The sequence below is a fragment of the Melanotaenia boesemani genome, chromosome 19 (assembly GCF_017639745.1).
Source record: "Melanotaenia boesemani isolate fMelBoe1 chromosome 19, fMelBoe1.pri, whole genome shotgun sequence".
Lineage (NCBI taxonomy): Eukaryota > Metazoa > Chordata > Actinopteri > Atheriniformes > Melanotaeniidae > Melanotaenia > Melanotaenia boesemani.
In genome coordinates, this window is record NC_055700.1 from 21,306,422 (window position 1) to 21,594,779 (window position 288,358).

Here is a 288,358-nt window from a genome sequence, read left to right on the forward strand (position 1 = left end):
ATTGGGGAATTATGGGGGAGAACAGACCTCTGATAAATTAAAAACCCTCTAAATAAACATTCTGTCACCACTACTGTGAAACACAAAGAGCAGTTCCATGAATAGAATATAAATCAAAAGTCACAGTGAGTGCCCTAAAGAAAGTTTCTCTCCTCCAGCTCCGCTGTGCCACGTTTACGGGGCAATTCATCTATTCTTGGGACAAAAAAAGTGCAGACAGCCTGACAGGAGCCAGGGAGAGACCAAATACCCTTGGGTAATTGCTGACATTAACTCATGAACAATGCAGAAGTAAAAGGAATATGGGTGGGTAATGTTATTTTATGTTGCTTTATAGTGCCTTGTTAATGCACTGGGTTAATACCCAGCATGTTCTTGTTTTTGTTACCTCATTAGGACTTATTTTGGTATATTTACTAATCTTGTTGGGACCAGTAGTCTGTATTGTGGTCAATTTATACCTAAGGTTTATTGTTGAGCTGCACAGAATCCATATATGTTAGCTCAATGCCCTGATTGTTTTTAGGTAATAAGGAGAACAAAAACCTGACTCCAATTTATGGGGGCCCGATTGTGGTAATGTTGAGTTTAAAGATATATCTCATGGTTAAGTATTACTGTAACAGTAAGGGAGATAAATACATCTCACTCCAAAATGCAAAGCAGACTGACTGTTGGAAACATTTTTCAATTTTAAAAATAGAAGGAAAAAAGAAGAAGAAAGAACTTCATGTGTAATTTTATAGTTCCAGTTTGCAACCATTGTGACTAATGTATTTTTGGAGATTTTCATGATGTATAGTGGGACATTTTTAAGCACCCATTGAAAGTTTTGTCTTAATCTGACACCTAGTGGATGTTGATAGGATCTAACATTTCTTAAACAGAATTCTGAACACTGTCCATATATTTCCCTGAAGAAGACTGTTCAACCTGGAGATTACACGGGAAGAAAAACAGGGAGAAAAACAAATTAAGGAAAAAGTGTAAATGATTTGCAGTAGCACATTTCTATAATGAAGGTTTCTTTTTATTGCCTGGATATAAAAAGTTTAATAAGTACAAAAACAGCTACGCAACAATGTGAAAACATCATGTATATCAGTCCATGTCTTCAGCTTTCTTCTATGATCAGTAACATAAAAACATGACATAGTAAATATAATTGTCTTCCATCAATATAAAACATTTCTTTATGGCACATTTACATGTTTGTCAGTCTGACTCTGAAAGCTGAACTTTTACTTCTTTGTGGAAAACAGTGAAAAAGTTTCTGCTTTTAAATACATTAAATCACAGTCATCATTCATCAATATAAAGCATTAGTACAACATCATGTATATCAGTCCATGTCTTCAGCTTCCTTCTATGATCTGTTGTGTGTCTCCTCTCTGGTCTCTTCTGCCTGTGAACACACACTCTGCTGTGTTTCCTCCTCTGAGCTCCTCTTGATAGTCAGCTCTCTCTCAGCCTCCTCAACACGTGGAGCTTTGGCTGCCTGGATGTGGAGCTTTCCGTCTGGAAACAGGCAGCAGGAGACGTCTTCAGGGTTGGTCCCTTCAGGCAGATCAAACTCCTGTCTGAACTCCTGGAGTCTGTAAGAGTAGGAGCCTTTCTCGTCCTCCTGCTTCTTCTCCGTCTTCCCACTGACTCTCAGCTTCCTGCCCACCTGCCTGACAGACAGCTCCTCTGGGGAAAAGCCTCTCGTGTCCAGGGTCAGGCCAAAGTGCTCTCCCTCTTTCTCCAGCTGGAAGGAGACTGGTTGCAGGACCACGCTGCTCTGCAAAGGCTCCGTCTTCTTCAGGATGTTGCGTTGAAATTTGTCCATCATCTCCAGACGGCTGTGCAGATCCTGCAGGTTTCTCTGCAGGAGATCCTGCTGGTAGAGCAGAGGTCTGACCTCTGGCCACAGACTGCGTACAGGCCAGTAGAAGTCCATGAATGGACTGAGGGCAGACTGGAATCCAGGAGAGCACAGCATCTTCAGTGTGTTTAGTGGTGAGTCCTCTTGTTTTGAGATGAAACTCTGTTCAGGTGTCTGTTCTGTTCTGTGTTGCTTTCTGTCTCAGCAGTGGGACTGTCCCAGCTTTATATTCTAACTGGAGGAGGTCCAGAGTCTTCAGGAAGGTTCTGGTTATTACCACACATCTCCACTGGGTGGCGCTGTTTCACTGGAGTCATGATGTCACTGTTATTCCTGTTCAGGACGTTGCTCTACATGTTCTTATCTTAATGTAATATTTAAAAAGAAGAAAGAAAAGACAAACTGACTAAGAAGTAATGATTGAATGAATGCAAACAAAATTAGATAAATAAATAAATAAATAATGAGAGTTTTGTTAGAATGAATAAACACTTTATGCTCAATAGATCCATTAAATAAAATATTATCACATTTTTATTTTGGTTCAGGCTTCTTTGAAAACTGCAGAAATTATGTCTCCAACAAACATTTAAAATTTAAAAAACAATCGCCTTTATGCCAATAAAGTTGTAAAGTTGTTTGATATTTTTTCTCTAATTTGACAACCACTGTTTTTTTATTCTTTAACCAATAAGGAAAAATAAATATTAAAACACAAAAAGGTGTGATATCCTTTAAACACAGTACAAAACGACATTTACAAGTAATATTTCTGCTAAAACTGGTTTTTGATGTAATGTTTTGCAGTAATTAGTCTATTTTGCATCACATACTTTGTATACATATTGAGTTAATTAAAGTTTAAATTAAGAATAATCCTTATTCACAAAAATAAAACATTTGATTTTCACAAGTTTGACAATTGTTTGACTTACTTTACTTGCAATAATGCAAACATTACTTTTCCAGTTTTTATTTATTTAAATACATTTTTATACATTTTATTAAAACCGCTGTGTTAATATTCATCTAGTTTTTATCTTTTTATATTTTACTGACCTGGCAAGTTGAAAATCACATTAAATGTATTCTAAAAAAAAAAACAAAGACACAAATGATTCAAATTTGAGGAATTTATTCAAATCAGCAACATAAAAACATGACATAGTAAATATAATTGTCTTCCATCAATATAAAACATTTCTTTATGGCACATTTACATGTTTGTCAGTCTGACTCTGAAAGCTGAACTTTTACTTCTTTGTGGAAAACAGTGAAAAAGTTTCTGCGTTTAAATACATTAAATCACAGTCATCATTCATCAATATAAAGCATTAGTACAACATCATGTATATCAGTCCATGTCTTCAGCTTCCTTCTATGATCTGTTGTGTGTCTCCTCTCTGGTCTCTTCTGCCTGTGAACACACACTCTGCTGTGTTTCCTCCTCTGAGCTCCTCTTGATAGTCAGCTCTCTCTCAGCCTCCTCAACACGTGGAGCTTTGGCTGCCTGGATGTGGAGCTTTCCGTCTGGAGACAGGCAGCAGGAGACGTCTTCAGGGTTGGTCCCTTCAGGCAGATCAAACTCCTGTCTGAACTCCTGGAGTCTGTAAGAGTAGGAGCCTTTCTCGTCCTCCTGCTTCTTCTCCGTCTTCCCACTGACTCTCAGCTTCCTGCCCACCTGCCTGACAGACAGCTCCTCTGGGGAAAAGCCTCTCGTGTCCAGGGTCAGGCCAAAGTGCTCTCCCTCTTTCTCCAGCTGGAAGGAGACTGGTTGCAGGACCACGCTGCTCTGCAAAGGCTCCGTCTTCTTCAGGATGTTGCGTTGAAATTTGTCCATCATCTCCAGACGGCTGTGCAGATCCTGCAGGTTTCTCTGCAGGAGATCCTGCTGGTAGAGCAGAGGTCTGACCTCTGGCCACAGACTGCGTACAGGCCAGTAGAAGTCCATGAATGGACTGAGGGCAGACTGGAATCCAGGAGAGCACAGCATCTTCAGTGTGTTTAGTGGTGAGTCCTCTTGTTTTGAGATGAAACTCTGTTCAGGTGTCTGTTCTGTTCTGTGTTGCTTTCTGTCTCAGCAGTGGGACTGTCCCAGCTTTATATTCTAACTGGAGGAGGTCCAGAGTCTTCAGGAAGGTTCTGGTTATTACCACACATCTCCACTGGGTGGAGCTGTTGCACAAGGGGCATAATGTTGCAACGTCATTCCTGTTGTTTGATGCGGTTTGGAATAGCGGTATTGCTTTTTACCAATAAAGGTAAACAAAACAAATGTGCAAATTCTACTGTCTACTGTCTAAAACTGTCTTTCTACTGATTTTTTAAATGACAATAATGTTTACTCTAAGGGTACTTTCACAAGGAAATGAGATTGAAGAAAAAAATGAATTAGCAGCACATGTCACCTTACATGCAGTCCGTTTTAAGTTGCTCTTTTGCACCTGAAACTTTCCCTTTCTGGTGAGTAGCAGAAACTTCCGTCCTTCCAAATGGTGCACTGAAACTTTAATAAGCCAGTCAGTCATAGACTTAATGAGCCACTTTGTTACTTCATCTTTACAGCTTAGTTTGACATCAGGCTATGCTCCAATGATACCCGAGTATGGGTTTTGTAGTAGAGGTAATTCATAAATATTCTATGCTCATTCTCTCAACTTCCCCTTATAAGGCTCTGAGTTAGACAGGTTCATTACAGAGCTAACAGAGAGAGACACACACATGCATTCTCACTCATACCTGCAGTTACTTAAAATACCCAATATGCATGTCTTTGGACAGTGGCAGGAAACTGCAGCATGTGTGGAAATGATCAAACAGTAATGACTACTGCACCACCATAAGGACATAATGTGGGAAAATGCCCTTTGAGTTCATATTAGGAGTGAATGGACTAAGAAAAGGCAGTTCTGTCTTCAAAGTCATCATTTAGTTTGTGTTAAGAGTCTTTGTAACTTGGAGGATCATACCAGTGATTGAGGTTGCAAAAACTCTTTGGAATTTTCTAGATTTTAGCACAAAGATTACCTCATATTTTGTCATGACATCCTAAATATAAATAAAAAAGAAGCTGATTAAAAATGTAAATTTTTCCAATTTTATATTAAAAAAACATTAACAGATTTACAATATACTTGTAGTGTGTATCCAGACATGACTGTATACATTTCTCCTGTGTCTGTGAGATCCTGGGGTTATGTTACTTCTCTTGTATCCAAATGCAAGATGGGATGAGTATTAAATTAACTCCAGCCCAGCAGGAGTTGTTGAAATCATCTGCCAGTCTTTCTCCATTTGCTGTCTCTTTGTAAAATTGGTTTTGTGATGTTGTGAAACAAACAATAAAAATCAGTTCTTAACCCTACCTCTTTTCCTGCATTTCCCTCTCATTTGGTATGTCCACAATAGGGCTGGGCGATATGGCCTAAAAATAAAATCTCCGATTTTTTATAACCAAATCCGATTTCCGATTTTAATCGATTTTTTTTCCTTTTCTTTTACAAAACATAAAAAATTTATTAAAAAAATTCATTTGTTTATATAGATGAATGCTAGAAAAAATAAAGCAGATAATGTCATAGCTCTTCCACCATATAAACGACTTCATATCTTACATTGAAATATGCGACACAATGCATCCGTGATCTCTTTCCATCTGGATCCTTATCATACAGGATCCACTGCAGGAATAATTCCCCTGATGAAGGTTTTCTCTTAACTAGGGTTTGTGGGTTAAGTTGATTTCTGCATCTCATAGAGAGCAGCATTTCTCACTGCAGTTATACGCACAGCTAAATCCCAGGCGTGAGTGAAGGGTCACTTTACTGAAAATCTGTCAGACAAACACCGTTCTGGTGTGGAGGGAGGGCTAAGTCTGCTGCTAACTAACTATGGAAAAAAATCCCGATTTTAAAAAAAAATGAATCTCCAGAAATGGAAAATTCGATTTATCGATTTTATCGATTAATCTCCCAGCCCTAGTTTTTCCTTTGAAAAAAAGGAACTGATGTGACAGAAAATGAAGGACAAGCGAGTACTGATAATGTTAATCTGCTGGCAGATAAACTTTATCAGTACTTGTCATAGGGAAAAGAAATGGCAAACTGTTTCACAGCATATGTAGCAATGACATGGTATTGTCTGAGGGAGCATAAAGACGAGCGATAAACACCGAGTTATCTTATCAAAACTTCAAGGGTGGAAAACTGAGCGTGGTAAAAATAAATACTTTTTTGAGTTTTACTTTGACAAAGAAAGTTGCTTCAGCCTCTTAGTGAAGATCATCATAAGTGGACTTAATTTCATTAATTTAATTTGGTAAGACAAGCAATTTCAAGACCAAATCTATATCAAAGGTTTGCTTCTTCAGTTCAGTGAAACTGTATATGAAGGTGAGAAACTAGTAATGACAGCAAACTGTTTTAATTAAAAAAATGTATTGGAGTCATTTGCCTTATTTATAGCTACATTAAGGAACATCTATACTTCAACACTGCCCACTTTTACATATGAATAAACATTTTTGGGGGGTTTATAATTAGTACTGACAGTGATGCAAGGCATCTTTGGCATCATTAATATGTTATACATTGTTAATTCAGAGTTTGCCAATCCATCTAACCATCCACTCTTCACTGCTTATATAGGGTCGGGTCGCCTAAGCAGCAAGCTCCTAGATGACTGAGTGTCTCACCCTTTCTCTAAGAGAGAAACAAGAGGAGGAAACTAATTTTTGCTACTTGTATCTGTGCTCTTGTATCTGTGCTCTTGTTTGTCTAGCTGCTATGTTGTCGGGGACTCATGCCCCAGGCAGGGTCACCCATAGCAACAGGTGTCTAGGGGAGGGACCAGACGAAGTGCGGCTCAAATCACCCCTATGATGATGAGAAAGCAAGGACCCTTGCCCGGACATGGGTCACTGGGACCCCGCTCTGGAGCCTAGCCTGGAGGTGGGGCATGGAGGCGAGCGCCTGGTGGCCGGGCCTTTGCCCATGGGGCCCGCCCGGTCGGGCTCAGCCCGAAAGGGTGACATGGGCCTCCCCTCCCGTGGGCTCACCACCTGCAGGAGGGGCCAAAGGGGTCGGGTGCAGTGTGAGCTGGGTGGCTGCCAGAGGCGGGACTACATCTCTCAGCTGGCCTGGGAACGCTTCGGGATCCTTCCGGATGAGCTGGTGAATGTGGCCGGGGAGAGGGAAGTCTGGGTTTCCCTTCTTATGCAGCTGCCCCCGCAACCCGACTCCGGATAAGCAGCAGAAAATGGATGGATAAATGAATCTCGTTTTTTCAGTCACTACCCACAGCTCATGACCATAAGAAAGGGTAGGAATGTACTCTGTCATGTCAAAACACTTGGATTCATCCAAAGATTAATACATGTTCTTGATAACACCTTGCCAAGTTCACTGTCACTTTCCCAGTATGGCTCCTCTGCCCTACACTCACTATTTCTGTTGCTCAAACTACAACTAATGGCTTCTAGCTTATCCATACTAGTTTTGACCACCAAACCTTTTTTTCCAACCACATTCCTCACCAAAGTGGCGAGGCCTCTACTGAACAAAGGATGCTTATTCCCTGTGAATGATTAAACAAGAATCCATACCTCCCCAATTTTCTCGTCTCATGTTTTACACTCTGTAAACTGTTAATAAGAATGTGTGAAGTAACTGTTTTTCAGATGCATTGATCTCTAGCTTTGCTGTGATGGTTTGAGTAAATATGAAAATACCTCCTGGTTTACATTATAAGGAAATGTTGCAGTCCAGGAAATTTACTAAGGGGATTTTTTTAATAACATAGTCACATCAAGCAAAGAGATATTATTGATAGTTTTGGCCTTATTTCAATTTTTGATGATAGCTACACTGCTTTGCATTGAAATGTGTTATGTTTAGTTTTGTTATTTTTCAAGTTTGGCTAAATGTTTCCCTCTTTCATTGTTTAGTAGGATGTTTCAGTTTTACCAATTTAAAGACAACTATTGTTGCAAGAAAATAGTGAGGTTTCAAATGAAAAGCACACACACACACACACACACATTCACATCAAGAATAATCAATTTAGTAAGTGGTTTATGTTGAGGTCCCCTGGACACACAGTGTTCCCTTGTGTTCAAGCTAATATATGACATTTACTTAGTTTAAAGCGGCTGGATCTGCACATTGACAATTATGTCACAAGATTAAGTTTAAATGCAAACAAAAACAAAAAAGTTAGAGTTAGAAAATATGATAAGATAACTTTAGTATAAGCATGCACACTGATCAAAGAGTGAGCTATGCACCTGACCCTGATCACAACCATCATCTTGGCTCCTATTGGCTGCAGCCATTCACCTTTGTTGTTGTTTTACTACCCATCCCCTCTTACACTAGCACACCATCCAGGTCCAAAGATCACTGGATTGTTTGTATAAGCCCTGAGTTGCAAGCTACAGGGAGATCCTAGCTCTTCCTTTGTGAACCTGAAACCTTATCTAAAAGGTGCTTCTTTTACCCTTATAGTATTTCACCCATCAACCACGCTGTCTTTCATCCAGCCGGAGCCAGACCCCAATTAAACCCCGTTCTCCATACTGGACTAGACTGGGTGCCTGTTCATCGGTTCAGAGCACAGACGAGGACCTGGATTTATGTCATTTGAGATGAAGGCAAAGAGAAAGCAGGAAGCTGCAGAACTCCCCCTATATTATATTTAACACTGTACATGGGTGTTCATGACCTAAAAGGAAATCTCATTTTGTTTGAGGTATGTGGCTGATCTTCATTTGCTTTAATACACTTGAAAAAGTTAGTTGTCCAGTCTTGTGATGGATCGACAGGCTCAAACCAAACCAAACGTAGCCATGATTGGCTAAGTTTGGTCTTCTCTACCCTGATATATAGATGGAGAAGAGTAAAATCTGGATATTTCCATTTTTTTGCTTCCCTTTAAAACTTTTTCCTAACTATTAAGCATTAAAATGTAAAAATAATGCATGTGGGAATTTCTTAATCTTCTATAGAGCTATGTTGATACATGAGAAACTTGTGTCTTTATCATAATGTGATTATAGATTAGCTACCCAGACATAACTCTGGTGCAAAGGGTTGAGAAAGGAGTGGTGATATGTTTTTACAGTTTTAGAGCACAGATAAGATCTGAAGGATTTTGTAAATGTCACCTGATACTGTGTTGGTTTTACACAAACTTACACAGTAAGTGGCATGTTGTGTTCGAAATGCTCAGAAACATTTTGTTTTTCTTTTTAGCTGAAAAACCAAACTTTTTCTTTAAATATTCCCTAATGGTGGTTAGAAATCAGGCTATTATCGCTAACTAGTGGACTGGAGTGTACTAAGGGATATGGATTACTTTAAAATGCCTCATGCATATCAGAGCGATTAAATTTAATTGCAGTCTAATTTTGAGACTGTTTTATCACCCAGCCCTCAAATTATAATAGAAATTCTTACAATGAGTCACAATCATAGACAATCCTTAAAGAAATTAGCTGGTTCCCATTGGCATTTGTCACAGTTGCATATTGATCAATTAATAAGAAATCTTTCTCTCAGCATCACTAACTCAGCCTCATCCCTCATGCAAATATATTCACTTGCATTTTATTCAGGTGTAAAATATGGAGAATTTCAGCTAAAATGGGATCAGCTGTGTCATATTTTGACAACCTCTTTGGAGGACGCAATAAGCAAGGTGAGCGCTCACGCACGCAGGCATTACAATACATGTTTCATACATTTTTTGGTAGTTTCTATTGTTTTGTTTTTGATTTTTTATATGTCAAGTTTAAAATAACATAATCAGCAGCACAAATACTTTTCCTTACAGCATTTATTTCTGACATTTATTTTCCCAAGTGCCTGCTGTCACAAACCATAATACCTCTGTTAATGTCAAAATTGCATTTACTTTTTCTTTCAGAGTCAGAGAGACACGTGCGAGCCAATGACAGACCTTTTAACCTGTCTTACCACTATGCTGTAAGTGCACACTGCACAATGCTGCATTTCCATTATTACTCTAAACTGTGTGGTGAGTTATAATTGGAGTGTGAGGTGCTGCTGTGAGCTGAATTAAATGACATCTGTCTGTCTCTTCTTCTGCAGAACAATGCCATCAAGACCTCCAAATACAATATTTTCACCTTCCTGCCTCTTAACCTGTTTGAACAGTTCCGGAGACTTGCTAATGCTTACTTCCTTTTTCTTCTTCTCCTTCAGGTAGACATATAAAGCTACCATACATTTTGTTTTTTGCAGTCAAATCTTAAATTTTATATTTCAATGAAAGATTTTCATTTTTAAAACAAATCCAATCTGAATGTAGCATAAACTGATCTGTTTGCAAATGTCATCTTTAAAACATTTGGTGTCTAAATGTCTGAAAGCTAAAAAATTCAACAGATGCAGAGTGATAAGTTGTGCATGCTTGTGTGTGTGTGTTACAGCTAATCCCACAAGTGTCCTCCCTCTCCTGGTTCACCACGGCTGTGCCTTTGATCATAGTTTTGTCTATAACAGCAGCCAAAGATGCCAACGATGACATAGTAAGATTCAGTTATTGAAATGTAAAGCAGGATTTGTCTGCTACATAACTAGAGGCAGTAAGATGCGAGCAAACCATGTTTTCTCTTCTGTGAACCGAACAGAACAGACACAAATGTGACAAGCAGGTGAATAACCGCACAGTGGACGTCCTCATTGATGGAGAGTGAGTCATTTCATGTATAAACATCACATCAAATATTTGTAAAGTACTCTAAACACAACTTCGTATACAACAACAAAGATTTACTTCTCTAATCTACGTCTAATGTTGTCCAATGATAATATTTCATGCTGTTTCCCTGCAGGCTGAGAAGTGAAAAATGGATGAAGGTTCAGGTTGGGGACATAATTAAACTGGAGAATAACGAGTTTGTCACAGTAAGTATGAACTAGTTAAAGTAAAGATTATATAACTGAGAGTTAAATTTTAAAATGCAAAGAAATTATAACTTAACTCAAGTAATGTTTTTATTTTCTCTGTTTTCATCTGTCAGGCAGACCTTCTGTTGCTCTCCAGCAGTGAGCCTCTCAATCTGGTCTATGTAGAAACAGCTGAGTTAGATGGGTGAGTGTGCAGCACTGTGCATATGTGTGTGTGTGTGTGTGTGTGTGTACCTGTGCTAACAGCTTAAGTCTCACACTGTCTTGGATTTCCCTTCTGTCGCATCTTTCTCATGTCCTCTTTGTCTCCCCCAGTGAAACCAATCTGAAAGTGAAGCAGGCCCTGACAGTAACTGGAGAACTGGGAGACTCCATCGAAGCACTTGCTAGCTTCAAGGGTGAGAAGCTGAATACAAAATTAAAAAAACAGAGAGGTAGATTTTTAGATGCACAATTTGACTCTTTCACCAAGTATCATAAAGAAAATTCTGCATTTTCAAGATATTTGGATTTTTTGATGAGCTTAATATACACAATAAACCCAATAACACAGGCCTCAAAGACAAAGATAACAAGCCAACACTTACAATGGACTTTTTTGGACTTGTTGGTATCTGGAATTAACCATCACACCATGTAAACATATATTGTGGTCAGATCAATCAAACATTCAAGATCTTTTTATTAAAGAAAAAAGTTCTAAACTCTTAAGTTTATTGACACTACTGTGAGGAAACAATTAAGCCTTTTTTCCTGAAATGTTGATGCATTTTTAAACATGGCTTAGCAAAATCACATTCTGTATATTACAAAAGCGTCACTGCAAAAATAGAGGATACAGATTCATCGAACGGCCTGTTATGAACTTTCAGACTTGTTTACAAGAAAAATTGAGAGAAAGCTAATTTAAAAAGCCACCTTTTGGGATCCACAACGACACTGACTGGTTTTATTTTCATATCTGTGTTGAAAACATTTTATGTAATTTCCAAAACCTATTCTCTGTTAACTTGGACATGCTCCTGTCACCTACCTGCGTCTCTCAGGTGAAGTGCGATGTGAGCCTCCCAACAACCGTCTCGACAAATTCAAAGGAAATCTGACTGTGAACGGACAAACGTACAGCCTGGACAACGACAAAGTGCTGCTCAGAGGATGTACTCTGAGGAACACAGAGTGGTGCTTCGGCATGGTCATCTTTGGAGGTAAATACCTTGCTTCCAGTTCAGTTATTGGATGGTATGCATCAGTGATATTAGATGTTGTGCAGGTACTGATGGGGTTTACCAGTCATGTATGCACAGGCCCTGTAAAGGGCGCTAGTGCAACACTCGATGAAGCAATAATTATTTAAAATTCTAAGCGCAAATTACAAGGACTTTGCTGCTGTAAAATGACTACCAGTTATGATATTTAAAGAGATAATGGCAGCTAGATTTATTCGTTTGAGCAGCAACTTTGTGACTGTTGTGGTTATTGTTTATAACTTCAATTAACTGCAGCTTCACTCAGGCACAGGTGTAAAGTTTATTTAACTGTAAGCTAAAGTACGTAAAGTATCTACCGACTATTCTGTGTAAACACAAATACTGAAAACTATCTGCATAACTATCAGTGTATCTGGATTTATTCATCTTTTCAGGTCCTGACACCAAACTGATGCAGAACAGTGGAAAGACAACATTCAAACGCACCAGCATTGATCACCTGATGAATGTTCTGGTTTTGTGTGTGAGTTGATGCACATACAAAAACATAAAGACATTACATTATATCAGGGGAATCCATGTCTACAAATGCATCACTTATAAGTTAATAACGAACCCTTAAAACTCTGGAGAATTAACGAGAATTCTGCGAAAGAAAGACAATAAAAATATTTGTTTCAGAAACTTTATTCCTTGTAATTAAAGAGTTTCTGTCATGCTTTCTACCTTGATAAATGAAAAATCTGCAAAGCATCATTTGTAGCATGAGGAGATTCATATTGACACAATTTAAAGGGCAGAAAGGGAGAACCACTTTGACAAATGAATCATATCTTCCACATAATATCAAGATACTCTTGGTGATGGAGCACAAACACAATGTACAGTTTCCAGGACAGTGTACAGATGAATTACATACTCTCATCAAAGGAAGATATCAAGTAGCATGTGTTATTATCAAGTCTGAAAAAGACATTACATATAAGCTGTGTTTTAGAAAAAATGAAAAATACTGACACTGAGCAAATTTTTTAGACATCTGCTTAATTTTTGTTGTTGAAAATCATTTTTATTTACTAAGTGGCCTTTCAGATCTTTGCAATCATATGAGCAATTTTATTTAGATGCATATTTGTTTTTCAAATGATTGATCTCTTAAATCTTTTTGTTTTTCATTTAAAGAGAATTTTTGTGCTGTGTCTATTTTACCAGATCTTTGGTTTTCTGGCGACTTTGTGCTCCATTCTGGCCATCGGCAATGCAATCTGGGAGGTCAGGGAGGGCTCTGTGTTCACAGTGTTTCTTCCTCGTGAACCAGGTATTAACACTGCTCTCTCATCCTTCCTCACCTTCTGGTCCTACGTCATCGTCCTCAACACGGTGGTGCCCATTTCTCTTTATGTCAGGTATGTTTCAGCAAAGAAAACTAAAGCTAAATCAGAGCAGCAATAAAAATGTGAGCTTTGACTCTTTCTGTTTGTGCTTAAATGTCAGTGTGGAGCTCATTCGCCTCGTGAATAGCTTCTTCATAGACTGGGACAGGAAGATGTATTACCCTAAGAAGGACACTCCTGCACAGGCTAGGACCACCACTCTCAATGAGGAGCTAGGTCAGATTAAATACATCTTCAGTGACAAGACCGGCACCCTGACGCAGAACATCATGAATTTCAACAAGTGCTCCATTAATGGAAAAGCCTACGGTGAGCAGCTTTGCTTTCAAATGAAATATAACAGGTTGAATACACACTTACACATCAGTAGGATGAGGATTCTGAGGTGTATTTTTCTTTAATTCAGGAGAGCTGTATGACTTTTCTGGACAGAGAGTGGAAATAACAGAGGTGAGAGGCCAATTCAGACATATGATTATGTTACTTTAGGCATCCTCCATGTAACTGCCATATGTTTTTATCACCTTTGTAGAAAACAGAGAAGGTGGACTTCTCCTGGAATCAGCTGGCAGATCCAAAGTTTGTCTTTCATGATCACAATCTGTTGAAGACAGTGAGAGAGGGAAACCCAGAGGTTCAGGCTTTCTTCCGTTTGCTGGCTCTGTGCCACACCGTCATGCCTGAGGAAAAGAAAGAGGGTGAGGGTCCTCTGATGATTATCTTTATTGTTTCTTATTAGTGGCTTAAACCAGAAGTATTATACTGCAGTTCGTGTCCTCATTTTGATTAGATTGTTCACGATTTAGTGAAATCCAAATGCACCTTACTCCTGAATAACAGCAGTCCCCATTCTTACATAGTTGACATTGTTATTGTAGTTAGAGCATTCATTATGTTTAGCTTCTCTCTGACTTTTCTCCTCTATTAAACCACTTTTTCTGTCCTTTTTTCTCACCTGATAGGGGAGCTTAACTATCAGGCTCAGTCTCCCGATGAGGGTGCTCTGGTGACAGCAGCGAGGAACTTTGGTTTTGTGTTCCGCTCTCGGACACCAGAAACCATCACTGTCATGGAGATGGGCAAGAAAGTTGTATATGAACTTCTCGCTGTTCTGGACTTCAACAATGTGCGGAAGAGAATGTCAGTAATAGGTGAGAGGAGAAACTGCCCTCCCAAATATCCTGCAAGCAAGCGGAAGTGTTTTAAGGGAATATTTGTCATGTAACTGATTAAACATAATCACAAACTTTAAGGAAAAAAAAAAAAAAAAAAAAACTTATACCCCAGTGTTGAGAGGACTGTGTGTAATCACATCATCAACCCCTACTCCTTTCTGCATTCGATTGCTTGTGACGGTCAACAGTTGAGAATGATGTTTGCTCTGCTGAAGAAATATGTTCAAGTCATATTTCCTTCCTACCACCTGTTGGAGGCAACAGTTTAATAGATTTCCTTATTGTTTGTAGCTTCTCACGAACTTGTCAAACTTTGTGATTTTCTTTGTTCCAGTACGGAGCCCCGAGGGCAAGTTGACCCTATTCTGCAAAGGAGCAGACACCATCATCTATGAAAGACTACACCCCTCTAGTAATGAACTAATGGAAGTTACCAATAACCACCTTAATGTAAGAGAAACATTTGGGTATACATATAAAATCTGTGTTTTCAAATGCTGTAAAGCTGGTATCCCCAACTCCTGTCCTCAAGACCCACTGTCCTGCAGACTTTCCATGTTTCTTGGCTGCAACACACCTGACTCAAATTAATAGCTCAATAAGAGACATGTGCAGAGCAAATCAGAGATCCATTTAAATCAGGTGTGTTGCAGCAGGGAAACATTTAATTCCTGTAGGATAGTGGACCTTGGGGACCAGGGTTGGGGATCACTGCTATAAACTATCCAAACACATTAGGAGTATGCAGGTGATGGCCTCCGTACGCTGGTTCTGGCCTACAAGGACTTGGATGAGCGCTACATGAAGACATGGAGCCAGCGCCACCAAGATGCCAGCACTGCCATGGACGATCGAGAAGAGAGACTTGATGAACTTTATGAAGATATTGAGAAAGATCTGATCGTAAGTCCTACTGAAATGTGTAACCAGATAGGCTGCATTTGACTGCTTGGCCAAAGAAAATGTCACCACCTGGATATAACTAAGCAAATAGGTATGATCCTCCTATTAGACAATTACTGCATGGACTATTATCTTTCATCTGGCAACAAGTTATTTAATGCAATGAGTAGCTTCTTTCTTAAACAAGTATGTGGAAAGACACATCATGTCATGGAAAAGATAAAAAAGGGTCAAATTATTGTCATCAGGCAGATCATTGTCCTGGAAGAAATGTGATCTAAATAAATGTCTGAATGATCATGATCAGTATTCACTTAAACATTTAGTGAATTAAACTGAAGAAAAACATGTTTAACAGGCTATGTTTAATAGTGAAAGTAAGAACATTTCTACACAAACAATGTGAAAAGAACTCAAAAAAGACAGAAAAAAATGCTTCGATTTGCTAGGCAGCATAAAGATTGGACTCTGGAGCAATGAAAGAAAGTCATGTGGTCTGATAAGTCCAGATTTCAAGGTTCAAGGATCATGTTTACTTTATTAATAGATTTGTTTTGCAGAAACAATAATAGCATTTGGCATTCCATAACAAAACACACAATGAACCTGGCAGACAGGTATTTGATTGAGTGACAAAACAAGTAAAAAGATAAAATAAATAAGATCAAGATATATAAAAATATATAAGAATGAAAACACAATATAAAACCTTAGGGAAATAAAAACAATCTCTGGGATAAAACTCAGCATAAGAACATAGAATTTAAAAGTCACAATGATAAACAAAGCTAAAGAATAAAATAAATGGAATAAAATAAAAATTATTAAGAATTTATTAAAGCCATCCTCTGTACCTGTTTAGTGTACAGGGAGGCTGGATATGACTGTGACTCACAACACAATCTCACTATTTGGTTATGTCTGACCAAACCATTGCACCAAGCAAAAAGACTAAACAGACTTAATAAAATAACAATAAAACAGAGTTAAGACTGTTTGGTCAATGTGGAAATGAATGAGTTTTCTGAGGCAGTAAAGGAGCCAATGACAGATTAGCGGTTTTCATCAAAAGATTTTCCTCAATTGTGGTCCCAAGGTTTTTATATGATTGCATGTGCTCTATTTTCTGACCCTTATGGGTGGGAGCATCAGTGTTAAGAGGAGATGCAGATGAAGTGATGCAGCCATCAGGCCTAGTTCCTACTGTACAAGCCTGTGGGACCAGTCTGTGATCTGGGGTTGCTGCAGTTGGTCTAGATTCAGCAACATTATGGGCACAAAGAATGAGGTCAGCTGACTACCTGGATATACTGAATGAGCAGGTTGTTCCATCAGTGGATTTTTTCCCCTGATGACACGGTCATATTCCAAGATGACGATGCCAGGATTCATCATGCTCAAATTGTAAAAGAGTGGTTCAGGGAGCATGAGTCAACATTTTTACACATGGATTGGCCACCACAGAGTCCAGACCTGGACCCCATTAAGAATCAATGGGATGTGCTGGGGAAAATTTTGTGCAGTGGTAAGACTATCCCATCATTAACATAAGATCTTTGTGAAAAGCTTATTAAAAACAATGCTACAACAAATGTTGTAATCTAAGCTAAAGGCAGCCCAACGAAATATTAGTGTGTTTTTTAGGATTTTTTTGTTTTTTGATGGCGACTTTTTTCAGGCAGTGTAGTATTCTTGTTTAATAGTATGATTGTAAAATAGGCTGCACAGTGGTGTGGTGGTAAGCACCGCAGCCTCACAGCAAGAAGGTTGCTGGTTTGAGTTTCAGCAGGAGGTAGGCGTGGAGTTTGCATGTTCTCTGTGTATGCATGGGTTCTCCGGCTTCCTCCCACCGTCCAAAGACATGCATGTTAGGTTAATTGGTCACACTAAATTCTCTCTAGGAGTGAGTGTGTGTGTGAATGATTGTTTGTCCATATCTGTGTTGGCCCTGCGATAGACTGGTGACCTGTCCAGGTTGTACCCTGCCTCTCACCTGTTAAATGCTGGGATAGGCTCCAGCTCACCCCCGACCTGTAATGGACTAAGCGGTAAAGATAACGAATGATTGTAAAATAGATACATTGCACCAATGTTTTAGGTAAACTATAGTTTTCTTTGCCATGTGTGATTAAAGAGTCCTCTGGCTTTACATTGCATTACTTTAAACCCCCACTGTCACTTTTGCTTTCCAGCTGTTGGGAGCAACAGCTGTGGAGGACAAACTGCAAGACGGTGTGCCACAGACCATTGAGCAACTGGCTAAAGCTGACATCAAAATCTGGGTGTTGACTGGAGATAAACAAGGTTGGTTTTACTGTATGTTGATATTCACATCAAATATTTAAAAACTGGCGAAAAAACACTCTAATATGACTCTGAATGTTGTTCCACTGTGTGAGGACGCTGTGCTGACCGAGTCAGATATTATCAAACTGATTGATAATTTTGACTACATTTATTGCCATTATTGTTTTGAAACAGAGACGGCAGAAAATATTGGATATTCTTGCAACATGCTGAGAGAAGAGATGACGGATGTTTTTATTGTGGCAGCCAATACAGCTGAAGGCGTCAGGGAGGAGCTACAGTAAGCCAATCACAAACTGGTTTCTGCTGGGAAGCAGATTAGTGAGCTTTTTATTACTATTATTATTATTTTTATTATATATTATCATTTTGCTTCCAGAAACTGCTCCCTTAAATGTTGTTGTTTTGTATTTCAAATACAGTCTGGCTGTTGTCAGTGTTGAGCTAACAGGTTCTTAATGACACACTGATTTAAGGTGTTTTTTTGTTTGTTGTTTTTTTTTCATCATACTGAAATATAAAATCCTTCAGATTACTTTGAATAATTTACAGCAATCAAATTAATATCAAATCATTTTCTGTCTGAACAAATAACATTTAAGCCCTTTCTTTTAATAAACACTAATTAATGGTAGGTTTTAAATAGTTTTGTAGGTCATTTTTGTTCAACAATAAATCTTGGCCCAATATGGTGTTATGGAAACAACTTGCTTCATAAATTAAATTTAGGTGTTATTTATGAATCTCCTGTCCTCGTGTTTTCAGGAGAGCAAGAAGGAAAATGTGTCCAGAAGCAGCCGAGGAGCCAACTGTGATTGAAGCTCGTGCAGGCCTGTTTTGGCTCCAGAAAACAAAAACTGTGCAGGATGAGAAAGTAAACGGAGAATATGGTCTGATAATAAATGGACACAGCTTGGTAAGAATACTTTTCAGATATGCACTTTTGTGATGTAGCTGCTGAATCAGGAAATTCTGTCTCAATTATGCCATTTGGTGAAGTTTTTCTATTGCTATTTTTTTACAAATAAATTATCAATATATATAATAAATAATATAATAATAATATAAATAATATATATAATAAATAAAAGCGGGTTATTTTCAATCCTTTTAGGGTGGTGGGCTTGCATTAGAGGGGCCTGAATGCTAACCTCAGTACAACTCTGTTTACTGCTGTTTCATCTTCAGGCCTTTGCGCTGGAGAAAGATTTGGAGCTAGATCTGCTGAGAACAGCGTGTATGTGTCAGGCGGTGATTTGCTGCAGGGTCACCCCTCTACAGAAAGCCCAGGTGGTGCAGCTGGTCAAGAAATACAAGCAGGCAGTTACTCTGGCCATTGGTGATGGAGCTAATGATGTCAGCATGATCAAAGGTAAGCTCACACATCAGGAACTGATACGCACACCTGTATATTCAGTACATTGGGAACTGAATACACATGTTGTCTGTCTTGCAGCTGCTCATATCGGTGTGGGGATTAGTGGTCAGGAGGGGATGCAGGCGGTTCTTTCTAGCGACTTCTCATTTGCTCAGTTCCGTTACCTCCAGCGCCTCCTGCTGGTGCACGGTCGCTGGTCCTACATACGCATGTGCAAGTTCCTCCGCTACTTTTTTTTCAAGAACTTCACCTTCACCCTCGTGCATTTCTGGTATGCATTCTTCTGCGGCTTCTCTGCACAGGTAATGACACGCACTGGGATTACATTATTAGCCCATGCTTGGATATAGTCATTCATCTATTTTGAATGCACACACCACAACCTAGGTACAAACTAGGCAGGTATTTAATGTCTGTAGGTTTCATTGCACAAGTTTTTCCATGTAATAACCCAGCATACATTTTAGACATTGATGGAATCACAAACATTTAGTTTTACACATTTTCCTCCATATTTTCTAAGTATCGCCAGAGCTCTGTTTATAAACTGCACTTCAGGTCAAATTTCACTAGTAGGTTAGCAGGCGAGGCTCATTGCAACAGTTCCATTATATGATGGTCATCCAGAATTTCTGAGACCATTATGATCTAATCATATCACAAACAAATAAATTTATTCATTTCCCCACTATCATATTTTTTAATAAAAATTATAAAAATAATATATATGATCTTAAGTAATTTAAGATCACCAAATGTATTTGTTTACTGGATTGGCCACCACAGAGTCTAGACCTTAACTCCTTGGAGAATTTTTGGGATGTGCTGAAGAAGGCTTTGTACAGTGTCAGACATCTCATCATCATCAATACAAAATCTTGGTGGATGGAAATAAATCTTGTGATACTGCAGAGGTTTATCAAAACAATGCCACAGAGAATGCTGCTGGAATCCAACAATATGTTAGTGTGTGTGACCTTTTTATTTTTTTGACCAGGCAGTGCATTATGCAACTTTGTACAGGCTATAATCAGCATTCTGTCTTTTTAGAATTAGGAGAATAGTCCGAATACGTGTATTACACAGTGCATGTGCACATATTTGTCTTTCAGATCATCATGTTTATGCCTCCTGGTCTCCTTTCTAAACTGTCTTACTGCTTGTGACCTGGAAATTATTAACTGTCTAATATTTGGAGGGATCTGTCAATTCCTAAAATAAACCTTGACTAGGACATCAAGCTTTCCAGCCTTTTTTATCCATATTTAACAGTCTTGTATGATCTCTGTTCCTTATTTTCTGTTTCCCCTTCTCCCTGTCAGCCAAATTTGTCTCAGTGGTCCCTATCCCATTATCCATCAGATATAAGACATGTAAGATGTGCTGCATCTCCATCCAGAAAATATGCTATAGAAATGTTTTCTGAAAAGCAATGGCTTTAAACTTTTCTATCCTAAGCATGAATATAACATTTAACAGTTACCTCAATGTTGTCTTGTTAGACTATGTATGACGAGTGGTTCGTCACTTGTTACAACATGATGTACACAGCACTTCCCATCATCAGCTTGAGCATCTTTGACCAGGTATGTACTGGTTGTTTTTCTACACCCTGGGGTCTGTATCTGCCAGATTCTAATCCATTTCTATCATCCTCTGTTTATGCAGGATGTAAATGGCCGTTGGAGTTTCCAGTATCCTCAGCTCTATGCTCCAGGCCAGCTGAACATGTATTTCAGTAAGAAAGCCTTTGTGACCTGCATGATGCAGAGCTGCTACTGTTCCCTAATCCTCTTCTTCATACCATGGGCTGCAACACACGACACCGTCCGAGATGACGGAAAAGACATCGCAGACTATCAGTCCTTTGCTTTACTGGCTCAGACCTGTCTGCTTTTTGTTATGACTGCACAGGTGAGGACCCACCACAGACATTACAGCATCAATAACGAAACGACAGCTGTAAAAACGAAGTAATGATGTTAAAATTCTCCTTGTTGTAATGCAGTCTAAATGTGCCATAGATGAACTGTTGCATGATAATAAAAAGAAAAAGAACAATTAAGAAAGAAAGAAAAGAAAAGCTTCTGTTTTTCAGATCTCTCTGGACACCTATTACTGGACAGGAGTCAACCATTTTTTTGTGTGGGGCAGCCTGGCTGCCTACTTTGCTATAACATTCACCATGTACAGCAATGGCATGTTTATCATCTTTACCTCTATGTTTCCTTTTATTGGTAAGTAGATTCAGCTCTTTAATGGAAGAGTATAGGTCCCTTTAGTTCTGTCCTTGTTCAAGAAAATGTACAATTTGTCTTCTGGTTAATATTATGTAATGATTTCCTCTTCTAAAATCTGTCTTTTTAGAGGAAAGACAGACATAAGGAGCCAACATCAAAGCTACTGTATTTAACATTTGGAATTATAATTAGGCAGAATTCCAGTATAATAATATAGCCCTTATATTTTATCATCTTAGATATTTATACTCAAGCTTGCACTTATGCATGCCACACTACCAGATTATTACAAAAGGTCAAATCTAAAACTGGCTCACTTCAATTCCAGCTTAAAACAGAAGTCCTCTCTGGACACAAAAAGAAAGCCAATTAATTAAAGATTATATTTAATTCAGTTGATTTGTTTTTCTATCATTTAAGATATTACAAAAGATAAGACTTTCAAAGCTTTATTTTTGAAAAGTTATGGAGTATTAAGCTGGTTGCAATTTGTAATTTTAATCACTAGATGGCACTATAACTTATACAACATACCTTTAGCTGAAATACATGAGATTTGGGTTACCATCAAAAAAGCTGTCCTCTAGGTTTGCTCATTAAATTATGATCCCTTTTTTCTATGGGCTTTAATGTTAAGCTGAGTTTTATTTCAGTGTTAACATATATGTTGTTTTTTTGTTTGTTTGTTTTATTTTAGGCACTGCAAGAAACTCATTGAATCAACCAAGCATGTGGCTAACAGTCTTGCTGACCTCTTTCCTCTGCATTACACCTGTAGTGGCATACCGCTTCATTGTCATACAAATCCGGCCAACAATCAATGACAAGGTGAGGAGGCACATGAGAGTTAGTGGACCCTGACAAAGGATCAGAATAAATAGTGAATTGACTTGTAATCAAAAGTTTGCAAATAAGTCTTTTCTGTCCATGTTTTCTAGGTGAGATATAAAATGAGAAAGGAGGTACTGCCAGCACCTGCTCCTGACCGCCCACGTCCCAGGCGTGTCAGCACCCGTCGGTCAGGCTATGCCTTCTCCCACTCCCAGGGTTATGGTGATCTGGTTACTTCTAAAAGGTTCCTGCTTAAACGACCCCTGAGAAGTCGACCATCCCTGTTTACCCAAACAGGCTCTCCCCTGGCTGAAAATCGGCCACAGCACTACCGGACCATAACCGAGGAATCAGAGCCACAGAGCCCTTAATTATGAATGACTAAAACACTGCAGAGGATATATTTGTTGTTTCTTCCTTTTTTTTTTTTTTTTTTTTTTTTTCAAATCAGACTTGACAAAGGATCCCTGCCTGGACGCTTTTCAGATTAACGAATAATACTCAAAACTGAGTCATCATTAAATCTGTTGTGTTTTACATTGAATGAATGTTAACATCACTGTGAAAGTGTTGAGTTTCCACATTAAAAGGATCATTCTGGTGGCTTTGCACGGTGTCTTCAACAACTGCAACATTTATATCCTGTAGCTTTTCATTACTGCTGACACTGTTTTAAAGTTAAATGTTTGAAGCAGAGATTTTTTTTTAATACTTTATTTTTCAATATCAAATAGGGGTTGTTATAGTGTAAACCATTTAAAACATGAGTATAAAGTACCACTTATATAACTATACACAAATTACTGTTAATGTTATTTAAAATATTTATACACAGTCAAACACAAAGTTGATTTTTAAGATAATTACTGATGCAGGCACCCATGGAAGACAAGTAAATTAATTTGTTATGCAGTTTCATATATTGTTATATGAATTGTTTCACATGTTAATTCTCATTAAATACTATTTTTATTTTCTAGTAGAAGTTTTGAATTATTAATCTTAGTTTCTGCTTGGGATTAGCTGTGAATAAACTAAACTAAAATTTGTGTATTTTTCCTTCTTCAGAATGAATAATATAACCTTCATAGCTGCAGACTGATTGAAACAGACATACAGAACATTACCACGCCCATCAATTTAATATGAAATACAGAACCTGCATCAAAACCTGTTTGAAGGGCAAAAATGTCTAATCATTTTAAATATTTCAGAACCAGACCTCATTTGGAAACCTTCAACACAGATGTCTGCTTTTTGCATTATGTATGCTCCCGAGCACTTTCACTAGATTACTCATCCTGCCCACCTTTCTTATTCACTCTTACTTCCCAAACGTACAATCATATCCATGGATATTTGGATACTGACACAAATTTAGTTATTTTTAGTTGTTAACCAAAATATATTTAAGACAAACATGGTTTGAAGTGCAGACTTTTGGCTTTATTTTGATGGCATTCACATCCAAATTGGAGGAAGGGTTTGGGAATTACAGCTCTTTAATATGTAGCCAACAACAACCCAAAACATATGGAGAAGCATCACAAAGGAGGAAACCTGGTATCTGTACATGTCCATGGGTTCCAGACTCCAAGCAGTCATCGTCTGTGAAACCAACAAAATATTTAAAATTACCATTTTTTTCTGCCAATGTTCATTTTTCCAATGTCAAATGAGGAGACTCTGAAATTGTTTTATAGAATATTTTTATTCAATTCCTTAAATTAAACCTGAAAGGCTGCCCTTCAAATCTGCCTCAGTCATTTAATTTCAAATCCAGTGTGGTAGCATGCAGAACCCTTATCATAAAAACAGTGTTGCTGTCCAAAAATTTCTGGGTCTAACTGTACAAACCACACTGCACATTTGCAGATCCACTCATGACTACATTCTGCCCAGAACTGCAGTGTCCTCTATGACAGCCAGCAATGACCTCACAAGTAGAGGCTGTCCCAGTATGGCACAGATCCAGAAGAGCTTTCATTTTGCTCCCGACTCCACAAGAACAGGTGGCGTATATCACACTTTATAGCATCGTGAAGACATGCATAATGCAAAATTGAGAAACAGTGAGAATTCACTTAGCAGATAAAAGATGCTGCTGATAAGAAAATTCCAGATTTATAATTTGTCTGATTGTAAAAACAGGCAAATAACAGAAGAATATTCCTCATACAGAAATTAGGCAAAATCTGGCTGATCAAATAGAATTTTAATGCAAACACACTGGCTCATTCAGCTCTTACCCTCCAATTTAAACCTCACTTAGTGCACCTTCCCTCATGGCTATGCCGCACAGTCAGCAGGCTTCACTGTAGTGAAGGTCACTGCGTGATCCTACAGTATGGAATAGGAATGAGAACAGGCATGTTGCATAAATAGCCACCATGTGTGGCACATGCTAACTATGACAGAGCATATTGATAATAATCCTGCCCTTTTTCATTATGAAAAAAGCTTCAAATACACCTAACAGATAGTTTCTACAACCTGAAAGATGAAGCCAGAGTGCAGTTAGTTTAATCCTCAATTACATAAATACACACACTGACATTTATTGAGACAAGAGCAAGCAGCAGTTTGATTTAAAATAGCTCTTTGTGCAACACAGAGAGCAAGAGAATGGGAAAAATTGGGGGACAAAACTGCCAGTTTATAAATAAACATGTTCAAAGATAGTTACAAAGATACAGTCCAAATGAAACGGCATTATTTTCTGAAAGTATCACACAATCCCTGTTGGTCAAAGTCCAAATGAAAAGCAGCACACTGGCCTTAGTGGCTGACCTCTGTAAGAAGAGACAGCAGTGTCAACTTCAAGAGAAAGAGAATTTCGCACATGGTAGTTCAAGTTGGACCGTGACTGTGTTGTTGCCTACCAGGCAACAGCGTTCTGCACTGAGGACACATTAATACCGTCTCCAGTGATATACAATGATTGAACAGAGGAGGGCTTTTCTGAGAATCGCCCCTGAGAGAATTTCCAGACTGAAATTAGTGTAAAAAGTATTCATTTTCAGCCACAAAACTTACATTTGTTCATTCTGCTTGTAGTTTAAATAATGACCCCTGACCTACACTTTAACCAGTGATGGGTTTTTTTCAAATCTAACAGACCTAGCCAATCATTACATTCTTATCTGTTACTTGAGTCAATAAACTAAGAATTTTTAACAAGACCACCAAAAACACGACTATCAACACACAAGAATAGTTAAATCATTTGAAGGTGTCGATTTGAGAGCTCTGTTTCATCCACACAGCCTAAATCTGGATGTGAAGAGCCTGACAGCAGCTGATGACTGTTTTTAAGACTTTTTGTCTTATCGGAGATCAAACAAAGCTTTGATGGCGACTTAAAGAGTTTAGATGTTTGACTAATGGTCTCTGTGTGTGAATGTATGTAGAAACAGAGACATACAAAGACAAGCAGAACGGAGGAGAGCAGTGGTGTCAGCTGTAATCCTTGTGTCTAAATTAAGGATTACCCCCAACCTTAGAAAGTGCACGCTCCCAGATGCCACATTAGCAGCAGTGGGGGGTGTGTACTGCATTTTGACTGCATGAAACTAACGCATATGACTACAGGTGATAACAGGCTGATTATCTCCATCTCTTTCTCTCTGGTTCTTGGCAGTATTCTTATAAAAGTACTCCATCCATCCATGAGAAAACTTAGCTTTATGACACACATTAGTTATGGTATTGTTTTGATAAGTTTCTACAAGTATAACAATATTAATTTCCATCCAAAGTTACATGAACATTTTGCCAGAAGCAGTTCAGTATCCAGAAACATACTTAAACACAGTGTGTATATTCTATTCTTTATGTAGGTATTTTAAACTCAGATGTTCTGATAAAATAAGGTATGTAGACGGGGTTTTCAAAAGTGGGTCATGGCCTGAGCAGTGATTTATTTTTAATGTTGCCCTCTATCCAGCATCCAAGATGCTGCTTTTTCTTTAGTAAAGATATTTACTGAAGGGAGCAGTTGTCTTCTCTCTCAGGTTATTTAGTCCCAAGTAAGCTCTTCACAGTCTAGTCTCCAAACCAACTAATACTAGTTAAGCTTTTCATCATTATGGACGTGTACTGTGTTAATTTTAATTACTTGAGGTTGTTATCACTGGCAAGCATCTTGTTCACAACATTTTGTGTAACCTTGTTTTGCTGTATTTGACTCAGAAAACAGAAAAGTTCCCTGAACTTAAATGTTTTAAGCAAAAAGCTGAAATCTAAAGTCAGGTGACTGTCAGTTGAATTTTGTCCTATTGACCTGGTTTAAAATTTGCAAACGAGGTCAAACGATTCCCTGAATCATTGTTTGGTCAAGAGGTGAATGATATTGATCCTGCCTTGGTTTAATACCAAGGCAGCACCTCTCGTCAGTGCTAGTTACCGCTGATCAAGGATCCTTCTAACCACAGATTAAGGTCAAGAGGTAGTTAGAAATGCTAGTAACTACATCCTCCTTTGCCACATCCTACTGATAATTTCTCTAAAGCCTTTACTCACATTAAAGTCTCCAAATAGTTAGATCAGGGGCTTTGAGAGTGATCATTATGCATGATTTACTCTGAATTATGTTTTGAACTGCTAATGATCCCATTGTTTTGTTTTTTTAAATCACTGCTTATGGTTTAAATCGACTGAAATGACCTCATAAAACCTTCCCGCTCTCTGGAGGTGCAGATTAATCATTTACAAAAACTAGCAAAAATAAAGTATATTTGCTAGTGTATGCAAAAGGTCATTTAAACTGGACTGGAAGAAGAGCAGAAGCACTTTTCAGATGCTAGTGTCACCTTCAGCAGGAGCTGAGTGGAGCTGACAAGCTGGCATGAAAATATGCCTGCTAATGATGCTTTCCCTGCAGGAACCAACTCCAAGCCAGCTGGACTGAAAACAAGGCCGCAGTGTTGTCTTTTGGTCCCAACAGCATTTAGAAAAAGGAGGGGGAAGGAAAAAAAAAAAAAAAACCCTCAGTGCATCACCTTGCTAGACTTTCAGTCTGTTGCAACACTTGTTAAATATTTGCAGAAATGTAGTCACTAAAATACATTAGTTGCATACTAGTGGCTGATAATTTAGCCCTACAAGATTGTAGTTTTAAAAGCAGCATTTTAAAATGAAGTATTACATTGGTGTACTGATTTAAGCCGCTTTTAGTTGAATATCCAAAATGTGATTTACTTAAAAAAAAAAATAAAAAGCACAAACTCCATGTTACAGATTTAGTTAGTTTATTCAGTAACCATCTACATTACATTCACAAGTAGCATTATCACAAATGACTAAAAGGCCACACAAATATTACACCAATTCATTAAAGTTGTGACAAGACAATGGCCAACAAACTATGCATTACATAACACATAGAAAATCAGTTAAAAAGGCACATTTATAGAACAGAGGGACAGTCTTGCATGCAAAGTCCCATACAACAGAAGCAGCATCAGTAACATCACAGTTTAGTGGTAAACACAAAAGTACCTGATGTAACATACATTATACAGAACGATTATTGCTTTAATTATTGCTGTAGTAAAAGTGAACCATGTGCAATTAATACTCAGACTGGGGTATTCAAGCAGCATATGGACAGTATAATGAAGTCAAACACTTGCATCAAATTGTTTATGAAGGTGTAGTTTGCATAATTGTAGATATAAGAGGAAAAAAAAAAAAAATGCAAATGTCTTTTTAGTTCTATCAGCTCCACCAAGTCACTGGCTATCAAGTCATCTCTGCAGGGCTGTTTTTTTTTTTTTTTTTCTTTTTTTTTTTTTTTAAGTTTAATCCAGGCTAGATCTGGTTAAATGTGATAGTGACCCCAAAAAGTGATTTTACTATGAAATATTAAAGACTCAAAATGATTTCAGTGACATTAGAAAAGTTTAAAAATCTATTTAAATTATTTTTTTAAGCTTATTCTACAACCCATCTTTTACACACACCCCCAAACAAAACAAAAAAACAAAAAAAAAAAAAAAAAAATTACCCTTTCCTGAAGAATTGGGACCATTTTGACAAAATTGATTTGGTAAGAAAAGTTGATTTGTTAAAATGACAGGTTATGGTCACATGCAGAACATTTCTCAACCAGATTCATCCCAAACACACTAAACCTTGTGTTTTTTAACCCACAAAAAAAAAAACAAAAAAAAACTGAAAACAGAAGCAAATGAACGTGACTATCTGGTCCGATAAAGTCCCAGAACTTATTGCACCTACCATTCAATCTTCTTACAAGAACCCCCACCATTTGTGCACAAGCAAATCATCTCCATAGCCTGTATCCAGGAGGCGGTTGCCACACTCCTCCCAGCGGCACACCTCCCCCTTGTCTAACACGACAAACTTCCACTCCACATGGCTCTCTGCAGGCAGGCTGACCATGGTGGCCCAGTGCCCGTCCTTGTCTTTTTCCAGAGGTATGAATTCCTTCCAGTTCCCCAGCTCCTGCTGGTTCCCAGTGATAGCCACTTTCTGGTATGGCGACTGTGTGAGGTAATGAGTGCAGAAGGTCACGTTGACATTTTGGGGCATTGGCTGGACAGCCACGACCTTTTTGTCATTTTCTGCGTTTTCGTCGATGAGGGGAAGAAGAGTTTGTTTGATCAGAGTGGAACGTGGGTTGTCTGCATTTTGACTCTCAGCTACAGGAGGAAGGTTGTGGTGTTCTTTAGAAGACAGTGGGTCAGTTTGTGCGTTTTGAGCAAGAGATGGAACAGACAGGTTCATCCAGGGAAGAATTTGATAGTTACCATCTGTGATCCACTCATTATTGTCCATAGTTGCTGCCATGATACTGATTTCCGTCTTTTCATTGTCCTTGCTTTCTACAACTTCTACTTTGATATCCGTCTCCTTTTTTAGCTCAGAAACCTGAACTGCGGACTGGCTCGTGGCTCCATGGTAAACATCCTCATGACCAAACATGTCTTTATTACCTGTCGAAAACTTGTCCATTTCCTCACCGTCATGTTTCTGTGAAAGAAACATTGATTCAGGTGTAACTGCTACAATTTTATTAACAGACATGGCTTCATCATGGACAAAGAATTGGATCTGATCCTCAGTTTGTTCTTCAGACTCCGGACACTGAGCCATTATCAACTGCGTCACATTCTCAGGGGTTATGTCACACTCAATTTCAGCATCTTGCAAAGCAGGGCTGACTGTCATACTTGAGATCCCGCTCTCCTCACCGGCACCAGAGGAAGACCAAGCAAGCTCAATCTGGTCAAAAGATAGCAATGGAATTTGAGAAATGGGTGGTTTCATGCTCTCAGTCATGTCAGGGGTTGGAGCAGCAGTAACCTCAGGAAGAACAGGATTGTGTGTTTGGTCACTTTTTTGGTCTTGAAATGAAAACACCTTAGGATGAGGCATTTCTGCAGATGTTACAGCTGCAGTAAGACTAGCCTTTGCACAGACAGCAGCATCAGGGTCTCTGATGGAGGAGAACACATGCTGCTCCACACTTTCTTCATTAGGCATCATAGATGTGGTTGCTTCATTATTCTCACCCTGAATGTTTCTATGTTCTGGACAATTGGACAGCATCTCCTGATCACAAGTAGGATCATTTTCAGGTTCCAGTTGTTGCCTGTTGCCAACCTGGATCGACGGCATCTCATCCATCACATTCTCACTGTTGTCCTGCTGAGATGGCAGAGATGTTTGTTGAAATGACAACCCAATCTCCTGTTGTGAAGCAGCCAGTTGGTCATCTAATCGCTCCTCTTGTGCCTCAATTTTCATTTCTTTCTCCAGAAGCAGAAAGTTGGTGCCATCTTTAGAGACATCAGTATGATCTGGGTGGTGATTCTCCTCTCCAATGTCTGCATCTGTGTGACCAATAGGCTCTTCCATGTAGGACTCCGTTGTTTCCGATGTGACAACTTTACCCTCTAGTCCATCTTGGGTTTCAGTCATTGTAGCATTTTCTTCAGAACAAGCTGGGCTATCTAAAGATGGAAAAGTTTTCCCCTCATGACTTATTTGACCCAAGACAACCTCCTCTGTAGTCACCTTCTCAACATCCTCTGGCATTAGCACCTGGAAACAGAAAAAGGTAACGTTCATATCCATTTTTATAGCCTTTTTTTTTTACTAAGCCAACCATTTCTTTTAAGTTGTATCTTAAGTCACATGAGACCAGCATCAAATAAGCACAGCTACATTTCAACCAAGTTTACTAATCTTCAGTTTTGACAACCAGGAGACAGAACATGAGCTTGTACATTGGGAAACTCATTTTTCAAAACTGTTCTTAAAGAAGTGGACGAAGATATAACTCCTTGGTTTTGCATTGCAAGGGCTGTAAGAGTCTATTGGACTTCCACAATCTAGATGACTGAGAAACTACACCAACACTTGGTTTGTGACATGTACAGGCTTCGCGTTAAATAGTCACCACATTGTTCAGTTTGGAGCCATTTGAGTAAAGCTGGAGTGATTCATAAAATTTAATCTGAAACCGCATTCCTTTCAGGCTTAATTACATATTCACAAAAACTAGGTGAAAAAGGAGCAACAAGAAGGTGTGAATTAAGTATTTCTCCTCTTTGCCTCATTTCCAAGCCTTTACAGTTACTACTTGGTTTCTAGTCAGTTTAGTTCCTTTCAGTATGAGGAACTTTTCCATGCAAGACTCGAGTCGTCCCTCAGATTGGTCATTGCATTTCCAAAGAATAAAAGAGCTGCACAGATTATTTAACTCCAGTCTGTTGGTTGACTTTATTGTATTGCCACAACCCTGTTGTAAAAATAGGGAAGTTAAATAGCAAATTGCTAATGGAAGCCATTGAGTACACAGGAAGTAGATTTAAAACTCCTAAAAAAATACAAGACTAAAAAGATATTTTTTACACGGTATGATCATTACTGAAATGAAATCCTGCAAGTACATACCCAGAAGTGTCCAGCAATGAAGCAAAAGTCTAAATTAACCATTTAGGAGCATATGTTAATTTTCAAAATATTATGGTAGTCGTAACCAACATTTGTCTATTTTTTAACACTGAAGAGAACTACAGCAATATGAGCATCAAAAGTTGTTGAAATGACTGCTCACCTTTTCTTTATGGCTCTCACAAATCACTGCAGGTTTCAAGCAGTCATCATGGTCCTCCTTTGCAGCCTTCACAGAGTCTTCTGTTACATCCTGGCAAACGTCACCCTCTACATCCACATTCTCTGCTGTACAAGTATTATTTTGCATAATGTAAGAGTCCTGCATAAGTGACCTGAGCTGTCCATCATCTGGTTCAGAATCCTTTTTAAGAGGACTATAAGGTTTCCTTTCTGCAGCAGCACGGCGATTTCTGAGTTTAAGACTTAGAGTTACATCAGCATCCTCCTTGATTGACAGGTCTTCGTCACTCACATCTGTAAACAAAAAAGTTAATTTATGATTGTGTTTAAACTCACTTTGTAATTTAAAAAAAAGACACTATATGGTGGAGTTTAATGGTAAACCTTAAAATGTCAGCTTACAACATTGCAACATAAGAATGTATAGAGATCTGTGTGAAGGGACAATGCTAAAAAACATGGTACTCAGTTGTGATCTTTTGACCAACAGGCAGTATTGAATAAAAATAGGTGAAGCTGTGAACTGATCATGTAGGCATTTAGGCTCCTAAAAACATTAATGCTTTGTCCTCTGGACTAAAGAGGGGAGGGACCGACTTGTTTGTCCATGCACACTATAAACCGGCTAGTGCACAGACGTTTCATATTTGATAACACCATAAATACCCAACATCTGCTGCCATCTGGACATCTTTTTTCCCCAATGGAAGCCCTTTTATTATAAATTTCAGCAAGGCAAAGAAACCAGAATTTCAACATGACTCCATATAGAGCCTGGCTGCAGAAGAAAGTTCACAAAAACTCAAGCATGTAACAGAGGCCCTGAATCACTGAGCAGGAGAATGTAGCAATCCTGAAACACTGACATGATGCAACACAATGGTCAACATGTCCCCGTCTCAACTTTTGAAACATGTTGCTGGCATCAAAATCAAAAAAAATTTTTTTCCCTATAAAAAGAACAGTTAAGGTTAAAGTTGCTCCACGGGGAGGAATGAACTCATGCCCTTCAGGACTGATCTACAATTACCAAAAATGTTTAGTTTCCATAAGCATATCAAAGATAAGTTTTTGTTCACCCGAATATGTAAATCAGCACAGGTCTCATTTGTAACAGACATCCCAGTCTGCAGTTCTTCCAAAAATCTTTCCATCCTGAAGTGTACCACCATTTAACAGTCAACCTTATACTATTTTAGGTAATCTTTCATTTTGAACATATATCTGCCGGTCAGGAAACATGGAAAGCATGAGTAATAGAAACCAAATTATTTAAAAATTGCTCAAATGTTCATAAAACTAGATAAAAGCTAAATATTAGCCTGAAATCAGCAAGTTATTAACTATTGATATGCAATGTGGTAAGGCAAGTAGTTTAAAAAAAATTAAACTTCCAAGAGTGATTAATGAAACATCTTAAAATTGGGTGTGTAGTTTTATTCCCTCTGTGGTTTTCCAAAATAACCTGACTTAAAACCCTCCCAGAAGAGTAAAATGTAAAAACTTTAGGATTCATGCACACAATCAATTCCATAAAACTTCATTAATAGGTCAGCTGAGTTATACTATTGATCAGTGTGTTTTTAGAGCCTACTGGAGGACTGAAATCAGATTCCAGTCCCATTAATTTCCAACACTTCCATTAACACTTGGGTAATATGTGAACTTAGTGAATCCACTTTCCCTACTTGGTCCTGGAGGTTTTCTATTTCCCAACATGGCGATCACGTTTCTACAACATGATCTAAAACTGAGCGCCTGGCGTTTTAAACCGAACCCATCACGACGTGTCCGATTACAAAGTGTGAATTCCTGCGTCTGTGGCGCAGCTGTCACCCTCTGATTATTGCGTGAATCTTACCTGTTGACTCCACGCGGCTCCGTGATTCCTCCGACTGCAGCAACGTCGCGTCTGTCAGCGTTCCAGGGCTCCTGCTGTCACCGTCAGCGGCTCCAGTCGCGGCCTTCCTCCGCTTCCCCTTCACGTTCCGGTAAATGATGAAACCCGCCAGCACCGACACCATCGCGAACACAGCCACGGCCACGGCAGGACCATGTCGACCGATCACGCAGAAGAGCGAGGCCAGGTCCATGCGTTTCTCCGTAGCCACGGGGCTGCTGTTTTTCAGCTGCATTACAACCTGATGAAGGTGATGAGGAGCCCTGGGATGAGTCTGCGTGTGTGAGAGCCCAGCGGCTATGAACTCCTGTCCACCCCAGACGCGTGTGTGTGTGTGGTGATTCCTAATTGCTGCTAAAGAGCTGTGAGTGGCTGCAGGTGCGATCCTCTCATTGGCTGACTGAATCACGAGGACGCTGATTTCATTGAGAAAAAATGGGACAGATCTGCTTTGAAGCTCAACGACTGACTGTGATGAACGTTATTTCCCGCTATGGAAAGAAAAGTTGGGAAAGCAACTCAAAATTTTACTCAAAATTTGTCTCATCACATCATGAATGATTTTTCCTATTTTTAACCATTGGCACATATTCCAACATTATAGATTACAGCGGAGGATTGCTGGAAAATGCTGATAATTAAATTTAATAAATCACAAAAAAATAAAAAATAAAATAAAAAACAACAACAAAAAAACATAACTGGTCAAACAAAGAAACTAAAAAAATATTTCTGTTACTCCAGTTCCCACATTTATGAAGTAGATAAAAAGCTATTCACTATGTGGAAAGAAAAAAAATGGTTAAAATACAAAAGAATAGAAAGTGTCCATGATATTTTGTGAAATGGGTCTATTGAACTCATAGCTGATATAAATTCTGACAATACTGTAAAGAGTATTTATTTATTTATTCATTTATTTATTTATGTTTTTTTATTTATTTATTTATTGCTTGGTCGTTAGATTTTTATTCTTTGTCTTTTATTAATTATAACCTTAAGTTGAGAACATGTAGAGCAACTTCATGAACAGGATTAACTGTGACATCATGACTGCAGTGAAACAGCTCCACCGAGTGGAGATGTGTGGTAATAACCAGAACCTTCCTGAAGACTCTGGACGTCCTCCAGTTAGAATATAAAGCTGGGACAGTCCCACTGCTGAGACAGAAAGCAACACAGAACAGAACAGACACCTGAACAGAGTTTCATCTCACAACAAGAGGACTCACCACTAAACACACTGAAGATGCTGTGCTCTCGTGGATTCCAGTCTGCCCTCAGTCCATTCATGGACTTCTACTGGCCTGTACGCAGTCTGTGGCCAGAGGTCAGACCTCTGCTCTACCAGCAGGATCTCCTGCAGAGAAACCTGCAGGATCTGCACAGCCGTCTGGAGATGATGGACAAATTTCAACGCAACATCCTGGAGAAGACGGAGCCTTTCCAGAGCAGCGTGGCCCTGCAACCAGTCTCCTTCCAGCTGGAGAAAGAGGGAGAGCACTTTGGCCTGACCCTGGACACGAGAGGCTTTTCCCCAGAGGAGCTGTCTGTCAGGCAGGTGGGCAGGAAGCTGAGAGTCAGTGGGAAGACGGAGAAGAAGCAGGAGGACGAGAAAGGCTCCTACTCTTACAGACTCCAGGAGTTCAGACAGGAGTTTGATCTGCCTGAAGGGACCAACCCTGAAGACGTCTCCTGCTGCCTGTCTCCAGACGGAAAGCTCCACATCCAGGCAGCCAAAGCTCCACGTGTTGAGGAGGCTGAGAGAGAGCTGACTATCAAGAGGAGCTCAGAGGAGGAAACACAGCAGAGTGTGTGTTCACAGGCAGAAGAGACCAGAGAGGAGACACACAACAGATCATAGAAGGAAGCTGAAGACATGGACTGATATACATGATGTTGTACTAATGCTTTATATTGATGAATGATGACTGTGATTTAATGTATTTAAACGCAGAAACTTTTTCACTGTTTTCCACAAAGAAGTAAAAGTTCAGCTTTCAGAGTCAGACTGACAAACATGTAAATGTGCCATAAAGAAATGTTTTATATTGATGGAAGACAATTATATTTACTATGTCATGTTTTTATGTTACTGATTTGAATAAATGCCTCAAATTTTAATAATTTTGTGTCTTTGGTATTTTTACTAAGTTTTTAATTTGTATGATTTTTACTGTCCACAAAATGAGGCCAAAAAAATGAAACTGCATAAAACAAGAAAATAAACATGTAAAGGATATTGACTTATATAAATGTATGAAAGACAAAAATGTGATTAAAGAAATGAAAAAAACTAAAAGAGATGTTTTTACATTAATACAAATAAAGAAAGTCAAATCAATGTCATCTTATTAAAGTCAAACATTTTTCTGAGATAAAGGTTGTTTTTAAATTTCAACTTTAAAACAATTATCAGAATAAATCCACAAAGTCTGCGAAGCAGAGTAGACAAATTATTCAGGAATATTTTATCATAAAGCAGTTTTTGCCCAGAAATATTAATTGTAAATGTTGTCTTGAATCGTGCATGAAGGATTTTAGATGTTGTGTCATTTTCTTTCTTTTGTCCATCTGTTGAGTAAAGAAAAAACGGTGGTTGTCCAACTGCAGGAAAGATCCAACAGCTTCTCTGGTATTTAGAAGATTTGTGGCAAATTCAAAATACATGTTGTAAACAAAACTTTGTTCAACTGTAAGCAAAAACCAAAACACACATATGATGAAGCTTTTTAAAATGTGTCTACTGAGCATACAGTGTTCACAAATTGTGATATACTTTATTAAAAATTTATTTATTTATTTATTTATTTATTTATTTATTCATTCATTCATGATTTTATGTATTTATGGGTTTGTAATTTTAAGAATAATGACGTTATCATGATAACATGTAGAGTGACTTCATGAACAGGAATAACAGTGACATCATGACTGCAGTGAAACAGCTCCACCCAGTGGAGATGTGTGGTAATAACCAGAACCTTCCTGAAGACTCTGGACGTCCTCCAGTTAGAATATAAAGCTGGGACAGTCCCACTGCTGAGACAGAAAGCAACACAGAACAAAACAGACACCTGAACAGAGTTTCATCCCACAACAAGAGGACTCACCACTAAACACACTGAAGATGCTGTGCTCTCGTGGATTCCACTCTGCCCTCAGTCCATTCATGGACTTCTACTGGCCTGTACGCAGTCTGTGGCCAGAGGTCAGACCTCTGCTCTACCAGCAGGATCTCCTGCAGAGAAACCTGCAGGATCTGCACAGTCGTCTGGAGATGATGGACAAATTTCAACACAACATCCTGGAGAAGACAGAGCCTTTCCAGAGCAGCGTGGCCCTGCAACCAGTCTCCTTCCAGCTGGAGAAAGAGGGAGAGCACTTTGGCCTGATCCTGGACACGAGAGGCTTTTCCCCAGAGGAGCTGTCTGTCAGGCAGGTGGGCAGGAAGCTGAGAGTTAGTGGGAAGACGGAGAAGAAGTAGGAGGACGAGAAAGGCTCCTACTCTTACAGACTCCAGGAGTTCAGACAGGAGTTTGATCTGCCTGAAGGGACCAACCCTGAAGACGTCTCCTGCTGCCTGTTTCCAGACGGAAAGCTCCACATCTAGGCAGCCAAAGCTCCACGTGTTGAGGAGGCTGAGAGAGAGCTGACTATCAAGAGGAGCTCAGAGGAGGAAACACAGCAGAGTGTGTGTTCACAGGCAGAAGAGACCAGAGAGGAGACACACAACAGATCATAGAAGGAAGCTGAAGACATGGACTGATATACATGATGTTGTACTAATGCTTTATATTGATGAATGATGACTGTGATTTAATGTATTTAAAAGCAGAAACTTTTTCACTGTTTTCCACAAAGAAGTAAAAGTTCAGCTTTCAGAGTCAGACTGACAAACATGTAAATGTGCCATAAAGAAATGTTTTATATGGATGGAAGACAATTATATTTACTATGTCATGTTTTTTATATCACTGATGTTAATAAATTCCTCAGATTTTAATAATTTGTGTCTTTGCTTTTATTTAGGATATATTTGATGTGATTTTCAATACTACATGTTAGTAAAATTTAAAAAGATAAAAACTAGATGAATATAAAAGACACCGATTTAATGATTTAATAAAATGCATAAAAGACACAAATATGTTTTTGACTAAATAAATAAAAATGGGAAAAGTAATGTTTGCATTAATGCACGTAAAGTAAATCTAAACAACTGTTAAACTTGTGAAAATATTTTTTGTGAAAAGGATCATTCTTAATTTGACATTTAAAATAATTAACTCAACATAACTACAAAGTATGTGAAGCCAAATAAACAAATTATTGCAACAAGAATTACAGTATAAATCAGTTTTAGCCCAGAAATATTACTTGTAAATATTGTCTTGTATTGTCCATAAAGGATTCCACATCTTTTTATGTTTTATTCTTTATTTTTTCTTATTGGTTTAAGAATAAAAAAATAGTGGTTGTCAAATTGCAGAAAAATATCAAACAACTTAACAACTTTATTGGCATAAAGGTGATGTAAATGTTGTATAAACACATTACAACTAAATTAACAGTATAAAGATAAACAGTTGATTTTTATGCAGTTTATGCTTTGTTTGTTTGTTTTGCTTTTTATTTATTTTATTTTTATTTATTAAAAATGTTAGGAGCCAATGATCGTTTTTGTTTTAAGGAAGTGCTTTAAAAACCTGATGATTAAACAAGTTTGTCAAAATTCCAGCTTTAAACTATTTTACCACAAAAAAACACATCTAAGCCACCAAAAATGTTTTCTTTGATCAGTTGTTTGTCTGAAGCAAACTCACAAAGTGATCAGTGTATCAGTCAGACTTCATTTGTATCATAGTACTCATACAAAACTGAAAGGAACACAAACGTGTAACTGGAAAAAAAAAACCCTGCAAAATAAAACAAGCATTAAGAACATCCCATTCCACCTCGTCCCAACTCACGATGAGACACTACAAGCAGCTCAAATTGCTCAATTATAAAACGACTAAAATAAAGAAGTGTAATATAGGACCACAATAAAACAAAAATAAACAAATATCTAGTGACTGAGAGAATAAAATGATACTGAAAGTACAATAATAAATTCATTATTTTTCATTGTTCATGGGATACTTTTGTCCTTACTGGGCAAATGACAAACACTTGAATCGTGAATTATTTTATGCTGCACATGCAGCTTTCTGACCTGACGTTCCTGATGCTGTAGGTGGCGCCCTGCAGATTGAAAGCAGAAATCCCCACCTGTAGAATTAATGTGACACAACACCACTGTCACGATGACAGGATGAAAAACTTTTATCAGAGAAGAAAATGAAAAGAATTAAGTGGACTGGATTAAAAGTACAAAGATACGCCATATGTCCGTTACTGTCGGCCAATATACGGGAAAATCCGCACCGCATATCTGACAGATCCTATTTTTTTTTTTTGTCTCCCTGGATACGGATCCCTAATAAATCCGAAAAAAATCCATAATTACGGATTTCCACCCGCAAGGCAACGTATCCAGAAGATGTGTATTTATTTGATCCCCCACAGAACCGACTTTAGATCTCTGCATATTGACGCATCTTTGGTAAAGCATGCTCACAGATCACGGGAAACATCGATGGATGCCCGCCTGATTTTCGTGGAATTTTCATTTGTGCAATGGAACCCGATACCTCATTTACTATTAGAATTAGGTTTGGTGTGTAGCATTTCATGTAAAAGTACTAACCTAGTTATTATCTTTTAAGATCTTACCAGGCATGTTAAAATCCCAATCAGTTTCAAACAGTTAAAATGTGTCTTTAATTTTGGTTTGTGTACCAACATGTTGTACAAATCACACGTTGGCCCAAATTACATGTTACTATTTCAATAAGCATTTAGAAAATTTTGTTTTCATTTATGATTGTCAGAGCCATTCCTTATCTTTACCGTTTAGTCCATTAAGTGTCGCGGGTAAGCTAGAGCCTATCCCAGCATTTAACAGGCGAGAGGCAGGGTACACCTTTGGGGTCACCAGTCCATGGCAGGGCCAACACAGATGGAGCACACACACTCACACACATTCCCTCCTAGGGAGAACTGAGTGACCAATTAACCTAACATGCATGTCTTTGGACAGTGTGAGGAAGCCGGGTAAAACCCACGCATACACAGAGAACATGCAAACTCAACACAGAAAGGCCACCACAGCGCCGGTTCGAATGTCCCCCGAGCAGAGGCTCGAACCAGCGAGGCTGCGGTGCTAACCACCATACCACCGTGCAGCCCATGCGGTCCGATTAAACTGTATAAAACATATCAGCATTATTAACTGAAAAGTAGTCTAATAAATCAAGTGCATCTAAAACTGCACTGCTGAAGGAAAAGATATCAGACATGAAAAAGAGACCAATGTTTTTTCCTTTTTTTAATTAAAGGACATTTTTATTCCAAATAAATGGCGGCTGCTTCTGGCTATATATGCCGGATACACTTTCCACATGTCTTTGTGACCATCTTCTTGTCGCTCATCAGGCATGCAGGCACCTCTTCCAGGTATCTACTCCTCATCAGTTAAGATGGAGCAATCAGCAGATCGGCGCGAATTCAGAAGCTTAAACAGAAAACATTAGATATTACTCGATGGTGAATTACCTTTATAGGTCAATGAGAACACTTTGAAATGTATAAATTAAAGAATGAACATATTAAAACATTTTTTACTGCCTCTGCACTGCCAGAAACTTCATCTTTATCCAGGTCATACAACACATTTCAGTTATTGTATCCAGAGATAAAACTGCTGACTACAACACGGTAATGTGATAAAAAAGCAAATCAGAAATCTGATGCATTCTAAAGGATCTTAAAATAAATAAAAAAATCTATAAGTGATTCAACTCACTCTATGCCTTCGGTTGTTGAGATCTGAAAATCTGTTGGTGACTATGTAAAATCAAAGTGCCATTATTTTTGTATCTGAGTTAATTTAAGATGGACTAAAGCATCATTCGTCTATGACCTGATGAATAAATAACCACTGAAGGTGATGCTGCATAAAAAAATAAATATCTTGTAATCAGTTTACAGACTATTAAATGGTTAGAGATGTCTTACCTCTCATTTCCCCTGTATTTGTGCCCGTCCTCCAGACTTCTGTGGATCCTTTCTACCTCACGCTAAAACAGCAAATATCAAACAGATAAAATTTAGATCATGTGAGAAAAATATTTTGACAAACTTTTGAAACACCTCATTACAGCAGCTTTTAATTTGTCTGTATCAGTTGTTTTTTTCTTTATGTCTGTGTTTGCAGACATATTTTATCCAAGGAAGTGGTTCCATAAAGCTAACATGTAGCCTTACATTTTTTTCCCTAAAATAAGGACAATGTGTGGATATCACAGTGGCTCTGACTGTTCAAAGCCTCAGGGGGCCCCCTCTTTAGGGACCTTGTAACAGTAGTAACAGTGTATGAAGATGCATGTTAGATCTGTTTTACTAAAATCTATTAGTACAACAAAAAAAGGCTTAGTGAACAACTTACAGATAGGGCTGTAGGAATCTGCTGCTGAGTCTGTGGTTCCGCAGGTCCTGCTAGGCAGTTTTCCACAGTTTCTGTCAGTTTAACCAGTTTCTCCATCACCATGTCAATTTTCAGGTTTAAACTGCACAGTGACCTGAAACATTTCAGATATTGATCACTTCAGAAAACATTTTCTTTACATGAACAATAATTTCACTAGTGTCAACAGAAGACAAAAGGACATGATGGTGTTGAACAATTAATAGAACTTGGCCACGTGCATTGTGGGACGGGGCCGCCATACTTTCATTCTGTGCTGTTTTGATCCTGTACTACCTGTAAGCTCGATTTATACACATACACTGAGATACACTCCATTGCACAACATACAGAACAAATTTTATTAGGTAACAGTTACCTTCTTCACAAGGATCTACCAAGCATAGTTGTACTGAGCTGCTCAAAATAGTGTATTTGGTGCGTACATATCCAACCACCCTCTCAGGGTGTACAAGCATTCTGGTCTCCTCAGGTTCCTCATCAAGCTGACAGCATCCTCCAGTAAAAGACTTCAGCGCGCACATTAATCCAACACTGTCTATAATGTCAAACCTGCGGTCTGCCAACAACAATAATTTTGATATTACATATTTTACATGTACTATGCAATACACAAACGTCTAAAGACGACGTACATCACACAATGGAACTACGGGAAAACATAGCTAACAGTAAAGTTGTAGGGAAAAAATAAACTAAAGTACACCTCAAACCAGCTGTAACTACTGTTCATGCTTCGTTTGCTGGCGTAGCTGCAAATTCCACGAAGTTCGCGGTATAACGGGACATCCACCACCAGCTCTATATTTTTCCAGATGATACAATCTTAACTTCCCGACAGAAGCACTGGTAACGCTGCAGTTCAAACTTACTCGTGTCGATGGCCAATATGTTTTATCGGTATTAAGATTCCGCTCACCTTCGTTTTTAACATGTATCTGCCCGCATAAACAACATGGCCGCTCATGCATCCTCAGGCGTGAACTAGCGGTTAGCCTCTCAGCTTCAAGTAACTTCAGTTTCATGAATATAAGAATATACCACAATTTGTCTGTGAACAACTTAAATGTCTAGAAAACATGTTTCAACTTACTTCCACATATCCGTGGTCTCAGGACTACAGGCTCTACCACTGGCTCCAGTGAAGCGCCGCCGTCTTACTTCGTTCCCCCGTGAAGACCCGCATAGTAGAGTTTCAGTTATACGTCCGCTGACATGAACACTTGCGTCCTCGGTGTCCTCCGAGTCTGAGGAAACGGAGAGGTGTCGTTTTCTTGAGCTAGGCATCACTTACGAGCTGACCAACCTGAACTCTACCGGATAACACACAAATCGGGACAGCAGCTTAACCGCAATCAGAACACCTTATATATACTCTGGCCCCCAACAATACCCACAGATTTGATATGATTGGCTTGTGGAAGTAGCCAATGAAGTCAAGCTCCTCAAACAATCTAGCATCGCGAGATTTTACGAGACAAGACCGAATAACCAATCAAATTAACTCCAGTACATTACCTTTTATTATCTTCAGCGCTGATTAAATCTTTGGAAGGACATGACTATGCCAGTGAAACATGGAGTTAAGAGAAAACCTAGATACCTCTACTGTGGAGAGATTGTGTGTAAAACCACATACTGTGAATATTTACGTAAATATGGACAAAAAGAATGCTCTGGACAGATGGATACAAAAGATGAATACATAGAGTATTTTATAACATTACACCACTAAGGTCTTTTCATTAGCAAAAGCATTACAGTTGAAGTTTATTTTATAAAGTATGCAATAGCATAAGTATAAGCAGTATAAGAATAGGAAGTACTTTTACAGACTATGTACTTGTAGTGTAGACTAATGTAATAACTCTTTGGACTAAATTGTAAAATTTAAATTAATAAAAGTATTCTCAACAAATATTACATGGACTGTCTAGTACACTGGAACTGGAGTGTCAACTTAAAATGAGCTTATAAAGGAAAGTATACTGCTAAAAACCTAAAACTAAAAAAATATATTTTAGTCTGAAGTAGTATTACGCTATAATAGTTTCTAGTTCACTACAAGTACATGGTCTATGGTAAACTTCCTAGTATGAATGTGTTTGCTGTGTGCTCTCTCCATATTGATTAGTGGTCATTTTGAGCTAAACTAACAACCCTGTCAATACCCTTATTTTCCTATAGTTGCAAGTATCATTTACTCATAAAATGCACTGACTATGGTTTTTAAATATTCATCTCGCAGGGTTGCCCCAAAGAAAATTGTGAAATAAAACACAGAAATGGAAGTGGAAACAAGGAAACCACAGCTGATCTTCAAAGTGATGAAAAAGAGGTATGGTATGCAAAATGAGCTTAAGTCCCTGATTGTTTCAGTTGTCATATGAATGGGCTATTTAATTTTCATTCATGTGGTAAGTATTTCCAGTCTTGAAGGCTGTTTTTTTGGACATTAACATTAGAGTCGTTGAACTCCTGTGTTGTTATTAAAATTAGGTCAAAGTCTAGGAAACAATTTGAGTTTCATCTACCTATGGTTTTTATAGTTTAGATTTTGTTGATGTGGAACCTGCATTTTAAGAGCCTGAAAACACCAGCTGTTTTATACCAGGTCAAACTGTGAATAAATGGGGGCTGTGAGAAGCTGCTATTTTAAAACAAACCCTTTGTTAAAAAATAAATAAATAAAATAAAATAAAATTAATAGTTGGCCACATTTGCATGCAATCAGTTCTGGTCTATGTACTTTGTTATTTGGTGAGGTCAATGAACTGGTGGAGCTACAGTAGCAGAGAGCCAGCAGTGGCTATTGTGGTAAAGCAGGTCATGCAGTGATCAAAAGGTCTGCAGTCAGATTTCTGCCCCCCAGTCATTCTGTGGTAACTTGTGCCTTTGAAACACTTCAGCCCTCTTGTCTCCAGCATCCACATTGCTTGTGTATGAATGTTTCGTGGGGATTGAAGACAACACTAGCACCAGTTAGCTGCCATTTTTTCATGAAAAGCACCATAGAAATCCAATCTATTATTTTTTTATTAGTAGTGCATGTGTATCCTGGTAACCTTAGTTTTTACTGCACCATTTTTATTGATGAAACATGTCTGAGAGACACCACAGTTCAGATAATCCCTATTAAAAAGGAAAAGTATTAATGTAAAAGGCTGCATGCTAGCTTTGGGATTATCAAAGGACAAAAGTGAACTCAGCCAAAATGTGAAAGCATATAGTCAAGTATGGTTTTAGTATTGGGTGGGTGTTGGGCTCCACAGCTTTTGGGTAGCTGTATGAAGGTGTCCTCAAGGAAAAAAGCTTGAGAATCACTGGAATATTCATTACAATACCTCTACTCAAGTAGGGCTTTTTCAGCTTGAATAACAGTTCCATACTTGCCCACAGCTTTTGGGTAGCTGTATGAAGGTGTCCTCAAGGTAAAAAGCTTGAGAATCACTGGAATATTCATTACAATACCTCTACTCAAGTAGGGCCGTTTCAGCTTGAATAACGGTTGCATACTTGCCCACTGTTGAGGCAGGTAAACAGCTCAGAGGTGACAATGCTCCAGATGACTCAGGCAAGGCATGGCAAATTTATTTGTATAGCAAGTACTTTACATAAAACATTTCAACAGGGAGCAGAAATCAATATAAGTGCATAAAAAAACAAGCAAAGATTAAAAGAAATGCAATTAATGAAATAAAAACAGAATGAATGAATAAATAAATAAATAAATAAATAAATAAATAAATAAATAAAGAAAGAAAGAAAGAAAGAAAGAAAGAAAGAAAGAAAGAAAGAAAGAAAGAAAGAAAGAAAGAAAGAAAAAAAGGAAGAAAGAAATATTTTTTTATAAATAAAGAAATAAAGTGAATGACCATATTAAAACATGAATAATAAATAAAGTGTTTCAGCTGATTTGAGGCTTTCTGGGAGTTTGTACCAGACATGTGAAGCATAGAAGCTGAATGCAGCTTCTCCATGTCTGGTTCTGACTCTGGGAACTGATAAGAAACCAGAACCAGATGACCTGAGGGTCCTGGCAGGTTCATACTGGGTCAAGAGGTCACTGATGTATTTTGGTCCTAAACCATTTAAAGCTTTATAGACCAGCATTAGAACTTTAAAGTCTATTCTCTGACGAACAGGCAGCCAGTGTAAAGACCTCAGACCTGGACTAATGTGGTCCACTTTCTTGGTCTTAGTGAGGACTCGAGCAGCAGAGTTCTGAATACGCTGCAGGTGTCTAATTGATTTTTTAGGTAGACCTGTAAAAACTGTTACAGTAATCAAGCTGACTAAAGATGAAAGCATGGACTAGTTTTTCCAGGTCCTGCTGAGACATCAGATCTTTTACCTGTGATATATTCTTAACACTAGAAGTCCCAGGAATTTTGATATCTCCCTAAAGTCCCAGAGAAGGGTCGAAAGACCTTTAGTCCAAACTGACGACTCTGCTGGCAAAAATTAGCATCTCTTCATTTGTAAATGCAGCCATTACCTGAGGAATGCACCCATTGCATCCAGCCCCTCCTTGTTACCTTGAAACGTCTGGTAAATTCTGTGGCAGTGGGGGATGGTGGGCTGAGGGGGATAAATAGTAGCTAGCTTCACCTCCAACAAATAGAAGGAAGCAAAATGCAGAGGCGGCTTACAACTCAGCAGGCATTGGACCTGATCCTCAACGATACAAACCCTTGTGACTCAGATGGAGAAGAGATACAAATTCAGCTGGATTCGGACTCTGACTCTGAGCAGTCTTCAGGTAAGATTTGAAACTATTATTGAACTTTTTGGTATGACAAATTTCTTTCTTTCTGCTTTGTCCTGTACTGTGAGTTGCAACACTGGAATTTCTCCATTTTTGTACAAATAAAGGATTTTTTTAATCTTATTTCCAAAACATCCTATTTTCGTCCTCTGAAATTGTGAAATTGTTTACCTTGCAGATGATGAGACTGCTCCACTGCCAGAAAAGAGGGCTCGGTTGGGAAGTGAGAGGACAGAGATGGCTAAAGATGGCACAGTGTGGCATGAAGAACAGCTGGGGACATGTCTCAATTTCACCCCAATAGAACCATACGGCACAGATGGAGAGCCAACTGCTAAGGCCAGAAGAAGTATCCGGACTCGTCTTCAAAGCTTCTTCTGTTTTATAACACTTGAAATGCTTCGTAGCATTCAAGAATGGACCATTCAGCATGCACGGCAAAAGGAGCAGGCAGAATGGTTCATGAACCTCCCAGAACTAATGGCATTTATTGCAATTATTATCTTGCGGGGGGTGAAGAAAGTTCCATCACTACGTGACAATTGGTCAGCAGAGCTGGGAAACCCACGAATCATTGCTACTATGGCCCGAAACCGCTTCCAAAACATCATGCAACACCTACGCTTTGATAACATGTTCACACGCAGTGAGCGAGTGGAGACAAATAAGTTTGCTGCAATTTCTAATCTGTGGGAATCTTTTGTCAATAACTGCATCAGATCTTATAACCCTGGTCGACACATCACTATTGATGAACAGCTTTTCCCGACAAAGACTCGCTGCAGTTTTCTGCAGTACATTGCAACAAAACCGGACAAATTTGGCATAAAACCGGACAAATTTGGCATTAAGTTTTGGCTGGCTTGTGACTTGAAATCAAAGTACATTTGCAATATCCTGCCATATCTTGGCAAGGACCCCAGTAGTCCCAGTGGAGAGAGACTCTCTGAGAGTGTAGTGATGAGGCTGATGGAGCCGTTCATGGATAAGGGCAGAACTGTAACAACAGACAATTTTTTTACATCGCTGTCCCTTGCGCAACGACTGCTTAGCCGGAAAACCACCATCCTTGGCACAGTCAACAAGATTCGCCGGGAAATTCCTCAGTCAACTAGACAGAAGGACCACACTAAATTCACCACTCGAGTGTTTTCCACCACTGGTGCAACACTCACAGTATATGCGCCGAAACGGAAAAAGACTGTCTATCTTCTCAGCAGCATGCACAATGTGGTTGAGACTGAGAATACCACCAAAAGGAAGCCAAACACTGTCACACAATACAACACCACAAAGTGTGGTGTGGATGTGATGGACCAGATGGTGCGGGAGTACAGCGTGCGTGCAGGAACACGGAGATGGCCAGTCGCCGTGTTCTACAACATGATCGACATGGCGGCACTGAACGCTCATGTTCTTCATAAGGAATGCACCGGAGTGCAGGAGAGAAGAGTGGACTTCCTGGTTGAGCTCGCGAAAGAGTTGGCCAACTCTCATGTGAGTCAGAAGAAGGCACATAAGGAGCAACTGCTTCAGCAGCAACCTCCCACACCTAGCCCTGGGAAAAGGGCAAAATGTCAGGTCAACCATCGATGCAAGAACAATTGCGCAACTGTAAGATGTGTTGACTGCTACAAATACACATGTGGCAAATGCAGGATGGAGATACCATGGAAGTGCCAAGCATGTTTGGACTTAGCACAGACGGACTGCTGAAAGAGCAGAAAAGCCATTCACACAAGGGCATGCCACTGTAGCCTTGTGTAAATATTTGTGAAATTGTTTCATTACTTGCATTATTTTAACTGTTTTGTTGTTTTTTTTATGACAAAAATAAAAAGCATTGGAAAAAATTCACAGTTGTTCTTTTATATCTTTGTCATGTTGACATTTATGCCCTCTTGACTTAGACACTAATGCTTCTGGACATTTTACTCACAGACCCTGCCTGTACCACCACAATCAAAAAATGTTCATTTTAAATATTCAAAATTGTTCATTGCTTGGGCTTTTTGGACATAAGGTACATGAACATTGGGTTAGAAAGTTTGAAAAATTGGTCAAAAATTCTGAAAAATTTGTATTTTTTCATTTGTATGAAAAGAGGAGAGCTGGACCTTTTAAAGTGATTTTTAAAAAAAATATGAATTCATCATTTTGTCATATCATTCTAAATTGTTTGCTTTTTTATTGAAGGCCCACAATGATTATCTTTTTTTTTTCTTCTAAAAGCACACAAATGTGTCGAGGAGGTATATATCATATATCATATCAAATATATTTTTAATTATTTGAAATATACTAGAATGCAGGAAAACCTTTCTGAATCTGTTTGAGGTCTACTCCAATCTCATACTCAGGGGACCAAGCAGTGTCTCAAGCCAAGCTCTGGGCAAAAGTTGACAGTCCGGTTTCAAGAGTCTACAGTGTCTCCCCTAAGTATGCGCCCTCCTGGGGTGTGCCAGTAATTGACTCGTCTACAAACAAAAGAAGCTGTTCGCAGCTTAAGACAGGATTTTAGCTAAAATCCTACTGGTCAATCGACCCATCTCTGGGTTGTAAAGGTAGAAAGGTCCATTGACCCCTCTCTGGGACTTCTAGTGGTGATAGTAGGCTGACATTGTAATTCCCTTAATGTGTTTCTCAAAGTTAAGGTCTGAGTCCATCAATACACACAGATTTCTGGCCTGGTTGGTGGTTTTTAGGTGTATAGACTGAAGCTCTGTGGTGACCTTTAATCTTTTCTCTTTGGCTCCAAATACAATCACCTCAGTTTTGTTTTTGTTTAACTGAAGAAAGTTCAGACACATCCAATCATTAATCTCCTCAGAGCATTTACCAAGAGCCGGTACGGGGCCTCGATCTCCTGGTGACATTGTAATATACATCTGTGGGTAACTAATGTTGTTTTTCTTTATGACCTGTGCCAGTGGGAGCATGTAGATGTTAAACAGAAGAGGCCTCAGGATGGAACCTTGGGGAACTCTACATGTAATTCTTGTCTGCTCAGATGTAAAATTACCTATTGACACAAAGTACTTTCTATTCTCTAAATAAGATTTAAACCAGTGTAAACCAGTGTTATGTCTTATGATGGCAAGCCATTCCTCTCTGAAGCATGTAATCTAAGTCTCATGCTTAATGTTGACTGGTTTCAGCCCTATGCTAGAGTAAAAGATGCTGTGGCTGTTATGTATCATCAGGAGAGTACAGAGCTGATGCAAAGTCACGTGTATTTGCAAGGTGGCTTAAAAATGATGAGAAGACTGGAGAACCTGTTATTGATCTGAAAGCTGACTCACTCAGCATATCTGACAAAAAATCAATTTCAAAATCAGAACAGGTCTTTATTGCCAAATAAGTTTGCACATACAATGAATTTGCTAGCAAAAACAATAAAAGTGATAAAAAGAACACACACACACACAGGCAGGCACACACGCACACACGCACACACACACACACCAACAAACAAACAAACAAACAAACAAAAAAATCAGAAGACAAACAGTATTTACAGAGCATAACCCCCCCACTGCTACCCGGGTGCTGGAATATGGCTCCAAGTATAACTAGGCTCTTAAAGATTTTGTTTAACTCTCTCCAGGACAGAGAGAGGTGTTGGTGGGGGTCGGAGGACCTTTAGAGGTGAGCAGCTTCAATGAGGCCACATCTCCTTTACTGCTGGAGGAGGGTGAGCGGCTGGTTTGCTTGGACTGGTGTGGAATCTTGGGTCCAGCACACTGTCCTTCAAAGCAGTAGTAAACTTAGGGCTGATAGCAGACCTGAACACGTCTGTGCCGTCCATGGCTCCACTGGTCCACTTATTAGATGTCCTTATAAGAGGCTTTGAGTTTCTGCCCGTATGTAGAAATCACATGGACCATAGCTAGGTCTGAGTGTTCCGGTGCAGCGTGGGTGGTAGGCGTTTCTTTAATTATTTCAATGATTTATTATGTATTCTAAAAACTTACACAAAAAATTAAATAATTTCTAAAAATAAATTTTAAATATTATGGGGATGGGGCTTTGGTGGTGGTTAAGGTTTTGGGTAACCAAAGATTAGCAAAAAAAAAAAAAAAAAAAAAGAATTGATGTCATTAGTATTTTTTATGAAGTAATAGATGCTTCTTCTCGTGACCTTGTCAGGGAGAGTTATATTATGGAGCTTTGGGACCACAAAAATGTTTTTTTTTTTTTTGTTTGTTTGTTTTTCTGTGTATGTGTGAAATAAGTTCCTAAATCAACATGTTGATAATCAGAAATAATTTCAAACACAAGCAAAGAAATCACAATTAGCAACCTCTAGTGGGTCTATGATGCCATACTATAACTGTCGAAAATACCAGGATTTCCGGCATCTGCCTACAATGTGAAAACAGCTGAATCTGGGGAAAAGTGAAACTGTTAAATATCACAACCTTTTTTCCAAATGAAATGTTGACATTAAATATGAAAAAGTTTTAAACTGCAATTACAATTAGATTAAAATATAGTTCTAGTCAAAGTCAGTGGAACAGTTTTGCCCATGGAAGGTCTCAAGATGAAGTATTTGATACTACTTTAAAAATACAATGACAAATTATTATTTTTTTTTTATTTTACAGAAAAAAATGAATAATTAGTAAATGAGTAATCCAAACAAACTGCCATTAAACTGTCACAGATATGAATGCGGAGAATATGACGAAGGATCTGCGACAGATGTGTATACGAAGCATATCCTACACTAGGATTTCTGTGTAGCTGCTAAATAAAAGAACTTGTGATGTTTAATGAGGAATCACTTTTGATATGACTGTGTAAAGGAGTCACAAAAAGACCTAAGATCCGGAGAGAGCCAAGCGTATACAAGTCTCCGTATCTGCGGCATAGCCTGTTTCTGGGCATACAGGAAGATCTGATCTGTAACAGATCCTAATATAGAATACCCTCCTTATACACATCTATAGCAAATCCTAGTATAGGATACCCTCTGTATACACACCTTTAAGTGTTAAAATTTTTACCTAGAACACATCCAGACAGGAAGCCAGAAAGCAGCACCCTGAGTTTTAAAAAATAAAAGAAAAAATCTCAAGTGTTTGAGTCCCTGATGCCTCCTAATGAAGACCTCGACTCCTCCGGCTCTTCGTCTATGGTGCGGTAATGCTGCGGCTGATTTTCAGCCAGGGGGCCATCTGTTTGGGCAGCTAGAGCCAGTCGACTTCTCAGGTGGCTTTTAAGCAGGAACTTGTGAGAAGTTACCAGATAACCATAACCCTGGGAGTGTGAGAAGGCATAGCCTGACCGACGGGTGCTGATACGTCTGGGACGTGTCCGACGAGGAGCAGGAGCCGGCAGTGTCTCCTCTGTCACCTTATATCTCACCTAGAGAAGAGAACAACAAGACAAGAGATTTATTACATCAGATGCATTTGATAGGTGTTTTCAACAACAGATATAAAGATGATGGTTTCAACCAAAGCTCATGGACCATCCGCCTTCTTCAAGTCATTCTCAGTTCAGCCTAGATGGTATTTGGTCCACTTCAATTGTTTTTTTTTTTTTTTCTTGCTTTCTTTTTTATCCTAAATAGCATCCAACTGCAGGGCAGGCTGGAGGGTGCTAATACTTAGATGGTGTCACCTGCACTTAATCTATAATATAAAGACCATTGAGAACCACTAAATGAGCTGTGAATTGTTTTAATGTGTTATATATATGATGTTGGAAACATCAAACCTTATGTTGTTTTGCGATAGTCACACTCAGAAAGTGTTGTAAAGAATGGATATTTTCCAGCATATTCATACTACTAGATAGTGCTGTGAAAGATGATGAGCGTTTACAGACTGTTTCCTTTGTTTTCTCACCTTGTCATTGATAGTTGGACGAATCTGTATGAGAATGAAGCGCAGAGCCACCACTGGCAGTGCACAGAGGAGGCAAGTCAGGAGTATGGTTAGCCAGATGTTTGGCTGGTTCAAAGAGTTTCTCTCTGTACCTGAAAATCAATTAACAATGGATTATTACTGAGAAGGGCTTATTATTGAACAGAATAATGATACAGACAGTCCACATAAGCATAATCTTAACAAATTATAGCTTGTTTTAAAGATGACTAAAGAAGAAAATGCTGAACTATATTACTTTCTGTCCATACTGATTACACATTGATATGATTGCTTGATGTCTCTCATGCTTACATCAGGCTGATAAAAAAACAGGTCACTGTGTACTTAATAAGATTCCTGTGTGCTTTTCATGCTATATTTACATGTCATGAAAAGGCACTCTGTATATTTGTTCCCTGGCTGGTTTTAATAAAGCACAGAAGAACAGTTTGTTTAAGACTCATTCAATGAGGTTTTATTTGATAATGAGTAATTTAGTCCACACAGCTCACCGACGAAGGGAAAAGCAGAGGTAAAGATGAGAAAGATGCCATTGCTGTACAAGGTGAACGTTGCAGCAAAGTAAGTAGCCAGGCTGCCCCACATGAACAGTTGGTTCACTGATGTCCAGTGATAGGTGTCCAGAAAGAGCTGAAAACACAAGTTGGAGTTGTTCATTATGATAATTGTTTTTACATTGTACCCATCCTTGTAAGAGCAATATCATCCAAACTGTGAAAAATGAAACAGAAAAAAGTATCTTGACAAAATGTCTGAGTAATTATTTATCTTGGTTTTGAAATATCTGTGGTCACAAGAGCGGTTCTCACCTGTGCGCTCACCACAATCAGAAGACAGGTCTGAGCCACTAAAGCAAAGGACTGATAGTCTGCAATGTCTTTCCCATCATCTCTGACCATGTCACGCATAGCAGCCCATGGTATGAAGAAGAGGATGAGGGAACAGTAGCAGCTGTTCATTATGCAGCGCACGAAGGCTTTTTTACTGAAATACATGTTCAGCTGGCCTGGTTTATACAGCTGAGGGTACTGGAAACTCCAGCGGTCATTTACATCCTGCACAAACAGACGATGGGGAGAAAGCTTTGAGAAAACAGGATGCAGGAACTAAGGATGTGTTATAAAATACTAAACCCAGATTTTTCTTCTTTGACTTTAATTATGCCTAATTTTACTCTTGTTGCATACCTGGTCAAAGAGGCTGATGCCAAGGACAGGAAGAGCAGTGTACACTGTATTATATGCAGTGATGAACAGCTCATCATACACAGTCTGTGGACAACAACACAATAACTATGAAACACACACAAACACTGGAGTATAACACCTTGATTGTAATTAAAAAACCAAGAGATCTGACTGAACATTTAACTCATAAATATTATCCTGGTGCGTGTCATTACCTGTGCAGAGAAGCCACAGAAGAATGCATACCAGAAATGCATGAGGGTGAAGGTGAAGTTCTTGAAAAAAAAGTAGCGGAGGAACTTGCACATGCGTATGTAGGACCAGCGACCGTGCACCAGCAGGAGGCGCTGGAGGTAACGAAACTGAGCAAATGAGAAGTCGCTAGAAAGAACGGCCTGCATCCCCTCCTGACCACTAATCCCCACACCGATATGAGCAGCTGCAAGACAGACAAGAAACATGTGTATTCAATTCCCAATGTACTGAATATACAGGTTTGCGTATCAGTTCCTGATGTGTGAGCTTACCTTTGATCATGCTGACATCATTAGCTCCATCACCAATGGCCAGAGTAACTGCCTGCTTGTATTTCTTGACCAGCTGCACCACCTGGGCTTTCTGTAGAGGGGTGACCCTGCAGCAAATCACCGTCTGACACATACATGCTGTTCTCAGCAGCTCTAGCTCCAAGTCCTTCTCCAGCGCAAAGGCCTGAAGATGAAACAGCAGATGTAATGAGGTTAGCATTCAAGCTTTCCCACGACAAAAAGGATTTAAAATGACACCTGCTTTTATTTATCATAATATATTCATCTATGTATATTTATAAAAGAGATTATGCAACAACTTCAGCAAATAAAGCAAAAAGGACCAAATTAATTGATTCAGTAGATATGAATGAATGAATGAATGAATGAATGAATGAATGAATGAATGAATGAATGAATGAATGAATGAAAATGAAAACAAATATTAAAAAGTATTCTTACCAAGCTGTGTCCATTTATTATCAGACCATATTCTCCATCCACTTTCTCATCCTGCACAGTTTTTGTTTTCTGGAGCCAAAACAGGCCTGCACGAGCTTCAATCACAGTTGGCTCCTCGGCTGCTTCTGGACACATTTTCCTTCTTGCTCTCCTGAAAACACGAGGACAGGAGATTCATAAATAACACCTAAATTTAATTTATGAAGCAAGTTGTTTCCATAACACCATATTGGGCCATGATTTATTGTTGAACAAAAATGACCTACAAAACTATCTAAAACCTACCGTTAATTAGTGTTTATTAAAGACAGACAGACAGAAAATGATTTGATATTAATCTGATTGCTGTAAATTATTCAAAGTAATCTGAAGGATTTTATATTTCAGTATGATGAAAAAAAAACAACAAACAAAAAAACACCTTAAATCAGTGTGTCATTAAGAACCTGTTAGCTCAAAACTGACAACAGCCAGACTGTATTTGAAATACAAAACAACAACATTTAAGGGCGCAGTTTCTGGAAGCAAAAATAATAATATATAATTAAAATAATAATAATAGTAATAAAAAGCTCACTAATCCGCTTCCCAGCAGAAACCAGTTTGTGATTGGCTTACTGTAGCTCCTCCCTGACGCCTTCAGCTGTATTGGCTGCCACAATAAAAACATCCGTCATCTCTTCTCTCAGCATGTTGCAAGAATATCCAATATTTTCTGCCGTCTCTGTTTCAAAACAATAAAGTTAGTTTCATGATATCTGACTCATCGGTCACCACAGCTTCCTCACACATATTATTTTTCACCAGTTTTAAATATTTGATGTGAATATCAACATACAGTAAAACCAACCTTGTTTATCTCCAGTCAACACCCAGATTTTAATGTCAGCTTTAGCCAGTTGCTCAATGGTCTGTGGCACACCGTCTTGCAGTTTGTCCTCCACAGCTGTTGCTCCCAACAGCTGGAAAGCAAAAGTGACAGTGGGGGTTTAAAGTGATGCAATGTAAAGCCAGATGACTCTTTAATCACACATGGCAAAGAAAACTACAGTTTACCTAAAACATTGGTGTTATAAATCTATTTTACATCAAACTATTAAATAAGAATATTGCTATGGAATTGATCAGTCAACTGCAGCCTTCATCTGGTTACACATTTCAGCGGGACTTACAATCAGGTCTTTCTCAATATCTTCATAAAGTTCATGAAGTCTTTCATCTCGATCGTCCATGGCGGTGCTGGCATCTTGGTGGCGCAGATTCCACTTCTTCATGTAGCTTTCATCCAAGTCCTTGTAGGCCAGAACCAGCGTACGGAGACCATCGCCTGCATACTCCTAATACGTTTGGGTAGTTTATAATATTTCATTATATCTTTTTATGGCACAACACTATAAAAATTAAACTTTGACATACAGAATATCGAAGTTTAGTTTTAACACTTTGGTGTCCTGTATATCAAAGTTTCATATATATATATATATATATATATATATATATATATATGCCTTACGTTGAGGTGTGCAGTGGTAACTTCCATCAGTTTATTACAGGAGGGGTGCAGTCTTTCATAGATGATGGTGTCTGCTCCTTTGCACAATAAGGTCAGCTTGCCTTCGGGGCTCCGTACTGGAACATATCATGGAAGCCATAAAATAAACCTGGTCAAGTTCTAAAATTCAAAGGTAACATCTTTGTGTCTAACACTGATATTTTAGCGTCACCCAAATCCAGTGAACAACGGCCCCAACAGTGTTTTTGATTTTTGACTGTTTATTGTATAGCTAAATGCACCTCAAAGGAAGAACAGCTATTTTGGAGATTCAGTCACACAGTAAATGAATGGAAACACATAAAACAATACATCAGTACTTTCTCTCACCTATTACTGACATCCTCTTCCGCACATTGTTGAAGTCCAGAACAGCGAGAAGTTCATATACAACTTTCTTGCCCATCTCCATGATAGTGATGGTTTCTGGTGTCCGAGAGCGGAATACAAAACCAAAGTTCCTCGCTGCTGTCACCAGAGCACCCTCATCAGGAGACTGAGCCTGATAGTTAAGCTGCCCTATCAGGTAAAACATATGACAACAGGGGGGTTTATTGTAGGAGAAAACTGGAAAAAATGTTCTCTAAATTGTATCAAAGACAAAAATGTCAATGTAAAAAGGGGTTTGTGTTATTAGGAGTAAGGTGCATTTGGATTTCATGCAGTCATGCACAGTCTAATCTAAATGAGGACACAAACTGCAGTATTATTCTTCTGCTTAATGCCATTAATAAGAAAAAATAAAGAAAATGGAGGGACCCTCACCCTCTTTCTTTTCCTCAGGCATGACGGTGTGGCACAGAGCCAGCAAACGGAAGAAAGCCTGAACCTCTGGGTTTCCCTCTCTCACTGTCTCCAACAGATTGTGATCATGAAAGACAAACTTTGGATCTGCCAGCTGATTCCAGGAGAAGTCCACCTTCTCTGTTTTCTACAAAGGTGATAAAAACATATGGTAGTTACATGGAGGATGCCTAAAGAAACATAATCATATGTCTGAATTGGCCTCTCACCTCTGTTATTTCCACTCTCTGGCCAGAAAAGTCATACAGCTCTCCTGAATTAAAGAAAAATACACCTCAGAATCATCATCCTTTCGATGTGTAAGTGTGTATTCAACCCGTTATATTTCATATGGAAGCAAAGTTGCTCACCGTAGGCTTTTCCATTAATGGAGCACTTGTTGAAATTCATGATGTTCTGCGTCAGGGTGCCAGTCTTGTCACTGAAGATGTATTTAATCTGACCTAGCTCCTCATTGAGAGTGGTGGTCCTAGCCTGTGCAGGAGTGTCCTTCTTAGGGTAATACATCTTCCTGTCCCAGTCTATGAAGAAGCTGTTCCCGAGGCGAATGATCTCCACGCTTACATTTAAACAAATAGAAATGTTTACAAAAACTGTTGCTGCTATCTGATTTAGTTTCTTTGCTGAAACATACCTGACATAAAGAGAAATGGGCACCACTGCGTTGAGGATGATGACGTAGGACCAGAAGGTGAGGAAGGATGAGAGAGCAGCGTTAATACCTGGTTCACGAGGAAGAAACGCTGTGAACACAGAGCCCTCCCTGACCTCCCAGATTGCATTGCCGATGGCCAGAATGGAGCACATAGTCGCCAGAAAACCAAAGATCTGGTAAAATAGAAATAAAAACATGCACCTTTCTCATGTTAAAAACAGAATCTTTAGAGGTTATCAATCTTGAAAATACTGACATGCACAAGATGGGCATTTTAAAAGGCAAAATACTTCCTATAAGTGAACTCAGACAGTATAAATGACACTAAAATGATTTCAACTAAGAATAGTTTGAAACTAGTTTTAAAGTAGTTCACAAAAAAATGATGCAACAATAATTTTTTTTTGCATTGTACATTTTTAGTGATTAAGCTGTATATGTAACTCACAGATAACACCAGGATATTCATCAGGTGATCAACACTGGTCCGTTTAAAAACAGCCTTTCCACTGTTCTGCATTAGTTTAGTGTCAGGACCTGAAAAGAGTCAGTGACATGTAAAATATTCCATCAGTTCTCCAATAGCTACTTTTCTTTGTGTTAAGTGAGCTAGGCAATAAAATGTTATAATCACTTACATTCAAATTCTAATATTAGGTTTAAGCAGAGTGAATGAATCCAATTAGCATTTATTCCTTTTACATGTCAAAATAATTTTCCTAAATAATGTTTGAAATCAGGTTTCTTTACATGCTGCACTCGGGGACGGCCAGACAAGTCAAAATATTACACACGTGCCGAACCGAACCCATAGTTTGTTTGTTTGTTTTTTTTTTATCAAAGCACATTACCACTGTATTATAGCATAATAGGTAAACTATTTTAATAAAGCAGTCCAAATCGACATATATGACAATGAACACACTACAATAACACTTCCGGTATCCTAGGTGGTGACCCGCTGAACTGAGCTCGTAGCACCAGCGCCCTCTGCCGACCGTACAGGACTGCTGATGCTCAAATTTAGTGGCACAAGCTGTTCTCGGTAGTAACTAACAGTAAGCTACACAGTAGATGAACTGGCAGCAACATATTTACCTCCAAAGATGACCAAGCCGAAGCACCACTCCGTGTTCCTCAGAGTACATCCTCTGAGCAGCACTTTGTCGTTGTCCAGGCTGTACGTTTGTCCGTTCACAGTCAGATTTCCTTTGAATTTGTCGAGACGATTGTTCGGAGGCTCACATCGCACTTCACCTGAGAAACGCAGGCAAGTTAACAGAAAGCAGGTTTAGGGCTCCAAGACAAAATATTTAAATACTATAATAATAATAATAATAATAATAATAATAATAATAATAAGAAGAAGAAGAAGAAGAAGAATGAGGAAGAGAATAATAATAATAATGATAATAATTTTGTGAAATGCAGAATTTTCTTTATGATACTTGGTGAAAGAGCCAGATTGTGCATCTAAAAATCTACCTCTCTGTTTTTTTATTTTGTATTGAGCTTCTCACCCTTGAAGCTAGCAAGTGCTTCGATGGAGTCTCCCAGTTCTCCAGTTACTGTCAGGGCCTGCTTCACTTTCAGATTGGTTTCACTGGGGGAGACAAAGAGGACATGAGAAAGATGTGACAGAAGGGAAATCCAAGACAGTGTGAGACTTAAGCTGTTAGCACAGGTACACACACACACACACACACATATGCACAGTGCTGCACACTCACCCATCTAACTCAGCTGTTTCTACATAGACCAGATTGAGAGGCTCACTGCTGGAGAGCAACAGAAGGTCTGCCTGACAGATGAAAACAGAGAAAATAAAAACATTACTTGAGTTAAGTTATAATTTCTTTGCATTTTAAAATATAACTCTCAATTATATAATCTTTACTTTAACTAGTTCATACTTACTGTGACAAACTCGTTATTCTCCAGTTTAATTATGTCCCCAACCTGAACCTTCATCCATTTTTCACTTCTCAGCCTGCAGGGAAACAGCGTGAAATATTATCATTGGACAACATTAGACGTAGATTAGAGAAGTAAATCTTTGTTGTTGTATACGAAGTTGTGTTTAGAGTACTTTACAAATATTTGATGTGATGCTTATACATGAAATGACTCACTCTCCATCAATGAGGACGTCCACTGTGCGGTTATTCACCTGCTTGTCACATTTGTGTCTGTTCTGTTCGGTTCACAGAAGAGAAAACATGGTTTGCTCGCATCTTACTGCCTCTAGTTATGTAGCAGACAAATCCTGCTTTACATTTCAATAACTGAATCTTACTATGTCATCGTTGGCATCTTTGGCTGCTGTTATAGACAAAACTATGATCAAAGGCACAGCCGTGGTGAACCAGGAGAGGGAGGACACTTGTGGGATTAGCTGTAACACACACACAAGCATGCACAACTTATCACTCTGCATCTGTTGAATTTTTTTAGCTTTCAGACATTTAGACACCAAATGTTTTAAAGATGACATTTGCAAACAGATCAGTTTATGCTACATTCAGATTGGATTTGTTTTAAAAATGAAAATCTTTCATTGAAATATAAAATTTAAGATGTGACTGCAAAAAAAATGCATGGTAGCTTTATATGTCTACCTGAAGGAGAAGAAGAAAAAGGAAGTAAGCATTAGCAAGTCTCCGGAACTGTTCAAACAGGTTAAGAGGCAGGAAGGTGAAAATATTGTATTTGGAGGTCTTGATGGCATTGTTCTGCAGAAAAAGAGACAGATGTCATTTAATTCAGCTCACAGCAGCACCTCACACTCCAATTATAACTCACCACACAGTTTAGAGTAATAATGGAAATGCAGCATTGTGCAGTGTGCACTTACAGCATAGTGGTAAGACAGGTTAAAAGGTCTGTCATTGGCTCGCACGTGTCTCTCTGTCTCTGTGGTAAGTTAAATAAAAAAAAACAAAACAATCACTAATTTGCTACAGCAACAAAGGAAAAGAAATGTCAGAAATAAATGCTGTAAGAGTTGTATTAGTGCTGCTGATAAAGTAAAAAGTTATTACAAACATAATGGAAAAACAATTAAAGAAAACTTAATAAAACTAACTGAACATGTGGTTTTATGTTTGCACAACAAAGCTCACCAAGCTTCTTCTCTCCTCCACACAAATGTGATGATGTAACTGATCCCATCTTTAGCTCGGGTTCTCCATGTTTCTGTGCCAACCAAAATGCATGTAAGTAAATTTAATGAGAAGGTAAAGACATTTCTTATTAGTTGGTATGAATATTGGGATAATTACAGGCAAAGTGAAGAGGAACCAGTTTATTTCTTGATTTTCAATTAGTTTAAAAACTATCTTTATATATTTATCCTTTCAGTCCACTTATTTTTGTTTTATTAGATAATTAGTGAATAAAATTAAATGATTGAAGTACAAGCTTTAACACTGTGACTGTATAGTGTGTACCAAGTGCTTTTGTATAATTGTGTTGCTCATGTACTACATTTCTGCTACCACGTGACTGCGGTAATGATAAAATAGACTATATTTGAGCCTTGGTTTCCACTTGTCATCATCATACAGTATATTGTATAATGAGCATGTTGTCTATCAAGGAAGGTTAACAAAATTCTCCAGACTTGATTTGTGGTTTAAAGCTATGAAAATTGTTTTGCCACTCCCTTCTCAAACATTCGTACCTTTAGGCAAATAAGCTGTAACAATTCCTGTCCGAAACAGTGGTGTCTCTTTGCTAACCATTGGCCTTTAGAGCTGTGGAATATAGTTCTAAAAGTCAAATTTAACTAGATTATATCAAGGAAATTCCCTTGATTTGTATTCACATTTTTCAGATTTCATAGACAAGTTTCTGAAATGTAATGAAGAAAACAGGAAATGTTGAAATCCAGGAAATCCATCACACCTTATTTGTATACTGTTCAGGAACCAAAAAGGAGCCAAAGACCTCGATTCATCACTGTTCACTCACTGAATCATTCTTCTAACCAAATAAAAAGTTAGTTTGGGATAGATGCTGATTTAAAGTGATAAGGCCCGCCATTTCTGTATAGAATTTTCTAACTAGTTTTACTGTTTTTCCACTAACATACCAGTCATCAAAGATTTTTCTAGCTGCTTAAAGCAAGTGAAAATCAGCCACATACCTCAAACAGAAATGAGATTTCCTTTAAGTCCTGCACAAACAGGCACAGGGTCAAATGAAGAAAGGGAAAATGCTACTGGTTTTCGCCCTCCCTCTGCTTCCGGCTTTGTTCAAGTTAATCCAGGACCTCGTCTTTGCACTGTATGGAAGGCCAGGCACAAGTCTAATCCTAGACGGAGAAAATGGTTTCGACTTGGGCCTTCAGCTGGATGAAAGGCAACGTGGTCAACAGGTGAAACGCTGTAGGGTAAGAGTGAAAGAAGGAACTTTATACGAGGTCTTTGGTTCATGCAGGAAGGGCTGCATCTAACCGTTCAGGGCTTAAACAAACAATTCAGTGATCTTTGGATCTGGTTGGTGAGTCAGTGTAGGAGTGGACGGGCAATAAAACGGTAATAAATTTGGAGGGTGGTAACTAATCAGAGCCCACAGTTGTGATCTGGGCGGTCAGGAATGGTCTGCTACTCACCTTGGGTTAAATAGTTGAACAATCTATATTTCCCGAACACCAGTTAATTAGGCTCAGCTCATATTTAGCTTCTTTTACTTTTATTTACTGCATTGTTAAAAGGGCAAATGGGTTGAATATACACTGTATGCATGAAATACATTTTTTTTATACTTTTTCACCATTTTTCCTAGTTTGTGCAGGTTGATCAAATATAATCGAATCATCTTCAATAAACAAAGTAAAACCATGGAGAGTGGTAATTCTTATGCAGGCCACTGTAGCAGTCAGATGCAAACGCTGCTAAATTCTAGCTCAATTATCTTTTTTTGAGAGTTAATACATGCTTATTTATCATTTATAATACATTTATATGAGCCTGGCAAAAATAAACGGACTGTGTTTGTGTTCTTAGATCAATAATTATGAGAAGAAATGTTGGGAAACACACCCTTTGCAGTCACTGCATATCAATGCATGAGCAATGGATATTATAATGAATCTAAATTATTGGATCACAATAAAGAATATTAATATATATATATAATATAAATATAAAAATGACTATTTCACAGCTTTGTTGAAAGCTGAGGCCCAGAACAAAATCCTAAAATCTGATTTATCTTATATTTGTCAGACAACAAACCTCCGCTTGTTTTAATTATTCTGACAAAACTTGCCGCAGTATTGATGTGCAAGCCTACTTAATCATACATTAGACATTAACATGCTCATTATTTTTTAAGAATGGTCCACTTATGCATGTGTGCTCAAGTGTTAAAATGATTGGTGTTATATAAATACATAAAAAAATCGGGCAAACATATTTATGTACTTGTTAAATACTTTATACAAAATTGGAATGTTTACATGGTGACACATTCATAGTAACAGTAAAAAGAAAACACAAATCAGTTACTGTAACTGATGCAGTGTATTACTGCTGTGATTCAGTGGTGAACAAGTTAAAAAAAAAAGTAGTAATAATACTTAAAAAAGATCAAAAGTGAAAACTTCCAACTTGGCACAAGGAACATGTATCTTACAGGATGGCTATAAAAACATTTGCTCATATAAATCAATAATCACTCACAGGGGGAAATTTGTGATGAGCTAAAACACACACATTTTGCCCTTCATATCATCACAACATCAACTGTATCCATCATTAAAACTGGTGTTTCCATCAGGAGAACGCAGAAGTATCTTCCCCAAATAAACAGGATCAACGGAAACATGTACAAAACATCAGAAAAAAAGGAGAATTACATATAACAAACTGAGATGAATACTCAGCCAAGATGTAATTACTATATTGCAAAATCACTTAAGAACTTCACTTGGAAACTCATGACATCATTATGGGCAAAGACATGGCAAGACATCATTTTGGTGACCAAAGGAAATAAAAATTGCAAATTATTATTATTATTTTGACACCTAAATAAGGCCACTTATACTAAAAGTAGAAGAAAACAGCAGGAAGAAATATTTTAAGTAATATTGTTTAATTTCAGAAGCTGAGAGGCTCCAATGTTCAGATCTTTATTTAGGAATACAGAGATATTCCTGTATTTAGGACTTTAGGAATAGAGGTTTTATTAAATAGTGGTGTGTATGTTATCTTATTACAAAAGTGCAGTTCACAGCTAGCAACATGGCAGCTGCTCCTTAGCACTAGGTGAATTCTCAAACACACTTTTGTGGAAAAGCCATCAGTTTCCAGCAGCAAACAAGGTTTTCAATCCCAGACTTTCAAACACACAAACAAAAAATAAATATGTTTAAAAATAAATAAATAAAATGGCTCCAACATTAAGCTGGCCACATTAGGCTGAGAGTTGCTAAAAGAACTAATAAATAAAAATGAAAATTAGGTCTCTGAACACACAGAGTAGATTTTTCAGGAGGTTTTAAGTTATTGTCTATTTTATGACCAAAACCAAACATCCACTGTTTCTGCTGGGAAATCAAAAATTAAGCCTGACTAAAAGCAAGGCACACACTGAGCTGATCGGTTCTTAAAGAGGAAAACTGGGTCATTATGTGTAGTACCATATCTCATAAAGCAAGAGCTTCACTTTCCATTAGTAACTCTATATGTGTGAAATCATTAAAATATCTTATCAGCTTTGCTTTAAAATTGGCTTGTCCTTCAGCTACCAGTCATTCACTTATCAAGCAAACGATTCCTTTTAAATTATTTTCACATTTGCTCAAACCATCACAATGGAGCTACACAGAAGGGCAACAAAAACACTAAATTCACACTTTCACAGTTTACAGAGTGTAAGGCTTAAAGCACTTGGCCACACTTTGAGGGAGAAGATGGGGGTTATTGCACAAGAACACTCGAGAGGTGTGGGAACTTATGTGGCCCTCTGGCAGGAAGTGGGGTCCTCTAGTCTATTACAGTGAGGGCCCATTGAGCACACTGTGCTACTACAACAGAGGATGAGGGTTGGAAAAGGCTAAATCGGAGAATAAGTGGTCAGAACCTGGTAAAATAAAGTGTTTAAAATGAGTGAGGCGGTGAATATGTGCTCTACAGTAGCTTGGTAAATAAAGTGAATTTGAAGAACAGAGAAACTAAGTGATGGGCAGAGTACCCAGACTGAGAACATGATTGTGAGCCAGTGAGCTTAGCAAGATGCCACCGAAGACTCAGCAGCTAGACATGCCAAAAGTCTAAGAAAGAGTGCACATGGACATCCAAAGAAAAAAAATCCCTGCTTTGTGACAAGAACCTCACATGCACACCATCAGTCTTATTCAGACATTAGATTTTCTTTCTCTTTCCAGGTTAACCTCATCTGCCCTCCTCAGCTGATCGAGTCTCTGACTTCAGCCTCACAAACTCCTTTGCCACGTCATCGTTGGAGCGCTGGGAGAGGATCCGCATGGCGGTGAGGCCTGTGTCGTCCATGAATATGCGTTGTCCCAGCGGGCACCAGCAGGCGCAGTTGCCCTTCTCCATAATGTCTCTTAACTGTATCACGGTCAAGCCCACCACTCGATCAGCACGGCCAAAACAGTAGTCTTTGACGCAGGCTTGCACCTCATAGCACTCAAAGCCATCCTGGTTACTCAGAACACTGTAGAAAAAGTGTGTTTGGAGCTTTCAGTTATTTAACAACAAGACCCGGGATAATCAGCTTAGAGGTGCATTAGGTGAGAAATAACTTTTTTTTAAATACACCTACTTAGCAGTGAGTTAGGGAGAGCAATAAGCATAGAAGCTCTACACTTAAATATGTGCAATCTAATAGTTCATAATTAAATAACATACACTCAGCAGCTGCTTTGTTAGGTACACCTGTTCGGTTGCTTGTTAAAATAAAGAGATAATCAGCCAATCACTTAGCAGCAACTCAATGCATTTAGGCACGTAGACATGGTCACCACAACTTGCTGAGGTCCAAACAGAGCCTCAGAATGAGGAAGAAAAGGGATTTAAGGGACTTTGAATGTGATGTAGTTGTTGGTACCAGATAAGCTTATCTACATATTCCCAAAACAGCTGGTCTTCTTGGGTTTACTTAGATCTCTAATACAGAATAATTTGAAAGAGAGAAAATACAACAACTGTCTGGACCAAAATGCCTTGTTGATGTCAGAGGTCAGAGGATATTAGGCAGACAGACTGGAGATGATAAACAGTAACTCAAATAACCCACGTTACAACCTAGGTACCAAAAATACCATCTCTGAAGAAATGACATGTCTAACCTTCAAACAGATGGGCTACAGTAGCAGAACACCACTCTGGGTGCCACTCCTGTCAGCAAATAAGAAACTGAGGCTACAATTAAAGCAGGTTTGTCCATTGGATTGGAAAAATGTTGCTCCATGTCTACATTTCAGCTGCAGAATTCAGATGGTTGGGTCAGAATCTGGAATAAATCCTGCCTTGTTTCAACAGTTCAGGCTGTTGGTGGTGTAATCGTGTGTGTGTGGGGGGGGCAGTTTGTTGGCACTTATTTGGGCCCTTAGAACCAACTGAGTGTTGTTTTAATGCCACAGCCTACCTGAGTATTATCATTGACCATACCCATCCCTTCATGACCACAGTGTACCATCATCTGGAGGCAAATCTGCAGCTGAAACATTTATATCTACTTGCCAAGTGGCCACATTTTTGCCACCATTTTTATTATGGTGTCTCTGAATGGACAAACAATAAGTAACCTCCTTGTATGTGCCTTAAAAAGGCACATCAAAGAAAACAGTACACATATACACTATTTTTTTTTTACCTGTAGTGCAGTTATTGCTGCACCTGAGGCCACTGGATCCATTTGCAGATGAAATCATGTTTATGTCCAGAAGAATTTTGGCCATTGACAGCCACCATCCATTTACAACAGTACTTGGCATTTGAAATAATTTCTGCAACCAACTTTACCACTAAATGTCAGTAGTGTTGACACACTGTACCTTTAATTTAATTTAATTAATTTAATTCTAAATGGAAAAGAGGGTCCAACCCAGTACTAACAAGGTGTACCTAATAAAGGGGCCAGTGATTGTATATGAAAAGCTGTACATGCTTTTGATAACTATATAGAATCTGCAGCCATAAAAAGCTGATTAATTAGCAATGTTGTTTGTAAAAAAAACGCCATTGTTAAACTTACAAATGGAAGGTTTCGTTGAACTTGGGGGACCAGCTGTTGTTCTTTGATTTGGTTTGGAATTTGCGCTTCTTGTCACTGAGGTGAGGCCCGATCATGGTGATTTCCACAAAGGGCCTGAACATGCCAGATGTCTGCCATTTTAAGTCACTGGCTCCTATGACTGAAGTAACAAATGTGAAAATGGAAAGATGCAATCAGATAAGTCAAAACTGTGCTTAAAATATAATATTAATGAACAAAACAAAAACCAAAACAGACCTTTGACAGTTACTTTCCGCTCCCCACTCTTTGGATGAGTGTACAGTTCAGTCTGGAGAGACACCTCGCCGATGGGCTTGTCCACACCTGAACCTGGTTTAACACACACACCCACATAAATTCAATGAGCTTTCATCTTGTCACATACAGGCACAAAAAAATTCCTCTCTCATGTAATAGACTCAGGATGAGATGAAAACACAGGTGGAGAGGTGGGGTTTGGACTGACCTACTCACAAAGTTTCACAAAATGACAAGACTTGAAAAAAGGGAGGTGGTTGGGAAGGATAGGAAGGGTGGCAGAGGATTCCAATAAAACCTACCCCTGCTGGGCTGTATTTTTTCATTAGGAGTTAACCTAATACCCTTTCCATTGTGCACTGGCACAAAGGCAGCACAGGAGATAAAAAGAAGACAGCAATAACATGTCAACAAATTTCAGTGGTGCAAACACTAAATACACAAACAAAAAGAAGGAATTTTCAGGAACTAGTTGAATTTAAACAGAAATGGCCATTTCCGGGTCTAATCTGGGAAAGGCTTTGCTCTTACACAGTACCAGGAAGTAGTATAAACTACCTTGTGCATTTTGGGTGGTCACAAACGTCTTGATGAGGGTGTCTGTTGTTTGTGTGTAAAGGGACAGAGCATGGCGTAGTGAGGAAAGCTCAGGACTCTTCTCCAAGAATGCCTTCTTTAAGCCGTTGCCTCCTGCGTGGAAGTATTGCTGCAAAGAAAATGATTGAAGGCTCAACCGTATACTTCCATGTTATAGTTTTTTTTGCTATATATGTTAGATTATTTTATTAAAGGTATGTATTTGGTTAGTTAATTATATCAAAATCTGGGCATTGAACTCTAAACATAAAAAGCTAACTGTATTTCTTGATGAAGTTTGCTTTAAATTGGTCCATCCATTGAATGGGCCCCAACATTCAATGGATGAAGCCAGCTTGACTGCAGTATGCCTACAGTATGAACTCACCTTAATAGTGTCTAGAGCCACATCCATGATGGCACACTGCCTGGGAGACAGGCTTTTAGCCTCCCCTGCCATGTGATCCTGCACAACCAAGAGGTGGAGTTTCAGATGCACTTGCTCTAAATTTGCACTCTTTAGAGATGGTAAAACTAAAACCTGTTTGGAGACATTCTGATACCTTGAGTTTGGAGAGCTGTCCCAGTTCCTTTGCTGCTGACAGGATCTGTGCTCCCTGAAAAAATAGAGAAGGTGAGTTTCTACTCTTCCTGTTTTTAATTTTATAAAGTCATTGTCAATTCAGTCTAAAATGAAAGCAAATGAACAGTAGTCTTACGAAGGTGTCGTTGCCCTGAGGCAGAACAATAGTTTTCTCCAGGCTGCTCATAACAATCCTCCACAGCTCCTTAAGCACACGCTTCAGTACCGTCTTCTCACAGACGGTGGCAAACAGAGTCAGCCTGCAAAAACAAGCATTCACACGAAAACACAGTTACTGAAACACATGGACAAACAAAAAGGGGACAAAGTGAAGAGCCTGAAGAGAAATAAAAAGTTAAATAAGACAGCTCCCAGCTGAAGAAAACCCCCTTTTTAAATCTTTATATAGACACTCACTTTCCATCCAGGAAATCCATGAGTGGCCGCAGCATGTTGTCAGAGTCGGCCTCCACCTGGTTTCTGGTGTTGTCATTGAGTGGCCCTTTGATCTGGTACAGCAAGGATGCCATCTGTCGCATACAGTCATTAATACGGCTCCGGAAACTGGAATGAAAGAAAGAAAAAGAAGAAAAAAAAGGCAATCAGAACAAACATCTACACTGTAACAAAAAACTACAAGTAGAAGTGTTATGTACATGTACCTGTTTCCAAATGTACTGCTGAGGTCATCCAGTACGTTGTTTAGCCTCACCTGTAGGTCATTCAGTAAATCACTGGCTTCTGTGTCCATCTGTAGGAAACCAGTCAGATTCCAGCAGTTTCTTTTAGTTTACTGCATATATTACAGCAAAGCCCATGAGGGGAAAAAAAGGAACTTTTGCAAACTCCTAAAAGTTTTTAAAAAATGTAAAAATGCAGAGACAGGTATGTGCCAGTAATTTGACAACAGAACATGAAAGGTTTCATTCCATATTTGCAGCTTTTGGCCAAATTACCCCAAATTACTTTGCAACTTCTAAAAGTACTCCATTGTAAGCTGGAAGCTGTCAGTGATAGCAGAGTTTCACATCAGGCTATTATGAAATAAGAGCACACCAGCCTTCAAGTCAGGTTGTATTGTTAAGTCTGCATTAATGCATATCTAATTTACCTTAATATTATATGGGAAAAAAACCCAGAACATATACACCCTCTTTTAATACTAAGGTTTCATGTATCAGGATATATATATATAAATATCTAACCCAAGTGTGTAGTGTTTAGTTTGTTGAACCACCTTTTACAGTGCTAACCTGGAAAAAAGTCTTTCACATTATTGTGGAGGAATTTCTGTATTGACTTGGGCCATAATTGGCTTTCTCCTGCAACCCCCCTAAACTAACTATACTTCTTAAGATGAAAGCTGATCCCTGTTTGTTATGTGGTATATTATCAACTTGTGGTTGTGCTGCCATCTCGGCCAGGTCACTCTTGAAAAAGAGATTTATAATCTCCATTAGGTTTTTATCTGGTTAAATAATGGAAATACAAAGTATTTCTCCAACTGTACTGTAATAAACTAACATAATAACTGATGCCTGTAGAGTGACTTTCTCACTGTAGAATGATGGACTCCAAATAATTTGGAAATGGCCTTATAACCTTTTCCAGATTAATGGGCAGCAATAGTTGCTTCTCTATGACCTTTGCTGATATCCTCCCTCCTTGGTGTTGTATTACCACACACCTGAATGCTGCTGATCAGCAGCATCTGGCTGCGACTTAGCTTTAGTTATATAAATGACAAATTGTTCTATATTGTTTACTATGTTCATATGATGTTACATTTACCTCATTAAAACACGGTAAGAACCAGGTTTTTAGATTTGAGTTTTTTTTTGTCTTCATTGTGTCTTGATACATTAAATCTTGGAACTGAAAGAGTATCTTAGAAGAATTATTATTAAGCAGAAGTTGAGGGAACAAATAGGAAAAGATTCAGGAATTACCTCCACTACCTAACCTGTATAATACACTGGCATCATCTAAACAAGCACTGCCTGTAGGGGAACAAAGTCACATGGATAAAGCAGCAATGTAGCACATTAAGTCAATGATCTAATGGGCTTTCATACTGCATTTGTAGCCTACAGAGGGGCTACAGAGCACCATTAGTGAGGAGAAACCAAGAAGTTTCTGCTACACAGCACAAGGGAAGGCTTCAGGGGAGGAAAGGCAGCCAGAATTGGATTGCGTTAGGTTTGTAATGTGTGTGTTTTTCTACTATTTGTTAGGCATAATTATTTTTATACACATGTGCACCTACGCTCACCTTTTTGACTTCAAATGCATTTTCACTCTATAGCAGCACAAGCAGGTGGAGGGTAACAGAGGACAGACTTTGATTCATTTTAAATGTTGGAATTTGACTCTTTTTGTACATCTCCATTGGGAAGCTTAATATAAATAGGAGGTGATTTAACAAAGGGTTGTGGCAGCGAATAGAACTGGTGCCTACCTTTTTTACCGGTGCATCCATCTTTGTGTGATGCAAATAATTTTTTTGGGGATTAAAAAAAAAGAAAAACTGTGAAATTAATCTGTTGTGATGCTACAAACAGAAGGAACCAGAGCTCATTTAATTAGGGAAAAGAAAGTGTATTACTTGCACCCACCTTGTTTTCATCAGCCTTTTGCAAATAAAGAAAAATTACAAGAAAAAAAAAGAAATAAAAACAGTTATATTTAAAAGAAAAATTTAGAAATTGCCATTGAAGGGAATATGTGAGAGTAGTCTGGGAGAAGATCTGGGAAAATGCTACAAAAATCAGATGAAAATCCCCACAGATGACAATAAAAACTAAACACAATGAAATCCACCATGAAGGGTGTCTTGTTGCAGCATGACGGATTATGAGTGTGATGCTGCTGGGAGTAGGCAGAACAAGGAATCCGCACGCAGGAATGGCTTGGACTTTGAGAAGAAAAGAGTTAAAAACTACTTGCAACAAACCTCAGCCTCTATTTTCTCCCCTTCCTCCCCTACTTCTTCCTCTTCCTCACTTTCTTCAAACTAGAGTTTTAAAATAAGTAAAAACATCAAGTTTTCACGTCTCATCCTCTGAATAATTTCAATGCCGTTATATCTTTAAGAGATTAGAGTCAGTGGGAAAATGAACATGTGAGCATATGCAGTCATGAAAAACATGTTTGCATATACAGCAGTGAACTTGCCTCGCATGCTAGCATACTGTTGAGCTAGAAAGGAGAAAAACAAGACCATCTTCACGCCTCAAATAAATGCATTTTGTTGATTATAACCCCCCCCCCCCCCCCCCAAAAAAAAAACAAGAACCAGTAAGACCTCAGACAAAGCAAGCCAGAAATTTAATTCTACATTACTAACATAATCTATCAATAATATCATCTTATCATCAACCACAATCACTTTTTTCTCATGGTAAGCTGTTCAGTGCTGTCGATCTCAGATCCGACAGCCTTTCACCTCCTCCATCATCACTAGAAGCCTTGAAGATAAATATTCAAATCAAGCTGAAAATGATCATATTAATAGTTTACAAAATACAAATTTCTTCTCAGTTTACATCTATAATTAGCCAAAGGAGTAAAATTGTTTTCCACTTGACAGTTTTCCCCAGCTTAATCACATTAAGCTGTGAGTTACCATTGCAAATAAACAAATAAACATTTTTTTTCAGGTTTTTTACACCACAAAATTAGAGCCATGCCATCTCCTGAATTTGAATTTAAATCTGCGAGAAACCAGTGTAGCAAAACTGAGAGGCAAACACTTTGTCTTTAAATCTACATGACAGAAAGTGTATACCTGCTGTTAACAAATGGTGGCGTAACTGGAAAATTATTCCCAGCATCAGGACAATAACAGAGACACTTTAATGAAAGGCACATGTTTCTACCAGATTTCAAGTCCCTAGAAATGTTAAGCTACTGTGTATGCTACAAAAAAAAAAAACAAAAAAAAAACAACTAACTAACAAGTAACTTCTAGTACTGCTAATTTAAACTAAATGCTAATTACTATTAAACTGCAACCGTTCACAGAACCCACCAGAGGCTTTGCTTCCTCATCCTCTGTCCCAACCTGCTTTCCAAGTCAGAGGCAGAAGGAAATATGCAAAACAGTGATCCATTGCACACAATTACACTGGTAAAACTTTAGAGGGATGTACTTTAATGTGGGCAAATAACTGCCTAGAAAAGACCAGGATGGAAACCTACCTCGTCTCCTTCCTCCTCCTCCTCCTCCTCTACGATTTCATTTAGCTTTAATTGTAAAGTGAACACACTGGTTGAAACATAATTTACTGCATCCAGCTACTGCAGACCTATAATCAAACACTGCAGCTACGCTATAGCACTACGTGTAAAGGTCTTGTTAGGATTAAGAGAAGCAGGTAACAGCTAACAGAGAAGCTACTGTCCTTAGTGTAGCTATGGTACAGATACAGAGCACATAATTAAGTTATGTCGCAGCTTCAGTACTCTCTAGTCTATCTCTATTAACTAAATACTAACCTAATACTAAATAAACCTAAAGGTAGCACAGAGCACATACACATTTCCCTATGGCTGAGTCAAGACAGTCCAGCAATAACAACTATCTATTTCAAATCTTCTAAATCAGCACTGCTGTACATACCAGTGCTTCCTTATTTGCAGTCTGATACATAAGATACAAACACAGCGTTTGTATACAGAACCACCTTATAATGGTAATCAATAATGAATACCATCTTGTGTTAAGGATTCCCAATTTTTTTTCCTCACATAGACATTTTATCTTCCTACTCACCTGCTTTGCACCCATTGACTCAAACATCTTCTCCAGCTGGATTCTTAACTGCTGCACGTTATTCATCAGGACACAGGGCTACAGGAGGACACAGAAAAGTAGGAAAACCAAGCACTAACACTCTCCACAATTTCAGTAACAGCGTAGACTTTTAAATGACCTTCTGTTGTATAAATAATATACATTAAATCATAAAGTTTACAACTTACAATATTGTCTTTGTCAATATAAGAAGGGAAATTCTTGGTCAGAATGGCACTGTACTGCAGAAGAACTTTGGCAATTGTCTGCAAAAATAAAGAGAAACAAAGATTAAAATCTAATCTCTTAATGAAATCTGGGTATGCAGAGGAGATTACATTTCACAAACAATTATTTGACACAGTTTTTACAAATATTCTATGATGAAAACCCAAAACATCAAACTGTGCTGAACATTTTTCATAGAGAGGGAAAATATGGTAAATTGGTAAAATTACTGAGACTTTACACTAAAATGACAATGATACGAGTTTCAAATCTGAGCTAGCGGTGTGGTCCTATTCTAGCTTGCTTTCACAATCTGGTGCAGAAGGTTACCTTGGAGAAGCGGCGGCTGTACTGAGCCATGACGTTAGGATCGGGACATTCCAGTTTCTTGATGATCTCAAAGCTCTGGTTGAGCTGGGTGAAGATATCCACCACAGAGCAGGAAAACAGAGCATGCTCAGAGGTCTGCTGGAACTGAGAGTACATAAACAGTTACTATCACTAGCATGCTACACATGTCATCATGCTACGAAGCACCTCTAATGCTGAGACTGTGTGGATGTGTGTGTGATGTGTGTCTCTCTTACTCCATCTTTTTTGTCTCTCTCCAAGGCTCCTTGCATAAATTCCATTGATACATCCTCATTTTCATCCAACCACTGTAGAACAAACTGCACAAACCATCTAAAAAGGAAAGTAAAAATTAGCAGAATTTATTTTCCTCCTCAAAAAAACTTTTTGACTTTTTATACTTACGACGGGTAATCAGGAACAACACCCTTGAAGTTTGGCAGCTCTTTGACATATTCATTGTAGAGCCACTTGACTTTAAAATGCAGGTTCATGTAGTCTGTACTCTTACACAGCCGGTGCTTCTCATGATCTGTAGGAACAAAGACAGAGCTGAACTGAACAGATCTCTCTGGATGTGTTAGGAAAACAGCGGAACAAGAAGCATCCTTTTTTGTGATTTGCTAAAAACTACATCATCCAAATTTACATCGTCTGGAGCAAAATCTCATTCTGTCATATAATCTCCTTCTGTATTACATCAAGCAAACTTTGTTTATTCATCCATTCATTCCTTCCTTCATTCTTTACAGTGGTAGTCTCTGTAGTGGACTCATATTGGGGACAGGGGCTAGAATAAAAGCCACATTCGTCTGGGGACCGATGGTACTTGTACAATATAGCAGCGGAAAAGGATGAAGAGGCTCCAGAGAAAGATAAGCAGCTTTCAAATTAGGCACATTCAGTGTTTTGTATTTAACTCTCATTTCCCAGAAGCTTCATTACAGCTTTTTTTTCCCCAACCATTTGTTCTGTGACCCCCCAGCTCTTTGGTTCATATCAAGCAGATACAAACAGATCTCTGCAATTCAACTCTGCAACGCAATTCTACAAAGACTCAAAGACAGAGCTATAAATATACGGCTAACGGCACAGCAGACATGACACCAAGACCTACCTTCCATAGCGTACTTCATGTCCTGAGCGAACAACGTCCACATGACTTCTGCTGACACCTTTCCTACATTCAGCTCTTGAGGGAATCTGAGTGGGAAATTACGGTTTTCTAATATCAAACTAAGAAAGTATCACAGTTTAAATACGTATCAAATGTCAAGAACAACTGAAAATAAGGGTAGTAAAACAAAACAACAGGTAAGCATTGGAATTACTAACTGATTAAGCACAGGTGTGTAGGAGTTCCTGTCTTCTTCAATGATGGAGACAATAAGCATGATGAGTTTAGGCCAGAAATCTAAGTTCTTGATGCTTGGACCCTGTTCCTCCAAAGGCAGCTCCTCCTTGTTCTGTTGTAAAAAACAAACAAAAAAAAACAGCCTTAGATAAAAAAAGAAATGCAAATGATAAATAAACTGTAGTGGTTTATGACTCACTGTGTCAGCAGGTTGGTACTGTCTGCTGTACAGCTCATGGCAGTTGTTAAAGATGTAGTCATATGTAGAGTTGAGACAAGCCTTGACGCAGTCCCTCACCACCTGGCTGGCTCTGGGTGGAGACTGTAACTCCTGAACCTGCACACCATTTGCAGACAGCAACACTGTAAGTGATTTAACTGCAAACAATTCCAATCAACCAAATTTTATGCAGTGCCAATAAAAAAAACAAACACAAATCAGTGACACTTGATCATGCACGTTTCAAAGTGCATGAAACGATTAGCTACCTTCATCCTAAAAAAGGTGATGCTGGTAAGAAGGTCCACAGTGGACTTTAAATCTTGCAGGCGATCCTTGCTACTGGCAGGGAAATGGTTCTACAGAGAAAACAAGTTTAATTTAAAACTAAACTTGATAGAGTTAATGATCAGAACTTAATGTGCAAGTAAGCACAACATTGAGCATGTATACTTTCCAGCTTTTATAGAATTACTGTTTATGTTCTTAAATGCAGATAAGCTTTAATATATATGAAAACATAGAAAAACCAAATTATGTGACGTAGTAAAAATGTAGAAAAATATATTTTGATTTATTTTATAATAACTGTGACTGGCATTTTCTATTGTGGCAACATGTAATTGTAACCCCACATTGCTGATATTATCAGTCATTCCTGGCAGGGTTATTTCTAAGAACCTTACCCTATAGGTTGACAGGTCAATGCGCAAGGAGTTGTGCAGCTGGTCCAAGAGCTTGACAAAGCGTTCTTTCTGTATGAGGATCAAGGGAAAAATGTAAGATTGTGCTTATTTCAGTACTAAGATGAGACTGATAAAAAAAGTATGTAAATGAGAGACTTTCAGTGGAGAAGGATGAAACAACATTTGTGTTGTGTTTTTTGTGTTAACGGTGGTTACAAACCCCAAAATTGGAAGCAGCAAAACGGTCGGAGGCGGACACATTTGTGGATGCGGTGGTGTGGGCGTAGAAAGCATTGATATTAGCAAGCAGGCTGCTCATCACCGCAGGAACCCCAGGACACATGTATTTGGTCGACAGGCAGGCAAAGTGTCTGTAAAGAGAAGCAGAAGCAAAGCTTCGTACAAAGCCAAGGTGCAGGCTTCCTCTCTTCTTAGCTTGTTCCTGCTCATGTTTATGAAGAATGTTTATTGTCAGGGTGAAGAGGATTTAGTGAGTTGTCAGTGTGTGGCTAATGGACATCTTGCTTCTTCTCAGGGTCTTGTCTTAATCTAAGGATCCCTGTTAGGATTGGTCATTTCACCTGTCCTTCAGGTTAGTATGAAGGATGAACCTTTGCATTTTGATGATGGGTCCAGTTAACACATTTGTAAAGATCATGACATTACATGGAGGCAAATCCAAGTTTGGTCCTAAATTTGAAGGTCAATGGGGAATTTCAAAGGCTCTACAAGGTACTTTACTACAACTGCATAAAAAAATGAGGGCAAGAGGAGAAGTTGTCAAAATTAATATGTCAACTCAGAAATTAGTCTGTGGAATAATATGTTATTTTTTTTAATGCATGCAAACAACAAAGTTGTTTCTTATATCAAAATCTGAATCTGGCATTATCTTTGAAGCTGAATTTGTATGTAGGTGCCTTGTCACTATCGTGAACCGAATCAACTAAGAAACACTTTGGCCTCCTTTTTTATGAAGATTCTGGTAGTTTTAAGCTTTACATTTAAAAGGATGACCCATTTGATTTTTCACACAATTAATCAGTCAGTCGTCCCATCTGACATTCTAGTCCACCCTCCTTACCAGTTGGTGGTGTTAATGCACCAAATGACCACCAAGAGAAAAAAAAAAAAAAAAAAAAAAGAGGTAGAAGTTGTTGCTTCTACATAATAACTGATTGTGACCAGGGCGGGACTGAAAAACCTCTTAGAGGGAAGTTTGACAATAAAAAAAAAAAAAAAAAAAAAAAAAAAAAAAAAAAGAAAGGCAGGAACAATGAATAAAACAGAGTAATTTGCAGACAGAGCACAGCAGGAAGGGGTTTTTGTGTCACCAAAGCTCCTCTATCTCAACCACAAGCATGTATTTGTTGAGGCTGCAATCTCAGGTTTAACACCTAGTTTTTGGCAGACCACAAGCTAGGTGTTTACATTTTGAAATGCGAGTAATTGTGATTAATCCACAGCTATCCTGGGAATTAATTGGATAAAAAAAAATATATCGTTTGATAGCCATATTATAAACACACTGACAAGTGGGGTGAGTTGGAAAGACAATCCTTTTATCCAGTATAACATCTCAGACTTACGTCATGGCCTGGTAGATTGACTCAATCCCATAACGCATGGCAAACTCATCAACTATGTCCTGTGCCACATCGTCAAAGTACACTTTCCATGAATCGTCTCCACGAGCCTCGGGGATTCTCACCACACCTTGGCCGAGCACATCAGTTGAATGATGGAACAGATTCTGCAATGGACAGAGAGGAAAGAAAAAATAATATATATATATATATATATTGTGGCTTGTAGAAATTTGGGACAAATATGTGGAAGATGTGGGAATTTAAACTCAGTAGCATTTATCCTGGAAGTGTTCTGAAGCCACTGAGGGATTAAAAGCTTTTCTGATTCAGTTTTATAACAGTTATAAAATATAAACTAGGAGCTGGGATTATAAAAATAAAAGTATATCTGTGATTTTAATCCGTTCTAAATCAGTCACATCCGCAGACAATCTGCTGCATATCACAAACATATTACAAACAGGGAAAGTTGTTTTTTTTCTTTAGTTTTTATTTTCTAAGACTCCTGAAAACATGCTGAACATGTTAAACATCCTACATGCTTCCGGTTATAATCTACCTCATGCAAACAGGTGTACTGCACATGATACGCAGCCACTTTCTCCTCTCCTTTAATCTCCACGTTGATTTGGAGGCGAATGGCACCCGACACGGCCGACTTGTCCGTCCTCTTCTCTGTAATTAAAAACAAATACAGTCATTCTGATACACAGATACTCTAACACACATGCACCTGCACCTTCTTGATTCATAACACTGATCCAAATTGGGGCCATAGAGGCCCATGAAACCCGGTCTGTTAACCCAACACTAATTACAGGCTGTCAGCATGGCAGCTCTACTGCAGGGAGAGGTGGGGGTTGTACAGTTTGATGGCAGCGCAGAGCTGGCTGCGATAATAGAAGTTCTCCAGCTGATAGTGAGCGAGACAACGGCAGTGGGCTGGGTGGATCTGCGCCTGATCGCCAAAGACATTTGAGCCGGAGCTTATCTGGAGGTGGAGCACTTGGCGGCTCGCCCCTGCTATTTGCCCTGACAGGGACATCATTAAGGGTAATTTGTACATGTCGGCAGAGCGGTTGATTTCCGACTGGAGCACTGCCACTTGATAACCTCGTGTCAGGAGGAGGAGAAAAGGGTTAGAAAAAGAATAGAGAAAATACTTGAAATGAACTGAACGCATTCCATGACATCATCAATTTTAGTACAAATTAATACGTTTTTTCAAGTGGTTCTAAGTTTAATATAAATAGAAGTAGATTTATGGGTATTTTCAGATTCTGTGACAAGCTTTCTTTACTCAGAAGGCAATGGCTTATGTTTACATACGATATGGAAATAAGAAGTATGGAGATAAAGGGAAAAAAATCTAATTAGTCCACTGTCTTGTGAGGCATTTAAATTGTATTTATTTATGTATGTGGACAGACACATTGTCACAACTGTCAGCTAACATGATGAGACTCATAACAATTTAATAAAATAGGTGTGTAAGGTAAGCCAGTATTGTCATACAGACCAATGCAGTAGGAGAAGCTCCATATGTGTTACAAAAAAAACAAACAAAAAAACAAGAATATACATATATATATATATATAGACTTCTATATATGTATATATAGAAGTCAATATTTTTTTCTCTGATGCTACAATGTTGTATGCAAGTCAATTCAACAGATCTCACAGTGATAAAACAACAAAAGTGTGTGTTCTTAGTGCAGTTCCAATAACTGCTCAGCATCTAAGATTAAAATGGGAAAAGTAGTTTGACCTCATTTCATCTCTTTTCACATACAGTATATCACGAACGCAAAGCATTATACTGACCCAGGTTGTACCAGACATCCATTTCGCCGCTCAGTGTTCGAACTTCAATGATACTCTGACCCAGAAAATCATCAGACTCTCTCTTCAGACGCTGCTTCACCCTGGACTTGATGTCATCATCTTCATCCCACACACGCACTTTGATTCGGTCTGAAGAATTGTGGCACTCACTTAAAAAAAAAAAAAAAAAAAAAAAAAAAAAAAAGAATTGAAGAAAACTGGCCCAAAATAATTTTATGATTTGCAAAACAAAACCCACCTTTTGTTGGAAACAACTTCTAAAATTTTAGAGCACATTCTGCATTTATTAAAACATTGTCTCTAAAAATGTAAATTTCCCCTCTGAAGGAAAAATATAGGATTATTCTATTCTTAAAGATAAGATGAGATTTATAGTCTCAAGTTTTTTTTAAATAAAATAATGTGTTCATAGCTATTAAGACACAAGTCTGCATTGCTATAAACTCTATGTAATGCTATTGTAACTTTGCTCAAGTTGTTGTTTTTATATATTTATTTATATAAGGAACCTTCTACAACAATTTTCTAACAAAGAAAAAGATTAGCAACTTACAAGTGGAATTTTTCCTCCCAGACTGGATTTAGGTTGCCATAAATGGTCTTGGTTCTCTTCTTGGTCTTTCCCACCTGAACAGTGACATATGGGTCACTGGATCCTGTCTTGTCTTTTGCCTGAAGTCCTTGGGCACAAACAACTACAACAGAGACAGATAAACGATTATAACCATGAGGTTAGTTGTATAATTAAGACGAAGCACAAGATTTGAAATCAGAACTAAAATGATATACCTGTGATGGTGATCTTGGCTGACCACTTTGAGGTGCCATCCAACACACTCTGTTTGATGGCCTTCATCTGCTGTGCGTGAATGGCTTTGCTGATGACAAACACTTCTCTGATCAGCTCAAAGATCTCTGGTTTGTTCCTTTCCCTAATCTTCATCCTGTCCTTCATGGCCATGATGATATTTTGAGTGCGATCTTCAGCTCCATGCTTAGAGCTTTTTTCCGCAGCACCTTAAAGTAGATGAAAGAAACTCTAATAATATTTAACTGAAAAAGAGAGGCAGCTGATTACATGAAAACATTACCCAAATCATTATTTTTATTTAAATAAGGAGCATTTCTTTAAACAGTTTCCTGGACAATACTTACGTTGAAGACAGTCAGCATTCAAGAGCTCTTGGCACTTTTCATGGCATTTGACGCCACATTCGGAGCAACGCATCCCTTGGCGAGCAATTCCCCACAGCAGGCCCTCACACTCATAGCAGTATGTGGGTGTGGTTGCTGTCCACACCTCAAAGTTATGCGGTGTAGTGCAGGATATGGGATAGATGAGAGCCTGAAGAGTCTTCTTGTACACATGGTTCTTCTACAAAAGGAAGATTCTGTTTGTTTTTGGCTCTTGCTCATTCATTTACAATGAGAGATCCATGAATGACAGGCCATTTCAATGGCATATATTTACAACAAAGAACATTTAAATGACCTCTTTTTTGTAACTAATAATGCCATTTTTATTATTATTATTCAGAAGTATTGTACTCACCAGCTCTTCGTCCTTGAATGAAGACCGAGCAGCCATAGCGGAGGTGATCCCTGCCTTCCTGGCTTGGACAAGAGACTGAACAAGATGTGATAAATAAAAAATTTGCTTACATTTGCATTCAGTAAACAAATATATGTCCAACCCACAACCAAGAGCACTGCCATAATGTTGCTATCAGAGGAGATGGGAAGGAAGACTATAGGGGTGGTCAGTAGGGTTAGCATAGTTTGTTTTTCCCCTCTGTGAACTTGTAACAGAAAACCCATGTGAGTATTGTTAGTTTGAAGGGTGATGAGCAGTTTTCTTTAAAAAGAACAAAAAAAAGTTAGATTAAGTAGACTAACAGAACGTTTCTAGTTGCATTGCTTTATGCATGATTTAATAAATGGCTCATCAAGGGAGGAAACACATAAACTAAAAGGGTGGAGCAATGATTATATACTTAAATTTTAATATCAAGTAGGAAGAAGGGCTACCCATGACCAAGAGGAAGCATGCATGTTTTAATTTAATTTTAAACATGACGTGTGAAGTCAAGAGGATCAACATGCTGTACACAAATATGTTTGAGGCAACCAGTGTTATATTTGTCCTACTTGATATTTTGTGCTTCAGAAGGAAAAGGGGAGTGGCAGCTGCGATCAATAACTTACCATAGCCTGACCGAGAAGAGTGAGTGCATTCAAGAGAGTTGTGGGGAATAGTTTCAGGTTTAAGAGAGGAGGGAGAAAGAAATTAGCAGTCTGATTTCATATCTGTATCCATGTGTGGATGATGATCTCATTCCAAGTTTAGCTTAAAGACAACAGCACAACTTAGACTTCTATGGTGGTTTCACAAGTAGAAAGACATGACTTGCATAGAAAGAGCAAAACAGGCAGGGTGACAAATAACATGGACTGTGTAGCTAAAGAATGAGCCATTAATACTGACCACATCGCTGACCAAGGGGATGGGCTTCTTTTTACGCAGATCAGGCATGCTGTCAATTCCATACAGACCAGATCCGCCACTGTGAACAGTCAAAAATAGTGTAGCCACGAGTTTAAAGAAGTGTGCAAATAAAATGCTCTTTATTCAGTGATTAATAATTCACCACTATATTATTAAAAGCAATCCAAATATGTAGGTGTCAACAGTGTATAACTTACCCTGGTTTAACCCAAGCCTGTCTCGCGCTGGGTTCCACATCTCGGACCTGTAAGATTTAAAATATAAAATAGCTTAAAACGGTACACTGTAAGAAGAAAATAGGGGGCGATGAAAATAAATTTGGTTGAGTTTTACCTCTTGGATGTCACAGAACATGCAAAGTTTAAACACACACAAAAAGATGATAACTTTAAAAGACACATCTAAATAAACATTGCTGAATTTTATTTTTTGTACAACACGAAATGGTGACCACAAGAGTGAAGTATGGAAGTATAATTAGACAATTTTAAAATAAATTTAAATCAGAAAGCTGCTTTGGGAGGAGCAGATCAAATCAAATCATTGAAGGGATTTGGCAATAACACCAAAGCTTTGGTATACTTTGCATGTACACTGATTTCTTTCTCAGTATCTTTGCATTCATCTAAAAATCAAGAGTGAAGATCTTTTTTGGCTTCAGTCTCTATATATGACTTTTTTGGGGAACTGTTAAAAAGCTGCGCAAGAAATAAAAAATTGACAGGAGAATTGTACTGTAAAGCCAAAGATAAACTTGCTGTTAAATCATGTGTATGCTTATTTATCATGGCTGCCTTGAGTATTTTGTGTTTGTAAAGAGTCATTTGTACACATCTGCTGCAGTTCGACCTATTCGCTCGCAAGCTGCAATACATGCAAGTAACCAGTAGGGATAGTTTAGGTTACCAATATGACGAGATGTAAGATCTGATGAAAAGCAGTAAAAATGCTGACAGAAAGTTTAGAAGACTAGACACGTTGTTTTAGGGACCTTATATACCATCCATGATACAGCTGCTGTCGCTTGTTTCTGCTGTGATCTAAAAAAATTAACCAAATACTAACCTCTTCTATTGTCACCATACTCATCCTTCTGTTTACAAAACAGGACTTTTCTAATGTGCCCCCAAGTTGAACCCTCTGGGAACAAGGGTAGTACACAAACAAGTACAGTTGCTTATGCGAACACATGGTTTAAAAGCAAGTACATTTTTAGCCTAAAGCTACAACAAACCAGTGATGTTTGTTATCTGTATGTAGTGCATTATGCCTTTGGTCCACACAAGCATTCTCTTTGACAAAGAAAAACAAAATAGGCAGTATGAATGAAAAATGTTTACAATTGTCCCACAACAATCAAATATGAATCAACAGAATTCAAAAGCAAAAAAAAAAAAAAAAAAAAAAAAACTTATACAGAAAACTAATTTATTAGTAACCTGATTATCCTCTCTCCCATACTCTGTAAAAAAAACCAACAAAAATCAAATAAATTAAGTGAGTTAATACATTCAGCATTTTGAAGAAATAATAGATTCACTGTAATACTTCTTATTATACTAGAAAATTGCAGAAGGCTTAATTTCTTTTTGTTTTACATTTTACTACAGTATTGAGGAAGATAGGGGAAAAAAAGGCAATTTTTTACTACCTGGAATAAATTCGTCCAGAGATTGGGATCCCTGAGACCCTTGAGAACCATGAGACCCCTGGGAAGATTTTGATAGTCTATGACGAGTTCGCCTCTTTTCCCTTAGAATACGCTGGAAATTAGCTATACGCTCTCTGTGACCAGCATCTGTTGGCTCTTTGTTATTTACTTCAGCAAGATCAAAGTTTTCCCTAATTGGACTTAGCCTCACCTCCTCTGTGCTGAGCACTGAACCTGGAGGACATTCGTCCTGCATTGCAGGGCTGTGGTCTGGTGTCAAGTCAAGGTTGGACAAATCCCCATCTGTTGGACATTCATCTTTTCCCTGTGAAATCTCTGCTGAGTAATACTCTGTTGGGGTGCCGGGAGAGTGGCTTGTTTTGTTGGGGGATGCTTGTAGGGAGAACAACATATTTTCATGTATCTCACCACAATCCAAGTATACTGAAGTCTCACTATCCTTTGGAGAAGCAAACTGAATGTGATTGTCTATTAGACTAACCTCCTGCTCCATATGTTCAGCACTGCTTTGCCTCCTACTTTCATAGGATTGTCTGTTTGGGGATGGAGACACCTCCGCTTTACTATCATCGCTCACTCCGTCTGGATTAGATCCTTCAAACTTTTTCAAAGCCCCTTTCAATGCAGATCTGAAAGTGACTACAGCTTTGCTGAAAGTTGTAACATCTAAGGCTGTGTTTGGGCCTGTGGGTACACTCTTGAAATCCATTTCTGAAGACTCTACTGAAAAAGATTCCCCTGCATCCTCCCTGGAAAGGCTGTGATCTGTCCACTCCCTGTCCAAACTGTCAGCCGACCCCAGATCAAGAGTGTCCCCAGATGATGGGCAATCGTCACATAGTGAATGAGACTCCAGGTAACCATCGTCATAGTCTGTTAACAACACAGTAGAGCAACTCAGGCTCCGGGAGGGCTCGCTGCCGAGCTCATTTGCACAGGCATCCATGGTGTGGTAACCAGAGCTACGAGAAAAGGGGCAGTTTGCAGCACAGTCACACTCCAAGTTTTCTTCCTCAGTTTGGCATCGGAGGGGTCTCTGGTCCACCATACTGGAAGAACTTGAGGGAGAATTGTAATGGTGTCCAAACAACAGAGAGATGTGTTCAGAACTGGTGTGTGAGGAAAGACCCGGCGTGCTACTTTGTGTCTCCTCAGTGGCACAATTGTTCCAAACATCTCGACAATTCTCCAGTTCTTCTCCACTGTTTGTACAAGAGGAGATGTCTTCCTCGCTCCAACCTCCTCCTCTGCTCATACTGTGTTGCATCTCATTTGAAGGCCACTGATCACATTCTGTGTCACCAGAAAGAAAGCCTGCTTCAGGACAGTTGGAACTATGACATGATGATAAAGAGCTGGTGCTTTGGTAGTTCTGCTCACAATGAAGCTCCAGGTAGCAGAGGTCAGGTTTTGCATGACTTAACACATGCATGTTTGAGTTCTCTTGGTCTGATCTGAGGGGGGCGTCATCACCAAGCCAGTTTTGTGGGGATCTGTGAAATGCTAAACATCCTGAATCTTTTCCATACTCTCTGTGATCTAACAGTGGACTAAGATCTTTCTCTTGCAGCGATGTGATGGCGTTTTGTCTACCCAGGCTTCCTCGTCTGATGCCTGACATTTGGGGAACTGGACTTGGGTGAGGTGTAGCTGAACTTCCAGAGTACAGCTCACCTATCTCACTGAGCACTGCATCGACACAACAAGACACTTCGTCCACTGACCCACGTACAGACGTCAGGTACTGCCTCAGGTCAGAAATTTCTTCCTGGATCTTGTTAATGCCTTTCAGCTCTTTCAGGATATGCTGCACTATGTTACTAGACCCTTGCTCAGTTTCATCATCTCCCATCTTTTCCTTCTCTGCATCACTTCTAAGCTTTTCAAGAGGCTTGGCCATAGCATTCTCCACAGCCCCACTGTCATCCTGGCAGTGAGAACTTGTGTCTTCCCTAGCTGGGGCAAGGTCAGCTTTGTTCCCAGTAACATCGACTTTTGAAGAGCCATGAGAGGGATTATCTTCTGGCCTCTGCAGGTGATTTTGCAGCTTTTTGTGCAGGCTTCGCCCCATGTTTGGGCTCTGGGAATTCTTCTGCAGATCTTGCCTCTTTGGAAAGAGTGGATGCAGATCTGTAGTGTAAGGTTCATCCTGTCCACTGAGGTGTCCTCTGGGGAACATCCCTGAGAAATGGCACTCTTGATCAGCTATTCCCACTCATGGACAAACCACACGCTCTGTGACTCAGAGTGGTTTAAGCATAAGCCAACATCTGAAACTGCATGTGTGTAAATACCTGCAGCAAATCACAAGTCATTTGTTGAAAAAGAAGAGAAAACACACGTTTAGAACTTCTGCTTTATCCCCATCATGAAATAATAGCCAAGCATAAACATCAAAGCTGACTAATGCCAAAGCAAAATTAAGACATTAGAGCAAAAAATAACTCTTTTGTTGAAAATGTTCAATTTATTATAAGAAAAGTATAAACTTGACGGGACTAATAAATTTGATTAGAATTATAATCATCCTGAATTATGGATTTAGTAAAATTAATTTTAAACTAATAAGGGAAATAGTACAATAAGTAATCTTTGTTTATAGTTTTTATTTAATTTGAACATTGCTACTTGATGAACAGTATATGTACCGGATGTATGCATGCTGTATTATAGCAAACTGCTCATTTTAATCAATTTCTGAGGAAAAATGGACCAAAATGGTGTTTTGCTTGCAGAATAAACAGTTGAAAATATAAATGTAGTACTTATTTGATGATACTTTCAGGCTACAATAATCCAAAAGTCAGATAGACAATGTCTTTTTTAACTGATCTCTGCCAGATAGACAACTTCAATAATTAACACCATGCAGCTGCTCAGATCTATGTAATTAAGACGCTTTGGAAAGACAGCATAGTAATTACACGACAGGTCAGCCTCTGAAGCCATGTCATTCTTTCATAGCCAGACCAGCTGCAAGGCTGGAAAGCTCTCACCCCCTGCCAAATTATATATACACTGCAGGGATAACTAACTTGTGTTTTTTGTAAAAACCAGTGCAGTTTGGCAGAATTTGGATCTACAAATTAACTGATAGGAAAATCCATAGAAACATTCATAATAAACACATGAGAAAGGATTCCAGCTAAAACAGACAACTCGAATCTCAAATTTAACTCAGCAGGAAAATATGTGATATCTCAATGTTAAATGAGATTTTAATTATTTCAGAATTCCTTGTAAAACAATACATTTGTGTCTTTTCTTGACTGTTTGATTTATTTTAACTGCTAAGAGTTTTTAAGAGAAATATTGACTACATCCGACCCACAACTACAACTACATCTACAAATCTATATAAATATGCACCTTAAATACTCCTGGTGTTGAGCACAGTCTTTAACAAAAAATCATAATATGATCTGGATGTCATTTGCCTGAAGATGTGTATGCACAATATGAAGTTCTGGGGATTTTCTTTACCATTTCTTATTTTCTAAATTTCCCGTATGTCATTATTTAATAACTGCAGTGAGCTTTAACTTTTATTTTTGGGGAAAAACATTTCCAATTTAATGAGGTAAACTATTCCATAGAGTATATAATTGCTAACAACATTAACCCACCCACTGCACTTAGGTCTCCAATAAGCACTTCAACGCTGCAGGTGTGTGTCAGTCTGATAAGAGATTGGTGGGCAGAAAAGTATAATCAAGCTTGTAAGAATAGCTTACTGCAATCACGAATCTGAATATGAAAATAAACTGATGAACATGTTGGCTGAATTAACTGGGAGCATTAGGATATTTTTGTATTCTCTGAAAATACAGGGTAACATGGATTTCTGACACATTACATAGCAAGTGGGTTATATTACATTCTCTTGGTCAAACAACCTGAAGACTTTTTAAGAGTCTTCTGTGGTCTTCCATCTACTTTTTTTTTTTTTTTTTTTTTTACTTTTTTTTAATTTCAACTTCTTTATCTGACTTTTACGACCACATGAGCCTGCATAAAAACTGAGACCCTCTGGCACAGAACATTTTCTACTGCCAAAGACACATTCGAAGACCAAATGAGACATTTTCGGTCAAAGCCCTAAACTCTGGATGGAGCTGCCTGAGGAGATTAGGTCAACAGAGTCGGTGTCTTTTATTTCTCTTTCTATAATACTTATGAGAAAGTTTTTCCTAATTTTTTACAAATTTTATTGATAAATTGCTAATTTCTATTGTTGCATTGTTTTAGTAACTTTTTACTTTATTTTTACTTTTATATGCTGCTGGATGAAGCACTTTATAACACTTGTAAAGAAACTATACACTATATACAGTTTATTTACATTGTATGCATAATCAGACATTACAACATACCTCTAATTTAAATTTTTAATCATTGTCTAAACAAGTTAAATAAAAATAATATTTTTAAAAAAGGTAAAAAGTCAACCTTACCTTACTGGAAAAAAAGAGGAACCTGTGTTAATCATTTTGCAAGACTGATTAAATCCACATAAAGAGTATCTTGGAAGCTCAGTGATTGTAATTTCTCTTTCTTTCATCAGCTCTATCCTCTTGCTATGAGTCTTGCTATGAGTCAATCAACCCAACACTGCTCCCCTGACAAGGCTCAGAAGTGCTGTATCCTTCATTTCTACCACTAGAATAACAAGCATGACAAGAGAAGAACACCGATCACAACAGTTCACACTTGGTTAAGTACTGTAGCCATCCCGACTTCCCTCCCACCCTCTTTCTCAGCTCTCTCTCTCTTCACTGCTGTCCTCTGGTGATGTATTCCAGTGCAAAGCTAATCTGAGGCTGTAACACTGCCAGCTCTCAGACTAATTCACTATTTTCTGTGTTTCTGCATCTGCCAGTTTGAGCCACTTGTGATATTTTATTTAATTTTTTAATGTGTTATTTTTATTTATATCAAGATATTAGCAACAATGATTACTGTTCACTCAGCAATTATTCTGACTCACTTTTACCTTTACCACTGGCAAAAAGCATAAAAATGTGCTATGTACCAGTGGTACATACATTTGAGTAAAGTACAATAATGCTTATGTCATTCTTATCTTTAAATGTAAGCAAGCATGTAAGGATCCTTTTCAATATTGATTCTAGATCCTTAACACGTCTGACATAGAAAGTCTAATTCATTAATGCTTCCAGCATTTAGTTTATGTCTTAAAGTGTCTTTCCATGTCTTTGAATAAATGGCACTTAGAAAGCTTCTACCTTCCATTTATAGTCATGTTTTCAGTCAGCCACTTACAGTTCAATCCTTGCAAGCCAATCGTTATAGGAGTTATGAGTTACTCCTTTCGTGCTATCCTGTAAAAAGCTTTAGCAAAGGAAAGAACCCCAGTTATAGGTAGGAGATTTCAGTGCATTTACTGCAAGCAACTTGAGAAGTCTAGTTTTTATGATTAGACTTGAATGAAAGAGAAAATTCAACAACTGTCTACTTGTCTTTTATATATATATAAAAAAAAAAACTCCCCACAAATGGCACAGGAGATTGGATCAATATAAAGTAACATGGGGTTTGACTGTGAATAGAAATGCCAGAGATGACACTGCACTGTTGTAACACATATATTTGCTTCTGTGTACTTTTTTCAGAAAAAAACAAAACAAACAAACAAACAAAAAAAACTAATTTCATTGTCTGTTATTCAGACAATCATGATTGCATTTATTGTCTAAAAACTACACGTTATTCTCTTACATTTGTAATTAAAAAAAGTAAAATAAATAAACTTGATAATTTTGTATTGCCTGACATTTTGGATATTGAATAAGCCAAAAGAAACTTTGAGTACCGAAATCATGAGCAGTACAACATGAGAGGAAATGAGTGGCCATGAGTGAATAACACATTAATGAAAATTATAGTATTTCAGTCACAATGACTGGGCCTTAGTCAACTGATAGGGCGGGATACTTAAGCTTCACAGAAGACTGAGAAGAAGGAGACAAGGCGGAGGGTGACTGTATACCAGTTTCCCAATGCAGTATTACATCAAAATTTGATAGTTTCTATCTTACCACTTTGTGTAGGAATGTTTTATTATACTGCACAGGAGAGCAAGGTTCTGAAACTTTGGTGGCAGGTAACCATGCCAATACAAAATGTACTCCTGGTCAGTTTCATAAGAAGAGGAATTTGGTATGTAAGGAACACTGAAAACTGATAAACTGATATACACATCAAAAGAGGTAAAACTCAACCAGTGTCAAAGGACCACAATTATATATTTATTTATTTACTTTTTTTTTTTACAAGAGTGTTGTCTTTGTGTATTGATTGGGTGAACAGGAAGAATTATAAGAAGAAAAAGTAAACCACTGCTCACCTCCCGCAGCTGAACCCTGACTTTATTAATGGCCTTCAACCAGCGAACTCTGGACGGGGAAAATGGTAACGGTGGTCCTCCATCGTGGAACCTAGATATTTAACAAAAAAGAGACCTCAGTTTTCTTGTACTCTCTTTATAAGTGACCACTGGGGTAAAAGAATTGTACCTTTGGAGTTTAGATGATCTCCTTTCTGCAGAAGTGTCATTTTTTAAACCTGGTTGTACCTCAGAGGACAAATGATCTCTTTCCTGCTCACTGACACTTGAGTGTCCGTTGGTGGAAAGGTGTCCATTTGTACATGGCTGTCCATTGGTGGAGGGGCGTAAGCCAGTACTATGGAAGGAGTGAAAGGACTCCTCTAGTTCTGACCCTCCAGTGCTCTCATGGCCAGTCTCACTCAACTGGGAGCTGGTCTGGCTCAGGTTCCCAGATGATCCAAAGCGACTACTTTCCACTGGACTACAATGTCAAAAAAAAAAGTGAGGAAAATTTCAGAGTTAGAGTTGGTAAAAATCTACTACTAAATATATTTGTAGTTTACATAGTCTCACTAAAAACAGGCCAGGCAGGTGGGAATTGATAAATAATAGTAGAGTGAAGTACTTCTTAAATTAAAATAAAACTGAAATTAGACTGGAATAACCCACCAGTCTGCAAAGAATTATTTATATACACTATTTTAAGATCTATATCCACCATTCTTTAAATTATTCACTAATTTGGTGTGTACACAGCATAAAATTCTCTAAAATAGATACTCAACCTTGCAATGAGGCTGCTGCATGTTGGAAGTAATAAAAATGATAATGGCATCAATGCATGTGCATTATACACTGCACTGACTTTCCTACATTAGAGCTGAGAATCTGGACAGAACTGGCACATTTAAGAACATGTGTATGTAATCTGTTTAAAATGCTTATTAAAATGACAACATTCCTACATACAGTTACATCTGCATATTTTATTTTCAATTTTATTGTTTCCTTTTCCATTTTTCACAAATTTCAAAGCACCTGTCTCAAACAGAAGGGTTAGGAAACTTCACAAGGCTGAAGCACAGTTGGAGTTGGAAAATAGAACATGCAGAATTGAACTGTATGTTTAAAATTTTACAAATTTTTTATTTGTATGGGTAGCATCTAGATGAAACACATTTGTGACATTGGAACATAACTTACTGAGTTAAATGTTACATAATATGATGACTATTCATCTACTAAAATATTGTCCAAATCATATCAGACAACTCCATCATGATGAAACAATTAACATTATTTATAAATGTTTACAGGGGATTGCTTATTTTGAATCAGTCTTCAAACTTTGTCAATTAGAATGATAAAGATTTCAGTTTAACTTCAGCAAAATGCACTTTCACCTGAACTATCAATCATGTTAAAATTGCTGGAGGAGTTGGAAAAAATAACCTTTGGAAAGGGAAAATGTAGATTTACCTTACAGGTGAATCTGTGATGATTAAATAAATATACATTTTCTGTTGGAGTTCTGTTCTGATATTGGACATGACACACACACACACACACACATTCACAAACACCCAGACAGATGTACATGTGCTAAACTAGAGAAAATGGACTGCAGAACTGGACAGGAAAAACATTTTTTTCAAACTGTCAATGAAGCATAAATGGTGAAGGGGGATACCATTTATTATGCTTTTTACTAGCCTTTTATCATTCAACAGATCCATCTTGGACTGGTTGTCCAGCTGCACTCCAGAAGCAGAATCTGCAGAGGGGTATGTTTCTACAAGTCTTTCCTTCTCCTTTGGGATCAGGGATGCTGAAGGATCTACTTCAGGAGCAGAGATGCAAATCTGGGGGGTGTCTATATCATCTGAAGAACCTACCAGATCACTTTTTTGGGCATCAGATGTTGCAACTTTTTGTACAGTTTGTGTTTGACCACTTGGCTTGTTAGGTTGGGGTTGAGATGTTGTAACTGGGACAGCTTGTGGCTTGGGTGGCTCTGCCTGCCAGGGAAAACTTATCTTTGCCCCAAATAAAGATGTGGTTTGCTCCTGTTTTCCAGAAGCAGTGCTTTCCTCTTGAAACAGGCCTCCAGAGAGGGTTTTTAATCCTGATAACAGACCACCACCTCCTTCTGTTTGAGGCAGTGAAGGAGCAACTGATGGCATTGCAGGTGAAAAAAGTGATCCAAGAGATTTTCCTGCATCACTCTGTGTCGACATAAAACCAAACAGCGACTTAGATGGAGGTTGCTCAGCACTGCCGGACAACTGATCAGCTGGAGAAGGTTTATTGACATCTGCCTCGTGAGCAGTAGGTGGCACTATTTTGTCACCTTCTTTACTCTCAGGGTCTCCTCTTATGACCATGGGCTTTTCATGTAAGACCTCTCCGTCAGTAGCTCTCTTTTCTTTCTCAGAGTTATTTACCTGATCGGTAAAATCATTTGTCGTAGTCAATGGCCCACTTGCAACACCAGAGGCTTTGTGACAAGCTGTCTCTGATGTGAGTGCACTGTCGGTAGTTGGTCTGTCAGATGTTACCTGCTCGTTATCTATTTTATTTGTGCTACTCTCTCCACCAGATGCAAGTATTTTTGCTGATACATTTTCATTTTTATTCTGTGACTGAGGAGCAGCTCCAGGTGTTGCTTTTGGTGCAGCTGGCACTGGTTCAGAAGACTTTGGTGGTTGTGCCATTCCCCCAAACAGAGATCCGCCTATGCCTCCAAGTATTGATGCTCCAGCATGTGATCCTGCAGCCTGACCTGTGGCTCCGCCAAACATTCCTCCAAGGAGTGAACCACCTGTCTGCGATGCTACTCCAGCTCCTCCAAACATCCCACCCAGTAACGATCCACCACTCTGGGGAGCTGCAGGCTTGGCAGTGGATCCTCCTCCAAACATCCCACCTAATATTGATCCTCCAGTGGGAGGTGCTGTGGGTTGAGCTCCAGACTGTGGAGCAGATCCTTTGAATAAGCCTCCTAGTAATGATGCACCCATCTGGGGAGATGCTGACTGGCTGTTAGATCCACCAAATATCCCCCCTAATAAGGATGGTCCAGTTTGACCAGTAGGAGCCTGGGGTGCTGCTCCACCCAGCCCAAACAGTAAGTTCTTCTGCTGTTCCTGGGGACCTTCAGTTGGAGCAGCTGCTGGTTTAAACAGAGAGGACACAAAGCCTGTAACTGCATCTGCTGCTGAGTCACTAACAGATTTGTCTGGCTCTGGTGGCTTCTGCTCTGCCTGGACTGCAGGACTCACTGACCGAGGGGCTTGTCTTTCTCCTTCAACTTTAAGTGGCCCTACGTCTTGACTCTGGCCACTTGACTCAGGTGGTGCTGGTGCACAGACTTCAGGTTCTTTAGACTGATTATTTTCAGCTGAAGCAGTTGGCTTATCAGTAGGTTTACCACTAACTTCCTCAGTGAGACTGCTTTCAGTTTTGGGCAAGCTTGTGTCAGACTGCTGTAAGGCTTCCACCTGCTCTTTGCTTGTGGTAGCACTATTAGTTAAACCTATTTCTACACTGTCTGGAGCAGTTTTGCTGTCATCTGTGGGCTTTAGCAAAACACTTGCACCTGATATATTGTCAGTAGGAGCTGTGGGTAATGTTTTTTTGTCATCATTAGATGGGGCAACTGTTGCAGAGGGTGTTGTAGATGGTGCAGATCCTCCAAGCATTGAAAGCAAACTTTTACCAGGGGTCTCATTTGGAACAGCACCTGGTAAAATGCTGCCCAGAAAGGATGCACCAGTTTGAACAGTTGTAGTCTGAGTAGAGGATCCCCCCAAAATTCCTCCCAGTATAGAGCTATTACTTTGGGAAGTTGAGGTTTGGGTGGCAGTGGGCTCACTTGTCTGAGGCACTGTTGACACAGCTGCTGAGCCTCCAAAAATCCCACCCAAGATAGATCCAGCAGTTTGAGATCCAGCAGCCTGGGGAACAGATCCACCAAACAGACCTCCAAGTAATGATGGCCCTGTCTGAGGTCCTGCCGTTTGAGGGACAGCTCCAGCAGCCTTAGTGGGACCAGGTTGAGGAACATTTTGAGGTGCGGACCCTCCAAATAAACCACCAAGTAATGATCCTCCTGTTTGAGTGGCTGGTGTCTGAGGTGAAGACCCTCCAAACATTGCCCCTAACAAAGAACTTCCAGACTGTGAGGAGGGCTGAGGACTAGAACCTCCGAAAACAGAGAATAAACCTTTGGTTAATGGATCCTTGGGGCCTGATTCTGCTGAGGCAGAGGCTGATGGCATAGGGCCAGTCTGGCAAGTGGCAGGCTCAGTGCTGGGACTGGAAAACAAAGACAGCAAACCTTTTCCTGGGCCATCTGAAATTAAACTGGATGATGGAGGTTGAGAGCCTAACCCACTGATCATAGATAACAGACCAGAAGCTGGTGTCTCTTTAGGAGGGGCAGAATCCTGGGGTGCACTTGCTGTGCTGGTTTCTTTTTGCACAATAACAGATCTGGATTTTGGTTCATCCGGTATTACATCTGCACCTTTAATTGTGGCTTCCTCTTTATTAGAACTTGCCACTGTTGCAGTATCGTCACTGGATGGGCTTCCATGCACTTCACTTGCGACAATAGCTTTGCTTTCTGGGGTTTCACTTGATATTGCACTGGCATTTGCTGGCTCTGGGAGATTGCTACTAGAAACAGGTGGCATTTGTGATGAACTTTGTTGTTGTGGTTCTTTGCTAGTAAATGAGTTGGGAGATTGTTGTGGTATTGAAACATCATTTAAAACAGAGACTATATTTTTAGGGGATACTTTGGGTGTTGCAGTCCCTGGTGCAGAGGACATGTTTGTGCTTCCACTGGTTCCTTGTGTTTGAGGAGTACTGGGGCCACTAAACATGGAGAACAGATTTTTTCTTGGACTTTCAGTAGAGGCAGATAAGCCACCCAATAAACCTCCAATAACTGAAGCTGCAGTTTGTCCTTGTGGTTGAGGGGGTTCTTGTGGTTTAGGTTGTGTCTGAGGTTGCTGAGTTTGAGACTGAGGTCCTCTTTGTTGAGATGGCATAGTTGACGGCTGAGCTTGTGGAGGGGTGGGATCACTAAACACGGAGAAGAGCCCCTTCATTGGACTTTCAGATGAACTTGATGGCCCAGGTAGAATTCCCCCTAGAAAAGATCCTGTCTGAGCTGGAGACTGTTGTGTGCTGGGACCTCCAAACATAGAAAGAAATCCTGTGGATGGAGGATCTTTTGGAGGAACAGCTCCCTGTTGTGGTGCCTCAGCAGCAGGCTTTGTTTGATTAGGGGGTTGGGGAGGACTTGGCCCCCCAAACATTGATAATATACTTTTACCAAATGTTTCCTGTTGAGGAGGTTGTGAAGTTGCACTTGGTGGATTTGTTTGAGGTACGGGACTGGTTTTAGGTGCAGCCTGTTGAGGACTTGGCCCTGTAAACATTGAAAATATAGTTTTGCCAAGTGATTCTTCCTGCGGAGCCGTAGCTGCTGTGGATGTCTGAGGTACGGGGCTACACTGAGCAACTGATGTTGATCCTGCCAGCATATCTCCAATTGAAAATCCAAACAGTCCACCTGATGGTTTATTTCCTGTCTCCTGCTTTGTCTGCCCTGTAGGTGGCATTGTTTCAGACTTACTAAGAGCAGGACTTGGGATTTGGCTCTGTGCTGGCCGAGATGTGCCACTTTGGTCCATAGTTGATCTAGATGTTGATGAAAGTGAACCTTCTGTAACACTAGGTTTCATTTGCTGTTTTTGTGGTGGAGGTGGCTCATTACCAAATAAGCTACTAATTGATCCAAAAAGATTTGAGACTCCTGCAGTTTCTTTATTGGCAGTGGCACTGCCTGGTAAGGAAGCAGAAATACCCATTTTGCTTTGCTGACTGGGAGATGTCTGAGAATTTGTCTGGGTACCTGGCTTGGTCTCTTCCATTCCAACTGTGGATTTAAGAAAGTTTATGAAGCCTGCCTGTGGTTGTTCAGATGCTTTCTCTGATGCCGTAGCCACTGGTTTTTCAGCTGAAAATGTGGGTTGTGCAGGTTTATTAACAGATTCATTTGATCCTAAAGGCACTGTGACACTAGGCTTTGTCGGTGGAGCTGCTTGTTGTACCATGGTAGTTTGACGTGAAAGTTTCGGTTTCTGTGAGGTTGTATGTGGTAGTGCTGAGGGCAGGGTCACTTGAGTGGTTGTTGGTACTGTCGGTAAAATTCTTCCCTGTGTGGCAGCTGGCCTCTGCATTTGTTGTTTCGCGCTTTCTGGCTGAGTCACAACAGCAGGAGACTCTTCTTTGACAATCTTTGACTTCAGACTTTGGAAACCCGATGACAGAATGTTCTTAGGTTTGTCAGAGGCTTGATCACGATTGGGTGTACCACCTTTATTCAATTCTGCCTGCTGTGGTTTGCTCACAAAAGAAGAAATTAGGGAAGAAATCTTTTTGACTTGACGATTAGGCAATCCTTCAACTGAATACACTCTTTTCCTCCATTCTTCTTCTGAAACATCATCTACATGTTTTATTGTCACAGCTGTAGATGAACGGCGCCGCTGGCTGGGTTGATAACAATTGTAAAGTAGCTGCTGATTTGAATTAGCTGTAGGAGTAGAGTTCAAGGAAACAGAAACCTTTTGAGCAAGAAATGACTTAACGTCCTGGTTGTTCCAATTAGGACCAATGTAATATCTATTGTGGCATGAAAGATCAATGACATCTTGACAGTGATCTCCATAGATGTCACTAGGGTATCTTGAGTCCATCCTGATTTTGTTTAGTCTATAAGATCCAAAATCCAAAACTTGCTGCCCTTGTGAAACAAATGAATTTTCAAACATTTCAGAGAACTGCTCAAGATTTAAATTCATGAGTTGGTTTCCTTTTCTATAGGCGGCAGACAAATCTAAGGGGGCATTGAGAAGCTGGGAATCACCATGATCTTGACCAGGAAGCCAAAGAAGCTCATCTTCATTGTAAAGTGGAATTTTAAATCCACAGACCAAAACCATTTCATTGTTCAGACAAGCACTGGGGAAACTACCCATTTGGTGTGCATTTCCACATGATTCATCTTCAGGTGCACATGCATACACATATTCACCTGCTGCATCTGTTAGCAAAGCATAAATGTACTCATGGTCTGTATAAACAAAGTAGCCACAGTCACCATCTTCTGCTGGCCACCACATTCCTTGCTCCAAAAGAGCAAGCCACTGCTGATACCATTCAGTGTCTTCAAGGTATAGAGTGTCTTCTGTTTCAATATTGGCACCTGGTGGATGACCTGGTGTATGAAATGGACCATAAAATGGACTGTTAGTGGGAACATTTTGTTGGTTTGCATTATCCATTTCAAACTCCCAGTTTGCAGAGTAAGAGAGGCTTGGTGCAGTCTCTTCATAATAGCCCTCATGATATGAAACACCATTCAAGCTGTAAGAACTGCCATCATTAAATGAATGGCATTTCCCAAATTTGGCATTACTCTGTTTTGTGGTTAAGTTCAACACACCTTCCTCATTGGGTGAACATGCAAGGTTTTCCAAATCATCATAGCTGTTCCATAATTTCCTTTTGGAATATGGATCTTCATTTGTGTGTCCTTCAAACACATAGGATCCCATTTGTTCTTGGTTAGATGAAACACCTTGCCAAGGCGCATTGGTAACTGGCTGACTGATATTCAAGGAGCTACAGTAATGAGTAGATGCTTGTAATGGTGTATCTTCACAGCTATGTCTGTAACATTGGTCTTCTACCTGGTAATTATAATTCAGTGACTCATTCTGAAACTGTTGCCATAGAGCACTTTCACGAATCCATTGGTTTTCATCATAGGATGGACTTATTCCATATGCAGACAACGGACTTTGATAAAAGTTTTGACTTGTTGCTCCAAACAAAGTGGGGCTGCTTCCACCAATATATGGCTTAAGGTTTATGACTGGAGAAGTAGTGTGGCTTTGCAAAAGAGAATGAATATTTCCTGTACTATAAGCCACTGGGTTAGTTGGTGCAAGTGAGTCAGAGTAGTACAGCTGAGATAAATTACCTGTGCTAAATGAGGAGTACGTTCCCTGACTCTGAAGAGATCTTGCAAATGTAGCGGGGGTTCGCAAATCTAAACTCTCAGCATCAATTGACACAGGTGCAGTGATTAAAGCATGTCTGTTCTGTCCTGGATTAAGGGAATCTGTAACAGATCTTTGCAGTCTTTCCCTTCTAAAGTCTGATGTAGTGTGTTTTAATACATTTGACTGTAACCCTGTGGCATTAGAGGGTATATTTTCTGTATTCTGACTTGGCATTGTTACTTGTTTTGTACTAGGGTCTTCTGTTATATTTTTGCTGAACAATCCAGATAAAAAGCCTTGCTGACCAGTTTGTGGATGCCTCTTGTCTCTGTCTGCTTGTTCTTGTAAGGATTGTTGTCCAGCATTAGGAACTGACTGTTTTTGCTGTGGAGTTTGTATTGTGGCCATGGACATTGTGTTTTTTTGTTGTAGGGGTTGTCTTATAGATGTTTGACAAGTTGTGTCAGTGCTTTCAGATGATTTTGTTAACCTGTTGAACAACCCAGAGAGCACTCCTGACTGACTTGATGTCTCCACTGATGCTGGACCCGGCTGGCTACATGGCACTTTATTTAGTTGATTTTCTTGAGTATCATACACATTTTGCTGCTGTTGAGTCATATTTTCTGAGGATTTGAATAGCCCGGAAAATAGTCCACTTGTTGGAGTTGTTTTTTGTGTTGTGCTGTTTTGTGGTTGATTCTGGCTGGGAGATGGAATATTCTTTGGTCTTGTTTGCTCATGACTAGATTTACTTGGGGGAATTCCATGCTGTTGAACTGGTGGTTGATTTTGCATGTTTATATTGTCAGCTGAAGAAAATTTAAAAAGACCAGATGATATGTCTCTTTTTTGGGACGGTGTTTGCTGAAGTGGCACAGTTTTTTGTCGAGTAAAGCCTATTTTATTTATCTCCTTTTGGACATTTTGCTGTCCCAAAGTTCTGTTACTTAGATTAGGACTTGCATTTGGAGATTTTGTAATTTGCTGGGCAAAAGCTTGTTGATTATGTTGAACATTTCTAGGCTGATGAATTGTTTGACTGCTTGAGATATTTTCAGAGGATGCAAATTTAAGGAAGCCAGACAACAGCCCCTTTTGTTGCGGTTGCTGTGTTTCACCTGGGTTCTGATGCTGAGCAGGAAAATTTGCAGGGATGTTTCTTTGCCTTTCAACTTCAGCAGGCTGTACATTTTGCTGAATGTTTTCGGTTGATGAAAATTTCAGTAGTCCCGAGAGAAGGCCACCTGTCTGTGGAGCTGAAGAACTTTGTTGTGGGGCAGGGTGATGGTGAAGCTGAGGGGGAGTATTGGTTGTGGTTGGCTGATTTCTGCCTTGCTGAGGCACACTGCCAGATAGGTCACCAGTAGAGCCAAATTTAAGCAGCCCAGATAGCAGCCCTCCTTGTTTGGGTTGATTAGAGCCTGTCTGAGACACATCTTCAGCTGAGTTCCCTTTAAAAAGGCCGCCGAGGAAACCTTGTGGCTCAGGCTGACTGGAAATTTGATGCTGCATTCCTTGCGGGGCTCCTGTTGGTTTCTGATTTGAGGTAAGCTGTGGACCAGGTGGCATTCTGCTGTTTTGAGGTAGCTGATGATGTGTTAAAGTCTGGTTTGAACCAGAGGGAGCAGCAGGGGGGTTGAATATGCTGGAGAACCATCCTTTGTCAGTGTTTTCCTGGGGCACAGCAGAACTTTGGATGGCAGAGGTTGCTGAAGGTGTGTCATGGCGTGCTTGTGGATGATTCTGTATGTTCGTGGAGGCACTAATGTCTTCAGTTGATGAAAACTTCAAAAAACCTGAAAGAACACCTCCTTCTGTTTTGGGATGTTGCTGAGTGGAAACATTTTCAGAGGAGAGGAAAGGTAGTTTCAGCTTACTACTCAGTGATGAGTCCTCTGCTGGTTTCTGTGGTTGGGGATCCTCTGTGGTTCGAAACACGGGATAAACTGCCACAGGAGGAGGTCCCTGAGGTGGAACTGGAACAGTAGGTGTGATCAGTGAACTTAATGACTTCCTAAATGGGCTAAAGAATCCAGTGTGTGCAGATTGCGTCTGATCAGCAGACCTTTCTGGCCCTGGAACCGGCCCACTTTCTTGTTTGTAAATCTGTGGATTTTGACTTCCATATAAATTTTCATTTTGATTTTGGCCAAAATATTTATCTTGTGATAAACTTCTTGACTTCTCTGATTTCTTACTTCCTTCATTGGTTGCTACCTGTCTAGCTTGATGAACACTTTTATCAACCCATTTCTCACATTGTGTATGTGAGTTAGAAAATTTGGATTCCGGTGCCTGTTTGTTTTTAGCAAAGCTCTCACTGTCCCCTGCTGAAAACAGCTTTAAAGGATTCAATTTTCCCATGACAGAATTCCCGGGAACACTTGGAGGCTTGGTAACATACTCAGGTATATGTTCTTTTGCACTTGTTTGAGTTTCCTGATAATGACCTTTGGCATCACAACGTGGCTGAGAAGGCAAAGAACTGATTGTTTTTTCAGGGGATGTTTCCACTGGAGATACAATCGCTACAGGAGCTGTGCTATTTGATTTGGGAATAAAGGACAATAGTTTTGTTATTCCAGATTGTGAGGGTTGTACAGATGGGGCTTGTCCAGATGGGGAAGGCTGTTTGGGGCCTCCTCCAACTTTGTCAGTTAGAGAACTAAACAATGAGCTCATGGCATTTTTCACACCTGAAATACCCTGATCAGGAGGAGCTTGTGATTGGGATTCTCCTCTACAATCCTTTGGACCATTCTGGTCCTCTCCAAAGGAATCCGTTCTATTGCTCCCTTGAGAAGATAGCCTTGATTTGCTTGATTTAGGAAGGGAACCATACTTGCTAATTTCTTCCTCTTTTTCAGCAAGGTATTCAGAAACAGTTTCAACTAGACACTGAAGCTCATCCATGGGATCTACATATTCATCACTTGGTTCCTCTACAGGAGAGAGCATAACCTCTGAAGCCCATCCTCTAGTTTTAGATTTGCCACACTTCTTTTCCCGAAGGCCCTGAGAATTTTCTATGTGGCCCTCATAGGAGAAAGGATGCCTATTTCTGTAATGTCTTGCATTCTCAGAGTACAAGTCTTCAGGCACAAAGGAAATATCATCAATATCATCCTCTGTTCCTGGAGGGTAGTGTACATCTTGAGGGCTCTCTAATTCAAAATCAAACCGCGCTCTCCTTCTAGCATCTTGCTCTTTTTTGTATGCCACATAATTCTCCAAAGTGTGGTCCAGCTCGTTTTTAGCCCACATTCTTGTTTTATAGAGCAAACCATTCTTGTATGGCCAGAGGCATGATGTCATACGCTCCTCTTCTTCCTGCATCTCTGCTACCTGCCTCATAAACAGTTCCCCTCTTTTCTCATGGAGGAGCGCAAGGTCAGAAGTCTCTTCCCTCAGCTTGTCAGCCTCTGTACTGAGCAACCCTCCTGGGTCTGTTATCCTTTTCTTTCGCCGTCGGTCAATAGTGTCATAGCCTTCAGGGTAGGTGGCAGGCAGAAAACCACTATGTTTTGTAATTTGAGTAACTGGTGTGTTTGATGGCTCGGGGTAAGGTCTTCCCATTTGAAAGATAACGCTGTCTTCCTCATCATCTAAGAAGTCACTCAGCTGAGGCTTTGTCCGCCCTTTGTATTTGTTTTCCCATTCTTCAACCCCCATGCCAGAATCTACAGGTATAATTCTGACCCTTCCTTTCTGGTTTAAAGATCTTATTAAGGTTAAAGGACAGATGTAACAGGGTATGGGAGTAGATATTGGGACAGGGAGAAAGTAAACACAAAGACAAAAAAAATGCAAACAAAAGCACAAGTTAAGTAGCATGAAAAAAATCAAGTAGAAAGAAAACAGACAGGAACAATTTCATGCAGAAAAAAAGCATAGAAATAACTGCTGTAGTGTTAAGTGAGATTATCAGCATAGATATGAATGAAGCTTTGTCAGTGAAAACCTAAAACTTAATTTGTTATACATGTCAGTGGCTCTGTGATTTAAAAAAAATCCCATACTAACACACAAACTCTCATACAGTGAGCTTGTGTGTTAGTGTGACTGTGTTTGGTTGGCATGTGCTTCGGTGAAAATACATCTTTGTTAATCCCTGTAGCAATAGTCACATTTATCAGCACTTCAACACTCGGCCTACACTAGAGTTCAGGGTGGTGATTACACCAAATCATCATCACATGGCATTTGATGAAGAGGTTTTTAAGCACCAAAAAGAGAAGCATGTGTCTGTCACTGGACTACTCCCTCAGGAGGCCAAACAGAGGGGTTCCCTTTGAGATATGACTAAATCAAGTTTAGGGCTGTTCAAACTACAAGGGAGTTTAAATAACACAAGTCCTCAAGACTAAATGAAACATATACAGTGATCTTTCCCTAGCTGTGTAATCCTGCTTTTTTTTTTATCTGTTTTCTTTTTTCCCCTCTTGTTGTAGAATTATCCGGATCAGCTTGCTATCAGTCAATGCAGGCAGATGTGTTGCAGTCTCAGCGTTGCGCATGCATTCTGTGCAAAAGATTAATTTCCCTGCACCAAGACCATTTGTTTCATGGATCAAATATGGCCTCCAAACGACAACACAGTGGCAATTACAATACTGAAATACTGTTATTTTTGTTGCAGGAGCATTAAGGATTCCTCCTAATATTCCAATTATTTTAATAACAATCACCATACACAAGTTTTTGTCCCATCCCAACAACATACTGATGTCAGTTACTCTTAAGTTAAATGTACAAAGGACAATGCAATAATATGACTGCATGGAAAGGACAACAAAGCTTTAATGTTTTAAAAAATATGGAAATGAATATGCTTGCTTTTGTTGCTGTAAAACAGACCATTGTAGTAGGAGTGCTGTACTCTTAAGCTACAGGGTATAAACCTGTGTAACTGTTAGAAAATCTGAGTGGCTGAAGGTTTGTTTGGGTACCGTCTATACTAGGTCTACCTGCTTCCCCGCTGATCCCTGTAGTCCAGATCAAAACTGTGGATGGAGTCTGTGCAGCAGTCTGTGTGGTGCTGTGGCCGAGGCCCCATGGGGTACTGGTGCATGGACGAATTGGGTTGAGCTGTTGTGTGGTAACGAGGAGGCAAGCTGTTACTGGTTTCACTCCGGTAGTCACTGTCCCGGTCATCTACAGCACTGTCCTGGTCATCCAGAGCTGTAACAGAAGTCAAAACATGTCAAATAAATCACTCCTACAAACATGGTATTTCACAGTAAGTGCCTCTTATGAAAGCCAGTATTTAAAATGTTTATTAGCCATGTTAAAAAAGAAGGAGGATTATTTGATCTGGGGTGAGGGTTATGACATAACTGATTTATCTGCTCCTGTAATAAAACAGCTCCTGAATAACAAAGCCAAATAAATGACCAGATGGATCTCCGTAGAATTGTAAAGGGTTACTAGGTAGCATGCCAGTAATTTGAAAATGATTCAATCAAGGTAAACACAGTGAGAGCCTTACATAAATGCACGTCACAGCAGTATAGCTCCTTACTAATCACAGGCTGCAGATGTATGAACAAATCTCTCCCACTGTCCTTGGATGACTGCAGAAATTTAATGATATGTAGCAAAGACTGCAGCTGTGAACAACGTATTTTCAGAACCACTTAGGGGTGTTGTGACATACAAGTATTGATTACATCTATGATATTAAAGAATGAAATGTTGACATCTTGAGAACAAATATCAGTAATATAGTCTAAACATTGACTTCAGATTGGATCTTTTGGAATGCTATTTAAATAATAATTACAAAAGTGGCATATTTTTCCTTCAAAATACCAGCAAGTCATATCACGCTAACAACAGTCACTGTTTGCAGTGGCCATTGCACCACTAAGAAAATAGGACCCTCTAGTCTAGACTCTGATAAATAAAGGGCAATAAGCTGTTCTCCACCTTAACTTCTGTACTGATCTGCAGCCATATGCAATAGTTGTGGTTAATGCATAAAACTCTTCTAAACATGCACCAGTCTGAGCTAACAGAGTAGTCATGAAGGATCATTTCTGCTGGAGGAGAGAACAAAGTGACATTGCAAGAGGGTGAAGAATAAACTGTATTCTTACAGATATTGATTGAAATGAGGCAGGATAAATGTATAAGTATAATGTCTGCTAGATTAGCAAAGACTGCCACCTGTCATTTTAATTAGAGAACTGCAATTTACAATCTGTCTAAATTTAACTGGAGCTTCTTTTGTTTGAGACTTTTAGGGATATTTGTGTACACTTGAAAAAAAATATTTTTCCTTTTTGTAAAAATACTGAATTTTATAATTTCTTCCTGAGAAGGGACAGTCCCATTTCTGAGAGAAAGCAAAAGAAATAGCATGTCTGCGTTTCTGATCATCTTTCTCATCTTTCTAGGATGCATCCTAAACACTGATATCATATTATTGTATAATTTCTATAACAAGACAAAAGGACAGGCATGATAGGAAATAAAAAGGCTAAAGGGAATCAAGGAAAACGGTGATGAAAAGAACTTGTTAGATTAAAATTATGCATCTAGGATGCATGGGAACTTTATAGATTGCATGTTACTGGGGAATATCATGACATGCAGAAAGGACTGAGGGTTTGCCAGGGGGTGAGATCCATTAAAGTGTGTTACATACTCTGTGGGTCAGCCCATCCGAAATAGTTGCCTGGTGAAAGTGCAAATGTTACAAGTGAGATGTAAGTCAGGAGGAGGCAGGATTTGTCCGAAATTTTTTTAAAAAAAAGAGAGAAACAAAGCAAGATGGAAGGAGAAAGAAAATGTCCTCGTGTTGGAAAAGAAAGTCCTTCTTTGTCAACGCTAATATCACAATACTACAACACTCTACAACATCAGCTGGACAAAAGGGCAAAGGAAGTAAGACTACGAGCTTAAAAAAAGGTGAGGAACTGGCTCCATCTAGAGGCTGAGATGTGTACTGATTGGGAGTAAAACTCACAGCACTGGGAGGCTGCAAATGGCAGTGGGCCACGCTGATCATCATCCTGGAGAGGGTACTAAAAAGGAGAGGTGAACAGAAAAACAGCAACTTTGCATCAGAATTATTTTTAATATAATAGCAGTAATTTACTGATGGCTTCATAAGCGAAAGTAATGATAACAGTCATTTTCATGTAAAAAGAATAATAGATTGAAAACAAAATAAAGGACCTCCTTATTACCTCATCATGGATTCCCATGGTGTTGATGAGCTCAAGCTTGCCTGTCCAATACAGTGCCTCATCATCTGGGATGTCTGGTGACAAACGTGCATGAAACGAAGTTGCATTTCAAACATCCTGTTTGAGTAAGCTAACATGATATATTCATGCCTGTTTAATTTCTCATAAGCTGCTTGGGAATAAAGAAATTAAAATAGCCTGGAAATACCAGTAGACCTGCCATACATGCATGCAAACAGTGAAAATATGCAGAAACTGACAAAAGCCAGTGCATTTTCTTCACTTTTTTTCATGCTTTAATCAAGCCTCTCCAACAATGTTAGTGGCTTGAATCAAAATTAAGATTATAGTCCTGTCTGGGATCAGGTACTCCATCATTTCCATTTTTAAAAGTGGATCTATGCTGCTTGGCAGACAGATGCGCTTTAAAGGCCCCCAATACAAAGGCCAGAGCTTCAAAGACACACGACCTACAGCTTTAATGAACAGCTTTGGTGGCACAGAATACACATGAGCACGATAGGCAGTGGCAACCTTAAAAGGCCTCCAAAAAAAAATAAAAAGAAAGAGGCTGCCTCCCACTCAGTGGGCAGACATCCTCTTTAACTTTGATGTCTTAGATCACAAGGTTTGAGTCAGTGATGCAGCGCCAGCAAGGCAAATTGTGTTTGTAAAGAGTGGTCAAGTGAATGAACGGCAGGGGGAAGACAGGCAACAGGTCACCCTCAAATCTTAAAGAGCATTTAATTAAATGTGATTCTTTACTTTTGAGTGGACATTTTATCTTAAAAACTGTACAATGTTTCACTCTGGTAAATTGGGTGTTTGCACCAAATGCTAAAGATAATAATATTTTTCATTTTTGATGACTGATAAAGTTAATGTGGCAAGGCTGGTATAAAAAAGTCAATATACAGCTTTAGCTAGGTATGTATTCAGATAAATGGATGATTAAAAGAAAAAGTAAGAAGATAATGGACCTGACCTCACTGCTGCAATTTTTCCTTTCTCCATAATAACAATATACTAAATATAAAACCGCTCTCAAGGCTTCCTTAATCACATTGGCTGCAATAGGAAATACCTGGAAAAGCTAAAATTAGATTTACAAACGTAAAGTGATGAAGGATATTCTGTAAATCAGGTGTCCCCAGAGAACATCCTCAGAGGAGCCAACCATTACTATATGACAAAAGTATCCTTTTTTTCCCCACAGCATTTGAAAGAAATGCAGTCTCACACAGTACAGAATGTGCTGTCAAGAACTTCCTTCTACCTTTCAATCAAGCAAAATCAATGCAAGCAACAGTGTGCTTACATAAAACAACGGTAGACCAGGTTACACCACTTTCACAATGCTCCAGCTTGGACAGTTCTTCCTCTGCAGTCTCAGAAATCGACTGCTGACATTTAAGCAGGAGGCCTTTTGGGCATTTGTGGAACTCAAGGGCTAACGGTTTGATTTGCCCTCAGGTAACCAGAATAACTAATGTACTCCCTGATGCTCTTTCTGCTGTCAGAACTGAAACTTGAACCTCCTACAGTAAAAAAAAAAAAAAAAAAAGCATTTGCCATTTGAATTTTTCTTCAGAAGGCAACGAGGCAACTTGGTTGAATATCTCACCAAAAGGCAGCTCAAAGCGAGTATCCAGCTGGACTCGATGAGGTGTTGGGTTCTTGGTGCCGTATATCTCATCTGCTTTCATCAGGACCTCTGCATCCAGGAAAATCCATTCCCCTGAGCCCTCCTGCAGTTAGATATCTGCATGTTTATCTACACAATTGCTTTGAGTACATTTATCCACCTTTTCTGTAGAAGGGGTTTAACAATACATCAATCTATATCAATACATTCATTCAGTGATCAACAATTAAATAGTCAGAGGGTTTTTTCATGTGTTTATGTGCATTCTAACCTCCTCAGACTGTCGGATACTTCCAAGAGGAATCCAGGAAGTCCCCACCATGGTGTCCCAAATGAGGCCTTTGTTCCATACCTCAACAATGAGGCCGAGGTCCAGCCGGTTGATCTCGCTAAGAAAAAGCAAAAAAACGTATCTAGGTATTAAGCAATGGCAATACTAAAAACTACTTCCTGATAAAACATGGTGGAAAATGCCAGGAAATAAAAGAGGAGCACATTAATGCTGTTCCATAGTTTTCTGCTTTTTTAACAAAAGAGAAAAATACACTTTACACTGTGACATTCAAGTAAGAGGGCAGAAATTTCTGCATAATTAATGCAAAACTCGACCACTACATGATAACAGAAGCTACTTTTTGTTGTATTTTAGTTGTCATAATCCACCCCTGCCTTGTTTCTCATTCAACAAGCTATTCAAAGGGCTCAAAAACAGCTTGATGACAGCAGTAAAATGGCATATCCATTTTCAAAAGAGCTGTGTGACAAGAGCATTTGCATATTCTCATCTGTGGCAGTTTACAACGATCGAGAGAGCAAACAAAAGGAAGATGCGAGAAAAGATAATCAAAGAGAGCAGATAATTGAGAGAAGTGCAGGGGAGGGTAATGAATGTCCAGGGCATCCAGGTGCACAAATAAAGCCTTCCTACATCATTTGCTCATACAGAATGGCACAGAATAATTAAATGTAACAAGCTATTACAATTAAGCAGTGGCTTAATTTAACTGGGAGACTTCTGTTGTACATTTTTCTATTTAGATTCTGTTACTCATGACTGTACATTTTAATCCATGAGTGTGGAGCTTCTTATGCCTTTTTAAACAAAAAATGTTATATTACAACATAACACATGTCAATGATAAAATAAATGCCCAACTGATAGTAGGTTTACTTTGACAACATGCTATTAAGAAGTCTTCTCTTGATTACTTAATTTCTGCATAATTTTTAGATCATTTTATGCTATTTAGAAACCCAAGAAGCTTAAAACACAATGCATGCTTCCAAATATAACAAATTGGATAAATGGAAGAAACAAATATGAACGGATGTTTGATCAGATGTTTGGATGTTTGATCAGATCAGATTTTAAAAGTCACGATTTCATTAAAGCAACATTACAGTCTGGAAATGCTTCAAGTGCAACTTCTGACAAGTCAACTGAATAAAGCAACAGTAAAAAAAATCTGGTTTTATGCAGTTATGGTTGGATCAACATTTTTATATCCATTTCAAAAGTTTGTTTTTTCTACTGCTGTGTGGACATGCTGCAACCTTAGCAACTAAGTTGTTAGCTTAGCATCTTGTTTTTTATTTTAAAAAGTAACTAACTTTAAATGTAGTCAAGATAAAGTACATGTAAGGAGAAAAAGTAGATTAGAAGTTCAGTAGATTAACATTTCTGTACAAATGCTCTTGTCTGAAAATGCAGAGGATTTAAGATTTCCAACTTGCCCACCTGAGTCATGTATTCAAGTACATTGTTAATAATAGTAATGTTAACAGTCAACTGTTTTAGCTTTTAGCAAATCTACATTTTCCTTACTTCATGAAATATCCGGACAAAATAACAAACTTTAAAATTTACTGGCTATATTTACAATAAATAAAGTTTGCTTAGCTCAAAGGTTGAAATCAAAGAGCTGACTGTATCCAAACAAACAAAACATGAAAATCCACCAGCCAACACATCTAAAGCCGACTTATCAAAGCTCCTGTTTTGATATAAAGCCATTAAAGGATAACAAGAAGCTGCGGTTTATAGTTTTGCAGGCTGTAGTTATGCAAATCCCACAAACATTTGTTGTACAGAAAAGCAAATAAAATCTGACATCTTTCTAAAGGAGGAGTTACAGTATGTAGGTTTACATAGCATGACTGAGAACTGAAGCATTACCATCCAACTTCTTCCAACTCCATTTTAATCAAAAATACTAAAGCATTTAATATTAAAACTCTGCAGTACTTAAAGTATGAAGATATACAGAGTTTGACAGTTACCTGCCATAACTTACTCCATGCATTAATTACATTTATGTTTAAAAAAATAATTGTTGTGCTCAAGTGAATGGTGGTGAAAATATGGAATTTTAGATTTTACTTGAACTGCTGTAACAGGAGCTGCTGTTTTAGCTGGAAACTGATAACACCTGTGTTACATGCTGAATCACATGAAGCCAACACATTATTAATGGATAGAAGGAAAGATGAAGGTCTGGAAAAACAAACATTGTTACAATGACACAGTTCACAAAAGACAAACAATGGCACACATGCAACATGTCGGCTCTGTTCATCACCATAGATACCTTTCACTGGGAAAGTAAAATGGAAAATTGAAACCAGTAAATTACAAGAAAGAAATGGGCGAAGGCTGGTATTCAAGCTACAAATTAATTACTGAATTTAGACCCAAACTTTCTTCATTTCAAGAGGAATTGGGCCATGATCCACCACCAACAAAAGTAAAGTCTCCTGTAAATCCAGTCATACCTTTTTAAGTAATTTTGATAACAAAAGCCAATGAGATGACAACAACCAGTAATCTCCTTGGTAGGGGTCATAACCATCATTAAGCCAATAAAACACAGCACATAGTTTCACTGTGCTGACTGTAACTGATGAATAGGAGAATACATCTTTTAAGATAAACAGTGCAGTGCCTTTATTTAACAACTTACAACATGAAATCTTGTTCCCAGCATGGCTGGTCCCCACGCACAGTGATGGTTGTGCTTTTAACATTCTGAACCTTCAGTGTCACGTAGGTGTTGAACTTATCTGAAACAAAAAGGAAAATTACTGATCAAAATACATTAAGGCACAGAGAAACAGTGTCAGGGAAAAATAGTGTCATCTAATATGACATATAACTTTTGGGTTTGGTGGATAAATATGAGGTCAGTGGTAAAACTCATCTGAAATTAAAGCATCATTTTGAAACGGAGAATTAAAGCAATATTACACAAGTTTCCAACCTTACAACTGTGCTTTTTACAACTTTTTATGACATCCAGATATTCATGACACACATTCCTGGAGCCATTATTGTCCTGCAGCTTCCTGGTGCTGAGAAACAGCACTTCACACCTTTTTTTTTAGCAAAGAAACACAAAAGGAGGCGGGGAAAAAGTGAAAGGCCAAGAGATAAGAGTCAACATCGGAGTGACTTACTCGCTGAAGAGAGCCCAGAAAAGAGACAGGATGCAAAACAGATGTTAACCTGTCTTATGCTCCTCTCAATCTTTATGGGTTAAATAATCATTCATAAGTGGGTACTAAAGTGTGATCTGCCAAAGTTCAGTTATACCGCTTATTCAGCAAAGAAAGGTAAGGGGACATTTTTGGAGAATGTGAGGGAAAGAAAGAGAAAGTCACAGCAGGAGTCAATATGCGACAGACTTTTACTGAATAGAGACAGCTCAGAGAAGACACAGGATACAAGGCAGATGCTAAATTAGAATTCATTAGGGGGCACTTAAGTGCAAAAATCTCTCTCAAAGTTCAGTAGTGTGGCATAATGTACCCACCATACATGTTGTGAGATCGTTACCATCATATTTGCAATGGTCATCAGTTTTTGGAAAGTTAAAGTGCAACCTTGTTAAGCTTGTTATGTACTTTGTGAGAAGCGAGAACTTTGTGTGTGTTATCAGGGTGGCAAGAACAAGAAAAAAAAAATAGTTTTAGCCTAGTTATTTCATACTCTGTTAGAAGCTTCGTCCAAGACGGGGCAGGGATTAATGTGGGAGAAGGTTTTGGTAACTTAATGTGCAATGTATGGACCCGGTGATTTCATACTTAAGTAACTTAGTCCATGGTGAGGTAGTGCAAGCTGCAGTGTTGATGTTTATACATGTTGCATGCATTTTCATTCTTTCTCACTACTTTGATCAGTTGTTCATTAAAACTATATTCTCAACCTTGTTGAAAAAAATGTGGAAGTGACAACTTTACGCTTCACACTTTTCCATGTTAACCTCACCTACTTCAAATGTGCGACTAATCACACAACTGTTCTCAGACGCTCCACTAAAACAAAGCTCTGCTTAGTGTGTTTGTCGAGAAAAAGCCGCAAGAACTTCCAGATCAGGGCCACGAGATGTCATTTTATTCTATCCGCTTTGAGAACAGGAATGAAATTCTTGCAGAGGGTGCAACAAGCTTTTATTCAGTTTGCATTACAGTTTAATTTCCAGTTTACATCAAATATCATGTATTTTAAACTGTGTCTTAAATCTAATGCTAGAAATGTCTGTGCATTTCAACTTAATTTTAATGATGAAATGCTGGATGGAAAAACATTTTTAGCTCAAACCTTATACAGTAAGGTGTGTGATACTGTATAAAGGTGTCCTAATGAAGTGAAAAAGATCTGCAAAGGCATTTGAAAGAATGGGGCAGCAGATCGGCGAAGCTCATGTCATTGCTGGGTTTCTCTCGATGTAAAGTGCCCTCAGATAAGTATTTCTTGAGAAATAATCATCATGGACAAGTAGTATTACTTAAGTTTGTAATTCTGCTTTGGCTCTGTGTGTAAAAGATCAGGAGTACCAGTGAGAGTGAAGGCAGATAAGTCCCCTCCCCCTGACAATGTCAAGCCAAGCTGGGCCAGGCCAGCACACTGACCCTGTTAATCTCCAGTGAAAGCCACGTCCTTACGTCATACAACACAAAAGACTCTGGCAGCCTGACGCAGCTTTGCCACACAGTAAATTCCAGTTCAAATTTTACATACTCTTAATGTTTGTCTTCCAAACATAAGGTGGGTTAAAAGGAAGCTTGTCTAAGACTTAATAAAGCAGGTCACCCACGACCTGTTACTGCAGCAGAAAAGGTCGCTGTCAACCCTGATACCATCAATACTGGAATTCATAAAATTCCCTGGAGTCAAGGGTGATAATATTAGCTGAGTTGAATGTTCCTGCTCGAAACAAACACTGCAAAGAGAGGGTGATCCATAAGCAAAGCCTAAATATGACATGTTGTCATTTTTTGTAGCGCAGCACTGACTGGGACTGTTGGAAATCTATTGGCTGGTGCAACTGGCAGTTCAGAAATGAACTTAAGTACCTATCGGTCAGTCGGTGTACTCTCACACTCGGTGATCTCTGACAGCCTACTCTCTGTCAGCAGTGATGGACAACCGAGCAGCAAAAACTGTGTGCTCCAGCTGTCAGCACTGAATTGGGTGAGGGTGGGGGTTTAGAGGAGGGGGGGGGGGGATTATATGACCCATGTCACAACCGCTTGTTTTTAATTTCCTGCAGCAGAGAGAAGCATCAACACGTGTGCGCGGTTTCATTCAAATCCTGCACGGCCAATGGCTAAAAATTAAGAATAAGCTAAACATTGGAGAACTTCATCAGTAAAATATCTATTATTTTCCTACATACAAGTGAAAGTACATATTCAAAAACAAGACATAAAAAAAACAAATACAAAGATATTGTCTTCTCTAATGAAAAATATATTGATATAAATAGTCATTTTTAAAAGTCAAAAACCTTATTTTAGTTTAGATTTTCAAGATGAAGCCTGGACACACAGTGCAGTAACTACACATACAATTCACTTTTTGTTCTTTGGGAAACAAAAGCAAGCAATCAGCTGTTCCTTTGTGGACTGATCACCTGACTGCACTAAACAAAGATTTTCCTGGTTACCTGGGCAACATGCTAAAACATTTACCCTGCACCAGCCTTTTCACACAGGAGCCAGATAAGCAAACTCAACTCTTGACAGAAACAGATTCACACAGCACTATCCCCCTCGACAGACAACGGACAGATACTTTGAGACTTCAAAAAAACAAAAACAAACCAAAAAAAAAAACATTGATATGATACAGAAACCACCATCCATCCCACAACCATAAGTGACAGAACATAAATGTTATTAGTGTACAGAGGACAGTAGCAACAAAGTGCAGGCATTATTACAAGAGAGCCTGAGGGATGCTCAAGCCTTTCCCTAATTAGATAGCCGATGCCTTGTGCCACACTTGGGTCGGCTCCCGTGAGGAGCAGATAAGGGAAGAGGATGTATGGATTAGATAAGAGCCACTTAGTGGCTATGGACCTTTTGCAGCAGGTGCTGTCCTCGAAAAAAAAAAAAAAAAAAAAAAAAAAAAAAGATACAATCTGCACTGTTAAGGAGGAAGCAGCAACAACTGCCTAGTAAACTGATCACATGGATGGGTGAGGTCAATACCAAAATCATTGTTCGAGAAAAATCAATGTGTCAGTTAATATTTTCACATTATGTATTTAATATTAAAGCTACAGTAAGAGAAATGAAGGCTTTAATATTAGCCAGAGAGTTTATTTGTTTTGTACAGATATACTTAGTGGATTGTACTGCTCTTTACTAGCAAATACAGAAATGTCCGAATAGTTTTTCACCTTGAAAATATCTTCATGAGCAAGTACGTAAATCACAAATAAACAGATCTAAAGGATTAATGTCAGTATTGTTTATTTATAAGGAAAAATATGTTATGATCAGATTAGGTGAGACTTTAATTTTGCGTAATGATATCATCCTGTCTGTCCCCATTTGTGTTCAAATGTTACGCCATGTTTACTGCTTTCATGTGGTGACATAATTTACTGACATAGTATGAAAGTTGTCCTCTAGATTATTGGTATTCTGTCTGAATGTTACTAACAAAAATGTGTAATGCAATATCAAGCAGTTAAATCCAAAAAAAAAAGAAAGACGTTTGACAATATAAGACATAAAAGGAGGCAGTTTTGTTGGTCCCTCTCCATCCAAATGTAGGGCTAGATAACCAAAGCTCCTTGATACAGAAAAAGAACAAAGGGTATGTTATTTTTACAGAAGCAGAGGGGAAGAGCAAATTTGTATGGCACAAAGGGTTAACTGAGTATGGATCTTTGGCTTCTGACTCACATAAAACAATACGTCAAGCTGAGTTTGCTTTATGTGTTTATGTGAGTCTGATTATGGTGATAGATTTGAGTAGTTTTTAAGAGTTCTGCTTGGTTAACTGTATTTGCAGAGCTCTTTGCTTGTAATGGCTGAGGTTCCTTGTTTTCACAAAAGCAGAATGCAGCCTGCAGTAATACACATGTTCTTGTCTTACATCAAGTCTAAATGTCCTTGCTTCATGGACATTATTATTAATAAACTGTTGGTATTTTAAACAACAATACTGGGAAATAACAAATATAAACATGAGTTAGCTATAAAGCACAGACACTGTATGTTTGTGTGCTCAGTGTCTCACACTGGCAAAGTGAAACCACATCAGTCAGTGTGTTGTTGGGAAGATGAATCAGATTAGGTGAATTGTAAGATGATGTTTTCTGGCAGTACTCGCCACTCCTGTCTGTAAACCACCCACTCACCCCTGATCTCTCAGTCAAATGTCTTCATTTATTATTGATTGATGAGTGTTTTTTTTCTCCCCAATAAATTAGTCAGGAAAATGCAGGCAGTTGGAAGACTGACATTTACAGTCCAGTATCCCCATAAATGCTGCATGCAATGGAAGGCATAAACTTGTTGGACAAGTTTTCTGTCACTGCAGGGACCACCTTGCGAGAAATGCATCCTTTTACTCTGACCTGAGTATGTTTTGGAAAATATAATGTACAATACTATTCTGCAGCATTTTGGAAACACAAGGCATAACTACATTTACAGACATGCACGCATGCAATCATAATTCCACCAACAGAAGGTCTTTATCAAGTCTCAGTTTCCTGTGGCAGTCAGTGGAAAGTAGGCAGCTGGCCACCAGCCTGTACAAGGCCACACTCAGTTCTACTAACTAAGCAGTCTCCAGAAACACTCTAATCTTCCAAAATAAGCCATCAGACTGCGGGTGTGGTGGAAGCACAATGCAAACACCTATCAGGAACAACCTTATGTAAACTTCAAGGCCTCTTCCCGTAAGTCTTTTGTGTCTAAGCAAAGTGACAAAGGATTATCATGAGAAAAGAGAAAGGACAAATATAATATGAAGTGCTTGATTTCTTAAAACAAAATCCCGTTCATAAAGGTATGCTAACATAATATAGCCATCATCTAAATCTAAACTTAAAATTCAATGTGGTGGAATTGTATGTAGAATATAAAGCCATGATGCACAATCAATATTGCCCTTCAAGTATTTCAGGGTAAATACAGTCATCGCCAGTTCATTGGTTTACCCAGTGGAACCCAGACCTGTCTGCTCCAGCCTCCCTTTACAGCAACTCTATTCCTCTGCTCTTCTCCAACCTGTTTCCTCCCAATGGATTATAATAAACATCTTCATTTGTACTCAGCTCTGTGTCTGCGCTTGGATCCTGGTATCACCCTTAATTAATTAATTAAAAACTTATAAACAAAAAAATCCCAGCAACAGCAAAAAGACTCATATTTTCTGTCATTTAAACTTGAGGCTGTAGACATATTTATGTTCCACCTTAGGGAGACAATTGACTTAACTAAATAATCCCTGATGTTTGCTCTGGGATAAGTGTCACATGCTGCACAACCCAAAGCAGGAAAGTGGTCACAACCGGGAACAGCAATAATTCAGAAACCCTACAAAATGCATTTCTGTAAAACATGTGAAGGAGCGGCTGATTACATGAAGCTGGATAATTAGCCCTACAGTTAATGAGTTAAATATTTCGGGCAAGCTGAGGTAACTCTCAGCATTCCTGTCTGCTCTTGACAGACATGTCACGGAGCTTAAAGGGAGGCGTGACCATGCACACTGGAGGGATTTGCTGAGGTGGAGTGCGCAGGGATTTGGACTTAGAAGCAACCCATCTAAGCTCACCTGTGCACAACCTGCTGTGGAAGGACACAGGATTGCATAATGTAAAATCAACCGAGCTTTTAGTGACTTGCCAGAATTTAAGTGATTAACCTACATGAGGAAATGATATGAGGAAACATAAAGCACTCAGCTGTTTACTCTTTCAGCCATTCTAATTTCTGCTGGTTCAGAAATGTTTTGTGTGTGTGCGTGTGTGTTTTATTTAAAAAGAAGCAACTGTGGAGTAACTACTCTGCAGATATCATTTATGTATGTTGGTGTGGTGTACGTGTGTGTGTGTGCAAAATGAATTAACCTTTCATGGTTTTAAAAATTATTTGTACAGAAGATGATATATAATTAAAAACTGTGTATGTTCTGTCATACCTGAATATTTAGATTCTGATACATGTAGTTTTGCCCTAAATTTAGTTTTTTATGATCTGACCTGTCAATCTTGAGTTCATGACTTTATCCTGAGCATGTCACTGCAATGCATTTTCTTTCCCAGACACAAGGATCCCTTAAAGGTTATTTGTTCGTGCAAAACTTCATTATTTAGGATCTGGGTCTTGATATAAAAATATTTCTGTATATATCCTTATGCTTTCCTACCTAGAAATACTTAGAATAGAAATACTTTATTAATGTCTTTGGAGAGTCCTCAGGGAAATTTGGTGTGGTGATTTCAGCTTTGTCACCCAGACAACTGTACTGAAGTGTGTATCATCAATGTATATGTGCAACATAACACTGCAGTTTGAATATCTGAATGTGAGATGTGCAATAAATGGTTCTTTTTTCTCACCAAAGATTCATATGGCTTGATCCCTGGATCACTACATGACCAACAGCTCAAAATTTGCAGCACCCTTGTGAATAATGAACACTGAAAGGTTCACTTAAAAAATGAAAGAAAATATAAAAAATCCAAAAAGGTCCATATGAAACCCTCTACAGCTGAAGAATGTCCTCCAAATTCAACACTGTTCTAAAAATATGACACATCTCAACACAGGAAGCGTTCATTAAAATTACATAAAGACAATTTCTTACCTGCAGGCCCCTTGAGCTTGGCTTTCTTCACTGCAAAACACACAAACACACACACACACACAAAAACAAAACAGTGATCAGGCCGGTAAACAAGGTTCAGTTCAACTTACTTGAAATACAAATTAAAAAGGTCATGATTTTGATGCTTCTCAAATGCATTAAAATCCAGAGTCATGAGTTGGTGTGATTCACGACACCTGAGTCAGACAAACGTGTCACGTTGTCAATTGCAACCAACTAAATAAGGTGTTTGTTTTGGTACACTGCTGTGGGTCAAATCTGTATCAAAACACAAAAACAGCCGAAGGTTTATAGATGATTTCATGCATCATGCTACTTAGTTAAAAACCTACCTGATGGGGGGAAAAAAATGTAGTACATTATTTAAACATACAAAGTATCTCATTGTCATATTCCTATTACCCTTTTGGTGAGTATTAATTTTTTTTTACCAAATACTGATGAATTGTTCTTATAAACACAATAGCATAATTCAAACACATCTCAGAGACAAAACTCTCCAAATACATTACCATAAACAACATCACATGTTTCATGTTTTACATCTAATTATTCTCTAACTTTGGAAAGTTTCTATTTTGACAAAAGTATGTCAAAGTTTTCCTATAATGACATGCAAAAATCAAACTGCTGTGAATAGTTAAAGGTGACATAATATAAAGGGGTAGCCACTTCTTTTATTTGGCGGCATTTATTTTGGTGCCTTAAGTGACTTCCAACTCAAAGGATCATGTTATCCTGTAAATCTCTCATTCAGTCAGTTATTCAGATCAGCAGTGGGTTTCTACATCTAATTCACAGGGTTTTTTTGGTCAAAAAAATAAAGAAACTATGAAAGAAAGTTAGTCTAGTTTCTTTCGTAAGGTAACAATAATACCAGTACTTTGTCTAGTGTTATAAAACATTGAAATGCTACTTCTAATTGTTATTCTGTTACAGAGCATGCTGATATACAATTTGCCAAAACTGAATAACAGAGTTAACAGAGTTGTTAACGTATGATAAAAACTAGCCCATATGAACAGTAAGCTTCACTTGGTTTGCTTTGCTTTCACTGCGCTTTACTCAAGCAGATCAAAACCGCCCGGAACCTGTTACGCGGTTGCAACAGCGCGCCCAATGTGAACCAAACTATTGATTAAAATGGCTGTGAATAGTTGCGGAGCCGTAACACGGCGCACACGCACCCGGTGGAAATTGGGGGTGACTGTGAACCTTCAGGTTAGACACAGTAATAAACAGCAATATCTTGTTTCCAGCATTCAGTGTAATTTGTGTTCAAATTTAAATTTGCATGGCCTTTTGAAGCTGTAGGACAGATCTCAACCTAGACACCCCAAAGTGAAGTTGATCAGAGTTGCTTACTCCACCCATCACAATCAGATCCAATGAAAAAGAGGTGTAAGTTTACATTTTAAAAGAAAAAGGTTTCACTGTATTTGGGGTATTTTGACCAAAGTATGTCACTGACTTTTTATTTAGACCCCAGTTAAGTGTGTCAACTTGTAAAAAAGAGGCATTATGTCTTCTTTAAATATAATCATGAAACATAAGCCCAGACAGCTGCGCCCAAAACATAACAGCTGGTAAACAAACACATAAAAAAGAAACAATAAAAAAGTGAGGCATACAAAAGAAAAAAATATTTATCTTAAAAAATAATTAAGAGCAAAGGCAAATGCTGCTATATTTTGGTTTATTTTTAGACCAAAGATGTTTAGCCCCCTGATGTATCCATACAATACCATTTATGAGATTGTAACAGGCTTTGGAGGGGGATTAGTTGTGATTGCTGTGGCAGGGTTATGTGTTCAAGCATAGGATCTACTAAACCTCTAGAGCCTGTCATGCCAGATGGGCAGGACAGGATCACAGAAGCACAAATGATGCTTTCATTTTTCATGCAACATCTCCTTTCTTTTTACATTTCACATTAAATCAACTTTGAGGGAGAAAATTTGCACTTGTGTCCTCCCTGTCTCCTTAAATATAATATATGATTACATATATGTAAAAGAGGAAACAACAAATGAACAAATGGTGGTAACTGAACTAAAGGAAAATCTTAATAGTTTCCACTGCCATCTTTTAGGATAAAAGAACAATGACTCCCGACTTCGAATGTTTCCTGTCTCGTACATACCACAGTGTGAAGCGGAAAAAGGAGCAGTGGAAATGTTGAGAGAAACCAGCAGTACTTTTTTTCCCCTTCTTTCCACTAAACTAAATGAGCTGGAACAGTGGCTTTATGTCTCAATTTGCATGATGTTGTTTCAGACAAGGGGGGCATTATTATGGAAATTGATGCTTATCTTTTTCTGTCTCTGGCTTTAATGGCTATTTAACTTACTGTCTGAAAGGAATTGCTGCACAATTACCAAACATTTTCCTTTTCTATGTTCCTGTGTTTTTTTTTTTTTTTTTTCTTATTTCTTCTGTGAACTTGCTTTACTTTGAACTCTTCTATTAGTTCTTGTAATTTAGCAGGGGCATATTTTAGTCACAGCGGATTCCAGCAAGGACTCCATAGACTGATCTTAAATATTTAGAGAATACCTGTTGTATATTATTTCAGCTAAATTTTCCGAGTTGCTTTTTCTTCTCTTTTATTAACAATTGTAGCTGAATTGTAGGACTGCACAATTCTTTGCAAGTATTGGAATTGCATGTGCATATTTCCATTATTCACACTGCAGGTTCACTAAGTTAACTTAGGTTAGCATTCACACCAGTCCTACTGCTTCCAGTCCTGGTTCATTTGCTTATAATCAACAGCACAAACTATGATTCTGCAGTGTTCCTCAGACTGCTGTGAGTAACCTGGTTTTTGTAGAGTTGTGCTGCTTTGTCTCTTTCAGAGCAGACAAGCCAAACTACTGTTATGCTGATCTGTCCCTAAAATAAATTTATAATAAATTATTTCTCAATATCAACCCTCAAAATTGGTTGAGCCAATCAAATCATTGTGGCTACCATTCACCTGAAGCAGACCGAGACCTGCATTTGTAATCGGACCAGAGTCTGCTTCTTTAATCTACATCAGAGTTTGTTTGTGCATTCACACCTCACCAAACAAACCAGACGTTCCGAACAACGAACTGGGATTAGAACAAGAATGGCTGGTGTGAATGTGCGCAATATTACTTAAGGACTTTCTGAAGGTCTATAAGTTTTTCTTTCTGCCTAATAATTTTCAGATGGGCGCTTTTATTTCCCTATTTTACTTGATAAGCCACTTAACACTGAATAAATTAAACTATCAAAAATGTGCCTAAGTTGAAGAATGAACTAGTGTACAGCAAATAAATGTCTTTCTTGGTAATATATGAACAAATATAGACTAATTCAAGACTTGTACAGTATTACAGAAAAACATAATGTAACATTTTCAGTTTCAGGCCAGCTGTAGTGATAGGCATTGTTCACATCTAAATGCTATAGGATTAAACAAAATGTAGTCATGATGTAACATTATTCAACAAAAGGACAAAATACCATGACACTTTATTAAAATGAGCATGTAAAGAGTAACATTTAATATGTAGTCCTACTGAAATTCTGTCCATGTTAACTCCATGTTATTGAAGGTCAAATGACAAGAGGATTTGGAAGTTTAATGCCTGAAAATATGGTTAAAGTCGAACATTTAGTTAATCTGCTCTATCATGCAGCATGTCCTGAGGTATTTAAATGCACATGTTTTTAACTGAGCTGTGCACATTTCAAACCAGAGAGATAAAGTTAGACTGGAAACATTTTGAGAAAAGTATTGTGTGAATTAAGCAATGCTGCTCTAATTCTGATCAAAAACTTAGCAGGAGCAATTTGATAGTAAGACATCATCTGTGGAAGATGGGGCAGGAAGTGATAGCAGAATCCGTGCTACTGCTACAGTGTTGTACTTCCACTTTGTGCTGGCTGTTGGATCTGATCTTGGTAAAAAAGAGAGAGAGCAACAGATGGCCAGGGGATTACTCCCTCAATCTCTAAGCACTCTCTGCCTCACTCTACCTCTTTCATAATTCCACTACTGTGCTGCTGGCTACACTCAACCACCCTGCCACCAGCTCCACCACTTTTACTCCTGCAGACCCCCATCTTTCATCCTTCACAAAATTATATCCTTCTAAAAACTCCAGATACTGATTCTGCTACAGAGCTGGGCAGACTCTAAGCAGCCAGGATGCCTGGTGCATGGCAGTTTTAGTAGAGGCAAAAAGAAATTGACACACCACAAAATTATATAATGATGCATCAGACAAGCTGCATCCTGTGTGGATGAACACAGTTTAACTGGAAGTAAAACAAAGGCACCACGGTAGGAGAAATGAATCTACTTCAAGCAGTGACAAATGAGAAACTTTCCAGCAAAAGATTATCAATGGAGCCACTGCAAACTGCTTAGTTGAATCAATATCTGATTCATTTTTTCTTTCTCAAAAATATAAAACTACAGTTACATAAAGCAACTACAGGCAAACTGCATCCCCACTGCAAATCATTTCAGCCCTAATTCTTTTACATTAGTACTGATGTCTAAGGGCACACCAAGCTAACAACTGATTGTCTGGAACATTGTAAGTATTGACAAATTATTTTTCAGCACGGTATGCATTGAATAACTGTGTTTAAGTACATTTTTACCCAAAGGCCAATGAGTATCTACTGATAATCAGCTGTTTCCTGTCACCTGCAGAGTAATTGGTGTATCTACATCAAAGCTGGTGGTTGATTAATCCACAATCTTTTTTAACCCTTTATGTATTGGGGTTTATTTTGTAGTCTGTAAGCACATAGCTATGTTTTCTTTTCTTTATGTCATTGTCATTGAGAACTCGAAAGACACCCAACTCCCACCTAAGTTTCCTTTCATATCTTTATATATTTCCTGCACTGTTTATTAAATGCTCTAGTCATCCTACTCTCAGCTTTCTGAGGTCCCAGAAGTTTCAAAGATACTCTGCAGCTAAACCAAACATTTGTCTCCAATCCTAAAGAATGATGGGGTCCATGTGATGTGACCCATGTGTCCACTCAGGCCTCCCGATATCCCCAGCAAGACTCTTTCTCACATGTCCTCATGTAAGGGCCACCATTTAGCTGTTGTGTAAAGACGTCACCATGGAGATGAAACATCTCAGCTAGCAATAAATACGCAACAGTATGAAGCCAAGCTGGTATGAGTCACAACATTAGCTAATCGCACAACCCCTGCCCAAGCCCTCTTTATTCTGTTATCTATTGGCTGCATAACTCCTACCAGCTTTAATTTAACTGATCAATAAAATTGACAGTCTGAAAGCTCCACAGAGAAAAGACCCAGTTAAGTACAGTAAGTAGGGTCTGCTGGGGCCATTTAACTGAACCATTCAACTAAGTGGCACCAAACTGGCTTGCTTCTCTGGGACATTTTATTTGATAGGAATACTTCTGTTTCTGATGCCAAAAATACTCTGGAAGCTCATTGTTTTTTAAGAAAGATCCTTTTTTTTTGTTGTTGTTTGTTTTTTTGAGTTGGACCAAAAAGGTTTTACCTGCCTTTTTTTTCCCCACACTAATGCCAAAGCTATGCAAAATGTGTATATATAAAGTAAATGCATTGGTTTATAAATCTTATAAACACATATTCTATAATAAATAAAATACAATTTTTTATTTTATTGTTTCTACTCTTTTATTTTCTATACCCGCTTTGTCCTACTTAAGGTTGCATGGGGGCAAGAGTCTATGCCATCTGGCAAGATCCAGTCCATGGCAGGGCCAGTACACAAATAAAACAAGACAACTTTGCATTTGGAAACACTGACCGGCATTACAGTGAACAAATGTGGACCGCCTTTAAAATCTTCATTGGAGAGATTAAGACATCAGTTAGCTGGGAAAACAGGACAAACACTGTGATCTTTTGTGCTATAGATGTTTGAAATTACATAATGATCTGGCTCTGTGGCAGTTCTTTGGCTGCTATTAGGTTGAACCAACCTACGAATGACTAAGCCAGGGGTCTCCAACTCCAGTCCTTGTGAGCTACTGTCCTGCAGGTTTTAGATATCTCCTACTACAACACACCTCTGCACAAGCCTGTTAATGACCCAGCGATTTGAGTCAGGTGTGTAGCATCAGAGTAGAATCCAAAACCTGCAGGACAGTAGCTCAAGAGGACCAGAGTTGAAGATCCCTGGATCTCCACCCTGTAGTGAAATGTTTTCAGTTTGTGAAAGGGTTGTATGTGCAGCAGGCCAGTCCAGCTCTTGTACTATGAAGTCATGCTATTATAGATGTGTTTTTCATCTGCATCTTCTTTGTGTGCATCTGATTATCTTTACGCCTCTCGATGTGGTTTAGCACTGTCTTGCTGAAATATGCAAATATGAAAAAGATATTGTCCGAATTGGAGATTTTTTGTTTTGCTTTTGCTCTAAAATCTGTATATACTTTTCAGCACAGAGTTCCTTTCCAGATGCACAAGTTGCCAGTTTCATAAAAAATAATGGACCCTATAACAATCAGTGAAGCAGTTTTTTTTTTTTTTTTTTGTTTTTTTAAACTGAGAGCTGATAGCATACCCAAGATTCACAAAATCTGGTCATTTGCTTTTATTTACCTTTAAAGAGCATATAAACTCTTTTGGAACAAAAAAGTATCAGAAAGGTGATCTTGAATCGATGAAAACTATTTTTGCACAATGGATGAAAGACATCAGTCTTAACATTAACAAGGTTTCCTATTTGTTGCGGAGGCAAAACATCCTACTGGGAATAAATGAACACTTTTCTGTTTTAAAGAAAAAGAAAACAAAAATATGTATATTACTGCCAATCTGTTACTGATTTATGAGAAATAACTACCAGCAGCACTTAGGATACTCAGAGTATAACAGAATTATACAAAAATTACCTCCTGGGTCGTTTCCTAAAATATCAGTTTTTAATTATACTAGAAAACGTCATGAGGTTTAGTAAAGGGGGAATCTTAAAGTTTCAGGACTGGACTTGTCAATTGCAATCTTGATTGTAAACCCTCTATTTAACCAGCAATGCCAAGTGGGTCATGACTGAGTAGGATTATTTAATAATAAGTTCAAGGGTTAAGAGTGGAGAAGGCCTTCTTTGCCCAACAGTAAAGTGTTAAATGAGGATTTCTACTGTCGTCACTCAGCAATGACCTAAATGCAAAGGCATTAAACAAACCTAAGACTGTCACAGAGGTGTGTTAGATGATTGGAAAGAATATTTGAGAAGTATTAAATGAAGAGTGAGATATGAAGACTTAAATCTTGAAAGTTGTCTCTTTTAAATTGAAAAAACGAGGGTGATCAGATACATGTCAGGACAAAAAAAAAAAAAAAAAGAAAGAAAGAAAAAAGAAAAAAGAAAAAAAAGCATGATGAGGATTTCCAGCAGATAATATTTGGAGCTTTAGACATTAAGTTTTGTAATGCATTATTCCATAACAGGATCTGTCAGTATGAGACTATGACTGCAAATCTTTCCAAAAACTGTCCATTTTCAGACGTGCTCAGCATGTCTAAAGAGGATATAATTTAATCTGGTCTCTTTCACCCACAGGATGCTGGTGTCCAGTTCAGAAAGGCAAATACTCTACATTCATTCTTGGGCTGTGTCCAAATGCCCACCCTACTCCCTAGCCCATCGTTCACTACATAGGGCTGCACTATATAGCACACTACATAGTGACTCATTCTCTTGGCGATTCGGACACGAAGCTGCTTATTTTTTCTTTGCCAAAAACCATGTGATTACCGCCGTCACCACCAATCCAATCCAAAGTTGTGCGTAAATATTTTTATTTTTTTTCCTTATGTTGTATTTTATTCAATGTTTGTTTGCTTATAGGTAATTTCGCGCAGCTTAATTTTTTCAACTCATTGCGCCATGTTGAGCTTCTGCCCGCAATGCATTGTGGTCTATATTGACCCGTCTAGTGACCATCGATGCTCACTACTTTTCAAGATGCATTGTGGGTAATTTTGAGTGCCCTACTTTTTTCTCTCTGGACATTCGGACACCCCTACAAAATGGCATGACCCCTATATAGGGCACTATGTAGGGAGTAGGATGCACATTCGGACACAGCCTTGGTTTCTAGTCCTAAAGTCCATAATGTTCACTCTCTGACCAAATGCTCAATGATAAGCCATAAAATTCACACAGTGAGCAAAATAAATCAGTTATGCTGGAAATAAAGGTTGTCAAAATTTTTAAATTAATTGTTCAACATGTTTTTTTTCTCTATTAATTTATGTAACTACTAAAGTATAGGCCTCAAAACATTGACATAATTATCTGGGAACATGGCATATCTGTTATTTTTACAAAGCCATTTTCACACAAGTCAGTGACGATAATTACACAGGCGTGTACAATGACAATGGTCGTCTCTAGCTCTAATTTTTTAACCTTCCTCTTGTGTTAGTTTTCTGTTACCATCTCTTATGTTAATGTGCCGGTTTTGACCCATGTCTTAAATCTGCTGTAAAATACCCAAAATACAATTATTTATCATCTAATTTCCTTTTTCTCTCTTGGTTACCTTGATAGGGGTCCTTATTCATGAAAATATTGATTTTAATGTTTTTGGTGTGTATCAGTATGCCACTCGGCTGCAATAAGAAAAGATGATAAAATGATCCTCATAAGAATCACATAAGGATGTTGTGTTACCTGACTTTTACTTAGGGGGGTTACATTTGCTTAATTTATTTGGTCTGTTTATTATTATAAACTATACTAATATCATTGATGTTATAGGTCAGTTTTGATCCTTTATACATTTGCTTAAATAAAAAGGCCAAAAAGTGGATGGGGTTTCAGCACTTTCTTTTCATAAAACAATGATGCCTCTTTGTACTGACATTAGCATAAACAGCTAAACACATGCCTTGAAGTCACTGACTCTTGTAACGGCAAACTTTGTGACTCCAGGGGTCATTTTGATGATATTTACAGTAGCTGGCCTTACGTGCATCATGAGGTACTGACCTCCAACAGATTTTACCATCTTTGGATTTGAATCTTTCAGGGATAGCAACTTCACTAACAGTAACTTTCTCATCAGACTCATCAAATGTGTTGTGTTCCTCAGAAAGCCACTCAGCCGCATAGCTTTTTGACTTATTTTACCCAAAAATATTATCCAGAACTTGGCTCACTGAAAATGTTCTGCTCATTTTTGCATACTGCAAATTGGAGATGTGCACTCTGCAAGCCACCAAATCTGTACTGAATGCTGGACATGCTTTGTTTGTTTTGTTTTTGTGCAGCTTTACAAGAAAACAACCTAAAAAGAGAATCCTCTTAAGCTCAAATGACTGGCAGAGGAGCAGGCTGTCAGTGTTGGATGACATTTATGGTTTCAGTTTTGGCTTTAATTATTGCCTTGTAATCTTATTTTTACAACTGGGTCAAAACTGACCATATATATATATATATATATATATATATATATGAAATAGAAGTTCCTGACAAAGTCAAAAAGTTAATGTATAGCCTAAAAATGGGTCAGTGCCAACTCGAACACAAGAGTGAGGTTGAACCATATCATAATAGGTTTGGTGATGAAAGCTTTGTCCAAAAAATAAATAAATAAAAAGCCTAAGGCTCTTGTTTTGACATGTTTGCTTTGGGCTTCAAGCAGGTTTATTCTTCCTCCTTTTCACCTGTCTTTCAGCAGCAATGGACTGAAAAGCATGGCATTGGTTTGCATCAGAAAGGATGCTGGAGCAAGATTTTCCCGACTTTATTTCCTGTAACACCCCCTTCTCATTAGTCTGGTATAGAGAACCATGAGGCTTTTAACCTTTTTTTATTTTTTAAACTTTGTTATACTATTTTACTAGTGAGCTTCACAAAAACTTCCATATAGTTTGTCTTTCAATGTGTGGCCCTCCTTTTTATATATCTAATTCTAGAAAATGGATCATCTTATTTTCGTTTCAGTTACGCTATAGGGTTTGTGTTTTTCCATGTATTCCTTTATATCTCAAAGTAAACATACTGTAAACCTGTTAGGTCAAAACAGCTGCTGTGGTGTGTGTGAGTGTGTGTTCATGGGTGGAAAATCTAATATGGAGAGCAGCTTCTGCAGACTGCAGCGGTTTTGATTTTGACTTTGGCTGTTTAATAATGTAAAGTCGTAGCAGGACGAACCAAATAAGTTTTATTTTAATTACTTTTTTTTATTAAATTACTCCACTGATGCCTCATGCTAGAAAGTCTGTTCTGTATAGTGTCATAAGCAAAGGGACCCCAGGAAACTCAACTATTAATTTGTTAAAATAAATCAATAAAAATAGGAAAAGAAACGAAAGCTTATGTTGTTTGTAAACTTATGAAGTACAAATAAAAGGAAAACTTACCTCGGACACACAGTAACGACATGACAAAGCGCTTCCAGCGACAAGCCAGTAGTTTTACAGTTTGTGGCCAAAGAAAGCTCTCGGCAGAGATTTACTTAGTGGGGTAACATTATAATATCCATAAAAATTTTCTTCAAAGCTTTGATAAAATCCTTTTCGTTGTTCACAAGTCGTTAACTGATGCCGGACATGGGCAGAGAGCAGCAGCCCCCCGCCACGTCCACGCCATTATTAAAACTCTCATCACAGGTTTTCAGAGACAGCCCGAGAGCACCAAAACAGAGGTGGGAAGAGGCGGGGCAGTAACACCTGTTACTGGCGTCTAAACCGACCAATGAAAGAGCAGTACTACGGATTAAAAGGGCAGGACCACTTTAAGAAATTTAACCAATCACTGAAGTTGGCGTTCGGAACAGGTGACTCGAAGGGATCATAACCACGCCCCTATGAGTTAAATGTGAGTTAAATTGAGAGTTTGGGAATTTTTAATGTGCTAAAACCAGCTCTTTGGTTTAGACTTTTATCAGGTTCTTATTTTTTTTTTTCTTAATGTAATTGATTAGATATTGAAAGAGGCTTGCATTAACTTTAATTCTCAATTCAAATAGTTTACATCTAATATTAGTTTAATATTTTAAAGGATGAGTTTTGATTTATCCAAAAAACTATGCCAATGCAACAAGTATCTTTGAAATATGTGAAGCATGATCAGGTTTCGAACTTAACCGGAAATTTTTATACAAAAGGGGGCCCACCTAAAGGTTGTACTGTAAAATAATACAATTTGCACAGTGAAATCTTGGGGGGAAAAAACATGGTAAACAGCGCCACCCCGTGAATCTAATAATTTGTTACATAGGGCTAAGACATACAGTAGAGTTATTTGATAAAATGTTTTAAATTGACATAACACAGAGATGTAGTTGTTCTGTTTGATAAATTTCACTTGGCTTATCGTTCTATACAGATATTAGGTTTTTTTAGAAAGTAGTTGGAAGGAAAAAAAAAGACAAATGCATCTTTTATACTAGTATATTTTATTACGCATTATAACGAAAAAAAAGAAAAAAGAGTGAACTAGAGTAGAAAATACCCATAAGTCCCAAATATTCATACACCCTGTGAAAGGCCATATTTCTACCATGGGATTTCACTCTGCATCAATTTCAGTGAAATGGAACCATAGTCGTCTGGTTTATGTTTCTCGCTCCAGCGGAGTTTTTCTAGCATTGCACCAGTGATGTAACTTTCGTTTCCTTGTCGGCAAGGGTCACTCATATGAGTGTAGGGTTTGGGTTGAGTCTAGTTTACTTAACTGCATTTTCGCGCTAAATTAACGCTATTGTTTTTCAGAGATGTTACGCACCTTGTGTCGGGCCGGCGGGGCTATTTTACAGGTAATCTGAAGCGATTTCAATGGCTTGTTAGCTCGTGCCATCGTACGATTGGAGTGGACGTCATTAAGCGTGGAGTTAATAATACGCAAAATATTGACAGAAGTATCATTGAGTCTCTACCACTTAAACGAGAAAGAAGCTCTATTAATTTTCTTTTTATTTATTATATTTTAGTTTTTCATTTTTGTTACTTCTATGCTGGCTATTGATTTTGACTGTTAAATGTCACGGTAGTGCTCTCTACGTGCACGTTTGTGCTTGAATACACATGCTACTCGAAACATAAAAGAATAGAGCAATTATGCAAGTAACTAAATCAAAATGAAGATTTCGGTACAAGATTTACAAGAAGTGTTGTTTATTATTCATGTATAAATTAGCTTTTTTTATTTTAATGTTTTAAATGATTCAATAAGGTTACGCAAAACCAGCACATATTTGCGGAAACCTGCTACTTCTAGATGTTGCTCTTGGCTCTTTTTCCTCTTTATCACCTTAACTATTTTGTTACACATTATAATAGTGAACATACTTCTTTGTAATTTGTAGAATTGCCAGTCACTTATATATATATATATATATATATATATATATATATATATATATATATATATATATATATATATATTATTTATATAACTCTTATACATCTCACAAATGTTCACAACTATCCGAACGTATATTATACTGAGAGTCAATTGATTGAACTTCAGTTCATTTAACTTATTTTTATATCTTTATAGCAAACCCAGCGGACTGCCCCAAGGCTGTGGGTTACACCGGCCCAGCAGCGATGGGCCTCCAGCCTGCCCGTGAACACTGTGGTCCTGTTTGTGCCCCAACAGGAAGCCTGGGTGGTGGAGAGGATGGGTCGCTTCCACCGCATCCTGGAGCCGGTAATTTCTAATAAAAGAGAAACTTGTTTGATTTAATTTCTTTTAACTCTTATGTAATAGACATAAGTAAAAAGGAAATTATTTTTAGTAATAGAAAATGTGAAGAAATGTAGAATTACATTTAGAAAATGTCGGGAGAGAGGCAAAGAAAGAAAGAAAAGTTTTGACAATTTACAAGCAATACTTTTCTGGATGCTTTGTCACAGAATCGATGATCAGTTTAAAAAGATAATTCCTTAATAGAAATTTACAAAGAATCTTTGCAAGACCTACTGTGTTGATATGTGTGACCTTTAATCCCTCTGGCAGTACTGCATTAGAAGCCTCTGTGCTATCATAGTAACTAAAGCCACATGGGTTTGGGAGCATCTTGGAAAATCATTTTACTCATTACATTCTGTCTCCGCATACAGAAACACAACTTTAGGCTGCGAAAGACACAAAATATAAACAATCTGTGTAAAAAGGTTTGAGTTCTCTGAGCATGAGCTCATTTCAGATAAACAGAAAGATAATTGATGTGTGTTCTGTGGTCAGATGAGTCTACTCTTTGGGTTGTTTTAGGAAGAATGAATTTGGAAGGTGCCTATGTAGTGATGAATACATATGCTACCATCACCACACCATCTTTTTCTCAAATATTGGTGATTATTTCATTCCCAGACACCATTCTGCACACCTTCCTGTGGCTTCATAGACAGCAAGTGTGACTAACAGACCTAGCAGCAGTCAAGATTTGCTTCTGTATATACACTATGAAGAGGAGGAGAATCAGGCTGTCATAACCACTGACTGTTGAGCAGCTGAAATCTTCTTTTGAATAAGAATAGATGGATTCCTTTTTACAAAACAACAAGTTGGTTTCCTCAATTTTCCCAAAAATTTATAGATTTGAGGTTTTGTTATATATTAAATAAGTGCCAGGTTCTTCCAGAAGCTGAATGTGTTGGTAAAATCATAACCTAAACCATTTCAAGAATCTATTTCTACAGAAATCCAAGGGACAATCATTTTTTGTTCTGGAGCATTAACATTTTAAAACTATCTGGTGCTGGAACTTACTAAATATTTCCCTTTTTTGGCTGTTAGGGTTTAAACTTCCTCATCCCCATACTCGACAGAATTCGCTATGTGCAAAGTCTCAAAGAAATTGTGATTGATGTCCCGGAGCAGTCTGCTGTCTCTCTGGGTGAGTAAACCATAACTAATATTTTCACACAGACAGATGTGCAGCTCATCTTGAAAGGTGCAATTTGATTAAAAAGTTCTGATCCAATTCCTCCTGGTTCTTCTTTACTTTGCTCAATTTCATAGATAATGTAACACTGCAGATTGACGGAGTGCTTTACTTAAGGATCCTGGACCCTTTTAAGGTATGCTGGCAAGACTGCTTTATTATATCATAACGGCTCTCAAAAAAGGATCATATAGGTGCTATTAAAATTCCCTCTGTCCTTACTGTCAGGCCAGCTATGGTGTTGAGGATCCAGAGTATGCAGTGACACAGTTAGCGCAGACCACCATGCGTTCGGAGCTGGGAAAACTAACACTGGACAAAGTGTTCCGGGTACAGACAAACTTCTGTGACTTCTCACGTTTTCTATTCATGACATGAAACATTGTATTTACATAATATGCATTTATTTCCAAGGAAAGGGAGTCCCTTAATTCCAACATTGTCCACTCCATCAACCAAGCTTCCGACGAGTGGGGAATCCGCTGCCTCCGTTACGAAATCAAAGACATACATGTCCCCCCTCGTGTCAAAGAATCAATGCAGATGCAGGTGAGTTAAGTAAGATGAATGTCTCTGACTTAGGTTTGAGCTTCAGTATAGCATTTTACTTGCAAGAACACTAAGATTTATCTCTTGACTATGAGCAAAGTAGAGCTGTATAAAGCACAGAAAAAAGCCTTAAGATGTCTGTTTTATTTACTCTGCGTAGGTGGAGGCTGAGCGTAAAAAAAGAGCCACAGTGCTGGAGTCCGAAGGGACGAGGGAGTCAGCCATTAATGTGGCTGAGGGTCGTAAACAAGCCCAGATCCTGGCCTCAGAGGGTGAAAAAGCAGAGCAGATCAATAAAGCTGCTGGTAGGTGCATTGAGAGACCCAGTTTTCTCTGCTTATAAAGACTAATCCTGCTGTTATGCTAGATTTTTTTTTTTTTTTTTCCAATAATGGGACTGTTTTTCTTCCAGGTGAGGCCCAAGCAGTCTTAGCCAAAGCTGAGGCAAAATCCAAAGCCATCCGTCTGCTGTCTGCAGCGCTTACTGAACAAGTAAACATTATTTTCTTCTTTTCAATTTTAAAAGATCACAGTGCATGTCATTTTAAATTTTTGGGGGGTTTATTTTGATACTTATTTTTTCTGATTTCTGTACAGAATGGAAATGCTGCTGCTTCACTTAGCGTGGCTGAACAGTACGTGTCTGCGTTCTCCAACCTCGCCAAACAGTCCAACACCATCCTTCTGCCTTCCAACACCGGTGACATTAGTGGGATGGTCTCACAGGTTTGTAAATGTGCATTTTTTTATTTTGTTATTTTCAGCCTGTTAATTGAGTACATCTCAAAGTGACATTCATTGTTCTCAACTTGTTTCCTTGCCACTCAGGCTATGGCCATTTATGGTACGCTGGCAAAGACTAGCCCGAAATTATCAGCTGAAGAGATGGAAGAGAAAAGAGAGGAGTTCGAGACCCAGTCCGAATCACCTGTAGAGCAGAGGACTCAGTGAACAAACAGGATATTGATCGACATGGCACCAGATGAAGCAGTTTAAGTTATCAGGATAACGAGGCACCGCTGTCTGAGCAGCTTTCAGAAACCACCTCCTGATAGGACGAAGAAGAAAAGTGGCTAACTTCATGAAGTCGTCTGATGTCCTTGACACAAAGCCCTGGGGATGTCCCATCTTTTGTTGAAGGATCTTCACCGACTGTTGTTTACATTCAGTTTTTGTATGATTGGGAGTTTGACACCAGCCAGCGACTCTGACAGGAGTGCCGACCCAGACATGGATGCAAAAACAATCCTGTCTTGAGCAACTTCTGTCATTTAATATTGTTATTGTGGTATGTGTAACAGCATAAACCCTTCTACCAATCAGCCTAAAGTTTAATTGAAACATAAATTGTGTTTTTCTCTTCTTTTCTCAACCTGTTTTTCAAGGTTGGTCCAAATAACTCTATTCAGGTTTTGTGGGATCATCAGTTTTTTCATGTTGACAGGTCTTTGAGCAGCTGGATGCCTCATGATGGTGGAAAGTTTGTAAAATTGCAGTTAATTCTTTTCCTTATTATTTAAGAACATAATCTCCTGGAAAAGTTAAACTAAGTGTCTGCTTTAAAGAATATTTACCATGTTTCAGAGAAATTCCTCTCAAAAAGTAGTTTATTAAGTTTGGTCAAATTTCTTTGATGTGTAGTTGGTCACTGTGTACAAATTACATGACAGTTTGTCATATTAGTCTGTTGCAATACTTCCAACAAGGATAGCTACTTTGGGTAACTAGAAAAATATTCAACCTTTCTCTGGTAAATGACAGCCCTGAAATTTAGAGTTTTGTAAATACACTTTCCTCCTAAACATGTTTTCTTTCATTCATGATCTGCAGTTGGTTGGATTAAATTACCATCATGAAAACAATACTGGCGCAATTTATATGAGTAGGTGTTCTTCAAGATGCAGTATGCTTTCATTAAAGTTTTTTTTTGGGGGGGCTATACACATTTTAAAGTTTGCAGTCATTTCTCAATTATTATTTGTAACCTGGTGACTTTATCCTAGTAAATATAATCCAATACGACTCAAATAACCCAAATTTCCCTGAGGACTATCCAAAGGGATTAATAAAGTATTTGTATTCTATAAGTTATTTTCTCAAATGTTCCCATATTTTCAGTCTTTGTTTTCACCTCTTTTGTCTTATGGAGTTTATTTATTGAACTGAATGACTGCAAAGACAACAATGCCAGAAGGTTTATGGTAAAATATTGTAACAGGGAACTGGCACGTGTTGTCACTGGACACTCAGGAAGTAAACAGACATTAAAGTGTTATGATGTGGCAGAATGGGATGTTGTGAATAAAGCGTATGGTAGCCTTTCCTTAAAAATGTTAAATAATAGTTGGAAACTGTTAGTCATAAAAAAGAATGTATGTTCCCTAAAAACTTTATAATCTGAAGTCACAGTTTAAAAATGAAAGTAAATAATAAAAAAAAATAAAAATGGGAAATTGAGTCTGAGTCATTCAGTTACTATAATCTTGCATCATCGTGAATGTGGTATGTTGTTTATGAAAATAATTCTGATATATATATATATATATGTGTGTGTGTGTGTGTGTGTGTGTGTGTGTTCAAAATACGGCACGTCAGGGCTATTATACATAAATTAAGAGCAAGTAGTTTGTTCCAAAATGCCTCAGAAGTAGTTAAAAGTAGAAGCAAGAGACAATAAAAATGTGGAAGGTTTAATATAAATTTAATTTTAATATAAACTGATCTGGCTGATAATAACCAATGAGTTCAATTAATTGAAAATAGGGGGACCCATCACTACTTCCTTCTCTATTTCTATTATACCCGGTATGTGGTCTTACAGGCAAAAACAATCGTGACTTTTAAAAAAGATTTCTAATTCAAGACCAAACAGTTAAATAATTTTATTTATAACGGTATCCTTTACATATATCCGATCGTTTTAGAGATATGCATATCCTAAAACGCTATTTTATTAAATTACTCGAAGCAATGTGTATCTGAAAGTATAAACTCCGGATAAATTGGAAGTATCGTTGTGGTGTTACAAAAAAAGAAGTCCGCTGTGAATTTCCGCTGGGTTCCTTGCCCGCTGAAGTTCCTGCCTGTGACAGCCGCCTAATCTCATTGTACCAGTCCCAATGAAGGTGAGCGTACCGCCCTGTTCTCTGTTTACCTGAGAAACCTGCAACCCTGTGTTGATACAGATTCACGTCCGCCCTCCGGAGAGGACGAAAAACCAGCTGCTACAAGGTCAGTGGCAAAAGCGACGCGAGCTAGCATCTGCTAACAGCTTTAACTTACTAAGATTGACCGTCTTTTTTTTAGTGTAAGCTAGTTTCACCTGTTCACATCTCTTTTGCGCCGCGAGTTTACTGGGTTACGTGGGCAGGAGAGTTTTTTATATTAAGTTTCATGTTGCTGGTAATAGTATCTTGTATAGCACGTGTCACTGACATACACCTGTTTTTTTTTTAATCGTTAACGTGAAGCAGTGTTTCAGAGTTTTACCTCAACTGGTATAACCTATGTGTTTAGGATGAAAGGGCTACCGGTGCTGTCCCTGCTCCTCTGGACGTGCGCGGTGTACTTTGTGGGCATCTACCTGTTCGTGGGTGGGTTCCTGCTGGTGAGGCTGGAGGTGAACAGGACCAGTACATGCGGAGACGTGCTGAATCCCGGAGAGGAGCCCACGGATTTCTGCCGCTCTCAACCGCGATTTCGAAGAGCTGTCATCCTCATAATCGATGCCTTGAAGATTGACTTCGCTCGGTTTGACCCCACCAAAACGGCTCCTAAACCTTACGAGAACAAGCTACCTGTGCTGGAGGATACAGTCTCATCAAGGCCTTCTCAAAGCCGCTTGTACCCTTTCCGAGCTGACCCACCTACGACCACCATGCAGAGGATCAAAGGCTTCACGACTGGGTCTTTGCCCACCTTTGTGGATGTAGGCAATAACTTTGCATCTAGTGCCATCTTGGAAGATAACCTTATCCACCAGCTTGGACAAATGGGTGAGTTGCAGCACATTTCTATCTATTATTTTACTACATATTGCTCAATATAATTACTAAATTGCAGCTTTTGTTGTCCAAACAAAAAAACTTTCACCCTCATAGGTAAAAGGGTGGTGTTCATGGGAGATGACACTTGGGAGAGCCTTTTCCCCAAGAAGTTTCACAGATCTTTGCCCTTTCCTTCTTTCAATGTAAAGGATCTGCACACTGTGGATAATGGAATCCTGCAGCATCTCTACACAACTAGTATGTATTAACCATCAGAAATGAATTTAAATAGATTTATTGCTTTGCTTTCATGCTTCTTTTTACTTTAGTTTCATCTCTCTCTGTGTGTGTCTGATGGTTTAAACAGTGGTGGATGATGATTGGGACATTCTGGTTGCTCACTTTCTTGGTGTGGATCACTGTGGTCACAGGTTTGGCCCTGACCACCCAGCCATGGCTGACAAACTCACGCAGATGGACGAAGTCATCAGGTCAGGCAAGAATTCAGCTGCAACACACTTGTTTCACTGCATGTTTCCACAATGTCAGGTCACGTTAAATCCAATGTGAGAATCGTGAGTTTTACAGGGAAGTAATGTTAGGAACTCAAATAACTGCTCTGTTTAAATCTCTCATCTTATATTTGTTCTTTTATTTCAGGTCTGTTATTGACCGTCTTCAGAATGACACCCTCTTGGTGGTGATGGGTGATCATGGGATGACAGATACTGGAGATCATGGCGGAGAAAGTCAAAAAGAGACGGATGCTGCCCTCTTCATTTACAGTCCTTCTCCTATTTTCCCTGGACCCCCATCTCAGGTGAATGAACAAGCAATATATATATTAAATGTAAAGATGGGAGTTAAAAAGTAAATTAATAACAGCTTTTCTATAGGGTGCAAATGCAGATTCAGGTTTGTGAAATCTGTAAAGGTTGTTCAGACTTGGATGATTAAAAGGCGCAGTCACAGGAAAGATTAACTCTTTTAAATGAAGAAGTTAAAAATCTGGTCTCTGCTGTAATTTCACAGAATTTATGTTCCATTGATACTCTATCACAGACACTTCTGGCTTCTTTACTAGTTTATATATTGACAATGTTAGGGCAGCAACATGTGACTCAGTCATTGTTAAAGTCTTGAGTAAAGCCGGGTTAAATCTATGCTTTTAAGTTTGTCATATCACAGATAAATGTGTTATTAACTACACGCAGCAGTCTGCAGCCTTTAAGTAAATAAAATTTGATCTTATAATGACAGGAAAATGAGCAGTACTCTCTGCTCTCTGCTCCAAGACATGGAGAAAAGATCTCAGATCAGCAAATTCTGGCTTTGCCTTTTCTTTTTTTTAAACCTTGTCCTCTCCAACATCATGACAGCTGAATGATGGTTTGGCTGCTTTGCCAAGAGTAGCTTTATTGATATATGGTTCCCCTTAATGCATAAGTATTTATTCTTTATTTCAGATAAAGAAACTGAGGACAGATCTCAGATCAGCTACTTCCGGCATTGCCTTGACGAAGGGAGGGGCGCTAGCTAGCCTGTTGCTAGTCTGTGGATAATGCATTAGAGTAGGTTTATCTGTAATGTTCCAAAAAAGAACAATGAAAAAAAGCCTAAATTATTCATTCATTATCTATACCGCTTTGTCCAATTAAAGGTCGCAGAGAAGCTGGAGCCAATTCCTGCAATTAGCAGGTGAGAGGCAGGGTACACCCTAAACAGGTCTCCAGGCCATCGCAGGGCCAACACAGAGACAAATAGCCAATCACGCTTGTACCCACTCCTATGGAGAATTTAGAGTGATCAAACTGCCCTCTTGGAATGGTGGGAGGAAGCCGGAGTACCCGAAGAGAACCCATGGGGAGAACAGGCAAACTCCACATAGAAAGGCCACTGTTCGAACCTCCCCCCAGTCGTGGCTCTAACCAGCCACCATCTGGCTGTGAGGCCACAGTGCTTAAAATAAATAAATAAATAATAGCTACTGAACACAGCTTTTCACTTGTCCACAAAGAAACTTAAGAATATAAATGTGCTAAAAGTTAAGGTTGCCTAATTTTCGAATAGATGTGGAGGCTGAGTTTTCTTCCTCATCTACTTGAGAACAAAGAGCAGATAAAATAAAGTATTACTTCTAATTTAATTAGACTGCCATAAGTGTTGCCTAACCCTGGAAACCACCACACCAAGAAATGTACCCAGTTTACCTAAATGTTTACTACACCTTCACAGAGTACATAACTTTAACTTTTATACTGCTTTTAATAAAATTTTGAATCAAGATTTGGAATTAAACCAGTTTGAAAAATACCTGAACTCACATTTTAGGTTCAGTCTACAAGAACACTTTTTTCTGTTTGACTTTGTCTTATCAGCAAATAACCATTAAAGTAATTTTGATCCAGCAAAATCAGGGGTATGTTTTCTGTTTATAGAAATAATTACTATGCCAAACTATTGATGCGTCAAAATCTGTGTTCGTGATTGGCTGTTCAGTTCCGAATGTGAATCCATAAAAAGATTGCTGACACGTGGTCTCTACTTTTTAAAAAGATAAGTGAGTCAGACTTCTGAGAAATGTGCTCTGTTTCTGATTTCCATAACTGCAGTGTAGGGTTATATAGTAAATAAGAGAAAATTGGGATTTATATGGGAGCAATTCTGTTTGCTGCATGGAACCTTTCAGTTGTCAAAAAGCAGCTTTAGATGACAAAAATTAAATTTTTTTTCCCTATAATTTACAGAATGAGCCAGATGTGGTGCCCCAGACGGACCTGGTGCCCACCCTGGCTTTGCTGCTGGGAATTCCGATCCCATACAGCAGTGTCGGGCAGGTCCTCCTCCCTTTATTCCCTCCTCATGGGCAGACAGAAGCTGCAGTTGTGGGCCTCAGCCAGCTGGAGGCGCTGTGGATCAACGCAAAACAGGTAATCTGCTCAAAGTGGAAAAAGTACAGTTTATTTCTATGTTTTCCACATGGACCAGGTTTCATCATTCATATACCCTGAAGCATGTTTAGTAATTGTTTTTTTTTCTCTACATCTTCAATTTTACTGTTGTTTCTGAAGGTTAACCGCTTCCTGGAGACATACTCTAGTATGGCCAAGGACATCCCACCTGATAGCCTCTCTCAGCTAAAGGATGAGTTTACCCGCCTCTCCTCAGAGTACCTCAGCTCCATTAGAGAGGGTCGATCACCCTCCCCACAGCTGGCTTCTTCTCTGCAAGCTTACCTCACCTCTGTCAGAGACACCTGCCGAGCCACCTGGGCCCGATTCAACCCACTTAAGATGGGAGCAGGTTTAGCCATCCTTGCGTTTGCATGCCTGATGTGTTTGGTTCTGTCTGAATTGTCCCTAGCTCTTATCAGGGAAAATGAGGCAGGACTGAAGGCTCCGGCTGCTGTGGCCCTAACAGCTGGGGTTTGTGTGGCTGCTGCTCAGCTGCTCACACAGGGATATGTGGACTTAGTGTGGTGCCTGGCAGCAGGCGTCTTCAGCTCCCAACTTCTCTTCCTCTGGAGGGCATGTCTACTCAACACCCCTATGGTGTTAAAGAACGGAACCAAATCTCCAAAGTACGCCAGGTGGCTGACCCCACATCGCCTCATCGTCCCGTCTCTTGTGGTGCCACTCCTTCGCTGCGCCTCCCTGCTCTCAGATAGCTACGTGATCGCAGAAGGCCGGGTTGTGACCTTTCTGGTGTTCTCTCTGGCCCTCTATATTCCCATCCATCTCAACTGGGATGGCCTGCTTCTTCCTCCAAGCCACGACCCTCTGAAATCTGCAGGGCTGCTGCCTTCCCCAGCTTTATCTCCATCAACAGTGAGGAAGGAAAGCAGCACCCTCTTGGCCTGTCTGGGAGTCCTCATTGGCAGCCTGTACCTTTCCCTTTCCTTCCATGGATGCAGAGAAGAGCAGGGTTTCTGCCAGCCATCTCCTTTTCTTTCTCCACTTTCACGTTTGCAGGACACCCAGCTGAAGAACCTGCACTACATCCTCTCTGTTATTTCCCTCAGCACATATACATATCTACTGAGACACTACCTGTGCCACTACGGTAATCTCAACTCCTCAGGTGGGACCGTGTTCACAGCCCGCTGGATCCTACCACTGCTTTCTGTGTGCCTGGGGCTCCACTGGGCTGTGAGCGCCACTCCTGAGGACAGCTTCAGAAATCTGGCTGAGCTGATCCGCCTGGCGCAGCTGGCCCTCCCAAGGGCCGCCTTCTGCCTCCTCGGACTGGGGCTGTCTCTGATCTGGCTGGATCCACTCACTGTGTTTGTAAAGACCAGGGCCACAGCCTCAGCCAGAAGCTCGCATCTGCCCCCTCCTCGTTACCGTGCCAGCACCGGCATCAGCCCTCAAGCCGAGCTGCACCATCTGATCCCCCAGATCTACCAACGCATGCGCCGTTCCCTGGACGATGGTGAGCTGTGCGGAGGCGGCGAAGCGGACAACAGGCCCGCCGTGGAGGCCTACGGACTGGGAACGGTCTACTCTGCTCCTGTTCTGCTGTTTAGTGGCCTGTTGGGAATTGGACTACTGCTGCTGCACCCAGAGGGCATGGCGCTGTCTTTCCTCCTGCTGCTGCTAGAAATGGGAGCTATTTTACACATGCATGCCTCCTCCACAACCCTGAGTGGCCTGCATGGAGCTTATTCTGGTAAAATGTTCACAATTACACCTTTATATTCTCTAATTCACAACTTGCTCAATCTCCATGTTGAAAATAGGGGCTTTCTCTCCTCACCCACCTTTCTGTTTCCCCTCAGGGGGCTTTAACGTGCCCTGGACTCCAGTAGTGCTGTGGTCCCTGGCTGCCACCCAGTTTTTCCATGCCACCGGTCATTTGCCCACTTTCCCCTCTATCCAGTGGGGTGCTGCCTTCATGGGATTCCCCAATGGGCATACAGGCACTATATTACCTGCTTCAATGGTTACCTTCAACACTTTTGCCTCACACATCTTGTTTGCAGGTAATCTTCTCTAGAGAGTAAAAAAAAAAAAAGATGCTTTAAAGGTTTTTAAAAAGGCGTTAATTCTTTTCTTTTAATTCTTTTTTTCCTTCAGTGGGTTGTCCATTGCTGCTGTTTTGGCCCCTGGTGTGTGAGGTGCGTGGGAGCAGAGGGCGAGCTTACGGGGAGGAAGGAGAGGATGCTGTGATGGAGATGAGACTGAGAGAAAACCCCCAACAGTTCAGCTCTGCTCTTCTGCAGCTCTCAACACGCTACCTCTTTATTCACGGAGCACAGGTATGAAGTAACACATTTATTATGTTTGCTCACTAATATGAAAACATGGAAACCTTGAGCTGGAATGAGTCTTTTTTTGTTTTTGTTTTTTTTTTTTTAGATGAAGTTTTAAGTTTTTTTTTTTTTTGCATATTTTATTTTCCATTTGTTTGATTAAGCTTTGCTTTCAGGCTTGCATCAGTATCACATCACATCGGTCTACTTCCTTTACAGGTTTTTTCCTCAGTCTGTGCCGCTGCCATCCTCAGGAGACACCTAATGGTTTGGAAGGTTTTTGCACCCAAGTAAGTGCCTGAATGGATTTTCCACTTCACAGAAACGATAAAGGCTTTTTGAGAATATGGACAGAGTCTAACAGCCAACCAATAATTAGCTGCACTTTTCAGTAAATGCACATCAGAGAATGCAGGTATCGATGTCTATTGTAATATTATATCTGCTGTTTTATCCTTCCAGGTTGATGTTTGAGGCCTCAGGGTTCCTGGTGAGCTCTGTGTTCCTGCTGATAGGTGTCACATTAGTGCTGCGAGTCGACGTGGCCGTCGGCAGCTGGTTTAAAAGACTCATTCCAGACTCTTCGAGGTAGCAACAGCTCTGCTGCTCCTCTTTCAGCAAAAGTCACTGCTACATAGTAAATTGACAGAAATGTCACTGGGAAGGATTGTCATAAAAACAAGAAACACTGACATCTGTGGAGGATCCTGACAAACGTGTCATGTGAAATTTCCTCTACAGAACACTCAATGAGGTGTTTGTGTGTTACTGGTATCAAGAGACTCAAGGATGTCAAATCTTGGGACGATCAAGCGTTGAGACTTTTCTTATAGCTTTTCATTAAACTGCCTCACAAAGAGTGAGGCCCTTCAAAGGCCTTTAGTTGCATGAATTACATGTGAACATCTTTCTCTGATTGTTGCTTTTTTTAACTTATGGATGAAACTACTCAGTTTCTGAATGCTTCACTCTGTACGGTGCCAAGAAAAGTTAAATATGCAGATGTGTCTGAACTTTATTGATACTGTGCATCCAGTTTACACACTTTATTGCCTGCCACAGTGGTACAAAACCTCAAAATTGAAAGAAATGTAGCCTTTAATCTTTTAACTTTTCTTTAAAGTTGAGGCCGAAGATAAATTTGAATTAAACACAGCAGCTGAAATGTGATGGAAAACACACAAAAAACTGAATAGATTCTGTCAGAAAAATGAGAAAGTATTTCCACTTGAAGTTTTTGGGATTAATGAAGTAGATGTACGTTTGGTGTCAAGACTTCAGAGTCTTAACAAGATAACCACTAAAGCTAGTGTGTATGGAGTTACTTTATAATCAGTTTGTAAGAATTTTTCTCCCATTTGGTGAGATCCTTCCAAGTGCGTTACAGACTGTCATGCGTCTGCTGAGGAAACTTTTTAAAGCTTTTTTTTCCCTCCATTTTAATGTTTTATATTATTGAAATCAAAACCAGTATGTCTGGTTACTGCCAGCTGCCATTACTGCAAAGTTATTAATGTTTTTACACTCCTGCAGGTTCATAACCTGTGTTTTTTTTTCTTAGGGTTTTTAATTTCTAAATCTAATACATTCTAATAATTTCAGTTTTTAATTACTAATTACAACTTCTTATCTTAAATTTACATACACGTTTTCCATCAAAATGGGTGCCTAACTTTAACAAATGTCTTTTTTCCTTCTTCTTAATTTGGGTCTGCAGTGTTATTAAGTTGATTGGGAGGGTATTAAATCTAGGACCTCCAGGAACACGTTCAGTCGATTTATTTCAGAAGTCTGAGTCGGTATCCAGTTTAAGATCTGTTACTGCACTGCAGCTGCAGTCAGCAGCTCCAGCTCATTAGCTAATGCACGACATTGAAGGGATGTTAAGCTCAGGTTGAAATTCCTCAGGCTGCTGTGTGTGGGAGTGATTGACCGTTAACGGCCGGTTGCTGTAGTGACGTCGCTCCAAAGTGACGCTTTGATTTGGTTGTACGATGATGGGACAAATTTGTTTCTGTTTTGAAATGTTTGATACGTAAATAACGTTAATTAATGATTTTACATTCTGTGAAAACTGTAATAAACTTTTCTACATCACCTCTTGGTTTGACAGTAATTACCACATGAGGGTTTAATGAGCTCCCGTGGGCTCACCACCTGCAGGAGGGGCCATAGGGGTCGGGTGCAGTGTGAGCTGGGTGGCTGCCAGAGGCGGGGACCCTGATGGTCTGATCCTCGGCTGCAAAAGCTAGCTCTAGGGACGTGGAATGTCACCTCTCTGGCGGGGAAGGAACCTGAGCTGGTGCTCGAGATTGAACGGTTCTGGCTAGATATAGTTGGACTCACCTTGACGCACGGCTTGGGCTCTGGAACCACTGTCCTTGAGAGAGGCTGGACCCTCTTTCATTCTGGATTTGCTCCCTGTGAGAGGCGCCGAGCAGGTGTGGGCATGCTCATTGCCCCCCGACTTGGCACCTATACTTTGGGGTTTACCCCGGTGGACGAAAGGATAGCTTCCCTCCACCTTCGGGTAGGGGGATGGGTCCTGACTGTTGTTTGTGCTTATGCACTAAATAGCAGTTCTGAGTACCCACCCTTTTTGGAGTCCTTGAAGGGGGTGTTGGAGAGCACTCCTTCCAGGGACTCCCTCGTTCTGCTGGGGAACTTCAATGCTCACATGGACAACGACAGCGAAACCTGGAGGGGCGTGATTGGGAGGAACGGCCCCCCTGAACTGAATCGTCATGAACTGTCCATAACGAACACCTTGTTCAGACATAAGAGTGTCCACATGTGCACTTGGCACCAGGACACTCTAGGCCGCAGTTCGATGATCAACTTTGTAGTCGTGCCGTCGGACTTGCGGCCGCATGTTCTGGACACTCGGGTGAAGAGGGGCAGACCTGTGAACTGATCACCATCTGGTGGTGAGTTGGCTCAGATGGTGGGGGAGGATGCGGGTCAGGCCTGGCAGACCAAAGCCTGTTGTGAGGGTCTGCTGGGAACGTCTGGCAGAGGTTCCTGTCAGAAAGAGCTTCAACTCCCATCTCCGGCAGAGCTTCAACCATGTCCCGGGTGAGGCGGGGGACATTGAATCCGAATGGGCTGTGTTGCGTGCCTCTATTGTCGAGGCTGCCAGCCGCAGCTGTGTCCGTAAGGTCGTCGGTGCCTGTCGTGGTGGTAACCCCCGAACTTGTTGGTGGACACCGGCAGTAAGGGATGCCGTCAAGCTGAAGAAGGAGTCCTATCGGGCCTTTTTGGCCTGTGGGACTCCAGAGGCAGCTGATGGGTATTAGTGGGCTAAGAGGAGCGCGGCTTCGGTGGTCGCTAAGGCAAAAACTCAGACTACATCTCTCAACTGGCCTGGGAACGCCTCAGGATCCCTCCGTATGAGCTGGTGAATGTGGCCGGGGAGAGGGAAGTCTGGGTTTCCCTGCTTAGGCAGCTGCCCCCGCGACCCAACTCTGGATAAGCAGGAGAAAATGGATGGATGGGTTTGATGAAATGGAGTTTTTTAAAGGTCACTAAAGTTGCATCATTTATTATTCACTTTAGTCATTGAAAGTCAATTTTTTTTCCAATGAAGTTTTTAAGTCATAAATCAGCTCATCTTTATAATTGTATTTAATCTTATAGGTTTATTTAACCTTTTAAAACCCTTGATAAGAAATGGCGCTAAACTGTGCCAGTGTCCATTTTTGAGACCTCACCTGAACTAAAATTAAACGGTGCAGAATGTAAGAATTACTGACATCTTGTGCTAAAGATGAGCATAGCAATGCTTCAAATGCCTAGCACAGTTATGAATGGATGGTGGCCGTCAGTGGCCAAAATTCTTCCAGACATAAACATGTTTTCATCTGTGAGTGGATCCAGTGGTTTCAGGTGAAGTGATGGCTGTGCTACATGTAACTACTTCAAAAATATGTACATGTGTATTCTTCTATGTGCCTTTTAAGGCATTACTTAAAAACGGTGGTCTATCATTTATCAAACAAAGCCAGTATTACAGTTTATATCCTCATAGGTTTTCACACATATTTCATATTTAAATAATTTGCCTGCATTTGTGCTTGAATTTGATTCTAAAGCAGGGATTATGATTGTGGCCACGAGGTGACATAGCTGTAGTGGGTGTCACTGTGATATATTAGTTTATAATGTGTGTATCACTAACATGTGCTGTCATACTTGCACTGGCTGAACTCAGAACTGGTTAGAAAAATAAAATCTGTCATAAAAACACAACAAGATCAACTGGTTCTGGTTACATCGAAGATTTAAAGACAGAAATAGAGGGAAAAACATTATGCTTTATTTAAAAACAAAAGATACAGAATGCAATTTTCATTTATAAAATGTTGCTTTAAACAAGCTGATGTTTTACAGTGCATTGAACACAAATAAATCTTTAAGGGTCACAGCGGTGTGATCAGATGAAATAAGCAGGATCTGTAATTATCAAAGTACCAATAAAAGATCACAGACATAAAAAGCTGCTTCTTAGGACTGCTGATGAAAACACTGCTGCAGCTCTTTCAAGCTCTCATTATTTTGGATGTGAAACACCATTATGTTTGCCAAGCTTTCATTGAAAACATCCCTGCTTCTCTAATTGGTCATCATTATCGGATCTGCAGACAACTATCTCTGCATTATTGACTATTATATTCAGAATCATTTGAATTATGAAAAATGATCTGACTGTTCTCTGATGTTAGAGCTCCAAGCCCAGCAATGAGTGCTTACAATATCCTCTGGGGAGCTGACATAAAATCATTTAGATGATATCTTCTCCTATCTTCATAACCTTCTCCAATTCTTTCAGTAAGGATAAAAAAAGGTTGCAGAGTTTCTTGACTTCCTGAATATAATAGAGTAACTCATTTATTGGCACATTTGCAAATTCTGGACAAGCACATTTTTAGTATTCATACTGGGCCCCTAGGACAATCTGATTAGCTTGGCTAAAAATGAATAACCTGTTTAATTAAAGGTAGAATAAAGCCTTTCTTTGTTATTTGCCACTATACCAGCTTTCAGTGCAGTGGGATGTTTTGTTTTCTTGTTAAAACTTCACAAAAACCAAGTCAATTTATATAAAAGCCAAGACAAGATACTCATTTGTCTACTATTAATGTATTACGGAGAGAGTTTAGAAAAGCATCTCCACCAAAAAAAAAAAAAAAAATCTTAACAGTGGTTTATTATTAATGCCAATCAACCATAACATAGTTGTAAATGAGCAAACATTGATCATCTCATTGTAATTGCATCTGGCAGTGGATGAGATGTATTATAAAGCAAGTGAAACAATGATGCTGTGGTTTAAATTAAGGAGAAAAATGAATGCAAGTGTAGTAAAAATATGCTCATGAGGCTGGAAAGCTGAAGCTTGGCCAAACTGCCTATAGTAATAATAATAATAATAATAATAATAATGGATTAGATTTATATAGCGCTTTTCAAGGCACCCAAAGCGCTTTACATTGTGTGAATCCATTATTCATCCACTCCTCACTCATACCTGGTGATGGTAAGCTACATGTGTAGCCACAGCTGCCCTGGGGCAAGCTGACGGAAACGTGGCTGCCAGTCTGCGCCTACGGTCTCTCCGACCATCACCGAACATTCATCCACACATTCATACACCAGCGATGACAACACTGGAGGCAAGGAGGGTTAAGTGTCTTGCCCAAGGACACAACGACAGATGACTGCGGGAGCTGGAATCGAACCGCCGACCTTCCGATCATTGGACGACCTGCTCTACCGCCTGAGACCATATATCCTGCCAAAAGATCCGAAATGGTGACGTGAACATCAGAACTTGACCACATAGACAGACGTAGTCCCATTCTCTTTTACTTCAAGTAGATGGCCAACTCTCTGTGTGTTACTGGCAAAGTTATGGTACCAGGATGCACTATAGGAAGAAAACCAGCCATTTAAGTTGTATAATGCTTTAGACATCAGTGATCAACTCAGCAACTGTGGGAGTTGTTAGACAAAACAACATAAAGGTCCAAATGTATTTGTGATGGTGAACCCTCAGAGTACCTTCAAAGGTCTAATGGAAACCATGACTCAGCAAGTCAAGTCAGGACAATAGTAGTTTTACAGCTCATAAGAAAATTTCTGTCTTCAAGTGAGCATTGAAATTGTTGACAATAATATTTTTTATCATAAAGCACAGACAGTTCAACAGGGCAGAGCTAGCTAGGGCTACCTCTAAAATCTGATGGGACACCTCACGTGCCACCTCATGTGCTTGATAGGTCACTGAAGGAAAACGAGGACCAAAACGTCTTTCCAGAAATGCATAGATCACCAGTGTCACTACACCAGTTTGAAGTCATTTTTAAAGCGATTACCCAAGTCCAATCCTTGAGATTTACTGTCCTGCAATTTTTAGATGTAGATTTTCTCCCTCACATCTAAATCAAGTGGGCGAATTCCCTCATCTGCATGTCATTTTGTTCTGCAGAGGCCTTGTAACAAGTGATTCACTTAATTCAGGTGTGTTGGAGAAGAGATGCATCTTAAAGATGCAAGATAGTAAATCTCAATGACCGGACACGGGCGCCCCTGATGTAGGCATATCATGTCATATCTAGTTTTCAGTGAGTGTATTAAGGGATTAGACATTAACTCAGTTAATATTTTCAGATTGAAGCTAATATTAAACTACAGAGATACTCAAAGAGTACCTTAGTACAGTATGTTACTTAGCATTGACTACGCTAGAGCTACATGATCCAGTTTAATGATCCAGGAGGCTAGCAAGGCTGCTAGTTGACTTTAAAGTAAGTTACAACATGAAAATGTGTAGAAATGCAGCCTTACAGTCTTATTTTCTATATGAAGACATAAAAAAGGAGAAAATTAGACATTTCTGTTTTTATTTTTAAAGAGGAAGGACACAGATGAGGCCGAGATAGACCCCAGTCCCAGCATTAGCAACCCTGACAGCTCCCAACATAGAGTTAGCCACACAAGTCACGGTGGTCAGACACAAAAAGCCAGTCTATCACCACCAACAGAAAGCTACTGATCCTCCCACATCAAGTGCCACATACTGCTGTTCAAAACAACCAATTTACTGTACCTTTCTATGGACCTTTTTGAACTTGTTGCAGATTTCTCCACATGGTGATCCAGATTATTTACGTAAAGATGTTTTATTTCTCATGTCTCGCTAATATTATCACAGTTATCACAGCAGTGTATATAAGTGTTTGTGTTAGAGACAGGAATACAAACATTTCCTTTCTTAGTATATGTCCCCCTGATAGTCTGATCACCCGCTGGCCACCCCGTATATAAAAGTCTAGCTCTGCCACTGCAGTCCAGCTGCTAGATGGGAACCATGCACAATGAGAATCAAAACATTGTCTGTGAAATTGTAATGAACAACTATAGACCTGTCTCTAACCTCTCTTTTATTTCCAAGATTATTGAAAAAGTTGTATTTCACCAGCTTCATGACTTTTTAAATGAAAGTGGAAATCTTGATAAATTTCAGTCCGGCTTCCGACCTCATCACAGCACTGAAACAGCTCTGAAACAGCTCTGGTCAAAGTGTTAAATGACATTAGGTTGAATACCGATTCTGGTCAAGTATCAGTCCTGGTTCTGTTGGATCTCAGTGCTGCGTTTGATACTGTAGATCACAGAATTCTGTTGCACAGGCTGGAAAACTGGGTTGGACTTTCTGGAGCGGTCCTTAACTGGTTCAGGTCCTATTTAGAAGGCCGGAGTTATTTTGTTACGATCGGCAGCTATGAATCTGAGCGAGTAAACATGACTTGTGGAGTCCCCCAGGGGTCAGTCCTTGGACCTCTTCTGTTCAACTTGTATATGCTCCCTTTGGGTAAAATATTACAGAACTATAGCATTAGTTATCAAAGTTATGCAGATGATACACAACTTTATGTGTCTCTGTCACCAGATGACTGCAGTCCAATAGACTTAATGTGTCAGTGTCTGGAGCAAATAAACACCTGGATGAGGGAGAATTTTCTACAGTTAAATGAAGACAAAACTGAGATTATTCTGTTTGGTAGCAAAGAGAAGAGGGTCAGCATTGGCAAACACCTGGAGACTCGGGCTCTTAAAATCACCAACCAAGTTCGTAACCTGGGAGTGTTGATAGACTCAGATCTGACTTTCAGCAGCCACATCAAAGCTGTCACTAAGACAGCTTTTTACCAGCTCAGAAACATCAACAGAATTAAAAGTTCAGTTTCCCAGAAAGACCAAGAGAAACTCATCCATGCATTCATCTCCAGTAGACTGGATTACTGTAATGGTCTTTTAACAGGACTTCCTAAAAAGAGCATTAAACATCTGCAGCTCATCCAGAACGCTGCTGCTAGAGTTTTAACCAGGACTAAGAGATCTGAACACATCACACCAGTTTTAAAATCTTTACACTGGCTTCCAGTCAGTCACAGAATAGATTTTAAAACCCTTCTGCTTGTTTACAAATCCCAGAATGGTTTAGGCCCAGAATACATCTGTGATATGTTCAGAGAATATAAACCTAGCAGAGCTCTTAGGTCCAAAGACTCTGGTCAACTAGTCCAGGCCAGAGTCCAGACTAAACATGGAGAAGCAGCATTTAGCTGTTATGCTGCAAACAAATGGAACAAACTGCCAGTGGAGATTAAACTTTCCCCAAATGTAGACATTTTTAAATCCAGGTTAAAAACATTTCTTTTCTCATGTGCCTATGCATGAAATCTGCACGGTAACTTTTTTTAACTTATCTTGCTTTTTATCATTTTAATGTAATTTATTATTTTATTGTGATTATGTGTTGATTATGTGTTGATGCCTTTTACTATTCTAAATATCTGTAATATCTTTGTTTTATGTAAAGCACTTTGAATTGTCCTGTACATGAAATGTGCTATACAAATAAACTGCCTTGCCTTGCCTAGTATACCCCAACATACTTTTAACTATTATGGCTATTATGGTAGTTGAACAGTAAAAGGACTAGAGAAAAGTCAAAGGTAAAAGGTACTGTCTGTACATTTGCAAAGTAACAGACCAAGATAAGGTATCTAACCATAATAGTTTTTTTTTTTTTTTTTTTTTTTTTTTTTTTTTTACATTTGATAAAATTAACTCTGTCTAACTCAAAGTGGACAAACATCACAAGAAGTAAAATAAAAAGTGGACCAGACAGAGCATTGCCTTTAATAATCAGATGTAAGACTGAGGATAATCTGAGGATGACGGTATAAGCCCAGCTCAGAGTGATTTGCACGGTAATGTTTTTGTGCCCACCACTGCACATTTAGATGGAAACTTGTCAACCGAAGGAAATGAGAGTTTGGACAGAACATTGTGGTGTACAGTATGTCACCTCTGGGAGGAAATTAACTTCCTGAACTGTCAGTAAACCATCTATTAGAGCCTGCTTGCCAGGACTAAGATGTTTGCCTGATGTCCTCTGGACGTAAAGGGGATGTCTGACGGAGAAAATGAAGATGTGCCATGCGTCATCGGAGATCAAATGGATATTCATGGTGTGTGGTTGTAAGAAGGTATATTTCAAGCAAAATGATCTCTTCAAATGGTGTCCCATAAGATTCACGAAAACTCAAAACTGTAGCCTCTAAGTGAAAAAATGTGTGAACAAAAACACAGATATTTATTTTTTTTATCAAATAATGTGGCAACATTTGCTGCCAACATCACACATTACCATGGTTGGTGCTTAGTGGCACCTATTCCAAAGAAAGCCTCATGCTTAGCTCAGTGATGCTATTGGTTTTGTCAAAATGGCAGTATTTCATGGCGCTTGATTGAGAGTGGGTTGGCTAAATTTAGCAGTTTATCCCCCAGAGATGACTAGAGCTCAATATCACACTGACTGAATGGCTTCATTGGAAAAACTGAGCGGCAGTGTGTTTGTTGTCAGTTTGGATTACTCTGTGACTTTTTCAAAGTCCATGTTGTAAATTGTAACTACACATTTCTGTAGATGGTGATTTATCTTGTTCTAACATTTATTTTTAACCATGAAAAAGTAATTCCTCTAAGCTCGAGGTTTAGAATCATAAAACAGATAGGCCAATTTTTCCTCCTTTCAGCTTGCCATACAACAGCCAGATACAGTAGTAATAAAAAACAAACAGAAAAAACAAAAAACAAAAACACATCTCTACTTGATGCACGATGATCTAATATAAGACAAACATACGGTACAATGCATGAAAGTTATTCTTGCACACTAAAATAGCGTGCAGCACCTACACAGAAAACATAACATCTGTGTATATTCCAGTTGAGGGTTAATGGCATTGACATTCACTAAATTGGAGGCTGACATGAGGAATATGTAGCTTTATGCTTGTAGCGATATACAGACATAGGTCAGGACCTCATAAATCAGCCTGATCACCGTAACTGCACACATAAAAACAAATATATACATTCAGAGAAGCAATAAGACTGTGTAAGCTTTGTTTCAGCCGTGTCAAAGCCAAGGAGAGATTTCTTTACCCTGTTTATTCACTAAGGACTGTGAATAAACACTGAGCACTGAAGAAACAATGTGTTCAGTGCTCCGAGGTGATGTTTTAGTGAGAAATAAATCCTTGAAGCCTGTGAAATGTGTCAACTTTGCGCTGAATTCCTTAAAGGCAGTTTAGAAAAGATCTGCATTAAAGCAAAAAAAAAAAAAAGAAACTGCCGCAGGAAATTTGTTTTTCAAACAGTGTGCTTCACTGTAAAATAATAATTCACCAGCAACAATCCTGCCTCAACACAGACTACTTGTTTAATAAAGTTTTAGGATGGAAAATTAGAGGCAAGGATACAAGTGAATGTGGAGGTACTCTTATTTATGCTCATGGGATGTCTTTGGATTGGAGAAGACGACTCAATAGGGGTTTATTAACCCGAGCTGACTGGGGAACCCTGAGAAGAGGAGTAGAAAGAGGGAAGAGAATAAATAGAAAAGGAAAGGAATTGGTATGGGATGAGGAGAGGAGAAGGAAAGATGAATGGGTGAGAGGATAATGAATGAGAGAAGAGTATGGAATGATGGATGTATAGATGAGAAGGAAGGTTGATAGAAGGATTAATGTATACATGCTTACTTGTGGGAGAGGGAAAGAATAGAGAAAGCGATAAAGAGGAAGGAAAGATAATGCATGTATGTATGTATGAACGTATGAATGGATGAATGGATGGATGGATGGATGGATGATGAAGAAAGAGGATGGTTGATACATGGATTAGGGGAAAGGAGGGTGGGATCAATAAAAAAGACAAACAGCGCTGTCTGAGTGAACACATGTATTTAGAGGAAGAACACTGTAAAAAATGTCCACTGCAAACCTGATCCTGCAATTCAGACTTCAACAGAGGTTGTCACATACAGAGCCAATGTCAGCATTCTGTACAAACTATCTGACAGGCTGCCACCTCTCCGATCTGTCAGTTTCCTGTTTTTTTTTCCAAACAAGCAAGTGTATTTCTCCATCTCTGTGTGCATTAAAAACACATATATCTTCCTATAAGCCTGCTACCCAAGGAAGATAATATCATCTAGAATAAAAGAAGAGGAAAAAAAGAAAGAAAGAAAAAAACACATGTAAAATAGACAAAAGGTTTTAGTCCTGAGGAGTGGTTTTATTTCAGTCTTAGCTTGCAGGCAACAGAGGTGTGAGAAGGAAGCATCGGTTGAAATAAAGAAGCAGCCTCATCCAACATTGCTTTGGAAGGCAATTCATAGCAGCTTTTAAAAGTTGGTAAAGGTTCTCGTATACGTGGGAGACCTCAGCTTCTCTCATGTCTGTGTCCTATTTTTAAAGGTCACAGAACTAAAATCCTGCAAGAGCTCCAGAGCAACAGCTAAATTAACCAGTGAGGGGGAAGGAAGAGAGAGATCAGATGCTGGCATTATGGTGACCTGGAGACTTTTTGTATTGATCCTTTTGAAGGAAAAGGTAACAAGCTAAAGGCATTGAATCATGCCCAAAAGCCATAACAACAGCTTTTCTGCCTAGTAATAATAATAATAATACAATATATTTAAAGACCTTTTCAAACCCACATTATAAGGTGATGCACAGCAGGTTGTAAAATATAGATAATAAAAACAGAAACAAAGAAAACATTCTATAAACTGTAAAAAAAATCTTTTGTAAAATTTTGTTTTAAGAAGGGATTTAGAAGCACTGAGCTTGCCTGTTGGAGTTTATTAAACAGGCAGTTCCAAAGCTGGGAAGCCTGAACAGCATTGGCCTGATCACCGGATTGTGTTTGTCATGTGGCTTTAAATAACAAAAAAAAAAAAAAAAAAAAAAACTATCTTTTTGAATATGGTGCTATTACTGCTTTGGTCTTATTGCTTGACCCTTTCGACCAATCAATGAATTGGAGTGTGTCAAGATTCACTCTGAGTGTGTCAGATCGAAAACAATGAGACCACAACAAAAGGGTCCCAAAAAAGTAGGATCGCTCAGATACTTTTGGATATTCTAGCACTCTTCTGTGTAAACACCAAACCATGTGTACTGAGCCATTCTTCTTTGTGGAAACAAGGCTTAAATTGTGCATTGTGGTGACACCAGTGTCACATACGTCCTTTAAAACTGTAGCTGGAGTTAAGGTCAGTGCTAGTAAGAGCCATAGCTTATAAAACTGACCAATGAAAAGATTTGATACGCAAGCTTTTTGAGTGAGTCGAGCACACATTCATCACCACCATCTTGGGCCACATTTGTGTACACAGTGATAGTTTCTCATGAGGACGCCTCTGTTCGCAAAAAATTTGTGTTGTTCACTGGAGATGCAGAAAAGTCTCCTTGCATTGTATGCTTTGGTATTATTTCACTCACTCGTGTCCTGTTTGCATCCTCTGCTTTCATGTATGCTCTTGGTTGTTTTTATGTGAAACAAAATGATCACCATAGAGTTAGTATTTATGAAAAAGGCAGCACTGGATGTTCAGACATCTAGTTGGTTCATATAAGGTTTAGAAGTTCACACAAATAGCTTAAATAAAAACAAAAAAATCAATAAAATCTTAAAATTTATTTTAAAACTCTTGGGAGGTCTGTGAAGGGCAGAGAGGACTGGTTTAATAAAACCAAGCAGCAGAATTTGTACCAGTTGACGTTTTTGCTTGCTGATACCAGAATATCGTGCTATGCAGTCATCCAGTCTGGATAAGTAGAAGCACAAATAAACTTCTATAGATTGGCAGATGTAAGAAAAGGCCTCATCTTGGAGAGCTTCCTTATTGCAATAAATAACTACTGCATGCCTCTTTATGGATACTGTGAAAGAACTCAATAAAGTCTGTAAACCTTTCTAATGCTGGAGCAAGTGTTGGTAATTATAATCATAATTACTTTAGACTGGGTCTAGAATAAATAGTATGTTTTTTATATTTATTTTACTGATACAAAGTTGACCTTCAGCCTATATCCAGAATACCCATGTCTCTCTCTGGGGGTTCACTATTACACCTCATCATATCTATTTCTAAACTGGGTTTGCTTAAAACAAATACTTTCCTTTTTGAAAAAAGAAAGCATCCTGAGAGAAAATACCCCCATAGAGAGTATTTCCACCCTGACACAGAGCCCAGTATTTGATGTAGATGATTCAGAACGCATCCAACTTTCCTGTGCTTTAGATAGAATTATTGAACTGCTTGTTTAGTTTCCTCCGGGGCACACAGAAACACCTAAATTTGGCCAAGTGTTGAACTAGAATGACAGGAGCGCTTTAATGGTGATCAACTGTCCATTGAGAGAGTCAGCATTGATCTCTTCATCTGTTATCACAGCAAACGTGAAAACCATTGTGGTGTATATCCCGCAAAATTATTCATTGTTACTTGGAAATTATGAATGAACGGATTGACAACTCATTTATATTTGGCTTCTTTAAAGAAATAGAGTCTATCTATGAAAAGTAAGTTATCAAATCCCACAAACAATAAGGTTAAAGAATTATTTATGTGGTGTAAAACAGGCTCAAAGTCCAAGTCAACAAAAAATAATGACAAAATTGCAGGAGAGGGGAAAATCAAGTAAGGTAAACAAGTCAAATAACAGCCTGTCAAACAGGAATGACTTCCAGGGAGTTAATCACAGGATTAGCAACACGTGTGCAGGTCAATTCAGAGCTCTGATCATGACAACAGGTGGGAAAACACTGAAGACTGGGAGAAAACGAGAGAATGACAGGATCTGAAATGGAGCTTTTTGACAGACATTTGACAAGGCTCAGCTCTGTAAGTTGCTTTGGTTTCATGGACCTGGCATTGAGGAGGCTGGCTTGCTGTCACACTGCCATGGTTTCCTGGGACACAGAAGTGATCCATTGTTAATGTTATTAGTAACACCTGTGCCTTCCCCTGTTGTGACAAATCAAAATCCCTGCTGTGAAAAAGGCCACAGAGTGGAGATCAGTGATGGGCAGACAGGCTGCTGTGTCTGAAATGACTATTTACAGCACAGTGTGCTATTTTTATTCCCTGCCTCTTCTTTTTCTGACTTCCAAATCCAAAATACATCCTTTATTTGTTGCTCTAAAAATTCACAAACTCTTTCCTGCCACTTAGTCCAGTGCTTTGTTTTTTTTGTTTTTTTGCATATCTATTCTTTAGCTATTTCTGTACACATTAGGTTCGACTTATTCAATAATGAGCCATTTTATACAAAGATGGAGGTATGATGTTGCTGCATGTCCTGATCTAATGCCATAGTTAATTTTTAATTCACACTGCTTCCAGTTGACAACTGTCCTTAGTGGAGTTTACAAGTCAAGTATTGACATCCCAGACAATACTGTAAAGTACACACAGCATGTCACAGCGACACTATGCGCTACTTGAATTGGAGAATGTCCATGTTAGTTTGACAGGAATTTAATTAGATTAGTGTTACTGCATCTGACTGATGAAGGCTTCTTGACAGTACGAACAGAAAAAAAGATACAGCTCTCCTTAGTTTTATCACACCACTCAATGGACAGTATGTCTTTGAAATGTAACCTCATATGTCTTCATTGAATACTATCATAACAGCAGAGGTGGTGATTGTGTTAGCAAGCACAGACAGGTTTCAGCTATTAACCTTATTCCATTCAGATGAGGAGCATGTAGCTGCCCCTGAAAGGGCACTAGGGGAGGTGCATCAGGCAGATAATGCAAGCAGATAGACCACCATCTGTATATCAAAAAATTCTAAATCTACAATTATAGTGTTTACATGAACTGCAGATAGGATTTCAATTTATATTCCTGTTGACTTGTAATAATCAGATTAATGATATTATCACATCATTTATTGCATCCAAATTCAAAACACAAAGCTTGACTTGAGATTCTCCTTCATACTCAAAGTGAGTCTTCTTTTTTACAAGAAGCCATGCTGTTCTACACGGTCTGTGCTGGATTGTAAATCATGTACAGTAAAGTAGCAGTTTTCCCAATATGAACATATTAGTCTGATTAAGCTGTATACATGTCAACATAATCCAGAGTAAATCTTAATCAGAATAACAATAAAATACAGCAGTTATTGTAAAGGTAAAGTGTTTGTGAGTTTGTCCATCCACATACCTGGACATGCATTTAAGAATAATGCGACTGTGGTCTGTTATCCAGTAAATTACCAGTACTGTAATCCTATTAGATAATTTTGTCAGATAAGAAAGAAGCAGAATTTTCTACAGTTTGAAACCAAGTGCATCATGGAGTAAAAGTGGGTTTTAATCCTTTGAGCCCTGGGCCTATTTTTTAGGTCTCCACTTAAAACTTGCCTTGCCATAATTGAATGAGTATATCTCTTCAACCACAAGGTCTGTATGAATACATGGTAAGGGAAATTCGTTAAGATGTGTAATTATCAGTATATGTGTTACTGGTGAAGAATAAATGAAAATGACAAATGAAAAAAAAAGCTTCAGGCAATATACATAACAGCTTTGTTTTGAGGCTGTGATAATAACAGTGCTCTGGGAAGAATTTGCTTGACATTTCCCTCTATTTTTTATTCATTTTGTATAATTTGTGTCTTTGGAATCTGTGAAAGCAAGTTCACTTGGTCATCTGCTTGCTGTCCATTCCACCGACAGGAAGTGAGAAAACGTGCCTTGAAAGAAAAGTAGTCATATTTTCCAACCAAAACGGCAACAACACCTGTGAAAGAAATAATTCCATGTTCTGAAAACAAACACACACAGACATGCATAAATATGAATTGCATATCAAGGTAATTACCCCTCAAAACTTTCAGGTGATTTGGTATGCCACTTTCCCAGCTGCCAGGCTATTTGGCAAATTTTCCTCAGTTTTTCCCCTCTTCTTCTTCAGGGAAATGTTTTAATTCTCCATATTTTGTGACATCCCAGGCTTCTGTAAATAAAGACTTGCCCATGCATGCATCAGATGCTATGGGGGTTAATCTGGATCACTATAATCTCACTGCAGTTAATTCAAGAATTGTTGAGGTAGTTCAGTCTTCATCAACTGTGGATCAGTCAGTTTATTTTTGTGAGTTATTCTGCATTTTTCTAACAGGATTTTCTCATTTAACTGGTGCATTTCTCTCTCACAAGGCTAATCACCTCATCTTTGCATGTTTACAGTTAGAAGCACAAAGACTTGAACCACTCAGCTGTATTGACGGCTGTTAAAGTGATGCTACTATAGCTGCAACACATGCCTTTAAAACACAATACAGGCAACTACTGTAGTGCAGTGGTGGGTGGGGACTCATACTGTCATATGAACTAATGTGGAAGTAGAATTAGAGCCATTATTTGTCATACTTAGACATAAACTGTATGTATTTTCTGAAAACTAAGTTATTCTACAAATATGAACACCTGTTTAGATGCTGTCATTTATTTGTTACATTACTGATTTAACATTAATCAAAAAGTATGAAACATTATATTTGGACTTAGAGATTAACTAAGCTGAAAAACATCATGTTGCTCAGGAAATATGTTTGGTAAAAGTCAGTTTTAATGTTCCTACTTTTGTATTTTTACTTAAGTCAAAATATTCATACTGTGTGTAGATGCAATAATAATAATGTTAATAAAAACAAGAACAAGAACAACATAATACATACAGTTTGAAAAGTAAATGTTCACCATTCACAAATTTTACTATTAAAAGCTAAATGTCACAAAAGACATAAAAAATCAAAGAATAAAAATCGCCTGCTGAAAGACATCATTGTTTGTCACATGCTGTACAAACTGTAATGTTTGCATTAGTTAATGGTCTTTAAAAATTTCCATTCTGATAGATTTCCACTTGCCTTTTCAGTCTTTAAACAACACTGCTGGATCTTAGCAGATTTTTTGCGCTTTGGCGCCCCCTATTGAAGGCTAATTTGGCATCCATCTTGCATCCTATCATCCTGAGCGCTCTTCAGCCAGCAAAAGTCAGTCCAATGTTTATTTTAGTCTTCTCTTGGTTTGCCATTTTCTTCCTTTCCTGTGCTTCCTCTACAAACGTCCTTTTGCATTTCTTTGCTAAATCAGCTGTAATTCATGTTCAAAACATCCACTGTGTTGATATCCAGTTATGTGATGCCTTGGGCTGGAATACAAAGTTGTGAAATGTAGTTTCAGCCTCAGGGCGGTGCAGGGCAATGATGGCTCCAGGAATGTGCAGGGTACCATCAAAATGTCAGAAGCACTGAATTTTAAGATGGGCAAGTTATGTTGTATTGCATCAATACTGTGAAGCTACACAAGTATTCCTTATTTGCAACCAATGGTGCCTCCAAAGTATTGTAAAAAATACTATTACAGGACATCTTTTATTTGGCAAAATATGGTAGATCATTTAAGAAGAAGGTTCTACTTAAGTATTACGGATTTGGAAGATTGGGATCTAAGTGGTGCTTTCAATAACAATGCATACATTCAATTTTCTTTGAGTAAGAATGTTTTGACAACAGATTACAATACTGTGTTATCTAGTGAGATACATAGGGAGTTAATTTTGTATTCATTTGCAGTTATGAGAAATGAATGACATGCAGTGAACAAGCTTGAATCTAGCACATTGTCTTTGCTTGATTTCTTATGATTTCTTTCTCACTCATAGCAGAAAGACTTTTATAAGTGGCCATGATGAATAAAAACCAACAGATCTAGCCACATCTAGAGAAAAGATCAAATCAATCAGTGTGAAGGAGATAATTTGTGATGCAGGTCACATCTTAAGTCTTTTAAAAGTCCCTTCAAAGTCTTGTCAAAGACTGAAGTCTTACACACTTTCATGTATAAAACAACATGGCATATGTAATTTATACACTAACAGTTTGCAAAGCCTGGGGATCTTACAGAGTCATCATTGGCTGCATTAAATGGCCCTGGTTGAAAGGACAGGAAGCAACATCCCTCTCTTCTTGACAGAGCAACAGAAGCTTATTGATGCTCATGCGCCTCCTCAAAGTCTACTCACTGTTTACTTTCTATCCAACCTGATGCCTGTTTCCTGTTTTGCGCTGAAAGTAACACACATATAAGTTGCTGGCAGCACTTACGTGATTGAACTTCCTTTGCATGACTTATGAATAAACTTATGAATAAAAGACAAGTTTGATTTTACCCCACATCAAAACCAGGAATTAAAGTGACTTGAAGTAAAATGACAACCCCACTTTTAAGACGAAGTGACACACCTTGATTTAATACCTTTGTCAGTTATTCACTTTTACTCATCAAAGTTACTTGAGATGCGAGGGTGAGGACAATGTAAAGGATGATGTACTTTTGTTGACTAAAATGGCATAATGTTTTCTATTACATCTCCCCAAGCAACACAGAGAGGTAAAAGGAGAGAAGCACATGACAAAGTAGTCATTGGGGCATTGAGGGGATTGGGTATTGAGAGGAAAAGAACACATTAAGCTAATGGATGATGCCAATGGACTGCTCGTCAACCCCCACAGCCTCCAAACTCCATCTAGAACCTCTGCACACTAATGCACCATCTGTCCAAGGCGTACTGGACAACTGCTAACCTCCCTGAGAAATTACAGTATATGGGAAGCTTTCAGGGGTCCATTTTATCACCCATGAACTGAAGCATTACTAGTAAAGAACATAGTCAAGTCAAATTGTAGCTCAGCTGTTGTTATGTTAAAAATAATGTGTTAATGGTGATAACTACCGTAGTTTGTGTAATTAATTGTGTTAAGATTTTTAACATTTGTCCTTTATGACGGTGAGACATGGAGATGTCACCATAAAGATGAGTTGGCTGACTCTATGGATGGATTTGAGGGCGTCACACCGGTGGGGGATGATGATGTTTTAACACCCACACGTTTCCTGGTGAGAGAGTTCAACATCTGCTCTTTTCCTGAATTTGAAAAAAAAAAAACTTTTGACATAGTTTGCACAAACGTAACTGTTCTGGTCGTCTCCATAGCTGTACAGTGCATCGCTGCAGCCTCCTCCTCTTCCCCTCCCTCTTCTGCTGTGAATCATGATGGCTGTGATCAGCTGATCGGCTTTTTTTATAGCTAGTGCCATCTCTCTTGTTGCATTTAATTATTGTTCAGCTGAAAAGTAGGAAACTAGCTGTTCATGGTTCACACCGGCACATATTTACCCAAAAGTTTTGTTTTGGATTTGCTAGATAAAGCAATAAGCTACATTTATCAGTCTCCTGTCAATCAGACCCATGTCACTGTCACATGAAGCTGAAGAATGAAACATGTTGATAACAACATCCTATTTCAGTTCGATATTGTTTGCCTTTATTTCTTATAACTTTTTAGTATTAATGAGGTTTAAAAGTGGCAAAGTAACAGCACAAATTAAGTAATTGTCTAGTGTAAAAATGCAAAGAAAAACCCAAGTGAGCATTGTCTTACTATTTCTGTTGATAGAAAACAGTAAAAACAGGTACATTTCAGGCATTGTCACAAATGGTGATTAATCATGATTAATTAATTGTAGGCTGTGATTCATCTGATTAAAAATTTTAATCATTTGACAGCCCTGAATATATATTGTATAGGTAAAAAATAATAGTTCTGTGTTCATACATTCATTCATTTTTTTGTATTGCTTTGTCCAAATTAGGAAGTCTTATTTTTACTCAAATAACCTATTTCTCTGACCTTCTTCACACAGTAAGGTAGACAGCTGAAAACAAATTAATTAGGATTTCAGGTGAAAAATGTTGCTGTATGCTGCAGTGCATGCTCGTGGCAGCATGGCAAACTTTGTTATGATGCCGTATATCATAAATCAGTATAAATCACTGAAATTTAATCTGATCACAATAAAACCTACAGTGCTAAATTTGGATTCCACCCTAAACAGATTTCCTCTGGGATCTTGCTCCTCAAGGATTTATCCCATACACTTAAAAGTGGTGCCTCTGGGCTCTTGGGGCCCTGGGCCTTTCACTCTGGCAGCCCTGGATGGCTGGTGCCTGGTGGGGCTGGTGGCTGCTGATCTTGGCCGGTCGGGGTCTGTGCCCCGTGACCACGGTGGGCTCTGGCTGGGGCCTACGTCTGGGTCTGGGGGTCGTCTTTGTGGTGGAGTAGCTCAGGTTTGTGCTCCAGGATTGCTGCTGATCGCCTGGGAGTCTGGGCCACCTTAGTCTGCCTATAGCCTCCGTAGAGGTGTGGTCACGCACAATCTCACTAATCTCTGATAACTTCCCATACTCTGCAGCTTAGTTTACCTGTAAAAGCTGTAGGGAATTCTCTGTTGTGTTTCTGTAAAGGTGTAGCAGTTATTTGTCTGATGATAGGTTGGATTGAAGGGTTGTTGCTTCTATCTCCTGCATCTTTGTCTCCTCTTCATTATTCTCCTTTTTCTCTGTCCCTTCCTGTAAAATCAAAAGCTCCCATAAAGCTCCCCTTGGCAAAGCAAATTTGTTCGGCACAACACAGCAGCCAGACCATCATTCTGCTACAATGCTGGAAAGGACTAGTTCAAAAACAAAAAAGAAGAAACAAACAAACAACACCCCCCCCCCCCCCCCCCCCCCCCAAAAAAAAAAACCCAACAACAACAACAACACAAAAAAAACAACAACAGCAGCAACAACAAAAAAAAACACAATACTTTAGTACCTCATTTCACTCATTCATGATTCCAAACAGCTTATGGCCTTCGCACAAACTGAGGTACTGCATTAAATATGGCTTAAGGGATGAATGGGTAATGCTGCACACATCTGCATGAGCACATGCGTGACTGCAGATGAGAGCGAGAGCGCCCAAGGAAGGAGGTCGCCATTGGATGCTGTGGCGACAGGCTGAAGTGGTGCAAGAGGGACGAGGGCCTTTATTGCTGCTTGTGGGTTTGTCTACTGAAATTTAAGAACGACATCTCTTTGTCGACCATCCCAGTACTTTCTTCATCTAGCTGACACATTATCAGGCTTAGCTTTTAGAGTGATGCTTGCCTTTTACAAACGCCTGAGGGCACTGGATACATTTAGGAGTCAAAGGTTATGGGGCAGTAGAGCATAACGGTCATTGTTGGTTAGTAAATCACAGGTCTAGGTTGTGGAATAAATGAATACAAACTCAACAGCTTGTTTTCTCATCACCTCTGTTAAGTGCTGTTTAGAAGTCATGGTACCAGCAGAGCTGTGTTTAGTCTCACATAGCCTTGAGGAACTACTGTATAATCGCAGCAAAGTCCATGCACTCGGGAATGGGGCCATTGTGGAGTAGTCTGCCACATTCATTTTGTTACTGCAGTGGTAGGCAGCTGACAGTCAACACAGACAGGCGTGAGAGCAAAACAACATTGTGGAGGCTCTCTTGCCTCAACCATTATTTCCACATGGAGGGAGAATCGATAGCATTAGAGAGATTTACCACAGTGAGGACAAGATAGATAATTGCTCCTAGTTCATCAGTGTTTTCTCTATCAGTCAGTCTTGGTTTTATCTGCTTCTTTATTCCTCTGAAGCTTTTCATTCACTTTCTGCAGCTTAACACAAAATAAATATGCTAGTAATCAGCAGAATAGAAATGACGACAAGTAGACTAAATTAACAGTGTGGTTTGATTAACAAAGCCACAAAATGTACAATACACTAATAATTATAAAATATTATAGGGCAAGGTTGAAGGATTTTCTTAGTGGATGGGTGCACAAAGACTTCTTGCTTTTAAAATGAAGGTGATTTACCTCAAAAATAGCAACACATAAAGTTGAATTAGTTAAAAGACCACAAACGTACACTGTTCTGTTCACATCTTTAACTCAAGACTACCAGTTTGGTTTAGTTTAGTTGTGCTGCTTCATGTCACAACTGGAATGTTACAGAGGAGCAACATATTAATGTACAAGTTAAGGTAAGTCAGTCACAATTACACAGCTCTGGAAAAAAAATTAAGAGAACACTATAAAACTATATTTTTTTTCTCTTAGATTTCCCTTTTATAGATGTAAGTATTGGTGGACTGCTTCCTTTTTTTGTGAGCTACTGACAATATTTAACTTAATTTCCAAATCAATCTATTGTTCTTAGAGCATAACATTAAAGGAAATAGCCAAAAAATATATATTTAAAGAAAACAAGTCCCCTGTTGACTTTGTTAAACAAAATGGCACAATGTTTTGTCTAAAGAGCAATTAGAAATCAAAGCTTTCATGAGTTTCGGTGTGCCCTATGACAGTTTTCACATTGCCGTTGGGTAACCTAGGTGGAGCCTGAGCTGGCCATAACAGGTTCTTGATGTGGTCCTTCATTCAGACCATGATTCCCCCAGCTGTGTAGCATGGAACATAGTCCTGCTGGAAATATGAATCTTCTGAGGAGGAGAGGAATTAAGCAAATGTTTTTCTAAGATAACCTTGTATGTGGCTTTATTAATTCATCCTTCACAAAGACACATCTGTCCGATTCCAGCCATTCTGAAGCGCCCTAAGATCAACCCTGCTCCTCCTCCATATTTAACAGTTGGTGTGAAACATTGTTGTAGACCTCTCCATCTATCCGCAGTATTACTAGGTGTTGGACAAAGCTGAAAACTGGATTCAGAGGTGACCTTACTCCAGTCCATCTCTTGTGGTCCTTTTCAAACGTCAGCCTGACTCTTTGCTTTTTTCACAGATGAAGTTTAGGGCATGTCTGCAGGAGCCTGTTTTCAACTGCTCTAGCTGTGCACTGTACCCCAGCGTTAGTTTGTCGCTGTGTTTAAAAGTCACCTGATATCAACCTACAGTTCTTGAGTGATGACTTTGCAGTAATCTCATCCATCCCCCCATTCATCCATTTTCTTTACTGAGGCAGGGTACACCCTGGACAGGTCGCCAGTTCATTGCAGGGCCAACACAGAGAGACAAACAACCACTCATGCTCATGCTCACAGGGAGAATTTAGAGCGACAAAATATCCTAACATGCATGTTTTTAAAGGATGTTGGAGTACACGGTGAGAACACATGCATACAGGGGGAGAACATGCAAACTCCATACAGAAAGGCCATTGTTTGAACCTCCCCCCAGTCGAGGCTCAAACCAGCAACCTGCTTGCTGTGAGGTCGCGGTGCACCACCACCCCACCATGCAGCCCTTGCAGTAATCCTTTTCAATCCAGAACTTTTTATACCCTATTGTGGAAATTATTCATAAAACCATCAGTTAGAAATAAATCCATAAAGCTCCAATTGTCTTTTATGTCATTTATTATGCTGCAGCAGGAAAACAACTTCATTAGAGTACAAGAGTCTGCAGAAGTTATTTTCACAACTCATTCTTCCTCCTCCTCTTGGCCCAAACCTCTCTTAGCCAATTCCTGCTAGTGCTGAGCGTGTGGACAGTGCATGCATTAAAACAGTTCGAAGTAGTTTAAACTAACTCTCACGTCAATACGACTGCAGCTGGAATCAGAGCCCAAACCAGGATTATGCGATTCAGTCTCACTAGTGGGACAGTACTGCAGGTTTTCAATCTTTCCCTGCTCCAACACATCTAACTCAATTTGATGAGACATTGATCAGAATGTCATAGGCTATTGGATTCATTTAATCTGAGTCAAGTGTGTTGGAGCAGGAAAACATTGAAAACCTGCAGAACTATGGCTCTTTAGGACTGAATTCTACCCCTGGCCTAAACTAACCTTCATTTGGAGTCAGACTAGGCTCTGAAGTCTTCAGATGTATATGAAAATGATCAGAATGTAAATTCCCCAAACAACCCAGACAGTAGCTTTGCTAAGCAGAATTTGTTGTGCTTGTGTTGGGATTTATATTTTGGGAGTAATAATCAGATGTGCTGATTTGAGAAGAAGAAATTGCAGTGGTCTCACTGTTTTTTTCCAGAGAGGGACCATATCGACCAAAATATTAAGAGGGAAGATATGACCAAATATATATTGTTTGCTAAAACTGAAGTCAACAGCAATGGTTTAGCTCGGATTAGTAAACTCCTCTTTGTTTAAGCAGTTTATTCTTTATAATAACTGTATATTTAAATATCTATCAATCTAGAATATTCTGACTTCTATATTCAAATTAAATGCATCTTTCTGGCTTTCAGTTAATTTAAAATGACTTCCGTTTAGTCAGAAGTAGCAGCTTCTTATAATAATACGGTTGGAATTTTTATTTACCTTGTTATTGGCTTTATTGATATTATTTCCAAAAGGATTAAATATTTTCAAACTATACTGATGTTGTGTTATAAAGTACCATAGTTTTTTTTTAAAAGTACTCATCCCCAATCCCCCCAAACCATTCCAATCCCCCCAAACCATTTCCTCTCTGATGTTAAAATCATCAGTCCAGTTTATTTCTGGCCTTGTCTCATCGATTGTGTTTGCCGTGATATGATGCATGATCGGGAGCCTGCACACGATGCCTAAAAATTGTGGAGACTTAACTTGATTCTGACTCATATGTGCTGCACAGCCAATCTCAATTTCATGCCTGCCTAGATAACACTGTGGTCAAATCTAGTGATGACATCACAGCCTAAACTCAACAGAAATGCATATGGTATAATCCTCTGCTTCAAGATTTCCATCTTTTGTAGGCCTCAGCTAAGTCATTGACATTTTATTTCAGGTTCTGTTCCTGATAGATCACTGAAAGAGACACAACTGCTCATTTATAAAGAGTTTGCTCACAAGTCAAATATAGCTAAACCATATAGAGTGTGTTCTTATTGGACAGGCAACATTTTACTGCAAGAAATGACAAGGCATGATTATGAGGCGAAGAACAGCTCTTTGATGTTTAATCATATTGCTTACATACAGTGGCCCGACTACCAGCAAGCTAAAAAGATCCACCTGCCTCCACTTTGTAAGTGAAACATAATTTGACTATGCCTACAGCAAAGCCAAAGGGAAAAAGGAATGCTACTACTATAAAAGAAGCAGGAAAATTGGGAGAAATTGTATAGCATTTGCTGAAGGAGGTACAGCGACATAAGATTTAAGGAGATGAAGGAAGAGGATCCCTGTGGAGCTGGCAATAAGTGGTACTATCAGACATAAGAGGGGACAAGCATAGCGGTTGTTGATGATGCATGAAGCCTTTGCAAGTACTGAGTCTGGGAAAGAACTATATATATATATATATATATATATATGACCCCAAAAAATAAATAAAATAAAATAAAAAAAAACAAAATGCAAAAGCTTCTCGTATCTGCTTGTTTGGATGCTCAACAGTAAAAATACACACTGGAAAAGTATAACCACCTCCCTCAAGCAATAAGCCAAAGAGCTCAGCATAACAAGGTCAGAAACCATCTGGTTTGACTAATGGTTTCCATTATCTCAGATGTTTTATATTTCCCAAATAGACCAGCAACTAACGGCGAAACAGAAGCACAATATGATTTAGCTGCTGCATTCTCTACTTTGTGCAGTCTACTTGATTTAAAGGCATGACACACAGATATCTTGGTGGAAGGGATGGAGCAGTCGGTGAGGGGATCATTTTTGCCCAAAGGCCACTGAATAGATGAATCTGGTCTTTTGTTGCAAAATGTGAGTCTGTATGTAGAGTCATGTGAAAAACAAAATACCCTCAATCAGTTCAAGATTTTATGTTTCAAGAGAAACACCATCTGATCTATATCAGGTCTTCAAATTAGGCAAATACACCAGATATTACAGTCTCCAACATGACTGTGGAGGAAATCCAACTTTTGCTTCATTTCATTGAGGTTTGTTTATTTTTGTCTTTACATCTCTTTGTAGGTCCCACCTCAGCATATTCAGGGTTTCTCATGCAGCCATTTAGTTGTAGATATGCTGTTATGCTTCGGATTATTGTTCTATAGCATGATCCAGTGTCTACCAGGCTTTAGCTGACAGACAGATAGCCTCATGTTTAACACTCCAGTACCTTGGTATCCACAGGAGTTTACAGCTGAATGAATAACAAGGTTCTGTGTCTGCAAAACATGCCCAAATCAGATCATTCCCTTTCAGATACAACTCTGAAAACCTGAGCAGGGCTGAAGTTTTCTTCTGTTTGCTCCATCATTGTATTTGACATACTGGCCGAGGTCTGTAAAACATGAGATGAAGCTCTCATCTACGCTGCCTGGCCAACATAAAAGTCGCAACTTGGATTTAAAAAGGTACGAGCCTCCTATTGGATAATTACTGCATGGGGGATTACCTTTCAGTTGGTAACGAGTTATTTAACCCAAACTGGTGTAATTATAATTTCTTAAACAACCATGTGGAAAGACATGGTCATGGAAAAGATGTCTGTTTAAAAGAGACTAATCATTGTCATGCATCAAGCAAAGAAATCATCTTAAGGATATTGCAGAAACTACTAAAATTGGGTTAAGAACTCATGATCACTTCGGTGAAATCAAATGGTAAAACAAAACACCAGTAGAACTCACAGCTATGTTTAATGGTGAAAGTAAAAACATTTCCAATGGCTGTTGCTATAATAAATCTTCCAATACTTGGGTCTCTGAAGGCATGTGTATATGAATATTTTGACAAATACACATTTTTCTATGTTTTTTATGCATCTCAGGCACTGAAAATCGGTATGGCTTTTTAAGTGGGGCCTGCATTTCCACATTCTTATTTTGCATCCAAAAAGCTTTTTAATTTTCTCTTTGCATTTTTGTGTGAAAAATACAGTGTGAATTTTGTTTTTGTTTGTAAATGGTACTATGTGGATGTGATATTTAGGGGAAACTAAGAGGGAAAACGGTTTTCAAAACATCCATATTCATGTGGGCATATCCTTAGAAAGACATTCTGATCTAAACTTGATAGTCCAAAGCCTCATGATCTCCAGAGAATCAGATGGAAGCTGAGAAAATGAACAACAGATGTGATTATGGCTGCATCTGGTTTACCATCTTCAGGTTTAATGTTGTGTGGCAGCAGGTGGTTCCTTCCAGCTAAATCCCAAAAATAATAGGCCAGTTTCCCAAAAGCACCAAATACTTCATTAATTCAGTTAGATTAAGGTCATGTCCACATGGAGAAGTTTAGTTATATCTGCTTACTTTATTTATTTTTTTTTTTTTAAGGGGGGGTATTATCCACATGGAGCTGATGGTTTGAAAGCTTGACAATGCATATTTTTAATGCCATTTTGTTTACAGGTTTACAGTTTAAAACTGGTTTTGCCTCTGAGTGGATGTAGCCTGACCAACAAATGCAGCCTGAACAATACTGCAAGAAATTACTTCAAATTCCAACCTGGTTATTAAAGCAGCAGCTGCTGATGAGCCACAAGTGTTCAGAATTAGTTGCCACAGCAACGCTCACAGCCCCACCTAGAGAGAGAGAGAGAGAGAGAGAGAGAGAGAGAGAGAGAGAGAGAGGAAAGGGGAAACAAAGAAAGGGGAGGAGTATATTTACCTAATATACTTGGTAGGATGAATTTGTTTTAATTGCTGTCATATACATACATTGTATTTTGTCTAATATGGCACATTACTTTCTAAGGGTCATAGTTCAGCAGCAGAAGTAACCAAAGCAGCAAGAAACATAAAAAAGAGAAAATTTTCCTGTTATAAAATTAATTTGTACAAAGATTTGAGTTCTCCTCCATTGCTAACATAGACTTCATTTAGTGAAATCTCATGTTTTCTAGGGAAATAATACTTCTTTTGAAGGACCGTTTTCTATTTTATATTTAGACTATATACTACAAATGTATTATTATTATTATTATTATTATTATTATTATTATTTATTTTTTTTTATTATTAATGATAATTTATACCCAGGCATGTATCTAATACATTATCTACTGATATCTAAAAAAAAATAAATCTTTTAAACTGCAGCTCCCTAAACTTTTCATGCTGTTTTTGAGCTTTCTTAGGAAACCTCCCTTGCTTCCTCAATCCACTTTACAACATAATACATTGCAGACAGATTAAACTGAGCCAATGGGCAGTGAAGGTGATAATTATTCTTAGTAATCATAAAGGAGCTTCAGTAAAATATGAAATGAAACTTCCACAACACACAAGATAAAAAAAAGAAAAAGTTTTGTACTTCTTACATTTTAGAAGTTATACATATTTCTTGTTTTTTATTTTTTCTACTACAGCATAAGAAAAAAACAAACAATCAAAACTAAAACAGTATGCAGGACTTTCAATCCTTAAACTCTTAAATGTTATAACTATTTTACATCCTGAAGCTGTGACTGGTCCTGCAGGACAGAAGCTGAAAGGACCTAGAGCTGGATTCACACCCAAGACTCTGTGAACCATGGCTGGTCCTCCAGTTTGGTAAACCCACCTTAAATAAATAAAGTACTGAAATATTCTGCATATGACTTGATTTTCCAGCCCTATTTATAAACCCCCTCCATTGACCTTTGGACCACCATAGAGCCATTTTGGCAACACCCAGAGCAGCTTTAACCAAGAAACATAACACCCATAACAGTGCATCTGCAATAAGTGGAAGTCCATTTCCTTTCACATTAGGGCTCGGACAAAGGGAAACATTTTCATCCACCTACTCATTATGCACAAAGCATTTCGTCTTTCATCTAAAACAGCGACTTGATCAATCATGCATGCAAGCTAAGCTTTCTTACTCAAGTGCATGAAAAGCACTGCGGCCGATGGCGTGATATCGAGACGAGGTGTTTGTGTTTAATGTCAGAGTGTCATCTCCAGGATTTTTTTTTTTTTTTTTTGTACGTGACCAGCCTGTTTACTAATACTAAAGAGACCACGACAGCTTAATGCTTATTCACTCATTATACATCATGTCAAGAGCGGAAGGCTTTTATGTGTGTTAAAAAATAAATCTTTATGCTGCTGCCGACTTAAAAGCAAATGTCGGCAGGTTTAAGAATGAAGGATTAATTTAAAAGACAGATGAGTTTTCTCATCACAAACAGTATGGAAGTGTGTGTTGTGGTAGATTATTTCTTGCTGTAACAATGCTTCTTGCAATGAATCCTACACCATTGGGAATTCTGCTTATTTCCCTTTTAAATTCTGGAACGTTTGTGGGATTAGCAGCAGAATAAAGAATATGGATTGTGTCCATGAAAAACTTACAAATTCTTATCTGCTTTTAGCAAACAGCTTATTCTGCTACTGACTCTTGTTTTCAGCTTCTGATACCTGAGGTGTTGACGATCAGATGGGTGGTTAGCACCTGATTAGCAGCACCTGTGAGCATGGACCCTGGTATAGTGGTCAATTAATGTCTGCTCCAAGTGTGCCACATCTGACTGACCAAAAATTTGTTTTAGGTTTAGCCTGCAACACATACTTGATGGGTTTTGAAAACAGAAAACTTATAAAACAGTATTTTGTTCTCTAACTGCATGGAATTTTCTAAATATAACTTTATGTATCTGTGCCATTTAAGGATGATGCAATCCTCAGTGTGCTTGGTTAGTAAATTACATGCAACATTTTTGCCTGTTTTATCAAGTTTGCACATGTTTTTACACATGCGAACCTTAAGTAAATTAGGGTCATAGTCTTTAAACGAAATTGCTCAGTTGGAAAGAGTGTAGGCCAACAATCATTCTGCTCAAGCATGTTTTTTTTTTTTTTTTTTTTACCTGGATATTTATATGTGTTCTGTGTGTAGAATATTTGCATCAAATAATTTAATTTTATTCTCATTCTCTTACTTATTCTATGATGCTGTTATAACACTGCAAATTCCCAGACTGGGATCAATAAAGAACATCTGATTCTGATGCCTTGTGTATGAAAAAGAAGCTAAAACATAGTCTTTTTGCACCTTTAAGATTGGACTGTAAAGTAAGAGGATACATTTTTAAAATCATCACTGAATAAACTGTACTTGTCTGTAACATGCTGACTACTAACCAAGCAGTAGATAACCAGTACATTTGGTCATATACCATATTGCTATTCATCCTCTCCAAGCTCGAAATGCAATCTTATCTATTAAACCTTACATAACAATAGCTCCATTGGGGACAAATAAAGGGATTGATTGACTGATTGATTGACTGATTGATTGTCTGTGACGTAACAAATGTTTTGTGATTATTTCACAAAATGCAGTGACACTGTGTTCCTCTTGAGTGTTATTTTTGTGTACAGCAGGACAAATAAACAAGAAAAATATTTAAAAAAGCACCATAACCAAGAGGCTGAAGCAGTGTATGGAAACATCTGCAATCACTGAAAATCAAAAGTCAAAGTGGGAGGTGCCTGTAGAGGTGGTGGAGAGGGACAGAACCAGGAACCAGTGGGACTGATCCATACCGACAAAATGGTGATGGCTAACTAACCAACGAGTTTCCAGTTAATTTTTATAATATGGTATATAATGTTTATATAGTACTGTTTAGTCTGTAATACTTTACACCTCTCTGACAGCATGAATCCAGTCTAAGAGCATTTATTCTGCCTTTCTGACAAACGAAACAGCAACACAGGCTAAATACTGACAGACTAACCTGACATGTAATAAACAGAATTTCACACAGAGCTTCTGTTAATCAGGCTGTTCAGGCAATGCTACTTCTGTTTGCTTTGCTGTAATAGATTTGCAGCATTAGCTATTTTACTTATCAACATACCCATTCATTTAGGGAGGCAGCTGTTCTGTAATTGTGGAGGATGTGCGGAAGAAAATAATTAGATCACTGTGACACTGTTTTGCCTGCAGCTGCCTGTTTTTCATGACTTTATTTTCACTGGGTGTCTCAGATCCTTCTTGCTTTATCTACACAGAAGTCCAATTACGCATTTATTTGTGAATGATGATTTTCTTGGCACTGGATGATGCTTGTTTAATGTGCACTGCAAGTGGAGTAGATTTTTTCCAATGTTCATGGGGACTGATTTTTACTTGAATGACTAAGATCATGCTGAAATTGAGGAAACTAAGCTAGAATATTTGGAGTGATGGAATATTTTCCTCTGTCTTTGTGCTTTGAATAAAAAAAACCATCACTTACTCAATATTGCTGATTTTCACCCTCCAGCACACTCCAAAAATGTGCAACTCCAAATGAATGATTAGTTATGTGTCCTTTGTTTTATATGTTGACAGATTTCTGACCAGATTCTATCTTGTTGTGATCTTCTTGTATCATTTGCAAATGAAACACAATGATTCTATTCCATTATTATCAAATATTAAATCTAAAATGCTTTCTTGGGCCGCTGCCATGAAAATATGGATTGTCATTTATACATCAAACATTTTCAACTTCTGTTTTCAGGATGATTGTCTGCTCATGAAATGAAATGGGAGGCGGTTCTTACTGTCTATGCACAGCTAATGGCTTTTCCTTTCATTACTGCCTTCCTAAAAGAGCACAGAAACTGACCTCCATATCAAAGCTCCAAATGAAAAGCTGAAAACTGTCTGAAAACTTTTCTATTTCCTATTCCTAGAATATGAGATGAGAAATATGAACTTGATGGCCCCAGATGTCCTATTTTAGTTCTTTTTAAAGAGCAGATTTTGGCTACTAAATACAATTGTGAGAATCGAAAGCATGTATACCAGGGGTGTCCAGCTCTGGTCCTCGAGGGCCACAATCCTGCAGGTTTTCGATGTGTCCCTGCCCCAAAACCACCTGACTGAAATTAATGAGTGCAAAACTTAATAGGCTGTTGGATCTATTTAATTTAAGTCAGGTGTGTTGAAACAGGAAACACTGAAAACCTGCAGGACAGAGGCCCTCGAGGACCAGCTTTGGACACCCCTGATGTATTGCATCATTATCGTCAGATAACCTGCATACAAACAGCTTCCATGATCATTTATTAAACCATGATAAATCTAATTGCTTTGAAGAGGTTCTCAGACCTTTAACTTGAGTTTCCTGTTTTTATGCCAAGAAAATATTAAAGTTTTATATTTCATCAGATACAACAAGGTTTGTTAGATGTTAGGTATTTAATATCTAACAAAGCTGCAATGCAGATGATGACTTTGCTTTCACAGAGAGTGCTCATGGTCCCAATCATGAAGAGAAAAACAATGAACCATGAACCCAGTGTGCAACATCATTGATTTATTTATTTTGAGGTTGAGGTTGAATGGATACATACCAGTAACTAATAGATGTCCCCTGTGACAGTGGGTGCCTCATCAAACCAGCAAAAATATCCTTGTGGAGTCTTTGATTAGTGAAAATTATGTGGGGTATTTAAACAAGCTAGAGTTAAATTCTTTCTAACCAAACCAAGTTTCTCAACCTAACCATAAACCTGAACCTACGGAAACAGAGAAAATCAAATGTTAAGAGCAACTCAACCACAAATTATTGAAAACTGTTTTTCAGAAAGTGGTCCCCTTTCTAAAGCTCCCACCTCCCCTTTCTTAGTAAAACTGTAGAAAAAGCTGTCTTTCAACAGTTACACAACTTCCTGACACTAAATAGCTGTTTTGATGTCTACCAGTCAGGTTTTTGGCCACACCACAGCACTGAGACTGCTCGAGTTAAGGTCCTTAACAACATCAACGTGAGCACAGATAGCGGAAACATTTCAGTCCAGGTACTATAAATCACTGCTGCATTTGACACAGTTACTAGACTGGCTGAAAAACTGGGATGGACTTCCTGGCACTACAATTAAATGGTTTGAGTCCTATTTAAAAGACAGGGACTACTTTGTGTCCATAGGTAACTATAAATCTGAGCGAACCAAAATAACCTGTGGCGTTCCCCAAGGCTCCATCCTGGGGCCCCTGCTGTTCAACATCTACATGCTGTCACTTGCTCAAATTATGAAAAACAACAAAATATGTTACCACAGTTACTCTGATGACACTCAAATCTACATAACCATCTCACCAGGAGACTGCAGTCCGATTCAAACTTTATTCAACGGCATTGATAAGTTTAAAGATTGGATGTGCCAGAACTTCCTTCAGTTAAATGAAGACAAAACTGAAATAACAGTTTTGGAGCCTAGGAAGAAAGATTCAAATTCAGTACTCAGCTTTACACAGCAAAGTTCAAAACTAGCAACCAAGCCAGAAATCTGAGAGTTAAAAACTTTTCTATTTGCTGCCTTTTATTAGAACAACTATTAATACCTCCCACTGGAACTTTATATTGTGGTTGTTATCTATTTTATTTTAAGTCTACTTCTCTTTCTGTTTTTATTTAATTTTATTTTATTTCTTTTAAAGTTTGTTTTTAATGCACTTCTACTGGCTTCCTGCACCCCGCTTTAATGCTTTTAATGTTATATGTAAAGTACTTTGAATTGTCTTGTACATGAAATGTGCAATACAAATAAATTTGCCTTGCCTTGCCTAAAGCTCATCAGTCTAAATCTTTTCCACTGACCTTATGAAAACCCTGTTGTTTTGTGTATAAGTAAACACTCTTGACAAAAGTTTGCTGCATTTCTGTGGGTGACCATTGCTGCTGCAGGGCACCTATGCTAAATGAGACTTTTTTTAAAAATTATTATTATTATTTTGTAAACATCATAGAGAATTTTCCTTTAAGACGTTATTGGATTGCAAAAGAATGAAAAGAGCTTGCATGGTTAGGTTTTGGTAGAAAAATTACCTGGTGAGGATGAGGAAAAATTCACATTTTTGCACAAAAATAGAATCTATTAAAATCCTAATCCTAAATACCCCACAGAGCATCACTCTGTGATATGGGTCAATAACATTTGCAGCTGGGCTAGAAAATCCCCTGTAGCTATGATTCCAGTCTTGCTTGAACCATTTTCGGTAATAAATAAATAAATAAATAAATCCTGTTTTTGCAAATGATTGCAGGGTTAAAATGTTCAAACATCCTTCATTTTTTGGGGGGTATATATTATGTTGTCTGATACTTGATATTCTACAGGAAAATTTATACCTGCTTACATCTTTATCTTTAATCTGCTAAATAAAATATATTACTGTTATTTGACGTTTCTCAGTCAAATGCATAAAATTTTGATATGAATCACTCATGACATACACAGCTTATTTTTTCAGGCAGCTAGTTGTAATTATAATTGTTATCCTTTATAAAATTATATATATATATTTTGTTCTTTTTTTTTTGAGAGACAGACAAGAGCTTTTAATTTCTGAAACTAGTCGGGATTCATGAAATCTCACTCCAGTTCATTGTCGTTTTGCAGCAGATGTCAGCTCAGTGGATTTCTGCTGCTATTAGTCACAAATTTTGGATCCAGATATCTAAAAGACTGTCACATATAAACCTTCAATTGCAGGTCTATCTCTTTAAAGGATCACAGCATTGGCTCATTTGTATAGGAGCTCTTTCTTTCTTTTCTTTCTTTCTCCAACTATTTATTTCATAAGCTTGGCATCTTGTTAAAGATGTATCTTCAAGTGCTCACGTTTGGAAAATATGAGGCTCTTTGTTCACAGTTGGAGATAAATTAAGTAAATTTTCTTGCTGTGCTTGCAGGAGTTACAGGCTGTCCCTATTGCTTCTCCCAGGACATAAATAGACAGAAATCTGTGACACATTTAATTAAATTCAAGGCTCAAGCTGTCAGATGTTGTGTTTTGCCCTCCCTTCTCATAGTCCTAATGGATCCTTGTGGTCCATAATGCCTCTATGCCAAATCCACTGTGTCAGCTCTACAGAGTAATGCTGAATAATGGGGCACGATCACATCTTGTAATAAATTTGCATCGTCAGATGAAGACGTCAAATTGTCTGGGAAGCAGAATGCATCTACAACTCATCAGTCAGCCTCATAGGTTTGAGGAAATGACCACGTACATGCACATCGTAAATTTAATTTAGAAAAAACTCAGATTGTCCAACATGTGACTGGTAATTAGCTAAACCAATGGGTAAACAGAGCTCAGTTCCTTCAGAGCATTTCCTCTTATCTAGTTTGATGAGGAAAGAAAGGACAGAGTTCTGTGATTTAATAGGAAAGCTAGCACAACATCGCTTGGCAGTAGCATCTGGATAAAAATCACACCAACTGGTTTTAATAAGAGGATAAGCTACATGTCACTAAATTAGCACCACAATGTGACAGAAAGCAGATGTGCTCCAATAGCAGCTCTGCAGCCAGATTAGTCGGTGTTCTTCATCACTTCTTTGTCAAAGTGTTCTGCAGTGATGGACAGGTAGATAAAAGATTAGTATTTGGCAGAAGTCTATCGGATTTCACCAAGAGAATAGAAATCCAATTACCACTCGATTTTAGCACATCATGCAAGTGTGCGTGTGGGCTAAGCTACTCCATAGAAGAGACATCAAGAGTAATCTTAAGGTGGACATGCCACAGCATGCAGTCACTCTCACATTTGAGAGTTTTAACTTTCAGAAACAAGATGCATGTCTAAAAGTTCAAAGTGCACAAATGTGCTATACAATCATTTTTTTAATTCTGTTGCCCTGATCCCGACTAAAAATCAGAGAACTACAGGGAGGTAGCATCACATATTTACCCACCAGTTTGTCCATATCTTGAACTGTATTTGGCAGCTTCTGTAGTTTACATTAAAGCCGGTAAATGCTGCCATTTTGTATTCAACTGTGCATTAAGAAAAGCAGGAGTCTTTACAGTTTTCAGCTCTTAAAGCTCTGTTGTCTTGTCTATTATAGCTTTTTGTGGCATTTATAATTTGCATGCAGCAAAAGATTAGTAAAACATGCAAGTTTGTAATACATAGTTACTCAGCAATATTTATTGAATGAATGACTGAATGAATGAATGAATGAATGAATGAATGAATGAATGAATGAATGAATGAATGAATGAATTAATTAATGAAGTTAATGTCATTGCTCAACAATTACATCAATAATCATTGGCAGTGAAATTCTTAGATCCCAGGCTCTCCTAACAATGCTAAAAAGAGTATAAACCACAATAAAATAGTCGAACACAAAAAGCAAGAATACTACAAATAAGTTATACAATAAGATATTTAATAAGCAATAAGAAAATGCTATTATTTAAAGGTGGTGTTGCTGCTGACAACATTTAGACATGAGCCATGAATGTTTGAAACCGTCGGACAGGCGGTAGCAGACAAAACAGTTTGTGACTGGGGTGGCTGGGGTCCTTAAAGATTTTGGTGGCCTTCCTCCTACACCGCTGGGTGTAGAGGTCCTCCATGGGTGGCAGGACCGTCCCGGTGATGTGCTGAGCAGTTTTTCACCACCCTCTGTAGATCCTTGAAGTGGAGGGCGGTGCAGCTGCGGTACCAGGTGGTGATGCAGCCTGTCAGGATACTCTCTATGGTGCATCTATAAAAGTTGCAAAGTATCCTTGAGTCCATGTTAAGCCTCCGTAGCCTGCGAAGGAAGAAGAGCCTCTGTCTGGCTGACTTTGTAATAAAGTCAGTGTGAAGAGTCCAGGTGAGGTCCTCACTGATGTGAACCCCAAGGAACCTGTTGACTCTTTCCACTATAGCCCCGTTGATGGAAAGGAGGGCATGTTCCTCCCTCTGCCTCCTCCTGAAGTCCACAATCAGTTCCTTAGTTTTGTTGACGTTAAGATGGAGATCGTTGTCCTGGCACCAAGATGTCAGGCCTCTGACCTCCTCTCTGTAGGCTGTCTCGTCATTTCCTGTGATCAGGCCAATGACTGTTGCGTCGTCAGAAAATTTAACAAAGGTATTGAAGCTGTGGGTGGCTATGCAATCATGCGTGAACAAGGAGTACAGCAGAGTACTGAGCACACAGCCCTGGGGGGCGCCGGTGTTCAGAGTTAGGGTGGAGGATGTGGTGCCGCCCATCCGCACAGCTTGTGGTCTGCCTGTCAAGAAGTTCAGGATCCAGTCACAGAGGGCGCTGAGCTTGGTGACAAGTTTGGAGGGCACAATGGTGTTAAATGCTGAGCTGTAGTCAATAAAAAGCATTCTCACATATGTGCCTATCTGGTCCAGATGAGGAAGGGCAGTGAGGAGGGTGAAGGCGATGGCACCTTCAGTTGACCTATTGGACTTGTTGGCAAACTATAGTGGGTCTAATGAGTCTGGAATGGAGGAAGTGATGAATGATTTGACTAACCGCTCAAAGCACTTCATGATGGTGGTAGTGAGTGCTACTAGGCAGTAGTCATTGAGGCAAAGGATTTTAGTTCTCTTGGGGACAGGGACAATGATAGTCTTCTTGAAGCATGTGGGGACTACAGACTGGAGCAGTGACATATTGAAAATGTCTGAAAAGACATCTGCCAGCTGGTCTGCACACACCTTGAGAGCTCTGCCGGTGATGCCATCAGGTCCAGTAGCCTTACGTGTGTTTATCCTTTTTAAAGTTCTGCACACGTCTGCCCTGGTTATCACAGATGGGCAGTGGTCCTCCTGAGCCTTTTGTACCTCTGTATCTGTAGAGGTGCTCTCAAAGCGGGCATAAAAGATGTTCAGATCATCAGACAGAAATACAAACATCACCTCAGTACTGCTGGTCTTCTTTTTATAGTATTTAGTTTAGTTATTTTTTTTATTTAGTTTCTTTATTAATACAAGGGGGTCACAGCACAGGGAGGGTGTAGGGACATTTGAAATAACAAAAAGATTAAATGAAACACATTAGAACAAGACTAAATATGAAAAAACGGATGATATAAGAAGCCTCATGACTTAATTTCTTAATTAACATTTGATACCAAACATACCAATCAGCCACAGCATTATAAAAGACAGATGACGTAAATAACATTGATCATCTAAAAAAAATGCAATGTTTTACTTTGAAAATGCTTGTGGCTTTTATGTGGACGTTTGACATTTATTTGTACCATCCACTTAAATATTGCTGTCGATCAGTCATCTCCTCTGTGCAATACTATAGATGCAGTTTTCACTCTTATCGAATTAGTGTTACTAGCATTGTATTGTGATGCTTTCAGGCTTCTTGGAAGAGATGGAAGATGTCTTTAATTTAAAAATGAAAATATATGTAAGGTAAATAAATAAAACAAGAAATAAGCTGCAAAATATTTTATATAACCTGCATTTGTGCTCAGTACTGTTAGACATATGCATACATGTGAAATGTATATGGCATTATATGAGTCTGTTTTTCCACCTTGAAGGGTTGCATTTTAAGTATATCAGCAGAAATACATGCTGCACATACACATGCACGATGCAATGGACTATCATGATAGCAAGACAATTACACTTGCAACTTTATGACGTCAAGAAACTTCTCTATAGTGGCTTACACCCTACATCTGCAGGTGCTTATAAGAATATTTCATTTCTATTAAAATGACTTAAAATATTACATTTTATTAAATAACTGAATGTTCAGATTAGTATGTTTGAAGTTGGGAAATTAGAGTTGCAGTTAGACTGCAATGCAAGATTACTCATTGGGGTATTTTTAAACAGGACATTAGATGCAAAAACGGAAATCTAATCTTGTTTAATCCACACAAACTTAATTTCATTTTGCACAGTGTAAGCACAGTGGCTCTTAACTAGAGAGCTGCATGATACTGTACGTCGGTGTCTTAAGAACATAGAAATCCTAAACTCAGAAATAAAGTGACCCGAAGTTTGTTGTGAGATCAGTTTCCTGGAAACAGTACCAAGATTGGCAATGGCAGGCTTTAAAGGGAGGCTATCTACTCACCCTGCATACACTGAAATATACATAATTTCCACATTATTGTCATTTTTAGTGGCTGTAATGATGAAATTTACATATAAAAAAAACATGAACACAATGTAAGAGTAAAGCCAATTAACCTGCACGAAGTGAAACTGACCTGCAGCCAAACTGTGAGGGTTGATAACAACCCCTCCAGCTTAGATTTGTCCTCTAAATATGAGATGTGACTTAAAAAGTAAAGGAGATGGCCCAAATATTTTGACATTCCCAGCTGTTCAAAGGATATTTGACCTTTGCATCTTTAATGTTCTGTGCTCTGCTTTTGCTCAAATATGCAAGTTGAATGAAATTTGGTGGGTAGGATGTAGTCTCAGAGAAATACAAACATGTTTACAACATTACATGTCATGATTTTTTATATTGTGTGTGTGTTAACTGCGGCATAGTCAGAATTGCTACTGAAGTTAAAAAAGAATAATTACCATGAGGTTAAATATGACACTTTGAGCAAGGTTAACCTACTTTCCTGTTCCTATTTCTTATATCAGTCTTAGAATGGTAAAAAGAAATCCTGGTGTTAATGTCTTTATTTGTAGTTTGATCTCATATTTTTCCTTTGTATGATGGCTTGTTCCCCCAAAGCGTTTCCCCTGTTCCTTATAAACCTTCGGTGGATCCATTCTGCCCATATCCCCTCACTCTTTGTTGTCTGTTTTTGTTCTTCCATTTATTGAGCTTTCTTCAATCCTGGATAACGTCTTCCAAGTGAAAATGGTAATGGTTTTCTGGGTATTTGTTTCCTATTCTTACAGCTTCTGTTCCAGTCAGATAAGATAAGGCCCTTTGCAGCATGTAGGTGATTACATCATTTGTGTCAACATAAGGCTAGTGGGCAGACAGCAGGGGGTTCAGTGAGGAGCTCATCAGAGGTGAAAGATGGGATCTGGTCCAGCTGACTTCCCCTGATGCAGCTTCTGGAGCTTCCTCCTGACCTGATCCACTGATTCTACTTAACCTTTCATCAGAAGTGGGATCAGAACAGAGCTGGATGCCTTTGTTATCTGATTCTGGTGTGGACTGTTGTGTCACAATGGAAGAGCAAAGGAGGAGAAAGTCGAGATGAAGTCAAACTTGTTGAATAACTGCTTACAATCATTAGTCTTGATACATTAACTGTAGATTTATGTGCAAACATGTAACCATTGTTGTAAATAAATACCAAGGGGATAACAGTTAAGTAATATAAGATTTGTTTTCAGTGACCAAAATTTTGTTGTACTCTGAATAATAGATCAAATTGCATGGTAACAGTTGAGAAAACACTCATGATCCTGTCGACTGCAACAGGATTCACAGCATTTTTTAATTTTTTTTTATTTACAGTTGCACTAATTGGAATTTATATAAACTAGTATATGGGAAAGAATAAGTTAAGTTTGTTTTCCTTAAATGTAAACATCAAGAATCTAATATCAGACTGACAAAAAGCTGATCTATAAATAATCATACAAGCTCATATGATGCAATATATATATTTATAATGTACAGTAATTACTGTGGTAAACCACATAAAAAGAACAACAGTCCCTTACCTCATATCTAGTCACATGATACATGAGTATATATTAGCACCGACTAACACACTGCGAGTTAAATACCAAGTATGATCAGTGAGGTTGTACTGTTAAAAATGAGTAGCATCCTGAGGTTAAGGTTTTCTGTGAATTATAAAAAACAAAACAAAACAAAAAAAAAAAACAAAAAACACAAAAACCAAAGACAAATAGCTTCCTGATTGAGGCGAGACACTGCATTGCTCTAAAGAAATACAACAAGCAAGTACATGAGATCCATTGCAATTGTTGAATAATTAATGAGAAACTAGAATGAAACATGTTTGGAATGAAAAACTGAGAACAGTGTGTACAGAAGTGCACATTAGAACTTGTATTAGCAATGCAGAAAGTAAGGGGTTGCAGATTAGAAATCTTTAAGAAACATCAAGTACAAAGAAAAGCCCAGTTCTCTTCTAATCTAGCACATTGGATAAATATGAGAATAATGATTGAAACATTACACATTCAAAATGAATGATAAAGCTAAAAGCATTACTTTTTCAAATGGAGGTCTTTATCAAAGTAAAATTTAGTGCTAATTTTATTAAATACTAGGATTCAATGAAAAATAAACAAAGCAAATAAATTTGGATGTGGGAAAAAACTAATAATCCTTTGAACTGCCATCTAATAGAAATTTCAGATTTAGTTTATTGTAAATTTGGCCCAGAAGGTTGATAGCATGGAAATAATCATGTTGACTCTGCATGACCAAAGAGAAGAAAAATCTACTGCATGCAGGTTGGTTTATAACTCAGTGAAGAAACATCTTTTTCAACCATTTGTTTTTACACATCGTTCTTTTGGATGCTGACTAAAATGACAACAGAATGCAATGATTTTCAAACCATTTCTTAAACCCTTCCTAAACAGAAAACACTACAAATCCCAAAAGTTTAATAGCAAAAGAAAGATTTTTTTTCCTGAAATTGATATCAGCAGTACTACAGCAACCAAAAAAGAAAAGAAGAAGAAAAAGGAAACAACAGGAACATGTCACAACTAAATAATTAACTGGTAACAGCTCAGAGAAAATAACTAGACATAAAAAGAGCAACCCAGAGTCTTACAAAAGTGAAGACTGTGTGAGCTTTATCATCTTTGTTCAAGACCATTTGTATGAAGATCAAAAACTTTATAATGTGTCAATGTAAAAAAAATGCTAAACATTTAGGGTTTACCAAATAAAATCATTAGAGGATTTAGTGAATCAGAATTAAATTCCCTTCCCAAGGAGCAAAGCAAACCCAACACTGAATGGCAGGAGCCTTCAGGCCCTCAGGTGGAATTAAAAATAGATAAGATTGTGCAGTAGAAATCATAGGCTCAGGGGTCATGTCTGATTGTTGTCAGTCAGCACAATTCATTACTACCTCCAAGTTAAACCTTTGTCCTTTTAGGAAAAAACAAACAAACAAAGGCAAGGCAAGGCAAATTTATTCGTAAAGCACATTTCATGTACAAAACAAATCAAAGCGCTTTACATAAAACATTAAAATCATTACAGATGGTGCAAAGAAAGCATTAAAAGTAGCAAAAAGCAGCAACAAATAGAATAAAATCATAAATTGAACTGAAATAATTAAAAGCTAGATAAGTTAAAAGTTAAATACACAAAATACTAACAACATAAAAGACAGAAATGCTGCTGCTTTCTCAGGGTGATAGCCGATTTAAGATAGATTTTAGTGAAACTGAAAGTGTTTTAATAATATTTATGGTGGGCAGCTGAATTGCTCACAATGTTTTCTTAATAACAAATGGTGAAACAACACCTGCATGATTGGCCCGTGGCCTTCCATTTGAAGCAAAAAACTGTGGAGCAACACTTTGCAGACTGCTAGCCATGCTGCTGATGACAGGCACCAGAGAACCTGCCTTTCAAATCACTCTAATGATACTGACTTAGCTTGTATCTTTCTGAGCTGTCACTCTTTGGGATCAATATATGGAGAGATATATATAAATGCCAATATAGCGTATGCAATTCCATTACCTGTGTCTGTTGCTCAAGGGAAAATGCAATATAACATGAAGCTTACAAAGCAGAAGTTAAATATTGCACATCTTTAGAATACTTGTTTATTCAGTTAAACCTTGGATAGATTAAAATAGTTTCAAGATACAACAGAAGCTCGTATACTAGGCTATGTCTAGACTGCTAGCACCTGCTAGCTAACTTCTAGTAACTAATGCTAGTTTCACAGTTCATCACTACCTTAGAGGTGATGCTACATAATGTTCAACATTCATCAACCTATCAAGTCTTGCAAGCAAATCAATTATACAATACAATCCACTACATTGAGAAGAACCAACAGAAATGGCTCAGGCACCTGACAAATGTGCTTCCATTTAGGGTTGGGATATTCTTACTGTTGGTAACGCGTCTACATAGGTATCATGGCTGTCTTGCGTTCTTAACGTTTGTTTGGCATGTAGGCTGCTCACATTGACGATAAGTAAAGTGTTGTGTGCGAGAGTTGCAATATTTAACTTCAATGCTAGAGACGCTATGCAAACAAGACCATGAACACGACAGGTTCGAGGCAAACACAATGGCAAATAGTTCTGGAGACTGTCTCTTGGACCTTGTCCACAACTACTGGCATCTGTATTATTTTTCCTCCCTGTTGAACAGTGCCAACAGTTAGCAACAAATTAGAATTGTTTTGGGGGTTGATGCCCCGGAAATACAGTGGGACCGGTAGATTGACTTTTTTGCTATTTCAGAGTCCAAGTGTTGTGGACTGCCCCTTGCGGACCTCCAGTATTGAGCGTTTTGAGTGTCAGGTCAGGTTAGGTATAACCAAGACTGAGGGATGGTATGTCCAGGGAGGATGTAGATTAAGTTACCACATGGAACAGCTTGGTGTATCTGCCTCCAATGCTGCTATGAAAACCCTGAAATGTGTTGTTTTCATGAATGGATGCCATTAACAAAGGGTTTTTACTCACTACTAGTAGGGCTCAAATGCACAAAAACACTTACTCTGTAAGTGACATGAATTACCCAATAGGTTTATTCACTTGGCATGAGAGTTTGGGCCAAGAAAACCTCTTTTGTGCATGCTTAAACAGAAAACAGTTGAGTACCCTGGAATTAAGTCTATAAGCTTGTGTACAGCTTTTATTGGAATACAACTTATACTGGGTCAACAAAGTATGCATTGTTGCTTTTGGTAACAAATGTTTCATATTAGCTCAATTTATATTTTGAACACATTTTGTTCTGTATAAAAAAGTATTTATAGGGTGATTTACAAGATGACAACAACTGGTTAAGAGGTTGTTGCTAATGCAACTGATGCCATCACTGTATGAATATAGGAAGTGATGCAACAAAAAGAGGAAGACGCAGTTACTGCTCTTCTAAACTGGCCAATCTGGTCCCATCGGATTGATTGTTCTCATTCACAAGTGGGAGTAATACAGCGGTGAAAAGGCTGTGATTGCAGTGTTCCAAAAATCCAACTCCAAACCCATGGGAATGCTTTTAAGAATGCAGCTGCAGTGTGAATGGACTGTTAATTCTGACAGACTGCTCTATAGAGACCATTAAGGCTACTCTAGAAGAGGAACTGAGGCCATTGCTATTTGCTTTCCCAGCCTAATTTGTTTTTAAAAGGTGCCAAGCTTAGCTCTGCCTCTTCTATTTGTCATCATTTAGAGACCATTTATTTACAAATAAAGAGAAAATAAATATTATAGTAATCAGCTTGAATGTCGTTTTCCGCCCCTCTTGAAAGATTTGATGCACAAACGACTCAAAGTGCACAAGCTTTAGATTTCCAGAAGATTCATTTACAGAATTCGTAACAACAGATGGGCCACTTGGGTGAAAGTCCACATAATATACTAGATTATAACAATTATTCAGGATTAGAAAAAAAAAACTTATTTCAATATGTAGGCATTTTGAAAGATAAGGAGATAAGGTGTCACTAGCAGGTGGGAGAGGGTTTCAGTTTCACTACAGTTGACCATTCCTTTCTCATCCCTCCCACTGACAAAAGGGGCCAAGCATCCTATAAAACCAGTGGGTCAATTGCACTTATCATTAATAATTCATGGTCTTCTATTTGATGCAGTGGGCTGTGAAGCAACACAGTGGGACATGGTACATACAGATGTGCATGCATTAGCCATACATGCTGCTGGTGACATGCACTAAGGATCCTGCCCTACAAATCACTCTGATGCTGACTTAGCTTGTACAATTCTGAGCTGTCTGCTGAATGGGCATTTGGTCAATTCATACAGTTTTTATGGTTATGGTTAGATTTTTGGAATGCAAGGATTAGAAAAATTGCACTATATGGTTATAAAATGTATTGATATGTAAACACATGCCAATGAAGTATATGCAAGTCTATTGATTGTGTCTGATGCTGGAGACAAAGGCAGTATGCAAGGTATACTGAACAGAGATTTTAGTGCACAACTTTGAAATACTTCTGTTCTTGTTTATTCAGTTGAGCGTCATCTTAACTTACCCACATGTCTGTAATCAACGGCTGGCATCAAGCGACAGGCTAAGTCTGGGCTACTAGCTAACTTCTGATAGTAACTTATGCTAGCTTCTCATTTCACTACTTTCTCATAGAAGATGTGAAACAACACACTGGTTGACATATCCCTATCCCAGCTTTTGTCCAAATTCTAACATTAAATTAACTTTGTATTAGTTTTATTTAGAATAGAAGATTGTAATGGGCTGCTAATTATCTTCTGAAAGTAATTTATGCTAGCTTCTCTTTTTATCACTTCAGAGCAATTCAAAACAGCAATAGCCTGGAGATTGTCAGCATTGGGTCCCCCAATCTCCTCTAAAAAAACACAAGGCTTTCTGACATGGCTTTTTTGAGACTCTAGGTTTAAAGCAGAAACGCCCATCCTTTGCACTGATAGCTGATTTAGCTCATTATATCTTGTAACTTAAAAGAAATGTAATAGATGTGTGAACAAGCTTAAAATATCTGTTTTAAATGCACACTGTGGCTCATTCAGCAAAAAAAAAAAAAAAAAAAACCCTAAGAGAAAATCATCGGAGGAAGAGAGGCAAAATAAAATTGAAAAAGAAACAGAGCAAGAAATAAACAAAGTCAGCATTGGAAGGAGTTTTACTAGCTGGAAAGAACTCAGTGAAGAGACGGATGCCAAATTAGCCATCACTAGGGGATGCCACAGTGAGAAGTTCAGTGTTGGGGCTTTAAAGCAGTATGTAAATCTTGTGACTATGTGTACTTTTGTGTAGTTAGATTTAGTTAATATTTATATTGACAGACAGAAAATGGCTCACAAGCAATTATGATAGATGACTGGGACAGTTAAGACACAAATGTCTAGGGCAAAACATCCCAAACTCAATATTTGTCTTCAGCAACAAATTAAGTGATATTTGTTGAAAAAAACTGTGGGAAAAGCACTTAACCACACATTGTTCCTTATACTTATCCAGATGAGCAGCAATTGCTCCATAAGTAGTGCTTTGTGAGTGCTTGTATAAATAAATAAACACACTGCAAATTGTTTTGTTGAATCCAAGGTTCAAAAGTTGCTGACCTATATAACTGTGGACCAATAACTGGTCAGTCCCCAGTGTTCCTGGGCAAGACACTGAACTGTAAGTGCTGTGGACAGGAGAGGAGCATCTCGGATGGCAGCTGAACTAAAGCCAAATGTGTTTTAATATTGGATGACGATATTCTGAATGCCAGACTTTATAGTTCCTAGTCTTTAGAGCGAGGAGGAAATGATGGTTTGATGCAATATCCAAACATAGACAATAAATAGTTATACTGAAAACAACACGAGACATGTGGTTGACCATTATTAGAAAAATCACATTTTAAAAGTTGTCCTATATCAAAAAATGAAATACTACAAAAGATAATCCACTCAGATGCAGCCCTGGAACATGCATCCATGTCACAGTAAGTACTAAATTCTGTGTCCAGGCTTCTCTTTCTTTGAACTTTCTACTCCACTTATTAACAAAAAATAAAAATAAATAAATAATGGCACCACCTCATTACGCTTTAAAATTGCTCAGGTAGCATCCGTCCAAACGTCATGGCCCGAGTGGTTCCAGCCAATCAAAACACTCCGGGGGGTCAGAAACGATAAGCCCACAAGTTATTAACCTGAATAATCACGACTGTCACCCGGGGGGGGTTTGAGGGGAGGAGGAGGTGCAAATATGAAGGTAGTGAATCCGTGATTTAACTTCGATGACCGGCTGTGAGTGTGCACCGAGATCTCCTCCCGCCTGAACTGACTGCCAGCAGGCTGCGTGTCTCCTCAGATGCTGAGGGAGGAGTGTGTGTGTGTGTGTTTGTGTGCTCGTGTGTGTATTGGAGGGGTGGAAAAAAAAATTCAGCACCGGAGCTGTCCGCCGCTGTCTTGGAAGAGACTCCCTGCCAAAAGAGAGGGAGCTGCTACCGACTGCAATTTTTCTCTGTGAGACCGAGAGCAGAGGGATAATAAACTGCCATTCATCTTCACCGCGGGGGCTACCGACGGCCGAGTAAAGGCGAACGTACTTCATTCGAGCCAAGTCTTGCCATGCTGGACGGCCGGTATTGAGACGGGAAGGATAAAGTCTTCAATAAGTCGCGCTGAGCAGCAGTCTACCCTTTACGGTGAGTTAACATAGACACAGCTGGCTTCGGTCTTCTGATCTTGAAAATATTACATAATAAGCTGGAAACTGTCAGGCGGGACGAAATGCTACTCTAGATGCAGTTTTATGTTTCTTGCACGGGAAGTGACGGAACTAGGTGGATTTGCACGGGGAGCCTCGTTACAGATGCTTGGAAGGGAAGAATATTTAGGTCAGCATCCATATGGGTGTGGATGCACGATTGGTATCAAAACTACAGTTTTCGTTGCCATCCCCGCTTTGGTTGCTTATGGTATTCCCTTCTTTTCATAGTATATGAAAAAAATCATCACAAACTAGTTTTATAAGAGAACAGTCACCTGTTAATGCACCACGGGTGTCTCATACCCTCTTGCAATGAATTATATGCATGTGGAGATTCGGTTGTATAATTTTAAATTGGCATACTTTTTCCTGCTCTGTCCACTTTTCCCAATTTACTTCCACACTGGAAAGCGGCTATCCATTAAGCCCTTCAGCAGTCTGTCTTTGTTATCTTCTGGCCTTTGCAGCTCCACAAACAAGCCAAATTTGTTGTTAACCTTGGAGTGAGTCCTGCCCCTCAGCCTGTGACAGATCCTTGCAGCCTGAGCTGCCTTACTGCTGCCTGCTCTGTGCTCATTGTAAAACTCTCTCAGAGCTTTTGGCTGGCACAGACTCCCTGCTTAGCTGCGCCTGAATGCCAACATGATGTCTCCAGTCTAAGGATGCATTGAGATTTAAATTCCTCCTCCATTCAGCTGCTTCTCTTTTTTTTTTTCTTTTTTTTTTTGCACTCTCCACAAGCTGAATTCCAAACCCTAATATGTATTTGCTGAGCCCTGAGCATGCTCTTTTTTGTGAGTGTTGTTGTAGAAGGGTTGGACAGCAGGCAATGAAATGCAACAGGGATAGTTTTTGTTTCATAGACTTAAGTATATTTCCTTCAGGAGCTTTATTTGATCTGATGAATGCATGTGTGTCTGAATGCACGTACATCTGTGTGTTTTGGATGGTAGTTAATGATTCAACTAGCTGGGATCCGGGTGAACTCGTTAGTGTAATTAGTTCCAGGTCTTTGCTTCCCTGGTTTGTGGGTGAGATCCCCAGCTAAAGGCGGACTGGTTCCCATGAAAAAAGCATGCTTTGTGATCCTTCCTTTCAAACTACCCCCCTTTCCTCCCCTGAAACAAGGAATGAAAAGGAGGGCTGGTTGGGATTCAAATCACCACATACCACTGACAACCAGCTTTGGGAAGAGAATCATACAGTTAGAGAAACACACACATACCCCCGCAATATGAGAGAAAGCCAAGTACAGCTTAGTATCCTTTTTGTACTGTATGGTTTAAAAAACTGTGGTATGTAATAGCATATCTGAAAAATATGGATTACATAAAAAATGTTTTTCTTTTTTAATAAGGAATTTTAGATATTAGAAGATGGTTCAATGGATAATGAAAAAATTGCTCAAATTTCCTTTTATATTTCTATAATTTTGGTATTTTCTTAGACAGTACTGCGTACATATAACACCTCAAAAGTGAGGCAGGAAAAAGGAAAAAGTTAAACATAAAGCAATTTCTTTATTTAAGGTCTCAGAAAACTGAAATGTTGGGAGAATATACAGACAAACAAAAGTGATCATGTTATTCTTACAGTTTATAGTTAATTTTCCAAAAGTTTTTAGGGAGGAACATCATAAAGCCTTGAGGTCTTGCTAAGTTATGAACATGGATTTCTCTCATGTTATCACAGTGACCACACTCTACAGCACACCTCAAAGCTCCTACATTTTTAGGAACCTAAACAAATATCCCAGAAATTGGAAATTATCACAAAAACTGGACGCAATGTGCTTTTTGTTCATGCTATTTGCATTAGTAATGTTTTTAATTGAGAGATGTTGGTCATGTCTCCAGCAAATTCTGCACCTTTTGCAGAAGGACAGCATTCTTATGAGGTATTAATGTCTGTGTTATGATGATTTTCTAACCCTTACCAGGTTCAATATGACAGCTCCTTATGTGATAGTTTCACTAAATTAAATAAGACTGTACAGGATTAAACTGCATGATGTGGCAGGTTCTTAAATGATAAACAATATGTTTTGGTAACAGATTTGACCAGTTGTTCTTTTACATTGAAATGTCTGTCCTTATACGCTGTCATTTTCCTTAGACTGTGAAGATGCAGCTCAATAACATCATCATGATGACAGTTGAACAACAGAGGACTGAATGCTAATAAAGACCTTAAGGTGCCCCGTTGTCCTCTGCTTACAGGAGCAGCGGATTCCAATTCAAAATGACTTCCTGTCCAAACATAACAAACTCTGCTCTTTCCATCATCATAACATTATTTGGAATTAGAAAATTTCATACTTATTATCTGAAAGCCAGTATTGGGCGTATTGTGAGATAATGTTTTCCCTGAACTGATTTGATAAAGCTACACTGATTAGCAAAATCTGGACAGATTAAAAAAATAAATCACTCACTGGAGCAAAAGCAATCATGAGGATTTGAAGAGCACTTTGGTGTCACCTTCTTAAATTATTGGTGTTTATACCAATAGGACCCTCGAGAGCTTCATCAGCTGAAAGCTAGCCTGCTGACATTAATCAAGAGCGTAAATGCACATTAAACCTTAACTCTTATCTTGACTCTCATCTGGGGAGGAGTACATAAAACATCAGCGAAAACAGGAAACATGCTTTCCCATGAGTTTGTGTTTCACTGGAAATACAAATGAAAAGAAGATACATCACATAGGACATAAAAATTAGTCAATTGCTGATGATTCTTTTTTTTTCTGCACTTCTAACATCTCCTCAGCCTTATACATGTTAGTTTCCGCCCCAAGGAACGGCCCAGTTTTCCCTCCCTCCATCCAGATCTTTCTTTCTTTTTTTTTTTTTATCCGTGGGCATTTAAATCATTCAGAGGGGTCTAGGAGGCAAAGCAGAGCAACAGAGGCAGCTGCTTTTGGAGGAGCCAGTGATCTAGGAGCCTGAGGGAGTTTTATTCTGCCTCCTCTGCTTGTATTGCCCATCAAATGTAATATGGAGGGTAAATCTGGCTGACTGCTGAGCTTTAGTGGAATCATTTTTAATACAGTTGTTGGATGAAGAGTGGAAAAAAATCATTGCAAAAAAATTGTAGGCAAAGAAAAAGGTGAATGAAAAGACTAAATAAGAACCATGGTTCAGCTAAAATGGCTAAAAAATTTATATTTTGCAGATGTAGTCATAATAAATAAAACAGAATATGTGTAGTCAAAGGTTATTTCTATCAATCATTTCACCATTATCTTTTCTATATTAAATATATAGAAGACATTATTACTAAATAATGATTCATAAATGATTAACTTGGTCTTTAAAGTGCTCATTACGTTTACATTATGAAAGCTTGCTATTTAAAATAACAGAAAAGTTAAAGAAAGATTACCCATGATAGTTTTCTGACTTGCTTTAGATGACTTCATTACATTTGCACGTGCAGGATACCACCAATTTCTCACACTGACCTGGTTTGATAGTGCGCCACTCCTCCACCAATCTTTTTCACAATTCTGGAGCTGCAGATAGTTTCTAAGCCAATTTCTTTCACACCAGTGATCTGTCAAAGATTCTCTCGGGTTCAGATCAGGACTCAGGGTGTGTCATTTAATTTTTTCAGCGCTTCAAGGAAGTGCTTTATTTATTTATCACCTTTGCAGTGTGACAAAGTGAATTGTCCCATTTTGCCTAACCTAATGAAATTGTTCTCCACCATAGATATCTTACTCTTTCAAATGCACGAAGAGTGTTTGTTTATGCAGAATTTGTAGTCTGAGCAAGATTTTAGACGAGCAGCTTTCTGGTTATTCTGTTTGAATGAGCTTTAGCTGCATGCAAGTAAACATTGTGTGGTGAGCAGAGGAGGGGGAGCACATTGGCACAAATATAATCTCCAAACAATCAGCTATTGTCTCATTACTAAAGCTTTTTTTTTTTTTTATGTATCTATGTTCAAATCGTGTTAGAACAATAAGCCTTTGTCACATTTAAACATTTCTAAAGGCAACACCTAAAGCTGCTGAATGTTGCTCCCAGAGGTTGAACCATTAGACTGTAACTGGTGAGCTCTGACCTTGAAAATGTTTCTCCTAAATGGTCAGTCTAAAACGTAATGTGCTGAATAAGAAGCTTGTAGGGACGCACAAGTACACAGAGCTTGGAAGGCGTGTGTGAGGTAAACGTCATCATTGGAAGGTATACATGCAACACTCTGTGGATAATCGCTGTGGCAGTCTGCAGCATATGTGTTCTTATAGATGCATACAGTATGCACTGAAATGTAGTCCTCCATGTCTACATGTCATATAATAGGAAAAAGCATGTTACCACGGAGAGCCCGATTTGTCCATGTACAACCAGCACCTATAAGTGAGAATAATCGCCCTCTTAAAACCTTCCCACACCAAGTCTGTATTTTCATCCTGTTGGAAAGGTTGAAGTTGGAGTTTTTGCATTTCTTTTTCATCTTTTGTTTGAGAGTTGTTGAGCCACCAAGAGGCTCAGTGCATATGTAAATAAATCCGAAATGGCACCCGACAAACTGATTCACTTCAGCTTAACACTAAATGACAACCAAATATAAAAAATATAGATGTGGATTTTAAAGATACATCATAGCATATTATTGTGGAGTTGTTTGGCATTGGAAAAATAGCAAGGCTACTGATCACAAGACAAAAAGACAAAAGACAATAGTGATTTTGTTGCTGGAAGCTAACTGTGAAGAAAATGTAGCATGACCTGTAGGACACGTATGTTTGTAAGAAGAGAGAGAAACATGGCTGAAGTGGGCTGGAAAACATTAAGAGGAAGAAGAGGAAATATGCTAGCTGGTACACCTGTAGTTAGTTAACCGATCTCATGGCAGCAACTTAATGCATTTAGGCTTGTAGACATGATAATTAAGAAAGGGGATTTGAGGGACTTTAAATGTTGCATGGTTGTTGGTGCCAGATGAGCTGGTCAGAGTATTTCAGAAACTGGTAATCTACTAGGGTTTCACACACAACCATCTCTAGGGTTTACACAGAAAAGTCTGAAAAGGAGAAAATATCCATTGAGCAGCATTTTCTGATCCAAAATATCTTGTTGATATCAGAAGTCAGGGGAGAATGGGCAGACCGATTGGAGATGATAGAGAAGCAACAGAAACTAAAAAACAACTGGTTCCAACCGATATATGTAGAATACAATCTCTAATAATGCAACACATTAAACCTTGAAGCAGATGAGCTACAACAGCAGAAGACCACGCCAGGTGTTGCTCCTGTCAACTAAGACCAGGAAGCCAGAGTTTACAGGTCGCACAGGCTCATTGAAATGGAACAATAGAAGATTGTAAAAAACATGGCCTGGCCTGATGATTCTCAACAGCTGCAGCATTCAGATAGTAGGCTCAAAAACAATGTGAAAGTCTGAACCAGTGATACCTGCCTGGTTCAGGTTCAGGCTGGTGTTAGTGGTGTAATTTATGATTTTTTTTGGCATACTTTTAGCTCCTCATTACCAACCGAGCATTGTTTAAACACCTCAGCCTACCTGAGAATTGTAGCTGACCATGTCCATCCCTTTATCTTTCCATCTTCTGATGTCTACTTCCAGCAAGATAATGCACCATGTCGCAAAGCTCAAATCATCTCTAACTGGGTTCTTGAATATTACAATGAGCTCACTGTACTCCAATGGCTTCCAAAGTCACCATATCTAAACTCAATAGGGCACCTTTGGGAAGTGGTGAAACGGGAAAGTCTCACCATGAATGTGGAGCCGACAAATCTGCAGCAACTATTAGGATTAGGCTGGGGTTGTTCACATGATGCCATTATGTCAATATGGATCAAAATCTCTGAGAAGTGCAGTGGATAGACTGATGAAATGTATCTAACTTAGTGTACAACCTTTCTGTGCTTAACGATTTATGTCAGTTGATGGATTAAAAAAAAAGAAAGAAAACACAGGCCTTCAGTCACTCTGGAAAGGACTTTCAGTCTGAATCCTGTCAGACAGGACCATGTAGCGCTGAATTAACAGTTCCAGCTGCTGTGTTTAAACGAGACCTCATCAAGAATGTCAGCCTGTTCTTATGTGCAGTTGTCTTACATGGCTAATCAGCAGTTTTTAAGGGATGTGAATGAATTTGTGTCATTGTAAAGCTTCAGTGGTTTAAAAATAATGTTGTGGGAATGATTTTTGGCAATGAGTAAAAAGGTTGTCCCTCAGGAGTGGTTCAGCTACTTCCAAAATGACTCCAAACGTCGTCATTGTTACAGGTAAAATGTTACCAAACATCCTAAAACGTTCTCAAAACCTGGCCACACTTATATTTTAAATGGTCCTGTTAAGTTTTCTCTATTTATAGAAATAATAAAGAATACATTTCATGTACAGTGATGTTCATGCTGGGTTGGCTTTAAATTCATCCAGACAGTGACTTTAAAATGCAGGTAAATGCAAGTCATTCTTTAGTTTTTTATCGCAGGTGTATTTTTAGTGATGCCTCTACAAAAGCTTTAAAGTAAAAAAAAACATGATTAATATTAAAATATGAGTTCAAAAATACTTGTATTCAGTAGCAAGCTGTCAAGGATGAGAAACAAACATGTCACCTATTTCTCTTGTGACTGTGACGCACACTGCAAGCGTTGAGCTGCACAAACGTTGTCAGACAGGCAGGAAAAGGGTTGATCAGTTTGACAGGCTGGTGGTCAAAAAAGCTCTCCGATCTGAGGCTTGCAAGGCGACAGAGTAGCAGGTTGTGCAGCGCTATTTAATGCTCGTAGGTATCAAATTCAGGCACTGACCCATTTGTGTCAGATTCAACTTGTACACACAGGGAAAAAAAAACATCAGGCCCTTATTTAAAATTCATAAGTTAACCTGAAAAATTGACAAGGTCTTTTGTGTGCAGATAATATTTTTTCTTCATCGCCTTGGCTTCATTTGCAGCTTCGTTAGGAAAATGCAAATACTGAGAAATACATCTCTATCCAGCAGCCTGCCTTCTATCACATAATTTCAACAAAGCTAATGTAAAGAAAAAGATTATAAATAAAGTGTGGACATTATTCATAAAGCTGGTAATATTTAAAATATAAACCATTGTGTCCATTTGGGTGTTTGTTTTATAATAGGGAAATTAGAGTTTAATTTGACTTTCAAAGCATCAGTATAAACAATATTTAACAAGTTACCGTTAAGGGACGTTACGGGTTTCTAGTAGCAGATAATTTATTGTTATTGTTTTTTGTCTATCCCCCACTCTGTATGAAGTTTATTTACTTGGCTGGTCATCGAGGAACAATTTCTTTTCTGTTTGTTATCTCTTTTTAAACTACATGGCCCATTTGCTGCTCTGTGCAATAACAGAGGATCCAGCTGTGAATATATCAGACAAGGTTAAGCCTTATTTTAAGCCATGCAACTTTTCAAACTTCCTCTCACTTTTATAACACTATGGTCACAGTTTATAAGTACAGTTTAAAAGCTGGTCTTTTGCAGGCATCTCTGTTCTCTAAATGCCGTCTCAGTCTCTAGATGCTTCTCTAAACTATGAAGGGTCTCTTGACTGACTAACCCATGCCCTATTAGTTAATTATCAGTGTACGGTCGTGCATCATAATATAACCGCAAATTCTTTATTTAAATACAGGTATAGTCGTCAGTTCAATTACCATGATGTTTTTTACTCACATATTGGCCTGTTTGTTTCTTTGTCTGGTTGTTTAGCATGAAATTTGAGTTGAAGTTTGTTTTTTTTCCATTGTGAGCAAAAAAAAAAAAAGAATATATATATATATATATATATATATATATACCAATCAGAAGATTCTGATCAAAACTTCCTTCCAACTGAAACAGGTATGTTATGCTGATTGTTGTTCTGCTCAGCGTGCATGAAAACACTTGTTTAAAAATTTTTAGATGTTTACTGTGCATGCCTGTTACATGCCTGACATGCCTGTCAGCTGCATGTCAACATAACATATTCCCACACTTTACGTTATGGTTTTTATTGCACTCTGTGTTTTAAAGAATCTAATAGGAATTGAAAAATCTAATAGAAATTTTGCGCATGTAAACGTGGCTGCTGATAGAATGCTGATGGCTGAATGTTAGCTTGAGCCAGGAAAGCATGACTTAACTACTGATATCATAACAAACGGGATGAAGCCCCAGAAAATGTAGCACACGTGTATGCAAAAGGATCATCTGTAACAATGTTATCTGGCAATGATCCATACTTTTAAATAATTGGTTTGACAAGCCACCTTCCTAGATACACCTTATTAGTACTTTCTTCACATAAAAACATGAACTCTATCCCAAGCTGTTGCCACCATGTGGGAGAGAAAAGCTAAAGCAGGTAGCTGAAACAGCTCCCACAAGCAGTAGTGTTGATGTAAGCTGTTGAGCAGCACTGCATGGAGGTATGTTTCAGCCCTTAATCTGACACACCCAGATAGAGCCAAATAGCAACTACTACAGCTACCACAAATACTTGGCAGGAGATAGGATGAACTGCGTATAACCAAGTGGCATCAGCTAATCTGATTAGCAGAACAGAGCCTGTAACAAAACAAAACAAAGCATTTTCAGTAGGATTGCATGATTACAGCATAACTGCATACTAACATCTACTGTATGCTAGCATGGATGCTGTCAATGATTCTCTTGTGACTGCAGTCCTACAAAAATGAAGCTGCCTTGCATTGTTAAGTGACAGGATTACTCTACTGGTCAAAGAAGATCCCTTATTGCAGCCTGCTTACCTGTGAATTATTCAACCTGTGGAACCCTGGTACTTTGAATGTTTCATGATTTAGCTTATGGGACCGAAAGAGAACTTTCATTAATTTTCAAAGGCTTGAGAATATTTATAGATGGGGGGACAAAGCTGTTTTTATTCTTTTTTGTTGCACCCAGATTCATTTTGCATTCCCTTTGGCATGAGTGTGGAGGGTGTTAAGATTTGTGAATACCCTATAAAAGACTGGATATATTCCAAAACCGACACAAACAACAGATGTGCACACAGATCTCATTTATACTCTGCAGTTTCCATACACATTAGATGCTGTCCATGTGCATTGGATGCATGTGGACGCCCTCCTGATTTTATGCAGATTTTCAATTTACACACAAATTGAAATGCAAAAGAGTTTTTAAGAAGTGTGTGAATTGGGGAAAAAAAGGAAAGAGAATGGATTAACTGTGACTCTGGATAAATAGATAAAACAAACAAGCATACCTTATTTCCATCATATTTCAAGTGTGACTTGAGTTCTTTTAGAGTTTCGACAGCCACCAAAATTTCATATTCAAATGTGTTGTATATGAAATGGAAAAACAGCTTCATGCCTCAAAATGGCTAAATAGAAACCATACACCTTTGTATGAATTAGTTTGAAGTGATCTATAAATATGCAAATTGTTCCCTGCCTCCTTCTCTTGCTATAGCAACTATTGTGTTTCTGCTCAGTGAAATTACTTCGCGGTAAACTATTGCAGTTCTTTTACAGAAGCAAAACTTGTTTCAGCAAATTATGGCAACAAAGTCAAATGCATGGACTTGTATGCAGTGCATCATCAATCCACTGCATGCAAGTCAGTGCATTTAACTGTTGTATGGCATCATTTCACTGAAAAATAAATCCAACTTGTGAAAGGAATCTTAAAAAGTACTATGTAGGAACTATATTTTCATCCAAAACTGGTAAATAAATCCATTTCACAATTGATACAGGGTTTTCATATGGTTTTATAGTCTGCCAGATGTTAACTTAAGACTGCACATCAACTGCCCAAAGGTTGCATCCAAAAAGGCCCCAAACACAGTAAAATGAGGAGATATGATACTGGAAAAATACTTGGGGAGCAAAGTCTGTGTAGATAAATACATTTCCATTTATTCTGCCTTTGAATGCACATAATCTTGTCATCCTTGCCTCTTTATCACAGCCAAACAGATAATAACCAAGCTCTCGTTGGTCACATATGGTTGATTGATTTTTATTAGCCTTTGGCTTTTCATATTTCCTGGATATTTTAGAAATCTATAGAGCTCGGGAAACTATATCATCCTACCGTGCATTGTAGGACACAGCCGTCATACCTGCAGACATGTAGAGTGAAGATTTAACATAGAAGAAAATATAAATAAATAAATGAATGGAGAAAAACTAAAGCTCTGTTCCTTACAGAGAAAAACTGAACAATCAGACAAGGAAACAATATCTAGACAAAATGCAGACATTAGGTGGAATTCACCCATGCAAGCCAGGGGAACAGGCCCAATAATCTAGGTTGTGCAGCTCAGTAAGGCCCCTGTAGCCAGTGAGCCTTGATTCTGTACTACCTGTACGCAGGTAAATTTAGACAGAACTGTAGCTTTGTTATGTGCAACTGGTTTTATGTTCCATTGTCCTGCAATCTCAGCCATTTTTTAAAAGGTTTATATTGTTCCTGTCAGTCAATTTGAAAGAACTGCAATTCTAATAATTTTAAGTAAACAATCCCGTATTTCTTCAATAATTAATGCTATGTATATTTCTAGAGTGACCTTTTTTTCTTGTTTACTTCAGAAAAGCTGGTAACAGCACCTTATATCAGACTACAGCCATCAGATGCTGACAGGTGTCACTACTAGTTTTATTTCTTTTTTTGTAAATATTGTTTCTTTTTGTGGGAAAACACATTTTACACCTGATGCATTTCCATCAAAAGTTTAACAATTCACTTGTCTACTTTTCCCCAACAATTTTTATTTTTGTTTTATGTTGCACCAAATATGAATATATATTTTTTTTCAAAGCATCACATCACACTACATTTGGTTCTCAATAAACTAATTTATTGGTAACTGGTGTGGTAAATTCTTATGGCTGATGTTTAGCAATAACAATGGGACACATATTGGTCAGTATGCAACACACACAAACCATTTTATTAAGTAGCAGTTTACTCTACTGCACAAGGAATTACTGCGCTTATTATGCTGCCTAAAATAGTGTATTTGGTGCGCACAGCTCCAACCACCCTCTCAACCCGAGGTGTGCCCAGCATCTAGTCCCCTTCACATCCATCAGCGTCCTTCAGTGAAAGCAGGTGTTTTGACTTCGGCACACATAAATCCAGCACTGTCTGTAATGTCCAACCCATGTTCTGCAAACATCCACAATAACTTATATAATACATATTTTACATGTACTATGTAAGATATAAACACAGTGAAGCTAACAGTGAAGCTACAGGAAAAAGACAGAATAAAAACAAAATTAATCATTCTACCTTCACATACAATTAATGCTGACTTACTGTGAAAATGTCTCAAACAAATAAGCATACTCATTGAAATGTTGTTGAATCCCTGTCACCTGGTAAAACTGGAAATTTTTGAGTTTTTGTTTCCAGGTTGGAAAACTAAAAATCCCAATACCTTGTCGCAATGGTTTGTCATTGAGGTCATGAGGAGGCTCGCAAATCACCTAAAAATATACTCGAAAAAGTACACCTCAAACCAGCTGTGACTACGTGGTTGACTATGCTTTGTTTACCAGCATGTTTGCAAATCCCATAATGCTTTGTGGTATATTGTCACATACCCAAGTTCTATAGTGGTTTTGGAGGGAAACCTTGGAAAACACTTGTCACCTAATTAGATGCTGTTGTTATAGTAGATATTTTACAGCTTTTTTATATTGTGCTACAAAATGATAATACTGCAATTAACTGTTAAAAGAATGTACTTAACCTTTTTAAGTGTATAATATAAATTACAACAATAATAGCAAATTATATTAGCTTTTTCATCCATTTTTTCTATAGATATCTATTTACAAAACTTAAAGCTAATTTATAATGTATTTCAATTACATATTTTACTGTTATGAATGCAGCATGTAAATCATTTTGTTTTTATGCTCTTTATGTTCTACTTTTAAGTGTTCTTTAACTATTATGATTATAGTTTTGTAGTTTTTCCTCGTTTTGTTGGCTTACTTATTAAAAAGACATTCTTAATTCCCCTTTTGCAATGAAAACCCACCAATGCAATAAAGAAATGAAGGAAACCATTTCAGTCTTACATATGCATTAAAATACTTCCTTTGGAGTTTAATTTCATCCCTGCAGTCAGGATAATAATCTCTTAACTGGTCTGCATGGAGTATGTTTAATTTATCAGCTGTATTCTCATCTTTTTTCTGTTTTTAATTGATCTAACTGCAGGCGACACTGTCAGCTCCTAGAAGAGGGATGTGAAGGCAGCGTTTTCCAAATTTTCCACATACCATGCCTTTTGATTGATTGCTTGAAATTTTTTTTGAACATAAGGACAAATATAAAAACAAAAATAAAATAAAATACATGACCAAAAAAAAAAAAGAAAACACAAAAAGTTCAAAAGAAGTGGGTGGAAGAATAAGCTTATCCTAGTAAATTTCAACAGTCTTCAGATTTGATAACATTAACACAACCACTAAACGCCATGAGACAATCCCACAGAAACAGTAGCGCTAATTAACAACATTCAGTCCATACAATCAATATCTCCCTATGGAATATGGACTTGAAATAACTTGGACCTTATACATTTTCATATGAACGATACCTGAACACTCAGAACAGTCAAGGAGGTTTTAAATCTGATGTATTTAACATGGTTGATTGTGCCTGCAGGTGCCTTTTTAAAATGTTTATTCATACTGCATGCACGAATGATAGATGGTAAATGATCTGTACTTATATCGCTCTTTTATCCAAAGTGCTTTACATCATACGTCACATTCACCCGTTCACACATGGATGGCGGAAGCTGCCATGCAAGGCGCTAACCACGACCCATCAGGAGCAAGTAGGGGTTCGGTGTCTTGCTCAGGGACACCTCGACATGAGCTCTCCGGGCCGGGATTGAACAGGCAACCCTTGGGTTACAGGATGACCACTGAGCCATGCCGCCCCAAATTGGAGAGCGCAACCTGTGTTGACGTCACAAATCAGCATTTTAGTCCCAACAGTGCTGTGAAGCATCAGCTCGGCTGCCGCCTGAGATCATAAAGCCTGGCAAGCTTTTAGAGTTGTAGCCTGGAAAAGAAGACAGAGGGAGAATGACTCCTTATTTCACTTTGTAATAAATGTGATTAAGGTTTAAACAAGCACTTATGTGGAGAATGGATGGAATTGTATTTCAGAAGAAAGACAAAGACATGTCCCGTGAGTAACATTATCAGCTTGAATCCATGACGTTTCCTTTTTTCAGCAATGCAGCTGTCTTAAGAGCAAATGAGGACATTGTTTCCATATCTTTTTTATCTAATGTGGTTCAGAACAATACAATGACTTTGCAGTATCATTAAAGAGGTCTCTTGAAATGCAGTGATTGTTTCAAATGAAAAGACAACTGCCAACATTTTTACAAAAATCATTTAATTCATAATGTACAGCGGCCATAAAGTCTGTCGCAACCATGTTTTTAATTTATAGGAAACAGATAACTAATAATAACTTTGTAAGAAATTAATAGTTTCAGTTTTTCAGAAAATGCCTTTTAATCGAGGAGCAAATCAACATGTATCCCAGACAAATTTACAGAATAAGGTGTGGACAAACCCCTTCAGATCAAACTGAAGGTAAAATGAATAACCCCACTTTAAAAGAAAAAATACAAGCATTTTTTAAAAAGACACAAAGATAATGCCACCTATTTTTGGCCCAACACATTTTAGGGCACATTCACACGAGGATAGTCCGGGGCATTCTGAAAGAATTTGCACCTGTTTTTTGGTTTAGTTTGCTTTTTCTGTGCACTTTACTAAAGCGGACCAAACCACCTTAACCATATCACGCAGTTACAATGGTTCCTCGCTAGGGGGCGATACTCCCTGAATCAACTGCTGACCAACAAGAAAGAAGAAGAAAACCAGCCCATGAATTAGGCAGGGTAGAGAACAACTCATTCACTGAAAGTAACCAATGGAGTAACAATAAATTTATCCAGTTATCGGGTTATGTTTTTACTTTGGTGTTCAAACCTGATACAGTTTTTAGAGGAATCTGTCAAGTTTGAGCAGCAGGAGAGGCAGCAAGATGTCTGACATGTTGCAATGTGTCGCATCCTTCATCATTTCCTCTTTTTTGGGTGCTGGACTGACCCTTTGCTTTTCCACTATCAGTCCACTGAAGTTCACTTGCAAGCATACTGAGATCCCAGATTATCGAACGGGCGAGTTTCATCTTTAGTTCTCACCGAATGCACATTTTCACTGCTTAAAGTGAACCAATGCTGTGTGAATGCTCCCCTATAAGCTTGTTCTGAAATGGTTATCATTAGTTTGACGGAAAGCAGTTTGAATGAAAATTTTCAGTAAATTCAGTACATGGTCCCAACATAACTGAAACATTGGTTTGGTACATGATGAACTGCCTTTGCTGAGAATATTATAAGAAAAAAAAAATATCCATAAATCACTACTGAATTGAGATGAAAATGTTTGTGAAAGTAAAAGCTAAGCAGAGAACATAAAACTACATTTATATAATTGTAGTGTTCAATTCAATTCAATTCAGTTTAATTCAGTTCAGCTCAGTTCACTTCAGTTCAGCTTTATTTGTAAAGTGGCAACAGTCATTCCAAGGCATTTAACCAGAGATAGTCCAATTTAATACAATTAATTCAATTCCAGTTATAATCTATTTAATACACATTCACTATATGATCACATAAATACACAATTATTATAACTGTTTTCATATAAACCAATTGATAAAAATGACTGCCTTGCTCAGGAAAGTAAGGAATTGCTTCAAATTTAATCTCTGAGCCAATCCCCCATTCCTCCATCATGAAGAGTAGGCTATGTTCATGAATGTGAACAGCTGTTTTAATTTTGGAATTAGAAAAAAGGGGGAAAAAAACAGGCCAGTAGCTGCATGTGAATTACAGTTTTTTTTAAATGTGTGCTATTACTTGTAGTCTAAATGGAGAGTTCCACTATCCATTCATCCAAATATGGCGCAAATATTTACGTGTTGATGTGACAAGTTGTCCAAAGCCCAGACAGTTTGAATCCCAGAGGGCACCCCAAATGCATTACTTTTAGACTAGCAGATTTTTTTCTTTTTTGAGTATATATATATATATATATATATTCATTCAACCTCTGTACCGCTTGCTCCATGATGGGTCGCGGGTAAGCTGGAGCCTGTCCCAGCATTAACAGGTGAGAGGCAGGGTACACCCTGGACAGGTCACCAGTCCATCGCAGAGCGAGCTCAGGGAGGACAGAAACCTCCCGTGGAGCAGAAGGGCAAAAGCTTGCTTGATCTTGATATATATATATATATATATATATATATATATATACACGTATATATATATTTTTTTGAAGGACATAACACCTTGAAATGTTGGACGTGAAGGAAAATGTCAGCAAAGCTTTCTGCAATAAAAAGGGTTTTCATTGTGTATTTAATGCCTGTCAATAATCTTCTTCTTACCTCAACTAAGTACATTAAATGCCTTAAACCAAGTGCTGTTAAAGTGTACTGTAGAAGTACAGTATTGTCTAAAGGAAGTGGAGTTACAGATAGAGAAAGTAAAATTAAAGGCAGAAAATAACATAACTGAAAAATAGCATTCTCAAGGTTGGGTTTAAACATGAGTTTCATGCTTGGAAGCTTGCCATCTAGCTCCCTTCTGTCCCTCTGGCCTTCTTTTGGTTACGTGTTACCTGTCAGCACTACAGTATGGCATTTCCTGTTGTTGCTTAGTATTGGTGCCACAGGATTACTGTCGTAGAAGGATAAATTAGCGCTAAGCAGACGGAAGGCAGTTCATTGTGCTTCCCAAAAGCATTGTCAAAGGGTTCTAAGTTGGTAATAAGAATATGTAAATGTGATAATCTTTATTTTTAATTAACTGATGATGAGCATTTTATTACTATTCACTTATGATCCATGATATAATGAGATGTAGAGAGCTGCATTATCCATTAAAACAAAGTTTAGATTTCTGCCTCAGCGTGCACAGCATCCCTCCCAGCATTTGTGTGGTAATACAGTGCTCATGCACTCTTAAACATCTGGCACTGTTTCAAGAGCATTGAGGCCTTATAGTAGATTTGATCCCTCTTAAAATATGCAATTTAAAGTAATTATTTCACTGATTTGTTGGATTATAATCAATCTTAAATCCTTTTCTGCATCTTTACATGTACTGAACAGTTTCTTGGACTGCTAGTAGCTTGCAGCATAAATGTGGGAACAAGAACAGATGGGTTGGATTTATTAGTAATGAGGCGAGGAGTTCAGGGACAAAATATTGCAGCACATAGAATAAGGGTTTGAGGGACTAAGCTTTCCAGTGGAAACAGGACAGACAGCCATTCGTTCCATCGCTGGGCTGTTTGGCAAAGAAAGCATATAATTTCATAGGTTGAGTTTAAAACTGTCACAGAACCCAACAAAAATCTATTTATTAGCTCATCAAATGTTCTGGCTTTGAAACAGAAATATCACTAGGACAAAAGGGTTACCTTTGTTTTCTTATTTCTTTTCATATTAGTTTTTGGAAGTTCAAACATCTGTTCAAGTACTTTTATTGAAAATTAAAATTTAAAAGTTATACAAACTGAAACTTTAAGTTGAACTCCATTGAAATAAAGAAAAAAAAAGTTTGTCAGAGCTTCAGACCAGAAGTTGTAAATACCAGCTGCAACAGGCTTTTTTTTTTAGGGGTAAAAAAAAAATTACCCATCCAAAGAACTGAATGTGTATTTCATTATTATGGGTGGTGCATCCAAGCTGGACAAACAGGTCAGCTCAGTGGTTAAGTCTAGCTTCTTCCAGCAAAAACTTATTATCAAAGTCAAGCCATATCGAAGCAAAAGACACCTTGAAAAAGTCATATATGCTTTTTTTCTTCTCGCTTAGACTATTGTAACTCCATGTATGTAGGAATTGAACAGTCGGGGCTTCACCGCCTGCAGCTTGTTGAAATTACTGCTCCCCGTCTCCTCACTGGGACAAAGAAACATGAGCACATAACTTTGGTTCTTTCTTCACTCCACTGGCTTTCAGTCAAGTACAGGATTGATTTTAAGATTCTTATATTTGTTTTTAAGCATCTGAATGGGCCCCAGAGTACCTGTCTGATCTTATTGTACTGCATCGGCCCTCCAGAGTGCTTCATTTAGCCAGTCAGATGGTCTTGGAGGTTTCTCTGTCTAACTTTAAAACTAGAGGAGACAGAGCCTTTGCAGTTGTGGCTCCGACTCTGTGGAACACTTTGCCTTTAACTGTGCGGCTGGCAAACAGTCTGCCTGCTTTTAAATCAGTGATTAAGACACACTTATTTGCCTTGGCCTTTGGCTGAGTACCGGCACCCTACTGGAGTTTTTATGTTACAATTATGTGTGTTGTCTCTGTTTTTAGATTTTATTGGTTTCTGTAAAGCACTTTGGAGGCTTTGGCTATATTAATGTGCTATATAAATAAACTTGACATTCAAATGTGTTCAACCTTTTGAAAAGTGACAGCCCTTTATGCATCCATAAATGCAGCCATTCACTTATACTGTTTTAAAATTTCCTACAAAATGTAATAATTACATTTACAATTTAGGGCACAGTCATACTGGTGCAGTACAGTTTGTCTGAAGAAGTGTGAATGCTGAATTTTACTCTAGTGTGGATCCAAAGAAGGGACCTTTGGTCTACCTGGTGACCTTGGCTCACTTGCAAGCAAACCCTCATCTGTTTGTTTCCATACTGCAAATGAACCTACAAGTGAACCAAAGAAAGGAAATGATTTAGTGCATGTCATAGCGCCATATAGCTTGCTACCTCTCCTGCTGCTCATACAGACAGATTCTTGTGAAAATCATATTAGATTTGAGCATCAAAGTTAAAACAGAAAAAAAAACAATAAATAAATAAACTCCAAGACTCCATAAACTTGTTATTGCTTCTTTGCTTACTTGTGGTAAGCGAGTTTTTGGTGCTGGTCATTTGATGAGTCGGATTTTTTTCTCAATTATTTTGTTCTCAGTCTGTAATCATTTCGGGAAAATCACCCCTAGTGAGCACTTGTTCTAACTGAGTGACATTGTTCGGACTGAGTAAAGCGCAGTGTGAAAGCAACCAAACCAAAGGAAGGTGCCAATTTTTTAAAAATTCCCTGCCCAAGTCAACAGAGCCCCTTGTACTATTCTAGTACATGAGTGGAGCCGTGTTTTAAAATGCTCATATAATTTACTTGCATTCACAGATCACAAAGAAATAATAAATCCAAATCTGATGGTTGCTGTGGGCGAGTTTGTGCATGTTGCCAGTGCTGTCAGTCAAGTCTCAAAGTTGTAAATGAGGGTTTTTGTGAAATGTAAATGCAGCGTACTCATGTAACTTGTATTTTCTTTCTCTCTCCAAATTTCAGCAGCCATGGGAGTGCTTATGTCAAAGAAGCAGCAGGTGGAGAAGGTCCAAAAATGCAGTGCTGTCGTTTCTGCCTTCCAGGCGGGCATTAAGGATCGTGCTGTTGTTGCTAAACAAGCAGAAAGTGAAGTGGAGGAAGGTGAAGGGTCTGCCAAGACTTCTGTAAATCTTGACCAGAAAAAGACGGAAGAGGTGGAGCAAGAGGGGACAGACAAGAATGCTGGTCCATCAACCTCCCAACAGGCTTCTGTTCCTGTAAGAGATGAATGTAAAGTCAACCAGGAAGCTTGGTCGAGGTTACGGGATGGGAAAGGAGTGGAGCCAGAAGACCTTGACAAGAGCCATCAGCTAACGCCTCCTGCTTTTGTGCGACCGAAAAGGGAAGCTGACGATGACCAACCTGTAGATGTGGAGCTGGAAAAGAAAGAGCAGGTATTAAGAAATCATATAATCATAATATATATCATATGTTGGAATATGAACGCCAAGATTCAGTTTTTGCTCTGCAAGGTAAATATTTTTCATGGCATTGGCTGCAAGAGATGCCCTCACCACGATGAACCCACTCCTTTAACAGTTGGAAAAGTGTATATATTAAGTAATTGAACAGTTTTATTGAACTTACGGTCTTCACAGCTAAAGTGCTGAAGGGGATGTTCACCCTTTCATTTGCCTTTCATTTCATTTGCCAACTTCTGCTGCTGAATTTAGTGGCTAAGTGACAAGAACAATTTCTTCTACATAATTTAGCCTGTTCTCATAAAAAGGCAGTTATTGCATGACAAATCATGCATATTTGTAGTTTTGCATGGCATTTTTTTGTTTGTTTGTTTGCTTGTTTTTACTTTTGGATAGCGTTTTTGTAGTTTTGCATAGCATTTGTCACCATGCAAATGTCACCATCCCTAATTCCAACCATTTGCTGTTTTATTCTAACAATCTAAAATAAGCAAAAGAAAAAAATGTGTACGAGTGACATGCTGAAACTGCAGAAAGAAGCATGCTATTTAGATGCATTGCAGGCAGTTTTTTTATTTTGTTTGTGCTAATGTTGGACTATCTTTTTTTTTTTTTTTTTTTTTTTTTAGTTTATGAGACCTCAACTTGACCCTAACCATTTCTGTTACTGGATTAAATTATATATATATATTATATTAACTGAGGAAATGGCCATCTGAAATTGCCTTTCCTTCTGCTTTGAGGAAATCAGTGTTCAGAGTACTAGAAAGCTGCTTTGAGAGGTTTGTAGATGCTGACTGCAGGGAATAGGTGTGAGTATTTTTACATTCAAAGTAATTTACAACTGGAAAATGATCATCAAATATCTTATTACCATAAAGTTAACAAATCATAACCTTAACAGGCTTTTTAAGGTAAGAGATCTTCGTTCTTATTTTTTTTAAAAATTCAGATTTTACTTTACTTCTTTTGAAATTATGAAAAGGATGTTTTATTTTAGCAAATTAATTTTATACCTTTATTATTATTATTATTATTATTATTATTCTCTCTCTCTCTCTCTCTCTCTCTCTCTCTCTCTATATATATATATATATAGAGAGAGAGAGAGAGATATTTCCTCCCTCATATCAGCTGTTTGGACAAAGGAGTCCAGAAAGACTCCAAAGGTGTGAAATATGACTTTGTAGCTTTTTTTTTTGCACAGCCATTTTTATTTTTCCCCACACTGGCTGTGATATGATGTTGGTGTGTGTGAGGGCTCTTCACAGCGAGGATCTTGTGGGCGGGCTGCTTTGGCTGGCTGTGAGAGGTGACTGTATCCAGGTAGATGCTGACAAACAGGAGTGAGTTCACAGAAGCACTGACACTAGCAGCTTTGCTATTTTTCTTTGAGTAAACATCGTTTGACAACTTGATGCACCGATGCTGCTGCAGGACAAAAGTGAGGACAAATGAAAGCGTCTTCTCTGCAGCAATAGTCATAGAAACAGAATAGAAATCAATTATTTCACCAGTATTTTGGGCTTTGATTGGTTACGATGAACAGAGAACTACTGTGGCATGCTTTTTCCAAGCTAATACTTCATGTAGGAGCCATCTAGTCACATAAAGAAATCCATTTTCCATTTTCCCCATTTGTTTTTTTTTAGATGTTTTCGTGATGATCAGATCTGCTTTTATTACCTGTCTAGTAAAATTTAATGTCATTTTATTTAAATGCCTTAGTTTTAGCTCTTATAATAGCTATACTGTCACTTTAAATGTGCAGAACTCAACATTGCGAGTTCCCTCCAGGACAGACGGTCTGATAATGTGGGATGATATTGCCATATTTAAATGGTGTTATGTCTCTGCCCTCTCTCTGACATCCAGCTTTTCACCTTGCCTTTGAATGAGGCCATTTGGGGCAGCTATAAACGCTGCTGCCTGCTAGTGGTCTGAAATCATGCATAATCCAGCTAGACTAAGAGTAAGAAAAGGCAGTTGTTACATCAAACATATTTTTTTATGTTTTGTGCAGCAAATTGAAGTCATTGGGGTTGTCTCAGACTGCATTACATTTTCCTGCCTTTACAGCTTTGCTCAAAAGCTGTAGTAGATTTAATTCAGACTATGTCAACTGATGTTGGTTGTTCTTATCTCGGTGGTTAAATGAGTGTACAGTGAAGTCTGACAAAGACTCAACACAAAATAATGGAATGGAAAATGGGGCATTCTGGCTTTCTGCTTTCTCCACCCAGCCACCAAGTGATGAGATGTGCGACGTTTGTGAAGTCTGGACGGCCGACGACCTGTACCCCTGCAGGATCTGCACACGGGTGTTCCATGACGGCTGCCTGAGGGAATTAGGCTACCTGCGTGCTGAGGCCTTGCAGGAGATGAGAGATACTGCCCACACTGTCACTGGCTGGAGCTGCTACTACTGTGTGAGTCAGCACAACTCACTGCTACCATCACTTAACGGACAAGTGCAGCCTATTAAACAAATAAAACGCCATGTGGGTCTCAGCATTTGCCTTTAACGCTAATTTTAAAGCACTTGCAGATAAATATATTTAAGATCAACTCAACTCTTGAATAACTGCACTAAACCATTTCATCTAACTTAAAATAAGTATTGATGTACAATAGATGTTTTTTTTTTTTTCAACTCAAGGATGCCCCAAAATCTACAATGATAAAGCCAATAAAGTTTGGTTGTTTTTCTGGTCACTTAAGGAGCCATATTTGGATTTTTGATATATATTTTCTAAGATACCACCAAAATAAGTATTCCCTGACTCACTTTGTCTTTCAAGTAGCCTATGTAGGATGAACTATGATGACTAGAAAAGTATAATTTAGAAGAAATCTTAAAGCTTGGTTTATTGATTTGGGGCTTTTTATAAGGTAATAAAAACACAGTTATTCTTTTTTTGCACAATTCTTCATTAATGAGCACAGTTATAAATAAGATCCCCACGATTAGCTGCCTTTTGTGATTTGCAGCTATTAGCCTTGCTAACAAGCTGGACTTTCTACAACACACCTCTTTCCTATTCACACCTGCATGAGTATTAAATTTTATTAGAACAAATTGTGTAAATATCACACTGAATTTAAAAGCAAAGTAATTCAGTTCAGTGAGTAGGGGGTTAATTAATGCATTCATTCTAGCAAACGCTTGACGTCTGTAGATAGGGTAAACATCTTGGGCATCACTCAAAACGTAAATGAGACTTACGCAACACTGAATAAGATTGGCCAACATGTTGATGAAATGAAGTTACCCAGTTATAGCAGTTTGACTACGAAAAGATTGGACTATGTTGTATTTTGGCATAAGCATGAAGCCAGCCAGTGCTCTATTGTTGTCTGTGTTTTAATTAAATCAAATAGCAAACTGAACTTTGAATTTGATGCTAGCTGCAGTGTTGAATATTAGGTTCTGTTGGATTTTAAATTCAATTTCTTAAAAATAATTCTTGAATTATTGTACCAGCTGCTAAAGGTGACAGAGAACTTTAGGAACAGCTTAATTTAAAAAAAAAAATGTGTAATAACTGTTGCTAAATTGAACAAGCTCACTGGTGCCACCTAGCCTGGACTAGTGTGCCTCTAGAGAGAGAGTGGCGCCACCGGAAGCTCAAAACGCTTGCCGATCACGTGGTCCATGTAGCCTCCAAAAGTTCCAGGAAGTGCTTGGCGGCCAATACAAAATAATAAGAAAACTACGATAATCGGTAAATAATGATCAATGAAGGCTTTGCTTTGCAATATTTTTATAGTTGTGTCCATTGATATGAATCATGTTAAGTTTACTAAACCTGTATGACATCAACAGCAATCGTAATATTTTCTGTTTTTTTAACTTTATCTTTCTTGACTTGACTGAGGCATACCAACAGGTGACGACAATGATTTACCAAGTGACTACACAATAAATCTAGGCTCACAGCATAATGATAACGGTTCTTACAGGAAATCTATATCCAATAAATAAAATTTAGATCCCAATTCATTTCAAATAAATGGGTTATCTATTCTTACTTATTAGTATCTACTTGTGTGAATTGCTTTTAAGTCTTAAGACTTATTTTGACTGAGGCAGACTGATAACTAAGTCTGGACTCACAATATAATGTGTTCTTACAGAAAATCCATGGCAAATAAATAAAATTTTGAATTCAATTCATGGAAAATACATGGCTTTCTATCACTATTTGTTAACTATCCCAAGACTTACTCCCTACATATACATAATAAATCAGACAAACACCCTTTGTTTTCCAAATGCATTTAATACCTAAAAGAATTCCTTTACAATAGCATAAAACTCGACTAGATCAGCATGTCTAGCCATTTCTTTTCTCTGCTATCCTTGAATACAGTCTTCACCATGGTATGCTGTGGTGCATGGGGATGCTCCAATCGCTCAGAGAAAGGCGTGCGTATGTATGGCTTCCCCAAAGACAGGGACAGAAGGAAAATATGGATGGCCAAAGTCAGCAGGATACATTTGACCACCATCAGGGACTGTAAAAACAAAAAAATATGTGAGGTAATCATATTAAAACAATGCATTTACACATTTTCAAAGACCATATCATTGGGAAGTTTAATATTTTTAAATTAAACACCGAGAACACATCACAGAGAGATTTATATGGTTGAGGTTGCAGAATGTAGAAAAAAAAGACAGGAAACAACACTTAAAAGTGGCCAAACCAGGAAGGTGAAGAAGAACAGTATCCCAGTTAACGTCAGGCAACCCCAGAACAGCTGAAAGTTCTTCAGGACAATGCTGCACGAGGGAAGAGTGATATACTTCCCTTAAGCATCTCTCTGCTTCTCTGCTCTCATCCTGCACACTGAGTGCTGTCTAGTGCAGCAAATGCATTCAAGTATAATCAGCCACTTATTTTGTATTTGTATATTTTGTTAAGTTCTTAAGGTTAACATGTTTGTTACATTTAACAGGTTAGGTTTTATAGTTGCAAAGATTGTAAACATATATACTAAGAGTATTGTGCTATCTAATACTGTGTATTCATTTTCATATCTTTGTCCATTATTCCACAGCCTTATAAATACATTAAAATTAAATAAAAATGTAACTACAATTGCTCTCCCTACACATTAACCTCGCTATCAACGGCGTTGGATCAATTTATATTGACGAACAGAATTTACATTCATCAGCCTGTGGCATCTGTTGCTATCAGTGTGCTAGCATAAACTTTTATCGGTTTATAATCTCTAAATATATTAATCTAGACGGTGACAATCCGTCAACATATTTATTTACTCCTGTCAAGTTGATTTCGATGCACAACTGATATGGAAATATGACTATTAAAACATCTTACCTTGAAGAAGTGTAGCTCCGACAATCTGCTCCATTGAAATACATTGACCGTCGCTTAGCTTTTGCTAACTTCCGGGAACTTTTGAGGGGCTCCATACGCCGCCATTGCTGTGAAAAAACTGAACCATTGCAGTGAACGGAGATGTCGCCACTCTCTCTCTAGAGGCACACTAGCCTGGACTAGCTCCGTATTTCAATTTGTCACAGCTGGAAAATCTAGGCAGAGTTCAATGTTATTAAAGACATCTGTTTCCTTGAAGCGATATGAGTTGTGACAATAATGAGCTACAGCTGAGTAAGTTGCCAGCTGTCATTATCTTTACTGAGATAAGCAACACTGCCTTAATTTCACACTGCAACGGCTTTTCAATCTGCTGTCAGTTGTGATGTAAGTTACAGTTAAAACGACACCTGATTTAGAGATTATATTTCAGATTAGAATTTTTTTAGATAAAATCTTTGGTGGACCAAGGATAGTTGGTTATGAGGCAAGGATCAGGTTAGCATACAGTTCTCTGCCTTGTGGATGAACTAGAAGTATCGGCACTGTAGGTCAGCAAAGTCGCCTCATTTAAAATGAATGAGAAACAAAGCTGTCAATTCCTTAAATATCCTGCCTGTTTGAAAAAGAGAGGAATCTCTAGTTACTGGACTGCACAAATGTGAGACATAGTTTACCAATGTCATGCTGTCATTATAAATATATTTCAGCTAGAATCCAAATAAGCTGAGGCAATATTTGAACACAACAACTTATCTGGAACTGAAGGCAAATGGCAAAACCCACAACTCTCCAGTGATCTTCACCCTTTGAGTGGCTGATGCAATCTGTTGTTAGCTGGGCAGTAACAGCTGAAGAGTTTATTTATTTATTTTTTTTCTGTTGGGCTATTGAAAATGGGGGTACGGGCATTGCTTGTGTGCTAAATAATTTCCAAAACTGTTCAGCAGGAGGGGGGGTGGGATGCTAAAGTGGTCTTTCTTTGGCTCTTTTGTTGTGTTAAGAAGGCATGAGGAGGGAAACAATTCATTGAGGGGGGGAGAAAAATTTGTCTGACTGTGAACTCTGGTCCTCTTAGCTACAGAGACCTGCTACTTTTGGCAGCCCAACCTCACCACCCCACACCTTGGTCAGTTCTGACATTTCATGCATGCTAAAGAGGCTGCTGTGGGCAGATGGACTAAGTTCTCTTGAAAGTGGATTTACAGCCAGCCTTCAAAGTAGACCACAGCAAGGCTGTTTCCCAACTAGTAAGATGGAGGCAGGGTTCATGCAGCTGACTTTTCATTTGGATGCTTGCAGTTTGTGAAGGATTGAGGCACAATATGATCATAACACAGAGTTAAGAAAGGCATTTATAGAGCTTAACACACATTTAATATGTCTTCTTTCTTTCTTGGAACAAAAAGAAAAAAAATTATGATTATGAAGTAAGAGCAGGTATGGTTGATTAAGTTTTAAGACTGCATTTGTGGATGTTCTGCACACAAGCGAGCAGTGGATTCTATTTACACTTTTAGGAGATATCTCACTAATAAGCCCTAGCAGTCTAGATGATTTGTAAATTCCATTTTTTGACTTTAAGTAGAACGCATCATTTATCATCATGGCCCAAAGGTAAATTTAGCAGGAGCCCGCTTCCTCATAAAGACATTTCTCACAGTAGACAGCATGAAAAGCATGGGTGTAATGACTGGCACTAATCATAGCTGAGTTCCTGTTTAGTGACCCAGGAAACTTTTGACAATGAAACAACTGCAGGACCTTTCCGATCTGTAATGCAGTCATCATTACTACAGCTATGCAGATGTCATAATGTCTGCTGTGAAAAAGGGTCTATTTAAATGATAATTTTTACTCTGTAAAGCTTAATTTTCCTCCAGGGTTAATAAAGTATTTTCTCAATTTTTCCATTTTCTTTTGATGTTAAATTGTTTCCTCTGGAGGATACATCTTTGTTCTAAGTGTGTCAATTGAAATGGAGCACGGTCAGTATATGTGCAATAATGCAAAAATATTGTTAGTAATGACGATGCTGCAAATATGAACTCAGCCTGGGTATCATGATATGCTAATGTTGCCAATAATAATGATATTGAATGAACAGAATATCAAATCTGTGTTAATAAGACCCATATAATAATGTGATTTGATTTTTCCCCCCATTTTTAAAGTTTTCTACCTCCTATACAGACTATAACTGAAAAGGCAAAAGTAACTAGGCAGCTAATTTAAAGCTAATTTAGTCTAATAGCAATGTGTTTTTTCAGGTTTCTAATATCACAATAATATTGTCATCATGAATGCTTTTGTTTACGATAAAGCAATCTTTTGTTTAAGCAGGCTTTTAGTTAAACAAGGGTTTTTATGACAATATGTATTAATGTTTTCTCGTGTTTTTATAGTCTTTTATGTATTATGTATATCAATTGTAAAGCACTTTCATTTTTAATCAGTTAAAGGTATATAAATAAAATTTCCCTTCTTCATTCTTTCCAGTAATCATGAGCTGAAAATTAGAAATTGTGACGACTGTAATTTAATCACTGCACTAAAGAAAATAAAAATCAATCATTTCAATCTTCAGATCGTATCAATAACAAAGTTTTAATTTGCTGAGTGTTTAAGAGTCTGGAAATCCTTAAGTTAAGTGGGTGAAAGGAAATTTCTTACTTGATATATCATAGAAACTTCAGTGTTAATAATAATAATAAAACAGCCCTTTTATTTTCAAGATAATGTTCTTTGCTTGTCAGCATTAACAGGCTGTTTTGTTCAAGTTGTCATGTTTCATTCGACACATTGGGAGATTTTCTCGTCTCAAAGTTCCAGTCAGGGTCTGTGGTTTCTCCAGGATCAGTTGGTCAGTGCATTCAGGCTACATAGTGACACAGGAGACATTCAGGAGATTGCTGAAAATAGGCTACTGGATCCCTGTGGAGTGCAGCTGAGATGGGAGAACAAGCGAGAGCAGACTTTACTCCAGGGATAACTCCGGCCCCCAAGGACCAGTGCAGGTATTGGATGTTTTCCAGCTGCAACACACCTGATTCAAATTAATGATTCATTGACAGACTTCTGCAGAACTAGACAGCAAGCTATTACAGAACAATTTTATTTTAATCAGATATGCTGCTGCAGGCAAACAGCGGTTCTCGAGGACCAGAGTCGCTGATCCGTGTCAGTCATCCGGTTTTTCCATTATCAATACAAGATCTTGGTGAAAAATTAATGCAACTCAGGAGCAAGTTAAATGTTGTGCATTAAGCTGATCAGAATGCTGTTATAGTGAATGTGTGCTACATTCAGACCTCAGGGGGTTAGAATATCCTGTCTCACAGATGCCAATAAAGTTAAACCTTGAAAATGTTACTAAGATCATTTTGAAAAAGCTGACAAGTAGGACACATTTTCTCATAAAACACACCAGTGATTATTTTTTTTAATCTTGTTAATTCAGAAAAACAGAGTTTTTATTTTTTTAAACATGCTTCTGAAAATCTTACTGAATCTACAGAAACAAATTCTTACTATTTTCAATCAAACTGCTTTCTAATTCAGAAATAGCTAAGAAATGGAAATTACGTTATGTTATCTTTGCTGTTTAGGTTAACACACACACACACACACACAGTTGCAAGCTGCAATCAGCTCATTTCAGACAGATATGCTTTAACACTGCAGTGACTGATATGATATTGCTTCCCCAACACGGTGGAAAGCTCTTAAAAGAATGGGAAGAAAACGCAAATAATGCTGCAAAGTATGAAATCATTTGGATTCATGTTTGGATTTGCAAGATGAAGCTCATGTTCATCCCTCACCTTTTAGCTCTCATTCATCACCACCAACTCTCTAGAAAACATTTTTTCCTGGATAGATTTCACAAGAAACTAGTTTACAGGCTTATCAGAATTTTTTTTCTAATCTGTTTGTGCTACACCTAGGAAAAAAATGTTAAAGTCAGCAGCTTTACAGGACAGTGAGGGAAAAGCATCTGAAAAGACACAGATGAGAGGAATTACAGGGTTTGGCAATACAATTTTTTCATCACTCAAGACATAATCTAGTGACTACATCATCATGAGCTACATAGCCATTTGACATGGGAATAATTCTACTTGCGGTCTTGAAAGTGTGGGTTATATAAAGCTTTTTCCTTTCTTTTTTCATCTTCACACCACTTGTCCCACCACTGATGCCTTCAGTTTTCTAACATTATGGTCTGAAATATCTTTTTACGCAAGCTGTCAGCACAAGATTAGAATGCTTAATTATTTTTATCCTTATTCCTCTAGGTTTTTTGTGTTGTAGAGAGCATATTTTTCCGATGCTGTCAGGTGTTGCATTACCTCTTCAATCAATTCTAAAGTTTTTCTGAACATTAAGCTGGATTAAAATCTTATTTTGCAGACATAACAGTCCCAAAAAAGCATCTATTTTAAATGAGGACTTTGATTGTTTCACATTCATTGGTTGTTGCTAGGGGTGACGCTTGATGAACATTTAGATTACTGAAGCAAAGAAATTATGTCTTGCAAAGAGCAAGCACAGGAAGCAGTTTCCTGATAACAGCGTGATCATTTTTTTCCTACTGATTGTTAATGATTGTCATGCACAGATAAATGGAAATTTTCTGAACTGTTGCAAGAAAATATTATTCTAATTATAAGCTGAAATTCCAGACAAACTTAGCAGTAGCATGCAGGCTTTTTCTTTTGTAAAATAATCATATTTCATTTCACATATAGATATTAGGACTTAAAGCAAAGGTTTTGGACTTATCCAATAGCTGGTGATCAGCAGCATGTAAAGTTTAATGAAAAATGCAGCTCTTATGCTAATATACCTTAGACATGCTCCAGCTCCTCCTGTTTTTCAATCTCATCCTAAAACACATTTATATTCACTAGATTTCAATTCAATGGGATAGTTAAATTTTAATTTATTTTTTTTCTTGTTGCATGTTTACTTCTAATGTATAGCACTTTGGCCAATGCCACTTGTTTTTAAATGTGCTCTTTAAATAAACTTGAACTAGAAAACCTCAACTTGCTGGAAGTAATCACCAGACGATGGGTACAAAGTTGCCTTAAAGGGATGGAACTGATCAGCAACAATAATCATGAAGGCTGTGGTGTTAAAACCATGGTCGGTTGGTACTGAGGGAACAAAAGTGTGGCAAGAAAATTTCCCCCACACCAGTAAACCCCCACTAACCTGAACTATTTTTAAAAGGCAGGATGAATCCATGTTCATGCTCTTTATTAGATTCTGACCGTACCATCTAAATGTTGCAGCTGAAATGGAGACATCTCAGACCAGGCAACATTTTCCCAATCTTTTGTTGTCCAGCTGTGGAGAGAGTGTGTGACTTATAGCCTCAGTTTCCTGTTCTTAGCTGATAGGAATGGCACCTGATGTGGTTTTCTGCTGCTGTAGGTCATCTGCTTTAAGGTTAGATATCTTGTGTGTTCAGAGATTGTATTCTGAATACCTCAGTTTAAAAAGTGGACAGGCAGGTGAATTGAGCCATGAAGTGTGACTTTTTAATTTCTGTGGCAGTATACACATAGTCCCACAATCTTAGATTATAATAAGTGGGTATACAGTATACCGTATGTACAGACAGCCACTAAGACACTAGTCATGAGAAGATGGAGCCATATTTAAAAGCTAATTGTTTAAGTTTTTTTTTAATTATTACTGATTGCATAATTTCTTGGATTCGTTTATGAATAATTTACTTTGTTGATGCAAACACTGAGATGGATAAGTGGACCAAAATAGATCATATTGTAAATCATAATCATAGCACAATCAAATTGTCATGACAGCAGAGTCACAGCAGTAACTTACTTTAGCATATCTTGTTATCATTAGTAGCTAAAATATGTTCTTTGCATACTTTTAGTCTAATAACAAAACCCATTTCACAGCAGTTTGCTGAGGTTGAAGGTGTCTTTTTTGTCTGTTTGTTCAAGAGTGGGCGGTTGTGCACTTTATAGTCTGGCTTTTATGAAACCCTGTCATATTGTATAAGGGTTTAATAACTATGTAAACACACAAGAATTGATTTTCTCCAGTAATCCCAAAGAGACCATCAAGTTTTATTATACCACTTTTGTGATCAATAATGTATAAAGAATATATGAAATTCACTGTTTCCTGTAATTTACCTCACCCACAGATTTGCTAAAGTTTAGACCAGGTTAGAAGATAATACACAGATATTTTTACACTTTTTAACTTTCCTTTCAAATTCTGGTTATTAAAAGATTGTTTATTAGTTTATTTTATTTTAATTAAACAATCTTTTTTACTGTTTTAAGTAATTTGAAAATAGTTGATTTCACGATATTGAAACTAGTCAAATAGATTTGGCCATCTGTACTTTAATATCTCAGATCATTCCTTTTCTTTCATTGTTTATTAAAGAAAGTTGTCAGTAGAACATCAAAAGTTGAGAGTTTGTTTTAAGGCTAGATGCAGGACACTCATCCATGACTAGCATGAACATACTTTCTCATCGGTCATTGACAAATGCATGTCTTAATTCTAAAGAAAGAAATCTCATCTGACCCTTTTGTGCAGGACAATCTGAATCTACTTCTAACTGAAGAAGAGATGTATAGCCTAATGGAGACATTTAAGCAGTGCAAAATCATCCCAGGTAAGTCTCTGGACAGAGGTTAGAAAATACAGTTTGGTTATTCAGATTTTTAGTAATCTTGGTTGGCTGCCTGTTCCTCCACTATCATCTGAGTTCCACACTAATTTGCTTAAAGCTTTGTATTTTGAACACATATCCAATGTGATGGATATGGAAAATGGATGGATGGATTAACACGTGAAAGTGCAGATATGCTGAACTAACATAGTTAGTTGTAAATGAGACTGCAGTGGGACTACCTGTAAAGGTTATTTTTGATATTTTTGGTTGTACACTTAGTAAGTGCATAATGTTTGAAATTTGCCAAATCAAAAGGACCAAAACTTTCTGGAAATGGCTATCATAAAACATGACCATAATTGCTATGTTATTTGCCACATTTAGTTAAAATTTTTCGAGATTGATGCACTTTTTTTTATAGTACAGTAAAGACAGCAGCTCATCTAGCATGAACACTAAACAATACCAGCTGCTCCTATTTGCTAGCTAGGTAGCTAGCATTAGCATCATCACCTTTGCTAATGACTTCTTCTCTCCCTACTGGCTGAAAAACTGGTTGATGCTATATCCCCATTTTTCTTTTAAATCAATATATAAAGTATAAGTACAACAGTAAATCAAGAAAACATGAAGCAATATTAGCAATCTGCCATCACAGCTTTGCTAGAATGATAGTATGGCTTTAGACTTATAATGTCGAATTCTAGGGTGATATTTTGTATTTTAGAAAAGAGATTTATAGTTTAGTTTCGATTTTGTTTAGTTTAGAATGTAGTATTAATTTATTTTAATTGTGTTAAATAATCTTTTTATTAGAAAAAAAAAACATAATTTTTTACATAATAAATATTCATTATATGTTTATAGACTTTCCAACTGCGTCCTTTGATTTCTTTCTTTGTCTAAGTGGGAAGTAGGAAATATGGAAAAGTCCACATTGCTTTCCCAAGATTATCATTTGTCTCTCTTCTTTCAATATATTCATAGCTTGAACAGGTCTACCAGTAGCCTACATTCTATTGGTATACAAATCTCATATTTAAGGGGAAAAAATCAAAAAGGAAAGTAAATAATCGCACATCAAACGGATTCAGATGAACTCAGAACTTGCAGGTTTTAGTCATTTCAATTTTGACCAGATAAAACTTTTTCTGTTTTGAGGGCAAAATACTTTTTCCATATTGTAAAAATCAAATATAAAGTCCAACCATTCCTCAATACTAGTTGACTCCACCTTCAACCAAAAAATACAATATTTATTTCTGAACAAAATCTAAAACAAAGTGAAAATTAATTACATTTTTTTCCATTATTATTAAACATACACCAATACTCCATATTTTGCTTGGCCTCAGCTTATATGTCAATAATAGCAATGATATTTAACACTTTTAAAACCTAATACTTATTTAGTACATTTGATTTCCTGACCATCATAGCCAGAAATGGTTTTGCCCTCACAAATGAAAAACTATTTACCCAGATGTTGTCAGATATATCAGTCTTTTAGCACAGATGAACTCCAAATGTTCAAAAAGGAGCCACCATGATTTCTTGTTCTGATTTTGAAGTTTACACACCAACCACTGGACCTGTTCATTGTCTTATTTAATCTATTTGAATAGTCTTTTTTTTATGTGTAATGCACAAAGCGTGACCAAGTTCTAGTTATATCTAGGTTAATACAAATCCCTTTTTTTGTTGTTGTTTTATTTTAAAATTTGCTATAGCATATACGGTATCAGATTAAAGTTTATGACTCCAATTTTATGTTAATACTACTTTGCCCACAGCCCAGTGGGTTTCTAAAGTAGTGGTATTATCCTACAGCTTGACAGAACAGTAAGTGGGAGGTGGTCTTGTCTTTGTTGAAGATGATTCATCACAAGCTAATAATATCTAGACGACTGCTAGGTGACTAATTTTGTGTGACGTGATGAATTGTTTCTCGCTGTTCTAGAGTCATGCCTGGTGTCAGATGAGTTGCTGCAGTACCGCCACTTTGCATCCAAGCAGCAGTTTGATAAGGACCTGACTGATGAGCAAGAAGAGGAGGTTTTGGCCCAGTTTGCTGCTCTGGATCCTGAGAAGAAGGGTCAAATTGAATGGTCAGACTTTCTCTACTTTGAGTCTCTGGCTGTTTTGAGGAAGTTACGCACCGAGGTATAGTATCTGGCTGAAGAAAAAAAATGAACATATAAAACTAGAGCTTGTAAATCAACTTGAACACACCTTTTTTTCTTACATTGTCCCATGGTATTTTAAGATCCTCACTCATGAATAGAGGTGCTAGATTGGGATGGCTTGTTGAGATTTCCTTGGGGCATTGTCTGCAGCAGTCCACATGCTTTACTAAGAGCCAGATGCAATAAAAAGGTAATTTGGTCCTGGCTAAGTTTTAAAATTGGCACAATACAACTAACATATGACATGTTACACAGGAAACCAAAACACAGAAGCTCTGCATGTTGTTGTGCACATACATGCAGTACAAGATGCTCTTAATGTACAAGCTGGAGAGAAGATGTAAAACCTTTTTTAATTGAGAAGCCATGGCATCTACTACAGATGGAATTGCTACTGATAGCACTTTGAAGTGTTTTTATGTATCACTTTGGGCACTTGTTTATTCAACATATGAACATACTTTAGAAGGAAATGAAGTCTTATTTTGTATCAATTTAGATTTATAATGATCAAAGAAGTTATGAAATTTGGACTTTTACATTTCTTTCCTCAATGATGTGGAATCCTTCAGCTATGAAGATGAGTTTGTTCACCTTTAAGTTGATCCAGTGGCAAAGGAATATTTCCTGGAGAAAGAAGATAAAAGTCTGAATAATCAAAGGATATGCTGTGTACCCAGACTGGCAGAGCACAAGTTTCAGGATATTCTCCCATTCAGCACTGCATACCTGTTGGACAGGAGCCGTCAGCCCTGAGAAAAAGAAAGAAAACCTGTGACACATCTTCTAAAGCATTAAACCTGACATCTCATTCTTGGTCAGATCTATGAAGCTCAGGGTAGCTATTAGTTTTTCTTTTTTTCTTGTTTTTTTTTTTTAAAGGAAAAGTAAAAGTGAAATTTATCTGGGAAGAGGTGCCAGAGAATCACTAGCTTATTTTTCCAAATATGGGCATCCCAGTAAGCTCACAATCAAAGTGAAACCATGCAATTCTCAACAAATCTAAACAAAACCCAAGCGTTACAGTTCATGACCGTTCAACCAAAATATTTGAGGGTCAAATGTTAGGCAATCTATCTGACAGGTAAAGCTTGGCTGGAAATGTTTCATAAAACAGATCAATGGGCTTCATTCACCAACCGTTCTTAACAAACAAATGTGTTCTTAAGTTTAAGGACTTAACTTACGAACATTTTACGACAATTGTGGCATTCACCAAAATCTACCTACAACGAACACCCAGGAGTACACTTAGGAACAGCTGAAAGGTGACCCGGTCTAACAAAATCAGCATTTTTGTTGTTTTCTGTTGTTCTCTTCATTAAAATACAATAATAAAACTTACAACTTTCAACTTACAAGAGAATGGTATTCACCTGTTCATGAATCTGATGAAGGGTTTTTGTTAAAAGACTTATCAAATACAACTTAAGAACAAATTTAAGGAAATATTAGCAAATGAGGCCCAATGATCTCATCATTAAGAGAAAACATATGTATATATATATGTATATATTGTGTCTTGTGCTTGTCCTGCTTTACTGTTGGTGTTGTATTGCTGCTGGTACCCAAATTTCCCTAAGGACTCTCCAAAGGGATTAACAAAGTATTTCTATTCTATTCTATTCTAAACAATGACTTCATAATGATTTTGTTATGTTCTGATACATAAAACCTTAGGATTGAGTGAGGTTGTTCTATTTCATATGAAGTCAGATAATGTAAATTTAAGTTTACATGCTAAAAAGGGTATCATGGAGCATTAATGCCTTCAGAATTTAGCTCAAGTATACTTTGGATCTAATAATAAATCTAATAAAACTAAATATTCTGATCTTTGAAATTCATCAGTGTTGACAGCTAATTTTTATTATGATTTTGTAAGCATAAAACACTTGAAGTGATGCGCTGCTCGGCGGCTGCTGCCTCAGTCTGCCTGATCCTGTTTGGATGGATTTGTACTGGAAAAAAATTTCATTGCACCTGTTGCAATGACAATAACGTTTCATTCATTCATTTCATTCACTTTACGATATTGTTCTTTGTATTGCTTGAGGGATTAAATTTGGATTTCAAAAGACTGCGTGCGTGCCTCTGGGGTAAAGCAGCGCTTGTAAGGTTTATCAAACAGTGCCAATGCGACTGAAAATGATGAAGAAAGCCTCCAAAAATGTGAATTGAATTAACATGATCAATATAAAAGTGTAAATCCAGCACACTCTTTCTAAAACCCTGCTTCTTGGATTTATTCTTTTTTTTCCCCAGAACTCACTGGTGCATCTGTTGACTGCTAAGGAACGAGACAAGGCGAGGTCTGTGTTCCTCGGTCTAGATCTGGACAACGACGGCATGATCACAAGAGCAGAATGCCGCCAGGCCCAGCAGTCCTGGTTCCAGAAGCTTAAAGACTCTCAGTCCTGCAATGTGAGGTAAGGACACCACATGCTACTTCTAATGGCGGGAGTTTGGGGAGTCGGGATCTCATCTGCATGCAGACAGCAACTGGCAGAGGCAAAAAAGGTTGAGATGCTTAGAGAATACAGGCAGTGAGAGAGCGAGGCGAGGCCCGATAATGAGCTTTGTTCTCCTCACATAACATATGCTTCATCTGTTGGACATAAATTACCATGACACTGTCCATTTTCACTGCCATGGAGTCGACCTGCACATTCTTGCCTATATATATATATATATATATATATATATATATATATATATATATATATATATATATAAACAGTTAACATAATAAATATCCAGGGATATTCATTGACAACAGTATGTATATGCATAACAGAGTGCATGAGGTAGTGTTAGGGTGTGGGGGGTGTAATGGAGTCAGTTAGTCCATGTTTTTACTGTCTGACAGTGGTTCCCTGATGGAAGAGGAACAAACAGACAGTGTCCAAGGTGAGTTTTGTCTGTGCTGATGAGGTTAGCTCGTCTCTGTAGACGTCCAGCGTACACAGCATCCAGGTCTAGGAGTGCTGCTCCAGTGATCCTCCGGGCTGTTACCCAAGCCAAGTCCTTCTTGTTTTGTGCTGTGTAGTTGGCACGTCACACAGTCACACACTCATAGAGGATGCTCTCCAAAATGATCCTGTAAAAATTCACGTGGATCTTAGAGGAGAGACCAGCCTTCTTGAATTTCCTGGGGAAGAAAAGCCTTTACTGGGCTTTTCTTACCAGGTGGTGGGTGTTCAGAGACCATGAGTGTAAAGGATACATTGATAGTTCATATACATAATTGTCACTAATTTTCTCAAAACATATATTGTGTGCATACAGAAATATAATTCTTTTTCCATGATATGGATCATTTGCATGATGTATAATTTGGATATCATCATGCTCGTCATGTATTAAGAGGATGAAAAAGAACTTAAAATGGATGACAACAACAAAAAAAAAAAAAAAAAACAAACAAAAAAAAAATAACTTAAATTATACTTTTGGTGCAGATTTTAAAATGAAACCACATAAAAGACAAGCTATGTGCTTCTTCAGTGTTTGCACTGGAGGAAACATTTATTTTTTTAACATCTTCTCTGGCAGTCAAAATCAACAAAGCACAGCTATGGCCCCACAGAGATCTACTTTGGCTCAAACTTCCTGAAGTTTGCTCAAGATCAACAACTCTGGCATCTATTTCATTCTCATACAATCATTTCCACAAGGGTTTTTTTTTCCCCCTGTTCCTTATACTGGCACTCAAACTGCACGACTGTCTACCATGCATTGGAAGATGTCCCTGTAACTGTTTTTTTCCAGTCTTAAAACAGAAAACTAGGCAATCCAAGGCATTGCTCCAGCTTGGAATAAAAACTATATCAGAATGATAACTACTCATGCCAGCAACAGTGGCAAAAATCAATAAATGAGTTGATGTTTGTCTTCTAAATCATGCCTAAAAGAAACACTTGAAGACGACGAAAAACAATTAAAAAAGCATATTTCGTCAGCTTTTTCCTTTTTAAGACTGGGTCGCTAAGCTGTCTGAAAATGTGATATTTAGTGAAAGTGAACTGATTCAGGCACTGTGGAGCTGTTAGTGTGCTAACAATAAACTGAATAAAGGTGTGAATATAATAACATAAACGCACCAAGCATTGGGCAACCCGGTGCAACAGTCTGACAACAGATCCCCCCTTTGTGCTGTTTTTTGATAAGATCAGATCAAACGAGAGACAAAATATGAGATACCTTTCAAATATTACTCAATCTGGTGCAAGTTTTTGCAGTGTTGTTATTGTACTATTGAACAGGTGGTGTTTTTTTAATATACATCTCAAATCACAACATCATATTTGTGCCATTATACTTTCCTTTCCACCACTGTCTAAATATGTATGCATGTTGCTGTCTAGTGCTTAACCTCTTGTACTGTCATACCATTCCATACTTCTCACCTATTTCCTACAGCCTCATGGGATTCTGTTCTCCTATAAATTGTGGGTGAGTGTGACTCAGCACTACATGGCTCTCCTCTTCCTCCTCACTTCAACAGCCTCCAGCACTCTGCAGTCCTTAAGCATTCTCAGACAAACCCTTGATTTAGATTTTTAAAAGGAGAGAGGGGGAAGCCTCTTATCTCCAAACTGACACTTTTTCTGAGCCTAAATCAATCAAAGATGCACATAGCCCTGGATGGAGTTTAATGAGCAGAGTGCAAGCTCTTCATGTCCTCAGGTCTTGTTATATGGAGACATGGATGAGATTTAGCCTGGCGTCTTATTATAGGGATCAAAAGAAAGCCTTTTGTTCCCTTTAGAGGAGCTTCTGTTTAAAAGCCTCACTTAACGGAGGACATGGTGGATGGCTGGAGGTTGTGAGTGTGCATGCTGTTCATGAGGTCCACACCCAGCCCTGTAATGTGGCCTCATTCATGCTCATTAAATAGTAAAAGTGCATATATACAGTGTGTCAGGAAACTCAGCTTTCTTAGATTGCTGAGTTACATTTATAACACCGTCAAAAGCAGTTTCACAAGAAACCATCAGAGGAGCTTTGATCTCAGTTCAAAAGATATTTTAGATCATAGAGTAAATTCATCTGAGTTTTTAGTGAAATGAATATTATTACCATGCACCATATTTAGTCATATAACCTCTTCAATTTGGGCTTAAAACTTACCCAAAAGAGGTTTATTCATGTACTTAAAGTAACACTATGTAACTTTCTGACTTTAAAATGCCTGACTCGTTTGATGGCACAGTGACATTTATTATGTACATTTCTCAAGCTGTTGCCTACCAGCAGCATCACGAGGCTGAGAAAACACACTTCACAACTTTTGCTTCTGGGATGTTGCGTGATGTTGCAGCAGAGTTTCGCTTTATGCATCGCATCACATGCTAGTAAGTGGATATCAACAGACCAGCCATTTTGAATGGGCACATTGGCTGATTCAGCAAAGAAACCTGAGTGGAGATTATCACAGGAATAGTGGAAATTAAGGAGAGAAAGGGATAGAGCAAGAGATAAGGCAAGAGGCAACACTGGGCAGACAAGTAGAGTGTAAGATGGTTGGTGAATTAATTGTTGTTAGGGGGTATGTTACTGAGAAAATCTACAAAAGTTCCATAGTGCTTCTTTAAGGGGCAAAACCATAACAAACTCCCTTTTTTATCAGCTTAGGTTAAGCTCTAAATACAGATGGTACTCCTGGACATATATTAGCAACAAGAGCTGAGTTTCCAATAATGACATTTATAAAATAGAAAATTAAAACAGAAAAATAAGAAAGAAAATTCTACCAATGTGAAAAATAAAAACAGAAAAAAAAAACTGTTTAGAACAGGGCTTTTTCCACATTTGGGGAAATATAAGCAACTTTGTGAGTCACATTGGATCTGGCAAATGTTTTACAGCATTGGCTGCTATTTCCTTAATTAAAAATTTGTCAACCCAAACACAGAGAACATTTCTGAACTGATTTGTTGATTGTAATAAAATAATAATTTTTAATAACTAATAAAACAAAAAAAAAACAAACAAAAAAAAATACAAACAAACAAACGAACAAAAAACTATTCATTTGCTAATATCCAAACCTCTACTACCTTCTTTGTGAAATTAATCTATCAGACTTATTTTGTGGACCAACAGTCAAAAACTCACAAATGCATGAACCAAAAACCTATGTAGTCTTAAAAAAGATGTGCAGATTCAGTTTATCACAGTAAATAGGAGTCATCATGTCCAGTTACTTCAGATAAAGTGATAATAATTCAGATGAATTTGCCCTTTAAATGCCCCTTTTAATGATTTACCCTTCTTTTTTTTGTTCTCATTTTCTTTCAGCGCAAGGACCTGTAATGTTCCTCATGGGCTGTTGTGACAACTACTAATTGCCTGACATATTTTCCCCTCTTTTCTTCTGCACAGTATAAGTCATGTTGGCCCCATATGTGAGAGCAGTCCAGCCAGCTCTGGCAGCGATATGAGCAAGACTGATGAAAGCAGGTTGGTCCTGTTATATTTAGTGGTTATATGTGGAAACAATTAAAGCTCTTTTCTCACAGGGCTTCACTAACATTTAAAAATGCCTTGCTAACACTGTTGCCAAAACACTTTTCCCACATGGCTTTGTGATTCTACGGTGATCTCTTCTGTAAAAAGACTGTAGGCTCTTCTTGGGCAGCAACATTCGTTTTGAGTGAAACGATGCAACCCAGAAGCTCCCCACAAGGACAACGATGAACTGCTCGCTTTAAGCTCATAACTGCCCTTACTAATGACTTTAGAGTTGTCATCAGAACATGAAGGCAATACCTCTGTGGGACAACATGACTTTGGAGACTTTTCTTCATGTCACATTACATGATTTTGTAACATGCAAATGCAAAAGAGCCCTGATTACTAAAGAAGCTACAAAAGAAAAGAGTCTTATTAAGTGAAATACTAATAAGCACATAATATTACGTTTCTGTAGCAGATTTCTTCAAAGTATACAGTAAAAGCATGAAGAAGAACCCATTTACTATAATATTAAGTATTGTATCATAGGTTGGGGTATTCTGATGATAAGATGATTGGGCTCATATAGTTTGATCATCACAAAGGAGAAGATAAAGTTAAAAATTTGAATGTGACAGAATATGGCTGATATCTAAATGTCTTTATCAAAAGATGAACAGTGTATGTAATAGCCATGTCCATAGTGTTATTTTTCAAGCAAAACCTTGGGATTTATTTTCAACCAGATTTGATGCTAAGCATCACTGCCTATCCATTTTCAGGTTTCAGAGAAAGGGATTAGAATCACACTTTAGGTCACTCCTGTGTTTTCTTTCCATATACAGTAAAAAAAAAGTCCATGTACAGAGATCTTCTCTTTATTGTTGAAATATAACATTTGTGTAAGTCTGATATCTTGAGCAAAAGTTTTGATTTAGATTTGGTGACATTGTTCTGCCTGCATCTCTCCCTCTATACTAACTGATCTCTGTAATAAAAATCCTTTCCAACAGCATGACACTGTGATCATAGTGGTTTGACTGTAAGGGCTGTAAGAAAAAGGTTTTCTTCTCACTGGGCTATTATTGAGTAATTCTGACTAAGCCACCCTGCAGCAAGGTTGAACAGTGGAGAATAGAACTTTATTTGTTATTGCAACAATTGCAACGAAATTACAAAGAAGGCAGCAACTGTGTTGCAAAAAGTATTCCTCGGTCCGTCCGTGGATTTGTGCCTTTACATTATGTTGTCTCGCTGCTTTATCATGTAATAACCAGACAGGCTAAATGTTGACAAGATTGTGCCGTTCTTTGTTCAGTTAATACTAATGAACACAATTGGAGTATAAATCAAGTGGTCGAAGTGTCTCAATGACCACAGACGTACCTGCTTATGTAATATTAAAAGCACTTAATACATTTATAAATTGGATGTCTCAGTAAACGGTTATATATATATATATATATATATATATATATATATATATATATATATATATAGTTTCATGTTATAACAATATTATCTGCAATCATGATTTTAGTTATCAATTTTAAAGTTTTAAAGACTTCTCCAAAATAACTCAGAATCCTTTTTGTGTTCAACAGGCCAGTTACCTGGGCCGACTTTCTAAGAGAGAGTGCCATCTATATTTTGGCTGCTCGGCCCAATAGTTCTGCCATGCACATCCGGCTGCCACTATAGTCCAGGATCCTCCACCGTGGCCAGCAGAGAGAGGCACCCTGGTAAAAACCACGACACAGATGAATGGGGGAAGTTAGACATGCTGACACAATGTCATGAGAATGGCAGCTGAGGAAACTGGTTGAAGCACTGAGGGCAAGCAGATCAAGTCATCGGTGGAATCTCTTCTCTTCTGCGTCACCACGACAACACAACATTGACAACACACATGATGACTGACACACTCACGATGCAAGTGACGATAACTGTCACAGGTCCCAACTCCAAATTGTGACAGTTTCCAACACTTTTGAGAGAGAGGATGGGGAAGTCAACCACCCACTCTATATTACTTGATTTATTATGTTTCTGAAATCATGTATCAACACAGAAAGGAAGCAAGGATATTCACAGTGGCACTGTGTAAGCTACATAACACACCTTTTCAAATGGGTATGCATTAATGTGAGAGGCTGTTACTCTTTCAAACACAGTATTCATGTCTTTGGGCCTCATTGTATTCTAATAATAACGTCATACTACTGTAATGGGATTGTGTTCACCATCAAAATTCTCTGTTACACTACATGAGGGCACATGCAACTTCATACTGTTTAATTTCTGTAAGGAGATTAATTCTGCTGCTGCCATTATCATAACATACACAAAAGAAGAATGAAAGCTGCGCATACAGTATATTATAAGAGAACTGCTACACACACCAGTATAAATTATTATGCATTAAAAGCTATATTTATTCCTGTATCCTCTAATGTATCCTCTGTTTCTCCCATTTTCATCCAAGAACCTGTGTTCTTAAATACTAACTGTGAGAAGGAAGTAAACATTATGGAAAGCTAACCTTGTGTAGTACGCATTGTTCCTGTTTTGCTCTCAGAACTGCACTATGACAAGGTGGAAATACCGCTCCTGCTCTTCTAATGTTATTAATTACACCTTGGGAATGAGACACAGCACAGACGAAATGTTGTGAGACGTAATGTAAACACTGTAATGAAATACTGAGAGACAGTGACATACAGGACTTTTGTTTTTCCTTTGTTGATATTCAGACAACATTATGGAATTTCTTTAATGTTACAGAGTGTACATGTACTTAAATGCACATGAAACTTCCCTTTGAATCACTGGAAATATACTGTAACAAGTAGGACTTTGTGTAGTGTTTATGCCATGTAATGAAGGTTATATGCCAGGTCCTTGTAGTGAATAAAATATAGTAATGAAATTAAACTTGTTGCTCAGAGGGATATGTCACAGTAATTGAATAAATGCATGGCATTTCAACTTCTTTGTGAGACTCTTCGGGATTTTTTTATCTTATTTTTTACTGTATTTTTTATTTTTTATTTTTTTGCTTTTTATTTATTTTTTTAAGTTTTAATTGCTAAAAAAGCACATTAATAAGATCACACTTAAAGCACCTAAGAATGTTCATATGGCTATGGTGGAGGAGGATTAAAATATAAAAATAATAAAATTGTTTTCCTTTTTAATGGGTACTTACACTTTGGATCAAATTAGTAATTAGAAAACATAATTTATGGAGTAACTATTTTCTATTATAAATTTATTTAGTTAGTAATATAACACAATCATTGTTTGTTCCGCATCCTGGGAACATTTCAAATCCCGAGTTTATTAAAAAGAATGAACACACTTGCATAATCTGTCTTAATAAACCATGGTAAGTTACCGTTGGTAAGACTTAATTCATAATTAACGGAAGAGCTATGCTGACTAACATTTTTTTATGTATTTCTTTTTCTTTAACTCTTTTTTTTTTTTTTTTTTTTGCTTTTGCCCTCTAACCCTAAAACCAAATACTGACTTCAGTATTATTGTGTGGCATAACGCCCTACATAGATTTAACCCAAAAGAAAGTGTTTGATTGTGTTTCATATGAGCCATAAGGTAGATATGGCTGAAGTTGATTTGTGAAGTGGAAATTTTTGTTTTTCTAATTTGTTTTTATATACTATGCTTTCTGGAATATATAAAAAGATATATCTGAAAAAACTTTAATATTTTAATGAAACAAAAACATGTAGCAAGCCTTAGATTTAACTTTCTTAAACATGTCGGCAGTCTGCTGTGTACCACCCAAATGTTATTTTAGATTTAGATGCTCCAGGCTATATTACAAAACCTTTCAAATAAACATTAAAAAGATATAGCTCATAGTTAAAATGACAAAATATTGTCATTTTAGTTAATTTGCCTTATTTCTGTACAGTAATTGCGACTTACATAGCATATCTTATCAGTATTCAATACTAGAATACCTTGTGAGTACAATATTTACATTATTAGTCATGCTATAAAATTGGCTAACTAGCTATTCTATGGCATTTACCTGTTTCTCTTAGTTTTATGATGCTATGTGGCCATGCCGTCCATATTTATGAGACATTTACATCAAGTTTATATAAAAAAATTAAGTATAAGAACTCAAAAGTGAGTTAGCTAATGGCCAGAACAAGTTTGGATTGGATGCTAGTTAGCTAACAACTAATAGCAGTAGCAGCTCTTAAAATCTGCTGCCATCGAATGCTGTTTAGGTCAACAAACTTCCCTTAAAACATGTCTGCTCTTTTTTGCTTCTGTATGGTAATTGTATCATACACTAGAATACAAAAATTGAGGGCTGTAAAAATCAATCATGAAATATTTAACTATTTTTAACAATATTTTAAATAATAATTCTCTGGCTCTCTTTTTTATCTTAGAGATTTTTGGGGGCGGCGTGGCTCAGTGGGTAGAGTGGTCGTCCTCGGTTCGATCCTCGGCCTGTTGAGCTCATGTACAGGTGTGCCTGAGCAAAACACACCTAACCCCAAATTGCTCCTGATGGGTTGTGGTCTGGCCTTGCATGGCAGCTTCCACCATCAGTGTGTGAATGTGTATATGAATGGGTGAATGTGATGTATAATGTTAAGTGCTTTGGGTATCATACAGTAAAGCGCTATATAAATACAGACCATTTACCATTTGAATGCCTGCACTACAGCATCACAAGTGACTGGTGGAATAATTAAATAATTATAAACAATAAATAATAATTATAGAATAACTGTGTTCCCTGTTCTGGCTGCCTGTCTTTTTATGAATTGCTATTTAAATTTTACTTTTGACTTTTATACGTTTAAATGTTCTTGCGCCGTCCTTGCAGAGCTCTGATATCTGGAGAACAAGAGTGGTTAGTAATCCCCAGGACTCGACTAGTGTCTTGGAGAGACAGAACCTTTTCCTCAGCAGCCCCTAAACTTTAGAATGGTCTCCTTCTTTCTGTGTGATCTGCCAGAACCCTGAATAAATTTAAATCTCTTTTAAAAATTGACCTTTTTACACTGGCTTTTAACTCCAGAGAACACAATCATTATGGCCATACTTTTCTCTTTTGTCTTTATTGTTTTATTTTATTGTTGTATTGTATATATTGTATTGTATTGTAGGCTACAATATAAACCTCACTGCATGAAGTTATCTTTTATTTGTTGCTATAGCAAGACCTATAAGAAAGTCCAGCAGTAGTATTTTCTCAAAAATGAAACAGAATATGTAATTACTGAGAGGAGAAAGCCAAGCACACAGAAAGTGTGGGAGAGTAATCATTTAGATGATGATATTATGTAATTGTTTCATAACAGATCCAGTAATTATGTTCTTGACCAGGCTAATTGCTACATTAAACACTGGGTTGGATGGGAAATTGAATTAGTTCAAGGTTATCCCACCCAAATATCAGAAAAAAACCATACTGATGAGAAGGACTATTAGATAGCCCTCTAAAGCAGCCTTTGGTGTTATTTGAGATATTCACTTTATTAAGTTGTCATATTCTGAACAAAAGGCTTATTATTCTATGCAGTCATGAAGCAAGGATTCTGAAATATCCCTATTGTACTGTTAGAAAAAGCAAAACATCAAACAAAAATATGAAAATGTGTCTTTCATTGTCAATTCCTATGTTTTAAAAATATTTAAAACCAACAATAATGTAATCCAGGCACCTCCTCATTGGAAAGCTGAAAGTGAGTGTTGTGAAAATAGTCCCCTTCAATTGCAAAAGTCTTTTCTCTTTAAGAAATGTTTGAGAATTTAATGAGCAGTTTTATGGTGTTATGATGCATTTGCATGAGTAAGTGACAATATAATTATTACTTTGCATATAATATAACGCCAACAAATCTTAACCTGCATGGTTCGTATATTTAATCAGCTTCCAACAGGGCCGTTGTCTGTCATGCTGAGGGAAACATATTATGCCCGTTTCTTGCAAGGCTTGGTAAAACGTCTGTGACATGTTTAAGTTAAAATAACACAGTTACAGGTTTGTTTACGTCTTTCGAGGCTAACATTAGGAACTGTTGCTAATATGAATGGTGTTTTATTGTCAACTTACAAGTTTGTTTTTAATTATTTGTTGCAGTGTACTGCTCCTTTTAACTACTAATTAAAACAGATTTTTGAAAAATTCTTACTAACAAGAGGTTGTGATATGAATCATTGAGGAAAGTACTAGTTGAGCATTATTAGTAGGCTAATTAAGTAATTACTTTGTCTCCTCAAGAAATTTGGGAGATAGGCAATTTTTGCAAAATTATAAAATGAATCTTTATCCACTTTTACTGAATACATGAATTCAACTGCTCAGCAGTTTGTGGATGTCATTGTCTGATTCCTCTCTGTGAGATGCACCACAGATTTTCAATAGTAGATAGATCTGGAAGGCCAGTCAAGCAGTCTTTGTCTAGGAAATAATGCTGTTGTAAGTGGTGCAGGTTGAGGTCTGATATTGTCTTGCTGAAACAACAAGGCAATGTCCAAGAAAAGACACAGCTTTGATGGTAGCTGATAGCTCTCCAGTATTCCAATAAATGCAACAATGCAAGTCATCCATGCCACGGACACTGCTGCATCCCTATACCATCGCACATGTCAGTTTCTGCATCTTCTTCCAGTAACAGCTACAGCCTGTATATTCATGTTTCTTTTTTACATATAGAATGAGCTTTAGAGTAGAAGAAATGGCTATTTATTTAACCACAGAACACATCCCCACTGTCTTTCTGTCCATCTGAGATAAATGCATGCTCGGGCTCTCGGGCATTTCTGTTCAGAGGTGTGGAGATGATATATGGCATCCTCTTTGAGTAATGCAGATTAATTTACCTTTCTGGATGCAGAGGCTGACTGTGTTGATCAAAATGTTTTCTCAGTGTATTCCCAAGCCTGTGTGGTGAGTGTGTGAATACATTTCCCCAGACTGTCTAAATATTTTCACGTTAGGATTCATTTATGGAGTTTGGCACAAAGTGTTGACCCACCCTTGCTTAGCAAGAAAAAGCCTTTAGTGGAAAGTCTCAATATTAATAACCTTTCTTTCCAAAATAAAATTGTTGGGTGGGACAGTTATCTTTTGCACCAAGCTATTAAGGTGATTATATATTATGATGTTTAAATGATGTGTTAAGAACAATTATTCTTTCCCAAAGAAAATACTGTATTACTTCATCATGTGTGTAAAGTGTTGAAAGTCTGGGAGAGGGCCAGCAAAACTAGTGAGCTTTTGAGTAATCTGTCTCCCAACGTATAATCCAAGGGGGTTAGTGCAAAGGTTTTCTTGCATGTCCTCCTGAGAATGTCCAGTGCCAGCAGCTGGCAACTGTTGTGTGATGGCCTCAATCAGCAGGGCTGAGCAATGTTAACAGTAGCAGTGTGGTCATGGCTCTGGAGAGGCAGATGAAGCCACAGTACAAAGTCAGTGGATTAGAGCCATCATGGTGTTAATCATGTTTTTTTGTGAGCCCATACACGATTCTGTCTGGGTACTTTCTGTTTTAACTTTAATATCTCAGGTTTTAGATATTCAGTTTGAAAAGTCCTGCTTAATAAATCTGAGGTCCTTTCTTTCTTACATGAATACATGTTTTTCAAGTCTTAAAAATTTCCTATATTGACAAAGTATATATATATATATATATATATATATATATATATATACAGTATATATATACACATATATTCATATACAGGCTATTGTATCACCCAAGAACTAAATTATCTACCATTATGGTTTAAATCAACATCAAAAACATCAAAACCAACAGCAAGATGCACCATCCAACTCCATCTATCCAATCACATTTTAAGATCCACCTCCGCAAGCTTGCAAAAATCTCACATTCCACCTCCACCAGGGAGGCCAGCCTCTTCATCAAAGCCTGCTCAGTCTCTGCAGCTGACACGAGCCAATTACTGGTGTCTGGTTCCAGAGCAGTCAAGTTTGGTGCATTGCTCTTTTATTTCTCACTCACTCTCTTTTTTTTAAATGAATACTAGAAGTTGTAAAGCATGCATGTTTCTTCTGTTCTGTCTGCACAGAAACATGCATGCATAGGCTTATCATTTTTAAAAGATTAGTAGTCATCTGTGTGGAAGCCAACGATGTTAGTTGTGTATACCAAGGCATATGAAGGAAAAATTTAAATCTCTGTAATTGAACACCCAATGTAGCTTGACATCTACATAATTGGGGCCTTGGGAGCCTTGATAATAGGGCCATGGGAAATGTATATTCTTCCGGCTTAAATGGTCCAATGCTGTAATTATTCTTCTACTTATAATTATTTATTTATTTTTCAACTGGCAACTCATTAAGTACAAAATCCCCCAGCATTCACTGCCCCCATGTCTGGGAGAGTGTTGTTTCTGGATGATAATTAATTACCAGTTTTAAAATAAAACTGTGCCAAAATTGGAGAAAAACAATAGCTTTTATTTATTATTGTGTTTTTCTAGCATTTGCTGCAGCATTACATGGCTGCTAGTAACAGAGGATGGTATAATGGAAGGTAGAAAGCAATTTTGTATGATTTAGTTTTCCTGTTTTGTCATAGTTCTCAATATGGCTTCAGATACCAGCTGAGAGACATCATTAAACAGTGGCATGGCTTTAGGAATAAGAGAATCAAACAAAATATGGTGTGTATACTCAATTTTATGTTGCAGTATGAACAGCTATATTGCATTGGTCATCTTCAAATTAATGCTGGAAACTGTTTTTAGATAGCAGCATCATAATATATATATATATATATATATATATATATATATATATATATATATATATATATATATATATATATATATATATATAAATGACAAGATTCTAGAATGGGTTTAACTTCACGTATGCAAGAACAGTATTTTTGAGTGTACACAGTCTATGGTACAAACTAGATGTTTGTCCCATGCTGCCATCTAGTGTTGAACATATAAAATGACATCTTGACCTTCAGGGATGAAAAAAAAAACCCATCTTGTACATATATTGAAATAATATAAATCATATTATTAATATATTATCGTAACAGGTGTGGATTTGTGATTATATTTTGTGTGAATAAATTTCCTTTTATTCTATTTTAAAAGGAAAAAATGTCCATATCTCTGCTTCCAATTTGATTTACTGCGCATGAGCAAACGGGGGCGGGTTTGTTTATCAGGACCATCAAATATTATGCTTTCTGTTCCATTGAGATGGAGTTCACGACCTCACACCGGTAACTGCGACATTAAACGTTTCTCAGGTAACAACCAACATTTTTTAAAGAGTACATAGCTGGTGTTTTCATGTTTTAATTATTATCACCGGCGTTTAGCAACCAGGAGCACTACAGTACGGTTTACAGTACGGCTAAACCAGCCGGCTACACAACTCACTGATGCTAGGTGCTACCCTGCTAGCTTTAGAAAAACATGTAACGTTAGCTTTCACTTGCTGTACGCTTAGCATCAGTGAATGATGGTGTTATACAGTAAGAGTGGTTTTTATTAACGTTTTTCTAGCCGTAGGTCACAATTTTAGCTTGTTAAAACGTTTATATAATTTAACAAGAGCGAGAGGTGGCAGTTTATTATAACGTTGATTATAATTTCATTTATGTCATTGTTATGCCACAAAGAGAGGTGCAAACTTTTATTTCAGTATTTCAGGGCGAAAATTACATATCTCTAACCCCACCACCAGTAATGAGTAGCAAGTAAACGAAAGCCAGCCTTAATATTGTCACAAAAGTGTTGCAGGAATTTATTTATGTGATAAAATAGAATATGGAGATTATCATTTAAGTTTTAAAAGCTTACAGTATTTAAGATATTATATTCCAGTCTTAACATTAACATCTTTCTCCGTACATGTTTATTTTGTTTTAACGTATCTGGTTTCACTTCTCACACTGTTTAGAGATTAATTTACGTTTAATTTTTTCAACAATGCAGGACTCATTTTGTTTCTCCTTGAAAATCATGTGATAAGTAATCCATTAAAGTTAATACTTTTGTGGTATTTTTAGCTGAGGTCAGTTTTACAGTTAACATTCACGCTTTGTAGGCTGGCTGAATACATATGTGTACATCATGTTTTTACAATGATGGATCCGTAAGGAGGTTTGTGGCCTCTTTGTTTATGTTTATTTTGCTGTGAAATTAAATCAAGTCAGAGCTTTGCAGTAGTTTGGGATTTTTTCCCCACAGCTGTGTTAACTTCATAAATAGTCAGTGATAGCTTTACAGACATCTGCTTTGGACAAAATGGCCCAATCACACAAACACAGGAGTCTTTGTAGAAATACGATATCATGCAGAGAGAGATGTTATGAGGATCTCATGTTGAACCTAACATAACATGTTAACTGCGCTCTCATAACACGGATACCCGCTGGGGCATTGAAAATAGACCACTGTTGTCCAGTTCCTATTTGCAGGGATCATACAGTCAGCAAACACATCCATACTGTGCAAATGTATTGTTGATGTTATATGTGATATGATGTAGTGACAAAAATTTCCACACATTTTTGGATCAACAGCTACTTGTAATTTCTAATTGGCACATTTATAAGTTGTATCATAATGGTTTGTGATAAAATGTCCTCTGCAACCATCTTACCAGTATTCCTACAGCAGCTATTAATGATTAATTACAAAATTCAAAGCAAAGTGTTGACCAAGTTTCTGGTTTGCTTCACACAAGTGGCTTGACTCTATTCATGCACAGTGAACCTGTAACGGCCTACAAGAAGGCAAAACCATGGGGAATACAAGCAGCGAGAGGGCTGCAATGGGCCATGGGGAGAAGGCTCAGCGGAGGGACAGCCGGGGAATCAAGGAAGGAGAGCGGCCAAAAATCCTGATGGACAGCCCAGAGGATGCGGATATTTTTCATGGAGAAGATATGAAAGTATGCACTCTCACAGGCACAAATTTAGTGCAATCAGTTTTTTTGTGCTGCCGACTTATTCAAACATAATAATAACATCATTTATGCAAACATGGCTCTGCTTTGTCTTTTAGGCTCCTTCGGAGAAAGAGGAGTTTCTTTCTTGGCAGCAAGACTTAGAGGCAGAAGACAAAGGGCCAACTCTAGATCGACCGACCGTCTTCCGCTGGACTGGAGATGGAAAGGAAGTGTTCATCTCTGGATCCTTCAACAACTGGGCCAACAAGATTCCCCTTATTAGAAGGTGAGGGCATGAACTAAACTTACTGTGTGTTTTAGGCATGTTTTGAAACATGTACCATTTTTTTACCTCTCTTGTCGTCTTTAATTGCAGCCTTCTTGTTCTCCACTGAACTCTGACAAAGCTGGGGTACAAAACCAGTCACACAGTAGTCTTTAGAAATAAGCCCATATTTGCACATAAAAAGCTGATCTGGCATCTCTGCAGCCTAGGGAATGCATTTTATCACAAAATGCTCTGAAAACTCTGTTAGGGTGTAATACTGTGATAAAGCTTCACATAGCTGAATTCCATTTTTGCTTACTCCAAATATGACCTTAGCTGGAGTTAATGTGCTAAAAAATGCTGTTTAAATTGCAGTGTCTTAATCAGAGTAAGGTATTAATAACCAGAATGTCATGATTTTGCTCTACATTTAAATGCCAACTCTATTTGTCATCAGAACCTGATGTTTTATACTCCGACAGAGACAGTTTTTATAAGTCCTCTTTTCCGTTCACTGATGAGTCAAAACAGCAGAGGGTCAGTGTTTCAGGTGATACAGGTTTGGTGCATCTTTGTAGTTTCAAACTCTACTAAAAGTCAGAGATACCTGCAGTTTGACGAGCCACATTGCCTACAATACACACTGCATCCTCATTATACTGCATCCTCATTATACTGCAAATAACAGTAACAACTCTTGTTGCATCTCAATGGCTTCTTTTCTGTTTTTTGTTTTGTTAATTCACTACAGATCTCATCTGGTACAGTTCTAGCTCAATGGGTTTTTTACAGCTTCACATTTTCGTTGTATGGGAAATGAAGGATTAAACCAATGCAGAAGAAAATGTGTTATTCTCAACCACGACCAAGTTGTTACTTGCTTGTGTCGGAAGGACACCAAAACAGTGTTCATCGCACTCTTGAATACAATGTGGAGCTCTTTTTTTTAAACTGAACAAATACACGTTGGGAGTTAGGTTTAAAAGTTCTGTTTGAACTGAATTGTTGTCAAATATTTTTTTTTTATCTGTCAAAGTCAGAACACCTTTGTGGCAATCGTTGATTTACCTGAAGGGGAGCATCAGTACAAGTTTTACGTGGATGGACAGTGGACCCATGATCCGACTGAGGTGGGAGTAATTCTCTTATTTCAATATGTCTCTCAGTCCAACAGGCATTATTATTATAACACACATTTTATACCAGTATTTTATGTAAATTTTGCCATTCCCTTGAAATCAAAAAGAGGCATGTCTCCATCTATTGTAAAAATGGAGGCACGTTTTAATTTTATTATGTGTTCCCAAACATCCTCTGTCTCTACAAAATTAGTCACAAATCATTGAAGCAATTCTCTGCATCTTATTACTTTATAGACATTAAACTGCACCTGGCTTGCTTCTAATTGAAGCTTGTGAATTTGATTCCTACGTTTCCTCACAGCCTGTTGTAACCAGCCAGCTAGGCACAGTCAATAACATCATCCAGGTGAAGAAAACTGACTTTGAGGTGTTTGATGCTCTGATGGTGGATTCACAGAAATGCTCTGACATGTCAGGTAAGTGCTGCAACCCTTTTTATTCCTGTCATGTAGATTTATTGATGCAGAGCCCACAATCTAAGATTAGCACCCATCAAATGCAAATTACAAGCAACTTTTCTATTTGTTTATTACATATAGAGACTCTTTACTCCACTGGTGATTAAATATTTCAGTCAAAAGAGTCTTGTAATTATAAAAGTGGCACACAAACATATGTGTTTTATTCCTCCAGCAGTATTTATTTAATTATTCACTGTGTACTTGCTCAAATGCTGACCTTTTTATCTTTCTTTAACCATTTTACTTGCAAGCTAGCCTTAACTAAGCACAAATAGTAATCAATCAGAGGCTGAGTCGGAGCAATAGGTTACAGACTGTGCAGAAAGTGTTATGTAGAGATAAAACATCCACAGATTTGCATTTGATCTATTAATATATTTCCTAAATTGTTTGTATTATACACTGAATTTATTAACTTGATTGTTGATATCAAGTTAATACATTCATTGTGCTTCAGATTTTACTGTCTCTTTCCTAAAGTTTGTTGTAAAGACATAGAGACAGACTTATACATGAGATAAAAGCCACTTTAAAAACACAGTATTAAAAAAAGAATACAGCAAAACCATACAATTATAAAGAAATGCAGTAAAGAAGCAAGATAAACATGTTAGAAAACAATTTCATAAAGGTAATAATGAAGTAGATGAGTTAGATCAAAGTAATCTGCAAAGTCGATGACTTAATAGGACTCACACAGCTGCTGGCGTAGTTCTCGCTGAAATGCACTGAATCAAATAAATGGGACTGAAAAAAGCAAATGATTAATTTGGCCCTTAAAGAATGTGGTTACAGTCCTGCTGGCTAGTGAGTCATGAAGTCAGTTTAAGACTTGTTTACCTCACTAGGTAACCATTAACACACTGTTGTGCTGCTGTGTATGGATCTAGCTTAGCTCATTTAACAACATTAAATACTTAATTTCCTCTACGCCTGTTGCTAAGCATGTCAAAGCTTCAGTTACTTGATGTATATGTTGTTTTTTTATTGGGTAAAAGTGCATCTATGTTTCCACTGTCCAAAACTTTACATTGCTGGGATCAAGGTTTCCATTCAGGACGGTGGAAATGTTTGAGATATGAGATTCTGTCTTAGTCATTCTATCTTGCTCTCTCTTATTTTCTCCAGACCTCTCCAGCTCTCCTCCTGGGCCATATCATCAGGATGCTTACATTCCAAAACAGGATGAAAAGTTTAAGTCTCCACCCATACTTCCTCCTCACCTCCTCCAGGTCATCCTGAATAAAGACACTGGGATTTCTGTAAGTGGTTGAAATGAATTCTAAGCTTGTTTTTTTTTTATCTTTCTGCAGTCGGTATTGTGTTATTCCTTGAAACAAAATTACATTCAGTTTTATTCTGTGCAGAATAAAACTTGCTTTGTTGTTTTTCTATCCAGTGTGATCCTGCATTACTTCCAGAGCCCAACCATGTCATGCTAAACCACCTTTATGCTCTTTCTATTAAGGTAAGGCTTCTAATTGACTGAACGACCTCAACAAACCCCGTTACTCTGTTGTGTTTAATAGTTTCTCACACCACATGACAGCTGATGTGGGAAATCTTTCTGTGAATACACTTGAGAAATGATCCAAGTTTGTTAGCTTTTTTCTTTGTGAGAAAGTTCAAGCTGCTATCATAATTTACAAGCCTGCATGCTGCTTGTTGTACAGATTGTATCTGTGGAATTCTGGCAATGACAACAAGCTGTTGAAGGACACATAATTGCCCTTCTTATAACATTCTAACCAGAAAAACAAACCAAATATGCTCGTTGTCAGTGTGTAAATATAGACAGCAGTGTCAAACGAAATGGAGAAAAATATAGAAGTAACAAGCAGAGTTGTCATTGCCTGTGGATTCCCAGCCAAACCAAACAAGATTTTCCATCTGAGTTTGTGCTATTTCTGACTTTTTCCATTGCGTTTCAGCTGTAGTTGGTAAGTTTTGGTTTCAGTTATATAATTCTCTCAAAAACAGGATTCAAATAGTTGTCCAGGGAGCAGATGAAATGCTGCTTTACCCCCCCCCCCCCCCCCCAAAAAAAAACTATATTTCCATACATGCAATTACATTTTTCACTCTTTCCTCATAATGAAACTTTTGAATTGTTAGTTGAGGTATGATAACTAATCACAAAAGAATAGATTAACAAAAACTAAAAACCCTGAACAAAACACGAGGGACCGAGCGAGGGGAAACTGATGAGGATCTGCGTGGCAGCAAATAAAACCAGGGAGTGTTTTAACTGATGGAGATAATTACTTAATGGAGAACAGGTGTGGCAATCAGAAACCGACTTAATGAGGCAGGAAGCAGAACTACTGGAAGAACAGGGGAAGCCAGAGCTTCAATATACAAGAAGCACAGATAAGCTACAAAACTTGGATAAATACAAAGGACCACACAATATACAATACTCACAAAATGCACATTAAGCTTTGCTGATAAACTTAATTTGACTTTCTATAAACTTTTTAATGCACAAGTACAACTGTTCAATAATGAAGTGCTTATTTCATAACATGCTGTACTCTAACAAGACGATTAACAACAAAACACGTGAGCATGCACGTGTTAACATGCATGTGTGGCCATGCAACAAGGAGGAAATGTGTACCCGCAAGGGGGCCGCGATCACGCCGCACCCCGAAGCATCAGCAGGGGACGGGGGGAGCCCGAGGTCCCAAAGGCCAAGCAGGTCCACAGAGCACCAAGCCCGGGACAGCCAAAGCAGACAGAGCAGCGGCCCACCCGGACCAGAGCAGAGGGGCAGTGCAGCTTGTGTTTAAACGGTCCACTTCATCATACTGTTCACATTTATTTACCATCAGACCAAGATGACACCTAACACATGCAAGTTGTTGACACATTTACATTTATGTAAAAAATGCCCAACAAGTCTAATTTGTGGGTAAATCAGTAGAAATAAAAGAGCATAAAAAGCAACACAGTCATGCTTTAAAAATATTCCTCGGAGTATGTTTTGCATCATCCTCTTATGATATCACCCCAGCAAAAGATACCTGAGCCACATAGTGTGTAAATGTAATTAGAGCCCATGATGAAAGGTTTTTTTTTGTCAGTAGTCAATAATTCAGTAATTTTGTTTAAAAACTGACTCCCTTGTCATAATAATGCTCCACCTTCTGCACAAATGTGTACGCACAATCTGCATCCGCTTTCACTAAAACCAGTTTTCTCATGTCTACACACCTTAGCCGTAACAATGGATTACATTTTTTTTTAATTGTGTGCTTTTGAAATTTGATTATTTATCTTTTAATGATTTTTTTTTCTGTCACAGGATGGCGTGATGGTGCTCAGTGCGACACATCGCTATAAGAAGAAGTATGTCACCACTTTACTATATAAGCCCATCTGATTGAAGACTGTCTTTCATTCCGGCCCTGTGTGCTAACTGTACACTGAGTGTACAAAATATTACCTCCACACATTTTTTTTTTTTACTTAAAAGAAAGAAACCAGACAAAGCCGGTCTCGTCCTGCTTCTCGTCTTCCAGCTGTTAAACTAATCCTGAGTTGATGGATGAACTTTGAATGAGATGGAAGCAGGATTAATGAAGGATTTTGTGAAATTTGTTAATGGGACTGATGCTTACAGGATTATGTGATGCATTTAGAAAGGCATGCACAGGAAACATCCAAGAGATAAGGATGTCTTTATGAATATGCTTCAGGATGTTGTACAAGTGATTTATTTTTAGCTTTGAATGTTTGACAAACAGTGAGAAAGTTTAGATTATTTCCAGCAAACTTTCATGAAAATTCATTGTTACGCTGTGGTGCTTGGGAATTAGTCAAACCTTAAGAATTTGAAATTAAAGGTAGGGTTAGAGATGTTTTCCAGGAACATTTTTACTGTGTTGCTTAGAATTCGCTTCACACAAATGCTCTAACAAAATTAAAAAAGAATTTAGTTACCTGTGGAACAGACAGGATTAAAAAAAACACCATCCAATCATTTTAACCAGATTGGTCGGTGTCTATCAAAGTCAGCTGCCATTTGTCCCTCCCCCCTCAACTCATCTGCGTGTGCCCCTGTTCGTGCACAAATCACATGATCTTAGAGGTTTGGAGCACTTGTAGAGGCAACAAAGTGAGAGCAGGATCTTGGCTAGCTTACTACATCAAAATACGGTACACACTTAAACATAAGGGACGTTATGGCAGAAAAGGGGCCTCTGTCGAGTCGGGAAAGAAAAAATGTTTTGGAGAAGGCTACTTCCAAGAAGAAAATCTGAAGGAAAGCGGAGCAAAAGCAGAGTGTTAGCGAATCGATGCTGCCCAGCCCTCGTGAACCCTCAGGAACAAGCATTACACTTTTCTGTGCTTTGGAGGCGTGGCTTTGAGGGGAAGCCTGAAGAAAGGGGTGTGGCTCAAACCGTTTTTCTAGGATCTCCTACCTTACCTTTAATACCCTAAACTTAATGAGATTTTCTAAAATACTTAGGATAACTCAAGTTAAAGGAATCAAAATATCACAAATGGGCATTTAGTACTTGGGGGAAATTATACAATATTATAATTTAATCTGGAGTTTGATAAATTAGCCAAAAGCCTGTCAGAAAATTTTTTTTAGAAGATGAAAAGAAAATCTAACACTTTATTTAAAAAAAAGTAATAACGGTAGTGTTAGTAACATGGTTCAGGCCTGTTTTGCGGCATTTGGAACAAGATGTCTCGCTAGCATTGATGGAAAAATGAAAAGAAATCAGCTGTAGTTATGATGTACCAGAGATGAATTTATGAACTGGAGATTAGACTCTGATTGATCATCTTAATGGCGAAGTGACATGAGCAAAGAAATGAGACAGGATAGACAGAGTTGGGTAGAAGAGACTTTTGATGAGACATCAGGAAGAGGTGGAGATGGGAAGGAGGCTGGTAACTGACAGAATAAAAGGAAGTTTAAAACAAACTTTGAAAAGGAGTTTAACAGCATGGGGAAACGTACGTGAGAAAGTGTGGCAGGGAATGAGAATCAGACTTACTGACAGACTTACCAAATGATGATTTAAAGCATAATAAAATGTAGTTTGGCATCATATCAAGCAGGCATGGATTTAGACTGGTCTCAAGTTAATTTTCTTATTTCAGTTTTTCTCCCTAATCTCTTCTGCCTCCTCACACATTAACAAATTATTTATATATTTGTATTCTGTTCATTACTTACAGAGCACTGCTTTATCATATTCTAACAGTATCTCAATTTATTTTCACATTTAAATCAGGCTCTGAAAAAAGGATTTGTGCTCTCAGGGCCATGTTTGTCAGGTTAAATCAGGCCTTGTCTTGAGTTAAAGTCCTGACTTTAAAACCAACAGCAAGTAGTTTCTAAGTGAGTTGAGGTTGCTCTACAGAAGGGTGGACTAGAATTTCTTTGATCTGATGTACGAGTGACCTAAAACCATGATGTCTTTGTCTCATATCCCCAATTAGATTCTCTTCATCTATTTTTTTTCATTTTATTTATTTATTTATTTTTGTAGGATCTATGAAAGTCCAGCTCCGGTCCTCGAGGGCCACAATCCTGCAGGTTTTTGATGTGTCCCTGCTCCAAAACCACCTGACTCAAATGAATGAGTCATTGTGCAAAACTTAATAGGCTGTTGGATCTATTTCATTTGAGTCAGGTGTGTTGAAACAGGAAACACTGAAAACCTGCAGGACAGCGGCCCTCGAGGACCGACTTTGGACACCCCTGATCTATGATGTTTTATCGTGGAAAAATCTAGAAAATTCTACAAGGTTAACTAACAATCAAGCACCACTGGTAGGGAGCAACAGCTCTGAGATATCTTGTACACTCTTTGTATATGAAGTTATTGAACACGTCTGATTAGGAAGGTCGCTGTCACAATCATTCCAGTCCTACATAATCTGCCTTTACTTGTTCACAGATCTCCTTCTATAGTTTTCCACAACAATATCCTCGCTTGGTAGAAATCAAAGGCAATAATGATGATGATGTAAGATGCTGAAATGATTATAATCAACACAAACAGAAATAATGAAATGTGATGCTGGACAAGTCAGACTGAAAGAGTTCAGTAGAAGAAAGGTCACTTTCATCTTTGACTTGGTTAAGTCATTTCAATTAAGGATGAATGTTCAGATCAAAGACTGAAAAGATGCACTGCAGTAGTTTTTTCAGTTTTCTTTGTTATTTATGTTTAAACTTATATAAATCATTACAGAGTAGATCTATTTTATGAATTACTAAGTAGTATAGCTTTCTTTATTTATGTTAGTTGATGACGTGGTTCCTTTTGTTTAAATATTATTTTATAAAAGTGGTTGTTGTGTCTATGAAAATCATTTTCAGTCAAGACAGGAGCAAAATTTTTGTTTGCACAGTTTTATTTAATGTTGAGTTTGTGCACTTACAGAATGATGACGTATCAGAGGAATAACACTGAGCTCACTGAGCACTTAAGCAGATGTAGATATACCATATTAAGATGCTTAATCCCAGCTAACTTTGTTAATATGACATTTACCTGTGATTCCATCAAGTGATGTATTAAGTTAATTCATGATTGATTTAAACAGTAAATGGAAGACACTGGATACAGCAGAGCTTTTTACTGTTTCTGGTCTGTAGATTTCATAAAGTCTGAAGCACAGCAGAGTTAAGTTGACTAATGCGGTATAAATGTATCATTGCCAGATTAAGTTATTTTACAGCTCACAGATAAAGACAAAATGTTAATTTAGGCCATCAGATGCTGAGGTCTCATTTGTTGCACTGACATGGCAATGATTTATTGATTCTAAGATGCTGGACAGTGATATTGGATGTAGTATCAGTAAAGGGGTCATATTATATTTGTTGGGTTGTGTTTTATCTTCAGGTTAACCACTAGTTTGGTATACCCTCAAATTAATGTCAGGGTAGATATGTAAAAGAGTTTGGCTTGTTATTTAGAGAATATACCTTTTTTTTTTACTTTGTATGTGCTTCCAAAGGAAGAATATGTGAAGATTCGACAGTCAAATTAGTTTTTGTTACTAGTCCTCCGTAACCCATTTTACTTATACCTGCTTCCTGAACCAGAGCAGTACATAGCAGTACTGAATGGGCTTTGTTTTGGAGACGGTGTTTTAAATATATAGAAGCTAAAATAGAGTGTTTGAGAAAAATGTTTTATTTTGCACATTGGAAGCATATGAGTCTATTTTAGTAAATCACCTAATTATAAAAGTATAATATGGCCTCTTGAGAATTTAATGCTGTGAATGGCATTTTTATTTGTTCAACATATGAAATAAAGATTACAAATGAATTAATTTTGTTTTTGTTTTTTGTTTTTTTTTATAATGAATATGTTGTCACTGATCTGACTGACCTGTGTTCCTAACACCTCAGGTGTTTTAATGTGCGTTAATGTAGTGTTAAAACAACAGTGCATAACTTTCTGACAGTCGAACCTTTGCTTTGACTTGTTTTGATGGCACACTGACATTAATCATGCACGTTCCTGAAGCCGACTTTGCCCCGCAGCATCCTGGGGTTGAGAAGCTGTACTTCATAAGTTTTTTCCCAGCCTGGAGCATCACGTGACAGATGTGTTTTGTTAAACTAACTTTCAGGCCCGAGCCCCGACCAAACCTGCATGTACCACAACCACTTCTATGAATTCCGCATTGTTTTTATGATCACAAAAACAATGTAAAAAAGCTTGTTAAGAAAATTGATTCAGATTAAACTATTTAGACAGAAATGGGAACTGGAATACCTAAATGTTGCATCAGGTCTTAAAGTGTTTAAACAACCAACTTAGCAGAACTTTTTTCGTAATTTTAATTACAAAAAAAAAAAAAAAAAAAGCCCTAAATAAAATAATAAATATTTTGTTCCGGAAAGCAAAGTTTGAATTGTAGACAAAAGCAGTCAAACATAATCATACTCAGAAACCATGAATTATGGTTCATAGTTTTGACCAGATGGTCAGGGTCAGGCCAATTACTTCATAGCTTTTAGTCCACGCTTCAATTTAACAACAAAAAAAAAAAAAAACAAGAAAAAGAAAGTGCAGGGATGTCTACAAAGACATTTTTATTTAATTGCAAAATATATATTTTTGTTTTATTCTTGTCAGCCTAATGGATGGTGGTCCTCTCTTCCAGACTAATAGTAAATAAAAAAAAACAACAGTTTAGTAAAGTGATCAGATACTAATAGAGACATTTTTTTAATGCTATAATAACTTATATATATATATTTTTTTTTACACTGCACCTTTCAGTGTGAACAGGTGATGTCTCCAGGTGACTAAAATCATAATTCTGTATAAAAAGTGTCTACCAAAATAGTTTGACAACTTAGACAACTATTAAATGTTTTGAAAACAATCGTCTGCATCTTTGTCTTTGAAATCTGGAGGAATCTAACAGCAATCCCAATTTCGATACCAGTGAGCCCCAACTGCTTCGATGTCATTAACAACAAGAACATAAAGAATCAACAGCAGATAGAACCACATGGGAAAAGTTTTACAGTTTGAGACTTTTGTTAAGCACTATACCTTACACTTACAGAGTTTAGAGGCAACGTTGACTCATTTGGACTCAGAAGCATCTGGGAGGGACCATCGCACAAAATAAATCAATATTGTGGTCAGAAGAATCAGTACTCTAGATCTGTTTGGAGAAAATGAGTGCTGTCTCTCAGAACCAAAGACAAAAACAATCATCAAAACTGTTGTTAGCTCTAAATCAGCAAAGCAGGTTTGTTGGGGGTTGTATGAGTGCCCTTAGCATGGGAGCATAGATGCAAAAAGTTCAGTGAGGCTGCCTTCAAGATGACATGTTTTTTAGAAATACCCCTGCATTTGTCAACAAGACAAGACAAAACAAAAGCACATTCTGTACACTAAAGATTTGGGACTAGAAGAAGAGGACAGGGGTGCTGGTGTGGTCTGTCTCCAACAGAGACTTTGAACAATATTAAAATTAGTATTACAACAAAAAGTATTGTAAGTATTGTAACCTCAAGACATGTTTACAGGAAAAAGTAACACCTATAATGCCTACATTACTTAATATCAGATAACCTATAGATATGTTACATAACAGATTTTAACTTTGAGTGTTGTTTGTGATCCTGTTGGTTCCCTCAGTCCACTGCTACATGACTCTAATCTAGAAAGAAGCCTATTTGACAACATGTCATGAGGTTCAACTCCCACAGGGTGTGAGAATGGCTACTAGATTTGCATATGCTTCTTTGCGTTAGTGTCAAGAGTTCATGTGACCCTGTGTTGTATGAACAGCTGATGGGCAGGGCCCCCCACCTGACATATAAAGAGGTCTTGTTTTAGACTCAGAGCCACTCTGCGACTGACCTTCTCGCTTAGAGGATGAATGCTTTTCAGACTATCTTTCTTTTGGCTGTAGGCCTCTCTGTGGGTAAGTACAAATGAATAAAAACTGTTCATCCGTGCACATTGTTGTGAACAGACCATTGTCCTTGTACAATTTAAACCACAATTGTGCCCTGTTGTTGTGCTGCAGCCCACACTTTGGACTACAAGGCTCTCAACCAGTTTAGGAGGATGATCCTGTGTCTGTTGCCCAACAGCTGGCCTGCTCTTGACTACTCTGACTATGGCTGCTACTGTGGACTGGGAGGCTCTGGCACACCTGTTGATGATCTAGACAGGTCTTGGTTGAAACACTTCATACTCGCACTATGCTGAAGCAAACTCTTGACTCTGTCTGAAAGCTTTTGTTTGACATTTTCACCTGCAGGTGCTGCCAAGTTCATGACCAGTGTTACAGTGATTCTATGCAGCATCCTGATTGCTGGCTGATCCTTGACAACCCTTACACTGAGATCTATGACTACACATGTGATCCGGAAAACAAAAAGATCACCTGTACAAGTGAGTGGTTAAAAATAATCAGATTTCTTTTTTTCCCCCCAATTTTTATTTTAGTGTTTGCTATATGCTGATCGGAAACTGAAACCTGTTACTTGTCTTTCTTTTGTTTAGACAAAAACGATGAATGTGAGATGTTTATCTGTGAATGCGACAGGGTTGCTGCAGAGTGTTTCAGCAGATCACATTGGAACCCTGATCACGAGCACCTGCCCAGCGACCAGTGCCTGTAAAGTCTTCCACAAACAATTGGATCGTCATGCAAAGAAAGTAACAGATAATTGTAGTCAACCAGGGCCACTGCTGGCCATTTTTAAAATTACCACAACCATAATAATAAAAAGAAAAGAAAGATCTGTGTAATGTCTGAAAACCTTTGTCTGTCAAACTTGAGTTTAAGGCAAATATGAACAAAACAGATCACCAGAAGGTTGGTGGGTGGGGTGGGCTGTATTTGTCTGTTAATCATAATCAATAATAAACAATCAATATATTTGTTTTTATGGGTATTAAAACCACGATGTTATTGTTTATATCGATCAACATAGCTTATGTTGTGACACACTCTAACATATTACATGTAACTGTTAACATTTTTACCATGCTTACAAAATCAGTTCAGGTGAGATAAAAATATTCTGTATTGAACATGTCAGAAGTTTAATCAATACAGTGAACAATGACACGTCTCATTTAAAATGTCTGATTTTTGGAAGATGTGATGGGAGCGGTTCTCCATGTTTTCCATGTGTGGAAAGAAGACGGAGTTAGTCTGTACGAGCTGATTTTACAGCTGCTGCTAGCGGAACATTGTCCATTTGTTTTTGGTGTTGTTGTGTCCTAAAGCAGTTTGTGTCTTCCTTTTAATAAATCACTAACATCACTGCCATGATTATGATTAATCATGACCCTGATAATTTTTGGGTGACCCCTTTGGAACTTTGTTTACTTCCGTGATCCTTTTTTCCATCCTAAATCTTGATGTACTATTTATTATCTGCTTGTTGGCTGGTATAGCCTTACGTTGTTATCAATGGAGGACACTGTTCTCTACTTTTTACTTTCTGGCTTGCAGGAAGTAACAGGGAAAGTAGTAAAAAGTAAAGATGCCATCTGCTCTGATCCATGACAGCTGTTCTGTGTGCTCTCCAGAGATTTATCAAATATGAATATTATATAATAAAAAAAAAAAGATGAGAGTTGTTTTTATTTCAGCCTAAATTCTTCAGCACAATTTGTATGTTTCTTGTCCTTTTTAAGTAAATCTCTTGATGTATTTAGAGCTTTTTCATTTCAATTTGTACAGTTGTAATGGTGCCTACATAACATTTTAAAGTTTAACTGACTTGCTCTGTAGATGATGGCATTATCTTTATTCCTCAATTTGTTCTTTGTATCTTGATTGTTCATTTGTGTGTTAACTTGGCTGTAATATTAATTTGCGTGTAAGCGTCTGCAAACTGACCAAATAAATGTAAAGACACAATGTAGAATTTTTCTTCACTTTTTATTTCTGAAAAACATAAATATTTAAAACTATAAATGAAATGAAATCCCAATTTAATTATTAGTTTATACATTTTAAGTTTCAAGAATGACAGACTGCATTTGAGACCTGAATTTGTATTTTTTTTTTTTCAGCTTTATTGCCAACATGGAACACCACCCCCACATTGTTGAACTAAATAAGTAATACAGTGTAATTGGGCACAGGGTGTGTAAATCCACGTGAGAACAGCTCACGTGCAACATCCCAACTGTAACAGTTCCCAAAGGTGAAGGGGTGGCAATACCCCGAGGGGGAAAAAAACGTGAAGAACAAACGTGTGGAGAGGTGACTAAGAAGGAATGGAATCTGAGAAGCTGTGACAGCCAGTTCCCCAGTGTGGTTGCTATAGTTTCCAACGATGACTCCACCCTTGTATGTAAACAAGCCCACGCATATAAACTAAAGAACACGCTGGCCCGGATGCTGCTGTGGTTATGTGGGCTTTGCCAAACCAGTCGTGTACAGTACAAGAAGTAACAAGAAGTAATTCCCAGAGTGTTGTGTTCCTTTCCTGTAATGTGAGGGGAGTGTCTTGAACAGACTGTTCTATTACACTATGTGTGCTACATTGCTCAGGAGATCCTTTTACCTTGTTGATTACATCTGTCTGGTATGCATAGTGTAGCCAAAGTAAACACAGACACTGGGAACATTCCTGTAAGTAGAACAGCTGTGTGAATACAGATGATCTACACTCATTGTTTTCATGCTTGGAGAAAATTGTTAAGTAGCTGTAAATAAAAGCTATAGCTGCAAAAAAAATGGGATTTCACTTCAGCACAACATTTATAAACATACAACTTTTAATATCATAATTTAATCAGAATGTTATTCACATTTCAGTGGGATAGTTTGACTTAACAATGCGAGTTATGCTTAAAATCACCCAATAAAGAGGATTTTATAAGTTCATGTTTCCCTAAAACTCTCCCAAATGTTAAAAAAAAGACATAACTAATAGGTCTGAGAAGCTTTACATGACATGAAATTCACTGGTCTACTTAGCTGAACACAGGTCTTTCCACTCTCTGCACCTGCTTGACAAATACCTCTGAAGATACTGAAGATCAGCAGTGTTCTGCACACAAGCAGATGTGTGTGGCCAAGCATGTGGCTGGAGCTTTGAAAGTGTGGGATAACAATGGCTAGTGTTGCCTTGGCTAGCACTTGATCCGCCTTTTTCCATGCACACTCTGTAATTCTGCCCCCTGTTGTCATCCCAGTAGGGTGTAGAGCCAGGTCCTGGCCTCAAGCAGATGCAAAACTCAGTTCGCTCCTTTGGATCTGTGTTTGGGGGTAAGCTTATGTCAAAGGAAAAAACATCCACCTCCAAACCACCGCAGTTCTGATGCTGCAAGAACATGCAAGGAATGTCATGATGACTCCTCCAAGAGTCAAAAGTCACCCTTATATGTACAGTTTGTTTAGTGCTCATGTGTGAGACACATACTTTGCCAGTCAGGTTGTGCTCTAAAACACTACAGCTCTCCAGCAGCACATTACTCTCCCGCAGATGTGCAAGAAAGGATTTAACGTCCAGTGAGGGAGGAGGGAAACCCAGCTGCAACTTGTGACGCAGCATTTTGTGCAAAGCCGACTGTTGGCCTTCGAGTTGGGCCGGTGTATTTCCCTTCAGTGGGGCAGCAGTGAAGGAGGATGGCTCAGGGGTGAAGAGGTGAACAGCAGTGAGTGCCAATCCTCTGGCGTCTGCAAACACCACACGTTTCTTGCTCAGGCCGCTGCTGGTCCTCCGGAAACAGCTCCGCAGTTTTGAAGGCACACGAGACAAGGGGAGTGATGAGGATGAGGAGGAGAGCTGAGTAGACGGAAGGGTGGCTCTTCGATAATAGTCTTTTGGCAAAGAACAATGCTGTGTGGGCTTGAAAGGAGGAATAGACAGTAGCTGATAAAGAGGCTGATGCTGACTCAGGCCCAGACACTTAGCCAGGTCCACTGGTGTTACAGCAGACTGAGGATGACTAAAAGCATGAAGAACTCTGAGAAGAAAAACAGAAACACACCATTATTCAAATAGGATCTACCTGGACAGGTCATGGTAATGTGATTTGTACAAAAACAAACAGTTGCCTACCTTGTGCAATTCATCTTCACCCCACAGATGTTACACCGTACACGTCTTCTGCCTCTACCAATGGGCTGCAGCAAAGTCAGTATGATCTACAATCAGAAAGCCAACTTCTAAGTCAATTTTCACACAATCCTACAAACAACAGTGAAAACAATCAGTGAAAGACAGGTGGATGAAACACATATTAACATTTAAAAGGAAATATACTCACAGATTGTAGAGTACCATGTGAGAGCGCAAATCAGAGAGAGGAAAAGCAAGAAGTATTGTTGCAGTCTGTCTCTGCCCTCACTCCAGCCAGTGTTTTGAGTTTGGGTGTAAGGCTCCACCTTCTGTGACATTGCATTGCATGGGAGCAGAGTTTAGCCAATGAAAGAAAGCTGCTTTGTTTATGTCCTGCCCCTTAGCGAGGTGTTGAATGAGAGGTGTAGTCTGACGGCTTTCCTTTTATGGAAGTCTTCCTCTATGATTATACATGAACTGGATTTAAGATAAAGTTTAAATCCAGTTTGAGCCTCTTTAAGGTCTGTATTCTCTTTGTAAATGTGGTTTTAAACTTTGCTTGTAAATGCAGGGCTTTCATTTTGAGACAGAAATCGGTGTTAAAACTCACTCATAGCAACAAATGCTGCTGTTCTGTCAAAATCTTTTACCATCAAAAAACAATATTACAGAATGCCTTTAACAGCAGCTTTAAATACAAGTATTCATGTAATTAATTAAGATGTTTTCCCTAACCTACACAACCTGAAGTTCAAGGTTTAAGGCCAAAATTTATCAATGAAATGATGTTCTCTAAAACCAACAGAACAGCTGTAAAATCCCACACGAAACAGCAATAAATAAATAAATTGAACATGCTGTTGTTTCCTCACGGTATTGAGTAGAGGGTGCCCAAAATTGTGCTTCATATTCTGCACAGAAGCAGCCTTCTTGATCAGTTTGTTCACAGATGGAAACATGTAACATTGAAAGGTCTTAGCTTCCTGGAAACAGTAGAATTTGCTCTGCCCATTCTTCTTGGTCTCAGTGTTGCATTTCAGTGTTGCAAATCTTTATGCATTCCTGGAAACCACAAACATAAAGAACGTCAATGTCAATATGTAGGTATTTTATATTTTCTGCAGAGTCATTGCAGAGATTCCTGGTGTTCAGAAATGTAAAATGGCAACAGAGTTTTCTGGTAACTTGGCTGTGAACCAAATCAGAACAGGTTGCATGAGAAGGAACAAGTACATAACAGGGTGTGTAGAGACAGTCCTGAACATCAAGTATCTGTATTTGACCTAATAAAAAAAATTGAAGGCAAGCCAAAATCTGCCATTGCATAATTTAATGTTGTAACTTGTGCAATCATGACTATTTTCATCTACATATATATATATATCAGTAGAATGAAACATCCCAGTGTGTTTAATTCAAGTAAGACATGTTCTCTCAGGGTCATAGGATGAGGATAGAAATAAAAAAGGGTGTTTGAGTTCTTTCAAACAACAGGTTTCAGGTTTCAGGGAAGATCTGCAGTTTTGTTTCACCGACTGATAGAGCAGGTGAGATGTTGACTCAGTCTCAGCTTTTTTCTTTAGCCAATCTTGACAAATAAATGCTGTGATAACAGGTTACATCAACTTATTAACACAAAATAAAACCACTGCTATCTGGATAACAGCAATATTCATACTTCTTCATCTTCAGATGATCACATTAAAAAAAGTTCATTCAGGTGTGTCTGTTCTTGGCGTGTGTACTGTGCTCTGTGTGGGTGCATCATGCTTCGTGACTTGCAGTCTGAGACAGTCACCAAAAAAGAGAGAGTGCATGAGAGACATAGTTGACTTCGCATCGCATGCAGACTTTCACAGGTGAGATGAGGTCACACAGGAACGCAATGAGTAAGCTTTTACACATTCTGCACCTCCTCCTGGAGTTATCTGCCTTTGTTGTGCTGAAACCATGTACACCCTTATATTGCATGAAAGAATCAGTGTAAAAGAAAAAAAAAAACTAACCTTGACATTTTTTAATTTTTTAAACTCTAAAAGAGTTTAGTTCATTCAGTGGAAGTTCAGTGAATGTTTAGTGGCAACATATTAAAAAAAAAAGTATTATAGAAAGTGTTTGGCGTCACACTAGAAGTTTATTAAGGTTTTTGTCTGGTTTATATTTGTTGGTTTTATACCCAGTGTGTGAATATAAAACTACCAATAAATGTAGTGCAAACTTCTATGCAGTTTTAGACAGTTACAAGAATGTATGCCTGTTCTGCCAAAAATTACATAATTTCTTGCCATGTGTTGAAGAGCAGATCCCATGATGCTAATCGTGAAAGAAACTATGTTTTCAGCGGAAGCATTTTGTAGTAGAACAGATTGTTTTGTCCTCCAACACTTTGTCCTCTGAGTACAACATGAATGAAAGTGATTGCCCTCTAAATGCAAATAATAAAAACCCACAGAGAGAACAGAAATAGCATGCATAGAATATAATGTAGGTAGAATAAACCACACAGGACTTCAGAATCTTATTATGGACCTCACCTCGTCATCTAACCTTAAATAATAGATATTCACTCTGTGCTTCACATTAACCCATCATCTCTCCAGTGTCAAATTACTTATGCAGAATGAAAGCAATACTTTTTCCGGAGTGTCAGTTCAGCACACTTAGATTTGGCCACTTTTCTTTAAAAGGCAATCTCAATACAAGTCTATGCACTGTTTCTAAAGATTCTGCCTTTCTAGTCAAACAAGCCTAAAAGCCTTTATATTTGCATCATGTGAATGTCACAGGGAAGGTCAAAAATCGTGCTTCTAGAAGCCCAAATTCCAAAAAAGGTGGAATGCTGTGTGAAATATAAGTAAAAACATTGATTTGTAAATCTCATAAACCCACATATCATTACCAGTAGAACATAAACAACACATCAGATGTCGAAACATGAGACATTTTACCATTTCATGCAAAGTATTAGCTCATTTTGCAGCAACACATCTTAAAAAAATTTGGAACAGGTGATATTTACCATTGTGTATCGTCCCCTCTTAAAAAAACAAAAAACAAACAAACAACAACAAAAACAACAACAACAACAAAAAAAACAAACACTTTCTTTAAATGTCTGAGAAGTAAGGAGACCACTTTCTGGAGTTTTAGGAGAGGAATGTTGTTCCATTCTGGTTTGAGTCCAGCATCGTTTTTTTTTTTTTTTTTTTGCCAGAGTTTTCAATTCATGGCATGCCAAATGGTTTATATTGGTGAAAAGTCTGGACTGCATGCAGGCCAGTTCAGCACCCAGACTCTTCTCCTCTGACACCATGCTGTTGCGATGATACAGTATTTGGTTTAACATGGTCTTGCTCATCTCATTTTTTAGTCTTCAGGAAATGGCATCCATGACCTCCAAAAAGAATTTCAAATTAAAAACCATCTGGCCACAGAACAGTTTTCCACTTTGCATCAGACAATCTTTGCACAATAGAGCTTTAACTCGCATTAGTAGATTGCTTGGCAAATTCTGGAAGTGTTCATGAGCCATACAATAATTTCTAGTAGAGACTCATGCCCATTTTAATCGAGTACCAACTGAGAGCACAAAGATCACATGCATTCAGTGTTGACCTCAGGCTTTGTCCTATGCATACAGCGATTCCTCTTTATTCTCTTATCTCTTTTATGACTTTTACTTTTCCAGCCCGTTGGTGCAGTTTTGCCACCATCAAATTAAAAGTGAATTAATATTTTCCAAGAAATTGTAAAATGTCCAGTTTTAACATTTCATGTTGGTCATAAAACTCGTGTTTCTAAGGTTTGAAACCCACAGTGTCCCAGATTCGTTTTTTAAATTGGGGTGTAGAAACCCCAAGATCTATAGCTTCGTCGTTATGAATCATATTCTTCATTACATTGGTGGCTATTTATTCAATAAATTAATCAACAGAGTTTTCATATGATGCTTACTCTCTGATCCTACTGTCTAATTTTGGTTTACTCACCAGTATATTGTATCACCTTATGACATGTAGATGACTCCAGCCGAACACTTGCAAGAATAAATTGATCTATAGTAACGGAGCCCCCTCTGATAACCGAGAACATGGCCCAAAGTCATTTTGCAAACCAACCGTCTGGTGTATGTAGATGTTGAATGAGCTCACACAAAGTCATCCAGCATAACTCAATGATCTCATTCTTTTTTTAAACAGCATCTGTCTGTGAGCATTACCGCCGTCTGTCTTCCTCGAGTCTTTGTTGAATTGCTCACACACCCTCTGTCTTTTTGTGTATTTCTACTAATGTTTATGTAACACGTTATAAATACAAGCTGCCTAAGCTGACATGTTTTTTCTAACTTTCTAAAGTTTAGCTGTCTATACTTGTAATAATACAAATTGGGTCTATATCCAGATGTGGAATCATGGCTGTAAAGAGAAGCATGAAAACATGGCAACCTTTCACTATATGCATTAAATACAACATTACAAATGCAAAATGTGTAGTTTGCAGAGTGTTAAGGCTTTCTCTCATGAGCCCTCACAATGGTGCATTTATCTCTGTGATTCATTTCATGCTTGTTTCCTCTTGTCCTCTAGCATTATGCTGGATTAACTCCACTTTGTCCTCCAAGCCTGGACAAGAATGTGGAAAGCTGTTATATTACACAAGCTGAGATCATGGGAACGTGTAGGAATAACACACAAATTTTGGCACTTTCATTTGTTTTCTTTCTTTCCTTTTCTGTGATTTTATATTTTTATTTCTTTTTGCATTTTAAGCTTTGCACATGTCATTTTATCATTAGTATGCCACAAGGTAAGGGTTTAGGTAAAAGTACAGGTTAGGTAAACATCCTGTACGTTGACTAGATATACCATTCCAAGCAAAAATGATATACAACTTAGAAAACTTTTACATTTTCATTTTAACTCTGCCTTTAAACTTTTTTTAAAAAAACTTTAGTCCATTCTAGGGAAATAAATAAATATAGTCATAACAATAGCAACTTCAAAGCCAAAAAATATATTTCTTAGGGAAAAAAAAATCTTCAAAGCCAGACCATATTCCTGCTGGCAAAACGATTAGGGTTCTGCTTTAAAAAGAATGATGAGGGGCTGATGTAAGCTTCCGGGGGGTTGAGGAGTCAGTCGCACACGGTAACCATGTTTCCACTCTGGTCTGAGTGAAAACAGCCGCCTGCAGAACCTCTATCATAAGTTAAACTAACTTCCTGTACATCTGGGAGGTATATGGGAGGAGCACCCTCCTGCGGGAAGAGGTGGGAGTACACCTCTTGACTGTGGACAGCTCCTTCATCAGTGTTTATGTAATAGTACTTAAAGAATCTAATTATCTCTTGGATAGAGATGGAACAAAAATAAAACACAATCCATTAGTAGCAGAATTGCATGTTCAAACCTTATAATTATTTTTGAATTTCTTTCTTTTTATTTCAATTCTATTTTTATCATTGTTTTTTTACCATTAAATAGTAATAGTACTTATTAAATGTAATCTATCAGATATTAACATTGACACACCTTGTTTTTATTCTTACTCATTTTACAGTTGGAGTTCATTTCTTGTTAATTTCTTTTTGTAATATCATTTTAAGCCCTCAGTGCTCAGCCTAATCTCATGAAATAGCTTATTAATGGCATACCAAGTCATAATGTGTGTTATTATGACATATTCTAAGAGATTTTGCATGCCATTACACACCCCATGTACTGTGGGGGATGTCACACAACCATATTTTGTTATTTAATCCCTAAACATTCAGCTTGCCATTTCAGTTATAAACAATGACATGCAAAACACTCCAAGTCAACATTAATGATGGACAAACTAAAAAAATAAATACTACCTCTTTGTGTGCTATTGCCCTTGCTAAAGGTACTATTGTGTCAGTTGTCTTTATTCTCTTTGTCTTTCATTGTTCAGGATTTTTCTATCTTACTATTTAAAACAAAGCAAAGTGAGTTGGTAAGTTTACATCAGCCCTTCATTTGCACAGAATGTGTGTCAATATTGCAGCTCATGATGGTGCCCAGTGTCCAGCTGTGATCCATATCTTCGTGGTCTGTCATGACTAAGTGTCAATTCTTCCTCCACCAGCTGCTGTTGTATTAAGAATGTAGTAAATGCAAAATTGAAATCTAATAGCAGAATCCCAGCATTGGTTTTCCAATCTTCCAGAGGGGTCAAAATGAGGCAGAGCAGGGAGGGATATAACACCCTCTATAGACCAGCTTGCCCTGCATGCACATATAGGGAGTCTGAGCTGGTAGCAAGTTGTGGTTTAATGTGTCTTAAACTCATAGCATTTTTGGGCAATTGGGTAAAGAGAAACCAGTCAGTGGTTATCTTTTGTAACAATGCTGACCATTTTTAAGAAAACTTGCAACAGACCCATGATCAGTCAATAGTTTAATATTTCAATAAGGATGCATCAGTCTGCTGGGTGTTTTACTTTTTCTTTTACTTGTATTAGTTAAAGCTCTCTTTTGTCCAATTTTAGCTTAAAAAAAAGCTGCACTAAAGTTATATTGACTTTTAAGTGGGATGTTAATCACTATAGCATTACTCTACCCATGATACAAATACAAATCACCTGAAAATAATTAAAATCAATAAGCATTCCAGTTTAACTGTGCATAGAAATAATGAGGTCAGGAAACTTATATCTCTGAGCTGGCTGTATTGGGGTGGCAGTGTGCTTGCTGACATAGTCACCCCTGCAGGCTGCAGACTACAATGGACTAGAATAGAGCTGAGTGCAGCTGCAGGTGTTGCTCCCAGCTTTTGCCAGTCATCCTCAGCATGGGTTCAGACAGCTAAAGGCAAGCCGTGGAGCAGTTCTGCTGTCATAGAAGTCTTCTGTAATAAAAACAGAAGCTTCACAACAAACTGTTCTCTCATCTCCATGTTATGTGCAGACTCATAACTCAGACTTACCAGGATTGTGTTATCTACCTGCATGCATACAATTTCCATTGTATACACTGCACCTTACAGAGACAATAACATGCTGAAACAAACAATCTGGTACAATATTTTTAGCTTTTTTTTTTCTTTAGGAGGCTTGCACATACCTACCTACATATCTACATAGGTACAGTAAATCCTCTCCACTTATGCTAAACAACAAGAAGTGTGAATCAGCAAATTGTTTTATTGGTGAAATCTATGTTTTGCTGGGGAAAAAAATATCCAGTCTTGAAATATTGTAAAAATGGGCTTTGAATGAGATTTCAAGTATTGCATCAGTCCCAAAGCAGTCCTGCCAAATGGAATATTTTTGACACGTCAGCATGCTGTCCATTCCAACAGGACCATAACAATTGAAATCTTATGCACACATTAAAAACAAAGGCAGCCAGGCACAGAAGGAAAATGACAAATGAATTGTTTTACAACTAGAGTTTCCATAAAATGTTGCAATATTTCCCTTTAAAATTAATTAAAAGTTAAAAGGAGCTCCATCCCTGTGAGAACACTACTGTACAACAATATCAATGTGTAAAAATACTAGAATGCATCCCTCAAAAGAACTAATGCATCCTTGAAATCAGCATTTGTATGTTAATTAATGTTTGCTGAATGCAACAATATTTCAAATAATTGTCATTATTTTTGCATATTCTGCAGCAGTGGTTCCTAACCTATTTTCCTTGAAGACCCCCTTCATGCAAATACTAAAAATCCATAGACCCCCTGCCCCACCCCGTGCTGAAACCATCCTTGGTTTTATGCTTTTAAATGTGAGATTCTCACCATAAATATTGCATTCTGGCTGTGTCCTGTCCTTCCATAAAGCCTAAGTTAGAGTTTTTTTTTTCTTCTAGTAGTGACAATGTGTGGACATTAATCCCAATGGCTCTGAATGTTTAAAGCCTCAGGGACCCCATGTGCTCTTTGGGGGACCCTCTTGGGGGGTCCTGGACCCCAGGTTGGGAACAACTAATCTACAGCATTTATGCTATCACGTGATAAGAATGTAGACATGTGTCATGAAAAATCCTATTACAGTGTGTAACCATTTCCAATTATATATTATATGAACTCAAAGCACATTTATTCTACAAGCCACATTCACACACATACACATATAGTATTTATGAGTCTATATATATACTCTCAACAGACAATTTATCAGGTCTTAATTGCTTGTTAATGCAAATAACTAATCCCATGGCAACAGCTGAATGTAGAGACATGGTCAAGATGACTTGCTGAAGTTCAAACTAAGCATCAGAATGAGGATGAAAGGGGATTTAGGTGACTTTTAATGTGGCATAGTTGTAGGTGCCCTGCTGGTCAGAAACTGCTGGTCTACTGGTATTTTACAAACAATCATCTCTAGGGTATATAGAGAATGGTCTGAAAAGAAGAACATATCCAGCGAGCGGCAGATGTCTGGCCCAAAATACCTTGTCGATATCAGAGGGCAGAGAAGAATGGGCAGACTGTTTTGTGATCATAGAAAGTCAACAGTAATAACCAGCTGTTACTTTCAAGGTATGCGGAATACCATCTGTGAATGCACAACATGGCAGGGTCAGAATTTGGTGTAAACAACATGAAAGTGTAGTTCCATCTTGCCTTGTATCAGTTTTCTGGGTACACTTTGTGCCTCCTTAGTACCAGCTGGGCATGGTTTAAACACCACAGTCTACCAGAGTATTGCTGTTGACTGTGTCCATCCCTTAATGGCCAAAGTGTACCAGCTACTGATGGCTATTTCCAGCAGAATAACTCACCAGGTCACAAAGCTCAAATCATCTCAAAATAATTTCTTGAACATGACAATAAGTTCATTGTGCTGCAATGGCCTCCAAAGTCACCGGGCCTCAGTCCAATAGAGCAGTTTTGGGAAGTGGTGGAACAGGATATTCTCATCATGGATGTACAGCCAACAATTCTGCAGTTGAATCTATTCCATAAAGAAATAAGGTAGGTCAAAAGGTGACCAACCCAGAACTGAGAACTAGTAGGGTTTACCTAACAAAGTGACCGATGTTAGCAGAACTTTTTACCTATCACAGAAATGTATCAGAGATAACGTGTGATTTACTGTTTGGACAAGATACTTTCAAACATTTTTAACAGACTCATGTAAGGCGACTCCAAAACACTGATTCATGTTCTTCCTCAGACATTATGTAATGACAAGCTTTCTTGAATCAAATGCATAGAAAAAGGGCTGAATCAGGATTCTACCACATTTAACAGATGGAATAAGGTTCTTACACTGACATGCAAATTTTCTAATTTAAACCCAAAAAACTGTATTTGGTCTCATTCACAAAAGTCTCAAATCTATAATAGATTTAATCACTCCTTCTGACTAGCATGTCTTTAATTCTTAGGAGGATAAAAAAAATGGCTTGAATTTCTTCGATTTGTACACAGTTTTTTGGAAAGTGGATAACCTTTTTTTCCCAAATAATCTTGACTAGCTTTGCCTTTTGTAGTTTGTGCACGCTGGATTGCTACTAGCATCACTGCAAACATCACAAACTCTGGCTATTAAAAAGATTTTGATTCAACAGTGGGCAACCACTAAAATCTCAAAAAAAGAGGTCTGTTCTCCTTCATCCATCTGAAATGCAGCTGCACCATTTCCAGTGACAGAGAAGGGAAAGAAACATTCTCCTAAGGGCTGTCCTGTGTCATTCAGCTTCATATTGGACACTAGCCTGACTGCAACCATCAATTTATTTTACTGATGCTACATCCCTCAGTGCATCACTGCACAAACTGGCATTTGTCACATTACATGGCACATGTCCTAGGTAAGTGTAACCATTTTTTGACCAAGGTGTGATTGCTTACTGTACCTGAATGACTTTCATCTTATGAAATTGCACTAAAATCCAGATTATTTTCTGATGTAAGTAACAGTCCAAAACCTTATGTGTCCTAATTTACAGATGCAAAACCATTTTTGCGTGACATCTCTTAGCAAACACACCCAGATGGGGAAAAAACAGAGCAATCATGTGGATCCAGGTGAATGGTGCTAACCTCTATGGCTTCCAGCAGTTACATCCAAATGAATCATGATGGAAGGTATTTAAAGCCAGATAGGTGGATGTCTACATACAACCTTGCCATTTTACACTTTTTCCTCACAGTGCTGCAAATCTGGACTCACTGCTGATCTCATGTGTTAGTTCCAAGCACAAATCTGAGTGGAAAGCATCTTTATCTTCCACATGTCTGTTACTATTTGTATCTTACAGGGTTCAGCTGGAGTCCCACACATTTGCAATCTCTTGCAGGTCCACTTGATGGCAGTGGAGTATCAGTGGTAACAATTGCCAACTATTACTCTTTATTCAGCATCATTAAGCGCCTTCACGGAAACTTAAGCACAAAAAAAACAAAACAAAAAAAAAAGAAACTGTATTCCAGTACCTTAATTTTGAGTACCATAGGCACACTGGCCTGCAGCCCATAGGTGTGTTTGTGGCTTTGGCTTTTGTTCAATCAGCCTGATAGAGCCTCATGAAATACTTTTCACAAACGCAAGCACTTCTGTAACCTTGGACAGAATATCAGCAAATGATGTATGTTGTTGAGAACTGTAACAACTGGTGTAGGTGCTCTGGCAGGCACTAACTTCTCTTTGAGCAGTAGTATGATATATAAGCCATTAACCGGCAGCTACATGCTCAGAAATTCTGTAGAATGGAAAGAAAATGGATTCAGTTTTTGTAGTTTTTTGCCTTTGTTTTTGTTCTGGTTAATGACCTATACTTGGATTTCAGGAGGCTGTGCTAGATTAGAACATAAAAACAGACTTTCATACATTATGCAGGTAGGGAATAATACAACTGAAGCATGTCATACGTATGTTAGCTAGGTAAGGGAGGTATAGCCCATGGTGCTGAAGTAAAATTCAGTCTCTAGTGTATCATTTTCTACTGCTGCTATACAGTCTATAAGTAGCTAGAATACAAATCCCCATGTGGCACAAACGATTGCAGGTAAATAATAGATTCTTGTCTAGTAGAGCGCCAGGACGAAGTCTCATGAGCTATTGCTCATTTTGACCCATTTTACAAATTGCATCACACACTCCACTCACCTTTAAAGGCCTAAATGGTAAAGCTTCTGCCTGAAATAATTTGTTATACAATAAAGTGCAATAAAGATTATTTGATTCCCAAAGGAAAAGTTCAACTTACATTTTTCTTTCCTAATTTGAACAAAATGGTTTTCTATTGTTCTAATAACATCTTAAAAAGTTTCAAGATAAGAATAAAGAAAAAAAAGTAACAAGCTTAGGCTGCTTGTGCTATACTGTATTGCCTCTTGTAAGGTACTTTTGCAGCTCTAACCCTGAATTTCAATTCTTGTTTGGGCGTAGTTAATCTATTGTCCTGTAGCACAAAACTTCTATTTCTGTCAGAATATTTAGTTGTCTTGCATGCACTGCTCTCTTGGACTCTGTCAGTGCATTTCATAGCTGTTTAGGCAGAAGAGTTGTGAAAGTCATGGCAAAACTATCAGATTTAGCTCTTTTTGGTTCTCCATTGTGGATTTGGAAGCACACTAACTGCCTGTGGTAGAAGTTATCATTTTTTAACCAGCATTTTTTTTTTTAATTTGCCAGTACCTAATTGAATTAAAATCCATGCTGTTATCTGTGAGCCCAAATCATGATCAAGCCACCCCCATGCTTTACAGTTGGAGTGTTTTCTCAAAAGAAGAACTCTTTATTTTTTCCTAACACACTTTGGTTTATTTGTTGCAGCCAATAAGTTTTATTTTAACATCATCATTTTAGAAAGCTGAAGGAATTATCTCAGACATAAGATTATGACACCCTGCTTAACATTAAAGATGCAGCATGTAAAACAATTACAGGTCAATGACAAAAATTTTATTCATCATTAAAAAATAACTAATTAAAATACTTTGTTTCATAGGTGCTGGAGCACCATTTGGGAAAAGTAAAAAGACAGTACACACTGTACACAATTGAGAAGTAGTTACCTGTAGTGCAGTCATTGTTGCAGCTGAGGCCACTGAATCCACTCGTAGATGAAAACATGTTTATGTCTGGAATAATTTTCTTTGGTATCTGGGGAGTTTGGAAGCCGAGTGAATGCCTCAGACATTGTTGTTTTCATTAAGCCCTTTCTAAGCAATATTTGTTGGGCCCATTGCTATCTTGCTGGGGTAGCCTGTAGAGGACCGCTGTTGCCGTATGGATGGGGTGTGTGACTGCCCTGAAATAATGTAAAGGATTTTTTGCAAGTGTCACAAGGTGTAAAAAGAAAAAGAAAAAGTGAAACAGTCTCTCACACCTATTAGTGGTTTTAATATTATGCCTGATCAGTGTATATGCCGCTGTAGATTATCATTAACTCAGCCATGTCTGAACTGTTTGTATCCTTAAAGACTCGTAGCCATCTCCAGACTGCAAACCATGCAACATAATGCCAAGAAGGGTGCTGCAAAAAGATGGAAGCAGCTGTGCTCAAGTATGTTCTGCGCAGTAATGCAATCTGCTGAACTAATATATCTCATGTTACCGTTCGTCATGTCAGTGCGAATCACTCATGCTTTGTCTTGAAAGAATGCAGTTGGAGTTGAGCTGGTTTCAGCTGGAAGAGATGGTTAGTGAATTAGCTACACAAGAAAAAACAGGCTGGCAGATGTGTGTTAAAACTTTTGTCTGACTTACTCATTCCTTGTGATGCTGTTTGAGCTCACCCCTTAATGCTTTTACTCTTTGTTGATCCTCCATCACTTGGATTCCTTTTATATCTAGAAAGAAAAAAAGAAAAAAAGAAAAATCAATCATTCGCTAATGGATTCTAAATCATCCAAGGATCATATCTTAGAGGCGAATTCAAGTAACATCATAGCTTCTTTTTTCTTTTCTATTTTTCTTTTAATTTAGTTTGATGATGAAATGAATAATAAAAAAAAATAAACGAATTCATAAACAACAAATTGGAAAGCTTGTGGGTTTAAAAAAAAAAGAATGAGTCCTGAATGTGTCCTGATGTGAAAGTGTCATCAAACACTAACCTGCTGACGCCTTTATTGTTCCGGCGCTTGCATTCAAAAGAATCAAGTTTGACCATCTGAACCTTAAGGATGAACCTCATTTAAACCACCTCTGTGTCTAGTTTTAGACAGCAATCATATGCTGTCTAAATAGTACAATGTTGTATTAACTGATCTGAAGTAATACAAAGCAGAAAATGCTTTGAAAAAAAAAATCTTTGTAACAAAATCTATCATTATTAGAAGCGATTTTTTGCAGTTTTATGAAAGCATGTTTGATTTCTTACAAGAATGAAATGATGATATTGAAATATGGCATCACTTGTATAATAAATGTGGAACTACAGCCAGAAATTGAGTGTTTTAGCTTAAAATATTAAAACACACTCTGGAAACAAGACAGCAGAGCTAGCAGGACCAAAAGTGAGAAATTTCACCAAGCAACACCTCTAAGCTACTATGGTTTGACTTCACTGTATGTTTGTTAAAAAAGTATAAGTTTTATACCTCCCTGCAAGGCAGCATTTAAGAATACACTCTAATAACATCTAAGCCTTAATGTATATCAACCTATATATATATATATATATATATATATATATATATATGTATACATCACAAGGAGTTCCTACTTCATTCACATGTTGATGAGGTAATAAGTAAGACTCGGGTTACTCTGTGTAGCAAATTGGCTTAAAATAAAAGCATAAAAAAGTAAGCCTTCCACACAGGGACTTTACCTGGATCACAGAATCAAGTCTGAAAATCTTATTTCATTTTCAATTTTGCCGTGGCATATTGGCATAAGTTAATTCCATGCCTTCTTCTTTTCTCCATCTGAATTTCATTGTGTCTGCCTAATCAGCCAGAAGCTGCAATGATCTGCTAACATTTCATTTCTCCATGAATATTTGATTGTCAAAAATTGTCCTGAGGGAACAAACGGGGGCCCACGGTTCGGTTTTGATTTGCGATTAAACTATCAAGAAATCAATTTCATCTGCTTTGAATAATTCAAGGTTTAATGGAATGAGAAATGGCAAAAGGGGCATGGGTTATGAGATGGTCTGAAGAGTGTGTGAGTGAGTGTGTGTGTATGTGTGTGTGTGGCACTCAAAATGAAAGCAGGGCCCTGTAATGTGGTACAGAGAATCTGGGGAGCTTCTGTAGTCTCACCTGTATCACTGGTGTGGTGTATCAATAAGGTGTCTGTGTGAGTAATTTAGTGATTACAGTAATTCTAGTAGGACTGTTTGAAATTACTCTGACTACCCCTCTGATTTGTTGCCTTTTCTTCTAGGAATTGTAAAAACTATAAGCAAAAATGCAGCGGGGACATTTTCTATTAAAGTTGTGCTATAATTGGTCTCAGAAAAGAAAGCTTTCATGTTTGGCAGCCTACCAGTCACTGATCATTTTTACTCCCCTTGATGAATCTTAACTTGTGTTATTAGCCTCAAGTTACAATTTTAATAAGGGAAACATAAATGAAAGGAACAAGGGCAGAAAAGAAGGACAGAAAGGAGCTGAGTTACTTCAAGGACTGAAAGAGGGTTTTCAGCTAATTTTGCTCATCTCCCAAATGAGCACCTACATTAATGGCAAAGGTTCTGAAAGATTTTTTGATGTCATCTCATAACCATCCCACAGTGATGTGCACAAATAAGTCATCGTCTGCTCTTGTCAGTTCAAAAAGAAAGGCAGTGCTGGTATTTCTTTCAGAGACACAAATAAATGGAGCAGCACTGACTGCATGCAGCCCGACCCGACAGTTGCAGAATTATAAAGGTGGCTGTGCTGTCAAGATGCTTCGCACATAGCTGGAGCCAACAGTCGTAGCTTTGGTGCAGCTTGTCTACATGCTGTGTGTTTTATTTAGAAAAAAAAAAGTTAGAAAACTTCAGCAAATCAACTTCACCTACTATTTGCCACTTATCATTACTTCTTATTTTTATTTTAGGCCTTCACATCCAAAACTTTATTTCAAAGGTTTGATATAAAGATTCCTAGAGTGTGCTATTTTAAGGCCAATTACTTATTAGCATGTCAACAGAAGCTGACATGCTAGCAAGTGAAAAGCTAAATCAGTTGCTAGCATGTAAATTAGATAAATCAGTGGGATTCACTCACAACGCACGAAACAAAAGAAACCCATCAAGTCACATGACTCTTGTGATGTTGGAGTCGGTGGGCACAGCCTTGAAAATGCTTTGATGAAAGTCTCAGAGAAATATACTTTACTAAGGTTAAAAGTGGCAGTACAAGGACATACTGTTGGAGGGCAGTGTAGAAATGAGAACATGCCTTACTAAGCATACATGAATATTTTAATAAAGCCTGTGTTTCAACTATGGCAAATGTAGGTAAATGCATATAGCCCAGAATTAATTAAACAAGTCAGGTTAGCATAGCTCTGTGAGATTTCACAGACAGCTGATACTTTGAGCTAAATGCATATATGCTAGTAGCATGCTCACAGTGAATATATTGTGCTTCAAACAGCTTAGCAGATTGAGTGTTTATCTCATTCAGAAGATTGTAAGCACTGACTTTTTAGCACTAAATCCAAACCACCCATATTCATTATGTATTCTTTTTGTGTTGTGGCCTTTTAAGCAACAAAGCTACTGATTTAAATCCCAGCTGGAACTACACAAACTCCTCATGCGTGTGCAGAATCTAATCTGTATGTATGAATGTGAGCATGTATGGTTTCTGCATTTTCTTTAACATGAACTGTACCCTTCTACCGCTTGGCCAGCTGGGACAGGCTTCAGCCTTCCAAGTCTGAATCAAATGAAGTGGGCATAAAGAATCAACGGTTCATTCCTTTTTGTGTTTATTTGGTTGTGAACTAAAGTATAAGACACCGTCAAATACCCATCTGCTGGTAATGCTTGAGAAAATATCATATTTGCAACACCAGAGTCTTTAGAATTGATTCTCTGGGAAGCCTGAATGTCTGCACAATCTGTAGCTGTCTGACACACCAGCACCACCACACTCCTAATGTTGCTACAGTACATAATAACCCATGGAAGAATTATGACTTGCATTAGAATCGGTGTGCGCTAGAATCACATTCTCCTGTTTAGCTTTTATGCAATGATTCTATGCTTTTCTGATGCATCATTGAGCAACACAGTAAATTCTTTTCAGCTGAGAGTTTGCAACTCTATTAAGTCTATTAGCATTGAAATTGACCTTTGAACTTCCCATAGAGAGAAGTGAAGAAAATAAACTCAAGACAAAAATATTCACACTTTGCTCTTCTCTGACTCTGTGCTGGGAAGTTTTAAGCTCTTTTCTATGAAGAGTACGGATTTTAGAGAATTCATGTGCTGCCACATAGCAGCAAAGTGGACTGTATCATTGACAACAAGCTCTACATTTTATTTTGGGTTCTAAGATATAGAAAACTCAACTATTTCTTGTGTATGACAATATTATATCATAAGCTACAAAACTTCAAAGGTAACAAGTAGAAAAAAGGAAAAACAAAGACTTAAACCATGCCTTTTTTATGCATAATTACTTTATCACCTATTGTGGGTGGTCAGTGTATTCTTTCTCCTCTATTTCATTTTACCTGCCCACCCCTCACACTCTATTTTCACAGTCTGACAGGTACATGAGGGTGTATCACCTGTAGTTTATTTAATTCTTGGACTTGTCTCTTTTTGCCACCAAAAAATTCTTCCTGCTCTTAAATTGCTCTTCCTTTTTACCCAACATGACAAGAAGGCAATGCATTTAAGTAGTCCATTTTAGACATTTACTGGGGGAGGATAACAAGCAGAGTGGCTAATTTAAATTCACACTTTAGCGATATTTCATAACTTGACTTCTGACCTCTTGTCAACAGTTTCTTCACTCTTGATTGCCAAGGCTACAATGATTAAAACTGGGACAGTGCAAGCTTTTATTGATGTTTATTATGAATACAAAATTAGTGATGCAGCTCAAGAACAGTTTGGGAAATAAGACTGACAAGGAGTGTTGACACATCATCAAAGTGAGACTGATTGCTTGAATAATTGCTTTGTACGTAATTATTTTAGAGTGCCGTCTTGGGTATGTGTGAGTGTGTGGGTGATTATGTGTGTGGTGCTTTCTGTGTTCCTTTGCTCCTTATGTACTGGGACAGGGGCTGCCTGGGGGGAGTTATGTGCTCAGAGGAAACAAGCAGATTTGTTTTCTACTGGGGGCTTCGATCAACTTCTCACAAAACAATTCTCCGGAAGCTCAATTAAATTTCTAAAGTTTACAATCATGTTAGGGATCTGTAGAGAAAGAAGGAAGTGCTGGAAGGGCGACCTGGTGTTTTTGTTCAGAGCCTGTGATAAGAAGGCAGCTTCTAAGTGTGTTAGATGAGAAATAGTGTTGGCACAGCTGTTGTTCCATTAAAGGCCCCCCGAGGAGACTTTAAAGGAGATCTGAGACGATCCGATTTGGGCGGCGTGCCAGCCGGTCTTGCTGCACCTATAACTGATTATTAGTTCGAAGACAAAATTTCACATATAGTTTGACCATGACTCAGTCACTTTGAGATTTTTCAAGTCATTCTACAGTCATTTATTCATTGTATTTCACCTGTACAGTTGTGATCATAACTGATTTCTCCATTTCAGTCATCGCCCTGTTGCTTTTTCATTTATTTACCAAAAAGTAAGCAAGCAATACAGCAATGCAATTTTGTTTTTCGTAGACGAAAAAAAAAAAAAAAGGGAAAAAATCAGTCAGACATTTGTTGCATTGGATTTCAGGTGGATTTTGTTCTCTTGCCTGTACGGAACTGTTGATCCCATATAAGTTCAAATTCCTGCAGGAAAATGGAGGCTTTGCACAGCTGAAAGGAGTGCTGCACTGAAAAATGTGACCTGAATGTTTATGTTAAACCTACCCCACAGCTACAATAATGTTTAAAATGCCTATAATTAATCTTATAATTAATGCTACAACATATAAACTCTTTGAAAAATGTTATAATGGTTGCTAAGGAAAGTTTTGACTAGATAATTGCCATCCAACCCTACTGTTTAGAATATTTTATGGTATTTTAGCACAGTGTTTTGTTTTCATACAATAAAATTTGCACAAAGTGGATGGTCAGACTGTGGTCTCTGAATTCTTATGAAGTATTCTAACAAAGCCTAGAATACATTACATATTTTACCCAGATGTTGTTGCCATAGAACACCCTGGTCTAATTGGGTTTCTACACTGATTCTGAGTACAAGGAGTAAGTAACAGCCTCCCAGGACAAATATCACACAAAAAGAAAAAAATCAGCAAAGGCAGGTCAGTCTCATAAAAAGATGTGAACATTTTCCAACTGAAAGATGTACATGTAGACTATAGGAGAGCATCCGCATGACGTTATTTTAACAGTGGAGCATGAATATTTCAACACTAACTATACCTTTAATTATATATAAACTTAATCCAGTATATTACAGCTAAACCAAACCTTTTGTGAAAGAGAATGAAGTAGAAAAGTGAAAGGAATGTGATAAAGGTGCTCTGTCAGATGAAAGACTTTCCTCGCTCAATCATCTTCCTTATAAGTGAACAAATCCACAATCATGCCGCAAAAATGTGGGTGGAATTGAACTTTACATCATGTATCCTTTGACTGCGTATAAACAAGGAAAATGAAAGTGGAAAACAAGGTGATGGCACCACTTTTGAGTCCTTATTTTGGGGCCTGTGTAACTATTTCATGTCTGACCATGAAATCAGTTTGAAAAAGAAGAGAAGTGTATTCCTCCATGCATCAACACAATCTACTATTAACAAAATAAGGACATATTTAGTAAAAAAAAAAACCAAAAGGCTTAAAACTAATTCATTTAGAATTATATGGTTTCAATTTGTTTAATGTAGGAAATTATATCTTCATAAAACTGCTTGTTGTAAAGCAACAAAATCACAATAAATTGTTATTCTATATAATTTACTGATGAAAACATACATTCCCCAGCCATTGTATTAGTTGCTAGTACCGGGTTGGACCTCCTTTTGCCTTCAGAACCTCTTCATGGCATGGATTCAACAAGGTGTTGGAAACATTCTTTAGAGATTTGGCTCCATATTGACATGATAGCATCACACAGTGGCTGCAGATTTGTCAGCAGCACATGCCATGATGAGGATCTCTCGTTCCACCACGTCCCAAAGGAGCTTATTGAGATTGATCTGGTGACTGGAGGCCTTTAGAGTACATTGAACTTACTGTCATGTTGAAGAAAGTCTGAATGGAAAGTGATTGTATTTTAAGTGATTGGCTGTGAATGTATTTTATCTTGTAATTTAAAAAGTACACTTCTAATGCAATTGAAATGTGTACTTTAACTATTGCACTTTAAATTGTCCACATTATACAGTATTTACTTTGACTGGTTGCACTTTACTTTCTGTCTGTACATTGATATTATGTATGTATTGTTGTATTTGTCTGAGACCTGCCAAAAGAACAACAGATGCAAATTAGCTGTTAGGCTAATTTTGTCCACATTTACAATTTGTATTTTTTACATATTCTCATTAATATGCAACTGTCCCTTTTAAATAAATAAAGGGAGATGATGGTGACATTGTGACATGGTTCATGGACGAAGCCATCAGAAGATGCTACACTGTGGTCATAAAGGGATGGACATGGTCAGCAACAATACTCAGGTACCCTGTGGTTTTTAAACAATGCTTTGTTGGTACTAAGGACTAAAAGTGTACCAAGAAAATATTTTAGACCAAGACCCCCAGCCTAAAGCATTGATATAAGACAGGATGGACCCTTGCTTAATTTTGTGTATGCAGGGCTCTGGACTAACTTTTTTTTACAAGGAGCACAGTGGCCCCTAACACAAGCAGAAAATTTAGGGGCACACACTGAAATCGCCTTGCACAGCAAATATTTACATTTCCTCTCATTTTCACTGTATTAGTTATAAATACTTGAACATTAAATTCAGAAATTACAATGTTTATGATTCACATTTATTTGTACAGCAGTTGACATAACATAAAAAATAACATCTTACTTGCCATACAAATACAAAACAAGTAGACATAGAACTTGTCATATCAAATCAAATTAGATTTGATTATTTGATTTGATTTGATTTACTTTGTAGTCAAAACAGAACGGCAACTTTGTCACCATCATCCCCCATAGGGCATGGTATGACTTGTTTATGTAGTTCCTGCCAATAAACATCTTCAGTGACTGATGCTCCTCTCCAGCCACTGTTCCCAACTCCTCAGTAAGAAAATTAGCTATTGGCTGTCCTAAAAGTCGCTAGAAGTTGCTAATTAGCATAATCAGCCTAATACATAGGCTGTGTCTGAATGTGCACCCTACTCCCCACATAGTGCCCTATATAGTGGCCACGCCATTTTGTAGGGGTGTCTGAATGTCCAGAGAGAAAAAAGTAGGGCACTTGAAATGACCCACAATGCATCTTTAACAGGAGTGAGCATTGATGGTCCCTAGACGGGTCAATATAGACCACAATGCATTGTGGGCAGAAGCTCAACATGGCGCAAGGAGGCAAAAAAATATTTTTTATTCAATAGATATGCAACAAAGAATAAAAAACATAAGGAATAAAAATAAATATATTTACACACAACTTTGGATTGATTTGGAATGGCATCTTGACACGCATTGTGGTTGCCGTGGTGACGGCTAGTAGTCACGTGGTCTGCGGGGAGTAAAAAATAGGCAGCTTCGTGTCTGAATCCCCAAGAGAATGAGTCACTATGTAGTGTGCTATATAGCGCAGCCTTATGTAGTGAACAAGTGGTTAGGGAGTGGGGTGGACATTTGGACACAGCCATATAGTTGTAATGGATGCTGTCATAAAGAGGGATGTAGTGGGGAAGGCAAAAACTGATAAAAAAAGACAACCTAAAAATGTTTAGAAAAAGCAATAAATAAATAATAAAATAATAATTCTGTTAATATTTTCTTTATTTTTTAGTTTAAGTATATTTTGTTTTTTTAATTAGGCGACTGAAACATGTCACAACATGTTTAGCTTGAAATATTTTTGTCCACACTCTTAATTAAAAGATATTACTCTGACGGTAAGCCAGTGCAGGGTCCTCCAGCAGCAGCTTTGTACGTTTCATTTTCAGCCTGGTCATGAAACAGAGGTCTGCTCTGAATGCAGCTGAGAGCTCCCCTTTGTACGGGGGAGGGGTCTACACAGTACCCGCTCCTCATTGGGAAGAGTAAACTACGTTCATTCACGTCAGTCTGCAAAAGTCTCCAACAATACCAGAAAAAGTCCTTAGATTAGTCACTAGTCGCTTAAAAAAAAAAACAAAAAAGTTTCTAGAGGGGTCTGAAAACTCATTAAATATAGTGAGAAAGTCGCTAAGTTGCCAAGACTAATAAATTCCCGCCCATGACCTGCCTCTTTCCACCATGGATGTATTATAAGAACTGGATAACGGACTGAACAATGGCGGCGCGCCGATTTTTCCCAGTGGCCACTCGTGGTACTGCAACAAAAAATCCCATGGGGCCCAAAAAGCATTTTTCCCATAGGCCACAATGGTAAAAGACACGGCTGTAAAACTGTTGACAGGACGTCTTCAGCTTTAAACACAGCTAATTACTAATCTTTCTATTCAATATTTTTAATTCATGGACATTTAATCCGTCAATTATTTTTCAAAAGGCCATAAAAGCCACAGAAAAGTCTCTATTTCTCCGGTGACGTCACGGCTGTGCACATGCACTGCCGAAGCGCGGTCATGCTGTGTCGGGAGCGAGGAGGACGGCTGTTGACTTCAATATGATGGGAAAGCTGTTCGTAAAAGTTAAGTTAAAGTTAAGTTTCTTTTTTCTGATATCGAGTAACTTAATACATTTGTATTCTTAATGTTTGATATTACATGAATGATAGTTCCTGTTTTTAAACGTATTGTGACCTAAATCCTAATTAGCTCTAGGTTGTAGTTACGACCACCTGTTTAAACCACCTGATAGTGCGTTTTACTGGTTTATTTTATGTAAAGAGAGATTCAGCCCATGAATAGATCGGGGAAAGTGAGGGTGGCTTTTTTTTTTATTTGTTAATTTCTTATATTTTGGTTCACATTAGTTCACTTTTTGTTAAGTAGTTTAATCACACTGTTCACCCAGAGGGCAATAGAATTTTTTTTAATTAAAATATTTTGTCTTATGAGCTGCTATTCTATTTTCGTTAGTTCAAATAAAATATGAATAACAGTCTTGACGCATCGCTGTCAGTGATATTTTGTTATACATATACAGTTAAATATTTTGGGAGTGTTTAGCCATTTCATGACAGCGACACAATGTCGCCAAGTTAGGTAAAATAGCCTACAAAACCATTTTCAATCCCTAACGGAAATCACGATACATAAAATACATAACTACATAATAAATATAGAATGGTGATAACCCAAGTGGCCTAGTTTTCCTTAACATAGTCCTCAGTTTAAACAAAGTTTTTTTTTCTTTGTCAATTAAAAAACTGCAGCATTTAACAAAGTGGAATCCGGCAAAACACAAGAAAGGAACATTTTAAGAGACGCAATTGATAATCTTGGTGTCATCCAGGGAATAGCAGAAAAATAAAGAGAATATGCATGGGTAGCACAATGAAATAATGCATTAACAAGGACTTCTAACATTTATTACAAAAGACGTGCCTGAAATTATTCATGAATAAAGGTAGGAATTGTAAGTCATCGTGAAAATTTGACACGGGATTATACAAATATACAATATAGACTGACTTATATTGGGCTATTACGAATCCCATATAGAAATTCATCAGATTAAAACAAACCATCATTTTAACAATTACTACACAACTTTTTCCACGTATATTATATCATTACTTTACATCGAGGTCCGATCGTGTGCCGTAGAAAATCATCATCTGAGTTTGTACAGCTCTCATACTGCAGATTAATGTCGTGACCGCGCGTCGCTGGATCAGGTCACTGGGCTGCGCATTGCTCGTTCACAGTGACGTGAAGCATGATGGGAGGTGACACTACTGCGCATGCTCTATGGGCCCAATATGCGGAAGTAACCCGGAAGCCTGAGAACTTTTTCGGCGTATGCGCTGGGTGAGCAACTTCCATAGAAATGAATGGGCCGCCATTTTCAGTCCGTTATCCAGTTCTTATAATACATCCATGCTTTCCACATAAGCCACAGTGGTCGTTCCTCCCTGCTCACACGCACATTGGCTGTTGTCTTCTTCGTTGGTGTTCGTCTCCTTTTCTCGTATTGAAGTTAATTTGAGTTGGCAAACCAGCAGCTAATTTGCACATTACTGTGAACTACTGGGCTGAAGCGGGGAGCAGAAGTTTGTTAGAGACAAAATAAATTCAATTATTATAACCACTACAAGAAACAGACCGGCAAATATGTTGGTCACCATTGCGCGAGTAGATGAAAATTTCACTCGCACTGTTTTACATTTTAGTCGCAAAATGCAACCATTTGGTCGCAGTCTGGAGCTCTGGTATGCCAAGTTTTAACATCACTATCTGAATGTTGCAGCTGAACTCAAGTCTCATCTGACAAGACATTTTTTTTCTAATCTTCTATTGTCCAGTTTTGATGAATTTATGTGAAATGTAGCTTCGGTTTCATGCTGCTGGCTGACAGTGGAACTCGGTGTAGTTTTCTGCTACAAAACAAAGCAAGGCAAGTGTATTTGGCACATTTCTTGTATAAACAATTCAATTCTTGGTGTATAACATTAATAGCATTAATCAAGGTTTGATGTTGTGCATTCAGACACAGGATTCTACATATCTTTGCTGTAACTAGTGTATTTAAGCTACTCGTGCCTTTTTATCATCACCAGCCATTCAACTTGCTCCCTTCTGACATCAACAAGGCATTTTAGTCCAGACAAAAGATGCTCACTGGATAACTTTTCTTTTCCAGACCATTATTTGTAAACCCTAGAGTTTGTGTGTGAAAATCCCAGTAAATCAGCAATTTCTAAAATACTCAGACCAGCCTAGCATGTCACCAACAACCATACCATATTAAAACTCACTTAAATCCCTTTTCTTTCCTGTTCTGATGCTCAGTTTGAACTTGAGCAAGTTGTCTTGCCCATGTCTAAATAACCAGATACATTAACTGCTGCCATTTGATTGGCGGATTAGACATTTGTGTAAACAAGCAACTCGACAGGTGTTCCTAATAAAGTAGCCGCTGAGTGCATATTGCAAGTCTGCCAATAGTTTGACTTAATTGTTACACACTGGCAGAATAAAGTATTTGAATGGGAGTAAGTGCTGACTCATTTACCTAGAGGTCATATACACCTAGTCGACAGTGAGTTGGTGGTAGTGTTTGAGTTTTTGTGTACACACGAGCAAAGCTGGAACTGTAGAATCTAAAAACTGAACTAAAATCCCCCTTAATATAAATAAATCTCTCTCCATGTTTTCATCTTCTTGAATAATGTATAGACTCCTGTTCCATTCTACATCATTATGCCATTTTAAGCATTATCTTTAAATTTGGATGCCAGTAAGTTCATTTCTCTTAGCTGAAAGGAGCCAATATTCGTGCATCATTTGCTTTGCCACTAACATGATTATATCATTCAGTGCACGCAACACCAAGTTGAGATGATGATGTATTCAAATATTGAAATTACTACAGTGTATGACAAGACCAATACGCAAACAGTATTTCGTGTGATCATCAATTTATTTCTAACATTATTACGCTGATCTACTACATGACAGAAATTCAATATATAGTTAACTCTGCTAGCTAACATTACTTGTGTCTGTTCCTTTGGGAAGAAAGGTCATAATGTGAATATACAAGACTAAATGTCGCAATACATTGTCCGTGATCATGATGCCTGCCTGAGTCATGTCCTGTAGACTTTCATCAGCAGTTTTATGGTGGATAAAACCTCCCATGATGCCACTCTACTTTATAACATCATCCAATTATATATTTTATTATTGCTTTGACTGAGAGATCTCCGGGGCAGTAATATCAAAAAAACAAAGACAAAAAAGGACACCTTTCATATTTTCTTTGAAATAAAAATCAATAACACTGGGCCCTATAAAAATAATAATAATAATAATAAAACTACCCTGATATTTCTTCTGTTTAAGCGAAAGTGAATGTTTTCAAAAGTTAGTACATCTACTTCAGCTGTGTGTACATGCACAAAAATTGGCCCTGGGGTCAGCTGCACAGAGAAAGCCTTAAATCCAGACAAATAAAGATATCCATGTCAGAAGCAGTTATTTTTCCACATATACATGTGTTCCTTGAGCCCCAGTGACTACAAAAATACTGCAACATGTAACATGAATTTCATCTTATGAGTAGTTTCTTTTTGTAGGCTACTTATCTTGATTTTCACTCTTGTCTGAATAACACACTGAGCCCGGAATATATCATAATTGTAGAAATTTTATCTGACTTTGCTGCATGAACTCAGCTCAACCCTTATCCTTATGTTTATTCTTGACAGTGATAAAAATAATCCTAGCCCCCCTCAATGTCTTGTTCACTTTGATTATTTCAATTTTGCTTCATTAAATGTAAAATCCTTGCTGTATTTTGTGTGGAAAATGCACACACGTCTTAGAAATGAGTCCACTTCTTCAGTCTTGCCTACAATTGTAATTTGCTTTCCAGTGTTGGCAAAGCTAATATGATGTATTCTTTCATCTGGAGACTTATTTTCAGTCTCAACAAGTTTTTATTGATGGGTACTTTTTTTTTGGTGTGTGTGTGTATACTCACTTGGTGTTTTTCCATTTTCCTTTTCTTTTTCTTCTTCTTCTTTTTTTTTCTTCCTTTTTTAACACATGGAGGTAAAATATATCAGGAAATATGTGACAGGGATTGTTAGACTAGCCTCAAGGCTACAATACCCTGCCATCATTCATCATTTGTTAATTCAATTCTTTTATTTTTTTTCTTTGCTTGTAGAATTTGGGTTATTTTAATTTAAAACGTGCCAAGTTATAATAATAACAACAATAGTAATAGTAGAAGTATCCTTAGGACCCTTTACACAGTAACATTGAAATGGTTTTGACAGAAATCCAGCAATTCCACATCTACATTTTTGTCAGCACAACCCCACTTTTAGCATGTGGCGACACGTGTTGCACCCTGTTGTTCCATAAAGCCCAACAAACAAACAATATGAGCCTGTCTGTGGTTGGGCGTGCAGTTCATTTCCATGTGCAAGATCAAAACTGGGGAATTAAGACAAAATATATATGCTTGGAAAAACTTGACACAAGGAGTATTTGCAAGCGGTTCAGCAGAAATTAAATTACTCTGTCTAAACCATAAAACCTCCCAGAGTGAGGACTGTACAGCGCACACTAGCTGAGGATTAGCGTCTGTAATGGGCTTTTGAGGATAGTCAGGATTTTAGATCTGGAGCGATATGGTGCCAGGGGTAAACACCAGGCAAGGGACTAGAGGATTTAGTCAGCAAAGGCTTCCCTCTTCACGTGGACCTAGTATCACTGTGTGTAAAGTATATCCCGTTTCCCACGGTCATTTACTCAAGCATCTCCAGTGGGGATTTGGTTATACTCTCTGAAAGGGCACTGTAGTCATCAGGCCCTGCACGAGCCAGGGTGAGAGGGAGGCAGCCAGATTTACTGAGAAGGACTGATGAACAAATGTCACCAAAGTAGGTAAACCACTACTACTACTACTTATAATAATAATAAAAGAAATTGAATTAATAATAATAATAAAAAAAAAATCCTCATGGGACTTATGCTTTTTACAAAGATGTGCTCACAGCACATGAAACTGAATAACTGAATAACTGAATTTTACCTTGTGTCTGTAATTTGGTTTTACTGGGTTGAAGAAAACTTCTACTTCATTACATTTTATGGGACCCCCCTCTTTTTATTCATATATTTCTTTTTCTTTCTTTTTTAGTTATTTTTTACATCAGTGCAATTACACCAGAAACTAACATCACCCATATTTCTAATAATGATAATCTTTCTCTGGTCTGTAATGACAGTGATTTTCTGCCCGTTTAGCTTTCAAATGAAAATGTTACATACATATAATGTTAGTGAAAGAGTATTAAAAACTTTGCTTAATGCTGACTGTAAATAGTATTTTTGTGTAAAAAGTATGTTTTAATCTTGAGTCTTAGGTTGTTTGAAAGATACAAGACATAAATGTATTTATATTAAAAAAAAAATACCTCTATAGCTTGAATTAAACTGCATTTTTTCCTTAGATGAAGACATTTCAGCAAGCTGTCGCTGCCCCATATTACATGAGCTTGACATGGTGAATTGTTTTGTTTTATTTTTTTTATGTTATCTACTTTTTGTTCTACATGACTCAGATGATGGGGATACAATGGTAAAAATAACAAAGAATAAAGAATAAAAATGCCCACCTCTGAAAGAAAAAACAAAAGCTACTTCATAATGAATAATGCCATCCAAATGTACATAAATATATATATATATATATATATATATATATATATATATATATATATGCGTGTGTGTAAAGAAAAGGGTTGTGATTAATATTTAGAGAAACAAACATCTTCTAAGGCACATTAAACAGTCTAATGTGAGCGAGTTTTTTTTTTAATTCAGTAGGTTTGACTGCTTTAGATGCTTGATGATTTTATTTTATGTTATTTCACAGCACTGTGCTAGGCACACACTGAACTAGAGATCGTTTTATATTGTTTGTTTTTCATTACAATTATTTACTAGAATTTCTTGATCATTGCATCTAAACCATGAAAAACCTGCCACATCTTTCATTTGACAGGTTATCACATTTTCTTCAATGACCAAGTTAAATATTACACATACAAATAAAAATACAGGGCATGCTCTGTAGCTTTAGCTGACAGTAGCCCTTTATGAATGCATTACCATTTTTTTTTTCCTACAGACTGTATGCATTTTGTATGTTCAATAAATTATGCTCATCTATCTGTAGCTGCTCCCCATGACAACACACAACAGAGATCAGTTTTCTATGAGCCTGGAGCAGCAACCTTTCAGCAGCTTAACCTTGTAGGATTTGAGATTCTCTTCCACCACATGTATATAATGCTATGTTAAGATCTAACAGCAGTGATCATTTTGGTTTCCTCTACAGGGGGCACACTTCATCCCCTTGCCCTGGAGGTTCAGATGCCGTTTAATCCTACGATTGGCTAAAAAAAAAAAAAATAAATAAAAATAAAAAATTAAAAAATACCTAAAACCACAGCCCAGTCTTACAGCACTGCAGTGATACAGCGGCTTGCCCAACAGACATGTTTGGAGACAGATGGAGTCAGAGAGCGTGTCGGGACTGTCTGAGATGAGCTTCACATCTGCCGCTCACAAGGAATCGGGCCACAGACTGTGGGGGGATTAAACAGTGGAAAAGAAGGAGTCAGTAAGAATCTGAGTTCAACTTCAACCCTGCTGACCCAGAGGTGGAAGAGAGTCAAGCGGCACTGCAGAAAAGCCAGAGAGACAGGTCAGGTTGTGAGATAAATGAACGCAGCCATGCAGGAAAGGTGAGATGATGCTTGTGTAGGCTGACCTAGATGCAGACGTGTACTGCAGTTGATGCTCACAAGACTGTATTTAGTTAATGAAATGAACAAAACACAAAGTCAACCTTTGTAAATGACATGTTTTTCAAACATATCTGCCTTAATTAAAATTAATTAACACACAGTACTTGATTAATTGGAAAGAGTGGCGCTTTGCAAAGCAGAGCAGCAAACACATTGTGCAAACTAAAGGCTCGCAAGGGGGAAGGAGTCGACAGCTTTGTTAGACATCTTGAAACACACATGCTTGATGATATCAGATGAAATGCAAACAGAGCCACCAATAAACAATGACCATCAGTTCAAAAAAAAAAAAAAAATGCATAAAAACAGAACCTGCAAAGCAAAAAAAAAAAAAAAAAAAGAATGTTGAAATCACTCTTTTCAAGTTTAAAGTATGTTTTGACAGAATTAAAGTCTTTTTCCTTTCCAAATGAGCATAGATGAGAAAGAGGACCATGAATCCACGATGCTGATGATCATTTCTGCCTTATTGCCTTCTCCAATATTCATTTTTAGATGTTGTTTCTCCTTGTTGTGCATCTCGGTGTTCAATGATCAGGAAGACAGTAGAAGTTAGCGGATCATTTGCTGTAAAAGTTTTTTTTTTTTTTTTCATTATGTTGAGCTTTTTGCCATTGACATAAACTAAAACTTTTCCCATAAAATGAGAAACAAGATTAAGAAGATGAACTGTAAAGAAAATGAGGACAAAATTGTTATTCACAAGAGCGACACATGCATGATTAATTTTTTAACTGCAAGATGTTTAAAAAAGAAAACAAAACATGTATAAAGTTATATTTTTTTCTTCCTGTGTGGCCTAAAAATATGTAAGACATGCCTGAGGTATGAAGTTTATTTGGGGCATCTGTGATCAAAAATAAATCTTTTTTTTTTTTTTTTTTTTTTTGCGCTTTTGTGAAAATGATGTGAACTCAGTTCACTTTGAATTTAGAATTGCCCCACATGCAAAGCTTTGGCTCAAAGCTATTTATGGTAAGCAGCTGAGGCAGTGGATCATGTGCCAGGACTAGTTTAAAGAATGAGAAAAAAAGTGTTGCACTATAAATTTTCACACCAAAACACATCTGGCCAGTTGCTATGATGAAAATAGGCTGAAGTCCATCTGTGAAGAATCATTGAGACGTGTCTTAATGCGGCCCTGAGTTTGATATCACTTGTCTGATGAGCTGAAGCACAAGCAGGCAGGCTTCCAGTGCCTTTCTGTGGTAAAGCTGGGTCTTTTCGCCAATATCTTCTTACCAGTCTTCTCAAATTTACTTTGGAGTTGCACCTAAAGACGCACTAGGGAATTTTTGCAAAATGTTCTCAGTAACGCTCCCTCTATTGATGGTTAACTGGGCATCCATCTTGCATCCTACTTGTACTGTGAGCTCTCTCCAGCCAGTTAAAGATATTTGTTTTGTACCATGGTCTGAATGATGGGGGAGCCAAAAGCAGGGCAGCTCCCCTGAAGACAAGGGAAGCCCTATAATCGTCCACGTTTAGGTGACATTTAATTTTTCCATAAGATTCTTGATGTAGGGATGCACTAACCACCACCACACTGCTAGGCACCACAGTTTTTTCAAACCAAGTACAAGTACTAACATTTGAGTACTTGCGATACTAAGTACTGGTATGAGTACTAATGAATCCCGTTAGAGTTCTATGGTAAGGAGCATGGAACAGAATATCAGATGTGACGACTGAGTAGTTAATTGTGTGATGGATCATTTTTATTTATTTTTTTTATTTTATTTATTTAGCACATGTTAAAAGACATAATACAAAGATTATTTATATAAAAAACAGTACAAGTGCAGGGATAGGCAGAAAACCCATATGGGTTTATTTTAAAGCCTCCACCTCAAAGTTACTTTACAGAAGAATTACCTTTTTGTTAATTTACAATTTATACAATATAAGTTACAGTTCCACAGATCAATGAGATTTAATTAGAACTTTTTTCAAACATTTCTTATAAGATTTAAATAATCTATTACTTTCCGCCAGATGTGAAAATTGCTTCCATAATATGCAGTCTCTGTATCTTAAAGAAAACTGAGCTCTGGTTGTGACATATTTAGGTACATGAAAGTGTTGTAATTGACAAGTATTGTACCTGTGAACTTCTGCATTAGTTTTAAAATAAAATATAAAATGTTCGGGGATAGTACTTGGATGGAATTGCATTTTATACATGAAGAAACAAATTTGCATAATATTGAGATCATAAATATTAACAATATTAAGTTTGTAAAATAAACCATGGGATGGAGTCAAAGGCTTAGCATGAGTTGCTATTCTGACAAAACGCTTTTGAAGAATCAAGATTTTATTCAAAGCAGATGGATAGGTGCTTGCCCAAACAATATTGCAATATGATAAATAAGGATGAATCAAACTGTAATATAGAGTAAGTAAGCATTTTGTATCAACCAAACAACTAATTTTCCTTATGATTCCTAATGATTTATTGAGTTTACTAGTAACCCAATCAATATGTTCCCTCCAATTCAGGTTCTCATCAACAATTATGCCTTAGAATCTTGTGGCAGAGACCTGAGTTAGCTCAGCAGAAGCAATTTTAAGTTTATTTGTTAAAATATGATATTTTTTTTTTACCACTAAAAATAATGTAATTAGATTTTTTTAAATTCAGATGTAATTTGTTCAGTTTAAACCATTTGTCATAAGCAGACAATCCGGCATTTGCTTGGTTCATAAGTAAATTACAATTTGAATTAGATATAAGTAAGGTTGTATCATCAGCAAACATTATTGGAGTAAGTTCATTAGAAACATTAGATAAATCATTTATATAAATTAAAAATAACAACGGCCCTAATGTGGATCCCTGTGGAACTCCACACTGACTATCTGCCCTGTCAGAATTGCAACCATTGAAACAAACAGAGGTCTTTTGCAAATATAACTTTGTAACCATTTATGTAATTTTGCAAGTAAAATGTCATGTGAAACAGAATCAAATGCCTTTGATAAATCAAGTAAGATACTACAAATGAATTTATTATTGTCTAATGCAGAGGTAATATTATCTAATAAATTAATTAAAGCCATATAGGTGCTATGATTTTTTCGGAAGCCATATTGATGTCTATAAAAAAAGGAATGTGTGTTTAAATGACAAAAAATTCTTTTATAGACAATTTTTTCTAATACTTTTGAAAAGCATGGCAGGATTAATATGGGTCTATAGTTATTAAAACACTGTCGGTCATCTGCTTTAAACAAAGGAATGACCTTGGCAATCTTTAGTTCTTCTGGTACTACACCTGTGTTTAAAGATAAGGAAAAAATGTAAGCTAATGGTTTCAGTATAGACTGTTTAATTATTTTCATTAAAATTACAGAAATGTTATCGTGCCCAGCTGAAGATGGCTTTAATTAATCAATTATATCACTTATTTAATTTGTACTAGGTGACTGAAAGAATAAAATTGGAGGATTGGAATCAGTGGAATCATTGGAAATTGGAATCATCTTGAAGCCATCTTCTAAATGTGAGGCTTGAAAACTATATTGGAATCTTCATAAATATGAAGGATAAAGTGGTTTTCACTGCCTTCTGTTCACCACTTTGAAGAAGCAGCTACAACTCCAAAAAGTTAATTATTCCTTGTCCTGTCCAGTATCAGAATAATAGTTTGGCTGCTATGTTGTGCCGAAGGGGAGCTTTATGGGTATAAGGCTCTTCTTGATAATCTGATTCATTTATTTATTTATGTATTGTTATTTATTTACTTTGAATTATGTAATATATGTATTCTTGCTGGACCTGACCGGAGGGGACAGAAACAGAAGGAGAACAGAGAAAAGAAGTAAAAAGGAAAGAAGAAAGAGAAGACAAAAACACAACAGATAGAAGGCAACGGCCCTTCAATCCAAACTATCATCAGGCAACCAACTGCTACACCTGTACAAAACAAAGCTGACAATCATCAAGTTTCTAAATAATAATTTAGAAACTTGGTGGTGGTGGTGGGGGGCAGCCCCAGCCCCTAGTGGATGAGGGATGAAACAACCTTTTTGCACTTCTGAGTAGGCTTGACATTTTGCCAGATTGCAGCTTGTTGGGCACCTGATGAAAAATATTGTAAATATAATTCTTGAAAACTATCATAATCTCCATGACTAATGAGGATAAAGTGTCTTACTATAATTGCAACCTGCAGATTGACAACCCCTAAAAAGCTAGTGTAAAAACATGCTATGTGTGTACTGTATGCACTACAATGAAAATGAAAAGGTTATTGTGTCTGTGTTTGGTGGACTTTAAAAAGTGGCAGCTGGATAACGATGAGGCATGAGGAAGAGCACCTAAGCTTTAAAATAGGACATATAGGTCGGAGCAAGGGTTATGTTTTAGGAGATTACAGCTATAATAAAAAGAAGAAAATAAAGACAGCCAGAATAAGGCGATAAAACAGAAAAAAAAAAAATCTATCAGATAGAAAGTCATTTGTCTTGTGAGGAGAAACAGTGGAAAACTTAGCACGTGTGCTATTGTAGAGGTTTTCATGAAAGCTAAGTTTAGCTAATATGTTTTCCATTTATGTAAAGTTAGCCATCACAAATCAGAGTACAACAAAAGTAGTTGTTATTTACTGTTGGGGCATTAAATAAGATATCAAACAGTAACTAATGGCCAAGGATCAACTGGTGGTTGATAAGGCATGTAACACACAATTAAACAAAGTGAGGCTATTTTTTTTTTTTTTTTACCACACATATCTAAGTGGGAGGGGGGGAGTACATCAAGGAAGAAATTAAATACAATATTAAATCAGAAGACTTACATCACACAGTCTCTTTTGGACTGTATGTCAGGCCTCCATCATTCTTCACTCTGTTAGTTCAGGGAAACTGTAGGCTTGCTTCCCTAAATGGTTGGAGTTTTTACAAACTACACTAACATATTATTCCCAATGATAACAATCACAACTAATTTTATCTCATCTACTGGATGGATTCCATTTATTATTTAACCACATTAAAAACATAAAGCAGCTAATCTTTACCTTTTATTAATGTCAAATGAATAATAAAATCCTCATGAAAACATTCAAATTAATTACACCCTAAAATATTTATCTTTCTGAAACATTCAAATGAAAATATTTCATATTTGTCAACTTTCACAATCGCCAAACGCTAACGTAACTGGAGCTTTTATTGATTTCAGTTTGCATGAAGCTAAAAAAAGATCTAGTTTGTGTATTTTTAAGACCCAGCTCTATTACGCTTTTTAAACAGGCCCAGGTCTCAAAGGAGTTCTCACTTAGGACCAACATATAGCAAGCAGAGTGAAGCTCATACCTGTATGTCAAACCGGTGGCAGAAATAATGATAACAACTGAGCTTAACAGGCAGTAGATTGCAAGCTTTGGGCCACAAACATCTCGAAGCTCCCCATTCTTTATCTTAACCTTTGGACAAACACCCTCATTACTGGATTTCAAAGATCCTACTGGTTCATTAACAGCTTCATTAATAAGTAGTTTATAGGTCAAGCGTTTGATGCACTTCATCTAAAAACGGACCTTTGATTTACTGAGTCACATGTGCAGAGTCTCAGGCTTTCAAGCTTGGAGTGGCTCAAATGGATCAGCAAACTGCCAGAGGAGTAAGCTCAGGACAACGAGCCACAGTATGACCCCTCACCCCAGAGCTCCCCGACCAGAGTTCTCTAATTGGCTGCTTTTCTCCCTCCGACTACATAACCCATTCCAATTACACTCCTTATTTGCATGCTGCAGAGGACACTGCAGAGAGGTCAGGCAGAAAGAGGGAAATCTGACACTGGAGCAAAGACATGCAAAGTGAAAAAGTGAACGAAAGAAAAGGATGAAGGACAAAGTGCATTGTTTAAAAACTTCATCTAAGTATCACTTTAAATTAGTGGTAACTTAAATAGCTTTTAAGTTCTCATGCTCTTTCTACAGAAGTTTTTATTTTTCATAGCATCTACTTTGCTATACCTTACATTAACAATAGGTTGTAAATTATGATGCCGATTTAAATGACCAATAATGTATTGCTCTGTGGTGAATTGAGCATCATGTTAGCTTAGGCACGGCATTTAAGTCAGAGCTGCATTAGCTGATTGGCATTGCCCACTTATAATTCAGCCTTCATGTTTGTCTTCCACCTCTTGGGCATTGTGAAATTGTGCACATGATAGTCATTATAATCTGACACTTCATTGTTAATGTGCCGACACCCTCATGTCATTGTCTTTTAGCATCCTCTCTATGGCTTTTTGTACTGAGTGTGTGTTAAGAAGACAGATTTTTTTAGATGAATAAATATTATTTTCTTTTTTGCATGCTTTAATAAATAAGAGAAATATTGACCTCATATTGTAAAATGTTGCAACAGCTCTTGTTAGTTTCAGTTACAAAAGGCCCATATATATATATATATATATATATATATATATATATATATATATATATATATATAAGAAAATTCCTCTCTCTCTCTATATATATATATATATATGTATATATATATATATTTCCCAGTTCTCCTCAAGAAATAGATCTGATAGAAAGTACATTAAACCCTTTTCAGAGTTTCAGAAAGAAACATCTGCTCGTTAAGCGCATGTCTTTATTGTAAAATCTGCAGAGATTCAGAGACGATCTTATCTCAAAGTCTCTGGTTGTAATATTGTTCTGGACTGTGTCACAGTCCATGTCTGCCTGTGGGAGATTAGTTTATGAGTTTAGAGAGAGACACAAAAAGGTGTAAGATCTTATCACCTG

At 38.0% G+C, this 288,358-nt stretch overlaps 13 protein-coding genes and 1 pseudogene across 18 annotated transcripts; 8 read left to right on the forward strand and 6 right to left on the reverse strand.

The window, feature by feature from the left end:
• Nucleotides 1-1,145: 1,145 nt before the first annotated feature.
• LOC121629606 (heat shock protein 30-like) lies at nt 1,146-2,166 on the reverse strand. The gene has a single exon (XM_041969275.1). It carries the CDS (start codon nt 1,979-1,981, stop codon nt 1,367-1,369), a length of 615 nt encoding a protein of 204 aa, XP_041825209.1. The 5' UTR covers nt 1,982-2,166; the 3' UTR covers nt 1,146-1,366.
• An 840-nt stretch (nt 2,167-3,006) lies between these two features.
• On the reverse strand, nt 3,007-4,038 carry LOC121629605 (heat shock protein 30-like). The gene has a single exon (XM_041969274.1). It carries the CDS (start codon nt 3,855-3,857, stop codon nt 3,243-3,245), a length of 615 nt encoding a protein of 204 aa, XP_041825208.1. The 5' UTR covers nt 3,858-4,038; the 3' UTR covers nt 3,007-3,242.
• A 4,242-nt stretch (nt 4,039-8,280) lies between these two features.
• On the forward strand, nt 8,281-22,831 carry LOC121629591 (phospholipid-transporting ATPase ID-like). The gene is made up of 28 exons (XM_041969250.1): nt 8,281-8,611; nt 9,477-9,559; nt 9,788-9,846; nt 9,973-10,086; nt 10,314-10,412; nt 10,515-10,576; nt 10,719-10,791; nt 10,908-10,978; nt 11,110-11,192; nt 11,841-11,999; nt 12,437-12,525; nt 13,215-13,408; nt 13,497-13,705; nt 13,803-13,846; nt 13,929-14,094; nt 14,359-14,547; nt 14,906-15,021; nt 15,310-15,474; nt 17,667-17,778; nt 17,956-18,061; nt 18,547-18,697; nt 18,970-19,153; nt 19,238-19,461; nt 20,662-20,745; nt 20,828-21,073; nt 21,258-21,396; nt 22,097-22,227; nt 22,338-22,831. Exons 2-28 carry the CDS (start codon nt 9,505-9,507, stop codon nt 22,599-22,601), a joined length of 3,588 nt encoding a protein of 1,195 aa, XP_041825184.1. The 5' UTR covers nt 8,281-8,611; nt 9,477-9,504; the 3' UTR covers nt 22,602-22,831.
• Nucleotides 22,832-27,462: 4,631 nt separating this feature from the next.
• On the reverse strand, nt 27,463-33,577 carry stbd1 (starch binding domain 1). 2 transcript variants are annotated; one of them, XM_041969253.1, is made up of 4 exons: nt 33,200-33,577; nt 31,319-31,632; nt 29,201-30,300; nt 27,463-29,140 (listed from the first exon to the last, which is right to left on the reverse strand). In XM_041969253.1, the coding sequence occupies exons 1-4, from the start codon at nt 33,471-33,473 to the stop codon at nt 28,483-28,485; spliced, it is 2,346 nt and encodes a 781-aa protein (XP_041825187.1). In that variant the 5' UTR covers nt 33,474-33,577; the 3' UTR covers nt 27,463-28,482. The 2 variants fall into 2 exon arrangements, with proteins under 2 accessions (XP_041825187.1, XP_041825186.1); XM_041969252.1 differs by having other exon boundaries at nt 27,463-30,300; nt 33,200-33,576.
• Nucleotides 33,578-34,370: 793 nt separating this feature from the next.
• LOC121629604 (heat shock protein 30-like) lies at nt 34,371-35,324 on the forward strand. The gene has a single exon (XM_041969273.1). The coding sequence runs from the start codon at nt 34,488-34,490 to the stop codon at nt 35,100-35,102; it is 615 nt and encodes a 204-aa protein (XP_041825207.1). The 5' UTR covers nt 34,371-34,487; the 3' UTR covers nt 35,103-35,324.
• A 990-nt stretch (nt 35,325-36,314) lies between these two features.
• Nucleotides 36,315-37,170, forward strand: LOC121629607 (annotated as a pseudogene).
• A 13,090-nt stretch (nt 37,171-50,260) lies between these two features.
• On the reverse strand, nt 50,261-61,144 carry LOC121629590 (phospholipid-transporting ATPase ID-like). The gene is made up of 28 exons (XM_041969249.1): nt 60,829-61,144; nt 59,804-59,876; nt 59,536-59,594; nt 59,300-59,413; nt 58,978-59,076; nt 58,814-58,875; nt 58,599-58,671; nt 58,412-58,482; nt 58,202-58,284; nt 57,780-57,938; nt 57,130-57,218; nt 56,661-56,854; nt 56,377-56,585; nt 56,236-56,279; nt 55,988-56,153; nt 55,553-55,741; nt 55,184-55,299; nt 54,843-55,007; nt 54,521-54,632; nt 54,289-54,394; nt 53,671-53,821; nt 53,209-53,392; nt 52,897-53,120; nt 52,682-52,765; nt 52,304-52,549; nt 51,986-52,124; nt 51,453-51,583; nt 50,261-50,967 (listed from the first exon to the last, which is right to left on the reverse strand). The coding sequence occupies exons 2-28, from the start codon at nt 59,850-59,852 to the stop codon at nt 50,674-50,676; spliced, it is 3,612 nt and encodes a 1,203-aa protein (XP_041825183.1). The 5' UTR covers nt 59,853-59,876; nt 60,829-61,144; the 3' UTR covers nt 50,261-50,673.
• Nucleotides 61,145-62,080: 936 nt separating this feature from the next.
• Nucleotides 62,081-126,610, reverse strand: LOC121629589 (protein unc-13 homolog B-like). 3 transcript variants are annotated; one of them, XM_041969245.1, is made up of 41 exons: nt 126,387-126,610; nt 115,988-116,017; nt 108,834-108,933; nt 106,145-106,262; nt 105,853-105,976; nt 104,229-104,302; nt 104,006-104,063; nt 102,003-102,216; nt 89,136-89,429; nt 88,967-89,057; nt 81,125-81,171; nt 80,907-80,985; nt 80,627-80,632; nt 79,974-80,048; nt 79,577-79,796; nt 79,211-79,438; nt 78,975-79,116; nt 78,401-78,570; nt 77,133-77,248; nt 76,574-76,737; nt 75,205-75,355; nt 74,985-75,053; nt 74,568-74,657; nt 74,278-74,415; nt 74,060-74,190; nt 73,842-73,927; nt 73,130-73,256; nt 72,961-73,057; nt 72,704-72,847; nt 72,334-72,411; nt 72,125-72,202; nt 68,013-68,101; nt 67,768-67,914; nt 67,487-67,610; nt 67,331-67,384; nt 67,156-67,233; nt 66,750-66,897; nt 66,494-66,550; nt 66,171-66,263; nt 65,913-66,072; nt 62,081-64,370 (listed from the first exon to the last, which is right to left on the reverse strand). In XM_041969245.1, the coding sequence occupies exons 1-41, from the start codon at nt 126,406-126,408 to the stop codon at nt 64,085-64,087; spliced, it is 4,797 nt and encodes a 1,598-aa protein (XP_041825179.1). In that variant the 5' UTR covers nt 126,409-126,610; the 3' UTR covers nt 62,081-64,084. The 3 variants fall into 3 exon arrangements, with proteins under 3 accessions (XP_041825179.1, XP_041825181.1, XP_041825182.1); XM_041969247.1 differs by lacking the exon at nt 66,494-66,550; XM_041969248.1 differs by lacking the exons at nt 66,494-66,550; nt 80,627-80,632.
• Nucleotides 126,611-127,624: 1,014 nt separating this feature from the next.
• stoml2 (stomatin (EPB72)-like 2) lies at nt 127,625-132,910 on the forward strand. Its single transcript, XM_041969262.1, has 10 exons — nt 127,625-127,783; nt 128,527-128,679; nt 129,769-129,868; nt 129,994-130,052; nt 130,145-130,246; nt 130,331-130,465; nt 130,626-130,770; nt 130,878-130,957; nt 131,063-131,191; nt 131,294-132,910. The coding sequence occupies exons 1-10, from the start codon at nt 127,742-127,744 to the stop codon at nt 131,414-131,416; spliced, it is 1,068 nt and encodes a 355-aa protein (XP_041825196.1). The 5' UTR covers nt 127,625-127,741; the 3' UTR covers nt 131,417-132,910.
• A 612-nt stretch (nt 132,911-133,522) lies between these two features.
• On the forward strand, nt 133,523-141,797 carry pigo (phosphatidylinositol glycan anchor biosynthesis, class O). The gene is made up of 11 exons (XM_041969251.1): nt 133,523-133,696; nt 133,982-134,460; nt 134,566-134,709; nt 134,819-134,942; nt 135,112-135,271; nt 137,199-137,381; nt 137,523-139,119; nt 139,229-139,432; nt 139,527-139,708; nt 139,922-139,992; nt 140,165-141,797. The coding sequence occupies exons 2-11, from the start codon at nt 133,983-133,985 to the stop codon at nt 140,292-140,294; spliced, it is 3,273 nt and encodes a 1,090-aa protein (XP_041825185.1). The 5' UTR covers nt 133,523-133,696; nt 133,982; the 3' UTR covers nt 140,295-141,797.
• A 44,722-nt stretch (nt 141,798-186,519) lies between these two features.
• On the forward strand, nt 186,520-229,550 carry phf24 (PHD finger protein 24). Of its 2 annotated transcripts, none has more exons than XM_041969255.1 (8): nt 186,520-186,946; nt 205,436-205,866; nt 208,137-208,322; nt 217,839-217,917; nt 219,878-220,080; nt 222,369-222,532; nt 226,491-226,568; nt 228,167-229,550. In XM_041969255.1, the coding sequence occupies exons 2-8, from the start codon at nt 205,441-205,443 to the stop codon at nt 228,261-228,263; spliced, it is 1,233 nt and encodes a 410-aa protein (XP_041825189.1). In that variant the 5' UTR covers nt 186,520-186,946; nt 205,436-205,440; the 3' UTR covers nt 228,264-229,550. The 2 variants fall into 2 exon arrangements, with proteins under 2 accessions (XP_041825189.1, XP_041825190.1); XM_041969256.1 differs by having other exon boundaries at nt 205,439-205,866.
• A 6,214-nt stretch (nt 229,551-235,764) lies between these two features.
• Nucleotides 235,765-246,692, forward strand: prkab1a (protein kinase, AMP-activated, beta 1 non-catalytic subunit, a). Of its 2 annotated transcripts, XM_041969269.1 has the most exons (9): nt 235,765-235,858; nt 237,328-237,510; nt 237,624-237,793; nt 238,812-238,905; nt 239,219-239,333; nt 240,507-240,640; nt 240,778-240,846; nt 242,686-242,729; nt 245,303-246,692. In XM_041969269.1, exons 2-9 carry the CDS (start codon nt 237,361-237,363, stop codon nt 245,343-245,345), a joined length of 819 nt encoding a protein of 272 aa, XP_041825203.1. In that variant the 5' UTR covers nt 235,765-235,858; nt 237,328-237,360; the 3' UTR covers nt 245,346-246,692. The 2 variants fall into 2 exon arrangements, with proteins under 2 accessions (XP_041825203.1, XP_041825204.1); XM_041969270.1 differs by lacking the exon at nt 245,303-246,692 and having other exon boundaries at nt 242,686-244,719.
• Nucleotides 246,693-248,716: 2,024 nt separating this feature from the next.
• Nucleotides 248,717-249,649, forward strand: LOC121629608 (phospholipase A2-like). The gene is made up of 4 exons (XM_041969276.1): nt 248,717-248,813; nt 248,919-249,066; nt 249,156-249,289; nt 249,401-249,649. The coding sequence occupies exons 1-4, from the start codon at nt 248,765-248,767 to the stop codon at nt 249,517-249,519; spliced, it is 450 nt and encodes a 149-aa protein (XP_041825210.1). The 5' UTR covers nt 248,717-248,764; the 3' UTR covers nt 249,520-249,649.
• Nucleotides 249,650-250,865: 1,216 nt separating this feature from the next.
• si:dkey-242g16.2 (uncharacterized protein LOC336380 homolog) lies at nt 250,866-253,291 on the reverse strand. Its single transcript, XM_041969267.1, has 3 exons — nt 253,136-253,291; nt 252,928-253,013; nt 250,866-252,832 (listed from the first exon to the last, which is right to left on the reverse strand). Exons 2-3 carry the CDS (start codon nt 252,939-252,941, stop codon nt 251,833-251,835), a joined length of 1,014 nt encoding a protein of 337 aa, XP_041825201.1. The 5' UTR covers nt 252,942-253,013; nt 253,136-253,291; the 3' UTR covers nt 250,866-251,832.
• Between the last annotated feature and the right edge of the window lie 35,067 nt (nt 253,292-288,358).

Excerpts from the sequence above, each read along its gene's own strand:
- LOC121629606 (XM_041969275.1), bottom strand. The coding sequence starts at position 1,981 with ATGCTGTGCTCTCCTGGATTCCAGTCTGCCCTCAGTCCATTCATGGAC.
- LOC121629605 (XM_041969274.1), bottom strand. The coding sequence starts at position 3,857 with ATGCTGTGCTCTCCTGGATTCCAGTCTGCCCTCAGTCCATTCATGGAC.
- LOC121629591 (XM_041969250.1), top strand. The coding sequence starts at position 9,505 with ATGGGATCAGCTGTGTCATATTTTGACAACCTCTTTGGAGGACGCAAT. Across the intron at positions 10,792-10,907 it reads AGAATAACGAGTTTGTCACA|GCAGACCTTCTGTTGCTCTC; the intron begins GTAAGTATGAAC and ends TTCATCTGTCAG. Across the intron at positions 13,706-13,802 it reads CATTAATGGAAAAGCCTACG|GAGAGCTGTATGACTTTTCT; the intron begins GTGAGCAGCTTT and ends TCTTTAATTCAG.
- stbd1 (XM_041969252.1), bottom strand. The coding sequence starts at position 33,473 with ATGCAGCTGAAAAACAGCAGCCCCGTGGCTACGGAGAAACGCATGGAC. Across the intron at positions 31,633-33,199 it reads GAGCCGCGTGGAGTCAACAG|ATGTGAGTGACGAAGACCTG; the intron begins GTAAGATTCACG and ends TTTTGTTTACAG. Across the intron at positions 30,301-31,318 it reads GTGAGAGCCATAAAGAAAAG|GTGCTAATGCCAGAGGATGT; the intron begins GTGAGCAGTCAT and ends TTCTGTTTCCAG.
- LOC121629604 (XM_041969273.1), top strand. The coding sequence starts at position 34,488 with ATGCTGTGCTCTCGTGGATTCCAGTCTGCCCTCAGTCCATTCATGGAC.
- LOC121629590 (XM_041969249.1), bottom strand. The coding sequence starts at position 59,852 with ATGGGATCAGTTACATCATCACATTTGTGTGGAGGAGAGAAGAAGCTT. Across the intron at positions 55,008-55,183 it reads TTACCACTGCACACCTCAAC|GAGTATGCAGGCGATGGTCT; the intron begins GTAAGGCATATA and ends CAAACGTATTAG. Across the intron at positions 51,584-51,985 it reads CTCTGCTTTTCCCTTCGTCG|GTACAGAGAGAAACTCTTTG; the intron begins GTGAGCTGTGTG and ends ATTGATTTTCAG.
- LOC121629589 (XM_041969245.1), bottom strand. The coding sequence starts at position 126,408 with ATGTCGTTACTGTGTGTCCGAG. Across the intron at positions 108,934-115,987 it reads CAAGCTCAAGGGGCCTGCAG|ATAAGTTCAACACCTACGTG; the intron begins GTAAGAAATTGT and ends TTTTTGTTTCAG. Across the intron at positions 105,977-106,144 it reads GTATCCGACAGTCTGAGGAG|GAGGGCTCAGGGGAATGGAT; the intron begins GTTAGAATGCAC and ends ATCTAACTGCAG.
- stoml2 (XM_041969262.1), top strand. The coding sequence starts at position 127,742 with ATGTTACGCACCTTGTGTCGGGCCGGCGGGGCTATTTTACAG. Across the intron at positions 128,680-129,768 it reads TCCACCGCATCCTGGAGCCG|GGTTTAAACTTCCTCATCCC; the intron begins GTAATTTCTAAT and ends TTTGGCTGTTAG. Across the intron at positions 130,053-130,144 it reads GGATCCTGGACCCTTTTAAG|GCCAGCTATGGTGTTGAGGA; the intron begins GTATGCTGGCAA and ends CCTTACTGTCAG.
- pigo (XM_041969251.1), top strand. The coding sequence starts at position 133,983 with ATGAAAGGGCTACCGGTGCTGTCCCTGCTCCTCTGGACGTGCGCGGTG. Across the intron at positions 137,382-137,522 it reads TGTGGATCAACGCAAAACAG|GTTAACCGCTTCCTGGAGAC; the intron begins GTAATCTGCTCA and ends TTGTTTCTGAAG. Across the intron at positions 139,120-139,228 it reads CCTGCATGGAGCTTATTCTG|GGGGCTTTAACGTGCCCTGG; the intron begins GTAAAATGTTCA and ends GTTTCCCCTCAG.
- phf24 (XM_041969255.1), top strand. The coding sequence starts at position 205,441 with ATGGGAGTGCTTATGTCAAAGAAGCAGCAGGTGGAGAAGGTCCAAAAA. Across the intron at positions 208,323-217,838 it reads GCTGGAGCTGCTACTACTGT|GACAATCTGAATCTACTTCT; the intron begins GTGAGTCAGCAC and ends CCTTTTGTGCAG. Across the intron at positions 220,081-222,368 it reads TGAGGAAGTTACGCACCGAG|AACTCACTGGTGCATCTGTT; the intron begins GTATAGTATCTG and ends TTTTTTCCCCAG.
- prkab1a (XM_041969269.1), top strand. The coding sequence starts at position 237,361 with ATGGGGAATACAAGCAGCGAGAGGGCTGCAATGGGCCATGGGGAGAAG. Across the intron at positions 240,847-242,685 it reads TTTATGCTCTTTCTATTAAG|GATGGCGTGATGGTGCTCAG; the intron begins GTAAGGCTTCTA and ends TTTCTGTCACAG. Across the intron at positions 242,730-245,302 it reads ACACATCGCTATAAGAAGAA|ATCTCCTTCTATAGTTTTCC; the intron begins GTATGTCACCAC and ends ACTTGTTCACAG.
- LOC121629608 (XM_041969276.1), top strand. The coding sequence starts at position 248,765 with ATGAATGCTTTTCAGACTATCTTTCTTTTGGCTGTAGGCCTCTCTGTG. Across the intron at positions 248,814-248,918 it reads GGCTGTAGGCCTCTCTGTGG|CCCACACTTTGGACTACAAG; the intron begins GTAAGTACAAAT and ends GTTGTGCTGCAG. Across the intron at positions 249,067-249,155 it reads CCTGTTGATGATCTAGACAG|GTGCTGCCAAGTTCATGACC; the intron begins GTCTTGGTTGAA and ends TTTCACCTGCAG.